Below are 288,358 nucleotides of genomic sequence, written 5' to 3' on the forward strand. Positions count from 1 at the left end.
TGAGGGGATCATCCCTGGTCAGTGCTACAAGCATAGTAAGAACAGAGAACATGAAAATTATTGCATTATCCTCGATAAGTCAGGTAAAAGATCACATCCAAAAAATACCAAAAAGCAACAACAAATAAAAATTTTCCTGGTTCAGGTGGCACTTTTTTTAATTTCACAAGTATAAGAAAGATCCAGAAAAAAATAAAAACAATAATAAAATGCATATATCTTGTGATTATAACTCAATTTTATCAGCTCTGTTCTTGAATTTTGGTATTACATTTTCACTATCTAAAAAAATCCATGAGATTTATGAAAACCATAATATTTTATTGGTTCTTAGAATTTTTAGAATGATAGATATAATTGAGAAGACCATGAGTAAGTAATTGAACTAAGCTATTTTTAGTTGCCTGTTTTCTCACAATATTAAAATAGTCACATATTAACATGTTCATACATTTTAGTAGTCATAGAAAAGTAGGAGAAAGAAAAAAATTCTCTCCCACTATTATACTGGAAAAACTCTGGAATATAGCTTTAATAAAAAAAGATATGCTTGTGTTTTATATATAAGCTTCCATTAGTTATATATAACCTTTCAGAAATACATGAAAGAGCTGGGCGTGGTGGCACACGCTTGTAATCTCTGTGCTTGGGGGGCAGAAACAGTAGGATCACGCAGGTTCAAAGCCAGACATGCTGGCTTAAGAGACCCTGTTTCCAAATAAAAAAGAATAAAAATAGGTCTGGGAGTGTACCCTGGAGGTAAAAGGGTTTCCAGGAACCCTAGTACCACCAAAAAAAAAAAGTACATGAAAGAAATTATTTTTGCCATAATTTAATCCATGTTGTAATTTGACTAATATGAAATGAAGTCAAACTGTAATCAACAAGGGTAAAAAGGGGCAATGAGTGGGTTTGAGCTCTGATTTAATCTCAAGTAACTGAATTAAGACAGGATATCGCTGACTTTGGGTACTGAGAAATTTAGAAGCTCAAAGGCATCTTTATGCCTCCGATATCTTTTAGTCTGTAATTGTTTCACTCAGGAAACCTTTTTCTATATGGGAATAAAGATAATTTGGATTTGATCCTGGTTTTAAGTCTTGCAAGAATATCATAGTCAACCACTAAGCCAAACATGGGAGGGAGGGAGAGAGGGATGGGGATTGAGTGGGGTGGGGACCTGGTGGGGGCTGGCTGAGTGATGTGTGCATTTATGCCTACACAATTTTTTTACCCCATTATGATGTATAAATACAATACACTAATAAAATATTTAAAAAAGAGAGCCAAATCCTAATATAGTCTTATTTTACTTCATACATTCTAAGATTCTAATGTAAATCTTATTTCTTTATGTCAGATCTCTTTGCTTGCCTTCTTTCATAAGCTCTAGGAAAATTGCAGTATATTTTTTTTAAAAAAAGAGTAAGTAAGTTTGAGCTAGATTGTAAATGTCTTAAGTGAAAGAGATAGTTTTTCAAATTGTGTAAGACTTTGCCTATGTGCCTAGAAGATGCAGTTTATTGCTCATAAATGAAAAATGGCAATTCCATTTTTAATGAGTTCTGCAGAAGTATTTTACATATACAATTCTTCCAGCAACATAATCATTCATAATTAACTAAGACCTCATCTTCTTATATATGAAATCATCACATATCACCACACCCCCCCCAAAAAAAAATCAGCGTTTCCTGGAGATCAGCCCTGAGGAGTGATGGATCGCTCAGCCAGAGGCAGGTCATTAGTGAGAAGCACCCAACCACTCTCTCCATGTGAGGATATGTGAAATTGAGAGAAAATCACATTCTATGTTCCCTCTATCTTTCTACCAAACGTGGTTTATAGGACAAATTGATTTAAGTAAATATCAAAGGCAGCATGATGAACAACAGCAAAGAAACGAAATCAGAGAAAGGAAGCAATGAGTATGAAGTTGTGTGGGAAGATACCAGTAAGTCTTGACTTGGGCCACTAAAATAAAGAAGTTGGTGGGATTACTGTATGAATGGAGTCACCTCCTTTCCCAGCATTCCGGTGCCCCAGTGCCACCTGCCACTATTGTGCCCAACTTTTTCCCAAAGAAGAGTAAAGAGGAGAATGAGAACACTGGATTTACCTGTTCATGAAACATATCTTGACTGGGTAATAATTATGTGTTCGCTACAGTGCTATGCAGATGAGATTGGAGCTGTCAAAAGGAACAAAATGTTCCTTGATTTCACAAGATGTGTACTCTATTGGATAGAAAGATGCAGACCCAGGAATGGTGGTATAAGTGCAGTGAAAAGTATTTTAGAGACCCGAGATCATAGACCACATAACCCAGGAAGTGGAGGAACTTGCCTGCAGCATGTAGCATCTTTGCTCGAAATATTCAGGTGAGGAGGGTGAAAGGGGCTGAAGAAAGGCCAGAACAATGGAACTGCCCTCCGAAAGGCCCAGAGACCCGAGCTAGGCCCAGGAAGGCCAGTGAGTCTCCAGTGACCCAGTCTGCTCAGAGCTCAAATGAGATGTGAACAATCCTAACAAATTGGGCTATTGAGGAAAGCCAGAAACAAATATTAAAGGGTCGTGAAAAGTATTGGAAGCCATGCTAATGAGACTGATTTACAGGAAAGATTTATGAAAGGCAGAGACGTAGCCAGTGTGTATTTTAGAATATTTACTTTTATAGTACATTAGAAAAGATGTTGGGATGGGGAAAAGCACTAGGCAGAATATAAAGATTATTTAAGGGATTATAGACCTTTTTTCATGCTAAAATCTAGAGCAGCCTGAACAAGACTTCAGTGGAGATGAAGTACAATGAATACATTTATGTTAAGGACTCTGTACACACCTTTTGTGCCTAAAGAGTGAGCCCTAGAGCAATGAAATTAAAGGTTTCTTTTAGTATCCCTAGCTTGGATCATCTCGATCAGGAAACTATGTCAACAGATTATAGCAAAATCATGCTTTTATCTTTCTTATTAGTTGTCCAGCTGGAACATAGATTTCTGATGGTCAAGCTCCATTATTATTACTTGGTCCTAACTAAAAGACCAGTAATTTTTGTAGAAGCCTTTTGCCCATAAGTTGTTTCTGTTCTTGTACTCGCTACGCCTAGTGAGTGGTAAAGACTATCAGTAAAGCTAAAAAAGTGTAGAAAGAGACAGATATAACTGCCACAGTGTTTGTTTCTTTTTCTCATATCCCTTCTTCTCTCTGTGATGGCAAACGGTTGCCTGAAGGCAGAGCAGCCACCTTATGACCATGGGAACAAATAAACAAAAACACAGATGCTGAGAAGGATGCAAAAAAGAAGAGAGAAGGAATGGCGCCATTGATAACTTGGTGGAACTGTTGACTCGCCCCACCTGCCTTCTGTTAAGGTTCCATTATATGAGAAAAATAAACCTTTGTTTGATTAAGCCCAGCAGTCGGTTTCTTTTACTTCAGCGGAAAGCAGTCATAACTCAACCAGAAGTTTTCTTTGCCCTTTAACAGAGCCTTCGGGTATTCTTTTTATTTTCTGTTTTATATTGAAGTAGTAAAATGAGTATTCTTTAAAGGAGCAAGTAAGTGATCTACTTCAGCCTTCCTAGCTGGCTTTTCTAAGGCAGTTTTGTGAGGTAAACATTCAGGGTTATACCTTCTAGGTCTTCTATGAAAGTGAGATAAGGTATCGCCAAACAAATCTGTAGGAATGTCTCTTTCCTTTCTGGCCATTTATAATTTTAGCAGCATCAAGGAGAGAATCAAAGTAATTTGATTTATTCAGAAAATGGACTGTCTCATTTTCATATAATAATAGTAATAAAATAGGAAGATAAGACTCAACTCATCAATCAAACTTGACACAGCTCAATTGCCTCATCAGGCTGTCTGTATCACAAACCTTATCCTATCCTTGTGGTATTACAAACCTTCCTGAAGCCTGGGCCCCTCACCTACCTTATCCCAGCACAAAATGATAAGCTCTTCACTCACTAAGGTATTTACTCTTTCAGTAAACACTTACTGGGTTCTTGCACTAATTGTTAACATTATACTGGCTCTTAGATATCAAAGACAAAGTTGTATTCCAGATGCAACATGCTAGGAGGAGGGACACTCACAAACAGCAGACACAGTGTTGGTCCTGTGATACAGGCTTCCACAGTGCAGTGGGGAGAGAGGAGAGGCAAAGTTTTAAATAGAGATTAACATGGTGTCCATAAGGGTATAACACTTGAGCAAGTCTTGAATCAATGCGGGTATTTGCCAGGGGAACAAAGGAAGTGTTCATATCAGGCATAAAAATAGTGTCATCAAAGTCACACGTAGAAAATAGAATGCGGTACGAGGTTGGAGCAAACTAAGAAGAATGTCAGAAGCTGAAGCAATTTGGACATGCGTGACAAATCATGCCCATACTGGGAACAGTGGTATAATCAACCCAAAACGGTTTTTGAAAGATTATTCTGGAAGTATTAGCCATGAATAAATCATGGGATATACTCATTGGACTCCAAGAAACAAGTAATTTTCGCCATCTATGTTTATGATAATGAGACTCTTAATTGACTACGGCAGAAGTTATTTGTTTGAGGATGAGAGAACAAATTTTAAAAATATAAATAGTATAAATATAACAAACCTAGTGATTAAAGAAGAAAGATAAGAAGAAGGCTGTTCCAAGAACAATTTCCAAATTCCTTTCTTGGATGACTAGGTGAATTATGAATCCATTCTCAAAAATAGAAAACAGGAAAAAATAAATAGATTCAAGGGAAAAATATTTTTAATCTGGCTTTAGGCTAGGCATTGATATGAATTCAGAATAGAGTTGAATTCAAATTCCAGCTTTGCTGTGCAGTGTATCTGTTGTCTGGGTTCTCTCATTTACATTCTTGAGGAGGGTTCTATTTGTAAACTGAGGATGATAATTTTTTTCTTGTAGTATTGTGCTGCTAACCATATATGCAAGATAATTATCAGTGTTTTATGACATTGTTCCTGTTGTCATTCCTAAATTGATAGCGAAGTTCTATATGAAATGCAGGTGAGGTTTTTTGTTGGTTGTTGGAGAGTTGAGATGCTGGATATTGGTGCCTATCTACATGTTTACAGAGGCGCCACAAAATGTTACATTTAAGTTAATCCAATGATAAAAGGGAGGCAATGAAGGGCCAAAAAAGGACAAATGTTTTCAGTAAGGTTGAGAAGAAAGGAAACATCCACTTATAAATCACTTTGTGCTAGGTCATTTTATACAAATTATCTCATTTCAATCTTATTGTACTCGAGTACAATATTTTATTTTATTGTAAATATAACCACTAAGGAAAAATACATTCAGAAATGTTAAGTGGCTTCCCTTGGCCACACAGCCAGCAAGTCTTTATTAGGAATTGAGCACTGATTACTTACACCAGCCACAATGATGTCACCACATTACTATTTGTGTGTTGTTTCTGCTCCATAGTCTTCCCTTCTCATATTCTACCACACCCTTAGATGGGAAAAGAGACAGTTGCATGAGGTTTGGGGTGTGTACAGTAGCATCACAGTCAGGAATATACGCTGGAGGGTAAATAATAAAAGGCTGCAACAGAGCTCATAGAAGGTTCAAAAACAAGTCCCAGGCACTTTTTACAAGTGTCAACTGGTATTATTAGAAGGCCTGGGAAGACTGAACTATTTTTCCTGAAAAGTAAATAAGATATAAAAAACCCACTGTGTTTCTTTTATAAAATAATAAGTGCTGTGCAGCAAATGTGCATAGCTCTATGGCTTGAGGAACTTAGACCCTGGTTACTTTTATATCCTTGCTTTAGCTGGAACCTCCGGAGGGGGACACGGTGCCCTCTGCTGATCAGTGTGTAGTAGTGCACTGTGCACTAGGCACTTATCAAAGAAGCTAAATTTTTTCTGTGATTTTATTTTATTTTTAATTTCTATTGGTGCATCAGAGAGCCTATCTTTTGCTCTTAAATTATGCATGCATACTCTATTTCCACATTTTCCCTGTGTAATATCATAGATTCGTAAGTGGAAGAAACATTCATGTTACCTTTAAATATACGGGAACCAAGATGTCAGTGCAACATTCAAGGACATACAAATATTCACTCATCAGGGCCAGATGGCCTTACTCATTTACTTTAACATTCTCTATAAAAACGAGCAACTATGATTTTTAGAGTGCATATGAATCACTAAGAAAATTGTAAAAAAAAAAATGGGGCCCTTTCTAGTGACTCTGGCCCTCATTACTTGGGTGAAGCCCATGAATTGCATTTGCAAAAAAATATTCACCTATTCTGAGTCAGGTCTTCCACAAACCATGTTTTAAAGATCAGTGGTCTACAATACTCTCTTTTATACCCCAAAGTTTTTGTTAAAAGCTGATTTGCAGAAAACTCTAATTTTTTTTTTTTTTTTTTTTGGTGGTACTGGGGTTCCTGGAAGCCCTTCTACTTCCGGGCTACACTCCCAGACCTATGTTTTATATTTTTGAAACAGGGTCTCTTAAGCCAGCGCGGCTGGCTTCGAACCTGCGCGATCCTCCTGTCTCTGCCTCCCAAGCGCGGGGATTACAAGCGTGCGCCACCACGCCCAGCCGAAAACTGTAATTTTTAATTTTTCATTCGATCTCTGTAGCCCTGGATGATATCATTTAATATCTTAAGCCTCCACCACTTCATTTGTAAACAAGATTCTTTGCCCACACAAAATCTGAGCCTTTGTTACTTTCTCTGTTTGTGGACAAAAGCATGTAGCACGTGTATTTAATATTTAGCTTATAATGTATTTTTAAATACATTACTATTTCTAATCATAACAAAAAATAAGCAAAGTGTCAGGTCCTATTTTTCACAGGGCACACTAAGGGAATACGGGCAAAACCTCACTTAAATCTGAATCGTCTGAGATCAAATCCAATTTGAATCTTCTGATTTCAAATCCAGTTCTGACTTTGCTACATACGCTGTCACTGGAAGCTTTTCTCAAAATTCTTACCCCATGTGTTGTTTTTTTTACTAAGAAATGAAGGCAAGCTGTGCTCTCTTGGTGCCCCAGGAAGCTTTGGTCAAACTCAAGGGAAAACTCTGGAGTGTTTTTTTCTGTTCTTCACAGTAAGCTACCTGACTTCTTCAGAGTACTCTATAGACAGTGCCAGATTTACTGTTTGGGCATCTTGAGATTTACACTTTGACCAAAGTAAAACTGTTGCCCTAATTGAATCAATCTTTGCTTTGTTCCCTTCCTATTCCTTCCCTCTATAACTTGGCTCCAGTTTTCATTGAACTCTGATAAAACTAATTCTTCATTTCTCTTCTTAGCCTTGGAATCATCAAAGATCCATTGTTTCTTCCTTCAAAGGTAGCCCTTTACAAAATAAGAAAGCAATGTGGAGACTCATCTTGGTGCTAAGTGTTCCAATCTGGTATTCAAAACTTGAGAAAATATCCACCTGCTGTTTCTACAGATTCACATGATATACTGTGAGATGGGTTTGACCTCAAACTTAACCTACACTTGCGTTCCAAAGTCACCAATCCTGCCCGGCGTGGTGGTGCACGCTTGTAATCCCCACGCTTGGGAGGCAGAGACAGGAGGATTGCTCAGGTTCGAAGCCAGCCGTGCTGGCTTAAGAGACCCTGTTTCCAAAAATAAAAAAAAAAGTATAAAATAGGTCTGGTAGTATAGCCTGGAGGTAGAAAGGCTTTCAGGAAACCCAGTACCACCAAAACCAAAACAAAACAAAACAAAAAACACCTCACCAACAGTGAATTATATTGATGTATTGAATCTCAAGAAGTTAGCATAAACCCCAAATTCTAGAAGATCTGGGCAATTGCCATTCCTCCAGTCAGTAATTCTAGTAAATATTTATTTTCCCTCAAATGATATCATAGAAAAAAATTAGAGCATATAGTGAAGGTGTGTTGTAGGATCATTCCTGAAAGGGAAAGTCTCTCCTTTAACCAATGGACTTTATCTGGGTCCATGAACTACCATAGTACTAGGAAATGGGTAAAAGAGTGTGAATTACTACTATGGTGATGCTGGTAGGTTTCTGTCCATCATATTATATTTTGCCCAATTATTTAGAACAAGAAATACCTACTAGGCTACCAAATCATTAAGCTAAATATAAGCATCACCATCCCATTTCAAAAGGGAAATGATATGTATGAGACAGATCCCAAACAGGTTCAAAATATACATGAACACTTCCTGGTAACAATCATTTTAATCATATATCTGGTCATTCATCTTGTTTTGTCAGAAAAATAATTTTAGAAATAGTCCTAAACTAAATAATAAACATTAAGTAATGGTTTGATGAGCTTTTAAAAAAGATAAAGATGGATGAAAATGAAAATAATAAAGTTGTTTTGGGAAGTGATTGGTTGCATCTTTTAAGTCATATAGCTTGTAGATACTTGGGTTAAATGAATGACTTATAGAGGACATTCACTGCAGAGGATGCTCTCAATAATTAGGGCAACAATGGAAACTCATCTTTTAAATATTAAATACCTCTTAATCCATGCTAGTGATGCTTGATGATCATAAAAAGGCTTCACAACATAAAATCTCCCTCTTTGTTCATGATATGAATGGAGGGACTGCTGGCCTATCTGCCAATACCAGGTATCAACATAGAGCATAGCACCATTATTTAGGGTAGTCAGAGACTGGTTACTATACAGCCACCTTGAGGTAAGCTATTATTTTGACTTTCTTCCATTAGGGAATATCAACAATTTGTCCTCCTGAGAAAAAATACAAATCACAGGAACAGATTTGCTTTCCTTACTGTATAGCTTCTGCTAGTATCACAATTCCTTTAAAGATACTTTATTCTTCAGAGTAGTATTGCAAGCAAGACTATTCTGATCCAGAGATTTACAAAATATTTATTTTCTAATCTATAACTTGGACTTTAAGGTTTAGGGGTTCTAGTCCTAAGGGGAAAAACTTTCCACAATGGAATAAAACCAAAGTTCCATTTACATGGAATCGAAGACATCTTTCCGGTTCTTTTCAACTCTCTTGCTACTGAAAAAATGAGCCGAGATTGATCTCTATTAATAAAGAATCTGGTTACCTCTATACAGTGTGGGTAAGGAGTTCTTTATCTGGAATTCAGGATATTCTTTAGCATGCCTTTTAATAGTGCCATGTCCATTCTTAAAAGTAAGTGGAAAGCTCTGACAAACAAAATAGTCTTGTGAGAGAGACTTGTGAGGTTAGAAGAAAAAACTATTTCAAGAAAGAAAGGCTGATTAAAATTTAGCCTTTAGGCATGCATCAAATCAAAGCCTATGCTGTTTATTCCCATTATTAAAACCCTTGAATGGATTAAGGTAGCAAACAGTAAATCCTTTCAATTGAGTAAAAGGGATCAGGGAAAAGGGATTAAAAGTGTGGATCTCTCTCCTCAGCTGATGGGCCCAAGGCCTGTAATTAAGCTGATAGAGAAAAAGCATGATGAAGGAAGAAATAAACCTTGTAAATTTAAGAAATATATCTAGAAAAATTTCTAGATGTGGCTACTCGCACATGTAAATGACTAAGTCAAACATTTTTACAATCTGATATGGTTTTAAGAATGTTTCCTGTTTTAAAAAAATCCTAAGAATGGGCCAACAAAGTAAATACTTGCTCAAGAATTAAAATGACCCTTGGGTCCTAACTTCTGAGAAGCCAAGAATGCGCTAAGGGTGTTCCTTTGCCTCTAATGAGGACATGGCATCTCAGTCTCAATTCTAATTCAGATACAACCTAAGAAGATAATTTTAAAAAAAAGAAAAAGACTAAATAGTTCGGAGTTGTAGAGGGCTACGGAGAAGAACAACAAAGAAGGAACCTTCTAGGAACCATAATTATAACCCAATCAAGAAACATTCTCTATTGCCCCGAGATAATTGTCCCTTATAGTTTTCTAGTATGATTTTAGAATATCTAAATATCAATGACTTCTCAGTGTTTCCCACTTATTTCTTCCTGATGATGTTAGCTGTCCCTGTTCTACCACTGCATATTTGGGCTGGGGCTGGATAATGATTTACCTGGTATGCAACTCTCCAGACCAAAAGGAAACATATCTCAAAGAATAGACCCTTGGCATCACTTGGATAGTATGTCTATTAAAGCAGGTATGAGGTTTTTTGTTTGTTTGTTTGTTTTTTGCTACTAGTGTTCTTATAGAAGGAAAAGAAACACAAACAGTGACCAGAAGGGTAGACTGACTATGTAGTCATTAATGCTGTTCATTAAATATTCAGATTTTTAACCTTTGGGCATGCAGATCAGGTGATAACATAACATATATCATAATATAACCTACACTGTTCCCTGATTTTTTTACTCAAAAGAAATAACTGTTAGACTTCAAAGAATTTGTGTTCTATTCACCCCATAATTTCTCACTGTTCAAATTCTTGCCTTTTTTTTCTTGTATTGAGACTCCTAGACAAATACAGTCTTTCTTCACTTTAAACATCAACCTCTTTAATAATGTTACTTGTGACAGGAGGATCACGGTTCACAGATAGCCTCAGCTACTACTTACTGAGGCCCTTTACAACTCAGTGAGACGCTGTTTCAAAATAAAGAATAAAAATAGGGCTGAGGGTGTAGCTCAGAGGTAGAATGCCCTTGGGTTCCATTCCCAGAACTGCAAAAATAAAAATAAATATAAAAATGAATGTTGTTACTTATTATTCTCAGTCTAAAAACTCCTACTTCACCTTTTCACCCTGGTCACATTGACATCACTCATTTAGTATGTTTCTAAATAAGTCTTTAAGATAATAAAACTCAAATCTTTGAAGGAAGGTATGAATAAAATCTAGATTGAGTAATTCTGTAAGGGAATGCACGCAGTGAAGTGTTGCATGCATGTTTCTTAGGTCAGCTATTTAAGAGTTATCAACAATAAGACAACTTGAAAAGTGAATGTCTTGCACATGAACTTTTCCAGTTACACTTAAAACACACAGAAAAGAAAGGCCACCATTATTGTATCATATTTTATTACTAAGAACTAAGAGTTCTAGGCTCTTATTTTACTCATAATCATTCTACTCTGACTAAACCCTGGAGCATCTTTGAAAATAAGTCTTTTCCTTTCCTTTTGTTCTTTCTTATTTATAACCAGTTAATATTACACAACTATAAATAAGAACAGAGAGCCTTCAACTATGTGAACAAACTTCAAAAAGCAAGTAACCATAAACTTGATTTTCCTACTACTCTTCCCCTGCACTTCAATACACAGTTTTAAAGGATGACAAGAATTGCTGCCAAACTGGGCAAAGTAGCCAAAGAATGACAGAGACCCAATTGCTCCTAAAGTTGACATTGACCAGTCTTTCCAGAAATGGCTGGTTTAGTAGTCCCAAGTCCTGTATATATCAAAATCTCTGTGGAACAGATTACTAGATTCTTCTTTTGATCTTCAAAATAAGCATGTTTCATGAATAGGCTCTCCAACTGATTGTTGGTAAGTAGGTAGGATTATCTTACTATGTGGGAACCAGGGATTTAGTAGACTTGAGTTCAGTAGTTTCTAATTTAGATGTGGATTTGACTCGATGGCATTCCCCATGTTACCTCATCCTCCTTCTTTCTCAGTACATCTTTGAGATATAAGGAATGCATATTTTCAATGTGTCACTGTATATATGAACATGACAGATGCTTGTCAACTTAGTTGACTATATAGATGTTCTGAGATGACCTTGATGCCAACAGAAGACACAGTTGTATAATGGAAATTGTGTCTTAACTGAGTTTTAACTGTGGCACTTGTCTCTGCTTTCAAGAACAGAAAACATATGTCCTAGGCCTAGGGAAACCTGTTCAGTCTCAGTCCATAGTCCAGACAACTTCTCCAGTATCAGTTCCTCTCTTCTGTCATGAGTCAGCACTGTTCTACCATCACTACATTGTGTCCCCTAAGCTGGAATTGTGTTTCCAGTTTTTAGGTGTTATGCTTCTGTAATATTAATACTCACAACTTTTATACACTGATAATCAACCTTTAATGTTAGTTTGCCCTTATCAGATAGAGGGATACTTCCTTATTTTCATCTTAAAATGTTTCTCACTGTTCTAGAGACAGTTCTGTAAAAGGCAGATGTTTATTATCAAATGGTTAGGATTTACTCTAAATACTTGTGCAGGAGAGAATTCTAGTCAAATTTAGTTTTGATAATATATAAACAGCTCTACAGAAGCACGTACTAGTGATTCTATATTTTTCAGAGATTCAATATAAATTTAAAATTAATCACAGTCCTGAAAATATCATATTGCAGTGTTGACATTATTTTTAAGCAATTTAAAAAGTGTTCTGGGGCCAGGAGAGAAGGCCAAACGGTCATCATCTATTAACTGAAATGTTTCCTTTTCTTTTATCTAACAATTTAATTTCCTTCCAAACTACTCCTACATGCCTTTCTCTCCTCTCTTCTTATAGGAAGGCCTTGCTGTGGTTCATGACTCCCTGTGAGCCTAAGGTATGTTTTCATTCATATATGCTTGCAATGCAAGCCTGATCAGGCTAAAGATCATGTGATTATAAGTTCATCAACTGCCCAATGTAATTACATGATGATATATGTCAGAATAAAATATAGTTAAGGGACATTTATGTCCCCTTTAAATATATTGGGCTATTAAAGCATATAAAAATAATCCTTCAACTAATATTGCTTTACAATGTCAAGATACAGATATATAGAGATTCATGGTTCATAAGTTTATACCTAATTAATGTGCAGTAAAGAGGTTAGTTTCTCCATAATTGAATAACAGTCTTTGCTGAGAACTGAGTTTTCTGGCATGCTTGGGTCATAAGTTTGAATGGCCTTGCTCTGGTTGGTTTAAAACATACCTGTCAATGGCCTTTTGTTTCATTTCATTTTTTGGCACAGATAGGAGGGCTTATCAGAGTATATAAATGTCAGGGAAGTCCTTTGGTTATGAACAATGAGTCACAAAATGGTTATGGACATCATGGTTATTTATTTGAGTCCAGAGCATTTTGAAACTATGATCATTAACATAATACAGTTGTGAATCTTTTTTGGTTTTCTGCATCTAAGAAATTAAATAGGAGGAGGCCATCAAAGTACTTTTTACTTTCATGCTTGACTACATAAAAGAGTCCCACATAAAATAAATCCAAATTTTATGGCTTAAGTTTTGGGGACAGTTAATATTTTATGAAGATGCTTAGCCTTCAAGATTACAAAGACAGGGGAAGACAGTCAAAAATCAAGCTCTGTGTTATCTTGAGTGATCCACATTAGAAATAATAATATTCATTACTAATTTCAAACACATTTGGTATGCTAAGCACTGTTTATACATTATCTTATTTAATCTACTTTTTAAAAAGTCATGAAGAAAACACTCAAATACCCATTTTATAGTTAAAAACATGGAAGTTGATGGTGGTGCAAACCTGTAATCCCAGTACATAAGAGGCTAAGGAAGATCACATATTTGAGGTCAGCCTCAGCAATTTATCAAGATCATCAGAAACTAAATAAGACTGTTTCAAACTAAAAGTTAAAATGGAGTTGGAGGTGTCACTCAGAGGTAGAATGTTCCTGGGGTCAATCCCCAGTACCACAAAAAATAAACAAATAAACAAAAAGAGCACACACACACACGCACAGACTGAGGCTGAAAATGGCTAACTTGCCTACTTTCAATCTAAATTTTTCTAAATCCAAAGCAAAGCCCATGCATTTTCCTCAATGACACATTGTTACTTTAATTATGGAAGCAGTGTGGAAGGGATAATATGATTAATCGGACTCATTTACAGTTAGTTACCTGTTCTTTACCGTGTACTTGATTAAATAGGCCAAACTTAGCTTAAAATAATGTTTCTCAAACAATTTGTATCTATTACTCATGTATTCAAGGAATACTGATCTTTGCCAACGTATTTTTTCTTGTAACCATAAAAGAAATAAACAAGCCTTCTAGTAAAACCTAATAGGAAGCAATACGTTGTTATTATAACAATTGCTAGCAACACATACACGAGGAGGTATTGATTAGTGCTTTGAAAGCTGAGTTTTTTTCATAGATAAATATGCAAACAAAAGTCCATGGAGATCACAAATCTCCTGTGAGGCTACCACATATTTTAAACCAAGGGATTAATGGATGAATAAGAAACTCTCCACAGCATTAACACAGATGTTGACACAGTTTATAAACTGGTTTGGTAACTTCCTGAGTATATGTGCAGGTTAAATGCATCTTATTTTCTTTGGGAGACATTAAAGAACTACTCTTCTTGATCTTATTCTGGATGGTGATGATGATGATGACGACGACGACGATGATGATGATGATGATGATGATGATGATGATGATGATGATGGTTTGAGCTCTTGGCAGTAGAAAACTTAACAGGTCCAGTTAAATTTTAAGCTAAAAATCTTAAATATCAAATATCTTAATAATTTGCTTATTTTCATATAAAATTGTTTTATGAGATTTTTGTTTGTTTGTTTGTTTGTTTGTTTGTGGTACTGGGGTTCCTGGAAGCCCTTCTACCTCTGGGCTACACTCCCAGACCTACTTTATATATTTTTTAAATTTGGAAACAGGGTCTCTTAAGCCAGCGAGGCTGGCTCCGAACCAGTACAATCCTCGGGTCTCCGCCTCCCAAGTGCAGGGATTACAAGCGTGCGCCACCACGCCTGGCATCTTATGAGATTTTTAAGTACATTTGAGATATACTTTTTTGAGAAAACCAAGATATAAAGTGATAATAGATAAATAAGTTCACAAAAACTGAACTTTAGTCATAAAAATTTAACTGCACAAAAGGTACAATTTATTTTGCTTACAGCCTCTTAAGCTGGCTTAATGTGTATTGAACATTAATGCAAGGCTATTTGAGCATTTAAATATATGGCCCAATAGAAGAGTGTTAGATCCTTAATGTCAGATTATGCTTCATATTTTTAAAAAGCACTTTCATCGATTTGTGTTTTCAGAAGTTAACTCAGAATAAGAGGACATCGTGCATCCCTACATTCTATAATTAGGCTAAACTATAAAGAGTGACATTTAACATCAAGATTTATTGCCTGAAAGAACCACTGGCATTGCTCTTGATAAGAGTCAATTGTTCTAACTTTTATATTCTTGGGAAAAAAAGTTTTCATGTTGATTTATATATCAGTTGTTTATACAGCTTCTCATTTTACATTCCAAATAAACAATGTACCTCTCCCCTTGATCTTACTTCTTATTTTCACATTTTCAATCTCCAACACTTGTCGCCTGTGTAACATTAATATGATCAATCATTAGCCCTCTTCAGATGGGCTTTGTAATGATCTCACATGCCCAATGTGACCCCTTCTTGCAAAATAATCTTTTTCTCTTTATAAGTTACTATCCAATGAATTTATGGCCTGGAAATATGGCCATACTCAAATTTGGTCTGGTGAATGTTAAATGACACTAACTTCTGATTTATCAAATGTACAGAAAATACTTTATAAACATTTTAAGTTTGAAGGGATAGGAATTATAAAGTGAAAAAATATTGCTTTAAAAGTTTTTTATTTGGCTGGGCATGGTGCCAGGCATGGTGATGCACATCTGTAATCCCCGTATTTGGGAGGCTGAGATAGAAGGATCATAGGTTCGAGGCCAGCCTCAAGCAATGTAGCAAGACTCTCAGAAATCTAGTGTGACCCTGCTTCAAAACAGAAAAAGTGTGCCAAGGGGGTAGCTCAGAGGTAGAACACCCATAGGTTCTATCAATAATATCATACACACACACACACACACACACACACACACACACTCACACATAAACACACTCATTTTTACTTTGAATGCTAAACTAAAATAATTTAAATCATTGGGTCTCTGAAAATAGTAAATGATCATATGTTAAATTTTGTACACTTTGCTTAGAGTTGTATTATGCTTTTAATAATGTGTTATTGTTCTAGTATGTAAAAATATTTACATCTAGGTTCTCTAATACTAACTTTCAAAAATATGGAAATCTATATAATGTAGTAACTATAGATTTATGTTTTATCATGTGGTACAAAATATTTGATGTGAGAGTTTATGACAAATTATGAACAATCAATGAAATTCCTTAAGTAAATTAGATCTTATAAGTCAAAGTACTCTTATACCCTCCGCAATAATCCTCTCATCAGATTCTGTGATTTCAAACATAACCCAGTATTATTCTCATCTTCACATTTTCAATCTCCAACACTTGTCACCTATCAATATAATCTATGCTTAACCCTCTCCAGATGGGCTTTATAGTAACCTCACATGCCCAACGTGAGTCTTTCTTGCAAAATATTTTTGCAAGAAGAATTCTCAATATTATCCCTCTTCAGTATATTTAATGGCATTTGGTGTGTGTTAATATGCTCAGAGAACTAGAATATATCTTCAATTATTTCAGACATTAATATTGGTGGAAACAAAAATCACTGTACTCAAAATTAATTTTTAAGATGGGCTAAATGATGTCTATGAGCAAATGACTGCAAAATTCTCTTAACTGTCTTTACAAAAGGCAAAATAATTTGTATTATGTGGACCAAAGAAATGATACTATCTTATATTTTTTACTTTGATCAATGCTATTCTTATTATAAGTAAAATAAATATAAAAATGCCAAATCTTAATATTTACTGTAAAATTGAGTGTCTAACATGTCTTAAATCATATCATAAAGCAGAAATCTCAGGGATTTTAAACAATCTTTAGCTTTGGTACTATATAGTTATGGACTGCTTTAAAGCAAGCCATTAGTTGCATTAAGCTAGATATTTTTTCTGTTTTTCAGAAAAAATCACTTCCAACTGGAAGAAAGACTTCTGTGAGAATTCTCAAGTTAAAGATTAAAGCAGTAAACATTTTGCATAGCAAAATCAAAAAACCATTTACATTAAAGTGATATTTATTTGTGTGTTGTTTTTCGTGGTATTGGAGATTGAACCCAGGGCCTCCTGTTTGCTAGGCAAATGTTCTACTACTGAGTTTCACTTCCAGTATCCAATGAAAAAAATACTTCCATTGACATTATGTGAGAACACCAATGCCAGTCTCAGTATCCTGTATGGGGAAGGGGGAAAGTGGGGACGGAACAGGAAAAGCCCACCAAGTGCTATGTACATGTATGTCACTATCACTATAAACCACATTATGACTATAATGCACCAGGACAAGTATAAACATAAAAATGCCCCAAATCAATAAATGTTTCATAATATATTCAAAATGATTTGGACTAATATTTTTCTGTACCTGGTGTGGCAAAAGCTAAGTAATTCTTTTATCCTTATACCAAAGCAAAAATATCAATGTTATGTGGCTGCAGTGTCAAGACCCAGTTCATTACTTCTGAGCTTTGGGTAAGCCACTATGTTTTCTGACCTCAAGCTTCCTTCAAAATGGTAATTTAAATATCAACCTACTTGTTCTGAAATTATTTTGTAAATTATTTAACATGCACCCTTGCCAATAGTTAGTAGTCAAAATGCTATTTTTATTCTTAATATAGTTGTATTATTTCTGAATATAATAACATTTATAGCCCTTGGATATTCTGGGATTTATTAAACTCAGTATATTGGGTAAACAAAAACAGAACTTTAATCACAATTTCTGACAACTAAACTCTAATACTTTGTTCACACTAGAACATTAACTGTCATAAATGCACCCACTTATTAGACACTTATTAATAGCTGATATATTAGGTATTTACTACTTCTTTCTATGATTAAACCCATACATACATACAAACAAACAAATACACAATTGCATATTCTACACAAACTTTCACAAAGCCAAGGTCATTAATACCCTCTTCTTGGGCAAGGTAGGGCAGTAATATAATTTGTTTCATGTTTTCATTCACATGAAAGTCCCTTCTCTCTTGATTTCATTACCGGGTGATGTGCTACAGGAGTTAGAGAGCCCACAGACAGAGAGGAGGAAAGTAATGGAGTGCACCCTGTTGTCATGCTTCATCATGTGTTACCCATCTTTAAACCCAAGTGAGTTCCTCTGGTCTTGAGCTTCCTTTGATTGTTCAGAGTCCTCGGGTGTAAATGATTTCTATAGACCAGCTACTCAGCTACACAGGTTTATGACAAGGATACTGGTGCATTTCTATGTTCTGTGAAGAAATTCGCCTGCTTTGAGTTATATTCCCGTGAGCCCTATTCCCTCTCCTGTCTGAGTATCAAATGAGAATTTGCTAATCAGAAGAGAAGAAAAAAGAACTAGAAGATGTATACTATGGTTTCTCTCAAGAGTTACTAGAAAGTGGTGAAGGATAAAGAGATTATTTTCAAAGGGGCCAAGAATGTGAACCATCCAAATTTCTGGAAGATGAACAGGGATCAGTGATAGAGCAAACTGAAAGTCAAAATTAAGAAAGAAGTAAATAATTAGAGGAACACACTGTAGACATTTCAGACTGGAAGGGAAACTGTAAAAAGATCGTGGACATACAAAGAAAGGCAAATCTAGTGTCATCTGTGGGAAAAAGTAAACTGAAATAATATTATGAAAGATAGGGAAAAAAAGCTTGAAGAGGAAAAATGAGAAATAAAGTAACAAAAAGACAATAAATGAGATATAAAAGAAATTAAAATAGCCAGGTATGGTGGCACGTGCTTGTAATCCCAGCATTTGGGAGGCTGAGACAGGAGGATCGCAGTTCTCAGACAGCCTCAGTTACTCAGTGAAGCCGTCTGCAACTCAGTGAGACCCAGTTTCAAAATAAAGAATAAAAAATATGGCTGGGAGTATAGCTTGGAGACTAAAAAAAAAGACCCTGGGTTCCATCACCTGTCTCACAAAAAATAAGAAATTAAAATCACAAAAATTTCATACTGTTATACTGCATTTTATTTTATTTTATTTGTGCAGGAAGAGAAACTGAAATAAAAATATTCTTTCTTTATGACAACCAAATAAATATCAACATGCAGTGATTTATTTTTGTGATCCTGGCATGCTATGCTGACCCTCTTTCACCTACAGAAAGAATAAAATAAAAAAATAAACCAATAACAGACTTAATATACTATGGCCTTATATATATAACTCCATAAAATTATGACTTTTTTCCCCCTCTGGGTAAGTTTGTGATATAAGAGATTTAAATCTCATGCAGCCATTTGTGGTGTGTCTACAGTAAGGGACCATCGAGAATCCAGGGGGCAGTACTGTCACAGGAAAGGAACTGGAACTTGCTGACTGGGATACTGAATGTCCTAAAATCTGACCAGTAAGTGACCAGGCACTCAGCCAGTCCAACAGATGGGCATTAGTTCTGAAAGCAATGTGACCATGTATGTTCATCAAGGTTGTTTTCTATAGAACAAAATTTCACCCACAATTGTTCCAACAGCTGTTCACACTGAGCTTATACACTTCCAGTTGGGAAGAGATGTCATTGCCCATTCATCTTTGAGTGGGGTAAACTTTCCACGTAAGGAAAGAAATCACCATATAAGGCAGCCATTCAGCAGCAACAATGGCAACTCTGAAGGCAAGCAGAGCCATCCAAACCTCCAGGGGAGAATCTCCACTGGAAGATATTTTCCAAATTTGTGAGAAAAAGCCACCTCATATCTCTGGTATTTGACTCTCCAACCCCCAAAGCACTTTTGCACTTTAAGTCCTTTCTACTAGGTTGTATGTGCATGTGTGTATATGTGACATACCATTTTCAAAGATAAATCAGACATTTACTGACTCATAATAAGGAAATATTTCACACATCACAAGGAAATGCTCAGAGCTAAATATTCAAATCACACAACATATGATCATAGCTTGTGAAAATTGTGATCTTCAGAGCACACATATACACATATTTCTTTTTTTTCTTTCTCTCTTTTTTTTTTTTTGGTGGCACTGGGGTTCCTGGGAACCCTTTACCTCCAGGCTACACTCCCAGACCTATTTTTATATTTTTATTTGGAAACAGGGTCTCTTAAGCCAGCTCAGCTGGCTTCGAACCTGCGCGATCCTCCTGTCTCCGCCTCCCAAGCGTGGGGATTACAAGCATGTGTCACCACGCCCAGCAGAGCATACATATTTCTATAAGTACCTCATATCAAAGATAAAACAGGCATGTGGTTAAAAATCATACATATATATAGTAAGTTCCAAAGCAAAACCCTGCTACACTAAGTTGAAATGATGGAAAAGGAGGGACCGGTGGAGGATATGATTTCAAAAACCTAAACTATTTATTTTATTCTTCTGTTTAATTTTCCTATTTTGAATATTAATTTCCAGTTGTCCATGCTGAGATTCTGACTAAGTCTGGAATGTTCCTCTGCCTTCACATGCAATGAGTCACCAGGTCCACCCTTGACCATATCATAGACCTTTCCCTTCTCCACAGGGGCATTGGCATTATTATGGTGTGAGCTGTCATAATACAGCTTAAATTGTTGCAAAGCCTCCTTGCTATCTGTGTTAGTCAGCTTTTGGCCAATGTGACAAAAATACCTGATGTGGCCGGTCGTGGTGGCACACATTTGTAATTCCAGTACTTGGAAGGCTGAGACAGGAGGATCTGGGTTCACTGTAGGCCTCAGCTACTTAGGCCCTCTGCAACTTAGTGAGACCTAATTTCAAAATAAAGAATAAAATTGTGATGGGGATATAATTCACTGTGTCCCTGGGTTCAATCCATAGTATCACAGACATCATCATCATCATCATCATCATCATCATCATCATCATCATCCCTAATGTAAACAACTTAAAAAAAGAAAGGTTCATTTTGGCTCATGGTTTCAGTCAATGGTCAGCTGCCTCTATTGTTCTGGGACTGAAATGAAGCAGAATATCATTGTGAAAGAGAATGAAAGGAGAAAGCTGTTAAGTTCATAGCAACTGAAAAACAGAGACAGAAACAGGCCCAGGATAAGAAATACTCTTCTAGGGCACACCAACTGTGACCTACTTCCTTTAACCAGGTCCAATCTCCTGCAGATTCCACTGCCCCCCAGTGGTCCATTCAGCTATCAAGAGACTAATCCATCAATGACGCCAAAGCCTTCATGATCCATCACTTCCCCACAATTCCACCTGAGAACATTCCTGCACTGGGGACCAACCTTAAACACATGAGACTTTGGAGGACACTTAACTTTTGAGGGGACAAATGCTAATACTAATCCTCCTGACATCAATCTTGCCTAGTAGATTTTAGACATTCTTTTCTCTGTGCTATTAACTCTTTTCATAAGCATCTACTAAAGCAGGCAGAATGGAAAATATTACTTTCTTCTATGTTTTTTTTGGGGGGTGGTGATACTGGGGTTCCTGGAAACCCTTCTACTTCCGGGCTACACTCCCAGATATCTATTTTTTAATATCTTTTTTATTTGGAAACAGGGTCTCTTACGTCAGCAAGGCTGGCTTCGAACTTGTGCGATCCTCCTATCTCCACCTCCCAAGTGCAGGGATTACAAGTGTACGCCTTACCCACTCAGATTCATAGGGTTTTTTTTATTATTTTTAATAAAGAACTAGACTAGAAACTGCCACACATCAAAACCACAATAGATAATAGATATACACTGAATTAATATAACATGTTATAACCTGTATCACAAATTCTATTATTTCTAAAGTGAAAAGTATACCCTTAATTGTGCATATATTTACATAAAGACTCTATGTGTGGGGATAAATTCTCTTTATCTACTGAAGTACTATTTACATTGTGTTCTAATTTATTTCAATACTTGTGGTTTACGAAGAGGGTCTGACCCTGCTAATTTTGTGAAGCGCATTTGATTATTTCATGGATATTAGTTGAATGAATCTCAGCTTCAGAATAAATTGTAAATCACTTGGAATGTGACTTACTGTATTTCCAGTTTCATTCTCCATTAGTTTTCCCAGAACACACAACTAAACCCACTAATCACATTCAATTCACTGAACATGCTGCAGGCTTTCTTTTCTTTACCTTGGCATATGCCATGTATTCTGGCTTCTTTTCATAACTTAGCTTTCTCAGTTCTCCTTGTGGTTTGAATTTTGATCCACCTGTTGGTTTATGTCTGCAACTGGTTTGTGCATATTCTCACTTCAGGCTGATTGAATTGCCCCTTATCAGTCCATCTTTGAGGTAATTCTCACTATTTAAAAATACAACTATAGTAATTATCATGTATCAAATTCAAGCTTATGACAAATGTGTCATCATTACCTAATTTATTCCAAACAATAGATAATAATGTAATCTATATTTCATTGACAAAGGATATTTCCCCTATAGTCATATAAATAGTAGTTGACAAATCAAAGAGGAATTTGAATGTTGGTATGTCCATATGACCCCAGAGTCCTTTCCTTCACCCATGTTGATACAAACTGTTTTTATAAACTATTGGATATGAGACTCCCCAAACAGTGAATTCCTTTAGGACAAGAATTGCTTTGTTTTTATGTATCATTTGTACTTGGTATATCATCTGTCATTTATTCTACAAGTGATTCTGGGATATCAAGTAAAAAGAAAATCTTGCTAGTTAATAAATTTTAGGCCACATATATAAAAGAGGCAGACTCTTTTTAAAAAATCAGAATTTTGCCGGGCATGGTGGTGAATGCTTGTAATCCCCGCGCTTGGGAGGTGGAGACAGGAGGATCGCTGGTTCAGAGCCAGCCTCGCTAGCTTAAGAAACTTATGTTTCCACATAAAAATGTTTAAAAAATAGGTCTGGCAGTGTAGCCCGTGGGAGTGTAGCCCGGAGGTAGAAGGGCTTTCAGGAACCCCAGTACCACCAAAAAAAAAAAAAAAAAAAAAAGAAAGAAAAAAATCAGAATTTTTGGTATATTTTTGTATTTAAATGGAGCTATATAATTTAACTGCATTTAAAAAGTAAAAGAATGTTTTGTTGTAAATATCAGAGAATGCCTCTAAACTAAAATTTTTAATATTCAGTAATCTAGAGAACAAAGAGTACATAGTTTACATAGTAATTTAAATATTTTATTTATTCATTAAGTAGTCCATTTCTGAAACACAGTTCTAAATTTTAAAATTCATTTGCCAATCTTTTCTAAGACACTAATGGGCTGCTGGAAAATAATCATAAATAAGAGTTTAAAATGTAGATAGAGTTAAATGAGGAAAACTTCATTCTGAGTCAATTCTTTTGGACTTGTTGATTTTATAGATAATTATTGTCACTTCACATTTCAATGCAAATAAATTTTAATAAAATTTTTAATTAAAGAAATTAAAATATTTTATTTGCATTGAAATGTGAAATAATAATAATTATCTACAAAACTAACATGAATATTTACTTTTCAATAATATTGAGTATTATAATGAAAGCATTTATTTTTCAATCAAATTCTTGTTTAAATCTTAAATCATTGAAATATGTGGCATGCAGTTTTCAAGTTAACATAGTACTTTGGTTTTTTGTTTTAAAAATAGAATACATATATAAATTTTTTAACTTTTAAATTTTTTTCCGGTGCATTGTATTTATACATCATAATGGGGTAAAAAACTTGTGTAGACATAAATGCACACATCACCCAGGCAGTCCCCACCTCGACTGCACCTCACTCCCTCCCTGTCCCTCCCTCCCATGCTTGGTTTGGTGGTTGACTTCAATATGAATAAGTACATCATGCAATTTAAAGCGTTTCCCTCTCCCCCCTTCTATCCCCACAGTTAGGTTGCCTTATTTGCTCCTCTATAGGATCTCCTTTTTCACCTGGAGTTCCTCCTATCACCCCATTTACCCTCCTATCACCCCATTTACCCTAGCTTTCACATATTAGGGAAAGCATCTGATTCCTTACTTTTTGTGACTGACTAATCTCACTTAGCATAATGTCCTCAAGATGCATCCATTTGCCTGAAAATACCGCAATTGTATTTTTTTATGGCTGAGTAAAATTCCATTGTGTACATATCCCACAGTTTTGTAATCCATTCATCTGTTGATGGACATCTTGGCTGGTTCCACAGTTTGACTATGGAAATTGTGCAGCTATAAACATAGATACACATGCATTACTTTGGTAGTTTGGTTTCGTTTCTTTGGGGTAGATATGCAGAAGTGGTATTGCTGGATAGAATGGTAGATTTGTTCCCATTCTTCTGAGGATTCTCCATACTGTTTTCCAAAGTGGTTGCACTAATTTGCAATCCCACCAACAATGTTTTAGAGTTCTCACTTCTTCACATCCTCGCCAGCATTTGTTGTTGTTTTTGTTTTGAATGATTGCCATTCTATTTGGAGTTAGGTGAAATCTCAGGGTATTTTTGATTTGCATCTCTCTGATTGCCAATGATGTTGAGCATTTTTTCATGCATTTATTGGCCATTTGAATTTCTTCTTTTGTGAAGTGTCTATTTAGTTTACTCACCCATTTTTTGATTGGATGATTTGTTTTTTAGTGTTGAGTTTCTTGAGTTCTCTAGATATTTTAGATGTTAGTCCTCTAACAGAGGGGTAGGTAGCAAAAATCTTCTCCCATTCTGTTTGTTCTCGATTGAGGTTCTTGACAGTTTCCTCTGCTGAACAGAAGCTCTTCAATTTCATGCAATCTCATGCATTGATTCGCCTTTTGGTATGTTGTGCCTTTGGGGTCTTGTTGAGAAAGTTTTTTGCAGTGTTGGGCCTATGCCCTCTTCGAGGAGCCTTAAGCTCTCTGGTCTAATTTCCAAGTCTTTGATCCATCTGGAATTGACTCTTGTGTAGGGTGAGAAAGTGGGATTAATTTCCAATTTTCTGCATATGGTTAACCAGTTTTGCCAACACCATTTGTTGAAGAGGCTATCTTTTTTTTTCCAGTGTGTGTTTTTGGTCCCTTTGTCAAAAATCAATAATAAATTCAACATCTTAAAATAAAAGATCAGTAAAATAAGAAACATAAATACAATAAAATTTGAAAATGATTAATTCTATAGGATTTTATATTTTATGAGCTTTAATAATAACTTACTAAGGTTTTGCCTTACTTTCTTCATTGTTATTTCTTCCATAATTAACAATGTTACTTCTTAGAAAATATTTACCATCCTGAGCTCTAGAGTCCAATGAGTATAGGCTTGACAGTTTCACCTAGACCTTCAAAAGAATCCATTTTAATTAATCAGTCATAGATGTCAGTTTTATTACATGGCAGGAAGAAAGGGAAGTAATATTATAGTCTAAATAAAAAATATGCATATTAAGTTACTAATTTAGTAGTAAATCATCAGTAACTATTTTAGGCACTTACATATATATCAATATTTGCCTTCTCTCAGTCAATTTAGATTATATTAGAATATTTCTAAAGGATAAGAATCTTTTATCTTCTTTCCTAAAAGTGTTCATATTGTCAATCTAGAATTAATAGGACTTCACAGAGTTTTATGGGTCAGTAGCAACCTCTATATCTTACTGGACTAAAATAGTACAGTTTTATTTTTTATTTTCTATGATATATGTCTAACATGAGTGATTAGAGGAAATTACTGAATCTTTGCAATTTACTGAAAAAAGATGACAGAGGCTCTAGCTTGATATCTATTTCTCTGTTCATGGTGATATGGAAATAGTAAAGTAGGAAGTGATTAGATATTAAATCCTTGACATACTTTTTTTTCAGTAATAGGGATTTAACTCAGGGGCATTCTACTCCTGAGCTACATCTCCAGCCCTATTTTTTAATTTTTTATTTTGAAACAGGGGCTCACTAAATTGTGGAGGACATTACTAAGTAGCTGATACTGGCCACGACCTGCAATCCTCCCATCTCAGCCTCCCAAGGACTGGGATTACAGGCGTGTACCATGTCTGGCTGATACAACACATTTCACTTCAACCCATGAGCCAGTACTCAGAATTAATAATTCTACCCACCTAAAAAATTGACCAAGAAAAGAAATTCTTACATGTATCAGGAAAGAATAGAATAAGAAATAGGTGAACATTAGAAGACTTTAGTATATTTGCAAATGTTAAAGTCATTATGTATTGACTTACATATACAAACTGGATTTTCCAATTTGCAAATTTTGCTTTTATTAGTTTCCTAGTCAGATTTACTCCAAATGTATATTTAAAATTTTTGAGCCAAATATATTTTCTTATTTTAAAAATTAACATTATGTACATTTTATATCCTAAGCTCTACATTGTAATAAAATTTTCTGTTGCTGTACCTCATAAATAAAATGTAAAATGTTCCCATGGTCTTCTCATTCTCATGTTTCTGGCTATACAAAAGGTTTTGCACCCAGAGTTATCAGCCCTTTCTTTTTTCTTTTTTCTTTTTTTTTTTTTTTTGTGGTACTGGGGTTCCTGGAAGCCCTTCTACCTCCGGGCTACACTCCCAGATATATTTTTACATTTTTATTTGGAAACAGGGTCTCTTAAGCCAGTATGCGCAGCTGGCTTTGAACCTGCGTGATCTCTGCCTCCCAAGCTCAGGGATTACAAGCGTGTGCCACCATGCCCGGCATCAGCCCTTTCTAATAATCTAATAAGTCAATCTAATAAGATTGACTGCCATAGAATTTTAAAATACCTGTATTAGAAAAAAAATGAAAACATTTAATTAAGCTTCCTACTTGATGAATATAAACTTATTTACAACCCCAAATATTGTAACATGTAAAGTTACTACAGATTTTTATACTTTTATTGGAGCATTATAATTAACATCATAGTGAAGTTCAAAGTAATAAAAACATACGTGCATACAGCACCAGATTTTTTTGACACAGTATGATTTCCACTTCTCAGCAATTTATGAGGATCAACTTTGGCTCTTGACATGTATCTTCTACATGTTTAGGATTCTAAGTCAACAGGCCAAGGATATTTTGATAATTTTATTTTTATGTGGTTTATGAAGTGTGTGTGTGTGTGTGTGTGTGTTGAATGAAGAAATACATCGATTATCAATTTGAGAGAAAACCCAAAGCTTTATATAGTTAACCTAATTAACTGATTCTTCCAAGCCTAAATTCTCCATTTCCAGTCACATTATCTATTTTCTCTTGAAGTGTCTATTAACAACACATGACAATTTAAAACACTCTAGACTTCCGGGAAAATGGCGACCGAGAAAAGCAGGGCTTAAGAGCCCCGCTAACAACAAATCTCCATTACCACAAAATCAGCGCCTTTCAAAGCCAGAAAACGACATCACCAGAGAAACAAAAAAAATCACCAGGCTCCAGAGAGAAAGTGGACTGAGAACAGAGCTACAGAGGAGATCCTCACGCCCGAGGACGCAGCTTCAGGCCCGAGGACGCGGCAGCAGCGCCATACTGCCGGTGGCACCGGCGAATTCACGGGACGGCCACAGCAAGCCGAGGGGAGCCGCTGCAGAACAGCCAGGCGGGATTTCTCGGCGCAGAGGGCATCTAAAGCTTCCAGTGGCTGAGCTCAGCACACACTGCAGGGATTCAGAGTGGAAATCAAAACCAAGAAAAAAAAACGCCAGCCCCATAGCCGAGGGCGTAGCAGCGGCGCCATATTGCCACCGGCAGCAACAGCACCAAATTCACCAAATTCAGTAGAGCTACATCTGCGCACTCAAGAACAGTGAGTCAAATTGTGGGCCACAGCGGAGAAATCCCAGTACTGTACTCACTGGGACTTGACCCAGTGGGAGAGGGGCGGTGGCAGTGATATCACACCATAGGAGAACGCCCAACCTGGCACCCCCCACAGTCTAAAGCAGCTTCTATCGACTCTCTGGGTCGGAGACTCTGTGATACAACCCAGTAAAGGAGTAGTGGGATCTGAGATACTACTGACTCGAGATCCAGAGCACCTTAAGTGAAGTCATAGTGACCCAAGGGAAGAACCCAGAGAAGGCACAAACTTCCGAAATCATGGGAAAGAGGAATAATACTGGAGCAATTAATGCCCACAACCCCACAACATCAGAACCCGATAAAACAGAAAATCAGAGATTTCTAGAAGATCAAATCAGGAAAATAACTGTAGAAATAATAGAGGTGCTTCGAAAAGAACTCAGAGAGAGCCAAAAAGAAATAAAGGATGCAATTAATGAAGTAAAGGCCTCAATTCAAAGCACAAACAACCGTTTAGAACACATGGAGAACAGAATCTCGCTCTTAGAAGTTGATCATTCCAAAAATGAACGCATAGTTTCTAATCTAGAAAAAAATATCCAACAGCAGGAATCTGATATTGAAGAAATATGGGCCCATTTTAAGAGAGCTAACCTAAGAATAATTGGAATAGAGGTGGGAAAAGAAAGTGAAAGCAAAGGGATCAACAATCTCTTCAAGGAAGTAATAGCAGAAAATTTTCCAAACATAGAGCAAGAGGTCGATACGCAGGTCCAGGAAACGTATAGAACTCCCTTTAGACAGGATCGGAGAAGAGGATCCCTATGCCACATAATTGTCAAAATGACCAATGTGGAAGCCAAGCAGAGAATCTTAAAGGCAACAAAAGCAAAGGGCCAAGTGACATTCAGAGGCAAGCCAATTAGAATCACTCCAGACTTCCCAAACCAAGTCATGAGAGCCAGAAGGGCTTGGAGTAACATATTCCAAACTCTGAAAGAAAACAACTTCCAGCCAAAAATTTCCTACCCAGCAAAACTTTCTATCAAATTAGATGGAGAAATAAGAAGCTTCCCTGACAAACAGAAACTGAAGGAATTTATGTCTTCAAAACCAGCACTAGAGAAAATACTCAAAGAGATTAACTACAAAGAAGAAATAGGTAACACACATCAGAACTAGAGAAATAAGATTTTCCATCCAATCGACAACTAAGATTGGTTATCTGTGGAGATTCATTATTTATGTTAGTCTTTTACCTATCTCTAAAGGGTATTGTTTGCCTTTATTGTTGTTAATTTTTAGGATTTCTAGTTGGAATATTAATATACCTTCAGATATAGCATTTGGAAATATTTTATCCCATTCTATTAGTAACTGTTAACTCTGTTTACATTGTTTTTGGATATACAATATGTTTTTTATTTTTTAGGGAGTTTGTATACTCTTCTGTTGCCTGTGCCATTGAAATCATAACCAAGAAATCACTGCCAATTTCAATGTTATGAGGTTTAATGACCCAGATTTTCTCCTAAAAGTTTATAGTCTTAAGATTTATATTTAGGTCTTTTATCTATTTTGAGTTAATATTTGTATATGGGATTAGGTAAGGGTCCAATTTTATTCTTTTCCATGTAATTATTATTTTTCAACAATATTTAGTTAAAAGATTATTATTCCCACCACCAAATGTTCGTGGAAACCTTGTCAAAAATAACTTGACAATATAGGGAAGAATTTAGCTCTAGGCTTTTATTTAACTCCAATGGTTTATATATCTGCCTTTAGAATAGTACTACACTGTTCCAATTATTGTAGCTTTATATGGTTTGAAATCAGAAAATATACATCTTCTAGCTTTGTTCTTTTTCAAGATCGTTGTGGGTACCTAGAGTCCATATTCCATATTAGGATAGATTTTTTTTCTGAAAAATAAATATATAAATATATGATAGTTTCACCTAAAAAATAGAAAAAATAGATTCTCTGGTAAGAAAGAAAGCAAAAAGAAATATTGAAATGTTATCTTTAAGTCATCAAAAGCTTGGTATCAGACAAATGAAACTGTTATGTGAGATTATCATTTTTAATTTTTGATAAATTGCTATAATACTAGATGTCAATCACTAAGCCAAGCACTGGAGGGAGGGATAGGGAGAGAATGGGGTGGGGATCGGGTGGGGGCTGACTGGGCAATGTGTGCATGTATGTCTACAAAAGTATGTATCCCACTATGATGTATGAATACAGTGCACCAATTAAAAACTAAAAAAAAAATAAAAAAATAAAATAAAATATTGAGGCTGGTCAAAAAAAAAAAATTTAAAAAATTAAGCTGGGCGCAGTGGCACACCCTTGTAATTCCAGCATTCGGGAAGCTGAGATGGGAGAATCGCGGTTCAAGGACAGCCTCAGCTACTTAAAAAAATAAAAAAAAAATAAATAAATAAATAAATAAATAAATAAAAATAAAATAAAACACTCTACATCTACATTGTTTATAATGTAGAGCATTTAAATATCACTATTAATAACAATTCATATAATTAATATCTCACAAAAGTCTTTGAAACACATGAAAGTGTTTACCAAACTATCACATAATACTATTTTCTTACTTTTCCAAAAAATTAATTAGTATAAATAGGTACTAATCTACAGTTAGATAAGAAGTTCTTGTGTGCCATTGTATAATAGGCCCATATATAATAATTATAAAATATATTTTTCAAAACACTAGAATAAAGAACTGAATATTTCTATCACAGAAATGTTAAATGAGAATATACATATGTTTAATGTGGTTTAAACATCATACAATATACATGTATAGAAACATCACAGAGCGCCCCAGTAAATGTACAGTTTTATCATATTTATCAATTTAAATAAATTTTTTTGGTGGTACTGGGGTTTCTGGAAACCCTTCTCCCTCCGTGATACACTCCCAGACACCTATTTTTTTATATATTTTTTAAATTTTTAAACAGGGTCTTTTAAGCCAGTGAAGCTGGCTTCGAACCTGTCCCATCCTCCTGTCTCCACCTCACAAGCTGGGGGATTACAAGCGTGTGCCACCAAGCCCGGCATAAACTTTTAAAAATTTATGTAAATACTTTTTCTAAGAACACACTTCATTTTAATTTCAAGGATATGAGGGTAAGACAGCAAGAAATTATGCATTATAGAAGGTATATAAACAGAACACTAAGATTTACATGAAATAAAACACTTCCCAGTGAAGTTAGCACAAAACATTCTGAATTGACCTTTGAGAATTTTAAAATTTAGTTTTGTCATAATAGTCAGTGTCTAAGTAATGAATTGTATCTAAATTGTTCATTAATACAGCCAAATAGAGAGATTGACCTGCAAATAGCCTTTTAGTCAGCTGTGAAGACAGGCTTTTACATTTAGGCAGTAATTTAGGCTCTGGTTCATTAAATCACTAAAGCAATGATTTTATATATCCTATATAAAAACAGGCCAAGGCTTAGCTAGCCAAAGATAGAATGTCAATTGCCCTAACTTATACCAATCCATCTAGCCAAGGGCCTTATATTATATGATGGACATTCAATGTTTGCTGAAATAATGAATGAATCAAATGAATGAAAAATTCAACTTGTTCCTATCTTAATTGTGAATATTTATTTGTATCTTGTGTTTGACCGCTGTAGCTAAGTATTTAGTTGGTATAATTTCAAGCCCAGTTTGGTAACAACTATCTACTAGGTTACAGGATTGTCACTACTTTAAAATAATTCCTAAAGGAAAAAATTAAAAATAATTCATAATTATAATTTACCAATTATTTTATATCTTTGGTTAAAAACAGAAAACGAGTCAAATCTCTATCTTCAGTAAACACATTATTTGACTATACTCATTTGAAATTCTCTATATGAATTTCACAATAATTACAATGATAGGATTAAAAATATCTATTCTTTGTACTTTCAGTAGATTATGTACTAATCACAATTATTTTAATATAAAATGGGCCAATATATTTTGATTTTTGTGTCATAAATAGCAATCACATCCTCATACAAGAAATAGAATTAAAATAAAATAAAGCAATAATGAACACTTAAATGTTCATTTATTACACAATTTGCTATTTCATATGCTTTTTGCTAAATTAATATTAAAAATCATATTCTTTCTATATAGAAGAGCATAAAATAGAACTATACAAATTATCTAAACCTTCCAAAAGTATTCATGAGCCAACATTGGATAATACACAGGAGTATAGAATTTTGAGTTATTCATTATCTAGAATTATTTAAATTTTGCTTTGGGATGAGGGTAATGGGGTAAAGTAGGAATAAAGGCAAATGTCTATTTTATTACTTGGGTAGTTAAGATCTAAGTTGAATGCTATACATTTAGTCAAATAATACTAGAGGATCAGTACTTCATTTGAGCTAAACTCTCTGGGGCCAACAACTTCAATTACATGTATAGAAATGTGTTTTTCATTTGAAAAATCACAGGAGCTAAAATTTTAAATATTTATTGAGGGCAGTAAGCTGCCTCCAAACCTGCTTCAAACTTTGTAAAAACCTGCCAGTCTTACTCAAGTGCATCTTACTGACCCAACAATTATCTCATCAAATATGCAATGTACACCTAACAAGCAATAACTGTTAGCACTGACAGCAATTAAATTAGATTTTATGCATTTTGATAATGTCTTTTCTTTCTTCTTCTTCTTTTTTGTTTTTTTTTTTTAATTTTTTTTGGCAGTACTGGGGTTGGGACCCAGAGGCATTCTACTTCTGAGCTATGCCCCAGTACTATTTTTTTACTCCTTATTTTGAAACAGGATCTCACTGAGTTGCAAAGGGCCTCCTAAGTAGCTGAGGCTGTCCGCGAACCCAGATCCTCATCTCAGCCTCCCAATTACTGGGATTACAAGCGTGCACCACTACGCCCGGCTCTAAAATTTCTTAATTCTAAGAACTAAGAGAAAATATAAAAACATTTTGTTATAGACTATAATGCATCATATTACATAGTTAATTTTAAAGTTAGAATGTTGATTTTTCACTGAATGGAAACTGAATCTGATTGTTGTATCCCTGACACTGCGCCTGGTATTTGTCAAGTGTGCAATAAATAGCAGGTGAATTGAATTATTTCAGAGAACATTCACAAAGAATCTAAAGGTATTATCACCTAGCCACATATCAATAGTCATGACAAGTCACATTTGTATCCATTCAAATAACTACTGACTGTTTTTTTACTTGTGCATTGTTTGTGACTCAGTTTTCTCTTTTTAATAAGATTTGAAAGTAGAATCAAAATATCCTTATTAAATCTTCTAAAATCATGCCACAAAACTATATTCTTTATGATTCCTATATTTTATGCTGTCATTGATGCATTAAAGTGACAATTTTATCTTGGATTCTTATTTATTGAGTGGAAAATAAATGTATGGCACGTTACCAAATAAATGACATTCCCAAACTTTGGCAGTCTGCCAAATTTGCTTTTAATTTAAATGGCACTCAGAATGTCCAGGGCAGTAGTACTCTATTTATGTGATAGTAAAATGATGTCTCTCCTCATTTTTTCCATGCCCATAAATCTGAGAAAGCCTGAAATATGATTTTCTAATAAAGAGTTTCTTCATAGTAAGTTCCCATAGTTGTGGATGAAATATGTGTATTTGTATGTATGTGTGTGTGCCTGTGTGCATGTGTATAATGCCAATGATGGCCATAATAAGAAAAGAAATTTTGCAAAAAATGGGCGCTAACGTATAGATAATTTGTTGGGGTAGGACTTAAAGATTTGAAATTCATTACAACATTCTTGCGGACAAGTCTTATGAACTTCAAGAAACTGTCATTATTCATATGGATTCTCACACAGATAAGATGAAAATATATTTTGTCCAAGGTTTCAGATTGTATTTTCCAAATATTTTATCAGGTTTTCTCAGAAATTATTATTTTAAGAACTCAAATTACAGGTATAAACTCATTCTAGACTTCCTGATCACTAGTATGACCAGGCAAAACAAATATAAGAAAACAATCAAGAGTGAGGTATGATATGGTATTGTGGTGTGATAAAACATAATGGATTATAATCATTGAATTCCTTGATTCTATTTTCATCTCTAACTTTCCTATTACTTGTTTTATACACGAATTGTGCATACTAGGAGGATTAATATAATTTTGCTTTTTATTGTAGTCAATTAACTAAAGTATTTAATTTAACTGAATAATAGCACTATCCTACACTATACACAACAGAGTTAGTGGACCCAGTTGAGAACATTTGCTTCACTAACACATTGAATATTATTTTCATGAATAACTCAGAAATATTATCAGTATACTACCAGTAAAGATTGGAAGAATTACACTTACGGTCAAATTTGGTATTAATTTGTGGCATGAGTGAAAGCATTAAGCCTATGGGAACACTTGGCAAAACAAAGAAGCAGGTCCTCACTGCAGAGCCAGAGCAGAAGTTGACAACCAAAAACCATGGTGCCGTTGCCATTCAAAGGCTGGAAAAAGAACGCGTTTCATTTCACATTACCATGTATTGTTCATTTACTTCAGTTTTATTATCTGCTACTTCAACATGGGCTGTATCTATCACTTCTATCATGTGATTATAAATGGAAATGCCTCTTGGTGGCTCAGTGATTGACACATGGCAGGGTAAAGATGCCTAAAAGTAAACCTTCCAATTACTGTGTGGGTATTGGGGAATGCACTCATCTCAAATATGTTTCCTTGAAATAAATTTGCAAATAACTCACAGAGATACTTCTAATTTGTAACAAGAAGATAATTGCAGCATCTATGTCATGGGGTTCTTATGAAATATAAATTAATTAATACATATTATATAATACATATATATTAATATATGAACATATAATCACATAGATGAATATATAATTCATAGTACAATGCATTCCAAGGGAAATAAGTAGGAAGGTTAAAAAGAGTAAGCAGACATTTTTTTCTCAAAATGTTTGTATCTGAAGGTGCACAACGAGCTGTTGTAGTGTAAGAGTAGAATATGGGGTATTTTTCTGAAACTGGGCTCTCACAAGGATCTCTTGGCTTTTCACAGTCCTTCCATCTTCATGTATAAAGGAGATAAATCAGGGGAAAACACATTGAACATATCATAGGTGTTCAATAAAGATTAGTTCAGTGATAAGTTTGGTCTGGTAATCTTTGCCTGTTCCTGAGAAATTTTTAGGTGTCTGAAGTGTCAAAAATATAGGTGTCCAAAACTAGATGTCAAAACTATATTCATAACAATGTAGAGACATCATTTGTCTCTTTCGCTTTCATTCTACTTGAGTGGACAGTTGAGTTTCCGCAGACAACTTAAGATATGAAATTGCAAAAAGTTAAATGTGGAAGCAGATAAAGAATCTAGCCCTCTTCTTTTTAGCCTGAGACACTTGCAAATATAAAACTATCTTACTTAGCAAGACATGGTGGCACACTCATGCAATCCCAGTACTTGGAAGGGTCACATTGCAGACCCTGTTCCAGTAAAAAAAATAAAAAATAGGACCGGGGGCATAGGTTGGATGTAAAATACCGCTGGGTATTGTCAATCCCCATTCTCTCTCTCTCTCTCTCTCTCTCTCTCTCTCTCACACACACACACACACACACACACACACACACACACACACAATGCCAATCTTCTCATTAAATATTTTTATTTTGAAGCTGTGTGTGGTGGCGCATGCTTGCAATCCCAGCATTTGGGAAGCTGAAACCGGAGGAGCACGGTTCACGGACAGCCTCAGCTACTGAGTGAGACTCTCTGTAGCTCAGTGAGAACCTGTTTCAAAATAAAGAATAAAAAATTGGGCAGGGGTTGTAACTCGGAGGTCTGGGTTCCATCCCCAGACCCACATAAATAAATAAATAAATAAATAAATAAATAAATAAATAAATAAATAAATAAATATTTTATTATTTTAAATAAAGTTGAGACCAATTTTAATAGTCTCTGTTTTAGTTTCTTAAGTAGTAAGTTATATTTAAAAACTTCATTAGAATTCTCAATAATTATTAAGAATATAAAGAGGTATAAAATCCAAAAGGTTTGAGATCTTTCTAATTAGTTGTAAATTAAAATTATTATTTTCATCGTTAAATGTTTTCCAAAGTTAACAGTTCAAGTTCTTGTTGAGTAATAAGCAAAGAAAATTAGAACATAGTCCTTAATACTGCTCTACTGAACATTCCATTACTTACTTACATTGCATTTCTACCAGATGAAACAGGAAATAAATGATGCTTCTTATAATTTTTGAAGTCTAAAAAGTGATTATAAGACTCTGGTATAGAATTTACTGGTACAGAGTAAAAATAGACTATTAATTTTTTATTCATTGGTTGTAGTCTTGTGAGTAGAATATTGTTGGATAAAAAATGGCACTGGATAAACTATAGCATCAGACTCAAGTTCAGTGATTTCTTGTGATTTATATTTGACATTAGAAGAAAAAGCCCCATTTACATTAAAACACCATAAAATCTAACTTTATAAATTCAACTTGGCAAAGAATGCAACTTTGTGATTAGGGTGAAAATTGTTCATGCTTCTATGTAAATAGGTTTTGAAAAGGTTTTGTTTCCGGGAGGCTTTATTTTTGTCTTTTTGGAACCGAGGATTGAACCCAGAGCGCCGCACCTGCAAAGCAGGCGCTTTGCCACTGAGCTACATTCCGGCCCCCAGAAAGGTTTCATTTCAAACTTGGAAGAGTTTAATTTTTTGTTTCCTATTTAAAAATACATTAGTCCTTGCCGGGCATGGTGGCGCACGCTTGTAATCTCCGTGCTTGGGAGACAGAGACAGGAGGATCGCGCTGGTTCGAAGCCAGCCGTGCTGGCGTAAGAGACCCTGTTTCAAAAATATAAAATAGGTCTGGGAGTGTAGCCCGGAGGTAGAAGGGCTTCCAGGATCCCCAGTAACACCACCCCCACCACAAAAAAAAAAAAAATATATATATATATATATACACACACACACACACACACACACACACACATTAGTCCTTCATTTATAAAGATGGATTAAAATTCCATATAATGGATTTTTGAGAATTATTTTTATAATCAATTTTCCCTGTAGAAATTTTTATGTTTTAGTCAATAAAACAAGAATTCCAAGTTCTCACAGGTACTTTATTGGAAATGTACATTATGAAAGTAATCATAAAATCTGTCCCACAATTGTTACAAATCTCTCTCTTACTATAGATGTTAGTAGAAAACAATTAGAAATACATAAACATTTTGTTTGGTGTATATGTCAATTTTTTATTTAGAAGTTGTTTTCCTAAAAACTATTCTTTCTCAATTTATGCATAAAAATATTTCTAATAAAGCATGCATCTGTTTTCTTTACTTCACATATCTACTTGCAAATCTAATAGAAATTTTATATTTTACATTGCCAAAGAAAAATTCCTTCCCAATTATTCCTATCTACATGGTCACTCAACCCTAAACCTAATTCCTGTCTTTTCTGACTCTCGACACTCAGTTCATCAAAAACTACTCCACTCTACCTGCAAGATTTACTAATGTCTCAGTCTAATACACCATCACCTTTTCTGACTAAAAATATTTTGTGTTTAATTTTTTACCCAACAAATGATAATTGCATACTTTATAAAGTTCAGTGTGATATTTCTGTAAGAAAAAAATATTATATTGAATTCAGAAATTTAAATACAACATTTCATCATTTTTGAAAATTAGAAATTGATTATAATGAGTGAAATAAGCAGCACATTAAGCTAAATGATTAATGTTTTAGCAGTTTGTTTTTGGTTATATTTTTCTCCAAAAATGGCAGTTTTTTTTACTCTCTATGATACTAATGAGACTTATAGAAAAAAATAATGTGATTTTATGATAATATGTTCTGACTAAACATACTTGAAAGATAAACTACATTAAAAGATTATTTTGACATATCTATATAAAATTATGAAAGTAATTGGTACCTAATAATTCATCATAGCTACTAAAATACAAGCTTTATCTTATTCACGATGTGAATTTACAACATCTTCCATTGAATTTTACTAAGATAAAAAAAGAATGATGAAAGTTTATTATCAACTGTTACTACAGAGCGTAAGCTTACAGTATATAAGTCAGTATATGACAAAGATCTATGAAAAATCACAATACTTCTAGTAAAGCAACTTAGGTTCTCAATTCTAGTGTGACTACTGATTAGCTACATGACCTTTTGAAGCAAACTTAGTATTAATGAATAATAAAAGAATATATGGAAAGAAACATACATATAATCTATACAATAGCTTCCCCTGTAGAATAATAAGTGTGTGTTGGGGGGGGGTGAGCCTTACCAATGTGACATAGATTGAAACTAAATATTAATTATAAAGAATATGCCATTTTCATGCATAAAATATTCATGAAATTTTAACAAGTACAAGGTAGATGCTGCAGAAAATATCAATTTTTTCCATAAGTATAAATACAAAGCATATTTTCTTTTTTTTTTTTTTTTTTTTTTTTGGTGGTACTGGGGTTCCTGGAAGCCCTTCTACCTCCGGGCTACACTCCCAGACCTATGTTTTATACTTTTTTTATTTGGAAACAGGGTCTCCTAAGCCAGCGCGCGTGGCTGGCTTCGAACCTGCGCGATCCTCCTGTCTCTGCCTCCCAAGCGCGGGGATTACAAGCGTGCGCCACCACGCCCGGCCTAGGCTCATAGTTTTATTTCATCTTGATAAGAAAATATGCTTTTGTGGCATATTAATGACTGTGTTAATAAAACAGAATCTCTCCTATTGTGATAGAATATAAATTACATGTTATTGTCTATATATTATATTTTTGACAAAAGAATGTTTAATGTGGCTGGGCATGGTGGTGCATGCTTGTAATCCCAGTACTTGGGAGGCTGAGACAGGAGGATCTGGATTCAAAGACAGCCTCAGCTACTTAGTAAGGCTCTTTACCCTTAGAAAGACCTTGTTTCCCTCCCCCTCCCTCCATCCCACGCTTCTTTGGTGATTTACTTTGATACATTCGTTTATGTACCTCCTGTGTTTTAAAGAGGCTCCGTCCTCCAGTATTACATACCCTCTGATTGGTCACATTAGTTGCTTCACTATAGGGCCCTTTTTATAGCTCAACCTCTTCCTGTTGCCCCTTTCCTCCTAGGGGGCTGGAGGAGGGCTAATTGGATGATGTGTGCTTGTATATCTATCCTCTCAAGTCTTGTACTCCAATGTGATTGATATATGACTAAAATGCACCAATTTAAAAAATAAATTAATTAAAAAAAAGACCTTGTTTCAAAATAAAGAATAAAAAATAGGGCTGGGGGTATAGCTCAGAGGTAGAATGCCCCTGATTTCCATCCCCAGTACAGTAAGAAAGAAGAGGAAGAGAAGGAGGAGGAGGAGGAGGAGGAGGAGGAGGAGGAGGAGGAAGAGGAGGAGGAGGAGGAGGAACAGGAAGAGGAGGAGGAGGAAGTGGAAGAGGAGGAGGAGGAAGAGGAAGAGGAGGAGGAGGAAGAGGAAGAGGAGGAGGACTAGGACATTTAATGTAAATAAAAAGACAATCAGAATTTGGAACATTGTATATAAGACGATTGCCATTCACTTTTTAAAAAATCCAATGTCATAGATAAAGAAAATAAGAAATGTGGGAGACAGATAAAGGTTTAAGAGAATAAAAAAGTAATCCAGTACAAGACATGCTTAAGTCCTAGATTAGGGAGAAGAGAGGAAATATGGGATAATAGAAAAAAATTAATGAACTACATATTAAAAGAAAATTCTAAATTAGTGTTAAATAGATGTGATTAAAATAGTATTTATGAGCCGGGCGTGGTGGTGCACGCTTGTAATCCCCGTGCTTGGGAGGCAGAGACAGGAGGATCATGCAGGTTCGAAGCCAGACGCGCGTGCTGGCTTAGGAGACCCTGTTTCTATATAAAAATATAAAATAGGTCTGGGAGTGTAGCCCGGAAGTAGAAGGGCTTCCAGGAACCCCAGTACCACAAAAAAATAGTATTTTTGTTCAAAAAAACTAAAAACAAAATACTTAAAAATTAAATGCCATGAAGTAAAGCATTTGCAATTTTTTTTCAAATGCTTTGAGATGGAAAGGTAAAAAACAATCAGCAAATCTTGAGGATGGAACTGGAGAACATAATGCTAAGTGAGATTAGTCAGTCACAAAAAGTAAGAAATTGAATGCGCTCCGTAATATGTGGAAGCTAGGAAGAAAATGGGTCATAGAAGGAACTCTAGACAAAGAAGGAAAATCTATAAATGAGCAAATAAGGTGACCTAACTGAGGGGGATGGGGAAGAGGTAAATTCCCTAATGTACATGATGTACATTAACAAATATATCAAAGTCAATCACTAAGTCAAACAGGAGAAGGAGGACAGGGGGAGGGAATTGGGTAAGGGCTAAATGAGTAATGTGTGCATTTCTGCCTCTACCATCTTGTACCCCTACAAGTATATCATGTACGACTACAATGCACCAATAAGAAAAAAAATTAAAAATCTTGAGGAAATATGGATTAAGAATATAAAAATTCAATCTTTTATAAAAAGCAATACAAAAGGTTATATCATACAGATTCCAAGTGAATTTGTTTAAATATACAGGCTCTATAATTCTACAAACAGGTAATTTCGTAGTTTATGGATCAGAATCAAAAGGTACTCCATCTAAAACAACTTAGAAAGCCTGCTGTGGTGGCGCACGCTTGTAATCCCAGTGCTTGGGAGGCTGAGACAGTAGGATCTCAAAGGTTTGAAGCCAGCCTCACCTACTTAGTGAGGCTCTCAGCAATTTAGTGAGACCCTGTTTCAAAATAAAATATTAAAAATAGGTCTGAGAGTATAGCTCAAAAGTGGAAATCCCCTGGGTTCTATCCCTAGTACCACAAAAAATAAACATAAAAATAAAACAACTTAGAGGGATATACTGGCTTCTAGAAATTTGCTAAGTAACTCAAAAGGCATACCTAAAAAGTGATAAACAGTATCACTTAACTAAATGTTTTCAGAAAATGTGAGTGATAAAGTAATAAATCCTCTTGAGATATAACTGTGGGTTGAAATATCCTACAATCTACAGTCTGTCTTTCAGAGTACAGTTCAGGTATATATTTTAGATGCAGAGTCTAGCATGATATGTCTTAAATAAATCAATATAAAAAAGCATAAAATGCTAAACTCAAGTGTTTACTGTTCTGCAGACATTATAAATGCCTGCTTGGACCACATCAGCACAATTTGTTATTCTCAGTTTTTAATTTCTCTCCTCCTAACTCCCTCATTCATTTCCACTATTCTCTTGGCTTCACTCATTATCATGAAGCTCCTTTTCTTTCCTAATTTTTCTCCACCTTCCATATATGAAAAAAAGCATAAGACCCTTGACTTTCTGAGGATGACTGATATCATTTAGCATAATGTTCTTTCGTTCCATCTATTTTCTTGCAAATGAGATCATTTTGTTCTTTATGGCTGAGGAAAGGTCCATTGTGTGTGGAAATCAATATGGAAGTTCCTCAAAAGACTAGGAATAGAACCAACATATGACCCAGCTGTACCATTCCTCAGTATTTTCCCAAAAGAATTAAAGACAGAATACTATAGTGATAACACGTGTATACCTCTTTAGAGTAACACAATTCACATTGCCATATTATGGAACCAACTCCCATGTATCCATTAACATACATAAAGAAAATTTATTTTTCTTCTTTGGCTTGTAACATGCAGTATTCAACTAATAGGTACCCTAAAATTCTACTTTTAAGGAATCTTAAGTAAGTTATAGTATATTGTTCTTAATTTCTACTATAATTTTAAAAATTTTCACTGGCAAATTTTGTATACATGTTCATGTTATAATAGTCAGAAGTTTGTTTTTAATGGCCTCTGTTAAATTTTTAATTGGTCTTGCAGTATCTCTGTAAATAAATGAATGAGAATCTCATTCATCTCTAAATTCATATAGTCAGACCTTGCTCCTCACCAATCTATTCAACTACTCCAGTTCAGGTCATTCACAATATTTTAATTACCAAGGAGATCAATTCCATCCCTACTTGAACTTTATGTAGTATACAACATTATTAAAATCTCTTACTCCTTGAACTTGACTTTCTCTAGACTTTCTTTCCTTCTTTGTGATTTCTTGTTTTTTAAATTTATACTATATAGTCTTTTTTTCCCTGCCAAACCCCTAAGAATCAGTTTTCTTCAAGGAATAAATTACCATAACTGATTCTACTTTATCTCCTTGGGCAATATCATCCAGTTCCTATCTTTAACCCTTAGTCATCTTCACATCAATATTGCCCTCAGACAATAGTTTGAGGTTATTCTCACAAAGTAATTGGTAAATATGGAAATTGTGTAGAACTTAATATACAAAATGTAAAAAATAGATACCTTATGGAAGTAATTAATAGAGACTTAAACATAAGTTTACATATATTCTCCAGAAAAATAATTGGCATACTTTCTCTGGAAAAAAAATTTCTAAAGGAAAAATTCCCTTCCATTTTAAAACATATAAAATTTAACACATCTAATCTGTGTTTTGATTCTCTTATCAATCCCCAAAATGGATATGTTGCATTTATAACAATTGGTAGTCAAATTTTCTGTTTTCATTATAGAAGCAATAAACCTCATCAGGACTAAACCCAGTGTTCTTATTATTCATAACATAGGTTATTTCTTTATTTGTAAGAGACAGCAAATGACAAGAAAAATAAGCTGGTATCAAGCCAGCTGGCAGCAAAACCAATAAAAGTACTTGAACAAATTTCATAGTAAATGCCTGTACTATAGAGTAATATTCAAACCATTAAGAATTTGCTTGGTTTGCTAAAAGGACTGTTGGGTAAATTTTAGTTTTGCATCTTTCAAGAAGGAAAGGGCACAAACCTTTCCCCTAGAAAATCCCCCTGAATCTGTGTGATGATCTAGATGACTTCCTGACATAGTGCCTTTGCATACTGATTATTAAGATGGCTAAAAATCAAAATCAGCTTTGCTGCTTTAAGTTAAAAATGATGCTTTTAAATGTAATTTAAGGATTACATCAAGGCTTATGAAGTTAAAGCCACGTATTAAACTTGAAAGAACATTTTATTACTGTATTTATTGGTTTGCAAATTAGGTTTTTAGTATGTTTTAAACTAAAAAAAAGGAGGTCTTCAGCACACAGATTAAAAATATTGCTGGCTTCTTAATTATCTTAAATAGTTTCCTAAAGTGGGTTGTACTGCACCCTAGAAGGTGCTAAAATTAAATAAAGACACATAAAAGAATGCACATAAATTTGTCATTGCATTATATCTTTCTCTTTATTCACTTAACAAAGGTTGGTTTCCAGGGTTTTTTTTTTTTTAATCTGACCTAAATCAACCAGTATTTCTGGGTCAAAGGCTTGATATTGAACTTATTATCTAAGTAGTGTTCATTTCACTAACCATGCCAATTGGAGTTTGTAAAAAAAAAAAAAAAAAAAAAAAAAAAACCTGCTTACACTCTGAATCATCTCTGAGAGCTGTTGTAGCCTTGTATTAAAATTCTTAAGCATGTACTCCAAAAGTCAGACTGTGTTACTAGCCCTTTAAACAAAGTTCATGCCACAAAGCAGAAAGAACTAATGGTTCGCAAATTACACCATGCCATGGGTCTCTGCATATTTGGCTTTGTGTCCTTGGAGTGATTTTCAGCACCATTAAGCAGAAAGTACATCATTTCCCAAGTAATAGAAATGGAGCACAAAGAGATTGACTTGGCATCTGTTACATAAACTTTCTGTTTTAGATTTGTATAATTTACATAACGCTGGAACAAAATAATACCCTGCAAACATATTTGTGGTGTCAGTTCAGTTTCCCAACAGTGCCATTCTACAGTCAGCCTCTCTAAGGCTTGTCTAGGGCTGTTAAATGTTATGATAGGATAGTTTTCATATGAATATATCTTCTATTTAATTTTGAAATTTATTGAAAATTGTTAAAATATTTTTCTTACATACTACATACCTCTTAAAATTTGAAGATTAGAGGTTTTTTGTTTTTGTTTTTGTTTTCGTGTAACTGGGGGTGGAACCCAGGGGCTTTCTACCTCCAGGCTATAATCCCAGACCTATTTTATATTTTATTTGGAAACAAGGTTTCACCGAGTTGCTGAGAGCCTCACTAAGCTCAGGCTGGCTTTGAACCTGTGCGATCCTCCTGTCTCAGTCGGCCAAGCACGGGGATTACAAGTGTGCGTCCCCACGCCCAGCAGAAAATTAGTTTTTAAATTGCTTTTGTAATCAGGAAGGTCTGAAATGAAGCACTCTCCTACTCCCAAATAAAATTCAATGAAAAAAAATACAAAGTTATTAGTATTTATGTGTGTTTGTGTGTGTAAAAGATTTTGTGGCCTATTCTTTGCAAGTCCAAACTCAGAAGCATATTTAAAGATTTGTTATATATTTTGTAAAGATATATCACATGTTATATTTATTTTCTTGTATCATGCTATGGCAAAAGTAGTCATTGCAAGTACTCAAATATATACTCATAATTCTGAAATAAATGTGAGTAAATATATAAAAGTTTAAAGCTATTTAGTAGTAAAATTAGTATAGCTTTCTTAAATTTAATTTGGTCCTCTCTATACTAAAAACAGCCTCCAATAGCATTTAAAAATATTTCTCAATTTTATAAATGTAGACATATTGTACAAACTATGAGTGAATTAATTCTGATAAAAATAAATTGAAACCATTCATTGTTCAAATACATCAAATCTGAAAAAGAGAGATTCATCTACTATAAGAAAATAAAGCTACATCATCTTTTGTACTTAAAGAATTAGGTGAATACCAGGGGTTGGCAAATCACAGAGTGAGCTTATAAATATATTACGGATTACTATTATAATATGGAATAGAATCAAAAGTCAAAATGCACGGTGTATTTTTATAGGAACAGTGATAAACGGTCTTCACAACATCTTTTGAAGTGAGTTTTTTTACAATCTACAAAGAAATCTTCAAAATCTTAATTATCTGACAAAATCAAATCATACTCATGGCTAAGTCATACAAGCCTTATGACTGAGCCTTCACGAATGTTCAGTCCTAGCCAGGCAAAGTGGCCACACTTGTAATCCCGCGCTTGGGAGGCGGAGACAGGAGGATGGCTTAAGAGACCCTGTTTCCAAATAAAAATATAAAAAATGGGTGTCTTGGAATGTAGCCAGGAGGTAGAAGGGTTTCCAGGAACCCCAGTACCCGCCCCCCCCCACAAAAAAAATGAATGTTCAGTCTTAAAAACAGCTGTAACATCACAGCTTAAATGCGGGAGCACCATTGGCCATAACAAACTATAGTCCTGTGGAGAAGGCAGCCCCACACAAAGCTATGGTTTGGGTAGAGAAGCGAGGCTGGTTTGGCTTTGCTGCCCATGTCAGCGCAGTGCTTGTGCAGGGGACAATCTGGACAGTTTTTTACATAAGTTTGGCAGAACTTTCTTCCCACTTAGACATCCTTTCCCTCAATCTACATTCTATTATTTCTAATCTCAGTGTAAAACTGGAATTGAACTAATGAGGTATAGAGCAGTTATTATTTCATGACAGAGTAACAATTTGGGGTGAAACTAAAATGCTAGTAAAGAATTTGACATCACTCACTCTGATATTTTTTAGGATATCTTCTTCACACTTATAGAATTTGGTAATAAAATTGGGCTAGCAGTCCCATACACATGAAATGTTGAAATCTAACAGCATACTAATAGTTTCCTTACCTTTGTTTTCAGATCACTGAGGTGTGTTCAGATCAACCTGTATAAACTCTGTTCTGAGTGTACCTTATGGACTTACTTTACTTTTTGTTTTCAACTTTAGAACAGTATTTTACAGTCAAATGCATCGTGCCAGCTGTGCCTGGACTTCAAGCAACAGTAACTAAAACAATGAAACATCAGAAGGAAAAATTATGTTCTCTACGGGTAGGAAAAGGTTTAATGTTATTTCCTACTTACACAGATCAATTTCTCCCTTGAAAAATTACTATTTTTAAAAATATTTGAAAGAAAACGTGTAAAATTATATGTATCATAAAAAACCTTTTGTGTGCTCTTATATAGACAACTCAACAGATTTCTCTCTACCAACAACCGATTCTCTAGCAGATTAAAAAAAAAAATTCTCAAAATGTACTACTGGGGAGCTTGAGCCTTTCCCCTTCAGAGCTGACAGTCAAAGAAATAAAGATAAAACTCAATCAGCCACAATAACCTCATTGGGGCCAGAAGATGGGCCTCTCACTGTGGACCAAAATCATGTGGGCCATTAATTACTTCCAACTACTCGCCAACTTACCTGGCTGCCAGTGAACACACAGGTGCCCTGATTAACGCTGTCCTTGGCAGGATCAGAGAAATGCAATGCGGCTGCTGGCAACAGGAACTCAGGACCAGTGAGCATTACCTGCTATACTTTGATTTATGGCAAGCAGGGGTGGGGGAAGGGCACCTTCCTAACGGTGCCTGGCTTGTTTTACATCATGTGAATTCTGACTTACACATGTTTTGGATTATTAATACAAATAAAATCAGGACTATCCACACTTTCTTCTCTGAATCATAGCAAAAACTAAAACTGACCCCAACTACCCCAGGAGTTTTCATAGAACTCCAGAACTGAGCCATTTGACTCTTTACACTTGGGAAAGCCAATTTTTACATTTAGTCTTAGAGCATAGAAAAGATACCACCCATTGAGCTGAACACTGTTGGCAGGTCTTGTGAGATAAAAAGACAAAGCCAGAGTACCAGACATGGCCTTTTTTTTTTCTTAGTAAGATATTCTGGGATTATTTTTCCCTTTCCTCCGTTCTGTCTGACTTGTCCTTGTGGGTGGTCTTTCTTTCTGTGGTTGAAAGCTAAGAGATGGTGGGATCCAACTGTGTCACATTTTATTCAAGTTAGTATATGTGGCAGCAAGGACATTCTATGTCCATTCAGCGGCCCACAAGTCATTCTTAGTGACTTTCCAGAGGTTAGTGACTCAAAATAAACAACTCTCCTCCTTTTTTTCTTCTTTAATGCCAGAGAATCTCACATATTATTTTACTTTCGAGTTTTAATCAAAACTATCTGAAGAGTTTTGAAAGCATTTTGTTCTCCATTTCATAAACTACCTTTTCAGGTTGTACCATATTTGTTTGGAAAGTTTGGGAAAAGCTGTTATAACTGGGAATCTGAGATTCAACCATATAGCCCACTGAAGTACATTGCACATGGAGTAAAAATTAGGTGTATATCTAAGTAATGGAATGCATAAGCATTTAAAATAATATTAAAGACAATTTATCTAACTTCAAACACTTGAAAATAAGATAATGAATAATTACACTAAAATTTGAAAGCTAACCTTCATTAGTTCACTATTTTTATTTGACCTTTATAAGCCAATGTAGTTACACAGAGTTTGAGTGATGGTGTAGGGTTTAAATTTATGTAATTTTAGTTAGCATTAGTAAGTCTATTTTGGTTTTATTTTGTTTTCTGACATATAATACAGACTGTTTGGATTTGAGAGAACTTTAAATGCCACCACAAATTGTTTTCAAAGATTTTAATGAAATAAACCCAGTTTAGTATCACTTATTTTAAAACATTAAAATGAATTCATATTAGAAGATGTAGAGAGAGATGAATTTTCATACCCTATTGGAGGGAATATAAATTAACACATCCATTACAGTAAACAGTCTAAAGGTTCTCCAAAATACTAGGCATAGAACTGTCATAAGATCTAGTAATCTCACTAGTATATTCCAAAGAAACGTCTGAACTTGCATCTTTGTTGTTGCAATACCTACAATAATCAAGATAGAAAATCAACTGAGGTGTCCATTGATAGATGAATAAAGAAAATATAATATATATGCACAATAGAATATTATTCAGCTATAAGAATGAAAGTTTGTCATTTGCAACAACATGGATAGAACTACTGAGTATTAGGTTAAGTGAAATAAATTAGGCACAAGAGACAGATATGTCCTGGTGTCACTTATATGCAAAAGCTGATCTCATAAATGTGGAGAATAGTGATTGCCAGAACCTGGACTGTTTTAAAGGGAGAAGAAGAAAGAGGATGGCATGTGGATACAGGAGTGTAGGTGAATAAAAAAGAATAACCTCCAATATTCTCTAGCACAGTAAGATAACTATGATTGACCTCAATTAACTGTATATTGATCAAACTGGTCATGACTTCAGGGATACAACATACTCAAGTCAATAAATGTAATTCATCACATAGAACTAAGGACAAAAATCAGATGCTCATCTCAAAAGATGCAAATAAAGCATTTTAAAAAATCCTAACATTAATTTATGTTAAAAAAAAAACACCAAAGAAGCTGGGCATGGTGGTAGACATCTGTAATTCCAATACTTAGAAGTCTGAGACAGGAGGATCCTCAGTTCGAAGTCAGCCTCAGCAACTTAGTAAGACCCTTTTTTTCAAATAAAAATAAAATAGGTCTGAAGGTATAGCTCAGAAATAGAAAGCCTCTGAGTTCAATCTCCAGTAAAACACACACACACACACACACACACACACACACACACACACACACACAAATGCAGTAATTAGGGATAACAAGAACTTACCTCAACATCATGAGACCAATATGATAAACTCAAAGCTAACAAACATCACACTGTGGGGTGGGGGGACAAAGGACATACTCTAAGATCAGAAACAAGATAAGGATGCCAATTATCATTATTCCTATTCAATTTAGTATTTGAAATCCTAGCCAGAGATATTAGATGAGAAAAGAAAATTAAAGAGATACAAAGAGGAAAAGGAAATATGAAATATCTATTTGCAGATGATGCATTCCCTTACTTAGAAAATCCAAAAATCTCCACAGAAAGCCTTCTACGCAAACATGTTGATTCACAAATTCAGCAAAGTAGCTGGAAACAAAATTAATTTAGAAAACCAATAGCTTTTCTATATGACAATAACAAATCAATTACAAAAGAAATTTGGAAAATAATTTTATAGTAGCCTTAAAACACTTAGGAATAAATCTAATCAGGGAGATAAAAGACCTCTACAATAAATATTATAGAACACTAAAGAAATAAATTGAAGGGTTTAGAAGATGGAAAGATTGACTATGTTTTTGAATAGGCAGAATAAATAATGTCAAAATAGCCATGCTACCAAAAGCAATTTACAAATTCAATGTAATTTTCATCAAAATACCACTGTCATTCTTCACAAATCTAGAAAAGTCTATCTTAAAATACATATGGAAGAATAAAAAGACCCATAATAGTCAAATAAATTCTGACTAATAAGAACTATACAGCAGGCATCACAATACCTGATTTCAAATTATACTACACAAATCTATAGTAACAAGCACATCATGGTACTGGCATAAAAATAGACTAAAAGATCAGTGTAACAATATAGAAGTTACAAAGAAAATTTATGTACTTACAAGCAGCTGATTGTTGATAAAGGTGTCAAAATATACACTGGAGTAAAAGGTAGCATTTCAACAAATGGTTTTGGGAAAACTGAGTATATAATTCTAGAAGAATGAAACTAGACCCTATCTCTTACCCCACACAAAAGTTAATTCAAAATGGATTAAATACATAGAAATTAGATCAGAAAATTTTCAATTACTAGACAAAAATCTAAGACCAGCTCTCCAACATATAGGCACAGGCAAAGATGCTCTCAATAAAGTTCCTAATGCTCATGAAAGAAACAGAAATTTCACAAATGGATGGTTTCAACTTAAAAAGCTTCTGAACCACAAAGGAAACAAGAACCTGATGAGAAAACATACAGAATGGGAGGAAAATTTCACCAGCTACTTCTCAGAAAACTAATATATAGACTATAAGAAGAACATAGAAAACACCAAAATCCAAATCACTGAATCAAAAAATGGATAATTGAAGTGAGTAGAAACTATTCAAAAGAAAAAAATACAAATGGGCAACAAATATTTGTTTAAAATATTTATCATCATTAACAATCAGGAAAATTCAAATCATAACTATTTGATATTTCATCTAACTCCAGTTATTAGAATGGTAACCATTAATACTACAAACAATAATGAATGATGACAAAGAAGCGAGGAAAAAGGAATGCTTATACACTTGTTCTTAAGAGTGTAAATTAGTTACAACCACTATGGACATCAGTATAAAATTTCCCCAAAATAATAGGAATGAAACCACTATGTGAGCTTGCTATACCACTCCTCAGGATCTTTCAAAAAATTTTAAAGTCAGAATACTAGTGATACATTAATACCCATGTTTTTAGCATCACAGTTCCCAACAGTCAAATTATGGGACCAATTTAGCTGTCCATCAACAGGTGAATGAAGAAAATGTGGTATATGCATACAATGGTGTCTCAGCCATAAAGAAGTACACAACTATATCATTTGCAGGAAAATGGATAGAACTAGAAAACATTATGCTAAGTGAAATCAGCCAGTCTCAAAGAGTCAAAGCCATATGTTTTTTCTTAGAAAAGGAGAGGGAATAGGGTAGGAATTGGGTAGGGGTTAAATCGGTGATGTGTACAGGTATGCACACACAAGTTTTTTACCCCAATATGATGAATAAATATAATACACCAATAAAAAATTAAAAAATAATAAAAATAAAATGTGAAAAAAAAGAAAAGAAAAGGAATTTCATGAATATAAAGCACAAGACCAGTAGAATCTAGTGAAAAAGGGTTGAAGAAGGGAAGGGAGAAAAAGAGGCTTAAGGAAGGAAACAGACCAAGTAATGTAATGTCCATGTACTAAGGAATCACTAACAACATTACTAGCATGCAGGAGGAGGAAAGAGGAGGATAGCAGGTTGTGTTTAATAGGAAACCACACCAAGAGATGTGTGCGTGTGTGCATTTATCACTGAATCTCAGTATGATATATAATCATATTGAACCAGTAAAGTTTTTTTTAAAAGTCATGCCATACCCTATAAAAGTGCACAATTACTATACATCAATTAAAAATAAAAATATAGAGGCGGGTGTGGTGGCATACACTTGTATTCCCAGATTTGGGGAGATGGAGACTGGAGGATCATGGTTTCTGAACAGCCTCAGCTACTTAGCAAGGCCCTTCGCAACTCTGTGAGACCCTGTTTCAACTAACAAAATAAGACTAAAAAGTAGAGCTGGAGGTGTATCTTGGAGGTACAATGCCCCTGGATACCATCCTCAATACCACTAAAATAAAATAAAATAAAAATATATTTATAAAAATACATGAGTTTGGAGATACACAAGGAAAAGCTTTTTAGGTATTCATAAGTTAATGAAAAGTTCATACTCTATTTAATGAAAGTTGAAAAGTACCTGAGTGATTTTGGTGGCAGAATTATATGGCTTGATGTAAACTCTGTCTAGTAACTTTGTAACACTTTCCAAACCCTTCTGAATTTTTTTTTAAAGTCTCACATATCACCTATGTAAAAGTATTGGCCCAGTACAGTGGCACATCCCTGTAATCCCTGCAACCTGAAAAGCTGAGGCAGAAGGATTACAAGTTTGGGGTCAACCTGCAATTTAATGAGACCCTGTGTCAAAAATGAAAATAAAGGGATATAGCTCAGTGGTAAAGTATCCCTTGGTTTAATCCTAATACCACAAAAAAGAAAAAGAAAATTAAATAACTAAAAGTCTTAAATGTCTCTTTATAAGCAACAGGATAGAATAAGTTTTCCTACCAATATTCTTAACTTTCCACAATATACTTCTCAAATTTTCCCAAGCATACTCCCTTCCACCTGCTCTCTGCTACATTCAAAAATTGCATTCAGGATCCTCAAAAATCACACTATTTTCTTTCCTGCCTTCATAACTCCATCTCTTACCCCTCCATTAAAGCACTCTATCCCTGAAACTTAGCATTCTATCCCTACTACCTGATAATTTTTATAACTGTCTCAGTATCTTTAAAAGAAATAAAGTCAGAATAATCCCAGCAGAATAATCATAGGTAGTTTCTATATGATTTTTTCCTTTCCCACTAATTTAACAATTTATAAAGTCCTATGTTTTACATTCTGGTGTGTTAAGCCAAATACATGCAGTGTAAGTTTGCTGCAATCAGCCATTGTAATATTAGTGTCATTTTCTCTCATCTCTAGCACGTAATTCTTACTGCACTGAATAGTCTTAATGCTTGACAAAAAAAATACTGCTGTAATTCACCTACATTCAACATGTGCTTATCTAAACTTTTTTTTAATTAGTGCATTATAGTCATACATCTTAATGGAAGTACAAGATGGTGGAGGCATAGATGCACACGTCACTATAGCCCTTACTCAATCCGCCTCATTCCCTTCCCCCCTCATCTTCTCATGTTTGACTTTCTGATTGGCATTGATATGTTTGTAAATGCACATTATGTATATTGGGGAGTTCCCTTCTTCCCCCCACCTATCACCCAAGTCAGGCCTCCTTATTTGCTCATGTATGGATTTCTTCTCCTTGGTCTAGAGTTCCTCCTATGATCTCTTTTCTCCAAAGCTTCTGCATATTAGGGAGAGCATTCAATTTCTTACTTTTTGTGACTGACTAAAGTATAATCACTTAGCATAAAATTATCCAGTTCCATCCATCTCCCCAAAAATGATGTGATTTTGTTCTTCTTTATGGCTGAGTAAAATTCCATTTTGTACATATCTCCTAATTTTGTAATCTGTTCATCTGTTGATGGACACCTTGGCTGGTTCCATAGTTTGGCAATGACAAATTGTACAGCTATGAACATAGATATGCATGCATTAGTTTGGTAGTCTGGTTTCAAATCTTTTGGGTAGATATGAAGAGGTGGTGTTTCTAGATCATACTGTAAGTTCATTCCCATTCTTCTGAGGATCCTTCATAATTTTTTCCTAAATTTCAAAGCAATAAACACCTCTCAGAAATGGCTGGTTTATCTTGGTTATACTCTATGATCATGATATAGAAGAAAATTTTTATATCTGAGACTTAAGCCAGGCAGGGTGGCACACACTTGTAATCCCAGCACTTGGGAGGCTGGGAGGATCACACAGGTTTGAAGCCAGCCTTGGCTACTTAGTGAGGCTCTCACCAACTTAGTGAGACCCTGTTTCCAAATAAAGTATAAAATAGGTCTGGGAGTATAACCTGGATGTATAAAAGCCTCTGGGTTCCACCCCCAGTACCACAAAAAAAAAAAAGTCTGGGACTTAAAAATAGCAGGACTGAGCCAATGGCTGTGCACATATTGGCATCATACTTTGTTTTCTGTAACAATTTGGAATATTCAATGTTTTTCTCTAGGGAAAAACAACATCCATGAAAGGATCTATTAATTTTCTGAGATAATTTCACCTCAGGCCCAAGAATTTTACAAATGAGTGGGATGAGTTCATTTTCCTTCAGGATATCTCTCTGGAACACAAAGTATACCCCTTGCTGGAGTTTAAAAATAATCGACATGGTCAGCCATGGCCTTTTCTAGTACTTTTTATCAAGCTTAACTCAATGAAACATACTGATTTTTTCTGGTTTTGCTTCAAAAACAAACTGCAAAAAAAGTCATCAAAATTGATGGCTCTATTTCCATGGAGTACAAAGAAAAATCAACTTTTTTGAATATATAACAATTAAAATAGATTCAAATACTGGAAAAATATATACTATCTGGCACTTAATGTTGCACTTACAGCAGCTGAATTTTTATTCTCGATTTTTGGAAAACAAAATGCTTATTAGTATGAAGTTAATTGCCCATTATTGGAGCTATGACCTGGAAAAACTAGGGTGATATTTGGACATCAAGTACACACACACACACACACACACACACACACACGTTATTCACTTAAATAAAATTTTGAAATGAACTATGTAAATTATAAATCATTATAGGATGAAATACCTTGGGACTAATTATATGCCCACATAGAAGGTCAATACCATTAGAGCTAGTAGAAATATTTTTATTAATAATTTCCCCAAATCACTTGAAACATAACCAGAAAAGGACTCTGAACCACATGATACACTATAAGCACACATATGAGAAAAGTCTTATCAAATACCCTGCTCTATTCTTATTACTCTTGGCCATTCCTTTATTTATGTATATATGAAATATATATGAAATAAACAGGAAAAATAATAGGTTCATATTTCTGTGATTGAGGCCTGTTTTATATTACAATAAACTGTTTCTACATGTAAGTAAATGAAAGAAGAATCTTTTTTTTAACACCAAATTATTGCTAATATTTTTTCAATAACATAATAAGAACAAAGTGGTAATCCCTCATTTGCAATTTGTATGTGTTTAGAATAAGATAGTTCTTTATAACTTCAATAAGCCTACTTATGACCAAAAATATAAAAATGACATTAAAGAGCTACACGCTGCCTGCACTTCACCTTTACTTTCACACATACGTGGTAAGTTAAAGAGTAGAAAAAAAATTCATAGAAATGGAAATCAAAAGAGATCAAAGGTAACTATAATTATATTAGACAAAGTGGACCTTTTATGGTACTAGGGGCTGAACCCAGGGCCCTTCAATCTCCAGGCTATACCCTGAGCATGATTTGTTTTGTTTTGTTTTGTTTTGGAAATAGAGTCTTGCTTATTGCTGAAAGCCTCGCTAAGTTGCTGAGCCTGACTTAGAACCTGGGATCCTTCTGCCTCAGCCTTTCAAGTACTGGGATTACAGGCAGGTGCCACCATGCCCGGCTTCAAAGTGAATTTTAAGTGGAAAACTCACAAGAGACAGAGAAGGTCATTATATAATGATAAAGGGCTCAATTAATCAAAAGTATATAACAAATTTAAATCAACATGTACTCAACACTGGAAGACCTAAGTATATAAAGCCAATGTTAACATATTTGAAGGCAGAAATGTACAGCCAAACCAAAAAAGTAGATCTTGATACCCCACTTTTAGCAACGGACAGCTACATATACAGAAAATCAACGAGGATACACTAATATATTTTATACTTTCATTTCTTAGACTTTTATTCTTTCCACCTTCCTGTCTTACTCCCATAAGATGATCTTAACCTCCACTTCACACAGAACATTAACTCAAGATTTTCTTGAATCTTTAACTCTCTGTACTTCACTGATTTTCCCCACTACAATTCAAACAAATATTTTAAAAGTGAAATCTATCTGACATTTTTTCTATAAATCAACCGAATCTCCCTGCAATTATAAATTCCTCAAAACATTTCCAACATATCAAAATAAACACACCATCTGAAAAATCTATTTTACTATCAATGCTACTTATGTTAATAAAAGTAAAACAATTCACTGTTGCTCAAGAAAGGAATAGCATTTATTCTTTATACATACCTCTAGCTGATGACCAGATTCATTCTCAAGTCTATCTGCTTCTACATCCAATTTTTCTATGCTGTAACTTCTTTCCCTTTATCATTTTTCTCTTTGATTTCTGCTCCAAGTTGTAAGTTGGTCTCTCTCCCTCTAGTTGTTCAGTCTTCAAAGCCATTCTTGATATCTCAAATTTTTTCATTCCATTGTATAATACTTTAGTACCTACCCATAGTCCATATGTTAAAGTCTCAATCCCCTAAAATGACTTTCAAAATCTTTTTATAGTCTGAAATCTCTATTTCTTCAGTCTTATGTACTATCTTCTTCCCTTTTAATTAAAAAAACTAAAAAGGTTAATTTTAATGTCTTTAATAGGTTTTTTCCTATTCCTTTCACAACTCTCTTTTTAGCATGTGAACTTCTTATGGCTAAAAAATGAGATGGTTTCCAGTGTTATTACCTCCACTTGAAACAAATATTTCTCCCTCTTTTCTTACTTGTATTTCAACTTTACTCGTTTGCCAATTATAATCTAAGTCACATAAAAAGGGCCTTCCTTAAGTCCTAAATCAAATGAGAACCGCCCCATCTGTTCTTAAAGCACCTGTTCCTTTCATATCACATTTACTTATAGTATCTTATTTTCTGGATTTACTCATACCTATCCTCATTGAATAATGAACAATTCTATCATATCAGGGTCTGTAATTGCCATACTTATGATTACATATACATTGTCTAACATAGCACACGTATATAATAGAAAATACCTGTTTTGAAAGAATGGATAATGATAGAACACATGAATAATTTTCTTAGAGCTTAGTAGATTTAACAGTTCCTAATGTTTCCAGTGAATAAAAAATTTAAAATTATATTTTTCTAAAATTTCTCAGGCAATAAATGATACAAATTCTGGAAGATTCACAATCCAAGTAAATTTAAAAACCTTTTTCTATATCCTTAAAGAAAATAAAGGCAATAACTTCTGAAAAATAGTTTTAAAACATGTCTTCCTAGATTATTTCCCTTTATTTATGCATTTAGAAATATTCATTGGCTGAGCCGGGTGTGGTGGCGCACGCTTGTAATCCCCGCGCTTGGGAGGCAGAGACAGGAGGATCGCGCAGGTTCGAAGCCAGCCGCGCGCGCTGGTTTAGGAGACCCTGTTTCCAAGTAAAAATGTAAAAATAGGTATGGGAGTGTAGCCCGGAGGTAGAAGGGCTTCCAGGAACCCCAGTACCACCAAAAAAAGAAAAAGAAATATTTATTGGGTGTCTACTATCAAACTTTATATTTTAATGAATGACACTATTATGAAGTACATGTTGCATCTGATGATTTAGTTTTAAAGTACAAATGCACACCATTACTATGAGAAAATATATACAAGCCCCTACATATGAGAATAACTTAATAGCTAGAAACTACCAACTTATAATATTAAATGGAAAATTACATGGCACAGAGATTCAGAGGAAGAACTACCTTGATTTAACATTGCTGGAACTCTCAGCACTGGACTGATGACCAATGGAGCACACAAGTATTTTAAAGTCAGGCACTGAAAAAGACCCTGAGACTCACTTGCCATTTTCCCCTCATAAACCAGAATCCATATTTTGTAGCTGAATACAGAAATATAATGGAGGTAAAATGATCCCAGAACAATGTGGTCATAATTTTCTTAGCTTCAATTAAGGTTTTAACTAAAGATTGGAAGTTATGAAAAATGTAAGCCTCTATAATCTGAGAAAAATAAAAATGACAAATTTTCTACCTATTTTCATGAATTCATGATATTATATAAAGATTCTAGTAGTGTTATTATCTATCTACAGATAATAGAATCCTATATAGTTTTGAATATAATATATGAAATATAAGAAAAGGATACTTTATATAAATATTCAAAATGTTGAGTTAATAAAAAGCAATAAATTCTCATTTTTATTTAAGGAAAAATAGAACATTTTCATATAACAGTTATTCATTTGGATGAGATATGAAAACCAGTAGTTACTCTTTTTTAAGAAAAGAACATTAAAAGAATATTCTAAATGTGAATTTTTGTTTTCTTCCTGAAATCTATAGAATATTCATAAAAGCCTGAAAATAAAATAAAAATAAAATGCAATTCCCTCTTCAAACCTCTCCTTGGCCACGGCAACACCTACTTATCTGTATGTGCTTTAAATAAGCTAAGTTAATGACTGTCTTTATTTATCAACAACTTCAAATAATTAGGCCATTTATCAGGCATATTTTAAACCGGCACTCTTCATGCTGTTATCAAAAACTGAAAAACAATACTTTGGGTAAAAATTAAGCAAAATGTCGATGAGTGTGATGACAATATTAATGCATCTCTATTTATGGAGACTTTCTGGTAAGATGAGTTATGAAAACTGAAAAATAAGTGTTACAGCTAATTATCAGCTTTCAATGAATATATGTGAAAGGTATGTGTGAATAAATATTTCCAAAGCTACTGTGTTTAAAATGAGTAATTTATTAAACACTTTCACTTTTATTGTGTATTTTATACCTATACATTATTGTATACATATACATGTACATATACATACACACACACACACACACACACACACACACACACACACATATATATCATTGTTTGTGGTACTGGGATTGAACCCAGGAGCATTCTATTTCCAAGCTATACTCATAACATTTGTACTTTTTGTTTTTGAAACAGGGTCTCACTAGTTTTCTTAGAGTCTTGCTAAGTTGCTGAAGCTGGTCTTGAACCTGTGATCCTCCTAACACAGCCTCCCAAGTATTGAGATTACAGTTGTGCACCACGATATTAAGCAAACCATGATTTTTTAAAAATCCATCCACCCCTGGCATTTTGGTAAAATGTCTGATCATACCTATGATCATGAATCACAATTTTTGCATTCATTTTCAATTACTTCTATGAACTATATTAGTTGAATTGTAGAATCAGTCTGGAATAGGTTCCACATTGTGAGTCTTCTCAGGAGTTTTTGTAAGGGTCCTCCCAAATAGCACCACCACATCATCTATGTGTTCTGCTAGGCTCTGAATTAAGGTGGAACAGATATTGTTTACAACCTCTATCTTATTTTGCTCCTTGTAAAAAATTGATTTTAAAGACTTTCCTAATCATCTTTATCTTTTACTAATTGACTCATTCTAACTTCTTCAAAATAGAAGATAACTATCTAAAAATATTTAAAATGTCCAAAGTATTCAATATTTTCTAATTGTTCACAGATGAAAAAAATCCTGACCACAGGAAAACTTTAAGTCCTTTGTCAATTCATTTACATTTTAATAATTTCATATTATTGGTGCAGTAAGTTATTTAGCAATTTGTGTTTTTAGTCACAAAATATACTGATTTATAGTTGAATGATTGAGAGTATTTGAATAGACTGTAGTGTTTCCCTACTTTGAAGTATTCATTTCCATAGATAAACTGAAAAAAAAAAATGAATATAGGATAGTGATTTGGTTTAACAAATCAGTATAAATGGTTTAAACATTTTCTATTTCTTGATAATTAATATATATAGTTGCCTTACTTCTGTCCTGAAAATATGTTAAATTGATGTTATGGTTAGATATAGAATGTCCCCTGAAGAGCTCACATGTTATTAATCTTAAGGGTTGATATAATTAAGTCATGAGGTTTTAGTCCCATCTGTAGATAAATCCATTATAAGAATTTACTAGGTGGAAAGCTAGGCAGGTGGTGTGTGCCTGAAGAAGGGGGTTTCTGGGGTTATAGCCATAGGGACTGTGCTTTTGTCTTGGACTTCCCTTGCTTGCATGGCTTTCTTGCTACCAGCCCCCATGATGTAAGAGCAGAACCCTGCTATCTCCGTCTTTCTGCTGCCCATCATTATGCCCTGAGTTCCACAGATGTAACTTGGCCTAAAACGGACTAAAACTTGAAGGCCTTCAAAGCACTGTGAGCATAATATTATCCAGTTCTATCCATTTCCCTATAAATGTCATAATTGTGTTTTTCTTTATGGCTGAGTAAAATTTCATTGTGTACAGCTGGGAGTGGTGGCACCGGCTTGTAGTTCCAGTATTCGGGAGGCTGAGACCGGAAGATCGCGGTTTGCAGACAGCCTCAGCTACTTAGCGAGACCTCTGCAACTCAGTGAGACCCGGTTTCAAAAATAAAGAACAAAAAATTGGGCAAGGGGTGTAGCTCGGAGGTCAAATGCCTCTGGGTTCCATCTCAAGACCCGCAAAAAAAAAAAAAAATTTCATTGTTTACATATCCCATAGTCTTGTAATCCATTCATCTGTTGGTGGACATCTTGGTTGGTTCCATAGTTTGACAATGGTGAATTGTGCAGCTATGAACATAGATATACATACATTAGTTTGGTAGTTTGGTTTCCATTCTTTTGGGTAGATACCCAAAAGTGATATTGCTGGATCATATGGTAAGTTCATTTCCCATTCTTCTAAGGATCCTCCATCCTGTTTTCTAAAGTGGTTGTACTAATTTGAAATCCCACCAAAAATGTATTAGAGTTCCCACTTCTCCACATCCTTGCCAGCATTTTTTGTTATGTTTTGAATGATTGCCATTCTAGTTGGAGTTAGGAAGAACATTATGCTAAGTGAGATTAGTCAGTCACAAAAAATAAAAATCAGATGTTCTCCCTAATATGCAAAAGATAGGGAGAAAATGGGTCATAGGAGAAACCCTAGAAAAAGAAGGTACTATAGACGAGCAAATAAGGTGACCTAACTTAGGGGATAGGAGGGGGAAGAGGAAAATTCTCTAATGTTCATGATGTACATTGAGAAACATATCAAAATCAATCATTAAGCCAAACATGAGAAGGAGGCAGGGAGAGGGAAAGAGATGGAAGTTGGATAAGGGCTAACTGGATGATGAGTGCATATAAGCCTCCACCACCATTAAAATGCATGACTACAATGCACCAATAAAAATTTAAAAAAAAAACTGAGCAAAAGTAAATCTCCCTTTCTCTAAGTTTTGTGGTCAGCTGTTTTGGATTACAGCAGGGATCATTTTAACTAAGACTGTTTGACCACTAAAAATGTACAGAGGCAAAAAAAAAATCCAACCAATTTAATACAAATGTACACGTTTCCAATTTCATAGAATTTTATAATACCCTAATTTTCAGATTTCTGCAGATATCTTCCATTAATTTGTCTCAGAGTAATGTTACTCATAAGAAAGTAGATTCTAATAAGATATTTCAGATATGAACAAATCAATAGTGATCTGGCAATATAAACTCTTTTATAGGAAGCAGATAGAACATGTACAGCTCATGGCAAGCTGTCATAGTGCAATCATCATTAGTTAACTAGAATAGGATATCAGTGTAAGGAAATATACTGGCTTGTGAAATATTTCTGCACTTAACATATATGAGGTGAGCTGAGGATCCAGCTTAGTAGAGGAGGACTTGCCTACCATGAGTAAGACCCTTGGTTTAGCCCCAGTACCACCAAAAAAAGAAAATATATATATATATAATTATATATATAATTTTATATGTAATATATATAATTTTTATATATAATTTTATATATATGAAAACAGACTTTAAAATATATATATATATATATATATATATATATATATATATATATATGAAAACAGACTTTAAATTGGGTAGCTGTGACTGACTGAGTGCCTTCAAATCAGTAAAGAAAAATAATGACAGGCTCAGGATGATTAATCACCAAATATGGGATAACATCTAAAAACCAAAGGCCTTCTTTGGCAGCAGAGCCCTAATCTGCAAATGGAGACCAGATGGAATGAAGGGCTGGACTAAAACTAAATCATAAGAGTAGAAAAGACTCAGAGAATGCTAAACATTGTAAGTTTTACAACAGTGCCTGATAATTGAAAGGGCTCAGAAGATTACTGGAAGACATTAAATAAAGACAAAATATATTGCTGCACAGTAGAGAAAGACAATATAAAAAAGATCAGAGTCTGAAAATTTTTCATATATAGTTAGTTAAGATCCTTCTTATTCACACAAAGGCATACTTTTTCTCTGGCCTGAATTTCTAAGAATTAAGCAAATAAACTTGGTTTCAGGAAAAATTCTTTAAAGTTTCCAGCAGGGTCCTCTATATTATATTATAGTCTTAGCCAAATAAGACTGCTTAAGTAATTATGCTAGCTATGAGCCATCAATAGACAAATCTCTGGGTCTAACCAACAGAGTTCTAAGTTTCGAACAGCATGTTTTAAGTCATTAATTGACCCAGTACCACCATCTGGCCAAGAGTCAGTACCAAATTTCCAAGTGTCACCAGAGATAAGCATGAAACCATCACAATCTATCTGTGAAATAACTTCATCCTACAAAGAATACTTAACTCTGATGAGTCACCTTTGCCAAAGTCAAATCTCTGAGAGGGAAAGATTGAGACTGTGAGACTTGGGATGTAAATTTGGGGTATATATTGTTGAAATACTTGAAATTCATATGCCCTTAATACTACAGATCTGGCAGAAGGAGTACATGCATCTTGATAAAATAGGAGCCACTTCTTGCTTAAGTGTGTTCAGAGGCCCCAGATGAGATAGATGCTTTGTGAGGTAATTTCTTTCCTTAAAGTCCACTCTTATTTCACTTCATGACCACCAAATCAAATATCATAAGAAAGGCCAAATACCAGAACAACCCAGATGGGAAATAGGATTGGCTACAGTGAGATAGTATACCAAAAAAAAAAGACCCTGAGGATGATGGGTAGAGAAGGAATGATACAGAACATAAAGTTGGGGAATTGAGAGTTTGTCATTATGAGAGCCCTCGCCTATGATATAGTATTTAATTCTCTCACAAAATCTAGGAAATATAGCTAATACACTGCTAGAATGGCTTGTAGAAGCTTGAAAAAAGTCATGGCACACAGTATGTCAAATAAAAAAAGCCAAAACTGACATGGAAGATCGTGTCATAAATTATTAAAAAACCCTAGTGAGTACACTGATATATTACAGGAGGCTGTAAAATTCACCAGCTCTTTAAGTTTTCTGGCAAGATATGAAAGACTCTCAATTTACCAAAGAATCTGAATGGCTTTTGTGGAAAAAAAAAAAAGGCCACCAACATTGTCAGAAGCTCAATGATAGTTTTCTACTATAAACTAAAGCTAAAAATGGAGATGCTATCACAGAATGTAGTTCTAAATGACAGAGTAGATGACAAGATATTAGAATAATAAAGGGTCCACATTTAATCATCATTGGCTAGATGGGTGCAATTATTACAAGAGCAGAAAGACCCAAATAGCAAGCAACCCTCTAATAGAACATAGGGTTCTATTAAACAATATCTTTAATATGTTAACACATTGTTCCTATAGGCAAGACAGATGGAAACCAATAAGTATTTTTAAGTTAAAGAATCAAAAGAAGTAACTAGTAGATGGATAGGAGCATATAGACAATCACCCAAATAAATGTCACATTCCTCCCATTTTCTACTCTAGTTCTGAAATCTGAAGCCCTATAATGGAAGTAACAGATTGATTCCTGTAAGGACCCTGAAATGCACAAACAACAAATGCTGGTGAGGATGTGGAGAAGTGGGAATTCTAATACATTGCTGGTGGGACTGCAAGTTAGTGCAACCACTTTGGAAAACAATATGGAGGATCTTCAGAAGAATGGGCAATGAACTTATCATATGATCCAGCAATATTACTTCTGGGCATCTACCCAATAAAATGTAAGCCAAACTACCAAACTAATGCACATATATCTGTGTTCATAGCTGTACAATTCACCATTGTTAAAATATGGAACCAGCCATTATGTCCATCAGTAGATGAACGGATTATAAAACTATGGGATATGCACACAATGGAATTTTACGCAGCCATAAAGAAAAACACAATTATGTAATTTACAGGGAAATAGATGGAACTGGAGAACATTATGGTAATTGAGATTAGTCAGTCACAAAAAATAAGAAATCACCTGCTCTCCCTAATATGCGAAAGCTAGAGAGAAAATGGGTCATAGGAAGAACTCTATGCAAATAAGGAGATACTATACCTGAGCAAATAAAGTGACCTGAGGGGATGGGAGGGGGGAAAAGAAAAATTCTCTAATATTCATGATGTACATTAACAAATATCTCAAAATCAATCACTAAATCAAACATGAGAAGGAGGGAAGGGGAGGAAATGGGGTGTGAATTGGGTACAGGCCAATTAGGTCATGTGTGTATGTATGCCTCTACTATCTTGTAATCCATTAAGATGTATAATTACAATGCACCAATAAAAATTTTTTTAAATTAATAAATAAAAGAGTAAGAAAAAAGTGGAGTAAGTTTTCTCTTCCTCTCCTCTCAATTCTAGTTTGAACACAATATTCATGTATAAAACTCATTTAGTCAGCTTCAACTGTGACGCCTATGTCAGAAAAGGCAAAATACAAGACAATTTAGATGTCTAATAATCACAGAGCTCTTAACATCGCTGGACCTAACATGGAAAAGATAAACATGCCTATTTATGGTAAATTTGGTTGGTGGTGAGCCCAAATTCTAATTTATAAAAGAAATTAACTTTCAAAAAGTAAAAACATGACTAGAAAAAAATAAAATTAGATCAGAGATAGTATTAAACAAAGTTGAGAAAATTGCTTGTGATGTAAAGCATCAAGAAAGCTAAGCTGTTTTAGAGAAGCAAAATCAGAAAGAATTCTAGGTATGTTAATATTTGCATTCACGGAGAAGAAATTATTTTGAAAAATAAGGAAACCTTATCAGAGCTGAACAAAGGAATTTATAGTGGAAGATACTTTAATTTATAAGCTATATATGAGTAAGAAGATCCAAACCTAGATATACTATCATGAAATTTTAGAATAGGATGAATAAAGATAAGAGACTAACAGCCTATAGATAGAACTACACATCTACAGACTGAAGATGTCAACTGTCATTAAACTTGTCATCAGCAACAGTGGTAAATTGCCTTCAGAATTTCAAGGGAAATTGAATTTTAATGTAGCATCTTATCCCCTGCTAAAATCTCAACCATATATGAAAGCAAAATAAAGGTATTTCCTAACACATATGAATCATCAAATCAAATCCTGTTATAAAGAGTTTAAGATGTACTCCAGAAAAATGAGAAAACCAATGAAAAAGAAATGAAGAGAGGAAAAGTACAGAGATAGAAAGCTCCAGGATGGCATTTTACAGTACAGCAGGAATCTTATCTTCCCAATTTGGAAATATAAATTCCAGAAAGTAAAAAGAATGATAGGGATGTGAAGGGAAATTATAAAGATGATATTTATTATGCTAGGTAATAGTATAATGACAAAATATAATGAAGGTACCATTTGAAACTCCAGAAACCAAAAGCCATATAAGAAAATTATGGTACAAATATAAATCTAATTAAATATAATTTTAACAGTGATAATTTGAATGAATGTAAGAAAAGATCATTGACTTTGGTCTAGATAACCCAGTAGCAATGCCACACTAAGAAACTTTAAGAAACTTGGCACATTATTTATCTTCAAAGAAAGTGGTACTTATATGTCACAGTCATTAAGATGCTATATTATTGGTTTTCTACTTTTAATACCAAAATATAGATAAAGAAAGAAGATAAGATAGCTATGAACAGAATATAAATATAGACTTGGCAATGTAAAAATGAAGGAGTAACTGACAAAATAAAAGACATTTATAAAAAGAAAAGATCAGAAAGGTAGGACTAAGATGAAGAAATAAAGATATATCATTTTATTATTTGGAATAAAATATATATTTACATATATTTTTAAATTATGATATATAATAAAGGTTAAAAAATTATATAACTATCAAATAAATACATTTTGGGGGAGGAGAAGGAAAACAATAGTAGTATGAAATGAGATGCAGCCTTTGTTACTATGGCAAAAATATAGTAGATGTTTTCAAAAGCATATGAGCATTATATGACCCTATAAGTTCTTTCTTAGCAGTTTTTTAAAAAATAATTATATAAAATTCTTGAGGTTACTTGTAACTGCGTTTGAAATATTTTAATGGCATCAACCAATCTGAATAAACATTTAAGTAAAGACAATTACCTGCACTCCAAACATCTGACTGAAACACAGGGCTAAAGTTGCAAAATTTAAAAAGAGAGCAATAAAATGCTGAGTTTTTATACTACTGAAGTCTTTGTTATGCCCATTATGTTAAAATTATGATGATAACTGTGATATTCCTAGTGAAAAGATAAAAGTCCTACAGTTGTTTTCTCATCCATACCTCTTTTTAAAAATTTTTATTGGTGCATTATGTTCATACATCATATTGGGGTAAGAAACTTGTGTGTACGCACAAGTACACATCACTGATTTAACCCCTATCCAATTCCCACCCCATTCCCTCCCCATCCCTCCCTCCCTTGCTTGGCTTAGTGGTTGACTTCGATATGTTTAAGTACATTGTGTGTTTTAGATATTTTCCTTCTTCCCCCCTCCTTTCTCCTCCTTTAGGTTGTCTTGTTTGCTCCTCTATAGGATTTTCTTTTTCATCTAGAGTTCCTCCTATGACCCATTTTTCCCTAGATCTCACATATTAGGGAAAGCATCTGATTTCTTATTTTTTGTAACTGATTAATCTCACTTAGCATAATGTCCTCCGGTTCCATCCATTTCCCTGAAAATGATATAATTGAGTTTTTTTAATTGTTGAGTAAAATTCCATTGTGTACATATCCCACAGTTTTGTAATCCATACCTCTTTTAAAAATCCTAGCTTGCCATCAGAGATATTAAAAGATATACAGATGTATTTATATTCTATATAGGTAGCCTGAAGTCTATACAAAGCAGAATTGAATGGTTCTTTAAAAATATTACATTATGGCTCTGTCCTGTGTAACCTTGGGCAAGTACTTCAACTTTCTTTATCTCTATTTCATCACCTGTAAAACCAGAATAATATCAGTTCTTATCTGAGAACAACAAGACAGTGAAATGAGTTAAATAACATAAAACCATTCAATGATGTCTTGACACATAATAAGCACAGCACTCATTAGATTAACATATCTCTACTTCTTCACTGTTACCATCATCCTAAAGACAGGAGTGAGGCTTCGTAAGTGTGGCCTAGGAACCAAACAAATCTGAGGAGAGCAGTAGTTGTGGGATATAGCTATTAATTCAACCAGCATTAAAAACAGTCCTCTGGATGAATGCAAGTATATCTCTCAGAAGTAAAGAGGCAGAGGTACGAAGAGAAGGAAGGAAAGGGAGAAAAGAAACAGATGGAGGAATACAATTTCAGCTTAAGAGTACTTTTTATAAAATCTGTAAAACACAAGGGATACAAATAATACTGCAGTGTGTCATAGACATGGAGGAAAAGGTACCTCTCCATCCCTACAGAGTCATCTTTGTTTTCCTTTGTGCCATAATAAAGATTGGCAGTGGAAGCCTTTAGGTGGTGACGATGAACAGCTGTGGTCAGTACAGGGGCAAGAAAGACTCTAATGCCTGATGGGGCATTTGAAATGGCAGCGATGCCCAGCAAATAGGACTGCATTGTGGAGCAGAGTGATGGCAGCACTGTAGGTGAGTTGTCCTCTTTCTCTTTCTCAACCTATCTACCACCCCCTGACTATTCTAAAACAAATGTACTCCCCTCCAGTCATACTATCTGAAAATATAAACGCTGCTCCAGAACTTAAATTTTAGAACTTCTCACAAATTGGCCATTTTCCAAGTCCTCAAGTAGTTCCAGAGATTATACAAGGAAAAATGTTTTCTTTTATCTGAGGTCACTAAATTCCCTAAGTTAAATTTAACCTGAGTTAAATTCAAGGTACCCAACATAACCTATGTCATCGTATGTGGGAAGTCTTTTTTAAAAAGCAAGAAAAAGCTGGGCATGGTGGCTCATGCTTGTAATTCCAACATTTGGGAGGCTGAGACAGGAGGATTGTGGTTCACAGACAGCCTCAGCTACTTAGTGAGGCCCTTTGAAACTCAGTGAGACTCTGTTTAAAAAAATAAGGATTAAAAAATAGGTCTGGGGGTATACCCAGATGTACAATGCCCCCTGGGTTCCATCCCTAGTACCACAAAAAATAAAAGCAAGAAAAAAATGAGCTATAGAGAGAAATAATTTGCAATAATACCCCCACATACAATAATCCTGTAGATTTAAATCTAAGTTTCTTTACAGTACTGGGGATGGTGTAACTCAGGGGCATTCTACCTTCAAGCTATACCCCCAGCCCTATTTTTCATTCTTTATTTTGAAACATGGTCCCACCAAGTTGCAAAGGGCCTCACTGAGTAACTGAGGCTGTCCTGGAACTAGTATCCTCCTGTCTCAGCCTCCCTAATGCTGGGATTACAAGTGTGTATCACCATGCCCAGCTAATTCTAAATTTAAATTCTGTTACATTTTATAGATAAAAAGCTCTAAATATTTTGTAACTACTAGAGGCCTCAGCTGCTATGTCAAACTTAATTAAGATGTTTAACTTTCTATCAAGACAGAGCTTCAAATGGAGTATGGGAGTTAAACATAAATTTTTCTTATCAAGAAAAATAACATTATTTGGGTCATTTGTGTAAAATGCCCATATTTAAAAATACTCTTTGCAATTTAGTCACAACTAAAATACAAAACATTTAAACATTGACAACAAAATATCCTTGTCTTATCTGCCTCCAGATATTTAATATGTGTTTGTTGGATTTAAAATTCATGTAGATATTTACTGAATCCTTCAAAATATTTTCCTTATAAAGGAAAAGAAAATAATAGTGTAAAATATTCCAAATAAACAACTCTAGTCCTTTTCTTCCTATTCCAAACATTTTCTGATGACATGTTTATCCAGTTTCCCATTTTATCTCATTTCATACAAACTTAAGCAAGTTTAAAAATAATATATATGCAATAAGTCTTGATTAATGTCTAAGAAAATTTTCAATTATAAATCTAAAAAAAGAGCCAGCTTCCTTGATTATACACAAATCAGCTTGTTTTTGTCTTTGAGAGAACAATTTTAAACTAGGATGAAAATAGCATTTCTTTCCTAAACTTTTTCCTCATTAATTGTGCTATTCATAAATACAATGGTGATATTGTAGGGGGAATTAGATTTAAAAAGAACAGGATTCTCTCCTAATTCGTGTGTAACCTATAGAGAGTTTAAAAAAATTGGTAACATTCTGTTCATACAATCTTTTGGGAAAACTTCCTGTCCTACTTAAGTTTGGACAGATTGTAGTCATACAGAAACAAGCTTTGACTCCCCTGTCTCTGGGCAACCAAAGAACTGACCATCTGGACTTCTAGTTTGATAAAGACTTTTAGGAAGCCAGAAAAATCCTGGCAAACGGAACTCAAAAATTTCTCAAAGACATGTTACATTCAATCAATGTTTTATAAACAATTTAGATTTTACACACACGTACAAAACACTTAAAATTCCAATTGGAAGACGATTTGAATTCAAATGTCAAGTATGATGATTAGGGTGACCATGTAAATTTATTGACTTATCCAGGACATTGTTTAAGTGTGAAAGAAAAACCTACTAATTATTACACAGCATAAACCAAGATGATCTGTGATAAGTCAGATGGTACTGCCACCCTAATGGTATTGAAAGAGAATTGAGAGATAATTTCTTGGCTAAATAAATCCAATAGATGAAAAAAATTACTGGCCAAAAATAATTCAATAATGATTATATTTTTATGTTACACTAAAAATAGCACATTCCAGTGTTCACCCTAGTTATGATCTAATAAATCTATCGAAAATGTTGCCCATTTGTCCAATCCTAAAAAAGGCCTCAGGGGAAAATCACCTGCCAATAGATTATTTGGATCCTTTGTGCTGTAATAGGACCAAATCCTTGACAAATGAGTGGTCACAAGTGTAATTTCCTACAGCATGAACTACATGTTAAAAAGAGAAGTATTACTGCTACAGAATTATTAAAATTCAACATTCCAAGAGAAAAAAAAATGATTCCTGAGTAATGCTCGAAATATACTGATTAATTTGAATTTGATCTCACTACTATATGAGACTTAGATGAATACAAAAGTGATTTTTTTTAGTCTTTCACCAAAAATAGTATACACAAGGAGAAAACTAAACTTGTTTAAGGGGATGAAGATCTGTGTTTGTGAATAAGTAGAAGCAGCTGACCCAGAAAGTGAAGCTTCAGAGACTTAGAGGACAGGTGTCAGAATCCAGGGATGCTTGAATTCAAATTGCCCTCTCTTAGGCTATGATCAGACTATGAAAACTTGAAAGGAGCAATGATAGTTGGGATCTGAGGACTGACAACCTTGGTACAGTCGGCCCTCCATATCTGAAGTTCTGCAACCACAGATTCAGCTGGCCCCAGACTGAAAAAGTAGTTAGACTTACAATGATTGTTTCTGTACTGAACATGTATAGATATTTTTCTTCTCGTAATCTCCTAAATAATACAGTGTACCAACAATGGATATATCATTTAAATTACATTAGATATTTAAAGGAATATAGAGATGATTAAAAGTATACTAGAAGATGTGTGTAGGTTATATACAAACACTATGCCATTTTATATAAGAGGCTTGTAGATCTTTGGAGTTTGGTATCTACAGAGGGGATGAGGTTCTGCAACCAATTCTCCAAGAAAACTGAGAAAGTATTGTATTGAAATTCTTAGAAAAATTCCACATAGCCAAGTTAGCATGAGGAAGTATCTTCCATATCTTTCCTTAAGTAAATAAAGGTCTAAGCTGAGAATGTCTTGTGCTCAGCCACACATTTTCTAAGTCCTAAGTCAATAAATTACTCCAATTATATTTGTAGCAAAAAGCTTCTGGTACTTCAATATGGTCATCTTGATATCTCCCTTGGACATGGAACACATTGGTACTCATGCATCTATAAATCTAAAAGTATGAGACACTTAAGGACTTTTAGGTCAACTCCTGACCAATGGGAGAAGGAAGTCAGTGGATAAAGAATTCATCCCTTACTTCTCCACTTGACATTCTACACAGATCCTCAGAAAGTTAAGACTAAATTGTACTCACCTATAGGGGAAAGAAACTAAATATGTATTCTGGAATTGCCTTTCCTTCCTTCTATATTTTGGTCTTACCAAGTTACAACTATTTTTCTCTGAGATACCTTCTCCTTGATCCTACCTTCCCTCCTAAAAAATCTACATGCAAACAAATGAGGAAAAGTGTTAGAATGATAGTGGCCTTCTCCACAGAACCCAGAGGGACAAAGAGGAAGTGGCATGACATTTTTCAAGAAAAATACTAATGGTTTGGAACCTTATATCCAAAAAAGTCCTTCATAAATGAGGGTGAAATCAAGATATCCTTATATGAAGAAAATGTAACAGTTATTTATTGCCACAAGATTGACCCTAAAAGTATGGCTAAGGAATTTCTTGAGACAAAAGAGTAAATGATAAATGGAATGAGTAATGGGATATCATGAATAGAGAGCAACATAAAAGGTCAGACTATGAGTGAGCACAATAGATTTTCCTTTTTAAAATACTTTATATATTAATTGAGATGTAGTAAAATGACTATGGATACAGAGTAGGATACTATGTGATAGTTCAACGGGATAGATAGAATGTGATCATTCAATACATTACACGATGTATAATGATTAGATCAGGCCAACTGCCATATTCATCACCAGCCGTTTATCATTTTTTAGTGTTGCACAAATTCACAACTCTTTTTTCTAGCTCTTTTAAAATATTCAGTTATTTATTCTTAATGACAGGTTATAGATCTTTTACCCAACTATACTCTGTATCTGTTAACATCCTCTCTACATCCGTACTTCAACTGCACACCTTTCTAGGCTCTAGTAAACATTATTCTATTCTATAATTTACTCTTGAGATTTTTAACTTAGGTATAATGATTGAAAGAAAAACTATAGCTTAAGAGACCCTGTTTCCAAATAAAAATATAAAAAATGGGTGTTTGGGAATGTAGCCTGGAGGTAGAAGGGTTTCCAGGAACCCCAGTACCACCAAAAAAAAGAAAGAAAGAAAGAAAGAAAGAAAGAAAGAAAGAAAGAAAGAAAGAAAGAAAGAAAGAAAGACTATAACACTGGCTGATGTGGGTATCAATGTATAGGAATGTCTAACACCTTCATACTAAAATTATTCTAGAGTAATAAAATTTTATATCTACTTTAAAACCTGCCCACAAAAATTCATAGAAGCTTTATGTGTAATATTAATAAACACTGTCATCCAGGTATGGTGGTGCACACTTGTAATCCCCGCGCTTGGGAGGCTGAGACAGGAGGATCAAAGCTAGCCTCAGCTACTGAGTGAGGCTCTCAGCAATGTAGTGAGACCCTGTTTCCAAATAAAAATATAAAATAGGTCTGGGAGTATAGCCTGGAGGTAGAAAGCCTCTGGGTTCCACCCTCAGTACCACCAAAAATAAATAATAAAATAAAATAAAATAAATGTCCTACAATAGGCGAATGATAACTCACTGTGGTACATGTATACTATGGGATACTATGCATCAATTACAAAGAAAACGAAAGTGCTGACATGTACAACAATTTGGATAGACAGCAAAGGCATAATGTTGACTGGGGAAAAAACTCAAACATCACATATAGTATGATTCAATTTATATAACGTTCTTAAAGACAGAGTTAAAGAGATGGAAAATAAATTAATAGTCAAAGATTAGGAATGATGGTGCAAGATGGAGAGTAGCTAGATGTGACTATGAAAGGGTTTCGGGAGAAATATTTTTATGATTTAATAGTTGCGTTTGTATTTTTGAGGTGGCAGATATACAAATTTACATATGATAAAATGATATTGTACCAACACCAATTTCCTGGGTTTAATGCTGTACTATCATTATTTAAGATATAACCATTCATTAAAGAGTAAATAGGGGTCTCTCTAGACCATCCTGCCAACTTTCTGTGAATCTATATTTCAAAATAATTTAATAAAGAATTCAGGAAGAGGTTATACTGTGTCAACTTCCTATGAAGCTTTATGTCAGAGTAGCACTTGATAAATGTTTGCCTTTTTTGTCAGCTATTGGCTTGTTTCATACTTCAAAATTTTTCACCATGATTCTATTTTCCCATGGAATGTTTCTCCACACAATTTACCTTTCTCTTTGTTGTGTAATAATGACATCTGTAATAAGTCTTTTCTTTAACATTTAAGTTTTTGAGATGAACATTCTGCTCATTTATATTTTCTAGAATATAACATATTTGTCTGTTGGTTGGTTTTAATATGAATGTTAATATAGAATGATTTCTGAAATCAACTTTCCTAATAGTACTAAGCCACTGACTCTTACACAATTGCCTCAATAAAACTACTTAAAATGGACTGTGTCTTCTCAGATATTTGAATAGCATGGCAAAAAGCTTTTAACATTAAATGTTTTCATCATGTATATTTCCTACATACATATAAATTAACCAATAATAGTTTATTTACATATATATGCACATATATATATACATATATATGTACACATACACATTTATACAAATTAGTCATAATTAAACTAGCCTGTAAATAAAATATAATTAATTAACACTGAGGAAATATAAGGCAAAACTGTTACAAACTGTTAAACTTCTACTTTATTTGAAAGGTATACCCAGAAAGCATGTCAGTATCTAATATATAGTAAAGCAAATGGTCCAAGGAAGAAATAAGATATATTAGTTATAATTCTGACTTGCCAAAATTTTATTACAAGAAAACTAACTCCACAATTAGTTTTCTATTTATCTCCTTACCAAAAGCAAAATCAATTCCCTTAAAAGTTGATGATCTAAAGTCCCCCTAACTTTTCTCATATGATATATTTTTTAAACTGTCAGTATTCCACTGAAAGTGTTACTTTTCTTAAGAACAACCCCAGGTGCATCGAACAGGAATCCATGCATTACTCATAATGTCTACAGTTTTAGTTATGAAAGGAAACTCTAATACAGTCATCCCCAAATATTATACATATATATATATATATATATATATGTGTGTGTGTGTGTGTCTGTGTGTGTGTGTGTGTGTTGTGTATGTATGTATATATATATCCTTTTAGTTTTTCCCCTAAACTGTTCTGTCAGTAAAGATAAATGGCATTAATTTTAAATTTTTGGAGTGATATATTGTCTCTAGAGTTGTTTTGGAAATCTCTTTGCCCCTAATATTGATGCACTTGGAGATAATTTGGCTAATCTGAAACATTACATTCAAGAAAGAAAAAAAAAACCTTGAGAAATATTACCTGAATGGGTACAAATCTTTCATCAATAAGAATAAAGTTAATGAAATTATGAAAATGGATACAGTCATAAAGGAAAAATTCAGAAGAATGGGAAACAAAAAACCATCCTAATAAAAATAAATGAAGACATATTGACACAATATTTCATGGAAACGTTTTTACCTAATCATCACTACTAAAATTGATATCCCTCTGTCAAAAGAAGGGGATAAATTAAATACAGAAAAATCATCTGTACAACATATTAAAAATAGTGCTTCGTAGCATGAAAACAAATCAATTCGTCCTATTATAGGCTTTCCATTACAAACCAAATCTAAGTTACACGATATTAACTGAAATTTTAAATTCACATAAATACTATGTGATATCCAAGGTGAATATTTAAAAACACAAAGTAGGAATTTATTACTACATTTAATTTGCCTAATCCCTAGTTACTTGATTAATAAAAAAAAGATTATTAACAGATTACTGAAGAGCTAGTAAAATTTCCCTAACCTTAAAACCACCTATACACACCAAATTAATAGTTTTTTTCCTCTATGTTCAGCTATGTAACCAAATCCCAAGTTCATTTCTTTTCCATGCATCTTCAAATTAAGTGTTAAATTTTATTATTCGTATGTAAAATGATCTAAAGTTCAAAATATATCTACAAGAAATACTATTTTGACTTTCTATGCTAATCTGACCTTGTTACTTCTAAAAATGTGTCTAACTTGGGAATTTTCTGGTTCAAGCTATGCTGTGTTTATTCAGGTTTTATGTTTTGCTCTGGGTATTGTAACTATCCTAGAAACATCTGTATACAAACTTCCTCTGAGCATAGGAGAGATTAGAGAAGAGAGTGATCACTCTGAATCTTCTTCTTCTTCTTCTTCTTCTTCTTCTTCTTCTTCTTCTTCTTCTTCTTCTTCTTCTTCTTCTCCTCCTCCTCCTCCTCCTCCTCCTCCTCCTCCTCCTCCTCCTCCTCCTCCTCCTCCTCCTCCTCTTCTTCTTCTTCTTCTTCTTCTTCTTCTTCTTCTTCTTCTTCTTCTTCTTCTTCTTCTCCTTCTCCTCCTTCTCCTTCTTCTTCTTCTTTCTTTCTCTCTCTCTCTCTCTCTCTCTCTCTCTCTCTCTCTCTCTCTCTCTCCCCCCTCTCTCTCCACTTAGAGATGAAAAGCTAGCTGACAACAGGGCCAGCATAAGAATGGATTTGAACCCAAAGGAGAAATTCTGAGGCGGGCTACTTTAAATTTATAAGCAAGAATAAAAACGTAAAAGTCTCCCAGGTTCACTTTTAAGGACAACTGCACGTTTAGATTCTTATGAAGTCACCGGTAGGAGAGGGTCAGGAGACCAGGTAAATAGCATTCCTGAAGTACAAGCACAGGAGGCCCATCGGTCGAAGTCGAGGTGAGGACAAAAAGACTGCGACCAATTTTCCAGAGCCTCTGATGCCAAGTTCTATTCATTAATGTCAAATAGAAGATTCAAAGACTGCAAACACTAGTCATCTTTCCCATAAAGTAAGTACATCTATCAAAAGAGAAACTGAATAATGCACTAATATATTTATTTGTAATACATGTTGAACATAGGGATGGTTACGTTAAAAATCTTCGATTTTTTTCAAATTATCCTTGTGGCACATAGTTTATTTATCTACTGAGAAAGGCATGAGTTTTCCCCCTCTTCAAACTTTAAAATTCACAAATGTTACTGAATTCCAGCCAATAGGATGTGGAAAAGTTGGGCGTGGTAGTCCACACTTGTAATCCCATTATTTGGGGGGCTAAAACAAGAGGATCACAGACCATGGCCAGCCTCAGCTACTTAGTAAGGCACTTTGCAACTTAGTAAGACCCTGTTTCAAAATTTAAAAAAAGAATAAAAAAGGGCCATGGTGTAGTTCAGAGGTAGAATGCCCCTCGATTCAATCCCCAGTACCACCAAAAAAAAAAAAAAAAAAAATGTGGAGACACTGATGAGCACCACTTCTAGAACAAATTCTTTCAAAACCGTTCACTTAAGATTATCATCTCTCTCTTCCACTGGCATCTGAGATAAGCATTATAATCTACTTTGCCACTTGTTTTATATCATAGTTCCAAAAGATGAAGGAAATATGGATCCTGGAACCACTGCTTGGGGAGAGTAGCCTGCCATTGTGTATACACATTTGAACTTTGCATATATATAAAGTATACTTCTCATTCTATATTACTGAGAATTTGCATTTTCTATATTATGGGACCTGGCATTGCTCCCATAATAAGTAAGATGGGATTCTCAGGCATAGTAGATTCTTGTTATGTTAAATGGAGGGGGAAAAAAATGCCTGATGTGGTGGGGCACACTTGTAATTCCAGCATTTGGGAGGCTGAGACAGAAGGATCACAGTTCACAGCCAGCCTCAGCTACTTAGTGAGGCCCTCTGCAACTCAGTGAGACCCTGTTTCAAAATAAGGAACGAAAAAGAAAGTAGGGCTGGGGGTGTAGCTCGAAGGAAGAATGCCCCTGGGTTCCATCCCCAGTACCAAAAAAATAAAATAAAATAAAAAACTCAGACACTAAAATCTATAAAATCCAGCTTGGTTAAACAACGCAGGCAGGATCCAGAAGGAAGTCTGGAATCCCAGAAGATATAAAAGATACTTTTCCTTGCAATGCAAGATCACATATGGTGCAGTGCTTAGTAAATGTTTCTAATAGACCTCCTTTCCTCTGTAAAACTCAGCTGATAGGGGGGAGAACAGCTGAATTGATGGAAAAACTTGCCTCAGAAAAGATGAGACAGGAAACTATCTGGGAATTGTGAAGGTCTTTGTTTTACTGTCATGGAACCTTAACTCTGAGTGCTTTATAAAATTCCTTCTTAAACCAAATTTGATTTTTTAGCAATTTCTTACTTATACTCAGCCTCTATGATTTAATATTCTAATTATAATATAAATTCACTATAGAAAAAAGCCCTCAGATAGACATGGTGGCACAAGACTGTAATCCCAGTACTTGAGATACTGAGACAGGAGGATCCTGGGTTCACAGCCATCCAAAGCAATTTAGAGAGGCTTTCTACAGATTAGTTTTAAAATAAAAAATAAAATAGGAATGGTGCTATATATCAGAGATAGAATGCTCCCAGGTACAGTCCCCAGTACTACACACACACACACACACACACACACACACACACACACACACACACCATCAATAGTAATTCTTCCTTATTTAAATAAATTTTCACAGGATATATTACTGACAAGTCTTCAATTTTATAAAAGGAGATTTTGGAAATAGTAATCTCCAAGAATAGTTCATGCATAATCTGGTTCATCTGGAGCCTCAGAAGAGTTGTAAACATATGAATGTTCTTCTAAAATTCATAAATTTACATCATAGAATAGAAACATCTGTGAAACACTGAGTTATTTCTCCTCATATTTGCTGGTGGAAAACTAGGAAATGGTCAAGAATTTTAAATTCTTAGCTCTTTGCTAGGATGCTAAAATGATATACTTGATATTTCCACCCAGAGACATTGTGTATTTTTGCCACCTAAAATAACTATGGCCTCTTCAGAATATAAAGAGTATTTTGAATAGTGGCATACAAAATGATAACATTTATCTGTCATTTTTTCACATTATTTATCTCCAAAACAGCTTTATTTTATATCATGTGCAAGGATAATTGGTCCCATAAAGAACTAACAATTTATATCAACAAGAGCAGCAACAGAAGAGAATTGCTAAGAACCTACAGGAACAGATGTTGCCTTTGCATATAATGTTCTTCCTTTTTTCTATTCACTAGCAGAAGCTCAAATATCACCACTTTTGTAATTGCTCTCTTCCCTCTGTGCTTATAATCACTCTTTCTTTTGCACTTTCTGAGATGTTCATTTGTACATTGATTTTAGGATTTCTGTACCAGTATTGGGAACGGCCTAGGAAGATTTGGGAAAGCTCTGATTATTAATATATTTCAAAAGAAAATAATTGGTATATTTCAAAATAGTTGTGTCAAAATGGTGGCAGACAAGGGTAAAGAAAGGACTTGATTTCTGCCTAAAACAGGCAGCTATTCCAATGTAAATTAACCTAGCTCAAAGTAATTAACCAGTCAATAGGAAAGGAGAACTAGGCCTGTCTCTATCTAAAGACAGATCTTAAGAGAGGAGAATTAGGCCTTTCTCTAAAGACAGATCTACATGATTGGATAAGCTAGGTAAGATGGTAGGAGGGGTCATGAAAGGAGACACCTCACCACACCTTGCTAGGGGAGTTACCTTTCAGGGTTAAGGGGAAGTACCTTCAGAGTCAGTCATGCAAACAAGATGAAGGTCATGGGTATAAAAAGTCCGGTCCACGTGTAAGCAACTGTCCAAGCTATGCATATTTATTCTTAGCTTAGGACAAGAATCCACGGTTTTTCTTCTGTTTGGGGTCGTTTTGGATTTTGTTATGGGTTGGGGGAAAGTGTGTCTGGGACCCTCGCAGGGTTTCCCGGGAAACAGTTTTCACAAACCATATTCTCCCAAACCATAACAATTTCCATTAATGCAATATAATTACTTAACATTTCTGACTTGCCTAATTATAAATACACATTTTCTTCTTCCTGTATTTAGTACTTTATTGATTGGTATATGGCAGGGTTTTAATAGATGTTTGTCAATTTGGATCTCCCTTCTTACAAAATCAAAAGTTTATGCAACTGGAAATTTTTAAGTAGAAAAGGGAAATTTCAAAGACAATACTCACCTATATATTTTAAGGTATTTCTGAAACAAATATTTATTCATGAAGGACAGTGTTTGTATAAACTTTAACATCTAATGACTGAGGCCCAATAGGCTGTGAAATAAAAGCAAACTATAAAGTATGAATGAATCAAAGAATTAGTTAAGAGTTGGGCCCAGAACCAATTATATAACCCAAAGAGTAGAGGCCATAAAAATGGGCCTTGAGATTATATAACCAATAGCAAACATCATGAACATTCATAAGGCATGAAATTTCATAGAAACAATGCTCAAGAGAAGAGAAAGGTATTCAGAAGGTGTTCAGGGAAAGTGCAGTGAAAACACTGGGAGAAAATATCGCAGCCATCACAAAATGAGGGCACTAAAGAGCTCTCTGTATGTATGTTTCTTATTTACTTTAATATTGCCTAATTTATTTTTTTTCTGGAAATTCTTCCTCAAAACTTAACTCTCATTTTTCCTACAATCACATCAATCTGAATTTTTAAGCTTTTCATGCCAGTATATTATTAGCAAATGATTAGGAGCTTAAAAAATGTCTTGAATAACTGATATAAAAGAAATAGAAAAGAAACAAGGTAGAGGGCAGTAAGGACGTGAGCTAAACACAAGCAGTGTTAGTATCGGTGAAAATCAGAAAGTGCCTCTAGCTACTGACTCCGGTCATATATGAACATCAAGAGCATTTCCCAGCTGAATGTGGTGGCACAAGCTTGTAATCTCAGTACTTGGGAGGCTGAGACAGGAGGATCGCAGGTTCACGGCCAGCCTCAGCAACTTGTGAGGCCCTCTGCAGCCTAGTGAGACCCTGTTTCAAAATAAAAAATAGAGCTGGGAGTGTAGTTCTGAGGTAGAATGCTCCTGGGTTCCATCTCCAGTACCACACACACAAAAAAAAATAATAGTATTTCTCTAAGTTCTCTAAGCTGTAATGTTTGCTGTCAAATATTGCAATAGTTCTTGTTTTATAGAAAAAATATTTTAACTACCTCTTTAAGGCATTCATTTGTTTTTATTCAAAAGATAAATGGATAACATACTTGGTATCATAGAAATTTCTATCCAGATAAAATATATAAGCATGTGTATCTGCCATCTTAAAAAGAATAAACTCCATATTTTTTTAAAATTTTATTGGTGCATTGTAATTATATATCACATTGGAATACAAGACTTGAGAGGATATACAAGCACACATCATCAAATTAGCCCTCATCCAGTCCCCATCCCATTCTCTCCCCCTCCCACAATCCCATGCTTGTTTGGTGATTAACTCTGATACATTTGTTTATGTACCTCCTGCATTTTAAAGAGGCTCCATCCTCCCCTATTCCATAGCCTCTGATTGGTCACTTTAGTTGCTTCACTATAGGGCCCTTTTTATAACTCGACCTCTTCCTGTTGCACCTTTCTGCCTAGTTTGTGCTGATTAAGGGAAGCATCTGATTTTTATTTTCTGCGATATTTCTCTGTGCATGCCGCATTGCAAGTACCGATCCCACTCTTGATGGCCCCAGTAGTGGCCTGGCTACCCGGTGGACTGATCCAGACCTCGCTGGCTCAAGCAGCGGCCTTACCTCATGGGAGGCCCCAATTCTGGTCTCGCTGGCCCCCACACCAGCCTAACCCCTCAGCTGGCTCTGATCCCGGCCTTGGAGGCCCCTGTAGTGGCCTTGCCTCATGACTGGCTCTGATACCAGCCATTGGCCCCGGCACCGGCCTAACTCCTCGGCAGGCTCCGGTTCCAGCCTCAGAGTCCCCAGTACCGGCCTAGTCTCAGGGCAGGCTCTGATCCCAGCCTCGCTAGCCCCAACACTAGCCTAACCCCTTGGCAGGCTCCGATCCCGGCCTCTGAGGCCCCAGCACCGGCCTTGCCTCACGGCAGGCTCTGATGACGGCCTCGCTGGCCCCAGCACCGGTCTAACCCCTCAGCAGGCTCTGATCCGGCCTCAGAGGCCTCAGTAGCAGCCTTGCCTCATGAAAGGCTCTGAGGCCGGCTGCTGGCCTCTGCACCGGCCTAACACCTTAGCAGGCTCCAATCCCGGCCTCGGAGGCTCCAGCACCAGCCTTGCCTCACAGCAGGCTCCTATGCCACCCATTGGCCCTTTCACTGGCCTAACACTTTGGCAGGCTCTTATCCCGGCCTCGGAGTCCCCAGCACCGACCTTGCCTCACAGAAGGCTCCGATGCCGGCCACTGGCCCCGGCACCAGCCTAATCCCTCGGCAGGCTCCGATTCTAGACTTGAAGGCCCCAGCACCGGACTTGCCGCACGGCAGGCTCCAATCCCAGCCTCACTAGCCCCAGTATCAGCCTAACCCCTTGGCAAGCTCCAATCTCGGCCTTGGAGGCCCTAGTAGTGGTCTTGCCTCACGGCAGGCTCCGATGTCGGCCATTGGCCCCGGCACAGGCCTAACCCCTCGGCAGGCTCCGGTCACTGCCTCAAAGGCCCAACACTGGCCTTGCATCATGGCAGGCTCTGATCCCAGCCTTGCTGGCCCTGGCACCGGCCTAACCCCTTTGCAGGCTTCGATCCTGGCATCGAAGGCCCCAGCACCAGCCTTGCCTCAAGGCAGGCTCCAAACCCAGCTTTGCTGTGTCCGTCGCTGGCCTCACCCCTTGCCAGGCTCCAATCTGAGCACCCTCTTCACCCAACCAATTGTCCCACGTTCTCGAGGGTGGGTGGTGGTAGCATTCTGCCTCTGGGGTTATTATTTCAAAGGTTCCAGGTGTAATGCATCAGATCTCCGCCTCCCCTGAGTACTGGTCACTGCCATTGCCACTGCCTCCACCATTTCAAATCTTTCCCAAGCTCTTTGTCCACTCTGAATGTTGTCCAGTGTTCCTAAGCATGCGTGATGGTAGCATTCGACATTTGGTGTAATTTCTCCAAAAAAAATAAGGTTGGTAGGATCCAATTTCTGCTTCTCTTGAATACAAGTCTCCACCAACATCGCGGAGACCGCTTTCAACACTGCCTTTCTCTTTGGTCTCTGCTAAACTCGCTCCTTACAGGTGATGTCCAAGATTCTTAACAATATAGAGAAACAGCAGTCCTCCTTCACGGGGAATTTTTCCATAAGTTCCAGTGCATTTGGATAAGTTTTGTCTGTATCTCCAGTATCCTGGCATCCGCCACAGCCCCTATCCAATATTTTTCTTTTTTCTTTTTCTTCAGTATGTGTGGTTTGAGGAGGTAGTGGGATCAGGCACTCAGTAGCACTGTGACCCAGCCTGATTTCCCCATGGGTCCAGCGTGCTCCGCACTACTCTGCCTGGGGCCCAGAGTCCCACGACCCGGGCCCCCCGGCTGATCCAGGGTTCTGGCATGCCCTGCGCAACCCTTGCCAGGGACCCAGAGTCTTACTGGGCCCGGTTTCTCCAGGGGTCTCGCGTGCTACGCACAGTCTATCCCGGGGCCCAGGGTCCTGCGACCTGGGCCCCGGCTGTTCCGGGGTTCCAGCGTGCCCCACGCGACCCCTGCTCTGGACCCAGGTTCTCTAGGCATCTGGCGTGCTACTTGAGGTCCGGCCCGGGCCCCTAAACTCCATATTGTTAAAAAGGAAGTAGGTAAATGGGCGTGGTGGCGCATGCTTATATTCCCAGCAGTCAGGAGGCTGAGACAGGAAGGATTGTGGTTCACAGACAGCCTGAGCTACTTAGTGAGGCCCTTTGCAACTCAGTGAGACCCTGTTTCAAAATAAAGAATAAAGCCAGGAGTGGTGGCGCATGCTTGTAATCCCCGCACTTGGGAGGCGGAGACAGGAGGGTCATGCAGGTTCGAAGCCAGCCGCGCTGGCTTTAAGAGACCCTGTTTCCAAATAAAAAGTATAAAATAGGTCTGGGAGTGTAGCCCAGAGGTAGCAGGGCTTCCAGGAACCCCAGTACCACCAAAACAACAACAACAACAAAAAAAAAAAAACCAACAAAACAAACAAACAAAACAAAACAAAAAAACCAAAGTAAAGAATAAAAAATAGGGCTGGGGTGTCTCTCAGAGATAGAATGCTCCTGGGTTCCATCTGTAGTACAGCAAAAAAAAAAAAAAAAAAAAAAAAAAGGAAGTGGTATTCATGGGGATTTAAAGTGGAAAATTGTCCAAAGTCAGATAATTTAGGAGAATGTGAAACCACCTAGTATTTTTATCATCTTAAAGGAAACTAACAATTATATCTCTCAAAATGTAAAACATAATTACCACTTTAAAGGTACTAAGGATTGTTACACTCCTTATTATAAGGGAGTTTATCAAACCAATAAATGTAGGAAAAGTAATGTCAACTTACCCAAAATAATTTTTTTGAGGGTCTGGGGATGGAACCCAGGGGCATTCGACCTCCGAGCTACACCCCCCGCCTTTTTTAAACAGGGTCTCCCTAAGTTGCGGAGGGCCTCAGTAAGTAGCTGAGGGTGTCCGCGAACCACGATCCTCTGGTCTCAGCCTCCCAAATGCAGGGATTACAAGTGTGCACCACCATGCCCGGCTTCAAAAGAAATAAATTTTACTTTAAGAATTGCTTTTGGAGTTCTTTACATATTCTGGACATTAATTCTATAAGAAGAATAGCTGGCAAAGATTTTCTTCCATTCTATAATATCTTTCTCATGCTTGTTTCCCTTGCTGTGGAGAGGCTTTTTAATTTGATTCCATACCATTTGTTAATTCTTTGTATTATTTTTTCTGAGATTTAGGAGTCCCATTGAGGACGTCACTGCCTGTACCTTGTGTTGGAGTGTTTCTCCTATGTTTTGCCAAGTTTCTACTGTGGCAAAGTTTCTGCTCTAATTCCTAGGACTTAGTTTTAATGTACACATTTCTAAAGTGTCTTTGAAAATTTCCCAGCTGTATCTTTACAGTATTATTTGTAAGAACAAATGTTCTAGAAAGACAACATCAATAGTAACTGTTTGTTATGAATCTACTAACCTCAGAAGACCTAAGACAAAAACAAAATCATTTGGAAGACTATGAAAGAAAGCAAGGCTTGGTCAGAAGAAAGAGAATCAAATTCCTCGGCTCCATCATGAATAGAGATTAGTAATAAATGTTAATAGTACACAATATATAATGTGTTGTCAAGTGTTAACGATCCTCTGTGGTCACAGGATCGTTTAATCTTTTGCTAAAGATAAAGAAATAAATTAGATAATTTTTTCTGGTTGATTGCTTTCTAGACTTCTACTTTTTTTTATATTAAAAATGCTTCCTGAAAGCATATTTTTTTGCTAAAAATACTGTTATCTTAAAATATGTTATTTCCTTTTCTAGGTTTCCAATGTAAATGTTATTCTAACCTTTTTTTTTTTTTTTTTTTGGTGGTACTGGGGTTCCTGGAAGCCCTTCTACCTGCAGGCTACACTCCCAGACCTATTTTTACATTTCTATTTGGAAACAGGGTCCCCTTTGCCAGCGCGCAGCTGGCTTTGAACCTGCGCAATCCTCCTGTCTCTGCCTCCCAAGCACGGGGGTTACAAGCGTGCGCCACCATGCCCGGCTTCATTCTAATCTTTAAAATAAAACCAATACATAACAGGAGACATAGAATACACATTCAAATCTTCATAACTTAAAAAAATGCAAACACTTTGTCTTCTACCTTCACTGTTTTAAATGAGGGTAATGTGGAAGAAGGTCTGGCTGGATAATACCTAATGTAATAACTGCCATCAATTTAAAAGACTAAAGATTTGTTTATTCATCTTTTTCATAACAAATGCAGCATTAACTTTCTTATTTTGCACTATGTTAAATTCATTTCAAAAGACAGAAAAAGTAAAGTTGCATTCTAATAAAAAAAATTATTGGTGCAAAAATTATTGGCATGCACTGTTAAATATATCTTAGACCTATGTTATTATTGTCTAGCTAGATTGTCATTAATCATTAAGTTAAATTTATAGAACATATCAACAAATATGAAAAGTACTTTTGTAAATATGTACATATAAATATCTTTAGTGATTTCCCTCTATACTAGTCTCTCCAATTGCTATGCCAAATAAAATGTTATGTCTCATTTTGAGTTTTATGTGTTGCCAAATATCAGAATTTCCAGATTTTCATGTCCAACAAATCTAGACTTCTCTCTTTGTTATTCATACTCTTCATAAAAAAAATTTCTTTATTTTTGCTTGAAGCTGGATTTTGGCTAGATGTTCCTTACGTGAAACCAATTTACTTTCCATCATCTATATAACCCAGAAATCTGGAAAGACACATTTATCACATTGGCATTTGCTTTTCAGGCATCTGGAGTACTTGCTCAATTTGAGAAAATTGAATTGAATTTTGAGAACTAAAAGCGAGAGTGTGGGGAGGGAAAATTTGATCACAAAGTGCATATTGGGGAACATATGCCTAACCCATCAGCCAACCTGTAAAAGCAGAGTTGAGTATGAAAAGAATTCTACAGACTTAGTTTATCATGTGTTCCTTACACTACGAGTGACAAGAGAGCCAGAAAAAAGAAAATCCAACCTCAGAATTTTCAAATAAGTGCATTCAGGAAAAATTAGTAAAACTATTTAGTTGAATTGTCCATAAACATCATGCTTCCTCCTTATTTATAACAAAAGGATAACAGCAAGATTTAGCTAGTGAGTAATTTAAAGAATACTGTATACTGATTTTTTTTTTTTTTTTTTTTGCGGTACTGGGGTTGGAACCCAGAGGGGCATTGTAACTAGGAGGTACACCCCAAGCCCTATTTTTAGTTTCTTTATTTTTTGAAACAAAGTTTCACTGAGTTGTGAAGGGCTTTGCTAAGTGGCTGAAGCTGTCCAAAAAACATGATCCTCCGGTCTCAGCCTCCTGAATGCTGGGAATAAAAGCATGCACCACCATGCCTGGCCTTCTTATATACCTCTACCAATTCATTTTTATTTCAATGTTTAATGAATAATAGAGATATATACAGTATGTTATATAAAAATGTTTTAGACAAAGAGAAAGAAATGATTACTTTATAAAATAGTATGGTGTTAATGGGATATTGGCCTTAATTTAGAATTGACTAGATAATACAGATAAAGCTCAATATTTAGTGGTTTCTTCTTAAGACCATAAAACATATGCTCTTAAAAATAGCAATTACATCCAAATGTAATTCAAATTACAATATATATATATATACAATTTCTGGTTATTAGATAACAGTGCCCATTCACTACAGCCATCCCTTCTGTTGCATACAAGCAAAACTCTACATAAAATACAAAATAAAAGCCAGGCGTGGTGACACAGGCTTGTAATCCCCGCGCTTGGGAGGCGGAGACAGGAGGATCACACAGGTTCGAAGCCAGCCTCGCTGGCTTAAGAGACCCTGTATCCAAATTTTAAAAATATATAAAATAGGTCTGGGAGTGTAGCCCGGAGGTAGAAGGGTTTCCAGGAACCCCAGTACCACCAAAAATAAAAAATAAAAAATAAAAAAATAAATAGATTATAGACACGAGTCATGGTTTGGAGAAATAATGCATGCAGTATGTTTTCTATTTGTCCTCCTCTTTCAATTTTGCCCCAACAGTGGGATGGAAAGTGGGAACAGTCATAGAACAGCAGGACAGTGATGGCTGATATCTAATGCTCCCTCCCCCCTCAAAAAAACCCCACTAGTTTCTCTGTTTTCTGGGAAAGGAACACATGTGAGTAAATAAAAAGTTAAGAATCCTCAAGAAAAGAGGGCCTGAAAAGAGAATTTCATAGTGCTACATATGAACCTCTGAAGTTGTAGGCAAACAGTTGAATTAAGCCTGTCCAATACAAAAAAAGCAAAGCAAAGGCTTTGGAAATGGAACCAGTATCTCAGCAACCATCCACAATTGATGAGATAAAATTCACAGTCAGAAAAAACGGAGGCAAAAATAGTAATAATTGTAAAATATTTTAAAACTATCAACATTCTCCAGGCATATGTTTAACAGAAACCAGAGTCCATTCAATATAGCATTCAAAATGTCCAGTATACAATTTAAAGTTACTTGACAAACAAAATCAGAAAAAATGGTCACTTTTCAAGAGAAAGATAAATAATATCAAAGTCAAGATGACTCAGGAGTATAAATTACCAGTTAAATTGTATAAAGCAGAAGTCATAGATGTGCTCTGTCTGCCTGAGAATAGGTAACTGTGCTCAATAATTTAATGAACACAGAGGGAAAAACTACTAGAAAATAATACAGTTTTAAATATCTTCAAGGCAGCATTACAAAGTTATATTCATGTGTCTTTGGAGTTTCAAAATTTAAGGAGAGGGAGATTTGAGCAGAAATAATATTCAAAGAAATAATAGTTAAAATCTTAAAAAATATGTTTAAAACCCAACAATTTATTATCTAAGATACCCAATGAATACAAAACACTAAGCAAATAAACCTACTTCTGAGTCTACTATATCATCAAAATACTGGATAATAAACATAAAGAAAAACATTTTGAAAACAAAAATAAAAATGACACATTGAATACAGATAATAGATTTTTCATCAATAACCATGAGAGCCAAAAGACAGCAGGATGTTTTTAAACTATGAAGAAAAAGAACTGTTGACTAAGAACTCTACTCCCACTGAAAATATCCTTCAGAAATGAAAGTCAAATAAAGATCTTTTTAGATTAAAGAAAATACCAACAAAAAGTTTGATGCCAAAAGATCTGCTTTAACAGAAATGCTAAAACAAAATTCTTTAGGCAGGAGGGAAATGATACAGAAGGAAACCTGAAACTTTAGGAATAAAACAAGAACAACAAAACTGGAAAATATTGAGATATACATAAAAGACTTCCTCTTAAATTTTTAAAAATAGGTATTACTTTTGAGAATAAAAACAACACTGGCTGTTAAGAGTTTAGTGGCATATTTATATGCTGCATATGCTTACTACTGTATAAAGTTCAATGGTAGTCGGTGCTATAAAATGACTCATTTAAGAGAAAACTTAATGTCCCTTCTCTTTCTGTGCTTGGCTAATCTCACCTAACATAATGTTCTCCAGGTCTTTCCATCTTCTTGTGAATGACAAGATTTTGTTCTTCTTTATTGCTGAGTAGAATTCCGTTGTGTGTATTTCCCATAATTTTGAAATCCATTCATCTGTTGATGGAGACCTAGGTTGGTTCCATATTTTGGCTATTACAAATTGTGCTGCTATGAACATGGGTATGCATATGTTAACGTAGTTCTCTGATTTCAACCCCTTTGCAAAGATACCCAGGAGTGGTATAGCTGGATCATAAGGTAGATCCATTCCCAGTTGGAGCATTAGGGATACCAGAGGGACTCTAGATCATGGAGGGGAAACCTCAGCAAAGCCAGAAAGGAGAGGTAGGGGAGAAAGAAGGCTGAGGTTAATTCATGGAAAAGCTACATTTGAATATATGTATACATGTGAATATAACATAGTTAACATGGACACTCAGTATTGGGACGGAGGGAAAAGAAGAAGGGGAGGAAGGGCACCAAGTACTGTGTGAATATATGCCATTATCAACATGTTCCTCATTATGATGTGAGACTATAGTGCTCCAATAAAAATAAATAAAATGACTCATCTAATTAATTACAAGTTTTTTATATTTTACCTGAAGTGGTAAAATACTGTAATACTGACTCTAAGTTGTGAAAAGATAAGAAAGGATATTGTTTTGAAGAAATCAAGAAAGATGTAGAGATATACCCATAAAGGAGGTAGTTAAAATAAAATACTAAAGCTAAATTTAATGAATAATCAGATAATCAGAAAGGCAGGAAAAGGAAGACATAACAGATATAAAGCAAGAACAAGAGAACAAAGAATTTGATGATGCATCTAAATGCATGTAGGCCAAAAATTACATGAAATATTAATAGTTTAATACTAATTAAAAGGTAGGTATTGACATCTGTGGTTTGAATGTTTTTGTTACATTCAAACTTCACATTGAAATGTAATGCCTGATGCTACACTATAGTATTATAAGGTTGGCGTTTAGAGATGACTGAATCAAACTGGTCTGCTATCATACTTGAGATTAAGTGCCCTTTTAAATGGCCTGACAGATGGGGTTCTCAGTCTTTTTTTCCATTTCCATCCCTTCCACAATGGTAAGACACAGTATTTCTCCTCTCAGGAGATTCAGTAATTCAAAAAATCTAGCCAAAATTCTGGAGCTGAAGACTATGATGACTGACATAATGCAGCATAAAAAAGTAATATATCAAAGACAGAGCTTTTTGAAACAAAGTTAATGAAAAGAAAGAAGAACGAAAAAGAGTGAAGGAAGTAGATGGGATTTATTGAATATCATTAATTGTAAAATACACAAATTATGGGAGACCAAGAAGTAGAACAAGTAGAAAAACAGTCAGAAAGCTTATTTTAAATAAAATGCTGATCCAGGTGTGGTGGCACATGCCTGTAATCTCAGTTCTTAGGAGGCTGAGACAGGAGGATCACAAGTCTGATGCTAGCCTCAGCAACTGAGCAAGGCCCTTAGTAACTTAGTGAGACCCAGTTTCAAAATAAAAATTAAAATATGGCTGTGGATATCTCAGAGGTAGAATGCCTCTGGGTTCAACCTCCAGTGCCAAAAAAAAAAAAAAAATGTTGAGAACTTTCCAAATCTTGGAGAAATATGAATAACCAGATTCATGAAGCTAAAAATCCCCTAAAAATGATGAAAACACATTATAACCTAATATAACCAACTAAGATAATCTAATCTAATATACCAACTAAGAATATTTAGTTCATTATTCAAGAATGAAAAAAACCAAGATTCCTCAAGAGAACAAAAAGAGAGAAAGCTCATCACCATTAGATCTTCTTTGTAAGAGGTACTAAAAGGATTTCTTCAACCACAACATGAAAAAATATAATAAAAAAGACAATTTAAGTGGTACAATTTAAATGGGACATGTAACAATATAAATATGTAAGTATTCAATGTCAAAGCATATGAATATGGAAAACAAATATCAATGAACCTGAAGGTATAAATAGGTAATAATACAATAAAAGAAGGAGAACCCTATACCCTACTCTATGATATGGATGAATTATAAAGAAAATCAATAAGGAATCAGCATACATGAACACTATAGACCAAATGGACCTAACAGACATACATAGAACTTTCAATCCAATAGCAATAGAATGCATGTTCTTAAGTGGACCATGGAACAATTTCTAGGATAGATCTTATGCTACTTCAAAAAAAAGCTTTAACGAGTTGAAGAAAATCAAAATAATTTTGACTATGTTTTTTGATCCCAATTAAAACTAGAAATCATAACAGAAAAAAAGTGGGAAAACTTATAAACAAATACATGAAAACTACACAATAAAACTTGAACAATCACTGGGTCAAAGAGGAATCAAAAGAGAATTTTAAAAATATCTTGATACAGATGAAAAAGAAATGCAATTTTAAAAGCATATAGGTGCATTAATAGTAGTAAAGTAGTACTAACGGGTAAATTTATAGCAATAAATGCATACACCCAAAAAAGATTTTAAAAGAAGGCCTCAAAGCAACACCTAACTTCACAAATAAATAAAAACAAAATAAACCGAAAGGTAAAAAAAAAAGAAGTAAGATTAGAGCAGAAGTAAATGAAGTACAGCCTAGAAAAACACCAAAAATTATCAAAAAAAAACTATGAGTTTTTTGAAAAAAATAAAATCAAGAAACCCTTAGTAAGACTAATAAGGATGAGTATAAGATTCCAACAGAATAGAAATGAAATGAAAAAATTAAAGAGCAAACTAAACTCAATAATATATTAAAAGTATGACAGCACATGACCAAGTAGCATGTATCCCTGTGGTATAAGATGGTTCGATTTATACAAAGCAATCAATGTAGAATATCATATTAAGATAATAAGGCATAAACACTACATACACAAGAAACTTACCTTTATAAGTATTTTTAAATTAAAAATATAAAGAGAATGCTGTGTAGGTTTCCCAGGAAAGACATGTACACTGCTAAGCAGATCTAGTTGCTGCTAGCTATTGAGCAGGTCCTTTGGGGTTTCACTGTACACCTGGATCCTTATCAACTTGACACAATATACCTGAGTGGCACCTTCATAAATGAAAATGGAATTTTTCATTTATGTACTCTGTATTCATGACGCTGTACCAGTCATGGCTGGAGATGAAGAAGTTGTAAGGTTTTTTGACTGTGATTCACTTATGTGCCTCTGTGAATTTAAAGCTCATGAAAAGAGGGTAAAAGACATGTTTGTTTTAAAATTTCACAGCATCATAATCTTGTTACAGCATCAAGTGATGGTTTTGTCAAAATGTGGAAGTGTAAGCAATATAAGAAAATTATTCCATCTTTACTCTGTAAAATAAACACTAATGCCCAGCTGACATGTCTTAGGAGTGTGATTAGACAGAGGGACAGGCACAAGAATCCCTTCCTCCATCAGTGGAGCCTTCTCATGTAAGTAAAGAACAGTCCAAAATCATCAAAAAGGAATCTGTTGACGTGATGCAGGAAGAAAAAACATCAAAACCTAACTCAAAGAAATGTGACTTAACAGTAATAAGCCCCAAAAAGGAAATAACATAGTGTCAGTCAAGATTAAAGAAATGGTAAAAATATGGGGAAAGAGGGGAAAAAAGAAAAAGAAAATATAACTGATGTAGTGAATTCTAGATTTCTCCTTTTCAATAGAACTCCTTTTGGTGGAGTCTTCTTTTTCAAATATTATAACTAAATATTTTTTCTCAGTTAAAAAATAAGTTTCTCCAGAGAAAATGTACAGCTTTGAAAAAAACTTTTAAGTGTTTTTTTTAAACACTGGTAACAATATTTTAACATATGACATTTTATTATATATCATGGTAGTATAAAATAATTTTAGTATGTAAATTGTGTTGTTGTGTAAAGCAAACAAAGACCTTTCTCAAAAATATTATAATTTAAAATAGTACAAGCCAGGCGTGGTAGCGCATGCTTGTAATCCCAGAATTCAGGAGTCTGAAACAGGAAGGATCACAGTTTGAGGGCAGCCTCAGTTACTATTTAGTGAGGCCCTTTGCAACTCAGTAAGACTATGTTTCAAAAATAAAAAAAAGAATAAAAAATAGGGCTGAGAGTGTCGCTCAGAGGTTGAATGTCCCTGGGTTCCATCCCCAGTACCACAAAAATAATAAATAAATAAATAAATAAATAAATAAATAATAAAATAGTACAAAATCTTGGACACACACATACACCAAGAAGCATAAAGAAATATACCTTGGATCACATAAAAAAAACCTCACAATATAAATAAAAAATACTTTGAACTTAATTGTAATGAAATAATACAGTATAAAATAATGTGGGATAAAGCTTAAGCTCTACCTTGAGAACCATGTATAGGCAAATGCTGAAAAAATAGTAAAAGAAAAAATGACATAAGCAAAACAACTGAATAGAAATCCCTAGATCCTCCTTCCCACTCTCTCAGCAATACAGATTTTAACAATACATAGACCAATTGCCTCTGTGGGAAATTAAAAAATCTAGTAAGACATTCTTGCATCGTAAATGAAAGCAAAGCAAAATGCACTAAAATCCACAAGGAAATGTCCTAGTACTCTCACCAGAATCCTTGGAAGGGAAATTTGAACATATATCTAACGTTCTGATTTGGAAGATACAGGAGGGTCTTCTGAGGGACGGTTTACTGTATTGCCTAAATCCAGCTACAGATGCTCTTCAACTTAGGAGAGAAATATGTCCCAATAAACATGTTGTAAGTTGAAAGTAGGATACCTAAATGCATTTGAGGAATCTAACCACAAGCATCATAGCTTAGCAACACATCCACTATAGAATATGGATTGCTTACTTGCATGGTCATGTGTCTGATTTTGAGCTGGGCTTGCTGCTGCTGCCCAGCATCCCCAAAGAATATCTTAACACACATCACTAGGCCCGAAAAAGACAAAAATTCAAAATTGAAGGTATGCTTTCCACTAAAAATATATTGCTTTCATGTCACCATATATTTGGAACATATTAAATCAAACTATTTTCAAGGCAGGGGCCATCTGTACTAACAAGAATGTGTGTGGACAGATTAGGATCATGTTGACAAAGGTGGTCAACCTGCACTGGGGTCTGCAGTACCACATACAGATACTAGGTAGAGTCCCCTTACCAAAGTTTACATGCACCAGAAAGGCTACATGTATCATAAGTAAACATTGGGGGGAATGTATAATTCTCCAAGAACACACCTTGAAGTAGAGGATAGCCTCTTCAATAAATAGTGCTGGAAAAATTGAATAGGCATACACAGAAATATGAAACAGAGCCTTATCTCTCACCATATACAAAAAATCAATTCCAAGCAGACCTATGACTTAAATGTAAAGACCTCAATTTATGAACCTACTGAAGGAGACATAGGAGAAATATTTTATAACAATGGTATTAGCAAAGATTTTTTGAATAAGACCTAAAATATATTAGGAGAAAAAAACAAATATAAACAAATGGAATTATATGAAACTAAAAAGCTTATACAGATCAAAAAAAGAGCAACCAATATGGTGAAAACCAATTAGCACAATGGTAGAAAATATTTGCAAACTATACATCTGACACAAGGTTTATGTCCATAATATATAAGTATTTCCAACAATTCAACTTTTAAAATCTCACTTAAAATTATGCAAAAGTCCTGAATAAACATTTCCCAAAAGAAGACACAGAGACAGTCATGTATAGACCAACAACATTAATCATCAGAGAATGTAAATCAAGCCACAATGAGGTATCACCTCATTTTAGGTAAAATGACTATTATAAAAAAGACAGAAATTTTTTTTTGTTTTTTGTTGGTGATGATATGGAGAAGGAATCTTTATACAATGTTATTGAGAATGTAAAGCAAGACAATCAGTATGGCCAAGAGTATGAGATTTTCTCAAAAAAAAAAAGAAAATATAACTATCATATGACCCAGAAATCCCAATATTGGAAAAAAAATGAGTTCAATACATTGAAGACACCTAAACACTCAAGTTTATTTCAGCACTATCACAATAAACAAGATATGGATCAACGTGGGTGTCCATCAACTGAAAATCAGACAAAGAAAATACAGTGCATATAAACACTCAAAAAAAAAGAAAATACAGTACATAAATATGGAATTTTATTCAATCATAAAGAGTAAAATTATCATTTTAAAAAACACAGGTGAACCTGGAAGATATTAGGTTAAATGAAACAAGTCAGATACATAAAGTCAAATACCACATGATCTCATTTATTTATGAAATCTAAAAAAAAAAACAAAAACTTTATCTCATAGAAGCAGAAAATACAACAGTGGTTACCAGTGGCTGCAGAGGGCAGAGAGGATGAAGAATGGGAAGAGGTGGGTCAATAGGCATATTGGTATAGTTAGAGAGAAAATTTAAGTTCTGGCGTTCTATTCCCCAGGAGGGCAAATATGGTTAATAATAATGTGTTGGACATTTAAAAACAGAAGAGGATTTTGAATGTGAGCATTACAAAGAAATGCTAAATGATTGAGATGGAGATACATATTGCCCTGGTTTCATCATAACATAATGTATACATGTGTTAACCCTTCAAAAATGTATAAAATTATTCTATGTCAATTAAAATAAAACAAAACTTTTTTTAAACTGCCACAAGATACAAAGAATATAATGATAAAGGATCAATTCACCACGAAACTAAAATAATTATAAATATATATGTACCCAAAATTGGGTCTCCTAAATTAGAAACAAATATTTACAAAACTAAAAGGAAAAGTAATCAACAATAGATCCAGATGTGATAGTACAAACTTGTAATCCCAGTACTTGGGAGACAGGGGGATCACAGGTTAGAGGACAACCTCACCTACTTTCAGTGAGGCCCTTTGCAACTTAGTGAGACCTTGTTTCAAAATAAAGAATAAAAAATAGGCTGGGAATGTAGCTCAGAGGTAGAAGACCCTGGGTTCCATCCCCAGTACTGCAAAAATAAACAAACAAAAAACCCAACAATAGTAGAAAATTTAAATATATACTTTTAGTTATTGATAAAACAACTAGTAAGAAGACCAACAGAGAAATACAGTATAAGACATTATATACTAATTGGACCTAACACACATAAACAAAACTCTCTACCCAAAACAACAGAATACACATTCTTCTCAAGTACTCACAGAACATTCTCCAAGATACACCACAGATTAGCCACAAAACAAGTCTTAACAAATTTAAGAAGACTTAAATCACACAAAGTATCTTTTTTTACCACAATGGCATGAAACAAGAAATCAACAGAAAAATCCACAAATATGCAAAACTTAAACAGTGCACTCTTATACAAACAGTGGGCAAGAGAAGAAGTCACAAGAGAATTTAGACATTATCTGGATACAAATGAAAACAAAAACACATACCAAAATTAATGAGATGCAGTGAAAGCAGTATTAAGAGGGACGTTTGTAGCAGAAAACATTTAAAATATTTTAAAATAACAAAAGTCTCATACCAACAACCTAACTTTAAAACTAGAAAAAGTACAAGCTTAACCAAAAACTGTCTGAAGGAAGGGTATAATAAATGTTAGAGAAGATATAATAAAATAGAGAAGAGAAAGAAAATTTTCAGCAAAACCAAGAGGCATTTTAATAGATAAATAAAATTGATCAACTTTTTAGACTAAAAAAAAATAAGTCATAAATTAAAAAGAAATGATGTATCTTACATCATAAAAACATAAAGGATTATTAAAATGCTATGAACAATTATATACCAAGTTGAACAACATAGAAAAAAGTAATAAATTCCTAGAAATGTACAACGTTCACAGATTAAATCATGATGTAATAAATAATCTGGGGAAAAAACTCCAGCAAATAACACCCCAAGATTAGACAGCTTTTTAGAGGATTCTACTAACTATGTATAAAAGAACACTAGGCATGGTGTGGTGGCTCACACTATGGAATCCCACTATTTAGGAGACTGAAACAAGAGGATCATAGGTTTGGGGCCAGACTCAGAACTTAGCGAGCCCTTCCACAACTTAGTGAGATCGTATTTCAAAAATAAAAAATAAAATAGGGATGGGGTGTAGCTCAGCAGTAGAATGCCTCTGGGTTCAATTCCTAGCACACACACACACACACACACACACACACACACACACACACAAACACACAAAATAGCACTAATTCTATTCAAATTTTGCAAGGAATTGAAAAGGACAACTTTGAAATTTATTCTGTGAGGAAAATATAGGAAAAAACTAATAAACATTAATGTAAAAATTGTCAGCAGCCAGGCTTGGTGGCACACGCTTGTAATCCCCATGCTTGGGAGGCAGAGACAGGAGGATCTCGCAGGTTCGAAGCCAGCTGCTCTGACTTAAGAGACCCTGTTTCCAAATAAAAATATAAAAAAATAGGTCTGGGAGTGTAGCCTGGAGGTATAAGGGTTTCCAGGAACCCCAGTACCACCAAAAAAAAAAAAAAAAAAAAAAAAAAAAAAAAAATTCTCAGCAAATTTCTAGCTAAAAGCAAATTTCTAGCTAAACTAAAAGTTGTAGTAGTCCAATCTGCAGGCCAATAAAAGGGTTGCATACTATGATCAAGTAAATTTAAACCTGGAATGCAGATAGTTGAGCATATGAAAATTGATCCGTGTAATGAATATATTATTCAAATAGACAACAAAAACCTCACAATCATTTCAATTGATAAAGAAAAGGCATTTGACAAAACTCAGCCTTTTTAAAATTAAAAAAATATTTTACAATGTTTTATGATTTTCTTTGTAGAGGCCGTTTACCTCCTTGGTTAAGTTTATTACTAAGTATTTTATTCTTTTGTGGGATATCCTGAGTGAAAGTGTTTTATGGATTTCTTTTTCAGCGGATTTATGGTTGGCATACAGGAAAGCTGCTGGATTTTTAAGATCTTGTATCCAGACACTTTGCTGAATTTATTGATCAATTCTAAATCCTTTTGGTTGAGTTTGTTGTGTCCTCTTAGTATCATTATATCTGCAAATAGTGAAAGTTGAGTTCTTCTTTTCCTATTTGGACGTCTTTGATTTCCTTTTCATGCCATATTGCTCTGGCTAGAGTCACAAGTACTATATTGAAAAGAAGTGGTGATAATGGATGTTCTTGTCTTGTTTCTGTTTTTAGGGGGAATTCTCGCAGCTTTTCCCTATTTAATATGATGTTGTCTGTCGACCTATTGTATATTGCCTTTATGATAATGAGGTATGTTCCTTCTATTCCAGTTCTCTGCAGTGCTCAAGTGATATGCACATGAATGCCTCCACCATCTTGTACCCCATTAAGATGCATGACAACATGTACCAATAAAAAAATTAACAAATTTAAAAGAAAACTCTCACAATATAATAAAATCTATGTTTGAGAATCCCATAGCTAACATTGCAAGCAACAGTGAAAAACTGAGTTTTTTCTCTTAGATGAGTAAAAAGGCAAGGGTACCCACCTTCACTACTACTATTCATCACAGTACTGAATGTTCCAGACAGAACATTTAGACAAAAAAATATATATAATTCATCCAAACTAGGAAAAAAAAAGTAATGCTACCTTGATTTGCATTTAGTGGTTTTATTTTTTTATTTTTAGTTTTATGTGGAAGATAGAATAGAAGGATAGGAGAGGAAGAAGGCTCAGGTTGATTAATAAAAGAGTTACATCTGAATTTGTGTAAAAATATAAATATAGCATGGTCAACTTGGTCACAGAAAGCAGTTTTATATGTAGAAAACCTTAAAGATTTCATACACACACAAAAAAGGTGTTGAAACTAATACATAAGTTCTGTACAATTTCTGGTTATCAAGCAAATACTTGGATGAGAGTTGAGTTGTTTCAGAAATGATCAATCTAAAAAAAATTAAGAAAATAGGTAGCACACCAGACCCCTGGAGAAACCGGACCCAGTAAGACGCTGGGTTCCGGGCGGGGGTTGTGCGCGGGGCACGCCAGCCGGGGCCCTGGTCGCGGGACTCTGGGCCTCAGGCCGAACTGCGCGTGGCACACCAGACCCCTGGAGAAACCGGGCTCAGTACCCTGGGTTCCGGGCAGGGGTCACGCAGAGCACGCCAGCCGGGGCCTGGGTCGCGGGACCCTGGGCCCCAGGCGGAGTAGTGCGGATCACTCTGGACCCATGGGGAAACCGACCGGGTTACAGTGCTACTGAGTGATCCCACTACCTCCTCAAACCATATATACTGTCTTCTCTTATTAAAAAAAAAAAAAAAAGGAACAGAAAAAGAAAAAGAAAAATATCAGAGAGGAGGTAAGAAAGCCGTTATGGATACCAGGACACTGGAGATGCAGACAAAACTTATCTAAATGCACTGGAACTTATGGAAAAATTCCCCATGAAGGAGGACTGCTATTTCTCTATATTGTTAAGAATCTCGGACATCACCTGTAAGGAGAGAGTTTAGCGGAGACCAAGGAGAAAGGCAGTGTTGAAAGAGGTCTCCGCGATGGTGGTGGAGACTTGTATTCAGGAGAAGAAACCGGATCCTACCAACCTTATTTTTTTTGGAGAAATTACACCAAATGTCGAATGCTACCAACACGCATGCTTAGGAACACTGGACAACATTCAGAGTGGAAAAAGAGCCTGGGAAGGATTTGAAATGGTGGAGGCACTGGCAGTGGCAGTGGCCAGTACTCAGGGGAGGCAGACATCTGATACATTACACCTGGAACCTTTGAAATAATAACCACAGAGACAGTGATCGGAACCTGCTGAGGGGTTAGGCGGGCACCAGGGCCAGTGGCCGACATGGAGCTTGCTGTGAGGCAAGGCCACTACTGAGACCTTCGTGGCCGGGATTGGAGCCTGTTGAGGGGTTAGACCGATGCTGGGGCCAGCGAGGCCAGCATCGGAGCCTGCCATGAGGCAAGGCCGGTACTGGGGCCTCCGAGGCTGGGATCAGAGCCTGCCGAGGTGTTAGGCCGGTGCTGGGGCCAGCAAGGCTGGCATCAGAGCCTGCCATGAGGCATGGCCAGTGCTGGGGCCTCCAAGGCCGGGATTGGAGCCTGCCAAGGGGTTAGGACGGTGCCGGGGCCAGCGAGGCCATCATCGGAGCCTGCCATGAGGCAAGGCCGGTACTGGGGCCTCCGAGGCCGGGACTGAAGCCAGCTGAGGGGTTAGGCCGGTGTAGGGGCCAGCGAGACCAGAACCGGAGCCTCCTATGAGGCAAGGCCACTGCTTGAGCCAGCGAGGTCTGGATCAGTCCACTGAGTAGCCAGGCCACTACTGGGGCCGTCAAGAGTGGGATCGGTACTTGCAATGCAGCATGCACAGAGAAATATCGGAGAAAATATAAATCAGACGCTTCTCTTAATCAGAAATAACTAGGAGGAAAGGGGCAACAGGAAGAGGTTGAGCTATAGAAAGGGCCCTATAGTGAAGCAACTAATGTGACCAATCAGAGGGTATGTAATACTGGAGGAAGGAGCCTCTTTAAAACGCAGGAGGTACATAAACAAATGTATCAAGGTAAATCACCAAAGAAGTGTGGGATGGAGGGAGGGGGAGGGAATGGGATGGGGGCTGGAGGAGGGCTAATTGGATGATGTGTGCTTGTATATCCTCTCAAGTCTTGTACTCCAATGTGATTGATATATGACTACAATGCACCAATTTTAAAAATAAATTAATTAATTTAAAAAAATGTTAAAAAAATTAGTCAATTTGTGTATTTCATTAAAAAATAATTCCATTTACTGAAGCATCAAGAAGTAGAAAATATTTTGGAATAAACAACCAATGAGATGAAAGACTGGCCATGGAAAACTACAAAAATGTGTGTGTGTGTGTGTGTGTGTGTGTGTGTGTGTTTTACTGGGGGTGGAACCCAGGGGCTTTCTACCTCTGGGCTATACTTCTAGATGTATTTTATATTTTATTTGGAAACAGGGTTTCACTAAGTTGCTTAGAGTCTCACTAAGTAGCTGAGGCTGGCATTGAACCTGTGCAATCCTCCTGTTTCAGCCTCCCAAACACTGGGATTACAAGCATGCACCACCACGCCTGGCTTTGCCAAATGTTTTGTAAGAAAACATTTAGAAAAAAGATACAGATAAAGAAAAATTACATAATGCTTAAAGATTAAAAGATATAATATTGTTTAAATGTCCATTTTATCTAAAGCAATTTATAAAATCTATACAATCTCTGTTAAAATTCCAGTGACATTTTTGTGCAGAAACATTTACTTGTGTGTGTGTGCAGGGGGGGTACTGCGGATGGAACTCAGGGTCTTTCTACCTCCGGACTACACTCCTAGGCCTATTTTATACTTTTTATTTAGAAACAGTGTCTCACTAAGTTGCTGATAGCCTCACTAAGTTGCTAAGACCCTCACTAAGTAGCTGAGGCTGGTTTCAAACCTGCGCAATCCTCCTGTCTCAGCCTCCCAAATACTGAGATTACAAACGTGCACCACCACGTCCAGCGTGGAGAAATATTTTTAAAGTTCTAAAATCTGGTGGAATCTTAAAGGACTTTGAATAGTGAAAACAATCTTGAGAATAAAACCCAAAGTTGGAACCCTTATATTTCCTGTCTTGCAAACATACTTAAAAGCAAAAGCAATACAGTGTAAAATTTACATAAAAACAGATAGACAAATCAACAGAATTTAAAGCATATATAGCCAGATGATTTTTGACAAGGGCATAAGACTACGCAATGGAGAAAGGATAGTTTCTTCAACAAATAGTACCAGGTAAACTGGATATTCACATATAGAAGAGTTCATTTGGATGCTTGCCTTATGCCTTACACAGAAATTAACTCAAAATGGATTAAAGATCTAAAATGTAAGATCTTAGTAACTTAGCAAGACCCTGTTTTAAAATAAAAATAATAAAATAAGACTGGGGGAATAGGTCAGTAGTAAAAGGCCCCTGGGTACAACTGCTAGTACCCCTACACACACACACACACACACACACACACACACACACACACATACATACACACAGTTGCTTATGTTATCACTAATATATGCAGAGGAGGAATTGGGGTAGGATCCAGAGGGAATCACACCAAATGTGTTTACATATATGATTTTATCAATCAAACTTCACTATTATGCATAATTACAATGCAACAATGAAAACGTATTAACAGAATAGATGTTTGATATCACTAATCATAAGAGAAATAAACATCAAAACCTCAATGATAGCCCGGCGTGGAGGCACACACTTGTAACCTCCGTGCTTGGGAGGCAGAGACAGGAGGATCCTGCAGGTTCAAAGCCAGCTGCGCTGACTTAAGAGACTCTGTTTCCAAATTTAAAAAAAAAGTATAAAATAGGTCTGGGAGTGTAGCCTAGAGGTAGAAGGGTTTCCAGGAACCCCAGTACCACCAAAAAAAATTAAAAATAAAAATAAAATAAATTGCTTTAAAAAACCATCTCAATGATATATCACTTCACACTCATTAGAGTGGCCACCATAAAAGAAACAAACATTGTCATTGTTGGCATAGATACAGAGAAATTGGAATCCTTGGACATGTCTGGTAAGAATAAAAACTGGCATAACTATTACTAAAAACAATAGAAGTTCTTCAAATGATTAAGAATAGAATTACCACATGATGAAATGATTCCACTTCTAGGTATATATTCAAAACAATTCAAAGCAGGATCTTGAAGAAATATTTGCACACCTATGTTCATAGCAGCATTATTCACAATAGCCAAGAATTGTAGAAGCACCTCAAATATCCATCAACAGATAAATGAATAAAGAAAATGTGGCCCATTCATACAGTGAGATATCAACAACTTCAAAAAATGAGTAAATCAAATCCTGTCACATGCTATGATAAGTGAAATAAACCAATCAAAAAAACAAATACTGTATGATTTCATTCATACAAAGCCATAGAGAAGTCAAAATCATAATAACAGTTAACATTCAGAAGATTTATATTTTTATTTGTTAGAGGGAAAAGTACTGGCTAGATATCTGTTACACAACAATGTGAGAATATACACGGCTAAAATGTATGCTTAAAATAGTTAAAAAAGTAAATATAGCCGGGCGTGGTGGCGCATGCTTATAATCCCCGCGCTTGGGAGGCAGAGACAGGAGGATCGCACAGGTTCGAAGCCAGACGCTCTGGCTTTAAGAGACCCTGTTTCCACGTAAGAAAGTATAAAAATAGGTCTGGGACTGTAGCCCGTGGGAGTGTAGCCGGAGGTAGAAGGGCTTCCAGGAACCCCAGTACCACCAAAAAATAAAAAATAAAAGTAAATATAACGTCATGTGCCTTTTACCACAATAAATAATAAATCTAAGATTGAAAGTTGGGTTCTTTTTTTAAGGAAGCTAGAAAAAATTGGAAGTCAAGCACAAAGAATATCTAAGAAAGAAAATACTAAAATTATTAAAAGAATTAAGTAGAAAATGATGTACAGTAGAGACAGAGTCAATAGTTGGTCTTTTGAAAAGACTAATAAAATTTGCAAATTCTTAGCAAAAGCATAAAGATAAAAAACAAAAATTATTAATATCATGAATGAAAAAGATATCACTATAGATCTTGAAGATGTTACAAATGCAGTGAGATCCACACACAAACCTGCACACAGATATTTGTACCTGCTTTGTTCATAGTTGCCAAAACTTGTAAGTGCCTCAATAAGTAAATGGATGGATAAACTACAGGCAATGAAAGTACTAAAAAGAAACATGCTATCTAGCCAAGAAAAGATTTGGAGGCTTCTTGGCTGCCTGATAGTAAGTCTCAGAAGCCAAATCTAAATGGCCACATACTATATGATTTAACTGTGTGACATTCTGGAAAGGGCAGAGCTATGAATATAATAAAAAGATCAGTGGTTTCCAGAGACTGGGTATATAAAGGCAGGAATAGGCAGAGCACAAAGGATTTTTAGGACAGTGAATATATTTTGTAGGATAGTCCATGATGGACACAGGGCATTGTGCTTTTGTCAAAACCTATAAAATCTACAGCATCAAGAGTACCTTATGTAAACTTTGAATTTTGGATGACAAAGATGTGTTGATGTACATTCATCAATTGTAATAAATATACCACTAGGTGTAAAACATTAATAATGTGGGACATTGTGTGTTTGTGTGGGAAGAGGATATATAGGAACTCTATACTTTCTTTTCACTTTTATTATGAACTTAAAATTTCTTCAAAAAAAGTGTATTTTTAAAACCCAAGGAAAAATCAGTAAAATTTACATGAAAGCTACATTTTTAAAAAATTTGTACCAAAATTGTCAACACGATTAAGTTTCATTGCTTCTAAATTTATTATAGTAACTAAAATCATAATTAAGAAATATGCCAAGCATAAATAAATAAATAGATTATATATATATATATATATATATATGAATGAGCCGGGCGTGGTGGCGCACGCTTGTAATCCCAGCATTTGGGAAGCTGAGACAAAAGGATAGTGGTATGCAGCCAGCCTCAGCTACTTAGTGAGGCCCTTGCAACTCAGTGAGACCCTGTTTCAAAATAAAGAATAAAAAAATAGGGCTGGGGATGTCACTCAGAGGTAGAATGCCCCTGGGTTCCATCTCCAGTACCACACACACACACACACACAAAGTGTATGTATATATATATATATATATATATATATATATATATCACCCATCTCTACAAAAAGAAAGAACAACCCTGATCAACATGAACAATTCCATAAAACAAAAAAGTGGGCAGGCTCCCCCAATTAATTTTGAGACTAACATTACCTTTATACTAACCTAACAATTACAATTAATAAATGTATAGCCACTCTCTCTTACGATTATAAAGACAAAGGAGCTAAATAGTTTTTGTACCCCTTTAATATATACAAAAAATAACCTATCGTAACATTTCAGTTAATTCAAGGAATGCAGATTTGGTTTCCCATTTAATAGTAAGTCAATATAATTCATTATCTTAAGAGAATAAATAAGAAATAGAGCAGGATTATATCCATTGATGCAGGAAAAGAAATTAATAAATTTTTATACTCATTCATAATAAAATTCATAAGCAACCTAAAGGTAGAGGAACTTTTTCTTTAATCTCATAGTAAAGAATATATATATATACATATATATATATAACTATATATATAACTATATATATGGCATTTGACCTCTGAGCTATACCTCCTGCCCTGTTTTTTTATTCTTTATTTTGAAACAGGGTCTCACGAAGTTGCAGAGGGCCTCACTAAGTAGCTGAGGCTGTCTGCAAACTGCGATCCTCCGGTCTCAGCCTTACGAATGCTGGGATTACAAGTGTCCACCACCACACCTGGCTTAGAGAATATATTTTTAAATTTTTTCTAGTTATTATGACTCCTCATGGGACAAACTTGAAATATTTCTTCCTGAGATCAAAGTTTAAGCTAAGGATGTACACTCTCATTGCTTTTATTTATTTAACATTATGTTGAGGGACCTATTAAATGTAATAAGGCAAAATAAATAATTAAAATGCTCAAAGATTTTAATTGAATTATTAAAGCTTTCATTATTCAGAGATAATATAATTGTTTAAATATAAATATATACTCCAGTCAACTTCCCAAATTAAGTGATTTTGGCAAGTTTTCTCATTACTAGGTACATGTAAATATCAATTATTTCCTTATACTAGCAATATAGTAGAAAAAAGGAAATATTTTTGCTAAGAGTAGTATTCCTAGATTATATTTTTGCTTTTTGAGGATCTTTCATTTTTTTCATGGTTGATCTTTTGAGGAACCTTCCTACTGTTTTTCATTGTGGTTTGATTTCCACCAACAGCATGTAAGAGTTTCTTTTTCTCCACAAACTTGCCAAGAATTTGTTATTTTTGTTGTTGATGATGGTGATTATGATGAAGATGATAATGATAGACATTGTAACTAGTATGAGATAAAATTTCACTGTAACTTTGATTTCTACTTCTTTTTTTTACAGATCTATACAATCACACTCAACTAGAATATATATATATATATATTTTTAATTTTTTATTGGTGCACTATATTCATACATCATAGTGGGATACAAAAAACATTTGTAGACATACATGCCCAGTCAGCCCCCACCTGATCCCCACCCCATTCCCTCCCCATCCCTCCTTCCCATGCTTGGCTTAGTGGTTGACATCTAGTATTATAGCAATTTATCCAAAATTAAAAATGATAATCTCACATAACAGTTTCATTTGTCTGCTACCAAGCTTCTGATAACTTAAAGATAACATTTTAATATTTCTTTTTGCTTTCTTTCTTACCAGAGAATATTGTTCTTTTTTTAAGGTGAAACTATCATATATTTATATATTTATTTTTCAGAAAAAATCTATCCTAATATGGAATATGGACTCTAGATACTCAAAATGATCTTGAAAAAGAACAAAGCTAGAAGATATATATTTTCTAATTTCAAACCATATAAAGCTAAAACAACTGAAACAGTGTAGTACTGTTCTAAAGGCAGATATATAAACCCTTGGAGTTAAATAAAAGCCTAGAGATACATTCTTCCATATATTGGCAAGTTATTTTTGACAAGGTTTCCATGAACATTTGGTGGAGGAAATAATAATCTCTTAACTAAATATTGTTGAAAAATAATAATTACATTAAAAAAATAAAATTGGACCCTTACCTAATCCCGTATACAACTATTAACTCAAAATAAAGGACCTAAATATAAATCTTAATACTATAAACTTTTAGAAAAAAATCTGGGTCATAAAACCTCACAACATTGAAATTGGCAGTGATTTCTTGGATATAATTTCAATGGCACAGGCAACAAAAGGGGTATACAAACTCCCTAAAAAGTAAAATATTGTATATCCAAAGAAAATGTAAACAGAGTTAAAAGTTACTGAAAGAATGAGATAAAATATTTCCAAATGCTAAATCTGAAGGTATATTAATATTCCAACTAGAAATCCTAAAAATTAACAACAATAAAAGCAAACAATACAATTTAGAGATATGTATAAGACTAATATAAATAATGAATCTCCACAGATAACTAATCTTAGTTGTCTGTTGCATGGAAAATCTTGTTTCTCTGGTTCTGGTGTGTGTTACATATTTCTTCTTTGTAGTTAATCTCTGAGTATTTTCTCTAGTGCTGGTTTTGAAGACATAAATTCCTTCAGTTTCTGTTTGTCATGGAAGCTTCTTATTTCTCCACCTAATTTGAGAGAAAGTTTTGCTGGGTAGGAAATTTTTGTCTGGAAGTTGTTTTCTTTCAGAGTTTGAAATATGTTACTCCAAGCCCTTCTGGCTCTCATGACTTGGTTTGGGAAGTCTAGAGTGATTCTAATTGGTTTGCCTCTGAATGTCACTTAGCCCTTTGTTTTTGTTGCCTTTAAGATTCTCTACTTGGCTTCCACATTGGCCATTTTGACAAATATGTGGCATGGGGATCCTCTTCTCCGATCCTGTCTAAAGGGAGTTCTATAAGTTTCCTGGGCCTGTGTATCGACCTCTTGCTCTATGTTTGGAAATTTTTCTGCTATTACTTCCTTGAAGAGATTGTTGATCCCTTTGGTTTCACCTTCTTTTCCCTCCTCTATTCCAATTATTCTTAGGTTAGCTCTCTTAAAATGGGCCCATATTTCTTCAATGTCAGATTCCTGCTGTCGGATATTTTTTTCTAGATTAGAAACTATGCGTTCATTTTTTGATTGCTCATCTTCTAAGAGCGAGATTCTATTCTCCATGTGGTCTAATCGGTTGTTTGTACTTTGAATTGAGGCCTTTACTTCATTAATTGCATCCTTTATCTCTTTTTGGCTCTCTCTGAATTCTTTTTGAAACACCTCTATTATTTCTGCAGTTATTTTCCTGATTTGATCTTCTAGAAATCTCTGAATTTCTGTTTTATTGGGTTCTGATGTTGTGGGATTGTGGGCATTCACTGCTCCATTGTTATTTCTCTTTCCCATGATTTCAGGAGTTTGTGCCTTCTCTGGGTTCTTCCCTTGGGTCACTATGACTTCACTTAAGGTGCTCTGGATCTCAAGTCTGTGGTATCTTAGTCACCACTACTCCTTTACTGGGTTGTATCGCAAAGTCTCAGACCCAGGGAGTAAATAGAGGCTGCTTTAGACTATGGGGGGTGCCAGGTTGCACATTCTCCTATGGTGTGATATCTCTGCCACCGCCACTCCCCCACTGGGTCAAGTCCCTGGGAGTCAGTACTGGGATTTCTCCTCTGGGGCCACAATTTGACTCACTGTTTTTGAATACGCAGATGGAGATGTAGTGGACTCGGTGAATTCGCTGCTGCTGCCGCTGCCGCTGGTGGCAATATGGCGCCACTGAGGCTGGTGTATTTCTTCTCTGTTTTTGAGCTCCACTCTGAGTCCCTGCAGCGTGTGCTGAGCCCAGCCACTGGGAGCTTTAGATGCTCCCTGCGCCGAAAAATCTGCCAAATCCTGCCGGGCTCTTATGCAGCAGCTCACCTCGGCTCGCTGTCCAGGCTCTTCCGAAGCGGCTCACCTCGGCTCGCTGTCCGCCACTCCTCTCTGGAGCCTGGTGGGCTGTTGAGTGCGTTGGTCTGTAGCCATAGCCATTGAGCCCGCCTCTGCCACCGGCAGTAAGGCGATGCTGTCGCGTCCTCGGCCGTGAGGCCAGCGTATCTCCTCTGTGGCTCTGAGCTCTGTTATGAGACCCCCTCCTCTCTGGGGCTGGTGATTTTTTTTTGTTTCTCTGGTGATGGTGTTTTCTGGCTATGAAAGGTGCTGATTTTGTGGTAATAGAGATTGGTTATTAGCGGGGCTCTTAAACCCCGCTTTTCTTGGCCACCATCTTCCCGGAAGTTGATTTGCACTTCTTAAAGAACAAAGTTGGAAATTTTACCTAATTTTACCTAATATTAAGATATAAATCTATAGTAATAAGACAGTATAGTATTGGGCACAGTTTGAGAAAAACATATTACTGGATCAGAATAATATATTCAGAAACAAATCAACACACTTATGTCTACCTAACTTGTAATTTATATTGCACTTCAGGGGGTTTGGGAAAGGATGGCTTTTCCCCAAAATATTCCTGCTAGATAAATTGAAAATTTATGTAGAAAAAAAGTAATAACCTTTACCCTTATTTTTCACCATAAACCTAAAACATAATTCCAGGAAAACTTTATTTTAAATATATATACTAAAACACTAAAGTTTTAGAAGAAAACAAAAATAATATCTTCATGACTTTGGAATGTGTGGACAATATTTACTAACACAAAAAAAGAAAATGACCTATTAGACGTCATTAAAATTACAACCTTCTGCCAGGCATGGTGGCGCAAGCTTGTAATCCCGCGCTTGGGAGGCTGAGACAGGAGGATCGCAGTTCGCAGACAGCCTCAGCTACTTAGTGAGGCTCTCAGCAACTTAGACCCTGTTTCCAAATAAAATATAAAATAGGTCTGAGAGTACAGCCTGTGGGTAGAAAGCCTCTGTGTTCCACCCCCAGTACAACAACAAAAGAAAATTATAACCTTCTAAATTCATTAAAAGAATCCACTAAGAAATTTTAAAAGTATAAAAAATACATATATATGCATTTACAAGTATATATTTAAATATATTAATGCAAATATCTATCCAGCATATATAAAGAACATCTATAAAGGCATTAATAGTCAGTGAATAAAAAACATGATAAAGAGGTATTTTATAAAGGATTATATTCAAATGGGCAAATTTACTCAATATTATTAATCTTTAAGGAAATTAAAATTAAAATCACAATTAAATACTATGACATAGCCAGGCGTGGTGGCGCACACTTGTAATCCCCACACTTGGGAGGCGAGACAGGAGGATCGCACAGGTTCAAAGCCAGCCTTGCTGGCTTAAGAGACCCTGTTTCCAAAAATAAAAAGGTATAAAATAGGTCTGGAAGTGTAGCCCAGAGGTAGAAGGGTTTCCAGGAACCCCAGTACCACCAAAAAATATAATAATACTATGACATACTCATGAGACAATGGTACAAATTAAATACACATATACACATAGGACAATAGCAAGCAAGAGTGAGGATTTCAAGTAATTAAATATCCTGTGCATTGCCACTAAAAATCAAAATTGGTAAAATGTCTTGGCAAGCTGTTTTTAGTTATTAACTAGCCCTAAGGTGAGATATAGCAGTTTTACTCTTAGTAATATACTCAAAATAGGTGTGCAAATGCTCCTAAAAGCTTTATTTATGATATCACTTAAATAAATTTCAAACCTAGCATAAGTATATTAAGGTGAAAGACATCAGAATAGTGATTATTTTAGGAAGGGTGAGTAAAACCAGGAAGAAGAAAGGGAGTTTGTATGTGCTGATCATATTCTAAATCTATCGCTGATGGTTTTACAAATGAAATCACAAAATAACGTCTTTTATATCCCCACCTTCATCCATGCTATATCTGTCACACCAAAACTTTAAAAAGAAATAAACAAAAAGGTTAAAAGCAATGTTCATGATATTATGCTTTTAATAATAAAAGCTTACCTCCAAAAATAAGATAGGCAATTAAAAACTGTCCTTAAGAAATTATAAGCCGGGCATAGTGGTGGACACTTGTAATCCCAGCATTCAAGAGGCTGAGACAGAAGGATTGTTGGTTCACAGCCAGCCTCAGCTACTTAGTGAGGCCCTCCGCAACTTAGTGAGACCCTGTTTCAAAAATAAAGAATAAAAAATAGGGCAGGGGGGTGTAGCTCGGAGGTCAAATGCTCCTGAGTTCCATCCCCAGACCCGCAAAAAAAAAAAAAGAAAAGAAATTATAGTTTTACTTATCATCAATACTTAGTTTGGAATATGGGCTGGTCCTCAACTCCAAACCCTTAGAGCAGTATATAAAAGAGACCTAATTTGAAAATAGTTTATAAATTAGTAAATTACAGAACTTCCAATTAATATTTTCTGGATTCATATATGTATACATTACATTCACACATGTTTATAGGTTAATACCTAATAGAATTCAGAAGATTTTGACATTAAAAAATTTGTATAGTGCAAAAATGTTTTAAAAAATCCATTCTCACCACTACTCAGCTGATTAACTGAGCAAATCCTTAATCTTTTTAGATTTCAGAAATAGTGGTTTGAGCTTGGGCCAGTCATTTAATCTCTCTGCCTCTGTAGGGGAGCTGTCAGGAAACAACAGGCTAAGACATCACTGAGGTTGGTCCTAAATCTAACACACTATTTTAAAATGTAACATTAAAAGGAATCCTTGGAAAAGAAACATCTAAATCAGTCTTTTTTAAAATTATTGCCCGATATAAGAAATGCCTCATTTACTCCATAATTTGCTTGACTGAATAAATTATAAATTAATTGAAGACAGATGACTACTTCCGGCTTGCTCAATATCAAATGTATTGGCTCTTCTTTGCTTGAGTAAGTTTTACTTAGGACCCTCCGAGCCACAATGAATAAACCCTCACTTAAATTTCCTCAGACATATTAATCACATGGCATATGTTTTCTGCCTGAAGAGACACTAATTTATAAAAGATAGCTGTAAATAGAAGAGAGTTAATTAAGCAGAACAATATACTTCTTAGAAGTACATGAATATGTGAACTCAATGCTACAATACAGAATTATTTGTGTCTTAACTGTATTTTATTAGGAAAACTTTTCAAATCTCCATTTGAAAAGACAAATTAGCCTATTTTGTATTTTAAAATATTTTAATTATTACTTTGTATTTTTTAAGAAATCAACTTTTTTCAGTATCAAGTGTAGCATCAATTTAAACACAGGGAATATATAATTATCTTAGTTAGCAAAGGCTGCTACAAGAAAATACCATAGCCTGAATGGCATAAAGAACAGGAAATTATTTCTCACACCATTATGGAGACTGGTAAGTCTAAGATCAAGTGCCAGCCAACTTGTGCCCCAGTGGGAGTGCTCTTCCTGGTATGTAGAGGTTTGCTTTCTTACATGGCAGGAGAAGGATGGAGGGAGACTCATCTCTCTTCCTCTTCTTATAAGGACAACTAATCTCACAATGGGGGCCCTACCCTCACAACCTAATTTAAACCTAATTACCTCCAAAGGCCTTCACCATCATGTTGGGGGTTAGAACCTCAACATACAAATTTTGTGTAGACACCATTCAGTCAACAGTAATTCTATAGAGGACGTAAGAAAATTCTAAGCAAATAGAAAAGTATATAGAAAATCAGAGGGAAATGGGACAGTCATAGATTTCTTCAGAAAAGGCCAAGTGAGTCATGTAATAAGAGACAAATTGAAAAAGACAGAATTTGATCAGATAATGAAGAGATTTTATGATACATGAAGGAGATTTTATCTTTCTAGCAATGAGTAGTCAACGAAGACAGGAGATTGAGTCAAAGATCAAAGCAGAGAATATTATGCTGTGAGATCAGATAGTATCAGAAAGTCAAGGGTCATATGTTTTCTCTCACATGTACAAACTACACAGGAAATAGAAAATAAAAGGAACTTTAGATAAATGGGGAGACCAGTAGGAAAGATTTAAGAGATAGTGGGAGGCAGGTAGGGAGAGGAAAAAAGAAAACTGATGAAGGAAACACTTCAAATAATGCTAAGTCTACATATGAAAGTTTCACTATTAATCTCACTAACGTGTACAGTGAAGCTGAAGGCTGGGCACAGGGTGGGATCAGAGGGAACACACCAAGTGTGGTGTGCATGTATCACTTTGAACCTCATTCTAACGCACAATTACAATGCAACTGTGAAAGCTTAAAATACAAAGATCAACACATGCTTGAGGAAACTAATCTGCTAGAATGCTTGAAATATAGCAACGGAATATTTTTCTGAATTCCATTCAGTTTTCACTGTTACATATACATATTGTGACTATTTCCAAATATTTATTACTAACCCCTTTACTCTCACCAAAGGTACAGAAATGAAAAGAAAAACGGTTGCTCGTTTCTCAAGTCTTTCAAGTTCAACATATACAAAACTTACACATTACACTCAAACTCTTAACAATATATTCTATTTTTCTTAATAACACTACCATGCACATTGCCACATATCTAGGAATCTCAACCCCACACATACGTAGGTTATAATGTCTGCAATTAGTTAAGCACTCTCAGCATCTTAACCGGCAGCCTCACCTTCTGAATGTCCTACTCCGGACATAACAATCAGTGTCCAGACATCCTAACCATGCCCAGGCTTGACCTCATACTAGTGATCCTGAAAGATAACAGCCTGTATTGTAGCCAGCCTTCCTCCTCCTCTAAAAACCAGGGGGACAGAGAAAGGATTAGCTATGTATTCGCCAACCAGATAATCTAAAAATTCAAAATATAAGCTAGCTACAATGAGAATGAGAAGAATTGAAGCAGAAAAATTATTTGGTGATGTCTCAGAAAACATTATTGAAGTGCTCAAAATGCTTTACATCTTGATTAATGTGGTTGTTAGATAGGCATAAAAATGTTATTAAAACTCACTGTTATGAACTAAATATTTGTATTCTACCCAGTTTCATATGTTGAACTTCTAACCCCTGATGTATCAGTATTAGAAGGTGGGGAATTTAGGCAGAAATTAAGTTATATGGGTGAGATTAGCATCTCAGAGGCCTAAAAGCTCTCTTGGTGTTTTTTTTTTGTTGTTGTTGTTGTTACCATGTGAATACACAATGAGAAGTCAGAGGTCCACAACTAAAAGTTATCCTTCACCAGACCATGCTGGCACCCTGATCTTAGCTGTCCAGCCTCAAGATTAATCATCTAGTCTATGGTGTTTTGTTATAGCAGCCTGAGCTAGGACAACAAAAGTTACACTTAAAGTAGGTACCTTTTCTGGTATGTAAATTATATTTCAATAAATTTGATTTAGAAAATAATTTCATGCAGAATAATGCTAGAATTTAACTGATAGAATACTAAGATTTTTTTTGTTTTTGTTTTTGTTTTTTGCGGGTCTGGGGATGAAACCCAGGGGCATTCGACCACCGAGCTACACCCACTGCCCTATTTTTTATTCTTTTTATTCTTTTTTTTTTTTTTTTTTTTTTTTTTGGTGGTGGTACTGGGGTTCCTGGAAGCCCTTCTACCTCTGGGCTACACTCCCGGATCTATTTTTATATTTTTATTTGGAAACAGGGTCTCTTAAACCAGCATGGCTGGCTTCGAATCAGCGCAATCCTCCTGTCTCTGCCTCCCAAGCGCGGGGATTACAAGCGTGCGCCACCATGCCTGGCTTATTCTTTATTTTGAAATCGGGTCTCACCGAGTTGCAGAGGGCCTCACTAAGTAGCTGAGGCTGTCCGTGAACTGTGATCCTCCAGTCTCAGCCTCCCAAATGCTGGGATTACAAGCATGGGCCACCATGCCCAGCTGAATACTAAGATTTTTGAATGAGAATAAGATCTGAAGACTAAGAATGATTAGTAATAAATAAAAATAACTAAAATTTGTTATTTATTTGGCATAAGGCAATCTGCTAACTTGAAAATATTACTTTATGCTTAAATCTTACTTTACAGGTGAAAAGAGTTCACAATCCTAGAAAACAAGTATTTTATTACCCTCAACTAAGTGATAAACCAGGCCCCAATTCCAGCCATATGTCACTTTAAACTACTCTGTTTTATTTTGCTACAATCTTCATTATACTTAAGGAACAAGAATAAAACCACCCAGAAAAAAGTAATCTTAGACGGATTTTATATTTAGAAATAACAGTGCACAGTTGAGAAACTAGATTACATTCCACATACTTTTAGGATTGCTTAAGTATTGCTAAGAGTTTGGAATCCTTGGCTAAACATTTGCTCCATGTCTCAGCTGACACAAACAAACACAAAATACACAATACAAAAAAAATATTGTAGTACAAACTCCAGACCCTAAAGTTCCAAAGGAAAGTGATTTTCCAAGCAGCCATTACTTATGTTGTCCGTAGTGGAGCAGAATGCATGTAACTGAATAGTTTCTAAACTACAGATAATTTCAGGTGTCAACCTGAACTACAAAGAAACTGAAGTGAGAGTTGCACTGTCTCAGTAGCTCAGCTCCAGAGGATCCAGAGAAATTTAGTGGTAGTTCTGTGGATTCATGAACTAAACTAAACCCAAAAGTATGAATTCCCTTGTAAACCCCCAAACCACCTCAACTTCCTTAAATTCCTTCGGAGCAATAATTATCTAGAACAAAACTTGACCTTCAAAGTTATTTGAAACAAGCTTGAATATAAAATTAAGCACAACCTTGTTATTTGTCTAACTTTTAATAGAGGTTGTTACCCATTCAGAATGCTAAGAACTACATAGCTTCTGTTCTGATTCTATTGTTATATTCCAAACACAAAAAAACTAATAATTCTAAGATCAATTATCCACTGAGAAAAAATGTTAGAATCCTTTTTAAAGTCATGTGAAAAAAATGTATCGTCTGTCATAAATTTAAGTATTATTAACTTTTAGAAGAAATAATACAGCCTCCATTGAGAGACAAGTGTTCATTTACATACATAATGAAACATAATGGTTATTCAGACATTTTAGATTTCTATGGAGATTTCTAAGGGGAGTTCTACTGTCCCTTCAGAATAATTCTGGCTATGATTCAAGTGGAAAATACATACACATATACACCTTTTTTTCACTATCCATATGGAATTGCATTTTTATTTATTTTATTTTTTAAAACAAATTTTAATTGAACATAAATGGCATACATTTAAACTATATTTGGTGCCCTCTCCCCCCTGCCCCCGTTTTCCCTTCCCCCCCTCCACATATACACCATTTTTTTAAAATTTATTCCATATATATGAGTCTAGCTTTTTTATTGGGGGGAATATTTTCTGGGTATTTAATCCAGAAGCATTCTACACCCTGTTCTTTTCATTTTTTATTTTGAAACAAGGTCTCACTAAATTGATGAAGCTAGTCTCAAACCTGTAATCCTTCTATTTTAGCCCCTCTCCAAGTAGTTCTAGGACTACAGGCATGTACCACCATGCCCAGTTCCAGCATCATTTTTTAAAAATGTTTAATTGGTGCATTGTAGTTATACATATTAATAGGGAACAAGATGGTAGAGACAGGCATGCGCACATCACTCAATCAGCCCTTCCCCAATTCCTGCCCCATTCTCTTCCCCGCCCTCCATCTCATGTTTGTCTTAGCGATTGACATTGATATGTTTGTTAAAGTACATCATATGCATTAGAGAATTTCCCTCTTCCCCTTCCCATTCTCTCAGTTAGGTCACCTTATTTGCTCATCTATAGAATCTCCTTCTTCATCTAGAGTTCCTCCTATGACCCATTTTCTCCCTAGCTTTTACATATTAGAGAGAGCTTCTGATTTCTAATTCTTGTGACTAATGTCACTTAGCATAATGTCCTCCGGTTCCATCCATTTCCCTGTAAATGATGTAATTGTGGTTTTGTTTATGGCTGAGTAAAATTCCACTGTGTACATATCGCACAGTTTTGTAATCCATTCATCTGTTGATGGACATCTTGGCTGGCTCCAGAGTTTGGCTATGGTGAATTGTGCAGATATGAATATAGATACACATGTATCATTTATGAAGAACACTATTTTCTCAGATCTTTTAACATTAAAATGCCCAGTAGCTTAGACCTCAGTATTTTTCTCTTCTCTGTCTACACTCGGCATCTTATTCTCAAAGCTTTAAGTATGTTCATGGACTGATAATTCTCACAATTGTCATTCTCATTATGAAGACCTCTCAACAGTATCCGATCATTCATTTAACTTCTCTATGAGGATCTCCAACTAAACAGAATCTCATCATTCTGCTCAAACATATTCATTTCTTCTTTATCTATCTTGATTACAACTCTATTCTTCAGTTCACCAGAATCTACCTTAACTCCTCACTTTCTTGCAACCCTATATCCAATACATCAACAAAACCTTTTGGCTGTACATTCATAATAAATCCAGAATCCAAATGTTTTTCACTGCCTTCACTGCTATATTCGGATTCTATCTTCTGTTGTTTGAAAGCTTAACTAGCTTTCTATCTGTTCTTCTGTTTCTACCCTATGTCCTACTACAATAATCTATTCAGATAAGCCATTATAATTCACTTAGAAAAAATATAATCACCTTACTTTTCAACTATTTTACATAAAGCATTCAATGGCTCACTCAGGTAAATCACTGTAAAAGCCAAAGTAAGTAAGTAAGTAACAGCAGTGGTTTATCAAACCTACATCATTTGTCTGTCCTATCTTTTTGACCATATCTTCTATTTTTCTCCTGCCCTGACCACATAGCTTCATCCTCTTGTATATTTCAGGCAATCCAGACAAGTTCCCACTTCCAACTTTTCCTCTAAGCTGTGTCTTTTACCTGGAAAATTCTTCCTCTCAATAAGTAAATGAAGACCACTATTACTGGCTTCAAGTCTCTCCCTAAATTGTACCTATTATTAAGAAAATAATTTATTGCAACAGCCAATCACATTACTCTGGCCGACTATTTCCAATACCCTGCTCCATTTTTTCCTTACCATACATCTCCTTCTAAAACACTATGCAATTTACTATTACATAGGTTGTATATTTTGGTTTCTCTACCCTAGAAGGTAAGTTCCAAAAACAGAGGAATTTTAGTTTCTCTGGGGTATGCAATAAGCTAAGGACAGAGATTCACACAAGACATGCATCCTAAGAAAAAATTGAAAACATAAACTATGAGATATGGAATTTCCACTCATTCATTAAATAAGTATACTGTATGCCTATTAAGTGCCAGTCCCTGTACTAACCATGTGAATACAGAAGAAAACAAAAGATACATATTCTCATGTAGCTCACAGCATATTGGGAACATAGCCATTGAAGAAATATTCACAAAAACACCTAAATGAAAGCGGAGAAAAGTGCTGTGAGAGGAAATTATGATGTATCATAAAATAATATATAGGAGAAAACTACCTTCAGAAGTTCAGAGAAAAACCTCATTAAAGAGAGAATATATCAGATAAAATTCAAAGGTCAAATAGCTATTTTAAATGTCAAAGAATATAAATATATGTGCCATCCTCCTTAACAGAAAGATTCAAAAGTGGTCAGATTTCTTGGAGCATAATTAATGAATATAAGAACAATACTAGAGATGTAGATAAAGAAGCTAGCATGGACTAGATCATACCTGGCTTGTTTGGCTGTGAGAGTCTGAGTGCATCCTGGTAATAACGAGAAGACATTAAAGAGAGTAAAGTACAGTAACAATGTCCTTCTACCTATTGGATGTGAAATTGTTTAGAAGACAAGTAGAGGTAGAAATGCTTATCAGAATCTAATGACATTAGTGCCTGTAAGTGTGGCATACAAATGCAACCTGGTTATTAATTTTTGAGAAGAAAGTATTGAGGTAGATATAAAATATTTTTAATTAGATGGATCAACTTGGTGATAAATTAGATAAAGAAACAGATATGACTTCCTGGTTTCTATCATAAGCAAGTGGATGACACAGATAGATGTAAGTGTTAGGATAAGAAATAGATATTCAACCCCAAGTGTGGTGGCACACAGTTGTAATCCCAGTACTTGGGAGGCTGAGACAGGAGGATCCCCCATTTGCAGCCATCCTCAGCTACTTAGTAAGGCCAGCTGCAACTTAGTCAGACTGTTTCAAAATAAAGAACAACAAAACACAATAGGGCTGGGAGTGTAGCTCAGATGTAGAATGCCCCTGGTTTCAATCCCTAGTACTGTGAAGAAAAAAAAAAAGAAATATTCACATAGTAAACTACTAACTGCCTTTATGAGGATATCTGGATTAGCCAACAAGTGATGAGGTAAAAAATAAATGCATTGCTTAAATTTATTTACATTCAGCTGGGCATGTTAACACATACCTGTAATCTCAGTATTTGGGAGGCTGAGAGAAGAGGGCCACAGGTTCAAAGCCAGCTTCAGGAACTTAGCAAGACCTTGTTTCCAAATAAGAAATGAAATGTGCTTTTGGTGCAGCTAAGAGGTCTAATGACCCTGGATGCAATCCCAAGACTACAAAAAAAATATTTACATTCACTTTTGTGACTATCCTATATTTTATATATATTGTCCCAAATTGACCCAAAAGGCTCTGCAAGAATGTCTCAATCCCACAATTTTGCACATAATGAACAATGGGTGGGACAATTTTAGCACAGAAAATCTATCATATGGCATATAATATGAATAAATGTACATATTATAAATTAAATCTTTAGTCCAGCAAACATGTAGTCAGCCTTCCTCACTTCCCATATTTAGGATCTCCTTTGAAAAATACCCAATCTATTTTTCTCTTATTTCAGTAGCAGATAGTGATTTTCCTTGGGCCTGTAGAAACCATGTAGGACTAGGTAAAGAATCAGGATTTGGATTTCAGCAAAACTTAGGAAAGAGTGTAGAAAGTAAAACCAAGAGAAGAAAGTATATGGTAAGTGAATCATCAATAGGTCAAGTCCAAGTATATGACAGAATTATTTCAGATATCCATCTTTGACAGTGGACACAATCAGAAACACAGTAAATGTATACAGTCATAAAAGGTGCACACAACAGAAAACCTGTGGACAGAAGTGATGTTCATGCATTCAATATATATATATATATATATATATATATATATATATATATTTCTAAGGTTTCTAGTTTAGAGTTTAAGCCAGTTTTGGAAAGACAGATTGAAGAATATACTGTTCAGAAAACTGATATTTCAAAAAGGTCAGTACAACAAAACAGAGAAATGTCATTTGCCCTAATTTACAGTACCTATTCTAGATACCTGACTGAGAAGTGGGAAATGTTGGTCAACTGTAGCCAATTATGACCATGGGGCTTAATTAGCTTCTTGTATAACCAATATGGAGTGTTGGTTATTGCTATAACCTGTAGGGACTGTTGGCTGTAGCAGAGAATGGTTCCTCTAATGAGCCTTCACTTGAATCCTCATCCACCTGAGTGACTTTCTATTGCCTATGTTCCATTTCTAAGCTTGAAAACCCAATGGAGAGATTAAGCAGGCAATTTTTTGACAATCTTTTAGTCTCAAGACTCTAAAAAGAATTGAATAGGTCATATCTTACTTTCTTTTTTTATCTTTAATCTTAAAGTTATCTAAAACAATGGTTACTGTACACTAGGCCTTTAAAGAGCCATCAGTAAGAATCTGATATGAATTTTTAAAATCCTATTGAGAAAGGATAGTAAAACTATAAGTTTCCAATTCAGATTCTAAATATCTGTTTTGTATCAACTTTGCATGTTATCAGAATGCAATATATAAGGCATGACAATACCACTGCAAAAAGTATTATGTCTTATATAAGCCAGAATATATTTAAGACACTGTATTATTGCTGTGCTAAGTAAGATAAGATTTTTTTCCATATCTCAAGTTAAAAGTAGTCAAATTCTTCCATGAATTCCAAAGAACATTGCACAATACCAGATATCATGAGTATGCTCCAAGGCCAAGTGGTAATGATGTCTGGAATTTAGGGTCCTGCCAGTTTTACACATCTTGAAGCAATATGGTTCATAACAACATAGAAATTAGCTGCCACAATCTTCAAGTGACAACTCAGTATGCAGAGGATATTGTTTTCACACATGGCCCCATTCAATCCTTTATTGTCTATCGCTTATATAGGCTGGATATACTGTAAACACATATTTTTATCTTTCAGACATTTCTCCTGAAGTAGCTACCATTTTATTCTATTTTAATATTTTAACATAGTTTTCATGTCTTTATTTACACATTGATTTACACATTTTAATTCTGAGAGTACAGGCAATAGTATGATTAAGCAGAATAATTATGATAAAGGAAAATAAACTAGAAGAATAAAATTAAACTTCAAATGAGGGAGACATAAAACACAATACCCTAGAGCCCAATACTCTAAAAGGTATGAGGAAGCCACAGTCGTGGCCTTAGATTTTCTGGAATCCAATGAGAATGTGAGAGTATAATCAGTTTCATTATTTCTAGTGTTTATAAAATAAAAATAAACAGTAACTTGGGTTAGGCCAACTATTCCTAGTACTTAGTCCAGAGGGACAATTTTCCCTTAAGTCTGCACAGAGTACTGCATAATGTAGTAAACAATTTTCTTAACAATATCCCCAGAGGGATCACATTTGCAAGCCTAAGGACTAGTTTCCCCCTACCTGACCCATTGTAGTCTCTTCTCTATTCTGCAAACAATACCATCTTTCTTAAATTAAAATATGATTATGTTGCTCTCATGCTTAAGTTCCTTAAATGGATTTCTATTGCTTTTGAAATACAGAACAAAATCTTTATGGTTATTAGAAGGTCCTAGATATGTGGGCCCTGAATGCCTCTCCTAACTACATCTGAATTGGCTTCTTAATTAAAGTCACATTTCTTTCTTATGAGCCCTCAGAGAATCGGGTACTTTTGTTCCAAAACAGTTACTTCAGTTAATAACTCTATAGTCATTTGTATGATCACTTGAGGAATGTTTGTCTATATCATGTAGGCTCCATGAGCCTGGATTTCTTGTCTGGTTTTGTTCACGGTTACATTTGCTATTGGCAAGCCATTGCTGGCTTAATAAAAACTTCAATGAATCATTAAATGAATGGATTAATAAAAGTGCAATAAGTGAGATTTCTGTCATTCAAAACCTAAGAATAGTATCAAACTGAAGTATCATTTGAGGTTGGAGGTGTAATTTTAAGCTGTTCAAATACAAGTCTGATTTCCTGATTTAAAGGTAAATTTTCGTAGATGAAATACATTTCTGTCGGGCAATCCTCTGAAACTATTTTTATCTCAATTTAAAGTTTAATAGGTGTTGAGTAACTTGGAGTATATAATATAATTTTTAACATGTTTTAATTATAGAATTGAATTGTGACAATCACCAAAGCTGGGTAATACCCATGACTCTGGATTAACTCATTGAGAAACATCTCTATGTAAAGCCATTTTGACTTAAATGCCCCATTTATAATAGAGACATTGGGTAGATGGGATGAAATGAAAGCTTGCTTAAAATTATATTTGTGAAATTAAGAGTATTAGGAAATAAGTACTAATTAAGAAATCAATATTGTAAAGTACAATATTGAGTAGTAGTTATACAAATGAAAGAAGTCTATTTATAGTTAACATTGGCGCAACTTCTTTTAAAAGAAAAGGCTTAATCCACTGAATAATCTCAACTTGTATCAGCAGTATGTACTACAGTGATCTAGGGACCAATTTGACTTGAATATTTTTCATTAACTGAAAATTTATCAAAAAATTATAGTGTTTAACCTCAAAGTGCCTTTTTCTGGAAAGCTTATCAACTTTCCTCAAGTGTTTACAAATTATTATTATAAGAACAAAATGTTGACATTTGTAACACTTACCAGTCTTGGTGGCTTGTGGAAAGTCCAAAAACATTTGAAGTCATTTCCAGTTAAGAAGTCAAAGCAAAGGTAGGCGTCATGGTGAACACCTATAGTTCCAGTAGTGGGGAGGCTGGGACAGGATTACAAGTTCAAAGCCAGCCTCAAGAAGTAGTGAGATTCCCATCAACATAGCAAAATCCTGGTTCAAAATAAAAATTAAAAATTGGGCTAAGGGTGTATTTTGGGGGAAGAATGTTCCTGAATTCAATTTCAAGTACATAAATAAATAAATAAATAAATCTTAAAGAAAGGTTCAAGAAAGAAAAATAAATTCTTTCATGTGTAGCACACAGTAGGAAATTCTGAGGTTATCTGAGTTAATTGTTGTTTGCACATATTATATCATAGAGAAATTAAAAATGTATTTGAAGCATAATTGGATTAGCAAAATGTTAATACCTCCCAAGACCTACCTTGTTTACTTAGGTAAGACTTGATATATTAATATTTGATAGATGGGTCAGTTCAGTTCCCTGAGAAAGCTTCAACCCAAGGTTGAAAGCAGCCCCACTGAGAGCTCCAGCCCAAGGCCGAGCCTAGCCACCCCATCCCTGCCCACATACTCAGTTTCGGTGTCCTGGATGGGTCTATCCCCGTCCCAGAAACCCCCGCAAAAAGTTTGCGCTCAACCAATAAGTTTAAAGGCCATTCGCCACCTCCAATGAGATGTAACATCCGGTCTCCTCCTTCACCAATGACAAAGCACCAACTCAGCCTAAAACTGTATTTAACCCCAAGCACCTGGCGCCACGTTCTCTCTCCCTCTCCTTCCCTCTCTCCCTCCCTCTCTCCCTCCCTCTCTCCCTCCCTCTCCCTCTCCCTCTCTCCCTCCCTCCCTCCTCCCTCTCTCCCTCTCTCTCTCCTTTCTGTTCTCTCTCTCTGCCTGCCTTTCTTCTGGACTCCTGCTACCTGAATAAATCTCTTGGCTGCATGGTGGTCTCCGGTGTAGATTTTTGCCTTTCAAAATTAAAAAAGAAATTTAGAAAATCTAACTTTATTCTAGATTATTTATTTAGAAAATAGTCTAGCTTACCAAAGTTTCTGCATGTTTCTATAAAACAGAAAAAACTTAGTATTATATTGTAATTAATTTTCTAGTGAAAAGTAAAATACAGATAAAGAATAAAAATAAAATAGGAAGCAATGAGAAAGTTGTCCAGATGGATCTGACTTTTGCCAAAAACTAAGAACAGAGAGACACAGACTTTCCATGATTTTGTTGCCCTTTGTTTACGGACACTAGAGCCACTTTAGAACAGTTTACTTGGATGTGTAGTTCTCTTGTATACCTTACATGCTTTTTGTATCTGTCTCTGCCAACATTCCTGAAAATTGTGATCATGCTCACACCAACTAATAGTCAATAAGGAAGAAGAGCTCAAGGACTTCGTAACCTTCTTGCTTTGCCACTCTATTGTCTCTCTGTTAGAAACTGTGCATGGTCTGGTATTTTAACCTTTCCACTTAACAGGTTAGGCTGTTACTATTTCATAGATTCCAGAAGAAGTCCTAAGATTATCGAGTCTGTGATAAAAGTCTTAATACGCATGATAGAAGCATTAGTAAGATCTGTGTTACTCTTGCCTTTCTACTTTTACAGAGAAAATATAGAGGGTTCATCATGGATATCCGTATTCAGTAAACTTCATTTTTAAGTCCAGAACACAGCTCACAGGATTAAGCTTTTATAGTAAGAATAAGCAAGCCTGCTCCTATGTTGGAGGAAGACATTCTTGTGATGCTTAGAGTTACACACAGTAACTATAATCCCAAGAAATGGTCCAGGTAGAAAGTTTTCTGGGACCTGGCATTTCTTATATGCCCAAGAAGCACATTCAGAGACGTCCAGGGTCAATGGAATTTGCTTCTCCCAACACTGTGATGGAGCTCCAGCCATAAAAATAGCTCAGCTATTCTTGAGGACTACCTCAAGCTCTGAAAACACAGTACCTGGGTGAAAATATCAGTTTCACTGCTTATTAACTGTATAATGTCAAGCAAAGCACTTAATCATTCTGTGCTTCACTTTGTCAATAATTGGAAAAATAATAAAGCTATATTTTAATATTAGTGATATATATGCCTTTATAACAGTATTTGACATATAATGAATAATTTTTTTATTTTATTCTTGTTTTTTATTTTCTTAAGATTTTTTACTGGTGAATTGTAGTCATACATCTTAATGGAGTACAATATGTTAAAGGAATACATGTACACATCACGCAAATAGCCCTTTCCCAATTTCCACCCTATTCCTTCTCCCCTTTGTCCTTCTCACGTTTGGCTTAGTGATTGACTTTGATATGTTTGTTAATGTACATCATGTACATTAGGGAATTTCCCTCTGCTCCCTCTCACCCCAGTTAGGTCGCCTTATTTGCTCATCTGTAGTATCTCCTTCTTCATCTTGAGTTCCTCCTATGACCCATTTTCTCCCCAGCCTCCCCATTAAAGGAGAGGATCCAATTTCTTACTTTTGGTGACTGGCTAATCTCACTTAGCATAATGTTCTTCAGTTCCATCTATTTCCCTGTAAATTTTACATAATTGTGTTTTTATGTCTAGCTGAGTAAAATTCCATTGTGTATATATCTCATAGTTTTGTAATCCATTCATGTATTGATGGACATCTTGGCTGGTTCCACATCTTGGCAATTGTGAGCTGTGCAGCTATGAACATAGATACGCATGCATTAGTTTGACAGTTTGGTTTCCATTCTTTTGGGTAGATACCCAGAAGTGGTATTGCTGGATCATATCATGTCATTCTTCTAAGGTTCCTCCATACTGCTTTGCAAAGTGGTTGCACTACTTTGCAGTCCCACCAACAATGTATTAGCGTTCCCACTTCTCCACATCCTCACCAACATTTGTTGTTTGTGTTTTGAATGATTGCCATTCTAGTAGGAGTTAGGTGAAATCTCAGGGTAGTTTTGATTTGCATCTCTCTGATTACTAATGATGTTGACCGTTTTTTCATGCACTTATTGGCCATTTGAATTTCTTCTTTCATGAGTGTCCATTTAGTTCACTTGCCCATTTTGTAATTGGGTTATTTGTTTTCTTATTACTGAGTTTCTTGAGTTCTCTGTATATTCTAGATATTAGTCCTCTGTTGGAGGAGTAGATGGAAAAATTCTTCTCCCATACTTTTGGCTCTCTGTTGAGGTTCTTGATAGTTTCCTTTGGTGTACAGGAGCTCTTCAGTTTAATGCAATCTCACATATTGATCTGCCTTTTACTTTCTTGTGTTGGACCTATGTCCTCTTCAAGGAGCCTCAAGGTCTTTGGTCTAATTTCCAAGTCTTTGATCTATCTTGAATTGACTCTTGTACAGGGTGAGAAAGTAGGGTTTATTACCATTTTTCTGCATATGGTTAACCAGTTTTACCAACACCATTTGTAGAACTGGCTATTTTTTTTCCAGTGTATGTTTTTGGCCCCTTTGTCAAAAATCAACTGGCTGTAAGTGTGTGGATTTGTTTCTGAGTCTTCTATTCTGCTCCATTGGTCCATGTATCTGTTTTTGTTCCTGGACCATGCTGTTTTTATTACTATGGCTTTATAGTATAAAGTCAGGTATTGTGATTCCTCCTTCATGGTTTTTGTTGCTGAGAACTACTTTGGCTATTCTAGGGTTTTTGTTGTACCAAATAAAGTTAATGACTGATTTTTCTATGTCTGTGAAGAATAACCTTGGTAATTTAATGGGTATTGCATTGAATATTTAGTTCTTATTTTGATGATTATTTTACAGTTACCTTTTGATTAATTTTATATTTTCTCATTCAAATTTCCCAGTTAAGGTTTCATGAGAAAATCAGACCCTAATAGCCAACACTATAAGCAATGACCTAACTTTTCTGCTATGCATCTAAAATGATACTAAGGCCGGGCATGGTGGCGCACGCTTGTAATCCCCGCTCTTGGGAGGCTGAGACAGGAGGATTGCACTGGTTCGAAGCCAGCCTCAGCTACGTAGTGAGGCTTTCAGCAACTTGGTGAGACCGTTTCCAAATAAAATATAGAAAAGGTCTGGGAGTATAGCCTGGAGGTAGAAAGCCTCTGGGTTCCACCCCCAGTACCACCAAAAATAAAAAATAAAATAAAAAAATAAAGGTGAGAGCTTTAAAAAAATAAAAATAAAATAAAATAAAATGATACTAAGTAGTACCATCCTTGGAAAAGCTAAGAAAATGGTGACTTGAGTTACTTTCAATTGTCTATACTTAAAATTAGGAATTCCTGCTGAGAAATGGACAGAACATCTCACTCCAGTTAATAAGTGTGACTGGCCAGCCTGTGAGCCCCATACTTTCCCAGCTCAAGGAACCAGTCTAGTGTTTTTTGCCCCTAAAAAGTGTCTTTTTCACCAATGTGTAGTCAGGGGACCAGATTTGACCCCAGTAGATATAGCAAAATGATTTATTTAGTCAATCAGTAAAGAGTATAACAAAGATCATCATTGGTAGCTTATTCCTAATTTCCAACACTATCTTTTACTAGGGTTCAACTAATTATAACATGAATGATTTTTATTTTATTTATTTTTTTGTGTGGTACTGGGTTTCCTGGAAACCCTTCTACCCCCGGGCTACACTTCAAGACCTGTCTTATATTTTTATTTGGAAACAGGGTATCTTAAGCCAGCGAGGCTGGCATCAAACCTGAGCAATCCTCCTGTTTCCGACTCCCAAGCACGGGGATTACAAGCGTGCGCCACCACACCCGGCTAACATGAATGATAGTAAAGGCCAGCCACTCTTATGCAAAAAGTAAAATACAGGAATAGAAAAACTGTATAAGATAAAATGTTCCCTAAGATTAACATTTTTAATACCCTTAGCTAATTTTTGCAGCATGGTTGATTGAAGATAGTTTTTATACATGTGTAAGATTATAGAAAATGTTCCAGGTGCATTGTTTTGTGATGATAAAGATTAGAAAATCTATTAAAATAGATAGTTGACATTCCTAGATGATTTCCTTCCAATACCATGTGTTTCAAATATTCGAATTCAGGTTTGCATATTCTGACATAAAACCCATATGCTATAAATAGCAAGCTATTAAAAGACAGAATTACATTCATTAAACAGGTTTGACACTTGAAAAATTATTGGTCCCAGAATCCTTTCATATGAAGTTGGCCACAAACTGTCTGAAAGTATTTTAAAACATTTTCTCCAAAAAAAGATTTTTTTAAGATGTTCAAACACTAATAAATACCAGTTAAATAATTAATTTTATCTTGTTTGGGGGATTTTTGTATCAATAATTTCAGATTATATGTCAAATTTCTATGCAAATCAAAATTAAAAATTCTTAGCATTTCTAAGGTAAGGGGATAGGGCTGAGTTAGTAGACATATGGGAAGTTACAATGTTTATGGCCTTCAAGAAACTTAACTCAGAAATATTACTTCCTGTGGCCTCACACACCTTCCCCTTGTAATCACTTAGCCCTGGATTGCATTCCCAGGAACAAAAACATTAAAAAAAAAGAGAGAAAAAGAAACCCTCAAATCTTTATGAACTCTAGAATTGTCTTGGCTATCATTTCATCATTTAAATTATTATATATTGCAAGCTAAAACTAAACCATCATAAGATGGAACTTTACTTTCTCCTACCTGGAAATACCTCCTGACTTAATTATATATAATTTCCCCCAATAACTAGGGCCCATTTAATACAGATGCTTTCTCACATTTTTATGAACCAAACAATGAAATGCTTTCCCCACAAAAGTCATGTGTTTGCATTAAAGAAAAAGAAACTAGACTAACTAAATTTTGTATACACCGTGCTTTAAAAGAGCAACATGAGTTTCTACGTACTACAGGTAGAAGTGCAATTACAGAGCCCTCTAGATACGACAAATAAGATACAGCAAATAGAATTTGTCCATGGCCCAAATGATTTAATTCCTACTGTCACTACCATAGTCAATAGCTGGGGAGGAATCAACAGGAAGATAGTATCCACGATTTGTTGCTATAAGTCCCCAGAAGCTCATTTAAATGCATAGCTCAATGAAACATGAAGACATGAACAATAAAAGCATGGAGAAGGCAATCAGCATTTCATTCCTAAATCCATTCCTCCTTTCCACAGTGCATTAAAAATGTGAGATTACAATTAAGGATTATTTATTCCAAATTAGGAAATGTAGATGAACAAAGGTTGTAATTTACACTAAGATGAAAACCAGAAATGACATCTATGTATTAACATTCACTTGCTAAATTAATAAAAAGGTAAGATGATACATGACTTTCTAAAAATGCATATGTAGCCTCTCTAAAGCTTACCAATTAATTTAAATTGTGTGACATAAATTCTTTCATTTGCCCCTCTTCCTTCCTTCTTGCCCTGTCTTTTCTTTCCTTCTTCTCTTCCCTCCCTTCTTTCCATCCTTTCTTATTTCCATAAATGAGTTGTGAAAATGTTCCAGACACTGAATTAGTCACTCAAAATTAAACCAAAAGAAAAAAATGAAATAAGAAATATTTTGCCCTCAAAAAGAGCAAGCAGATACCCAAAGTGTTAAAGTTTTCTGCCATAAAAGGTAAAGTTGCGATTAATTTCTCTCCCACACAAATTTTATAGGCTCTTTGGTTCAAAAGGAAATTACACATCAAGCTAGGTGCTTTCCTTTTGCTATATATGGCAGTTAGTTTTATTGCAAAAAATTAATGCGAAATAGAAAAGTAATGGAAAATACTTTTTATAGCTGACTTTGCAGAGCATTGCATCACAATTTGATAAATGCACCTCGTTAACATTTAACTATCTTAAGAGAAATATTTTTCTTGTTTACAGCTTACATTTCTTCCTTTCTACAAGCTTAATTTAATGCAAAAACTCCCACCAATATAATTGTTAATGCTTGAGAATTTTTGTTTCTGTTCACAAAGCATGAGATACATTTTTATGTCGTATGTAGTATATGTGTTGAAGCAGCAATAACATTTCTCATAGGCTTGCAAAAATAAAACCTAAACTAGTGTGGTGATTTCAACAACAAAAATCCTAGATTTAATTAGTCGCAAAGAGTTACTCTTCCAAAGATTAAGTGAAAATTTATTTTAAGTCCAACTCAGCAAAGAAAATTGGGTTCTTAATTGTTCTTCAGTAACTGTCTTGTAGATTCCTAATTACTTCATTTTATTATCTGGTAGCAAAATTTTACCAAAAGTGATTTTCTGATTGACTTGCATTCTCTGACATATGAATCACTGAAAAATAAAAGTTAATTAATCAGGCTGTTGTAACCAACACTGCATACTGCAATTTCTCATAGCAACATATATATGAAAAGATGGTTCCTGCAGACTATTGCAAACAGGTTATATGGATTCAACTTGAATTTAAATATGTATGAGAACTACTTAGTAAAAAAAAATGAAGATTTCTGGTTTGGTAATTAAAGTGAAGATTGGGAATGAAAATATTTTCTTGACACACTCAAATTTGCAATTATAATAATTGCTACTTAAGGGCCATTGCTTATGAAAGAACAGAAGACTTTATCTTCCCAAAAAAGAACATTGTCAATGCATTCTATATTTATCTATGTACTTATTAATTAATTTTGTGGTGCTAGAGATTGAATCAAGGGACATCCTACCTCTGGGCTAGACCTCAAGATCTCTTTTATTATTTTTTAAATTTGGAAACAGTGTCTAATTTCCTGAGAGCCTCACTTAAGTTGCTAAGGCTTTCAATCTGTGATCCTCCTGTTTCAGCCACTCAAGTGGGACTACAAGCACTCACCACAGTACTCAGCTGATGCATTTTAAAACTTAACATCTGTGATCAACTGAAATTAACATTTACTAAGCACTTACTCTACATAAGCCTTTTTTCTGTTTTCAGAATATACAACCTTCAGTAAAGCTAATATATGTCCTTTATGATGGTATATAGTTTCTATGTATATGTATTTTATCATCATATGGACAAATAAGTTCATTAATCATTTTATCTTCTTTTCCAGGCTTTTGAAATTTATACTGCATTGTAGTAAAGGTAAAATTGTATTTGAGAATAAATTGACATTATTTATATGGCAATAAAGAAATTTAAAAATATTATATAAAACAATTAAATAAGACATTAATATTTTTATTTAGACTAAGGTAATATTTTAGCCAATTTATGGTACTATAGAACTTTTTGCTCCATATGTACATATTCTATAAGATATATCTACAGATTGAGTTATCACAGTAAATGTAATTCCACTATGGCTCACAGCAAAGTAGACATGTTAACCACTTCTCTATCTAATTTTATTTATAACTTCATTTTTTTTTAATTTTGCACCACAAAAGTCGACAAGCCAAGGCTAGTAACTAATTACTCCAGTATTAAACTAATTCTATTGTTCGCAGAGTAAAATGAGACTCTGAGTAGGAAACATCTATTGATTGTGTGGAAAGAATGAAGAGCAGATACAGGAAAGCATGTGGAGATGAAAATTGTAATCGCTAAATAGGTGAATCCCTAAGAATCAGAAACTCGTGTATCTTGTAAATGGAGAGTTTTTCAAGCTTCTGAGTTCTATAAAGTTATGAAGAGTGCCAGATAACCAAGTAAAGAGAGTGATCCTGGAAAGAAGTATTTCAGAGGGTTGGTGCATATTTGAGGGAATAAAGGAGTTTGCATTTAATTAAAGTTATGTTAGAAGTAATTGTGGAATAAGTTAAAAGCTTGTTTTACTACTAGAGGGTGGACTCTAATGGTAGGCCCTGAGAGATTTTACTACCTGAGTAGTATTCTCTGAAAATGGCCCAGCTGGAAGGGTAATTTCAAACTTGTCCCATTTGTTCACTCCTTCATTAGGAATGAGACTTTCCATCCTTCCACCACCTTACCTGAAGGCTCTTATCTGTCATTAGAAAAGTAGAGATGTCTGGTGTCCTGAATCTTCAAAAGTAGTTTGTTATGGAATATATAAAAGGAACCCTGAAGTAAAGTTTTGCTGGATACAGAAGATCGGTGCTCAATTTGATTTGAAACATTACTGAACTGACTAGTGTCAACAAGTGTTAACAATGAAAAGGACCATACCCTCGTGCTGTCCCAGCCCCCAACACCTCTCTGGTAAAAGTGATAGATAATGATGATGCCAGGAAGGCTCTGGCTCCAAGCTTCACAGCCTCCCACCAACAGGGCCTCAACACTGCCCCCCAACTCTTTCCTTCTGTCCACAATGTAGAAGATTATTTTTCTAGGTTCTGTTTGGGAGAACCTGCTAAAATGCAAAGTTCTCAAGCCTAAAGCAAGATAATTGATTTTTCCGAGATGTGACTTGAAGCACTATATTTTTTCCCCAAATCTCCCTTGTTATTTTATGCACATTTCATTTTGAAAGCCAAGGTAATTTAAAAAAAAAAAAACAAACAGCAATGGGTATCAGTCAAACATTGGAAAGAAAAAAATTATTTTGAGGACTTAATAATTTTTCCCCAAAACTATAGTTATATACATATACAACTCTCCTAGTTATTTACATTAAAAATTCAAAAGTCATTTCTATGGCTTGTGTGTCTTTCAAAATACAACCTTCTAATTATTTGTATCATGCTTACCTGAAATGCAGTGTAACAAAAAAATATCTGCATTTTAACAAGCTTCTCAGTTTACCTTAAATAAGTAACTTGAGAGTTTGCTATTTGCTTGTACACTGTGTTCTACCACAGTGTCACTACTGGTTTGCTGTAAGAACTATTTGACTGAAGTTTCTTCATTTATAAATTAGCATAACAATAACATGTCTGTCAAAGTACTATGAAGATATAAATGAAGATGCTATGGTAAAAGATACTTAGTAGGTGATAAAGAACAAAATAATATTAAGTTGTTACTAGAACAAAGAACTTCAGAAGACACGGATGTATATTAAAAAGTAAAGAGAACTTTCAAATACAATTGGCTCTGTTCTTGTCAAGTTCAGAGACCAATTGAAAAGATTTTATTCTCTTACTCAGTAAAGAGTCAGCTTTCTTGTTTTATTCAGGCCTTCAACTGACTGAATGAGGCCCACCCCTTTAAGGTCAGGCAATCTGCTTTCTTCAGTCTACCAATTCAAATATTAATCTCCTCCAAAAACATCCTTACTAAAGTATCCAGAATAATGCAGGAACAAATGTCTGGGCACACAGTTATCATCTCATTCTCGATAAAGCATAAAATTAACCATCACAGTAGGAGAGAAGGCAATCTTAGCAGACGGATACTCATGAATGTCATTAGAAGGTCAGATACAAATCTTACATGAAAACAGCAACATCTAGGGAAGCGACACGAGAGTGAGCCTTTCATTACCATGATGCTCAGAATGCTGCCAGTGGTTAAGTTACACAAAGCAGTAACAACCAACCAATAAGAAACGTACAGCTTCAGCCAGTTAAGTTGGAAAGCATTCTCTTTCCCTTTTCCACATTCAAAGCCACAGAAGGAGCTAGTATACAGCAAAACTTAAAAACCGAGCAAAATTCATACCATATCTAGTTTTTAGATGGCTATTGTATTGGAATAAACTATAGTATTGGAAAATAGCGTTAGCCAAGCAAACCCCTAACAAACTGTACACAAAACTGTATATGCCACTCTAATGACACACATACCATGAGGGACCTAAGAAGAATCTGGGACTAGTGATTTATCTTTCCCTCACCTCCTTCACCTTCAAAGTCATGAAAGTAGCATACACTTAAAAAGAGTGCAATAAGCACACTGCACAGCACACTTCATTTCACAGATATTTAAATTTCTGATTTTTATGTCACAATTTTAGAAAATTGGCAAGCACCATGATTAAACACCTCTCAACCAAGAGCAGGAAGTTCTGGCTCTGGTTATACAGCCTTGGCAAAAGGTGATTTAACCTTCTTAGCCTCGTAATCTTTATCTGTATAGATTACGATTTGTCTAGATCAGTTATTCTTAAAATTTTCTGAGTCATGAACTATAAAAAAATCATTTGAGCCTTTATCATTATATTATCAGAAAGGTATAGATCTTCACACAGCGTTATACTTACAGCAGTAAAATTTTGCATATTTAAAAAGGTTATTGACTCTGAAAGTGATCCAGTTTAACATCCCCTAAATAATCTGCTAATTTCTTCTCATCTCCAGCTTCTCACAAAATTTATAGCTGAAATCAGTCAAGATCTAGCCTGGAGGAAGAGAGATTTACCATATAGCCTAGAAATTGAATAATAAGGCTTTGGATAAAAGGATATAAAGGATTTGACTGGCCTTGATCTTGAGTTTTGAGATTTTAACGGTTTTAGAACTGTTACAGAATAAAAATTATTTCTAAATATTGTTTAGATCGGAGTCAGTGAGTAAGGTAGAGTGTGGCTTTGCAGGCATATGGTCTCTGCTGCATCTATAACAACTCTGTGTCACCTCTGCCACTGTAACATAAAAATAGTCATAAACAGGGTGTAAACAAATGACCGTGGCTGAGTTCCAAGCAAATTTTATATAGACAAGCAAGCAGTGGATGGGGTTAGGTCCATTAAACTGCTGGTTAGGTCTAAATGACTAAAGTTCTCTTTTTTATGTTCTGAATTTTTTTTTAATTGGTGCACTATAGTCTCACGTCATAATGTGGATCATGTTGACAATGGAATATATTCACATAATACTTGGTGCCCTCCCCCCTTCCCGCTTCCTCTTCTCCCTCCCTCCTAATACTGAGTGCTCGGGTTAACAATGTTATAGTCACATATATACACATACTTGAATGTAGCTCATCCATTAATAAACCTCGGCCTTCTTCCTACACTACCCCTCCTTTCTGGCTCTGCTGAGGTTTCCCCTCCATTGTCTGGAGTCCCTCCAGTATCCCTAATACTCCCTAGCTTGAGCATATTAGAGAAAACATATGTCCCTTCTCTTTCTCTGCTTGGCTAATCTCACGTAACACACTTATTAATATTTCACCCTAAACTCCAAGTATTACAATGCTTATAGACTAATTTACTCTTTGTCTGAATATTAAGTTCTAATAATATCATTACCCAAATTTATTATTTTTACTACATAAGTTTATTGTTAAGAAAACATATCAAAAAGGATATCTTTATTTTAAAACATTGTGCTTTCTAGATATATTAAATATACAGAGCCCAAGAACTTAGTGATCCTATTTAGTCTAATATTGCATCCAAATTTCTTCTAATTTTTTTCTATAGGAAAATACATTAAAATAAAGCTTTACTATCAGACATTACTAATATACCGAAAAGTGACAGTTACAGTTAACATACTGTTGTCAGTTTGGTTTATCTATAACCTATAATTTAAAAAGAAACAGATGTAGTCACTGAAAATTTCATAACCAGACATACTAGTAGCTATGGTATTGCTTCTATCTCCTAGAACTTTAAAAGTATTAAGAAAAACTTTTACTAGCTTAGAAGAGAAAATACTTTATCACTTAAAGTTGTTTTTCCTCTGTTTAATGTACTTTCCATGGATAAAAAAATCCATTCCATTCCATGAATAATAAATAGAATCAACATTTTAAATACACAGTGTCAAAAATCTTACCAAATGTCATTGTACCAGCACTGTAACTAGTAGCATCAATCCTGGAACTTACTACTGTCTTCATGCCTTATTTTAATAAGACTGTATATATATATATATATATATATATATATATATATATATTGTCATTAATCTTTACTTCCAGAAGAATTCTGTTCTTTCAAAACATATTTATGAAAAATTAAGCTTAGAGGTATGTGTATATATATATATATATATATGCATATATATAATACCTATATATAGGTATATAACTATATAAAATATGTATATAATATATATATACCTCTAAGTTTAATTTTTCATAAATCTGTTCTGAAAGAACAGAATTCTTCTGGAAGTAAAGATTAATGACAATATCAATTAAGTTATTTTGGTTTTCAGAGGATTTTATGTATTTAACACTCTAATCTGTTTTATGAGAAACCCAATATTTATTTATTAGAGTTTAAGAGTTGATAACCTTTTTATATAGTACCTTTACAATGCCAATTAATTATTTTCATTTCATACTTATCTTGAGATCACAATATTGAATGCTAATAAAAATTCAGGTCTAGTTACTGCCAGGAAAAGCTCAAATCTTTTTCTTATATATAGTCTTTTGTGATAGAAGTTTAAATAATGTCTTATGTAAGGTGTCTTGGATAAGAAAAAATACTTTCAGCTCACAGAAAAAAAAAATTAATGTAAATGAAGCCAGGCACTGGGGCCAGGGCCTGGAATCCCAGTGCTTGGGAGGCTGAAACAGAAGGATCGCAAGTTCTAGGCCAGTGTGGGTAGCTTGGCAAGACTTCAGCAACTTAGAAAGAATAAAAAAAAAAAAGCCGGGTGTAGTGGCTCACACCTGTAATCCCAGTGCTTGGGAAGCTGCAGCTTGCAGAAATTTTATACTCCAAATATGAATTTCCCAGATCTCACAGATCTGTTAAGAACTTTCCACTAACATTGTTTTTTTCTTTTTCTCCTTCAAAAATTTAAACTATTTCTCTAGCTCTTACCCTAAGAGTCCTACATTTTATGATAAATCATCTCTTTTTTTCTCAAGTTCCTAATTTTCTTTATTTTTGTAACATTTTGCACCTCTATTGCATTTTGCAATATTGATTTGAAATAAGAAGAACAAAAACTAATACAACAACAAGAGAAATTTATTGGTCTGCAGTCTTTTGACTTTCCTGTTTGCTTTATTATCACTTTTGTAAATGATCCTAATATTTCTTTCTCTCTTTTAGGTTTAGCTAAGTCAACATTTTTTATTTACCAATAGGTGAAATCTCATGACTAGATTTATGAGATTAGTATTTTCTATATATTCTACTAAATAGTACTCATTAACCTTTAAGCATTTGATTGACCTGTTTCAAGTACGAACTGCCTCACATTTGTCTTTATCACAATAGAATTATTTGTACTGAGACATCCCAGGTCTCCATCAATGCTTAAATCTTCACATCTTGTGAATCCATTTTTATATTAAAATGATATTTGCTTGCCTACAGTTATCACAGTGATTTGGAAGACCAAAGCTGTCCACAGGCATTGCTAGCACCCTAATTGTTCAAGAGACATGACACAGCAAGTCATAGTGTAATAGATTTTTTCCATCTTCAACTTTTTTCTTTTAGAAGAGCTACTCTTCTAAGACAAGAAAACAATGTTCATTTGTATGTATATAAATATATCAGGTAATTTCATACATAGTCTAATCTTATATTTCCATATTATTTCCCCCATCTTATAGATGATGATGCTGAAGCCAGGTAATTAAGTAGTGTTCCTAAAGTCCTAAAAGCCATAAGTAATGGATTTAAGCCCTTAAAGGCTACCTTTAATATACCACACTATTTCTGGTAAAACTTATCTCTGTCTCTTAAAGGAAAAGTATATTTCCTAGACCCTATTATAATCATCTAGGAAAATGATCTAAATATTAATGTTTTATTATAAAATTTGGAGACTTTAATGGATATTTATATTTTCACAATTTTCCCACATCACTCTCCCCCAAAAACATCTAACAAAAATAAACTTACAGATTTATTTGTTAAGAAGCATTTATTTACTAAAATGGTGAGAAAATATGAAGATAAAATACAGGCTTTAATTTGAACATAAGTTTCCATTTGCTACATCGCCCTTAATAAAAATCTGTTTATCTGTAAAACAAGTAAAAGTATGGTCCCTACCTCATTTAGTTTCTCTGAGGATTAAAGAAAATGACCATTGAAATAGCCCAGCCAGGTGTGGTGGTGCATGCTTGTAATCCCAGCATTTTAGAGGCTGAGATAGAAGGATCAAGGTTCACGAAAAGCCTCAGCTGCTTAGTGAGGCCCTTTGCAACTCAGTGATACCCTATTTCAAAAATAAATAATAAAAAAAGGTTGGAGGTGTAGCTTGGAGGTAGAAAACCTGGGTTCCATTATCAGTACAAAAAAAAAATTTGGTAGTATTAATTGTGTAAAAAATACTAATTGATACTAGTTAGTTTATCATTATTACTAATTTCAGAAAATAGGGAATAAAAGTGAATACCTATTGCATTCCTAATATGTGCTACATAACATGCCAGGCATTTTTCCGTGTGTTATTTATTCTTTATATAACAACTGTTATAACACTGTTATGTTTTCAGAGGACACTCGGTTAAGTACTTTTTAGGACTTGGAAATAAGGAAAATGTTATTGCCCTTGACAGGGAAAGTATGTTAACATATAAAGGCTGAGAGCAGGACTCACGATCATCTGTTCAACCTGTAGGACTACACTGATGAAAGAAAGAACATGTGAATTAGACGGAGTACTGGGCAGACTTGGAAACTACAAGGGCTAATTTGGTGATGTGTGCATGTATGTCTCCACCATCTTGTACCCCCACTAAGATGTATGACTAAAATGCACCAATAAAAAAAAGAATAACTTAAATTTACTGGAATTTGCCCTATGCCAAGCAGTATACTAAGCACTCTTCATTCGTCCTTGACACTATTAGACAGTGTCAGGGCTGGAGCTTGACATTAGGCCTTTCTGATATAGGTGTCTGTACTATTGGAATTCCAGAAGCAAATGTCAGCAGTTCTTGTCCTACCCACTATCTGGGGAATAGGATCCTAATTGTTGTCATAAGAGTTCTAATGAATACTTACTACTCTATATCAAAACTTTATTTCTATTATTGGAGTATCCACATAGTATATATCTTGGTTGAAGGTCCAGCAAATCTGTTGCACTCATAAGGCCTGTAATCCAGAGATAATGACTCCATGAAGCAGAAGCCACAGAGTTGTTATAGCACATTAAGTTTTAAGATATCGCAGTATGTAAGATGTACTAAGGTTCCAGTGACCTGTACCAGCCATAGCTACAGGAAGCAGCATCCTGCTCTCAGGGTTGGCTAGCATGGTTTTGATAGTGCTTTGCTTTATTCTGCTCATTTTGTGGTCTAGCTCTCCAATCTTCCCATAATCTCATAAGTAATCCTATAACCTTCCAATAAAATTTTTTCCTGTTCATATGAGGATATTGGTTGATACAAACATTGCAATCAATATAGCTCAAGGAATCTCTATGGGGATAGTTGTGCTCGCTTAGCCTCATCCATTATAAAGAATTGTCATATAATTTTTTTCTCCTTGTTTTTACTCACCAAGCAAATTTTTTAATCAAAATTTGGTGTCAGTCAGTGGAAAAATTATAGGTCAGCTGATATTAGCATTTCCATTTATCAGAATGACTGTTTCTAAAGTTAATATATTTGCCTCCTCAATACTTAACATGTGTCAAGAATTTGGTGAGCATGGATTTGTCTTTGAAAACTACATTCCTTCCAACATGCTAACAGTTCACATGCCAGAGCCTCAGAATAAAAAAGATTTTGAAAAATTCACCAAATAAACCCACCAACATAAGTGCTTTGGGGAAAACTGCATATCTACTAACAACTATTATTAGTTCATCTTTGTCTTTCTTCAGGCTTTTTAATGGTGTCAGTGAATATAACAGAGTAAGTAAAAGAAAAACATCTGGTAATATAACCATCAAAAATGACAATGGGAAATTTCAGACATTACAATTTTCAAATGACCCAAATGTCAAAAATTTACAAAGTTGTTAATAGTATCAGAAAGTTCTAAGATCTTAATTTAAAACTACAGATGGCGAATAAGATGGTAAAATAAGGTGCAGGGAATGAGAGGGAGAACATAAAATCACCTGTGAGAGAATGTCCATAATGCATCAGTGTCTTGATGCACAGGAGAGGACTAAGAGGACTGCAGGGGAATGAATAGCAAGGTATTGGGCAACAGAGTTCAGCCCATGGTCTTCAAAGAGCCACAAATGAAGAGAGAAAGAAACTCCAGCTTCTGTGGGTAAGGCAGGTAACCAAGGCAAATATCATAGCTTTCATCATTTCCTTGAAGCATGTCATGGAGGTGCACAAAATCCACTTAACAAATCTGAGAGTCAGTGAATGGCAGAAATGTGCATCAGGAAACACTAAAGATGATGGTGCCAAACCTGGAGGATTGAACCAGAAGTATTCAACAATGAAGTTTTAAGAAAAGGGAAAAGAAGGACAGTTTGTAGCTTCTATCTGTCTCATGCTGTGTGAAGTTTGAGAATGTTTCATACTGTGCCTAGTCCCAGTGCTTCTTTCCACTTTTGGAAATGTTTTTAAATTCCCAAAAAATTTACTAAAAATACATCATATTTTGATTAAGCCAGTTTAAAGTCCTGAAATATGGAGTGCAGCAAATAAGTTGCATTTGTTCAATCTCCAAATGCAAACAGTTGCACTCATAGTATAAATCCCTAGATCCTCAAATAGAATTTTGTACATTCAGCTGTCCAATTGTAAATTCCAATTTAAAATCATATTTATATCTCCTCTTTTATTCACATGAATATAATATGAAAAACTACATTTTTTGAGTGAATTTCTGCTAAAGGTAATAGTTGCTTTTTACCTATTTCAGAGTCAGACAAACTCTTAGGCTTAGTGCAAGGCCATTTGCTGTGTTTTGTTATTTAAAACATCCCACCAGGGCAGGGCAATATTTCATATCAGCCACTTTAAAAATGTATGAGGATGTGCTCATACGATATTGTCACACAATTTTAAGACATCATCCATCTTTAAGAATCATTCTAAATCTGCCCCAATACTCTCAAGTCATTGTAAAACATACACTTTCAGATTCACAGCATCTTAAAAGCTGCCAAGAGTTAAAGCTTTGGAAGCTTTTAAAATCGTTTATTGATCTAAAGCTCCTGTTTGGAAGGAAGGTCTACTTTGTGTTTCCCAGTGATGATCACATCATCTACAATAATCTATATCCTTCTGTCTGCAATAATCTATATTCTTTTTAAATTTGACAATTTTATTTTCCAACACACTTAGTATCTTTATTTATGCCATCATTTTGGATGCATTCTATCATAGCTAAAAAATAAAATTAAGTTAAACCAGGAAAGATTCTTTGTCTAAAAATGTATAATGATTTTTTAATTTTTTATTTTAACTAAAGTAGGTGATATAAATTTCCTTTTCAAACATGGCATCTGTAAGAGACTTCATTGACTACAATTAATCACATGTCTAAAGTCTCAATACCAACTGACACTAAGTTAACTGAGTTTGAATAAGTTATTTTATATAAATATAGCATCAAATGAAAACAAATTGCACTCCATTACTCCTAGAAAGTAAATAACTATAAAGGTACAGGATGAACATCCCTAATCTGAAAATTTAAAATCCTTTCTAAATCTAAAACTTTTTGAGCACCAATATGATGCTACCACATAACTTGAAGGTAATTTGATACAGTATTTTCAGTATCCTGTGTTTTGACTATGACTAGTTACCTTCAAGTTATGTGTGTAAGAAGTAAATAAAATAAGCCAACTTTGTGTTCAATTTTTTTATAAGTCTAAAATTATTTTCAAAATAAAAGTGTAAAAAAATAAGAATTCTCATCACTTATTTAGCATTTATAATCAGTCTAGATGAAGAGGATTTACACTGATGAAATCAATTCTATTAAGTACTGTGGAGAGAAGAGATAAATGAAGAATACCTCAGAAATGATTTTGCAATGCAATGAATATTGCAAGTTGTATGTACAGGGTGACAGCTGAAGTGCTTTAAGAATAATTAAAATAGAAAAATAATGTTAACCATTTTGCTATCCATGTGTATACAAAAATAAAATAATTAATAAAGAAAGCCTAAGTTTATTGAATCTCATTTTCCAGGCACATTAAATCTCTCAACAGACCAGACCAACGAACTCAACAGCCCACCAGGCTCCAGAGAGGAGCGGTGGACAGCAAGCCGAGGTGAGCTGCTGCGGAACAGCAGGGTGGGATTCGGCAGATTTTTTGGTGCAGGGAGCATCTAAAGCTCCCAGGGGCTGGGCTCAGCACACCCTGCAGGGACTCAGAGTGGAGCTCAAAACCAGAGAAGAAATACGCCAGCCTCACGGCCGAGGATATGACAGCGGCATCATATTGCCACCAGAGTGGCAGCAGAGAATTCACCAAATCCACTACAGCTCCATTGGCGCACTCAACAACAGTGAGTCAAATTGTGGCCCCTAGAGGAGAAATCCCAGTACTGTCTCCCAGGGACTTGACCCAGTGGGGGAGTGGCGGTGGCAGAGATATCACACTATGGTCACAACTCCATGCAGGAGAACGCCCAGCCTGGCATCCCCCATGGTCTAAAGCAGCCTCGATTGACTCCCTGGGTCTGAGACTTTGCGATACAACCCAGTAAAGGAGTAGTGGTGACTGAGATACCACAGACTCGAGATCCAGAGCACCTTAAGTGAAGTCGTAGTGACCCAAGGGAAGAACCCAGAGAAGGCACAAACTTCCGAAATCATGGGAAAGAGAAATAACAATGGAGCAGTGAATGCCCACAACCCCACAACATCAGAACCTGATAAAACAAAAATTCAGAGATTTCTAGAAGATCAAATCAGGAAAATAACCGCAGAAATAATAGAGGTGTTTCGAAAAGAATTCAGAGAGAGCCAAAAAGAGATAAAGGATGTACTCAATGAAGTAAAGGCCTCAATTCAAAGTATAAACAACCGATTAGACCACATGGAGAATAGAATCTCACTCCTAGAAGATGATCACTCCAAAAATGAAGACATAGTTTCTAATTTAGAAAAAAAAAAATCCGACAGCAGAAATTTGACATTGAAGAAATATGGGCCCATTTTAAGAGAGCTAACCTAAGAATAATCGGAATAGAGGAGGGAAAAGAAGGTGAAACCAAAGGGATCAACAATCTCTTCAAGGAAGTAATAGCAGAAAATTTCCCAAACATAGAGCAAGAGGTCGATACACAGGTCCAGGAAACTGATAGAACTCCCTTTAGGCAGAATCTGAGAAGAGGATCCCCACACCACATAATTGTCAAAATGACCACTGTAGAAGCCAAGCAGAGAATCTTAAAGGCAACAAAAACAAAGGGCCAAATGACATTCAGAGGCAAAGCAATTAGAATCATTCCAGACTTCCCAAACCAAGTCATGAGAGCCAGAAGGGCTTGGAGTAACATATTCCAAACTCTGAAAGAAAACAACTTCCAGCCAAAAATTTCCTACCCAGCAAAACTTTCTATCAAATTAATGGGGAAATAAGAAGCTTCCATGACAAACAGAAACTGAAGGAATTTATGTCTTCAAAACCAGCACTAGAGAAAATACTCAAAGAGATCAACTACAAAGAAGAAATATGTAACACACACCAGAACAAGAGAAACAAGATTTTCCATCCAACAGACAACTAAGATTGGTTATCTTTGGAGATTCAATATTTATGTTAGTTTTACCTATTTCTAAATTGTATTGTTTGCTTTTATTGTTCCTAATTTTTAGTATTTCTAGTTGAAATATTAATATACCTTCAGATATAGAATTTGGAAATATTTTATCCCATTCTATCAGTAACTTTTAACTCTGTCAACATTGTCTTTGGATATACAATATATTTTTTTATTTTCTAGGGAGTTTGTTTACTCTTCTGTTGCCTGTGCCATTGAAATCATATCCAAGAAATCACTGCCAGTTTCAATGTCATGAGGTTTTATGACCCAGATTTTCTTCTAAAAGTTTATAGTCTTAAGATTTATATTTAGGTCTTTTATCTATTTTGAGTTAATATTTGTATATGGCATTAGGTAAGGGTCCAATTTTATTCTTCTTCATGTAATTATTATTTTTCAACAATATTTAGTTAAAAGATTATTATTTCCTCCACCAAATGTCTGTGGAAACCTTGTCAAAAATAACTTGACAATATATATCTCTAGGCTTTTATTTAACTCCAACGGTTTATATATCTGCCTTTATAACAGTACTACACTGTTTCAATTATTGTAGCTTTATAACATTTAAAATCAGAAAATATACATCTTCGGACCGCGGATCGGAACGCTGAGCCGCGGGCTGCTTTAGCAGCTGTCCAAGGAGCTGCCTGCCCGATATTACCACGGCAAGATAATCCGGGACTAAAAACGGACTTAGGACCGCATCTTAAGCAGCGAGCAGCACCCACCAGAATTCTGTGTGCCCTCCAGCGACCGGATCACAACGGCATAGAGACTCACACGGATTCCTGCACCAAGACAGGTACCTGAGGGCGCCCTAGTAAACTGGGGTCCTAGCGTGTGCGCAGCCTCAACCCCCCAGCAAGGGCTCAAGCCTCAGAGCACTCTCCTCGCGCACCCTGCCTGCACCACGGTCCCCTACTAGTAATCAGTGCCTGTACACTGCCCCCCTAAATTGGAGCCTGCTTCTGTGGCTAGCCCCTGCCACCTTGCCAGAGCCTACCCTCCAGGCTGCGAAAGCCCTGGGTGACCCGGAAATCTCCTTGGGGCACCCCCAGCCTCTACGTCCCGCGGGAGGCAGAGACCATTGCTGGACACCGCGCACTGGACCCTTGAGCACCTACCCTGCACCCCTGGCCCACCGCTGGGTATTCCCAACCTCCTGGTAGCCAGATGCTTAGTTCTAAGTGAGAACACAGTTCAATACACCTTGGAAGAGCATACCAGCAGCAATAGACAGCTGCACCCACTCTCACTTGGGTCCAGTATTAACAGTGCATCCAGCCTGCACTCTTGGAATAGGCAGAGCTCTGGCAGTAAGTGTGGGCACCCAGGAACCAGCATTCATTTGCCCAGGGTACATCTTGGGACCACACCGGCTAGCCCAGCTGGAATTTCCAGAGTCACAAGAAAATCCATCGGGCCACAAAATCTGCTCAGGACCTCAGGGGGAGGTTCCAATTACACTTTGGTCACTCTCCACCCCTGCTGTAGGGAAGCAAAGGTTGGAGGCGAGGGTGGTGAGTGCAGAGGTGCTGACCACAGGTTAGAATTTCGCAGAACCTGTGAACTGTACAGAATCAAATAACTGTGAAACCAGACATCCGGACACATAAACCTAAAGCAGTTAAAGGAGAGAAAGGTGTCCAAACACCCAGAGTGACCTAAGAAGATAAAAATAGAGTACAAAGAAAACTAAGAGACATTGGATGGTATTCTGAAAGCTACCAAAGCAATCAGATACGCACATATTATATGGACCTGACCCCATATGCGTAAATAAGGAGGACGGTTTGTTTTACTTTTAATGTGGATGTTATGTTTCATTTTGCTTTTACAGTGCTTTTGTTTTAGTATGGTTATTGCTGTTTTATTTTTTTTGTCTTTTTTTCTTCTTCTTTTAATCCAAATCCAAACTTCTTTTACGTTAACTTGTTGTTATATATATACATATATATATATACACACACATTGGATAGTTTGCCTTATTTTTTTACTTCACACAGCTGCTAGTCCCTTTTATTTTATTCCTGTTCCTATTTCCTCTCTCTTCCTCTTTCCTTCCTTTTCTTTCATTCTCCTCCTTTGATTGGTTTACCTTCCTTTTTCTTGGATTACATAATAGTCTTGGTATCTTGTGGGGATTCTTTTTTTTTTTATGTCTGTCTGCTCCTACCAGCATCCCTATTTACAAACCTTCCCACACTAACCTACATACTTTTCGCCCCCAAAACTTTTTCCCATAATATACCTCACGGTTTAATACTCAAAGTATTTCTTATATCCATAACTACTCTACTAACGACAAGAGTCCTAGTAGTTAACTCTCTCTCATTCCTAGCAAGTTATTACCTTATCATACTTAAAGTCTTTCTCAACCTAACATATCCTCTACCTAATCTGACTCCTTTACCAATCACCCCAGCTCCTTACACATCACCTGCCCCCAACGCTGGAAAGGCTCTGCTGACTTGCCGATACCCCTAAACTCCTAATATTAAGATTTGACTAAACACATTACTCACGAACGATGGGTAGAAATCAGAAAAACAGGACAGAGAACACTATAAATATGAGAACCAGGAGTTATGAAGAGACAGCAGAAATCACGAATACTGACCTACTAGAAATGCAAGAAGGGGAGTTCAGAATCTTGTTGTTCAATATGATGAAAGGTTTTAAAACAAGTATAGAGGAGGTTAAAGGTGAATTAGAAACACTAAAAAAGAATCAGAAAGAGGTCTGGAATGAAATGAAAGAGGCAATAAGTGAAATGAAGACAGCAATAGAAAGAAATTCTGGAAGATTAGATGAAATGGAAAACAGAATATCAATATTAGAAGACAGTACATCCCAAACCGAAAACATAGTCAGTGATATACAGAAATCTTTACAGCAACAAAACCTAAACATCCAGCAATTATGGGATAATATGAAGTGCCCTAATTTACGGATAATAGGCATTGAGGAAGGGATAGAGGTACAGACCAAGGGCATTTGTAATATCTTCAAGGAAATAATCTCAGAGAATTTTCCAAATATGTAAAGAGACTTGAATCTTCAAGTCCAGGAGGCATACAGAACTCCACTGAGACAGGACCAAAGAAAAACCACTCCACGCCACATAATAACCAAATTGACCAGCATAGAGGCCAAGGAAGGAATCTTAAAAGCAGTGAGAACAAAAGGACAGGTGACATATAGAGGCAAAACAATAAGAATCACCCCAGACTATACAACCCAGGTCAGGAATGCTAGGAGAGACTGGTACGACGTGATTCAGATCCTGGAAGAAAATAACTTCCAGCCAAGGCTCATCTATCCAGCAAAACTGCTATTCAAGATCAATGGGGAAGTCAAAGTCTTTCAGGATAAACAGAATCTCAAAAAATTCATGAATTCAAAGCCAACACTAGAGAAAATTCTTAAAGAAATAAATCATAAGGAAGAAAAAAGAAGCAGACTTCAGAATCAGAGAAGAGAGGAAGTTAATAAGTGGGCCATTTAAGTAAAGAAGAAAGATCACACCACCCAAGAGTAGACAGAACACAAAATGGCAGAAAACAAAAAACATATTTCAATAATATCACTTAATGTCAAAGGACTTAACTCACCAATCAAAAGACATAGACTGGCAATGTGGATTAGGAAACATAATCCAAACATATGCTGTCTGCAAGAAACTCACCTCACAGCCAAAGACATTCACAGGCTGAAAGTAAAAGGATGGAAAAAGATATACCATGTCACCAGTGACCGAAAAAGAGCAGGGGTAGCAACCCTGATATCCAACAAAACAGACTTTAAACTAAAACACATCAAAAGAGACAAATCAGGGCACTTCCTTTTATTAAAAGGAACAATACACTAAGAAGATATAATGATAGTAAATATTTATGCCCCAAATGTAGGTGCAACCACATTTGTAAAACAAACCCTTCTGGACATAAGATCCCAAGTAGACCCAAATACAATAATTCTGGGAGACTTTAATACGCCTCTCACACCACTGGATCGATCTTCAAGGCAAAAGATGAGTAAAGATGCTTTAGAACTAAAGGAAACCATAAACCAAATGGACCTAATAGATGTTTTCAGAGTATTTCAACCAGGAACTACAGAATACACTTTCTTCTCAGCAGCCCATGGAACCTTCTCCAAAATTGATCACATCCTGGGACACAAAGAAAATACCAGCAAATTCAAAAAATGTAATATAATCCCATGCATCTTTTCAGACCACAATGGAATAAAAGTAGAAATCAACAACAGGAAACTCGAAAGAAAGTATTCAAATTCATGGAGAATGAATGATACACTACTAAATGACGAATGGGTAAGAACAGAAATTAGGGAAGAAATAAAGAAATTTATGGAAACAAACGAAAACAGAGACACAACCTACCAAAACCTATGGGACACCATGAAGGCAGTACTAAGAGGAAAGTTTATTGCATTGAGTGCCCACATAAAAAGGATGGAGAACCACCAAGTAAAGAGCCTAATGACACAACTCAAGGATCTAGAAATTCTGCAACAATCCATTCCCAAAGCCAGCAGAAGACGAGAAATCATCAAAATTAGAGCAGAAATAAATGAAATAGAGAACAAAAGAACAATTCAAAGAATCAATAAAACAAAAAGTTGGTTCTTTGAAAAGATTAATAGAATTGATAAACCCCTGGCCAACCTAACCAAAAGAAAAAGAGAATCAACTCAAATTATCAAAATTAGAAATGAAAAAGGAGATATCACCACTGATAGTGAAGAAATTCAAAATATTATCAGAAACTACTTTAAAAATGTATACTCCAATAGAGTTGAAAACCTGGATGAAATTGACAGATTTCTAAGCACAGTTAACCTTCCTACACTCAACCAAGAGGACATAGCAAGTCTAAACCAACCAATAACAACCAAAGAAATAGAAATGGCAATAAAAATTCTTCCACCAAAGAAAAGCCCAGACCCAGATGGGTTCCCAGCTGAATTCTACAAAACCTTCAGTGAACAACTAATACCAATACTCCATAACACGTTCCGGGAAATTGAAAGAGATGGAACTCTTCCGAATTCCTTCTATGAGGCCAGTATCACATTAATCCCCAAACCAAATAAAGATACTGCACGAAAGGAAAACTACAGACCAATATCCTTAATGAACATAGATGCAAAAATTCTAAACAAAATACTAGCTATACGCATTCAAAACTATATCAAGAGAATAATTCATCACGACCAAGTTGGTTTCATCCCAGAAAAACAAGGCTGGTTCAACATACGCAAATCAATACATGTTATTCACCACATAAATAGAACCAAGAACAAAAACCACATCATCATAGCAATAGATGCTGAAAAAGCATTCGACAAAATCCAACACCCATTTATGTTAAAAACACTGCAAAAAATTGGGATAGAAGGAAAGTACTTCAACATCATCAAGGCAATATACTGCAAACCCAAAGCCAACATTATATTGAATGGGGAAAAACTGCAAGAATTTCCGCTACAGACAGGAACAAGACAAGGATGCCCACTATCACCACTCCTTTTCAATATAGTCCTTGAGACTCTTGCTGCAGCAATCAGACAAGAGAAGGAAATCAAAGGAATCCACATAGGAAGAGAGGAAGTGAAATTATCCTTATTCGCAGACGACATGATCCTTTATCTGGAAGACCCAAAGAACTCAACCAAAAGACTCCTGGAGCTGATTGACAAATTCGGCAAAGTCGCAGGTTACAAAATCAACCTAAAGAAATCAGTGGCCTTTCTTTATGCCAACAACGAATCCACAATGAAGGAAACAAAAACAACAATTCCATTCACTATAACCTCAAAACCAATAAAATACCTAGGAATAAACCTAACCCAAGATGTAAAAGACCTCTACAACAAAAACTATAAAACATTAAAGAAAGAAATAGAAGAAGACCTTGGAAGATGGAAAGATCTCCTGTGCTCATGGATAGGCAGAATAAATATCATCAAAATGGCCATTCTGCCAAAACTGATCTATAGGTTCAATGCAATTCCCATTAAAATACCAGTGACATTCTTCAGAGACCTAGAAAAATCAATCATGAACTTCATATGGAGAAAGAAAAGACCTAGAATAGCCAAAGCAATTCTCAATAACAAGAAACACGCAGGAGGCATTACAATCCCAGACTTCAAACTATACTATAGAGCAATAGTAGTAAAAACAGCATGGTACTGGCACAAAAACAGATATACTGACCAGTGGATTAGAATAGAAGATACAGAAACAAACCCACACATCTTTAGTCAATTAATCTTTGACAAAGGGGCCAAACACATACGCTGGAGAAAAGACAGCCTTTTCAACAAGTGGTGCTGGGAGAACTGGCTAAACATTTGTAAAAAGATGAATCTAAACCCCAATATCTCACCTAACACAGGAATCAACTCAAGATGGATCAAAGACTTAGAAATTAGACCTGAGACAGTGAAGTTAGTAGAGGAGAACATAGGTTCTACACTACAACATATTGGCACAGGCAATAACTTTCTCAACAAAACCTCCAAAGCTCAGGAAATTAAAGCAAGAATAAACAAGTGGGATAACATCAAACTAAAAAGCTTCTTCTCATCAAAGGAAACTATCAATAACCTAAAGAGGAAGCCTACAGAATGGGAAAGGATCTTTACCAGCCACCATTCTGATAGGGGCCTAATATCCAGAGTATACAAAGAGCTCAAAAGGCTCTACACTAACAAAACAAACAACCCAATCAAGAAATGGGCAAATGAACTAAATAGACACTCCACAAAAGAAGAGATACAAAGGGCTAATAGATACATGAAAAGATGCTCTTCATCACTGGCCATCAGGGAGATGCAAATCAAAACTACACTGAGATTCCATCTAACCCCAGTCAGAGTAGCAAGCATAAAGAAATCAAACAACAACAAATGCTGGCGAGGATGTGGGGAAAGAGGAACTCTTTTACACTGTTGGTGGGAGTGCAAACTAGTTCAGCCACTATGGAGATCTGTGTGGAGATTCCTAAGAAAGGTGGGAATAGATCCACCATATGATCCAGCTATACCACTCCTGGGTATCTTTCCAAAAGGGTTGAATTGAGAGAAATACAGCAACATATGCATACCCATGTTCATAGCAGCACAATTTGTAATAGCCAAAATATGGAACCAACCCAGATCACCATCAACAGATGAATGGATAGCAAAACTGTGGGAAATACACACAATGGAATTCTATTCAGCCATAAAGAAGAACAAAATTATATCATTTGCAAGAAGATGGAAAGCCCTGGAAAGCATCATGTTAAGTGAGATCAGCCAAGCACAGAAGGAGAAGATACACATGTTTCCTCTAATATGCCCAAACTAGAAAACACAAAGGATACCAGTAGGACCCCAGATATTAGAGGGGAAATACTAGCTAAGTTTTAATGGAAAGATAGGAGAGGAGAAAGGCCGATCTTGATTAAGGAGCGTCTACACCTGAACATGTGTAAAATTATGAATAAGACACGGTTAACCTGGACAACCATTGGTGGGGGGGGGAGAGAAAACGGGGGTGGGGGGGAGGGCACCAAATATAGTGTAAATGTATACTATTTATGTTCAATAAAAAAAATTGTTAAAAAATAAAAAATAAAAAAAATAAAAAAAATAAAATATACATCTTCTAGCTTTTTTCTTTTTCGAGATCGTTTTGTGTATCTAGAGTCCATATTCCATATTAGAATAGATTTTCTCTGAAAAATAAATAAATAAATGTGTGATAGTTTCACCTAAAAAGAAAAAGAAAAATATATTCTCTGGTAAGAAAGAAAGCAAAAAGAAATATTGAAATGTTATCTTTAAGTCATCAAAAGCTTGGTATCAGACAAATGAAACTGTTATGTGAGATTATCATTGTTAATTTTCAATAAATTGCTATAATACTAGATGTCAACCACTAAGCCAAGCATGGGAAGGAGGGATGGGGAGGGAACGGGGTGGGGATCGGGCAGGGGCTAACTGGGCGATGTGTGCATGTATGTTTACATAAGTTTTTTATACCATTATGATGTACGAATACAGTGCACCAATAAAAAAATAAAAAATTAAATTAAAAAAAGAGACCCTGTTTACAAATTTAAAAAATATAAAGTAGGTCTGGGAGTGTAGCCCGGAGGTAGAAGGGTTTCCAGGAACCCCAGTACCACCAAAAAAATAAATAAATAAAAAAATTAAAAATTAAAAAAAATAGAGATGGGGCGTAGTTTGGAGGTAGAATATCCCTGGGCTCTATCCCCAGTACTGAAAAAAGAAGTAAAAAAAAAAAAATCTCCCAACAAACTATGTTAACATGCAATAGGATATTTAACAAGCTGATGAGTTAAATATCCTATATGACCTCTTTTCACAGTCAAATAGCTTCCACAAAGTTACATAGATAATAAGAAGCTGAGCCATGATTTTAACTCAGTCTGATAAAGGTCTGAGCCAGTATACTTGACCACTAGGCTCCGTGATACGCTTTTGATCTCTGAGCTGGTTTGTTCTGTCATAGAAATGCTAGGTTTGCATTTTGCTACTTTCCATCAATACTAATAAAGAGCAGCAGGCATCCATGCCTGGACAAAGGACTCCTTCTTGTAATTGTAAAACATTTCTTCTTTTTGAAAAGCAGGAAATCATCATAGCCTTGATTTCATAGTCATTTTACCTTAACCCCATTGTATTAAACAGGTGAGAGGACTCCGAAGTCACAGGTGTGCTCTACCTCTCTCCCCAGAGGCTATTAATTCAATCCAATATTAGAGGGTGCCATGATGAGTAATTAACACAAGCAGAGAAATAATTCCCAGCCTCTTCAGAAGCCATTCAGTTGATTTTTTTAATTTGGAATATATACATATACATATACATATACATATACATATACATATACATATACATGTATGTATATGTGTGTATATTTTTGTATATGTATATATTCCACTAGCTCTGGTTTCTACTCTCTGAAATGTATAGGATAATATGAGGTTTCCATAAATGCAACCTGTAATTGTCATGTTAGTGTTGTGCTCTAACACATGAACACATTATTCATTAATGAGGATTACAAAATCCTCATATGGGATATGTACACAATGGAATTTTACTTAGCCACAAAGAACAAAATTACATCATTTGTGAGGAAATGGATGGAACTGGAGAGCATTATGCTAAGTGAGATTAGTCAGTCACAAAAAGTAAAAAAACGGATGATCTCCTTAATATGAAGAAGCTAGGGAGAAAATCTGTGGTAAGAAGAACTCTATACAAAGAAAGAGAAATCACAGATGAGCAAATAAGGTGACCTAACTGAAGTGGATGGGAGGGGGAAGAGGGAAATTGCCTAATGTACATGATGTACATTCACAAACATGTCAAAGTCAATCACTAAGCCAAACATGAAAAGGAGGGAGGGGGAGGGAATGGGGTGGGAAATGGGTAAGGGCTAATTGAGTGTTATGTACATGTATGCCTCTACCATCTCATACCCCCATTAAGATGTATGATTACAATGCACCAGTAAAAAATTTATGAAAGAAAGAATTATCTGGTTCTTATTTCTATAGAAAACAGCACATAAAAATAGAAAAAAAGGAACAAAATTTAATATGATATATTAAACTATATCTTGTTTTTCTATGCTACTATCAACCTTAGTCTTCTTCATAGGCAAAGTTGAAGAATATCCATTATATGCTGAATTTTAAAAGTGAAAATCTTTAAAACTATAATACTTTTTTCAAACTCATGAAATAAAAAATCAGAGGGGATTTCCAGTCCATAAAATGTGGAGGAAGGAAGAAATGAACATGGGTACGTGGCCAAAAGTTATCTGAACATTCCTAACCCACTAGACTAGAAAGTCTTAAAAGAGTTAACTTCTAATATACACAGTACCTAATGGTGAAGGCCAGCCTGGAGAGCTTATAGGAATCGTAAGCCAAGTGTTAATTCCCTGATATTCCCACTATTTGAAATTTTGTTTGAGGGAGTGGAGAAGGGTCATTTCTGACCATTGAGGGACTTTTTTTCTATTACTTTCTGCCAAAGTGTGAAATAACAATCACATGATTTCTGGTCAGCATAATGAACTTGTGTGAACCTCAAAAAACGCTTGGAAGTTCATTTCAGTTTGGTGACCTAACTAAGAGTAATTTTAAAATAAGACAATATTTAAAAGTCCATGTAAATATATTACATTCTTCACTTTTCATTTATAAAAAGTATGATATATAAAAAATTGAGGTTCTGGATGAATTTCAAAATAATATATTTTCTTTAGCTATTATTTGATCAGTTCTAGAGATCATCACCCCTAGAAATCAGGAAGCTCTGATTATCTCTGATTCAGTGCTAATTAACTGAATGCCTCTGGGTAAGTCATTTAACATCTTTGGCCTCTGGTTTGTTATCTGCAAAATAAGGGTTTATGAATAGATAATCTGTAACACACAATTTAATTACAAAAATATTCTAAAGTTAAATATCCTCTTTACAGAAAGTATGTACTGACATTTTGGGGCCTATGGGAATACATTCTTTTGTAGAATTTTATCAGTTTTTAAGTAAAAGTTTTTTTAAATCTTTATTGGTTAAAAAGGAATTCTACCTATAACATTGAAAATGGTCTTAATCAATCCACTCACATCAATAATTGCTAAAAGAAAAATAAGTGTAAGTATCAAGCTGAAAATTGGCATTTGTAGGTCATACTTTAGTAGACCTACAGTAGGTCTACTCCTTTGAAAAAGGAGTAGACGTCATACTGTGTCCCTTTGTCTTTAGCAGTCTAGCTTTGTTCCATAGTATATGTATAAAAGAAAAAATGTTATTAAAAGTCTCTCTTAGGTACTAACTTGTAATTAATGAAGCTTTGTCATAAACCTCTCAAAAAAAGCAGTTGAGAAGGTATTTTATTTATAAATATATACATCCCTTAGTATGCCTTTCAAAATTTTGTTCAACTCATCAAACCAAAGCACATGTAAAACTCTGACCTTCCTCTCTACCCATCTCCATTTTATTCAATTCCTATCCTAATTGGCTATGAAAATACAAGCATGTGAATAAAGATAAATCTTAAACTAAAAAAAAAGAAAAGTCATTCAAAGGATAATGGAAATTGAAGGAGAGCATATTAAGTTTCTTGTTTTTAAATCTCAGTTTAGTTCTTCTTCCTAATTTTTAGGGCTGAGGCATGAGCCAGGATTTTGAAGTCATTTGGTAAATGTCACTTCCAGAATATTGTAGAAGAGTTTTCGATTTTAAAATTTGGTAAGGCATGCCCATGCTTTGTATGTCTGAAGTTTTCTTTATGGGAGCAAATTTTAGAAGCAGAACTTCCTGAACCCAAGGACCTAATTTTATTTTTACATACAACAAACTCTAATAATGGATTAATTGAAAATTTTTAAATCTAAAAGAAATGAACTTTTATCTATGATTACTTTTTCAAAAAATCATTACTGTATAATAAGCCAGTTACCTTTTTACATCTGCCTTTATCAAGAAGACTTTGATGTTTTCATTGTCTTCAAAAACTCTTCTAGAAAGCAAAATATTCCCAGTAGTGTACTCGAGCAAATGGCTTCTGTTTAGCATAATGATTTCTTAAATATCACTTTTAAATCCTCTGTTAAAGAAAGAAAGTCAACTTCATTCAAACTTTTCCTGAGCTTGTATGAAGCTTTGTGTTTTTGTTTAACCAAACGCAGAAAGCAGTGTAATTAGACTATAGGGACTGTAGGTCATGAAGAGCAATTAGCTTGGCTGGTAAAGTTGATAGGCCAAAAATATTTTTCCTCTCTTTGTACATGAAAAAATTCAATTTAAGAAAAGTTTCATTCACAATTCCCTATCTAGTTAGTATAAACATTTATATATATATTTTTTAGTTTTATTGGTGCACTATAATCTCACATCATAATGTGGATCATGTTGACCATGGCATATATTCATAGAGTATTTGGTACTCTCCCCCACTTCCCCTTTTCTCTCCCTCCCAATACTGTCTAGATTAACAATGTTATATTCACATGTGTACACATATTCGAATATAGTTCATTCATTAATAAATCTCAGCCTTCTTCCTCCTTTCCTCTTCCTTTCTGGCTTTGCTGAGCTTTCCCCTCCATTATCTGGAGTCCTTCTGGTGTTCCTAATACTCCCTAGCTTGAGCATATTAGAGAAAACATATGTCCCTTCTCTTTCTGTGCTTGGCTAATCTCACTTAACATGTTCTCCAGGTCTTTCCATCTTCTTGCGAATGACATGATTTTGTTCTATTTATTGCTAAGTAGAATTCCATTGTGTGTATTTCCCATAATTTTGCAATCCATTCATCTGTTGATGGAAAGCTACACTGAAATTCTATCTAACTCCCATCAGAGTGGCAAGCATAAAGAAGTCAAATAACAACAAATGCTGGAGAGGATATGGGAAAATAGGAACTCTTTTATTCTGTTGATCAGAGTGCAAACTAGTTCAACTGCTATGGAGATTATTGTGGAGATTCCTTAGAAAAATGGGAATGGATCCACCATATGATCCTTCTATACCACTCTTAGGTATCTTTCCAAATGGGTTGAAATCAGAGAACTACAATAAGATATGCATACCCATGTTCATAGCAGCATATTTATATATGTTTAATTCTATGTCCTTCCTGAAGTTCTAAGTTATTCTCTAAGTTAGTCAAATACGGAATTGAAGTCAACAAAGAATGGGAAAGGAACAGTGGTTTAAGCTTTGCAAGTTATAGCAGGGGTAAAACAGAACTAAAATGTGTGTGTGTGTGTGTGTGTGTGTGTGTGTGTGTGTGTGTGTGCGCGCGCGCGCGCGCACATGCGCACACCCACACCCACATGGTGTTTATATGTGTATACACACATGATGTTTGAAGAGAAGAAAGGTTGAAACAAAAACATGAGACACTTCTTTGAAAATTATTTCTTTTTCAATGTATCTTCTGTTTACAGTTCTTTCTTGATGTGGATACTGATAATACCATATGTAACATTACAAAATTAAACATAATTTTTCAAAAACACAGTAAAAATTTGTGACTTTAAAGTCTCTTTGTGACAGATGCATTCAGCAATGATCAGTAAAGGGCTAGCAGCCCCAATGGACTTGAGTTGTATTTCATGGCACTGAGTCTGGGATTTGGAAGTTATTTTGTAATTATTTGTTGATCTCAAGAGTATATGCTTCAGGTACTTCTTCCTTTTTACCCAGAATGTAATTTCTTTTGGGTGGTGACCATGTGAGAATAATCACACTGTGGGAAGAGTTATTGTACAGTTTTCATTGTAATTTGATCAATATCAATAAACAGTTCAAAAGCTACAAAAATAGACAGCTATTTAATAGCTGTTTTTCCAATGTCAGAAAAGTGAACAATTTACACAGGGAAAAATATGTATTGGCTACAAAAAATTCACAGATTAATAAAATATTTTCTCCTAACAAATTGCTTTTTCTATGGTTTCTATTACATGAAAACATCAGAAAAACATACAATGACCCAATTATTACTCATGAGTTAATGAAAATAAAAATGAGTTCATCATGTAAAACCAATCAGGTAAAATTTAAAGTATGATTATACTTGGGTTTAAATTGACAGCAAACCCCAGATTGCAATTTTCAATAAGTAGTTCTGGAAAGCTTGCTTTGTGCTGGCCACCTGAATGTTGTTTGCTCCTAAACTCACATTTACCATTTTTAGTTGTTAATGTTAGAAACTAGAGAGTCATATTTGACTCTGTTTTTTGTTTGTTTGTTTGAGGTTTTGGGGGAATTTTTTGGTTTGTTTTTTTTTTTTTTTTTTGAGGGGTTGGTGGTACTGGGGGTGGAACCCAGAGGCTTTCTACCTCCGGGCTATATTCCCAGACCTTTTTTAAAATATTTTATTTGGAAACAGGGTCTCACTAAATTGCTGAAAGCCTCACTAAGTAGCTGAGGCTGGCTTCGAACCTGTCTGATCCTCCTTTCTCAGCTTCCCAAGAGCAGGGATTACAAGTGTGCGCCATCATACCCGGCTAGACTCTGTTTTTCTTTTATTTTCTCTCTACTTCAACCCAGCATCACTTCCAATTTCACCTTCCAACTTTTTTACATGTGTTTCTCCCTTTCTGTATCTCCTACTTATTACACTTATTGATAGCCCGTCATCTTTTATTTGAAGTTCTTTAAAGGCTTCTTTATTTTTATTTCTATCTAGAAGTCTTTCTGCCTCAGATTCATCTTCCAGACAGCCACTAAATGACAAAAAAGACACAAATGTGACAAAGGCAAAGTATTCTTACTTAAGACACTGTAATGACACATATATCAAGCTTTCATGATATGGTCCTTGTCTTTGTCTCTTGCTACTCTATGTCTCAAACATTAATTCATCATCTTAAAAGTATCTGAGAATCTATATGCCAGGTATTGTGCCATATATTATAGTACCTCTAAAATATAGTGCCTTCAACATAAGAACCTAACAAATATTTTACCTTTAATATTTTGGCAAATAAACTGTCCCCACTCCATGCTTACTGATAATACCCAGCCCAAGTTGGGATTTTATTTGGGTACTGCAACAGCTTCTTAATTCTTCTGTTAACACCCAACTCTACTTTAATGCGTAGGAATATGGCTAGAAATACAACAACAAATTTGATCAAAATGTAGCAAAGTCACCAATGTATCTACAATAAGTGAAGAGTCCTAACCAGTTCATAAGGCCTTGCAAATACCACTAGGCGTGAACCCAGCCTTCCTCCTTTCTCTCCCCTCTCCACATTCCTGTTGGACTGAATACTTCACTGCTCCACTCTTTCCTTCCTCCCTTTCTTCCTTAAATCCTACTTTCCCTCAGGTCTCAGTTTAATCATGAATTGATTAGTGTGGCAGTCCCTGACTCTCTTGACTGGGTTAAATTATGTTTCCCCATATTACCATAGCACCACTCTATAGCACTCATCACACTTGTAATTACTTGTTGGATGTCTGCAACTTCCTGGAAGAAGCTTTCCCTAATCCCCTGACAAGAGAAAGTATAGGCATTAAATGTTCTCATAGGACACTATACTTCTCCTTATCATGCATCAAAGTTCAATCATTGTTTTGTTGAGTTAAATTGAAAATATGTCTCTAGTTCTGATGGAACTTAGAGGTTTGACTCTAGCAGTACATAGGTACTCCTAGCTAATGCTCTTGCTTGTGTTAACTTTCCTGTCAGAATCTCTAGGAGCCTTTGCTAATCAAACTTTGTACCACTCCCAAATCAGATTGGCTTCCTCTCTTTAGTGCTCACATAATTCCTAGTGCACATTTCTTTCGTGGTACCTACTAGACTTTATTGCAGTTATCTATTTGTAAATCTCTTATTAGACAGTTTTCTGCAGATAAGGGATGATGCATTATTTATGTTTCATACTGCTCGCATACTCAATAAGTATTTATAGAATGAATGAATGCATGAGTACATGTAAAATAGGAATTAGGTGTCCTCTTGCTGCCAAGCAATAGGTATTCTCTCATAAGAGAAACATCTGAAGGACATCTCAGTGGCAAAGCTGATGGGTCAGGGTCCCACCATGCCCAGCTAGAGATTTTAAAAACAAAATACTTGGGCTTGATAGAAATGTTCTGGATCTTAGCAATTTAGAATATTTCATTTTCCATTATAAACATCCAACAAATCTCTAAATGTTACCCCTATGTCAGAATAGTATGTTAATAAGTACAATTACTCTCCTTTCCATCTAAGGTCATTTATTTTTATAATATATATATATATATATATATATATATATATATATATATATATATATATATAATTTTTTTTTTGGTGGTACTGGGGTTCCTGGTAACCCTTCTACCTCCGGGTTACACTCCCAGACACCTATTTTTTATATTTTTATTTGAAAACAGGGTCTCTTAAGCCAGCACGGCTGGCTTCGAACCTGTGCAATCCTCCTGTCTCCACCTCCCAAGCGCGGGGATTACAAGCGTGCACCACCACGCCCAGCTCATCAAAATATTTGTGACAATATCCTTTATGAGGTGTAAAACAGACGCCTTTACCTCCTTTGTTGTTTCTTTTTGTTTGTTTGTTTTTGTTTTTGTGGTACTAGGCATTGAACCGAGAGGCATTCTACTTCCCAACTATACCCCTAGACCTTTCTATTTTGTGTTTTAAAACAGAGGATCCCTAGCTAGGTTGCTCAGATCTCACTAAGTTGCTGAAGCTGTCCTCCAAACGTCAATCCTTCTGTGTCAGCCCCCCTAGTACTGGGATGACAGGTATGTACTACACACATGGCTTCCTTTACTTATTTTAAGGAAATATTGAAAATAGTAGCAGTTACACAGTTACATTGGCAAGTACTTCTTTGTCTTATATGAAATATTATTGCTTTGTTGTCAGAAATAAAATGATCCTTTTTTTTTTTTTTTGGTGGTACTGGGGTTTCTGGAAATCCTTCTGTCTCTGGGCTACACTCCCAGACCTATTTTTATACTTCTTTATTTGGAAGCAGGGTCTCTTCAGCCAGCGCGCTGGCTTCGAACCTGCGCCATCCTCCTGCCTCTGCCTCCCAAGCGGGGATATTACAAGTGTGCGCCACCAGCCTGGCTAAAACGATCCTCTTAATGTAGGCACTGCACAGCGTCTCCTTTCATTCACGCTCTTGAATGTTCTTCAATTAAATGTATCTCAGTCTCTACCCACAGAGATCAAGTCAAGAATAAATCTGTCAGCTGGGTGCGGGGATAAACACCTGTAATCTCAGTACTTGGTAAACAGACAGCAGGACTGCAGGTTGTGGCCAACCTCAGCAATTTAGTGAGACCCTCAGCAACTTAGCAAGACTCTATTTTTAAAAACGGGCTGTGGGTAGTATATCTGGGAGATAAAAATGCCCCTGGGTTCAATCTCTGGTACCAAAAAAAAAGGAAAGAAGAAATAAATTTGTCACCCAGTTCATGCCAAGTAAAATTAAATCAAGTATATGATTTTTAGTGATACTTTGGAGAAAAGAGATGTGCTTTCCTTATGCTAGCAGTAGTGTGCCTGGTATTCTCCAGAAACATGATGCTGAGCCTGAGGATGAAGTAAACGTAGGGAAAGCAAGCCGAGAAACAGAAGCAAACATTTTGGCTGACCTTGCCTGGTCTGCATGCGGCCAAGCCTGGAACCTTCTGACATCTGAACTTTTCTTTCATGTGAAATGTTCCCCTTCCATCTTTAATTAAGCAGATTTGGTGAGATTTTTTACTTGTAATTTTAATAGTTCTGATTGATATAGGAACTAAACTGCATTAAGAGTTTTGATAAGCGCCACTTCTCTACATTACCTCTGGCATATTTTAGAACTCTGCAATTTTCTCACAACCTAAACAAAATTATGGCTTCCTTTCAAAGTCACCCCATTACATTACATACCTCCCCATGCACTGTTATTGTTATTCAAGATAGAGGGGCATTTCCACTAGTGCACAATAAACTATTTTTGAGGGCATATGCACAAAAATAAGAGCACAATGAAAAAGAAATGGAGGATAATTACAATCATGACATGAATATATTTTAGAAGGCAGTCGTTGATTTGGCCAATTCAAAGTCAAATTAATACATCTCTATTTACAATTTGAATTGTAAAAATCTTTGAAGGCACCCTCATTCTGCTAACGTAAAATGAGGAATGCTTTTTTAAACTCTGAGCAGGCCGTTGGCACTTTCAGCTAATAAAGAAGGGCATGTTGCAGAAGTGAAGAGCAAATATGTGATGACTACTGCTCAACAAATAATAGTTAAATACAAATAAATTAAATATTAGAACTTACACCTCTAACTTCTAATATTTTCTTAAAGAAAATTAAAGCCATAATTTTGTTTAGGTTGTGAGAAAATTGCAGAGTTCTAAAATATGCCAGAGGTAATGTGGAGAAGTGGCGCTTATCAAAACTCTTAATGCAGTTTAGTTCCTATATCAATCAGAACTATTAAAATTACAAGTAAAAATCTCACCAAATCCGCTTAATTTTAAGAAAATCCGCTTAAAGGGACTCCCACATACTTTTTTTCTTAAAGAAAATATTAGAATTACCAACAACATCCACACACTCTTTGATATTTTCGCTCAGATGCATGTGGAACTCCTAGCCACTCAGCAGTCATCTGGAGCAGCAGAGCTGGTCTTAACATTTACACTTGCTTGATGAGAAGATGTTGAAATACTCACAAGTACACTTATTAAGTAAAAGAAATGACAGTGCATATTGGCCGTCTCCAAATGTTGACAAGGGACACAGAAGTAAAGAAGGAAAATGCTTTCAAAATGCTAAGTGGTCCATGAAAAGGAAATAAAGCCAGGTTTCTAGTGTATCCTTATACATCTTGATCCACATTTGTTTATCTAGCTAAAATTATATTTTATAAATATCTAAGGAAAAATATGCTATCGGAAAGCAGTTGAGGTTAATTTGAATTTTGAGAGTCGTATTATCAAGCCATAAGAAGTCTCGGGGCATAAATTAGTCATTCATTAACATTAGGCTCTGGTATCTACAGGCAGTAAGTCAGTAACTTATGTAATGCATTTATCTGCTAATTTAGTCATTTACATGATGGATGTGAGACAATTTCAAAGGAAGTTTATAAAGGGACTCCCACATACGTTTTCAATGTGCTAGATTTTTCAATAAATGCAACACATGAGACTTTTTAAATATATTTAAAGTATCAGAAGACTAATATATTTGTTACACTATACAAGTGCATCAGGCAGAAGAGAGGAGTCTAATGTTACAGAAGTGCTGTCTTTCGGCGCAAGCAATAGACTTAATGTTATCCAAAGATTAAATTAATTTAGTAAATGGGAGAATGAGTGGGAAGGCATCAGGATGTGCCTACTGGACTTCTTTATTTCCTTCCCTTCACGCAGTTGAGCCCACAGAAGGTGGTGGTCACACAAGAGAAGGGATGCAATGACGTGGAATTCCCTGATGATTTCTTTAGCTTTATTCATATATATATATATGTATATATATATATATAATTATACAAGTCATCTTTTCTTCAAGTAAAAATGTTAACATATGATGCAATATTCAGTAGACATGTTTTTTTTTAAATCCTCTGATTTCACTAACTTTTAAGCCAGAACTCATAATAATATGTAAAGTAAAAATGTGTATGTCATAAAAAGGCTCACTAAGGTGTTCAAAGTATATAGCTGATTTGAAAGAACTGTTTACAGGTTGAAATTGTTCTATGTTACTAAAACATAAGTATAAAAATAAAAGTCACCATTAAAATAGTAACATTGTACTTTCTCAACTGCTCTTAAAAACAATTAAACTTTACATTTTTGTGTGTGTAATACAATATACACAGTCAAGTTTTACATAAGTATTGCTCTTGAATTCGGTGTCAAGCAAGCAATTGTAAATCTGGGATCAGCTCCAGCAGTTTCTGTATTTAAATATAGAATAGTATCACATTGGTTCAAATGAATGGCTTCCACACAGCTTAATTATGTTCAAGCTGCAAATAAATGCATATGCTGTGTCCATGGATTTGCAAATACAAAGCATTGGCTCCCTCTGCATAACCATCTGTGCATTGCTTTTGTTTTCTAAATTTAATAATACAGATAATAAAGCCAAATCTTCTTTAAAATCAGCATTAGATAATTGGAACAAGGGTCTAACTACATGTAACACAATGATATTATTTCTTAACCACTTAAAATTTCTGAAGTAACAGTGGTGATGGCAGAAATAAATATGTTTTTAAGAAAAGGATCCTATTATGCCACAATGAAAAAGGCTATATATAAAAATGTTAAATACTACAATTTCAAATAAAAATATACCAAGGTTATCAAGCAGAAGACACATTGAAAATAGCACTAGCTAAGTAATCCTTGTATGGTATTTTGACCACCAGGAGATAAAACACAAAAGGATTCTAAATGTGTCCTAAGAATGTGGGGGATGTTAGTTCACATACCTAATGTCACCGCCAAATGTGTGACTTCTGGGAATGAAGCAAGTAATAGCCTGGCGGTACGTACGCTCAGCCTGAACTCCAAGTATTTTGTCTTCATTTCTACAACCAGGACTTTGCCTCAGGAATACAGCATCAAATCCTGCCTGAGTTTCTAGCCTAACACCCCACCTTATTAATTTCAAACTAAAGATCATTGTGGCACCAATTTTCTCCTTAGTTTCCTGCCTGCCGGCCTGCCCTACAAATTACAGACTTACAGGACCCCACAATCACGTAGCCAATTTCTTACAAATCTCTCTTCCTCTCTCATGCTGCATGTGTGTATCTTAGTCTTAATGAGCTGCCACCCAAAATACCATGGGCTGAATGGCTTAAAATAAATTTATATTTTCATAATTTTATCAGGGTTCTAGCAGAGCTCAGTTCTTGGTAACAGCCACCTTTCTAGCTTGCAGATGGCACCTCCTTACCTTCTCTCTGGTTTTTAAATGTAGGAGAAAAAGAGTACAACCTCTCTGATTTCTCTTCTTATAAGGTCACTACCCGATGATCATGACCACATCTAAAGCTAATTAAGACTCCATCTACAAATACCATCATCCTGTGGTCAGGCCCTCCACATATAGATTTGGCAGGGAGAGGGAGAGAATTCAGTGGACAGCACAAGTCTTCTCAATAGAGAGATAAATATCCTATTGTTTCTGTTTCTCTAGAGAACTTTGACTCACACACCTCTTTTACTTCATCATCTCTAAAATCTAATCTCCAAAATGGTACTCTCTGACCAAATTGGTAATTTCTTATCATTGGCCTTCCTACAGTTCTCTCAGCTGATCTTCATCTTCAGTGAGATTTCCAAACCTAGGCCACTTTATTTCTTACAAAACTGTTGACTGTCTCACAACTTCAGGGTCTATTCTCAGCTGGATGCTCAAAGCTGCCCTGTCATTTCTTCAAAAGTTATCCAGATTTTCACCTCATTTTTCAAAACACTGAAGTTATAGGCGATTTTAATTGCACCATAACAATCAACACTGTTTCATTTCTACTTTACTCAAGATCTTTGTGCCTTTTGACCCTATTGATTATCCTGAGTCCAACATGCAAACATTATGTTTGTAGAAAATGTTTTAAAGAATATGTAAAGGTTAATTACAAAATGCTTGTTACAAGGATGTCAGTAATTTCCTCATCTTATTTTTCTTGGCACTCAGGTGCCTACCACAGGTTCTGATCAGTATTACTTAATAGAATCCTATTAAATAAATAAGTACTCTCAGGAAGAAAATAGTACATAGGTTGATGATGACAGCCAAATGACAGGGTAAGACAAATGAGTTATTATCATTAAAGTAGAAAATGGGTAAAATGCTGAGGCCAAGTTATTTAATGATAATTCTCTCTCCCTTTATTTTCAATAATTGGTATCAGAGTTCATTCAGCTCATAGAAATGATGAAGTAGAAATATACACTGTATATTGCATTCTACCCTACAAATTAAGCAAAGGGTCTCTGAACTTTCCTGTAGAAGGAACTTTGCAGTAACCTTCCCATACTTTTTAAAACACATTCTCAGCAAACCTAGTGTCATAGCCTGGTTTGCTGGAAAGCATATTTGACAGGGAACAACAGATCTCAGTTGTAGTTCTGTTCCTGGCTAATTCGCTGTGTTTTCTAAAAGCACTTAGTTAACTTTCTTAAAATTCTGCTTCATTACTTGTGAATGGATTGGATTTGATTATTTCTAAGATCTCTTTGAGCTCTAAATTTCTTTTCTAGTCTGATGAGATTTAAATTTTTAAAACCCTTGCTTCTTATTCAGTCTTTAAAAACAAAATTGCCATACAGCACTTTTTATTGCAGAAAAAAGTTTCTTTGTCAGCATTTCAAGATGCTTACAGATAAATTTTTATACATCCTAATGCAAAAGATGCTAATTTTTAGTCATTTTAACCTTTTTTTTAGTCTTCATAAAGATTTTGTTATGTTATTCATTATTTTAGTGGGATTATAAATTAAACCACTCCAATAGAATTGAGAAGAAAACAACAGATCTGTGAATATTTGGAAACTTAATACATGATAAAACAAGAAAAATAAGTAAAGGGTATGTGTTTGCAATAAATCTTACTATAAGAACACGCTTGTAATCCATGCACTTGGGAGGAGGAGACAGGAGGATCGCACAGGTTCGAAGCCAGCTGCGCTGGCTCAAGAGACCCTGTTTCCAAATAAAAAAAGTATACAAATAGGTCTGGGAGTGTAGCCCAGAGGTAGAAGGGTTTCCAGGAACCCCAGTACCACCAATATATATATATATATATATATATATATATATATATATATATATGCCTTATAATCCATTCTAAATGAATTAAAAGCCTAATCTGTAAGCCTTTGAAAAGAAAATATAGAGCCTGACATGGCGGCATATACCTGTAATCCCAATACTTAGGAGGCTGAAACAGGAGGATCACAGGTTTGAAATCTGCCTAGACAATTTATCAAGACCCTGTTTCAACATAAAAAAATAAAAAGGGCAGGCTGTGTCTGGTTCCCGCTCTCACAGCCATTGCAGTACATTGAGCTCCATAGAGACAGCATGGGGCAAGTGAGAGCTGGACCGTCACTGAGCGACTCTGGACCTCACAGAGGAAAAACAACATAGGCAAAGGAGATCCTAAGAAGCTGAGAGGCAAGATGTTCATCATATGCATTCTTTGTGCAAACTTGCTGGGAAGAGCACAAGAAGCAGCACCCAGATGCTTCAGTCAACTTCTCAGAGTTTTCTAAGAAGTGCTCAGAGAGGTGGAAGACCATGTCTGCTAAAGAGAAAGGGAAATTTGAAGACATGACAAAGCCTGTTATGAAAGAGAAATGAAAATCTATATCCCTCCTAAAGGGGAGACAAAAACGTTCAGGGATCCCAATGCACCCAAGAGGCCTCCCTCGGCCTTCTTCTTGTTCTGTTCTAAGTATCGCCTCCAAATTAAAGGAGAACATCCTGGCCTATCCATTGATGTTGCAAAGAAACTTGGCGAGATGTGCAATAACACTGCTGCAGATGACAAGCAACCTTATAAGAAAGCTGCTAAGCTGAAGGAAAAATATGAAAAGGATATTGCTGCCTACTGAGCTAAAAGAAAACCTGGTGCAGCAAAAAAGGGAGTTGTCAAGGCTGAGGAGCAAGAAAAAGAAGGAGGAGGAGAAAGATAAGGAGGTTGAAGAGGATGAAGAAGAGGAGGAAGACGAAGAAGATGAAGATACAGATGATGATGAATTAGTTGGTTCTAGTGCAGTTTTTTTTTCTTGTCTATAAAGCAATTAACCCTTCTGTACACAGATCACTCCTTTTAAAGAAAAAAACTGAAATGTAAGGTTATGTAAGATTTGTTTTTAAACTGAAGTGTCATTTTTTGTATAATTAACACACTACCGAATGTGTCTTTAGATAGCTCTGTCCTGGTGACATTTTCAATAGCCACTAACTTTGCCTGGTACAGTCTGGGGGGTGTAAATTGACATGGAAATTTAAAGCAGGTTCTTGTTGGTGCACAGCATAAATTAGTGACATATGGGGACAGTAGTTTTTGTCATCTTCAGTTTTCTCTGATGTAGCTTTTACAAAATAATTGTTCTGTTAACTGAATTTCACTCTGTAATTGCAAAATAAAAAAGTTGCAGTTGTTTTTTTGTTGACATTCTGAATGCTTCTAAGTAAATAAAATTTTTTTATTAGAAAAAATCAAAAGGGTAAACAATCAATCAATTAAAGGGCTAGGGTGTAGACTGAAAGTAGAGCACTTTAGGTTCAATCTCCAGTACAGAAAAAATTAAAAGAAAATACAGTGAAATATCTTTATGACTGTCCAGGTTGGGAAAGATTTCATAAATATAATTTTTAAGAGCTCAAAACATAAAAGACTAATGAATTTCAACATGTGAAATATTTTAAGTTTTCAATTAGTAACCAAACACAAGTAAAAATACCAATCACCAACTGGAAAAGCTATTTGAAATTCTTGTAATTAACAAAAAATTACAATGTCTAAAAAGCTCCTACTAATTAATAAAGTAGACAAACAATAAAAATGAGAAAAAGATATAAATAAGCAACCCAGTAATGAGACCAAATATTCAATGAATACATAAAAAGATACTTAACTTCAATTCTAAGTAGATAGTGAAAAAGAATACAGTGAAATATCTCACATCCATCAGACTTGAAAAAGTTAAAAATATTTTAAAATACTATCAAGATGGTGGTGGGAAATCATATATATTGCTAAACTGTAAAGTTATATAAATACTCTGATAATGTGGCAGTATTCTGGTAAAACTGGACATGTCCACAACATTTGTACTGTCATATGAATATTCTTCCAGAGAACGCGAGTACATGTGCATAAGCAACCTGTGGTGGGACATGTCATATGAATATTCTTCCAGAGAACGCGAGTACATGTGCATAAGCAACCTGTGGTGGGACAATAATATATGGAGTTTATAAAACTGGACAGTGGTGTAACTGCTCATTTAAAAAATGGTTAATAATGCCAGGCTTGGTGGCGCATGCTTGTAATCCCTGCGCTTGGGAGGTGGAGACAGGAGGAGCACACAGGTTCGAAGCCAGCCTCACTGGCTTAAGAGACCCTGTTTCCAAATAAAAATATAAAATGTAGGTCTGGGAGTGTAGACCAGAGGTAGAAGGGCTTTCAGGAACCCCAGTACCACCAAAAAAAAAAAGGCTAATAAATCAATAAATCAAGGCATACTCCATCAATAGCATAATACACAGGACTTAAAATGAAGAGAGGCTGGAAGTGTAGCTCACTGGTACAGTATGTGCTTAGCACACATGAGGCCATGGATGTGATCTCCAGCAATAAAAAAGAAAAAAGAAAAAAGAACCAGAGATATATGTATTACCACGGTGAAAACTCAAAAACAGAATACTGAACAAATAAATGCAAGTTAAATAATGGCATGCACTTTTCATGTTATTTTCGTAAACAATAAAATATACAAAACATTCCATCACATTTACGGATAAATTATACAGTAATCTATAAATGCCTACATGAAATTAATAAACATCCTAACAGGCAGGGTAGGTAGACAAAGTACTGTAATTTATTTTTAATATTTTTGTTATTCTCATCCTTTATTCAGAACACAGGGCATCCTTTATTCAGATCATTAAAGGAACAAGCAGCAAGCATGACCTCAATTCTGGGAATATAAGTAGCTTTCCAATTCAGGTATTCCCTAAGGAGCGAGAACCATATTACTCAGTGAGCCACCAGAGAGTTTTGGCTTCAACTCACTAAGGGCAGGAAGGAGTGCAGGTCCTGGTGAGCCATCGTGATCTTCATCACAGCAAATCAGAATCCAATTTTTCAAACTAATTGTAGGTAGAAGAAAGAAATAACTCCAGAATGAATTATTGGACAACTACTGAAGTGTCCTCCATCATGAGCTGGGAGAATCCCTAGAGTGACTGTTAGGAGCAAGGATCCTTTCATGTGCTCCCAGTTATTATAGAGTACATCAAGGCTGGCAAGTGTTAGTCCTGCCAGGCCACCTTCTGCCATCCCTCGAAGACCACCTGTACATTTATACAACATGCCTGCCATGGTTCCAGCAGCGACTGTATTAAAGATATCTCCAGCACCTCGTGATAACACCAAATGTGCTATAGAGCAAAGCCAGAGAACCCAATGTTTTAGCCCAAAGTGCCCCTTGCTAGTCACCATATTCAAAATCTATACATTTCTTGGTTTGGACCAGGCCATGGTTCTGAATTTCCTTCAGTCTTGGCCAAAGACCGTTCACTGCCCCAAATGCATCCCCTGATGTGCAGCATCCTCCGATGGTGAAGAAGGCGAGCTCAAATCTGACCTGGCTCTTAATAGCTCCAGTAGATAAAATGAACTCATCTGTCTCCTGCACAAGATATAGTGGATCCACATTTAAATAAGGAGACAGAGGGTTCATACCAGTTAGCGGGACACTGGCCAAATCTGCATGTGAGTAACCCACGCTCCCAAGAAGCCAGCCAAGCTGCCAGTGGTCTTGTTGCCACTTCCTCTGCCTCCCTCCATCTTGTTGCGGGCCAGTGTCATCTGCTTGTGGTTTTGGCCGGGCTCGCAGGCTCAGCCATTGAGCCCCAGGGACTGTGGGGACCCGCACCTCCACGGCCTCTTCACACACTGACCTGGTCTCTGGCCTTCAATATATATATATATATATATATATATATATATATATATATATATATATATATATATATTATTTTTTTTTTTTGGTGGTACTGGGCGTCTGGGTGTGGAACCCAGGGGCTTTCTGCCACCGGGCTATACTCCCAGACCTATTTTATATTTTATTTGGAAACAAGGTCTCACTAAGTTGCTGGGAGCCTCACTTAGTAGCTGAAGCTGGCTTTGAACCTGTCCGATCCTCCTGTCAGCCTCCCAAGCATGGGGATTACAAGAGTGCACCACCACACCCGGCTCTAATATTTTCTTTCAAATGTGACTATATCAAATTTTTAAATATGTGATGACATTGTTTTCTTGTGTGATTATATTGTTTGTATACTTTTCTATATGTCTGAAAATTTTTATCATAGTCACTGAATAAAGAATGGCAGTAAAGTCAGGCGTGGTGGCACATGCTTGTAATCCCAGCATTTCGGAGGCTGAGACAGAAGGATTGCAGTTCACGAACAGCCTCGGCAATTTAGGTCCTTTGCAACTCAGTAAGAACCTGTCTCAAAATAAAGAATAAAAAATAGGGCTTGGGGTTGTAACTCGGAGGTAGAATGCTCCTGGGTTCCATCCCCAGTACCGCAAGAAAGAGTTAAAAAAAGAATAAAATATAGGGCTGGTGGGTGTTGCTCAGAGATAAAATGCTCCTGGGTTCCATTCTATAGTACCACAAAAAAAGAAGAAAGAAAGAAAGAAAGAAAGAAAGAAAGAAAGAAAGAAAGAAAGAAAGAAAGAAGGAAGGAAGGAAGGAAGGAAGGAAGGAAGGAAGGAAGGAAGGAAAGAAAGAAAGAAAGAAAGAAAGAAAGAAAGAAAGAAAAGGAGGGAGGAAGGGAGGGAGGAAGGGAGGGAGAGAGGAAGGAAAAAGAAAAAATATAGGGCTGGGGGGTGTAGCTCGGAGGTAGAATGCTTCTGGGTACTATTCTATAGTACCGAAAAAAAAAAAAAAAAGAACCAACTCATAGGAAACACTAAGGCAAGACAGACAAAACTCTTGAGAGAAAAGAAAGAAGAGTTACAATAAGCAACTGCACAATTTTCCTCCTACATAGCTGTAAAAATGCCACCTTCAGTTACTAAGAAAGTATGCAGAGGAGTGACACACAGCTGCCTTTTGAATCAATCAGCAAATAAAGAGAGAATCATTACCATTGTGCGCTTGCATTTCTTAACAGAAGTAAGACACTCTTCTTCAAAACTATGATAACTTGGTCAACTTGTGGCTAATGGCTTGATAAAACTAATAGCAAAGATTCAAAAAGGATGCCTTTGAAATTTACAAATTGCCCAAATGTATGTATGATACCATAAATTTATATTTAGGTAGAAAATATAGATAGTATTTTTAATAAAAAGTTTAAAATTATCTGGGCAAAGCCTGGGATGTAGCTCAGTGGCAAAGCACCTGGCAAGTGCACAGCCCTGGGTTCGATCCTCAGTTCAAAAAGACACGTACAAAAAATTATCTTAAAAAAATTATCTGGGTGGGAGTTATAACTCAGTGGCAGAGCTTATCATTAAGCATGCATAAGGCCCTGGGTTTGATTGTCCAGAATCAAAATCCAGAAAAAAATATTATTCTATGTAGAACATGTTATTTTAAAAAACAATTCTAGTCACTTAAATATCTGGATTACAATGATTTCAATTTCCCCAAATTATTTATTTTACAAGTAACTACGATGATTTTCCCTAGACTTCCGATTGCACTTTCAGTTCGGATATTAGCTGGTGCCAACATTTTATATTTATAAGATCTCATGTACCCTGTTACCATTTAGCATGGAGAAAACCTATTTGTAAACAAAATGGTGATACATTATGGTAGCCAAAGGGCAAAGCTTTACCTGGACAGAGATTCATCATTTTTTAATGCAGCACAGCTTGATGCTTACAATATCATCAAGCACTCTGAAAGGTTCTTGCCAGAGATTGATGACCTAAACAATTATGGAAGCTTAATAATCGCATCAACAACTGCAGGTTTAATATTGCATTCACAGAAATATTATTTTCATTCTTGCCCATGCTTTATTATTGGCCAAATTATACCAATATTTTGACAAGAGAAAATATTAAAGTTACAATCTTATTATTTCATATTAGTTAATTAAATTAGGCATACAGAGTGCTATATTAGCAAGTATCATGTCAAAAATAATTTACTTTCAAAACCACAATATATTAATATTTCACAATATATTAACTGATTTTTTGAAGATAGCATTTTATCAGCTATAACACATGGAAATTATCAAAGGGAAATCTAGAAAGAAAAAATTAATCTGGTCAGTTTGTTTTAATTGCAAATATATACAAAAAAACTTCATAATATATTTATTTGTGCTACCTGTAATGTATATATAGATAACTGAGTCAAAGAAGATGATTTTCTCATTTTATTCTCTTTTTTTCAGAAAAATTTTTAATTTGTATCATCAACTTGATTATTTATAGAAGTATATTATGCTGGTCAGTACCTCTATTTGGACTAAAAACTTTTCTACATGTATAATTTAACTGATTTTAATTATCTCACTGAAGTAGAAATAATGGTGTTACTACTGTGAACCAAGCATTGAACAGTAAAGGTATTTTTTCGGTAATGTTGTGAAAGTAGCTGAACTGTAAATGTAAAACCAAACCACGTTTGGTTCACACTCATTTCATAACCTACTATTTTTATCCTTTGCGGAGCTATTTACATGTACATACAATTCAAAAATACAATTCAATAAGATCTAAATCAATGCGTGACTTTTTTATTTAAATTTTGTAGTAGGCATTATCAACAAAGGCAGCCTATTAAAAAGGTTATTTCTTTACTCTAAATTAATACTAGAAGGACAAGTAACGTAAACTATTCTGCAGACAAGCCAATAATGAAAACATAGCTGAAGCAGTAAACCTTGCTGATGAGACTCAAGAGAAATTCCTTAACAGATGTTTCCCTAAGCAAATATATGCCTTGCCTACTCTGATTATGACGGCCTTGAGAATTCATGATTTGATTCAACACTCAGCTACTCTTCAGTAGCCTCATAAAAATATGATTCGTACAAAGAGTAAAAGAATACATTCTGCGCTTTCCTTTTCTAAAGACCACTATCTCCCGTATTATTGTTCTTGGCCCCACGTGGTAAGTCTGTGGTCCAACGGCGCTGCTTACAACACTACAATTAAGGTTGTGTCAGCATTTTATTATGAACAAAAGTAGACAAAGCCTTCTTTTTTTCTGATTTTGTAAGCTTTGTTTAGTTGAGTGTCCACTGACTGCAATAGTTTAGTCTTACCTCCTATTTGCCTCCGCTAAGAATTTCTGATATCTCGCTCTTGCCTGAATAAAAGATTTGTGTACAAATGCTTTTAAATGAACTTCTTAAAACAACAACAACCATGAAATTATGCCTGACAGTTTAACCTCTCAGGTTCAAGTCTAATCATAGTAATATTCTGACGACTTCTTTCTGGAGGGAGCATTAGCAGGAAAAAGTTGGGTTATAATAGCAATTTTTTAAAAAAAAGTACACAGAGAGCAGCAAGAGTCACAGTTACTAAGTCCTGTTATAATTGCCTCTCGTGAAAATCTCTGTGATTTTGCTATTTTCTATTTCTGTGTATTAAAGTCCTTATAGTTTTAAATATTTTTAATAAAAATCTTCAATTGTCTAGTATTTTTTACTGAGCAGGATCATCAAAATATATACCTATTAATTGTGTGACTTTGGGTAATTTGTTTGATTGCACCCTAACTTCAAATCTCCTGAGTACTGAATATGAATAATTAGGATTTCTGTTTCAGCAGACTATGTGAAATTAAACTGGATAATTCATGTGTTAATGCACAGTACCTAGAACTTTATAATCACGTGCATCTTCTCTATCTTTACTCATTACAGCCCCATTTTAGTTATTACCATAAGTTCCTCCTTCTGCAGTTACATGTCTTAAAGTGAACAAATCTACTTTCTACCCAAACATTAAGCATCCTAAACCATCTTTCTCTTTACTCTAATACAAGCTACAAATTAAGCAAATCAATGACTTTAGTAATATTAATAAATTATCCTATAGAGTCTAGGAAGGAAAATAACATGGAGATAGTGCCTCGTACCTGGCATCAAGGGATATACTTCATAAAATATGAGTCTTTAGTACTATTAAATAGTTGTAATATCATGTGTGTGTGTGTGTTTCTAGGAATTGAACCCAGGGGTATTCTACCACTCAGCTACAACTCAACACTTTTATATTTTGAAACATGGTCTCATTAAATTATTATACAATTATTATATATTGGCCTGTCTCAGCCTCCCAAATCCTGGGATTCAGAAATTATTTTAATTTCTATGTATGTATGCTGTATGCCATTGTGCACATCTATACAACCATGTAAGTGAAAATAATTTATCTTTAACAATATTTTTTATGTGGTACTAGGGGTGGAACCCAGAGGCTTTCTACTCCGAGCTACACTCCCAGACCTATTTTATACTTTATTTGGAAACAGGGTCTCACTAAGTAGCTGTGGCTGGCTTCGAACCTGTGCGATCCTCCTGTCTCAGCCTCCCAAGTGCGGGGATTACAATCTTTAACAGTATTAAATTAAATTTCTGATATGGCTTTTAAGTTAAAAAGACAAGACCTTTCTGATATTCCTTCTATAGCTTTTACATGAATCGCATTATAACTAATATTAACTCATACTTTCAATAAGCCATGCCCTGCTGCTATCAAGGTGCCCTGATCAAGTGCCCTGGACTTTGTAAATAACAGTAAGCCCCCCCAAAAAAAACAGAGAAATATTGAGCTAAATAAAAATTCAGCATACCTCTTCACATTTCCTTGCCATGACCTGAAAAAATATTACTATACAAGACCTCTTACTCCTAAACCGAAGAAGTTGTCCCTGTCCCCTCCTTGCACCTAGTTTACATTTGCAGAATTTCCAGTACTTAAGTGGCATCCCTTGCACTTTTTCATTTCAAAGAATAACTGGGTGTGTACAACTAAAAAGAAGAGCTATCTGGGTGATAATACTTTCCACTTATATTTTTATCCTATGCATCTTGGATTACCTTAAAATATAGCAAACTGTACAATTTATTAAAAGTTCTGAGACAATCTGACTCTATCCAAAATTTGTAAATGGTAAACTAATCAACAGGACAACCTGTCACCATAATAGAACCACTAACATGTAATCTAGGCTATATTTGTCCATTTCTTTACATTTGCATTCTAAAATTTGACAGGTGGAAGATGCTGTAATATAGCTTACTAAAAACTGGCACTGATAGTATCATCATCATAGAATCTAAATATTTCATTGTGCCCTGCTAGTAAGAACATTCAAATCTTTGAAGGATTTCCCTGCCTGTTATCAACAGATAATTCACATGTGCCACTTTCCCTTACCAATTGCATTGTTCTCACTGCTTGAAAGCTGTTAAAATCATTAAAGGACTCTGCATTATGCCGTCTCTTTTGCTGTCTAGCTTGTCACCCCCATGTGCTCCCTGCCTTTCCTTGCCTTACTGACTCCTTCCCAGAAATGTCTAGCAGGGTAACAGGTTCCTTCCTTCCTTCCTTCTGCTTCCTGACAGCCTGCTATTTTGCCACTGTCCTCCTGGGAGCGCTGCTGGACCGTGAGCCTGCTCTGCATGTTTAGAGCTGAGTTTCTGCCAATCTCCAACAGTCAAAAAAAATTCTTTGTTAGAGCAACAGTGCCTGCTTTTAACCAGTTTTATAGGCCACGGATTTTACTTCTGATTCCAAAAGACAACTTGTTTATATCAATGAGATACAAACATCGAGCACCCTAAAGGTAGCTAGTTCTTTTTCTAGGTGGCAGTTTTGTTTTGCACTATCAGTGCAAATCTGTTGTGCTTCATTATATGGACTATATAAATATTCTTTTTATTGAACTGCACTAAAATGGCTATGTTTTTTGCCTTTTAACTCAAAATATTTAAAGTGTGGGTGAAATAGTAAACCTGAACTAGTTTATTAATCCTATTATAAAATTATGTATTAGTAATTGTGTTTATATCTTGTATTTTGATACATCAATATTCCTTGTAGCAAATATTACTGAAATATTTATATATTAATCTTATTTAACAGTCAAAAATACTGTTAAGTATGTAATAATGTCTGTCACACACCTTTTTGTATGACATTGTATGTAGAGTAAAATGTAGATTACCTAATATTAATTTTATGTGTATTTATTCATAATAAACAATATTTTAATTTATGTGGTTTCTATATTAAATTTTTTCCATGTGGTTTCTGTAATACAAAAGAACTAGCTGAAGTAATAAAAAAATCTGTTAAAAGAAATATTCTATCAGAAATGCGTTATCATCGTAACTACTTATTGTTACAAAAACACACAAAGAAAATTGAGTAATATTTTTGAAAACATAAATAAGAACATATCACATCCCTGCTAACATTAAACAATGACTTCCACTGAAGTAAAAAATGGAATGCAAAAATTTGCACTGTTCACATGGTTGACATGACTTGGCCTCTCTCTTCTCTGCCTCTGTCCTGCATTTTCTTTCCTTGGCCTGCCCTGGCTCCCAAGCTCACATCTTGATACGTGTCCCATGCTCTCTCTTCCTCTGTGCAGTGTGTGGATGCGCCTGTACTGCCCTGCTCTTGGGCATAGCCTCTGTGTCCTAGGATTCCGCTTCCCCTGGCTCATCACCACTCTCCTTCAGGCTCAGCTTAGATGTCCTTGCCTCAGTGGTACCCTGACTCCATCCATTACACTCTCGTAACTCCCTCTGCTGTTCCTTGACAGCACTCATAACACTTGTGATTTTTTGACAGGCATTTGTGTGACTAGGTGTCTTTCATTTCCAGTAAAGTTAGTCTAGGGACCACAGCCTCCTGGTTAAAACTTAGCTTCTAAAGAACAATTATGTTATAATCCCAAATTGGCCAACTGCTAGCTTTGGGACATTTTCTCATACATAAAATGTGGTGAGGGTTCAATGATTATATGCACTTATCATATGTATATCTCCCAAACATACATCTATGTGTGTTGTATAGCTTTGGAAGATACTTTCAGTAACAATTGTCAATCATTCTGTGAAGCACTTCATCGTGTCTCTTTCCCACTTTTTTTTTTTTTTTTTGAGAGTCTAAGGATGGAACCCAGGGGCATTTGACTTCCAAGCTACATCTTCTGCCCTTATTTATTTTGAAACCGGGTCTCACTAAGTTGCAGAGGGCCTCACTAAGTAGCTGAGGCTGTCCGCGAACCGCGATCCTCCGGTCTCAGCCTCCCAAATACTGGGATTACAAGCGTGCGCCACCATGCTCAGCTTGCACATTTTAAAATTATATATATATATATATATATACACACATATATATACATCATTTATAAAAGGCTTAAAGTAATTAGTAAATACATGCTGATAGGATATTTTGTTTATTACAGTCACAGGCTGCATACTGATGTTCCAGCCAGTGATGACTGCATATAGGAAACCTGGTCCCCTAAGGTTATAATGAAGCAAAAACTTCCTATTGCCTAGTGACATTGTAACCATCATAATGTCATAGCACAATGCATTACTCATGTGTTTGTGATGTTGCTGGTGTAAACAATCCTAATAACAGTCTTGCAAATACAATTTTGTATAGTACATAATATTTAAAAATGAAAATAAAGAACTATGCTATTGGCTTATATACTTACTATAGTACATTGTCTCATATCCTAAAATATAAATACCATATACAATATACTCCTACTTATAAAAAACATGTTTACTAGAAAATGGTATGCTGTGCTATGCCAGCAGAAGCCTCATACATGCCATGTTTACCGCATCTCTTTTGTTGTTATTTTGTTTTTTGAGACAGGGTCTTTCTATGTTGCCCAGGCTGGCCAGGCTGGCCTCAAACTCTTGCGTTCTATCGTTCCTCCTGTCTCAGCCTCCCGAGTAGTTGGTACTTCAGGCATATACCACTATGCCCAGCTTACCATGTATCCTGATTACATCCAGAGCCACACTGAGTGACTGACCTATACCATCTAGTTTATGTAAGTATACACTATAACACTTGCAGAACAATAATTTATCTGTTTATTTATCCTAACAATGCATTTATCTGAATGTATATTGTATATCCAGTAAGTAACTACTAGACAACTCTCAAATAGTATTATGTTAATTCACAAACAAAAACTTTTTCCTTCTTTACATAGAAAATTAGATACTAAATGAAAAAACTCTTCCAACCCACTGGAACTTGGATTTTAATTTTCTTCAACATTGCAAAATAAGAGTGAGAAACAACCGAAATAGGGGCATAAATGGCAGACCTTCGAAATCACTTTCCATTCTCTGTTGTCATTATCATTGTCTACCCTGCTATAAGGAGTATTGATGCATCAAAATACAAGATATAAACACAATTACTAGGATATCATTCTACTGTAGAGTTAATAAACTGGGTTAGACTTACTATTTCATCCACATTTTAAGTATTATGAATTAAAAAGCAAAAAAAAAAAATAGCCATCATTTCAGTGCAATTCTGGTATATATCAGGATATGATCCAGGGAAGCTATGTACTTCATTTACGCATAAAATATTTTTTGAGGACCCACTATGTTCCAGCAATGCTCTGTTAGGGACAGAGAAGAAATAAAACAAACCAGATTTCCCAACTGTGTAAAATGTTTCCTCAGTAATAGTGAGATTTAAATGGAACAACTTTGGCTTGTTCTTGATTCTTTGTGGGCATCTAGAGTACATTTGTTGGAATACCTTGCATCCCTCTCTGGAAAATGTCATACCTATTTTATTAAATATTCATAAGAAACCCTGAACCTTCATAGCTGATCTGGGTTCTGGAGGTCCGGTCATAGAGAATCTCACAAGGCCAGTGAAACATTTCACAAAAGTGTATACTACCATAATGGATGTAACTCAAAAATGCACTTTCTCTGAACAACTGTGTATGAAGAATAGTAGTTATAAACGCTGTTTTGTTTATTGTTATTGTGGCTTTTCTTAGTTTGTTTTGCTCCACTTTATGTTAAACCTGGAACCTTCTCACTCATACATCTGCTTAAATACCAGTTCAGCACTAGGTTAATTACTAATCCTTTCTCTGTTTCAGTTGTCACATTTATAAAATAGGTATAATAACAGTATTTGCCTCATAAAATCATTGAGAATTAAATGTGTTAATATTTGTATATTGTTTAGTATAGGACTTAGCATAGGGTGAGTACCTAATATTTTTTTTGTGTGTGTGGTACTGGGGGTGGAACCCAGGGTCTTTTCTACCTTCGGTCTATACTGCCAGACCTATTTTATACTTTATTTGGAAACAAGCTCTTACTAAGTTCTGAGAGCCTCACTAAGTAGCCAAGACTGGCTCTGAACCTGTGCGATCCTCCTGTCTCAGCCTCCTAAGCACTGGGATTACAAGCGTGAGCCACCACGCTCAGCATACCTATTTTATTTTAATTATGTTATCATTTTTGCTATATGTGCCCTGATTAATCCAAGAATGCCTTTATTTCAGAAATTGATTTCTATAGAATATACTTGAGAGAACAGAACACTAAACATGATGAAAAAGCTAAGGAAGTTAATACTGGGAACTTCAAAAATGAAATATTCAGTCAACAGACTCACTCCAAAAAGCTTTTTTAAAGAAAGATAAGTAGGAGACAGTCAACATCCATGCTACCTGGTAGCATCAAGGGCAAGAAAGTGTCAAGAAAATCCTTTTCTAACACACACATAACCTCCATGACATTATCATTAAGTATACTTGCACATTTTCTATGGCAAATGGTAATATAGGTTATCTATATTTAAGGTTACAAGTTATCTTAATACTAATAAGATCTCTTTTATATTTTCTCCAACAGTCGCAAATTACAAAAATGCAAATTGCAGACAGAATCTTCACAGTGAATGTCCCAACCCATAAGCTGTTTTTCATACATAACTGATGAACTTATAATGAATACTGAATGTGTAAATATCATTTAAAGTAATTATTCTCTTGTCTCTTTCCCAAGTAACTCACTTTAAATTCCTGATTCCCAAATTTCCATCCTATTGTAGGAGATGACTCTCTCATCAGTACTTGAGGAATGAGTAGTGTTAGGCATGAACTGAAGAGGTTAATGTTGACATCAGAAAGATATTTTTAAAACAATTTTTTCTCTCATCTTAAGCCATATTTTCTTTATTTGAATTCTTTTCCAAATAATAGGTAAGTCATGTCTAGAAGAGATAGCCAAGCATACATAAAGCAAATGCAATAAATGTTTTTGTAAATGCCCCTCTAAGTCAGATAGCATGGCATTGCAAGCCAACTAAGCTTTTTCCTGTGGCTTCCACAGGGCTCAACGCCTTCCACACTGCCTACATGAAGTTATCATTCAGGTGAATTTACCATAATAAAATGCATCCCTCAAAACTTCAAAACCAGCTAGATTACAGTTAATGTTTTTCATGTTTTCTTATTAATTCCTATGAAAATATGCTTAAATCAGAATTTATATTTTAAAATATATCCAAATAGCCATTCTGTTAGTAGTCAAGGTATGCTATAGGGTCCGCACATGTAGTTTAACCCAGTTACCTCAATGAGAAGACTAAGATTCTTCCTTAGTCCAAGGTGGACTGGATCTTAGTCTAAGATGGTGGATGGTTAGTCTAAGATGGTAGACTAAGGTGGACTTCCTTAGTCTAAGGTGGACTGGATCTGGTAAAAGCTCAGGTCGGTCTCACTGTGCCTGAAATGCAAATATACTAATGAGTTATATGCACATGTTGATTAGTTGATATTAATATAACAGCTTTGTTAGTAAAGAAAAATGTATTATCTTGAAATATAAACTAAATGTTAAAATCACTTCAGTCATGCTAGGCGTGGTGGCACAAGCTTGTAATCCCCGCATTTGGGAGGCAGAGACAGGAGGACAGCGCTGCTTAGAAGCCAGCCTTGCTAGCTTAAGAAACCCCATTTCCAAATAAAAAATATAAAATAGGTCTGGGAGTGTAGCCCGGAGGTAGAAGGGTTTCCAGGAACCCCAGTACCACAAAAAAAAAAAAAAATCACTTCAGTCATGAGCTAGATGCCATTTATTTTCATGATTTAAGAATATTAAATAAGAGGAGAAAATGGGTGCCATAGACCACCGTAGGGGAATTAGAATAATCATTACATGAATTTTGCTTGGTATGTTCTATAATTATGCACCACCAAAATTGTATCAAATATTTATTGCTTAACAATTCTCATTAAAAAACAATGAGTTAGATTGCCTGAGTTTGTGTGCGGTGATTCTCACTGTTGGATCATGTTAAATATTGTCAACTAACATGTTCAACCTTTAGAACAACTCTAATTTATCTCAATTAAGATTTTGCATAATTGTTAAATTTGCCCATTGTAGCTGGAATTCTGGATGCAAATTGTGTTCCTCAGGTTAAATGCATTTGAGTAAGACTTGGAGAGTGGCCATGAGGCCAACACCCTTTTCTTGCCTCTTTTAATGTTTTCCTAACAATATCATGGAATATGAAATTTTGCTTCATTCACCAAGTGTCCTTTTCCCTGCTTCTCCTGTTTTTGGAAGAACTTGTCTGTGAAGCAGTGGTGGCACCTATCTTGCTCTCTTGATACTATATCTCTGATCCAAGTTCAGCAGTTATCTAAGATCCCCTTTGAATTTGTTCTTGATTTCTGATAACTCGGTTAGAATCTGTCCTTCCAATATTCCTTAATGTAAACCTTAATTCTGTGTTTAATCTCTTCTTTTTATAAAACAATTTGTAATGGAGCCTGCTTTTACATTTTGCTTTGACTGGCATAATAGGACTAGAAGTAGTTGCAAGTGAAATTCTTCAAATATGGGAATTTGAGAATGAATGTGAAACCTGTTTTATGAAACAAGGATGGAACCAATGTCATTAAAAAATGGAAACCACGTATCCCACAGCACAGTTACTCATATTATCACCTTCAGTCATTCGAAATAAATTGCCTATTGAGGGGAAGGTTCTGACAGATCAAATGACTACTGTGATGGGCCATTATGTTAGGAATGAAGAATATAGAACTCTGGCTATTTCTCATTATACCTGAGAGTTTAAAGAGAGAAAGAAAATAAAAAAGTACAAGCTTTGAGTTTTAAATTCTTAGTTCAAGACATGGTTAGAAGATTAGGAAACATCTATTATGATCTTTTACTGCCACAAAACTGTCACAGCCAGAAATCAGACAGAGTCATCTCCAAGAATTTTCTAAATCACAACATAAATTGAATGTGAACCTTGCCATGGTCCATATGTCAAAGCTGGAGTATTTACCAAGAGTATGTGGAATCCTGACACAGGGCATTTTGGCGGATTCACATGAACCTCACTAAACTACATCCTCCAGGACCAGTGAAAATAAATCCTGATTTGTTTGAGAATCCTATAATGTTTTCACTTTCCAAAGAAATGACATAATCCCTTTCCCAAATCCACCTCTTTTGCACCCCATGGACACTAGACCTTTCACAATAATTGGAGCCTGTTGGCTCTCTAGGAAAATTAACATAGTGCCTGCCATGAAAAATGTTGTCTTTCATATCATATATGTATACATAAACCAAATATATATAAACATATATAACATATATATATACATATATTTAAACTGAAAGCTAAAATATATATGTAAAAATATATTCTATTAGGTTGAAATCAGGGAAAAATAAATGTAAGTATAAATCAAGCCAGATGTATATTCAATATGCCAACTTAAACTTCTCATTATGGCTTTAAATGTTAGCTTGGTTAATAGACTTAAATCTGGACTCAGAACAACCTTCATTAAATGAAGCTGAAATATCTAATGTTATTTAATATATTATAAAAATTGAAATTTAAAAACTTACAAAGATAAAATGAAATGGGTTTGATGTACCCTTTGTAATCAATTCATAGAATTTTTCCTCAGGATATTCAAAAAAATCCTCCTTTACCTAGGAAACTTAGAAATAAACTGGTAAACAAGATAACTTAAGATATATATCACTGCCCGATGTGGTGGTGCATGCTTGTAATTCTAGCATTTGGGAGGCTGAGACAGGAGGAGGACTGAGGTTCGCGGACAGCCTCAACTACTTAGTGAGGCCCTCTGCAACTTAGACCCTGTTTCAAAACAAAGAATAAAAAATAGGATAGAAGGTATAGCTCAGAGGTTGGATGTCTCCAGTTTCCCAGTTTCCATACCCAGACCTGCAAAAAAAAAAAAAAAAAAAAAAAAAAAAAAAAGGATATACACCACTGAGCAAAAAAAAAAAAAAAACTGTGTATACAAATTTATTTATTTATTTATTTATTTATTTATTTATTTATTTATTTTTGTGGATCTGGGGATGGAATCCAGGGGCATTCGACTGACCTCCAAGCTATACCCCCTACCCTATCTTTTATTCTTTATTTTGAAACAGGGTCTCACTAAGTTGCAGAGGGCCTCACTAAGTAGCTGAGGCTGTCTGCAAATCGCGATCCTCTGGTCACAGCCTCCCGAATGCTGGGATTACAGCATGCGCCACCACACCCAGCTTATATATTTATATACTACACATCTATGTATAACATACACACTTATATATGCAAAATCCATAAAGAAAGAAAGAAAGAAAGAAAGAAAGAAAGAAAGGAAGGAAGGAAGGAAGGAAGGAAGGAAGAAAGAAAGAAAGAAAGAAAGAAAGAAAGAAAGAAAGAAAGAAAGAAAATGGTGTTCTTGCCTTAAAAATTTTCAGGTGTTGACTGGCAAAAGCAGGAGTGCTTGAGTTGGAAAAAAAACATTTTTACAACCATTATAATAAAGATTTGTAAGGGCAGTAATCTTCAACTACTGCTAAAACTAGGGGGACAAATATTTATAAAGATAAAAACATTCGTGTAATACTGAATTGCCCCTCTACAGGCTATTTATTAATTATAAGGTAAACACTTGTACCTATATGGTACAGAAATCAAACATGTTTCTGGGCAAAAATCCAGAAGGATATTATGTCTTTCGACTGGATACCCTGAAAATAATATCAAGTCACAACATTCTTTATATAATATACTTGCAGGTAAGACTTAACCTAAATCTAATCATTAATAAACATGAAACTCAAAGGATATTGTATTTTAAAGTTTGAGAAAATTATAATATGCATAAATGCTAATATAATAAAAATATTCAAAATTAATCTAGGAAGACATGACTAGCTGGGTGTAATGGAACACACCTATAAAACCAATACTTGGGAGACAGAGACAAGAGGATGGCAAGTTTGAAGACCTGCTTTAGCAATTTATCAAAACTCTCAGCAACTTAGTGAGACTCTGTTTAAAAATAAAAAGTAAAAACAAACTCAGTAAAGGGCAATATTGGGAAGAGTGACAAAGAGAAATGGATGATAGACCAAAGTAGTGAATGAGTGTGAAGTTTACTGAAGATGCTAACTGCACAGCTACCACTTAAAGATATATTTATGTCTTATCTTAGGAAATAAGTATTTAGTGGTAAAGGATCATGTTATGCAACTTGTCAAATGTTGAGAAAGAAATAGAATAGAGGAGGGGATCCAGAGAGAGAGAGAGAGAGAAGGGAAAGGGAGAGGTAAAGAGGCTTAAGAAAGTGAATCATGCAAATAATGTTATACCCATGTATGAAGGTATCACTACCAATTTCACTAACACAGAGAAGGAGAAGGGAGGGCAGGGTGGGCTATGGAGGGAAATATTCAAAGTGTTATGTGCATGTACAAATGCATCACTTTGAATTTTACTGTGATGTGTAATTGCAATGCACTGATAAAAGTTTAAAAAATATGTGAGGATGCCAATGATAGAGCATATGAGGCAAAATGTTAAGATGGCCAATAAATATATGAAAAATGTTGACATAATTAGAAATCAGGGAAACAACAGTCAAAACTAAACTGAGTCCATCTAACTCCAGATAGAATGGCAGTTATCAAGAATACAAACAATAATAAATGCTGGTGAAAATGTGGAGAAATAAGAACTCTTAGACACTGTTAATGGGACTGAAAATGAGTTTGACTACTGTGGAAATCAGTATAAAGTTTCCTCAAAAGACTAGGAATAGGACCACCATATGATTCTGCTTATACCATTCCTTAGACTCTTCCAAAAGGATTAGTGAGAATACTATACTGCTACACCCATATTCATGGTCATAGCAGCACAATTCACAACAGTCAAATCATGGAACAAACTTCATTCACTGTTGATGGCCAATGAATAAATAACAAAATTGGAGTATAAAATAGGTCTGGGAGTGTAGCCCGGAGGTAGAAGGGCTTCCAGGAACCCCAGTACCACAAACAAACAAATAACAAAATTGTACCATATGTACACAATGGAATTCTACTCAGCCATAAAAAAAGTATGAAATTTGCAGAAAAATCGATAGAACGAGAGAATATTATGCTAAGTAAGATCAGTCTCAGAAAGTCAAGAGTTGTATATTTTCTCTCATATCTGGAAAATAGAGAGAAAATAGAAAATAGAAGGGACTTTGGATAAATGCGGAGAAAGCAAAGTTGAATAGTGGAAGAGGACTGGGAGGGGGAGGTAGTGAAGAAGAAAAGGAGAACTGAAGGAGGGAATAGTTCAAATAATCCTAGAGCAAGATATAAAAGCATTGCTACCAATCTCTCTAGCATGTATGTGGAGAGAATAGGGAGAGCAGGATAAGGAAGGAAATACACCAAGTGTTGTGGGCCTGTACATCTGTATCACTTAGAATCTCATTAAGACACTAAGACATATGTATAGTTACAGTGCATTAATAAAAGTTAAAAACCATATCTGAGTAAAGGGGCAACAGTGCTATTTTTATATGCCTATGTCATTTACCTTTGCTGTAAGGTTTAAATGATTTTCAAATAAAAAATAAAATAGATGGATTTTATAAGAATATAATGGCTGCTCCTATTAGGCTTTAAGGAAGGTCGAAAATGCTGCCCTTGAAAGAGGCTTATGAATTTCAGTGGGGATGGCTAGATGCCAGAGTGGAAAAGACAAAATGGCAGCAGCTAAACACCAGAAACAAGGTGTTCATCCTTACACAAACAGGCACTAGGGACAGAAAGATCATCAGAATAATTTTCCTCACAAGGACTTTTAGTTGTTGCTAATTAACCATGGTGGCCTTTGGACAAAAATAGGCAGATTACTATGGTCCTCGTTGATTTAAATAAACAAAGATCCTAGTGGAATAAGCAGAAGCCTTATTTGGGCATTTTAAGGATGAAGAAAGCTCCCTCATCTAATTCTCAGACAAAAACCACTTCTTAGGATCCATATGCCCTCAAATAAAGAGGAAAACAGATTCCCATAAGGAAGGACCTTGTAATACTGACAAATCTTTCTAGTCTTCTTCAAAAGGCTACAGAGTCACCTTACCATGGAACTGGAAGAGGAAATTCTTACATCTTTTAGGAATTACTGAGATTTAGACAAATCTTAGATTTAGATTGAAAATATAGTTTACTCCCAATAGATATAATTAGATAATTTTTGTCAGATATGTTCAAGTAGGTTAGGTCATTCCATGACTCTAATAATGGCAGTAGTTGAAACACAACATTATCTCCACTCCAATACATTCATCATCATATTAGAGAGTTTTAATTAACAGCTTTCTTAGAGGCTATGACTCCAGTTGTCTAAAAGTTCAAAACACATTTGAATTGACTATTCTATGACCTTCTTGGCTACTTGACCCTGTATCTATGAGTCAATGAGTGGGTAAATTATCAAGGCATAGCACTTTAGCCATTCGAAGCTTCATTGAATTAAAAAACAAGCTAAAGTATTACTATTAAAGCAACAAATAATCACTGTTTACCTATGGAAGGTTTCAAATTCAATTTCATTTTAAGACCGGGGAATATACAAGAAGCTGTGAATCTTGTCAAACATAAAGGGATTACTGATAATGTAAATTTTTTTCAACCTAACACCTGTGAAGAAAAAAATTCATAATAATGATTGCATTTAATTACATAAAGAGCAGTAAAGTCCCTTTCATTTTATCTCAATAATGAAACCTTGATTCTGAGGCTAATCCTGGGCCTTCTCTGTCAAGGCTAGAATGTGAGTAACAGTGAATTCAATTCCCAATCTTAACCATCCTTAGAGGATAAAACAAGAATAAATTTCACATACATTATGAAGATGAAAAACATTACCTTAGGGCATATTTTCTTTAATGTACTCTAAAAATATATAGCTAGATTAATGAAAGTAAAAAAGAAAAATATTAGCCCCCTCAGTAGTTTTTAGAGTTAACTACAACACCATTCAATAAAAATTAAAGAATTTAAAAATGTCCCTATTTAAAAAATGATAGTTTGTTAAATTTTGTCATACCCATTTATTTGTGTGAGATTTAACCATGGCCTAAATGATCACTAGTTTTATGAAATTAATTAGAGAGCCTAGCTCTGCCTTGTAAACTGGTCTTGGGGTTAATTAAAATAGAATGAATGCCACATGTATGTGGACCACCAATAAAGCCTGACAGGTAAGTGAAATTCTATCATCTGCTGAGAACACAGACAAAGAAAGAGCTCCATCAATTAACCTGGAAACTTCTTTTTTTTTAGTTTTTTATTGGTGCAATGTAGTCATGCAGCTTAATGGGATAATGGTGGAGACATACATGCACACATCACCCAATTAGCCCTTACCCAATTCTCTTCCCATTCCCTCCCTCTCTCTCCTTCCCAGACTTGGCTTAGTGATTGACTTTGATTTCTTTTTTAAGTACATCATGTGCTTTAGAGAGGTTCCCTCTACTCCCTTCCCATATCCTCAGTTAGGTAGCCTTATGCGCTCATCTATAGGAGCTCCTTCATCTAGAGTTCCTCCTGTTACCCATTTCTCCTTAGCTTTTGCATATTAGGGAAAGCATCCAATTTCTTTTTTGTGACTGACTAATCTCATTTAGCATAATGTCCTCCAGTTCCATCCATTTCCCTATAAATGATGTAATTGTGTTTTTCTTTATGACTAAATAAAATTCCATTGTGTACATATCCCACAGTTTTGCAATCTATTTATCTGTTGATGGACATCTTGCCTGGTTTAGGCAATGGTGAATTATGCAGCTATAAACATAGATACACATGCATTAGTTTGGTAATTTGGTGTCCTTTCTTTTGGGTAGATACCCAGAAGTGGTATTGCTGGATCAAATGGTAAGTTCCTTCCCATTCTTCTGAGGATCCTCCATACTGTTTTCCAAAGTGGTTGCACTAATTTGCAAAACCACCAACAATGTTTTAGAGTTCCCACTTCTCCACATCCTCACCAGCATTTGTTGTTGTTTGTGTTTTGAATGATTGCCATTCTAGTTAGTGGAAATTTCTTATATTTAGATTTTTTTGTTAAAATCATCAATTGACATTGGTATTTGATACGTATACCAATAGAAACTGTAGTTGTATGGTACACTGAATTTATTTATTCACAGCATGCAGACATCTTTCAAATGTTTCTACATATTCCTAATATGTGGTGAATATTTTTTCTATACTTAGAATTTGATGCAAACATTTTGAAACAAGTTCACTGATTTCAGTGAAGATACCAGATATCATAGTCTTATTGGTCACATATAACAAAACATATATATATATATATATATATATATATATATATATATATATATAGTCTTGTTTCCAAATGTCTTCTAAAAAGACAATGACAATACAACATAAACATTAACAACAAAATGAGTTTAAATATTCAATGTCTAACTTCTGGGGAGGAATCTGAATCAGGAGGTCTGAGTTTCGAGCCAGAATTTACCTCTTTGATAAAAGAAAGCAACTAGAGCACATTTTTACCTTTTCTTCAGCCCTATTTTTAAAATATAAAATGTATACAAAATTATTTCATATTGACTTAATGAAAATAAAGAATAAAGAATGTCTTATAGCAATAAAATAAAAGCTATAACTATATATTGTGAAGTACCATATATCAGCTAGAATATCTTTATATGAAATATGGTCCTTTATTCCTTTAGATAAAGAAAATTTCTATTAATTTGTTTTATGAAGGCATCCTGGTATGGGGATATGAGTTATTTCTTTAAAATTGAGGAAGTTATAAACTTCTGCCAGGTAATTAAAAGTTTGAAATAATAAATAAAGAGAGATAAAATTCCATACACTAACAAATAACAGAAAGTAATATAAGTCAGAGACTGATGAGTATATAACACTGAAAGAGCTGTTTGTGCTACATAGAGGTAAGTGAGATGTGCACACAAGTGAGAAAAATGTCATCTCAGTGACAAACTGTGAAAGGCTTTAAAATTTTCTATATTAAATGAATAATTAGTTTGTAGCAGAGTCTCAATAGTTAACATAGAACCAACTAGAGTCAATCAAAGTCTAAAGAGTGTTATTCTGCACTTAAGTTTCCTACATGGCAATAAAAATGTAGTTTACTAAACTGTGATGTCAAAATAAGGAAATTAGGTAAAATGATAACACAGTAACATTGCATTTCTATCCATTATGAAATCAGCATCAAGGAAGGAAATTGGAGTCTCTTAATAAAATTTAAGAGCATAAGCTTTAGAGAATGGATTTGACAATAGTATCAAGTCAAAAGCATTATCTTCTTTAATTCCTAGTCTAGTATATGCTGAACAATATCTAGTTTACATGCATATGGAATACACACAAACACATAAACACACACTTCTTAATCAAATAGTAAACTCAAAATAATTTTTAATTGTTGAGTCCTCTCTCTTCTCCAAATTAAAACAGAGATAGCTGTTTCTGAGATTATGTAATACCAGATTGAATTAATATTCATCTGGAAAATACAATAATTTTGCTTGTGACTTCAAGTCATTTGAGAGAGTTCCTTACCCCACCATAAATTTTTGATAATTGAATCGAGTTTATTATTAGATAATTAAAATATGAATCAATCAATTAGGATGTTTTGGGAACAAATATCAGAATATAGAATTAACAATGGCCTAAACTACAAAGACACAATGTCTTATCATGTTACATGAAGGCTGAAGGTAAGCAGTTGTAGGGTCAGTTCAGTAGCACATCAGCCTCATGGTGAAAAAAAAATATATATATATACATATATATATATATATACATATATTCCTTACCTTCATGGTCAAAAGATGATTTTCAAAAAACACATCCTCACAAAACTAAGTCTCAAGTAAAAATAAATGGAGCAGGATTAGGTATTTATTCCTTTTTATACATTCATACTTAAAAGAGAAGATCTTTCTCAAAAATATCTCTAATAATTTGTTTCTCTTTCTGTTTCATCATCCAGGACTAAGTCACATGCCTACTCCAGACAAATCTCCAGGACAGAAAAAGGATTGCCAAAACTGGCTTGCGCCTACCCTGCTTCATCAGTAGAGGTAGTAGTACACTGCAAACCAAACACAATGAGATAACTATTTACTGGAGAGAAGAATGGCTTTGAATAGACAATTAACAGATCTCCCTTCCTGGATAGGCTCTGTCTACAAATGGATCTGAGCTTGGAAGAAAGCATATGTGAAAGACATGTGTATATTCAAGAATAAAGATAAATCCATAAGCATTTTTCTATAAATGGTCATACAGTAAATATTTTATACTTTTCAGGCATGTTTTTACTTACCATTTTACAATTCTTAAAAAGGATTAAGGAAAAGAAGGCCAGGCATGGTGGTACATGTCTGTAACCCCAATACTTGGGAGGCTGAGACAAAAATATCACAGGTTTGAGGCCAGCTTCAGAAAATTAGTGAGACCCTCAGCAATTAAATGAGATGCTGTTTCTAAATTAATTAATTAATTAATTAATTAAAAAGGCTGAGAATGTAACCCAAATGTATAAGCCCTGGGCCAATTAAAAATAAAATTATAAAAAAAATAAATTTACCAAAAGTAAAATTTATAAAACAATCTTGGTAGGCTTTTTTTGTTGTTGTTGTTGTTTATGTTTTTGTTTGAAAAGCATATGAAAAAAAGACATGAGCTTGGCTTAACCCTGTGTGCAAACTCCTGAAAAGACATGTGACTTAATTGTTTTTTCTCCTATTCAGTAAGTACAAACATGAGTAATATATTTTTTTAAAAAACTCATAATTTAGTGGGATCTTCCCCCCCAAAAAACCACTAAAGTTAAAGAAACCCTTCATTTTCCCATAGTAAATATCTTAAAGCTTTTGAAACTTTGGTATATACATTTTGCAGATCTAGAAAAATAATGCAGTTAATTATAAACTTATTTTAAATCTCAGAGAATCACACAGTTTCTAATAAATTATACATATTTGAAGCATCTATGTCCTACTTGAAGGATTTTGAAGAAGCAAAGTAGGCAAAACAGTATACCAGTGTTCCATGACTTACAATGGATTTATGTCCCATAAAGTCATCATAATCTCATAAACATTATGAGTAAAAATTATATTTAATACACCTAACATACTGAACATCTTAGTGTAGAAACACAGCATACTGCAGAATACTTTTACATACATGATTGACAGTGAGCTCGAGTTCCAGCTCTTCATCACTGCCTAGTATCATTATGATACTACAGAGAATCCTACTACCCTTGTTAGTCCAGGAAAAGCTAAAAATTTAGAATACGATTTCTACTGAGTGCTTATTGCTTTCTGCCAACATAAGTAAAAAATCTAAAATAGAATCATTTTAAGTTGGGGACCACTTACATAAATGCTGTAAGATACTGATATAAGTACTGGTCCTGGTGCTAAATTCCTATGAATATTCTTTATTTAAAAACAAAACAAACGGACCCTCCACACACACCCGGAAGGCCCCAGAGTTCCGAGCCCATGGCCCCGACCCTGGGAGGATGGGTGGGCGCAGGCGGGGCTTCCTTAGGTGAGTCCCCCACCTGTAAGGCCCAGGAGGTCCCGGCCAGATGGCCCCAACCCCGGGAGGGTGGGTGAGCGCGGGCGGGTCTCCCTTAGGCGACCCCACACACACACCCGGAAGGCCCTAGAGTTCCCGGCCCCATGGCCCTGACCCCAGGAGGGTGAGAGGGCGCTAGCGGGGCTCCCTTAGGCAACTCCCCCACACCTGGAAGACCCCAAAGGTCCAGGCCACATGGCCCCAACCCAGGGCGGGTGGGCGGGTATGGGTGGGGCACCCTTAGGAGACCCCCCTCCCTCCCGGAAAGAAAAAAAATTTTTTCATCGCTGAGTGCCTGATCCCACATCCTCCCCAAACCACACATACTCTCTTCTCTTATTTAAAAAAGAAAGGGAAACAAAAAAAGAAAAATATTCAAGAGGGGTTAAGATGGCCCTGGTGGCAGCTAGAATATTGGAGATCCACACAAAATATATCTGTCTGAACTGGAACTTTTGGAAAAATTCCCCGCAAAGGAAGACTGCTGCTTCTCTACATCGTTAAGAATCCTGGACATCACCTGTAAGGAGAGAGTCTAGTGGAGACCTAGGAGGAAGGCGATGGTGGCAGCAGTGGCCGAGTTGGTGGTGGAGACTTGGATTTGGGAGAGGCAGACATCTGATCCAACCCACCCTGATCCTCTGAAGAAATTACCCCAAAGGCCAAATGCTTAGGAACACTGGACATTATGTGGTATGGGAAAAGAGCTTGGGAAAGATATGAAATGGTGGAGACAGTCACATTGGCAGCGGCAAGTACTCAGGGGAGGCAGAGATCTGACGTAATACACCTGGAACTTTTGAAGAAATTACCTCAGAGGCAGAATACTACCACCAAGCACCCTTGGGAACGTGGGACAACCTGCTGGGTGAAGAGGGGGCTCGGATCTGAGCCTGCTGAGGGTTGAAGCCGGTGCCGGGGCCAGCGAGGACGGGATCAGAGCCTGCCATGAGGCAAGGCCGGTGCTGGGGCCTCCGAGGGCGGGATCGGAGCCTGCCGAGGGTTTGGGACATTGCCTGGGCCAACAAGACCAGGATTGGAGCCTGCCATGAGGCAAGGCCGGTGTTGATGCCTCTGAGGTCAGGATTGGAGCCAGCTGATGCGTTAGGCCAGTGCTGGGGCCATCGAGGCCGGGATTGGAGCCTGCTGTGAAGCAAGGCTGGTGCTGGGGCCTCTGAGGCCTGGATAGAGCCTGCAGAGGGGTTAGACCGGTGCCAGGGCCAGCGAGGCCGGGGTCGGAGCCTGCTGAGGGGTGAGGTCAGTGCTGGGGCCAACGAGGCCAGGATTGGAGCCTGCCATGAGGCAAGGCCATTACTGAGGCCTCCGAGGCAGGGATCAGCACCAGCCAAGGGATTAGGCTGGTGCCGGGGCCAGCAAGGTCGGGATCAGAGCCTGCTGTGAGGCAAGACCGGTGCTGGGACTTACGAGGCCGGGATCAGACTCTGCCAAGGGGTAAGGCCAGTGCTTGGGCCAGCGAGGCCGGGATCAGAAACTGCTGTGAGGCAAGGATGGAGCTGGGACTTGCAAGACCAGGATAGGAGCCTGCCAAGGGATTAGGCTGGTGCCAGCGTCAGCGAGGCCGGGATAGAAGCCTGTTCTGAGGCTAGGCCGGTGCTGGGGCCTCTGAGGCCGGGAGAAGGAGCCAGCCAAGGGGTTAGTTCGTTGTGGGGGCCAGTGAGGCCAGGATTGGGGCCTCCCATCAGGCAAGGCCAGTGCTGGAGGCAGCAAGGTCGGGACCAGAGTCCTCCGGGTGGCTGGGGCCGTCAAGAATGGAATTGGAACTTGCAATGCGGCATGCACAGAGAAATAGCACAGAAAATAAAATCCAGATGCTTCCCCTAATTAGCAAGAACTAGGAGGAAAGGAGTAACAGGAGGAGGTCAAGTAGTAGAAAGGGCCCTATTGAGAAGCAATTAAGGTGACCAATCAGAGGGGAGGGGATGGGGGAGGATGGAATCTCTTTAAGACTCATGAGGTGTGTAAACAATTATATCAAAGATAATCACCAATTAAGCATGGGATCGAGGGAGGGGGAGGGAATGGGATGGGGATTGGATGAGGGCTTATTGGATGATATGTGCTTGTATATCCTCTCAAGTCTTGTATTCCAACGTGATGTATGATTACAAAAAAATAAATAATTGCCACAAAAAATAAATAAATAAATTACATTTTATTGACTGCAAAAAAACAAACAAAAAACTTAAAAAACAATGCCAGATACTGTGGTGTGACTATGACTGTAGCCCTAGCTACTTCTAGTCTGAGGCAGGAGAATCTCTTGAGCCCTAGAGTGGAAGACCAGCCTGGAGAACAGAGTAAGATACCTCGCAGAACCACATCCTTCATCTCACGCAAAAACAAACAAAACAACAACTCAACAAATCTTTATGTGCATACTGACAATCCAATATCACAAGTTTAGAAGGTATAGTAATTTTAAAAGCAGAGCTGCAATGTCAGAAGAAACTCTAATGGAACAAATGATTATCTATGATAAGTAAATTTAATCTAATTTTAATGTAAGAGATTAACATTCTATTAATGAAGTTTCAGGGCTTTGAAAGAAATTTCTTAAAAATCAGTATGGAAAAATAGATATGCTCTAGGAAGAAAAGAAAACATTTAATCTTAAACAATCTAATTGGGTCAGAGTTTTAAGAGTATTTGAGCCTGGTTTTAAAAGTCTTCAGCAGTATTTCCTAGAGTGCCTTCTTGTATCTAAGAGACAACTTCAACTCACTGCCTTTACACCATCAGATCAGTCAGTTCTTGTTCTTTTTTCTTTCGGACACACTAAGTACTGCTTCTAAACAAAACAAAACAACAAAAAAATGGGCATTTCTGCAAACGAATAAAACTGTCCTTTGGAAAACTGAAATTGCATTTGGGAATTGTGTGTTTCTGTTTTTAAATGTCGTCAACAAAATTGTCCGTCTCTTAGAAATGGTTTGTTTGTGATAAGTGAGCTTTCTTTCTATAGACAAAGCCCCTAGAGAAAGTTTCCATTGTCAACATTTTCTTTCCTTGGACATTAGAAATTAGAGTCTACAGATAACACACTTGCCTAACAGCACAAAATTGTTAACTTTATGCAACTTCTGAACAACTTTAGGAAATTTTTTATTCCACCAAACTCCCAAGGGAGTGCCCTGGACTGTTAACAGGGACTTTAATCCTTTATAGATGCCTATCAAAATGTGTGGCAGGTTTCTCAATCGCCCTTTCTATGGCTTTTGTGCTAAGGAAGTTTAAGGTTGTTTCATGATTCTAAACATTGTAAAAAACAGTGCCAGAGATTAAGTATGAAGTATTCATAGTGAAATCTTCTAAAAATGGTACCTTGATAGGTCAGCTCTAATCATTTGTACTGACTGAATAGAAGCAGCAGCCTGAAGTAATTGAAAAGATAATGGCTTTCAAGTCAGGAGTTCTGGTTTGAATTTTAGTGTTAGTGCTTATCAATTATGTGACTCTGTAAAATATTCCTCAATTAATCTTCTGGACTCTTTCCTTGTCTGTCCAATGGGAATAAAGTTGTCTGTAAGCATCAGAAAAATTCCCTATTGTACATGATGTACATTCACAAACATATCAAAGTCAATCACTAAGCCAAACATTCGAAGGAGGGAGGGGAGAGGGAATGAAGTGGGAATTGGGAAAGGGCTAAATGAGTGCTGTGTGCATGTATGCCTCCACCATCTTGTACCCCATTAAGCTGTATAACTACAATGCACCAATAAAATATATATATGTTAATGCTTGCAATCATTCTTGAATTTAGTTAATATTTTTTAGTCAGGCTCTGAAATAGATAATGAGAACACAATAGGAAGAAGGCACTAGTCTTATGAGAGTAGAAATACTTGGAAAACTATAAAGCCATCTACACATGCTAGATACTATAAGGAGATAACAGATATATGAGGTGCATAGCAATGAACAATTTTATTTCTGATATTAAGTACAAATTATTAATCAATACTGAATTGGTTAAAGAAAAAATGTACATGAACATCAATTTAGAGGTTTTCTTTACATTTGTGGTCCCTCATATAAAGTAAAATTCTAGGAGGTGATAGAGAAATTATCTTGTTTTCTCCTGCCAGACTCCAATCTGTCTTTTTCAATTTTATTGCAAAGCCACAGTTAAGACATTGGTTTTATTGGTAGTGAAATTTGGCTGTGCTTTAAAAAACATGAAACTGCAATTCAATCATGCACCAAATTAGATCACTGATGAGATATATCAAAATACATTCAAGGAAATAACTTGGTAAACGTTAATCATATAACAATTATTTTAAAGTATAAAATAAAGGAGCCTTGTTCATCTACTGAAGACATGTAGAGTTGAGATATTTTAAAGTCCTAATATAAATCAACGATTCCTTTTCAAAAACATAAATAATATAGACTATTGCTCATGCTATATTTACACATTTACATCCAACCTAAGCCCCTTATATTTTGCCTTTATTGACTAAACAGGTTTACTCATCACTATGATTTGAATATACCCTACATAGTCATGCATTGGTAACTTAATCCCCAAATTCATATGTTAATGTTACCTGGAAACTTGGAGGTGATTGAGTTCTGAGACCTCTGTCTTTGTGCATGGATTAATCCTTTCATGGATTCATACATTCATGAATTCATGCTCTACATTATGTGAGTGGTTTTGTTGTGAAGTGAGCTCTCGCCTATGGCCTGCTCTTTCTAGCCATATGATGCCCTCTGCCGTGTTAAGATGAAACCGAGGTCCTCTTCAGACATCAGCATAACGCAAGTGGACTCCCCAGCCTCCAGTACTGTTCTTTCTAAATTACCCAATCTGGCTGGGCGTGGTGGCGCATGCTTGTAATCCCAGAGCTTGGGAGGCTGAGACAAGAGGATCGCACAGATTCGAAGCCAGCCTCAACTACTTAGTGAGGCTCTCAGCAACTTAATGAAACCCTGTTTCCAAATAAACTATAAAATAGGTTTTGGAGTATAGCCTGGAAGTAGAAAGCCCCTGGGTTCCACCCCCAGTACCACCAAAAAAAATAAATTAAATTAAATAAATTACCCAATCTGTGATATCAGTTTTAGCAAAAAATGGACTAAGACGCTCACCTAGGCTGGGCCCAAAGTACTGCCATTTTTTCTGTTGTTTGTTTTTTTCTACAGTACTGGGGGCCTTGTGCATGATAGCAAATTCTCTACCACTGAGCTATATCCCCAGTATTTTTTATCCCCCAAATTTTATTTTGAGATAGTCTCATTAGCATCAAAATAATGATCTTTCTGCTTCAGCCTCCCAAGTAGCTGAAATTACAGTTGTACAACACCATACCACCAAACTGCCTTTTTCTGTGCCAAAAGTAGGTTTGTATGTTCTGAACCTTCTCTTTTCTGTTATTATTGTGTGGGCAAGTTGAAGTATTAGGCTACTTATTTAGTATCTGCTTAGTCCTTTATTCTAATGTCCATTGTTCTCCATTAAATTGTATAAAACTATATCATGATTCTGTGATTTCAAAATATGCAAAGATGGGCTGGGGATTCAACTTAGTGGTAGAATATATCCTTAGCACATTTGAGGCACTGGGCTCAGTCCCTAGCAACACACACATCACACACACACACACACACACACACACACACACACACACACAACTTGATGTTATTTTCCTTGTATTTTATAAATAGCTGATAATATTTTACTATTTCTTTACAGTTAATTCTGTTTTGTTAATCAAGCCCATTTTCCTTCATTTGATCTATTTATTTGAAAAATACTTTTAAATCTTCTCTTCTAGTTTATTTTAGTCTTTATTGCATTATGTTGCATATCTGATAATTTTTTTCAACTAAATACATAATCATAGGAAGGTACATGTACTAAAATATTACTCTATTAAATACTTGTTTTTGCCAAAGTCATGCCTAAATGCCAAACAGTATGAAGCTAATGATAAAAACTTTGAAAAGCTACAAATATGAGGTATAGCTCATGTCACAAGGTAGAAAATGTGCTTTAAAGGCCAAAGAATGTGGGATACAAAGTAGGAAAGATTAATGAAACATATTTGAGCTTTAACTTCCAATATATGTATTTTTCCATTACTTAGAGTAGTTAAAGGAAAGAGCCTCTCTTTATACTATATTCTATAAAGAAAAAGAACATACACAAAAGATATTCTGGATTCCTTTTAAAGGTTATAATAAAGTTTAAAATCATTATAGATGGAATTATTAAGAATAAGAAATGTGCAGTATCTATGAAATAGAAGGCACAATTATATTCAATAGCAATTACAATTTGCAAATTCAAGTTGTTAGTGATTCATTATTTAAGTAAGTGGGAACATCAAGCTTTAACAAGTATAGACTTTGAGAAAATAAGCATGCTACAGAAGAGCCATCTGCAATTGTAAAATACCAAGGGAAGACGGAGGACTCTAAAACATACTCAGGAAATAAATGTGTAGTTAGTAGTACTCAGAAATAATGCAAGAGGAGAATGAAGCTGATGTGAAAAGCTATGAAAATTATGAAAGCTCTTGAAGAAAAGTAAGAAAGCATGTGTCAAATATAGTATCACACTAGAAACTGCCACTAAAACAAAGAAGAGTTAAGAGCAAAGATAAACTATTCGAAAAACTATTATTAAGATGGAGGGCTCACTTATAAGGTAAGTAAGCAGAATAAAGACATAAATATGTTCAGGGGAAATAAACTACATTGAATACGAATATAATGTGATTTTAGTTCCACTATATTAAAAGAACATAGTACATAATATACTTTGAAGAAAATAATAGACCTTATTCCTGAATTATATCCAAGTATTTAAGTACCCTCATTCACCTTGTAAAAGCACCTATTCTTCTTGCAAACAACCACTGCCATCAATAAAAGATGTGAGTCTTTTTAGATACCTTAGGTTTAATTAAGTTCACTAATGAGGGCTGAGTTTTGTGTTCTTATGGTGAAATATTATAACATTTATTAAAGGATAATATACTGTAAGGGGCTTTAACTTGAAAGATAAATTCATGCACAGGTTAAAATTCTGTACTGATATTTTACCAGCTGTGTGACTTTGGTCAATTAATCTATTCTCTTTTAGCATCAGCTACTTTAACTACAGAATGCGTGCATGAATTACTCCTTCAGAGAGATAATGTAAGGATTAAATATAAAGCATCTAGTACTACTCTTTGCACTCATAAATATTAGCTCTCACTTATTTCCTCCTAAACTTGAAAGTTCTGGCAAACCTTGAACTCAGTGGTTTCATCACTGAGCACCATAATGAAGAAAACATACTTAGTAACAGGTTTTGAGTAAATGCACTAATGATGATAAACTTAGATAAAAGTAGTCAGATTCCTTCGAGGAATATCTACAGCATTAAAAAAAAAAAACTTTAATTTTAGTTGACTGACAGCAGTGGGCAGTATTGCTTGCAATCAGAAATAAGCTCAGTGTGAACAAAACATCTAATGATTCGGAAGCAGAAATAGGACAGTAAACATTATGCAGGTTGCAGTGCCATGCCCCCTGTGGGCACTCACAAATATAATCCATGGTGATTATGACAATGATGAGCACGACCAAGCCCCGCGATCAGTGTCTAGAGCCATTAACAAAAAAAAAGTCACGCACTTGGGAAGAGGGATGCCGCTTGCCTTTGTGGCACTGGCTGGGCACATTTCCACACACTGGGTTACAGGGCAGAGATTTGAAAAGTGTAGGGCTTTGAGAAGACAGGAAATAGTCTGATTTTTGACCCAAATAAAATGCTGACAGTCTGTCATGAAGCCATTTTCAATTTCTGCACTGAAATCTTATTTACATTTTTTTTCTTAAAGGTTCTGTCTTATGGATACTAAATTCTAGGAAAAATATTTTCTGCAAGTTATTTGTATCAGAGAGCTTGAATGTAAAAATGTAGCTTGGAAGTTGCTTTACCTATCTGAGGTAGAACCAAGAATGGCTCTATTTTCAAATGATGTATCAACTGGGAGAGGGGGAAAAGGGTAAATAAATAAATGCATAGCACCAAAAGAATTGGAAGATGTGTCTCTACATTTTCTAGTCTTTCTATAGTAAGCATGTGCCAGAAACTGTCATTTGACACTATTCTCCCATTCTTCCTTGCTAAGAGAATTTCAATTTTGTTGAAGTTGACTATCAATGTTCACAGCTTCCTACGTAAATATATCCACTTCCCCAAACTTCTTTGCTACTACAGAAAGTTGTGTCACACAGTTTTAGTCAATAAGATATAAATAAACATGTCTGGGGATAATAGTGCTTTTCAAAACAAGACAAAGTCTTGGGGGAAAGGTTCTGTACCTTTTTCTGTCTTTATAAGTGGAATGGGAAGCCGGGTGTGGTGGCGCTCGCTTGTAATCCCAGCATATGGGAGGCTGAGACCAGAGGATCGCAGTTCGCGGACAGCCTCAGCTATTTAATGAGGCCCTTCACAAGTCCGTGAGACCCTGTTTCAAAATAAAGAATTTAAAAAATGGGCAGGGGGTGTAGCTTGGAGGTCAAATGCCTCTGGGTTATAATCAGACCCGCAAAAAAACCAAAAAATGTGGAATGGGAATGAGCTGCCTAGAGAAGCAGCTGCCATCTTCCAAGCATGGCCATTGTCTTCATCTATTTGGGTGGCTATAATGAAACACATTTATTTATTTATTTATTTATTTATTTATTTATTTATTTATTTATTGTGTTGTGTTGCTGGGAATTGAACGCAGGGGCATTCTACCTTCAAGATATACCTCCAGCCCTACTCTATTTTTTATTTTAATTTGGAAACAGGATCTCACTAAGTTGCTGAGGCTGGCTTTGTACCTGTTATCCTCCTGTTTCAGCCTCCCAAGAACTGGGATTACAAGCCTGTGCCACCATGCCTGGCTACAAAACATTTTATTTTTTTATTTTTAATCTATCTATCTATCTATCTATTTATTTATTTTGCAGTACTGGGGATGGAACCCAGTGGCATTCTACCTCTGAGCTACACCCCAGCTTTATTTTTTATTCTTTATTTGGAAACAGGGTCTCACTGAGTCGCAAAGGGCCTACGTAGTAGCTGAGGCTGTCTGCGAACCGCAATCCTCTGGTCTCAGTCTCCTGAATGCTGGGATTACAAGTGTGCGCCACCACGCCCAGCTTACAGATCGTTTTAGAAAGGGCAATTTCTACACAACAAAAATTCACTGCTCGTGGGTCTGAAGGCCAAGTAGTTTAAGATTAAGGTACCAACAGACTTAGTGTCTGGTGAGGGCCTGCTTCTCATAGATGTTAACTTCTCTGTGTCCTCAAATGGCAGAAGGAAAATGTGAACTCCCTTGAGCTTGCTTGCTTTATTTATTTATTTATTTATTTATTTATTTATTTATTTATTTATTTTGCAGTACTGGGGATAGAACCCAGGAGCATTCTACCTCCAAGCTCATCCTCGGTCCTAATTTTTAGCCTTTATTTTTTGAAAAAGGATCTCACTGAGTTGTGAAGGTCCTTGATGAGTAGCCAAGGCTGTCCACAAACCATGAACCTCCTGTCTCCACCTCCCGAATGCTGGGATTACAAGCATGTGCCACCACACCCGGCTTCTTTGATAGGGGCCCTTACCCCATTAATAAGGGCAGAGCCCTCCTGTACTTTGGAAAGTAACCGCTTTCCAAAGGCTTCACCTATTAATACTACCACATTGGGAATTAAGTATCTACATATAAATTTGAATGTGCCACAAATTTTCACACTCTGACAACCATATAGGCCACATACTGAGATATGGGAGTATATGGAACCCTGGACCATACTGAAGTAGGGAAGTATATTGGAACCCTTGACAATTTTGTAGAGTTTCTGCTAAAGCAGCCCTGGATGACCTATACCCATAGCATTGTGTCCAAGAGAAAAGTAATCACTTTCTATGCTTAAGCCAGGTTTTCAGAATTTCTTTACCTCAAAGCTAAACATGATATGATCTAGACAATGCATTATTAGTGGAGTTGTATTTAAGTTTAAAATGGAAGAGGTTTAAGAACCTAATTGAGATTGGATAAGCCCTTGAAAGAGCCTTTATTTTGTCAAGATTCCTGTAAAAGAATATTATCCAAGAGGAAAAGGACAGAGACATTCAAGGACCCCAGAAATCCTTTATCCCAGAATTGATTCTGAGTCCAAAATCTACCCAAAGGATATAGTGTTGCCCCCTGGTGCATATTGCCTTGAAAACCCTTGTCTGTTCGTGTGTGTGTATGCGCAAGCGTGCGCGTGCACGCACATGTGCATGCGTGTATGGTGGTGGTAATATTGTGAATAATACCCTGGGGACATCCTCTGGCCCTCTTTTATTTACTTATTTTTTATTTACTTATTTTTGTTGTTGTTGTTTTGAAATGGTCTTCCTTAGTTGCTGAGAGTTTTACTAAATTGCTGAAGCTGGCTTTGAACCTGTGATCCTCCTATCTCAGTCTCCCAAATACTGGGATTACAAGTGTGCTCCACCATGCCCAGCACCCTGTCTTTTAAAGTTAAAAAAAGCCGGGTGTGGTGGCGCATGCTTGTAATTCCAGCATTCGGGAAGCTGAGAAAGGAGGATCTTGGTTCGCGCAGACAGCCTCAACTACTTAGTGAGGCCCTCTGCAATTTAGTGAGACCCTGTTTCAAAATAAAGAATAAAACGTAGGGCAGGGGGTGTAGCTTGGAGGTCGAATGCTTATGGGTTCCATCCCCAGGCTTGCAAAAAAAAAAAAAAAAGACTTCAGTTAGAAAATGATGAAGAGCCATTTGCTTCAAATACAAAATGGAGTATTAAGATTCAGATCCTATCTACAGTGGGATGCTGAGACCAAGTTCTCTAAGTGACTACATTGTGGGTGATTTAAGCTCTAATTTGATTAAACGTGAACCCAGTGTCATCTACTCATTTTGCCTTGACTTTTTTCCTGGAAGTCTCCACTGACGGTTGGCAATCTTCACTAGCCTTGATTCTGCCAGTTTCTTGGCCTGCCCACATATCTGCCTACTCAACCACTTAACTACTTAAACCTGGCTGTGTCATTCTGGCTTCAAGCTACAAGTAGGTAGATTCACTGCTGTCTTACCCATAACTTTAATTTCTCTCTATTTTATTTAGCTGAATGAGAAAAGAGTACAGGAGACCCAAGAAAACACAATGTAGTAGTTAAATATGAAAAAGGGGGAAATTAAGAGCTTTTAAAAATTAGGCAGATATTCTGCAAACTTCATAAAATAATCACAAGGCTTAATGCTGATGAACCGAAAATAGCATATCCAAAGTGTTTTTTTAAACAATTTTAGTGATCAAAGAGAATTGGGAAACAGTGTTCCATACTTTCCCTTTGGAGATCTGCAGTGAAAAACACACAAAATAAATCAATTTTATCTTTCTTTAACCAGATGTTTCCTAAAAACTCATTTTTCTTGGAATAATATTTTCAAATAACAGCTGTGGAACACAATTTGAGAAATGTTAGTCTAAGGAATGAGATTGAATTTTTAGAGTCATTGAAGGGTGTGTGTGTGTGTGTGTGTGTGTGTGTGTGTGTGTGACTGGGGGTTGAACCCAGGGGAGAGTTCTACCACTGAGCTATACCTCTATTCCATTTATTTATTTACTTACTTACTTATTTATTTATTTATTATTTTTGAGACAGAGTCTTACTAAGTTAGCAAGTCTGGCCTTAAACTTATGATCCTTCTGTTTTATCCTCCCAAGTACTAGAATTATAGATATTGTACTACCATGCCCTCTGGTAAGGGAGATTAGTTTTTTATTGTAAGTAGGAATGAAGATGATTTAACTCTACAGTGTATTCCAAGCGATGTTTGTATTGGATTCTAAGCTGAAAACTAGTAATATACATCTTCAATTGGACTATATGCATTTGTTTCATTAAACTGTGCTCTAAAACTTAAGGTTTAAAAGCAAAATATATACTTGGTACCATTTAATTCTAGTTAAGTAACTATTACTTTTATTATCAAAATTAAAATAATTCCATGCTTAAAAATCTTGTTTTCAGAAGAAACACACAAAGCCAGGTGTGATGGCACACGCTTATAATCCCAGTACTCGGGAGGCTGAGACAGGAGGATCAAAGGTTCATGGCAGACCTCAGATACTTGGTGAGGCCCTCCGAAACTTAGTGAGATCCTGTTTCAAAATAAAGACTTAAAAAATAGGGCTGGGGGTTTGGCCTGGAGGTAGAAGGCCTATGGGTTCAATCCCCAGTACTACAAAAAGAAGAGAGAGTGAGTGAGTGAGTGAGTGAGAGAGAGAGAGAGAGAGAGAGAGAGAGAGAGAGAGAGAGAGAAAGAAACACACAAGTCAGGCCACGCTTGGGAGGGTGAGAAAAGAGAATCACAGGTTTGAGGCCAGTTTCAGCAGTTTAGTGAGACCCTCAGCAACTTAATAAGACTCTGTTTCAAAATATTAAAAATAAAATTCAAAAATAGGGCGAGGGATATAGCTCAGAGAGAAAATGCTTCTGGGTTCAATCTCCTGTACCACACACAGAAGAATCACAGTGCCAAGTATTATTCATGTATAATAAACCTGAGATCCCAAAATACAGATGAATTTTCCTATGCTGAGATCAATAACTGATTAAAACCAAAAACTATTTTTCCTATATCTCAGCCAGGGCTTTTGGTTACCATATAGACATAAATCGTTATAAACCCACAATTCCTCTCCTACAATCCAGGTACTAGCATCTATCTGCGTCATTTGAGTCACCACTATAGGACTTGAGGACAGAAGAGAAAACACAAACAACCTGATGATCATGTTGCTTGCTGTCAGTAAGTAACAAAGTCCTTTATCTGCAATCCCAGAGTTTCAAGTCTTTTCAGACTTCATGAAACAGTAGCAGCTAGCTTAAATGGGATAAAATTAAATCCTAGGTCTGACATACATGCCTCATAAAAAAGTTGGAAATAGTTATTTCCTCTTCTATTTTCCATGAAAATATTTGTGAGAATTGCACTTGTTTCATTTTTAAATGATTGATAGAATTTACCACTAAAGCCATTTGAGACTCAGTTTTATTTGTGGGATAACTTTTGATGATAAATTCAACTCAATTATTATTAAAATATTATATTTTCTATTTGTCTGTCTGTGTAATTTGTGCTTTTCAAGAAATTGGTCAATTTTTTATCTAGGTTACCACATATATTGCATTAATGGTATTCAAAATACTTTAGTATCCATACTATTTACTAAAAGATCCTCATTTATTCTGAAAAGCAGTAGCTTTTCTTAGCTCTTTTTGTCCTTATAAATCTAGCTATAGTTTTATCAATTTCATTAATCTTTTCATAAACCAAGTTTGTTTTATTAATTTTCTCCACTATTTATTTTAAATTTCTGATTTCTACTCTTAAAAATCTTTAAACTTTCCACATATATATGAATCATATATATATACATATATATATATATATATTAATTTAATGTTTTGTTTTTTCTATCTTCTGAAGGTAGAAATCTAAGAAAATCTTAAATCTTTTCCTAGTTTTAGAATTTTCCCCAAGTACTGCTTTAGCAGTATCCCACAAATTTTCATTGACCATATTTTCATAATTGGGCTCAAATTAAGTCTTTGTCTTATTTTTTGTCTACCACAAAAAAATAAATAAATAAAAGAGAGCTCTTTAATTTTCAAATGTTTTGGGATTTTATAGTCACATTATTAATTTCTAATTTATTTCTGTTATTACAAGTTAACACTTTATAATATGGAACCTTTAAATTTGTTGATTTTTTTTTTTTTTTTTTTTGCTGTACTGGGGATGGAACTCAAAGGCATTTTACCTCCAAGCTACACCCTCAGCCCTATTTTTTATTCTTTATTTTAAAACAGGGTCTCACTGAGTTGCAAAGGGCCTCACTAAATAGCTGAGGCTGTCTGCGAACCACAATCCTCCTATTTCAGCCTCCCAAATACTGGGATTACAAGTGTGTGCCACCACCCCTGACTATTCTTTATATTTTGAGAGAGGGTCTCGCTGAGTTGCAAAGGGTCTCGCTAAGTAGCTGGGACTGTCCGTGAACCATGATCCCCCTGTCTCAGCCTCCCAAATGCTGGGATTACAAGCATGCGCCACCATGCCCGGCTTGTTGACTCTTTTCCAACATATGTATTATCTTACAAGTTGAATCCTATACACTTGATAAAGTGTATTTGTCCATTGGATTTGTCTATTTCTCTCCCACTTCTTCTACCAGTTTTTACTTTGGGTATTATTTGTATCGGCATATTATATCATTTAAGTTTCTTAAGGATGCCATATGATTAATGTCAGACTTATTTTTGTTTCTTCTCTAATATTGCCAATATAATATACCTTCTTAACCTTTCTGCATATATAAATAATAAGTTTTTTGTAATAGCTTTAGAGCACTTTGGAGGGCTAACTCTTCAGCAAACAGCTCTGAGGATGTCATTATTGAGAATTGAGAACACCAACTCTGTGCATTAAAACTATTTTATACAAAATCTACATATAATAAAAAATATAGATAAGAAGGTATTATTTACAAAATAGTTAAAGATCAATGTCACGGATATCTACCAAAATTCAGAATGGACACTTGTACATACCTTGAAGCAATTTATAGTAAAACATGCTGGTTTCCTACTCAATATCCGTTATTATCTTTGTTTTTAGTAAATAATTCCTCATTTTGTTTTTATTGCCAATGAAACCAAAACAAACACAAAACCCAAAACTTACTTAGACTCTATTACAGCAAAGGTTACCTATATACCACTGTTTAGGTAGTGAATATAGCTGAACTTTGCCAAGAATTTCTTAATAATTTTGCTTTTCTGAGATAGGCAACAGCAATTACACTCATTTCTTTCTTATTTTTCTTGCCTAGAACAGAGAAAGGGAGGTTGTGATAGAGAATAGTAGCTTCCAACCATGAAGAAAATATGAGGATAAAGGAGTAAACGTCAAATTAAGTACATGATGTTAATAACCCAGTCTCAACACCAACCTTCCCTACCTATGTCTACCCTTAATATATGAGAAGAAGCTTTGTTTAAGCCACTATCATTGTGTGTCTGATATATTCAGATGAACATAATCTCAAAACAATACCAAAAAAGAGAGTCTTAGAAAATTCAAGAATCTCTCAAAGGCCAAATTCAAACTTCTGCCAGAGAGTTACACTTTTACTCTTCTAAAATAGTTTCCATGAAGAACAAACTTTCAAAGTTTCCATGTTATCATGCAAAGAACTCGGAGCAGACTTTGCCCCATTATGCGTCATTTTAGTAATCAGGAATCGTTCCTAGTAGTGTTTTTCTCGCTTTGAAATATCACTACTTTTTCTAAAATGAAACATTAAGTCCAGGATTTACTAAGGAAGATTGTTGACTGCCCTTCTGTAAAACAATTCAACTTTCTATAGTTTGAAAGGCATTACCAAGGTGAAATTTGTACAAAATTATTTTCATAACTGGAGTCTCTGCAAATGTGTTTCTGTAACTACATTGGCCTTTTTTGAGTCGATGTTATGCTTAACCCTTTTCATAGAGGGAGTTCTGAATTCCCAATGTGCAGTGTTAATCTCTTTCACATTAGCACTCAATCTCAGAGGCAAGTTCTAACATATATGTGCTAAGGAATTAATCAAAACCATTTATAATCAAGCTGTCACATAAATGTCTACTGAAGCAAATTTCCACATCTAAGACAGACACTAATTCTGGTTGGCATTCAGCATATGGTTCTGGATGCCTTGAGAGGTAATGCATGAATAGGATGCGGCATTTCTTAGTTTTGCTAATTATATTAGAATATTTGCAAAGGTAAGTTTATCCCTGAAGAACTCTAAAGCATGTGTTTCAGTATATTCAGACTCAGGCAATGTACACACACACACACACACACACACACACACGCACGCGCGCGCACACGCACACGCGCACACACACACACACTTCTTTAACATTTTCCATTTGCTTCACAAATAAAATTAGTGGAACATAAAAGAAAAAAAAAGATGTTAGTGTTGAGCAAGAAAGCATTAAGTGTAGAATTTTTAAATGCTCAATATATTCGGGTATGATAAACTTTTCAATCCCAGTAGATTAATAATGGAAAATAAAACTTCTTGTGATTTAATCACTAGTTCAAATTAGGTCCAAGCCAATAATAATTAGACCAAAAATGCCAATGAATTCCTGTTGAAGCTTAGCGTATGAACTCTGAACCCTGTTGGCATAAGATGAAAAATTTCAGAATATTGTTTTTATTTTTTGAGGGGTGTCAAGACATCTACAAATTTTGTGTGACTGAATTTTTCTGTTGACTTTGGTAGCTGATTAAAATTAGAGGTTCAAAGTTTGAGCAAGAAGTGACTTTTTTATTTGACTTGTGAAACTGACCTTTTTGTTAGAAATATAATAAAATAAATAAACATTTCATCTTTATATTTATGTACTGTCGTTTTGCTGTATTATAACCATTGTGTTCTTGTGAAGAAATTACATACAATAGAATAGACTGCATTGCACCTTGAGATTTCTACCTGTGCTATTACATAGGTAGAGAAGGATACATACAGAGCGGACAAGTTATCTCCCAGGTGTGTGTGATTGAGAAAGCTAGAGCATGCCAAACTATCTTAAACAAGCTCACTGTATTCATACCTGACCTTTAGTTAATGATACAACCTGTTTCTATATGGTCTGTCAAGCTCAGGATGGAGTATTTCTTGTTTAAACTTTGCACACCTTTGATTGCTTCATGCTAGTAAGGTCCATCTGTTGCTGTCATTTCACAGCTATCAATTTCAGAGTTACCTTGCTTCAAATCATGCCTCAGGACAATCAAGCTGAGCTTGGAATGTCCACAGAGTAGGTGATGAGGCATAATGACATAATTGAAGCTTTCGTGCTTTTAAAACTCCAAGTCCTTTCTTAGTCAGGAGACCTTTGCTGTGCTCTCTCTTTCGTCTCTGAAGCATCCAGGACTTAGCCTAGTGTCTGCCCTTCCTGTCAGAAGTCATCTTTTACTCTGTCCCTTGCTTCCACTTCTCTTAACACCTTGCTGTCCCTGAGAACAAGCACACAGGCTGTTTATGACTTCATAGTTGTCCAATTATTTCGTATAACAAACCAGCAATCATTTAAAATGACAATAAGACTGCATATATTTAAAAAAAACGTTTTAAGCCTCTTTCAGTCTTGGTCCTTGATCTAAAGTGGCTAAGTATCTAACTAAAATGCTACCGGAAAGTGTTCTCCACTTTTATTGATTGATTGATTGATCGATTGATAATTTAAACCAGGGGTATTCTACCACCAAGCTATACTCTTTAGCTCTATTTTGTTTTTTTTAAACAGGGTCTTGCTAAGTTACCACACACTGATCAAGGTTTGCATGTTCTCCTATTGAGCCTACCAAGTATTGGGATTTCAGGAGTGTGCCACTGCTCAGCTTCAGCTTTTATTTCTTAAGAGGAGCTGCTAGCTAAACCCTCCCCCAGACTAAATTAAGGTAGATAACTGTTTTCCCTTTGCCTCAAGTGGGAATTCTGATTTTTAAGGAACAATGACTTTGTGCATCTCCTAACTAAAATGAATACTGTCCCCATTAGCAATCTATTTTGTATAGTAATTGCCTTCTAAGACTTGACCCCTTTTTGTCATTTTTTTTCACAAAAATATAGCTTATATTGATATAGTTGTTTTAATTCTTTCGTTAATAATCTGACAGAAATTGGAGGAAAACTGTTCTCTAAAATGGTTGGCAACCAAAGAGAATGGTCAGAGAAGGCAAAGGTACAAAAGCACTAATGTTCTCAGCCTTTCCAGAATACTATGAGTTTTAAAGTTCTGTTGTAAGCTTTAAAGCTCACTCATCTTATGACATATTACAGAAAATGTTTAACTGACTAAATCCTCTAAAAGATACCATACCACATTTAGTATCCCTCCTTTTTGTCCTTGCTAATTGGATACCTGATACCTAGTTAAAATAGGGTCTTTTAAAAGTTGATAAATGAATCAGCAAAAAGCAGAAATTTTATCATATTAAATCTCTTTACAAAAGGAAAAATACTGCAAAAGTCATTTTGTGAGCTTATTGTATTGATATCAGAATTGAATGAAGACAATATAAAGGAATAAACAATTTTAGTTCACTTTGAGAAAAAACTAAATAAAATATTAGCCAAATAAATTTAAAATGCATCAAGAATAATACAATATGAAAAGGTAGGGATTATCAAAGGAATGCTAGAATGGTTTACTGATCAAAATGCAATATAATTCATTATAAGAGCAGGCCCAAAGAAAAAATATCTCAACAAATGTAGAGAAAGAATTTAATAAAAATGTACACTTATTCAATTACAAAGCAAAAGAAAAACTAGAAAAGCAAGGAGCAAATGTTATATTCTTTCCTTTTGATCTGTTTTTATATGACACCAAATGTGTGGGGTTTTCCCCCATGTATATCAATCTCTGGACGCAACTGAGCGTTCCAAATTCAATCAATTCTGACACTAACCTGGAGTTAAGGCAAACAGCTTTTAAGGGCTCAGTCCCATAAGACTACTCTCAACTCAACTCCAGTCTCAAATCCCAGTCCTCCTATACTTTAGAAAGCTCTAAGTAGGGAGTTCCTACGACCTCTCCTAACATTTGGTATTTGCTAGAAGGGCTTACAGAACTTAACAAGACAATCTACTTATATTTACTGATTTATTACATTTACTGGTTTATTAAAACTAAGGAATAGCTAATGGGCAGCATAAAAGTAGGTATACGGAGAGAAGGCAGACAGAGGAAAACCTTCTCCACCTACCTCTCTGCACCTGGATGTGCTCACAAACCTATGAGATCACTGAGCTTTATGAAGCTCAATCTCCAATCCCCCTTCATTTTCCCAGAAATCCATGGATGAGGCTGGATCTTTTGTTGGTTATCATCATCCTGTTGGCTGTCGAGGGACCCTTCTTATACCATCTCATTAGCATAAACTCACCTGTGATTGAAAGGAGCTATTGTAAATAACAAAAAACATTCTATTGCTCAGGAAATTTCAGGGGTTTTAGAAGAGTTAGAAACTAGGGACCAAAATCAAATACAGTTTGTATTATAGTATATAAAACATATTTACTTAAAAGGCTTAGCTAGATGTTACCTATTGAAGAAAATTTGAATTCAATAGCACAAAAATAACGTTTATCACCATAGTGTTCAGTGTAGTATTGAAACATCCTGACCAACATACTAAGACAAGAAAAATAACTATTGTTGATGGTAACTAGAAAGATAAAGATAAAACTATAATTTATAGATAGAAACCCTCCCCAAATGAGAAAATTAGAGTTTAATAAAAGGGTTAAGCAAAGTTACTACATTTAAGATAAACTTTAAAAGTGAATAGCATTTTCTACAACACTAATCTAAAAGTTGATAAATAAAACTTTAAAAAATATACAGTCCTAACCTTTAAAAAGCAAGCCAGATCATTCTATGAAGCTTTGTAATCCTGAGATTTATTTATAAACTACAATTATTATTAGTTATATAGTTCATAGTATATAGGCTAAGCACAAGACTGCTGCCTAAAGGTTGGTAGTGTCACTTATTCAGTGTGAACTTAGGCAAATTATATAAGTACTCTCTTCCTTGTTTTTCTCACCTGTAGATTGAGAACAATAATAATAAATACTTAACATTTAGGCTGTTTTAAGGATATAAATGAACTCATACTTAAAAAGCACAACGTCGGTGCCTTATAAATATTAGCCATTATTATGTTTTAACATATATGTTCATTACCCTAGAAAAATTCCTGAGATAATCAACTTTCAAAGAGGAAATATTTATTTTGACTCAGTTTTGAAGATTTCAGTCCTTCAGGAGGGGACCTTATAGCAAGACAGAACATTATGATGGGGAGCTACCTACCAAAAACCCCACTTCATGGCAGCTGGTAAGTCATTAGCGAGAAGAGGAGGGGTCAAGGTCTCAGTCTCTCTTTACAGTACATACCCTCAGTAACTGAAAACTTCTCACTCAGATCTGTCTCTTAAAATGTCCACTACCTCCCAGTAGTACCTAACGGGGACCATGCCTTTAATAGATGGGGCTTTGGAGTACATTCCAGATCCTAACTATATATATATATAACTATATATATATATATATAGCATTATATATAGTATAATTAACATAGAAAATGAATTAATATTATCAGAAGCCATTTGTCTAAAAATAAAATATTAAAACAAAATTAAATCCGGGCGTGGTGACACACACTTGTAATCCTAGGATTTGGGAGGCTGAGACAGGAGGATTGTGCAGGTTTGAAGCCAGCTTTAGCTACTTAATGAAGCTCTCAGCAACTTAGTTAGACCCTGTTTCCACTTAAAATATAAGATAGGTCTGGGAGTATAGCCTGGAGGTAGAAGGCTCCTGGGTTCCATCTCCAGTGCCACATACACACACAAAAAAAAATTAAAAATGAGCATACAGAGAAGTGGTAACATCTTATTTTCTTCCTCAATTGGGTATACATATTTCAAGTGGAGTTTAGTGTATTATACTGTAAAAATCAACTAAAATATAATAAAAAATTATATGTCACTCAAAATATAAATCCACACTATAAAATCAGTAGAAAATAAGTCAATAAAGGAAGCACATTATCTTCACTGGGAAACATAAATTTTCTAAAGTTAATCAAAGTGAGGTCTTAGTAAAGGAAATGGTAACATTGTGAAGCTATTAATATTTCCTAAATTTATTATAAATTTAATACACACAAGGAAGCAATAGGTATCTGGGATAATTAAAATCTCAGCAGAATTTCAGAAGGAAATTGAAATATTGATTCTAAATACCACTTTAAAGTTTAAACACTATAAAAATGAATATAATTTTAAGAAGTAACACTAAAAATGGGAAGTTATAAAATATTAAGATATAATACCACCATAATAAAAACAGCACAGAACTGAGGCAGGTACAGAAAGATGGATGAAACAGAAAAAAAAAAACATTTCGACTTACTATATGTTTGAACTTTACATATAATAACAATAATATAGAGTAAAGGCCTAAGTATAGCCTTTTAGAATTTTAGTAAAATAAAACTAGTCTACATTTCATGACAAACCACCACAAACTCTCAGAGGCTTATAACAATAAATATATTATTTCTGACTCACAAATTTATGATCAGATAAAAGAATTTACATTCTTTTGACCAAAAGTAGTCAAATGGCCTATCCCGACAATGGTATGGTAAAATCCATTCCTCTAATAGAAGACATGGCAAAGAGGTCCTCTCAAACCTCTTAGTTTTGTAAATATTTTTTCTACCATCTACCTAGAAAGTTCATTCTATTCTTCATCTGATGAACCCTTACTTCTCTCAATATCTAGCTTAGGTGTCTAGGAATCAAGTTTCCTTCCTATGTGTTCTTAGAGCACGTCGAGAGTTACCTCTAATAGAGAGTGAGTGATTATTTTCTCTTTTACTTGACTTAGTCTGTGAGTTGTTTAGATCTCTAACCACCATCTGCATCTATGAGTAGTCTACTCTTCTTGTTACATATTACTTATCTATACTTGATTTTTGAGTGTCTGAGTAAATGGTGGAATTCATACCTCATCTTGATTATATTCTATAGTGGCTGAGGCTGATGAAAACTGTTGCTTCAAGATACTAACAAACAGAAGAACTTGCTTCCATATTTCAAAATAGAAAAGAAATCAATTTTTCCATACCTCTCCAATGAAGAAAACCCTTCAGAAAGTGATAATATCGACTCTTTTGTTTTTAAGTATTATTTAGTTTTTTCTCCTGAAATTAAGGCTCATGTTCAGAATCTACTTTTATTTTTCAGCATGTTTAAACTTAAATCAGAAGAAAACCCTCTCAGAGAATTTAGCAAAACAGAGCTAGAATTAAAACTAACACCATGATTACAGACTTGACAACACTATGCAAAGTTTAGGTAAGTCAGAGCAGTTTCCTCTATCAGGAGAGCACAGTTGATTTTTCGATTTCAATTTTAACTTTGCAGGTAGAAAACCGGTCACCTGGGAACTCTATGCCTTCATGATGCAACGAAACCAACTGAATTGCAAAGTTCCAACATTTAGTATATGTTTCAAACAATAAAAGTGTTAAAATAGTCTCTGTTGCTGTGCATTTTATTATTCTTCTGGTATTCTAATGTTAAAAGTTGCTCTTAACGTTCTGAAACTGGAGACTCTTTAGTAAATACCAGTGAAAACACCTGCATCTAATGCTCACTGAAGACAGTTTCCGTGATCCCAAGCTCAAATTCAGAGGGCTTTGTGAGAGACTGGGTCTCCGCACTTGTTAATTATATTCAAGTAATTTATATAAAACATGGAAATTAAAGAAATTCCTCTGATACTTTATTTTTAATATAATACTTAAAAATAAGGAGAAAGGATCAACAAAGTTTCATAATCTGAAATATGTCAAAATATAATATGTTGAAGGAAGATTTTTAGATTGTCTTTCTTTCCCATATAAGTCTGACTAGCAGGCTTTTTCCCTCTAAATACTATTTTTAAGTTGTTGCTCAAAATATTTGGTTGAGAGCAGGTGAAACATAAATGATGATGGTTAAAATATTGGGCTAAGACTACAGACAGAAAATTTCCCTCATTGAATCCCAAATCTGTAGACTTGAGCAAGTTACTTACCCTCTCTGTTTTTTAGTTCCTTCATTTGTAAAATGAGGATTATGATAAAGTTCCAACCTCAGAGGACTATTAGGAGGAGGAGAGTATTTGTAAAACACTCTGAAGAGTGTCAGTACATAGAAACACTAAGTATCAGGGATTATTATTATTATTATTATTATTATTATTATTATTGGTACTGGGGTTCCTGGAAGCCCTTCTACCTCTGGGCTACACTCCCAGACCTATTTTTACATTTTTATTTGGAAACAGGGTCTCCTAAGCCAGCGTGCGTGGCTGGCTTCGAACCTGCGTGATCCTCCTGTCTCTGCCTCCCAAGCGCGAGGATTACAAGCATGCGCCACCACGCCCGGCAGGGATTATTACTAAACAGAGACATTTTTTACTAAGGACTCTTTGAATCATTATGAACTCCACCCATCAGCCATCAGCAACTATTCTTAATGAAGAATAAGCAAATCGTTGTGCAAACTATAGCTTTGGTTCCTTTCCATAGCCGGAATAGAGTTTGGGATTACAGGGTGGTAAATTTAGTAAACACTCATTTATTAAATCTGGGCTATGGATTCAGTAAATAAGTTTTGTGAATTCATAATTTTGGGATCCATACACCTACCTGTTCTAAAGCATTACTGGCTGCAGATTTTCCCAAGAAAATGCATTCTACTTTTCTTTATCCTGTATTTTCTAAGTAGTTACTAGGAATCTTTTCAGTGTTATCGACCATTACTTCCCGGCTGGAAACAACTGCATTAATCATTGTGCCCTAAATAAAGAAAACATTTCCTGCAATCATCTTCCAAAGAATTTCCTTAGTGGACCTTTCTGGTTGCTTAGGGCCCCCACTTAAGGCAACCATTCAGTTCCCATCTCTTTTCTAAACATGATCTATACTACTACTTCTTCACTACATCCTTTTTTATATTATATCCTTTTTTATTATATCTTTTTTAACATAGCATAAAGTTTTCTTTTCTTTTTTACATATTATAATGCCAGTATCTCTAACTATACTGTAATTTCTTTGTATGCAAAGACTCCTCTATGTCATTATGTACCTCAGGGCCTGGCCTGATGCTTCACAAAAAACAAAATTTATTTTTTAATTAATGAAAATCATTGAAAGTAAAATTCACGTTTATTTTGAGCTCCCATCATCTCCTGTTGGCCATCTCTTATATCCATCAACACTATTTTTCATTAGTATTCTGTTTCTATATATTGTATATTGGATTCTTGAAGCCCTGAAAAAAACTATGTTTTCAAAGTTTATCTGTGTTGTTAGCAAAAAGAATACTAGTTGAAACTGTGCATAGTGGCCCATGCCCATAATCCCAGTACTTGGGAGGGTGAGGAAGGAGGATCACAGGTTTGAGGACAGCCTCAGCAATGTAGTAAGACTTTCAGCAAAGTAGCAAGACCCTGTTTCAAAACAATAAAATAGAAACAAGGGCTGGGGTGTAAATAGGAGGGAGACTGTTTCTAGGTTTTTTTCTCCAGTTACATACACATACACAGAATACCAGTTGGGAATCAGAAAATTTGGATTCTCTTTCTATATTTCTCTTTCTATATTTGTGTTGGTTCCCTCTGTAATCATATAAAATAACTGAATCAATTTATTCATCTGAAAGAAACTAATGTTAATATTTATGCTAATTCCTATATAAGGTTATTGTAAACAATAATACATATAAAATGATGTACACAAATTACTGCAATACAGTTGGTCCAATTTTTCTAGAAATAAACTGAATTTACCAGTTTTCTGCTTGTAATAAAGTATGCTACAGAAAATTAGTGTATTACCATTTTGATACCATTTATTTTAGAAGAGGCTTCTGAAAGCATTCAATTTTAATTCAAGAGAATGAAACTAAAATATATAATTCTAAAACTTACAGAGAAGGCATTTGTGAACTAAAAGGTCCAATATTTTCAGGTTTAAGTTAATATTTGTTTCTCATATTATTTGTAAAAGAACATCTTGTGGGTTATGAGAGGTATAAAGATGAACAAGATACTCACTCTTCCTGTCATTGAGGAATGAGAGTCTGGACTACCAACAGACTGGTATGAACACAAATAATTCTAATATACGGTTGGTTCCATAATTTCTTTGAAGGACCACCTATATAATATAACAGATTCAATCTGATTGGACCTGCCAGGTTTTTAAGATGCTAGAGATGAAACTGTGCCTTAAAAGTTAGAATTTCAGTAAACTGGGATGAAGAGGAAGTTTCTCAAAAGGTTAGAATAGCAGCATGAAGAAAGGTACAAAAACTAAAGAGTATTTATGTGACTAGCAAGTGAAATTTATCTTGATTCCTTAAAATTTATAGTGTTTTATGGTTTTCAAATTATATATTAGTTAGGGACTATATAAATCATACGAAGTTTATAGGAAAATGTCTTAATCCGTTTTGTGTTGCTATAATAAAGTACCCAAGGCAGGTACTTTATAAGGCAAAGAATTTTATCTTGGTTGATAGTTCTGGATCTAGATCAGATGGCCACTTCTGGTGAGGGCCTCATGCTGTTATAACAAGACAGTGTCATCACATGGCAAAAGCACTTACGAAAGTGGCAGTTGGCCTATGTTAGGAGATGCCAGGCTCACTTACAGTAACCAATTCTCAAAAATCTAGTCCTGTGAAAGCTAGAATTTCTGCAAGACACCATTAATAACTTTTAAAGATCTAATCACCTCTCTTAAAGGCCCCCCTACCCCACTACTTCAATAGGATTACACTGTAGAATTAAGCTGCAAGGTAAGTTTTGATAGAGCAAAACACATTTCAAACTGTAGCAAAACAAAACTCAATAAAACTTTTTGCATGCATATCTATGAAGATAATGAGATTAGAGGAAAATGAATGACATGTACAAAATGGTCAGTTAGCAAATTGTTCTTAAGAAGAAATTGTGAAGATTACTTTGATTGCAGTGTGAAAAAGAAAATTCAGGGAGGAAGGCAGTTATGAGGTTACTGACATAGTATAGATGAAAGAAGACCAAGAGTCTGCGGCACAGTAGATCTGCTTGTGATGATGAAGGGTGTGCTTTGCTCTTGGTTGAATGTAAAAAATGGGAAGAGAGATAAAATACAAGACCCATAATTTAGTCATATACAAATAAAATTTAGCTTGGTTTTGTGGGTCAAACCTACAAAGTCTCTTAATGTCTTCGGTGTCAGCCTCCAACTTTTAGCTCCCCGGAAAACTTAATTATAATTAAAGATCATATTAATCCAAATATATAGCAGTATATAACACCTAGAAACATGAAGAATCCATGATGAATCAGTTACATGAAGATTTTGATGGCTTGAAAATATGTCCACAAATTCTTTGGTATTCCATTCAAGAAATAAACTTAATTATTTTTATGTCTTGTCTATACATAATGACTGGCTTCTAATAAATGGAATACAGAATGAGTATAATATACTAGGTGGCATGGTTTGAATGTTCTTGTCCCCTCCAAAATTCATGTCATAACTTAATTCCCAATGTAATAATTCTGGAAAGCATGGCTTTTGAGAAGTGATTTAGCATGAATGGGATGAGGTATCCTTATAAAAGAGTTTGATAAAGAGAATGTCTTTGTTCCTTTTGCCTTTCCACTTTCTTCCAGTAGAGGACAAGCTTTGTCTCCTCTGGAGGATAGACAATGTTCAGTGCTCCATGTTGGAAGCAAACACTGGACTTTCACTAAACAACAAACCTACTGGCACTGGGATCTTGGACTTCCCAGCCTCCAGAATTGTGGGAAGTAAATTTCTGTTTATTATAAATCTAATCTCAAGTATTTTGTTATAGCAGCACAAAATGGACTAAGACATTTTAGTAATAAAGGCAGTAAGATAACAAAAAGTAATTCAGCTTTCTGCTTGCCATCTCTCTGAGATTACACACTCTGAGGGAAGTCAACTGTCACATTGTGAGAACAGTAATGAGATGTATGGAATGAACTTTATAATGAGAAAGTCAGGCCTTCTGGCATCAGCTATACAAGTGAAGCATTTCAGAAGTAGATGTTCTAGATATAATCAAGCCTTTAGATGACTGCATCCCTGGCCAAGGTCATGACTATATTATTTTCAGAAATGCTGAACCAGAAATACTAAGCTAAACCATTGCCAAATTCCGACAAAAACTTTAGTAAAAAAAATGAGATAATCTTAAGTAGTATTAAATACAATGAGAAAATGAAAAGGCTATTAGGATTTTCCTTCATCAAAGGGCAGAAGTTGAGCCGGGCGTGGTGGCGCACGCTTGTAACCCCAGCATTGGGGAGGCTGAGACCAGAGGATCGAGGTTCGTGGACAGCCTCAGCTACTTAGTGAGGCCCTCTGCAACTCAGTAAGACCCGGTTTCAAAATAAAGAATAAAAAATAGGGCAGGGGTTGTAGCTGGGAGGTCAAATGCCCCTGGGTTCCACCCCCAGACCCCCCAAGACAAAACAACAAACAAACAAACAAAAAACAAAGGGCAGAAGTTATGACTGCATTTGAGTTGGAGGGAACAAAATTCTTTTTTGATTACTTAACAAGTTGACAAAGAAGAACAAATAAAGACTGAACAAAGGAGTAATGTACAAATAATCCTGAACCTGACCTAGTCAACTCTAAACAGTAATCATTCCCCACTAATGTTCTACTCACTAATATACTTAAATTTATGGTATATACATTCTTCTAGTTTACGTGCAGCATAGTGCTATGCTTATAAAATCATTTAAAATTGACATTTATTTTACTGTATTTTAACTCAAAAAGAAATTATGCCTTCATAATTTATAAAACTATTTGGATTCATATATTTAATTGTATGTATGCATTCATCTTTGCTTAGGTTTGTGGGTAAATCTGAAAGGCTATGCATTGTCCCCAAATTTAGAGTCCATCCTTTTGCCAAGAAATCTCAAATAATATTTATCTCAGGGCATGCCATAACAAAATATATGCATAGTATTGTGTAGTGCTTTTTCACTTCGTTATTTAAAAGTGAAGAGATTTTTTTTAACATAAACACATGTATTATGCATAAAAAGTCACTCTACATGTTAATCTCATATAGATAAAAAAACCAAAGCTTTTTGCTCTATAAAATCTCCCTCACATTCAAAAAGGTTATATAAAAAACACAGTTCTGCCAGGCCTGGTGGCGCATGCTTGTAATCCCCGCGCTTGGGAAGTGGAGACAGGAGGATCGCGCTGGTTCTGAGCCAGCCTCACTGGCTCAAGAGACCCTGTTTCCAAAAAAAAAAAAAACATAAAATAAGTCTGGGAGTGTAGTCTGGAGGTAGAAGGGCTTCCAGGAACCCCAGTACCACCACCAAAAACAGAAACAACAACAACAAAAAACCAGTTCTGCCAAACTTTGGATTTTAGGACAGTTTAAGAGGGTCAGGTTTAAAAATGTGCATCAACTGGGTAGCTCAAACACAAGGACAAAACATTAAAGCAAATAAAAAAGCTTTTTGGGGCAGGAGGTCCCTCCTCCTCTGCTCTTACAATCTTCTTTCCTCGGGCTCCACCCTTTTTTTTTTTTTTTTTTTTGTGGTACTGGGGTTTCTGGAAGCCCTTCTACCTCCAGGCTACACTCCCAGACCTATTTTATATTTTTATTTGGAAACAGGGTCTCAGTAGAACCTGATATCCACCTGATCTCCGCCTCTCAAGCGCGGGTATTACAAGTGTGCGCCACCACGCCGGGCGGGCTCCACCCATTTTGCTGAGTATTTCCTCAAAACACCAGAAAACCCAGATACTCTAGCCACAGCGCATGCGCAGCTGGGGCTCGGCAGGCCGACAGCGGCGAGGGCGTGGGCTTTTCAGGGCCTGGGCGGGGCCAGAGGGGGCCTGGGCGGGGCCAGAGGGGGGCCTGGGCGGGGCCAGAGTGAGGCCGGGGCTGTGGCCAGAGCGGGTGGGGGCTGGACGGGGCCAGATCGGGGCATGGGCGGGGCCAAAGCCGGTCTGGGTGGGGCCGGATGCGCGGGAGATTTGAACTTCAGCGGAGTCAGAACCCCGCGCAGAGGTAAAGTTGAGGTTGTTTTCTTTTCAGGCCCTGCAACTTATTAACCGCCTTGCCAGCTAAAGAGATGGTGGAAGGACCAGGTTGTACTCTAAATGGAGAGAAAATTCGGGCTCGAGTGCTCCCGGGCCAGGCGGTGACCACCGTGCGAGGCAGTGCTCTGCAGAGCTTGGAGGGTCCCGTGTGGACACACGTGTCTACCCAGGTGAGCTACTCCTTTAACCACCCGGCCGGCAGGGGGAAGCGGAATTAAATCCTTAACAAGTTTCCAGGATGTCATATCTTTGCTCTGGTCCAGGTTTCCTGGGGCCCCGGGATTCCCAACTTTTATCTTTACGTGGGGATGGGGGAGAGTGGGTCCTGGCCAGAGCTTTGGACTGATACTGCCTTAGCGAAATCCCCAGAATGGAATTCATTAAAGATGTTTTATTCCTAGTCACTTTGTTTAACTTCTTAATAACGCAGAAAAGGATGTTTCCTTATGGCTACAGCTGAATTTTGCAGCTGTTAATATTATCAGACCTCTGCAACTTCTCTTTTTTTTTTCTAAACATTTTTTAAGATAATGGGACTTTAACAAAAAATTCTAGCTTCATGCTTGCAGTTAGTTAAGTATGTGACAAATATATAATTCTAAAATTGCATGTAGAAAACTCAACATTAATTTCTCACTCAATGTTGCAGTCTAATGAAGGGGCAGTGAAACCCAGTTTTGGTTCTCCGAAGTGATTTTTTTTAAAGTAAATTATAGCACAACTTGTTGTCACTCAGGCATTCATTGCAGATGGTGTGTATTCATTTGGTAAGAACTTAGAACTTGTACTAAAAATATACTGATTCAGCCGTCATGCTTTAAAAGCCCTTTAGATGTGAGGATGATTGTGTTTCATGGGTACATGCAGATTTGTGCTGTATATCAGTTTATCCTGCAAAAGCTTCCTCATAGCCTTTGGTCCTGGATAGAAAAAGTTGCCTGCTGTGATATTAGCCTATGCTCCAACCTGAAATAAATGAGATTCTAAATCTGAGGAAATACATTTATTTATTTATTTACTTATTTATTTATGGTACCAGGAATGGAATTTAGGGGCTTTCTGTCTCTGGGCTACACTCTCAGACCTATTTTATATTTTATTTGGAAACGATCTCACTGAGTCGCTGAGAGTCTTACTAAGGAGCTGAGGCTGGCTTCGAACCTGACTGATCCTCCTGTCTCAGCCTCCCACTTGCTGGGATTACTAGTGTGTGGCACCACACCTAGCGGGAAATACATTTTTAAACTTGGAAAAAGAGCAAGGTTTATATCTTCTAATGCTCTTTTATTTATTCTGACTCGATATGCCAGTAAATTCAGTACTCTGAATTTACTTTTGTAAATTATTCTGTTTCTTAGAATTGTTTCTGGCTACTATTGAGATGGTTTCTTAACAGTATTTATGTTTGTGAAAATCATTCATTTAACAAAATTGTGAATATCCTCAAGGTACCTGGGGAACAAAAATAAATACTAATCTTTGTAAAACCTTTATTTTAGTTGAGAAGATACCCAGGTAGTTATTAGATATAAATTGAAAAGTTCTCTGAAGGAGAGGCATATGGTTCTATAGGAACTAGTAGAAAGGACAAAGACGGCTTCCCTGGGGAAGTAACAAAGCTGAGTTATAAGGGTCCAGTTAGGGATTTGCAGCACCTGGGCTGAAGTTTGGCCACAGAACACCAGGAACGGAACAACAGCAAAGAAAGAGAGCTTTAAGCACTGAAGGACTGAAAGGAAACCGGTGTGGATAGAAAATGGAGAATAAAAAGAGGGAAGGTAGTTTGGTATAATATTGGCTGGTGGGCAGGAGACTGACCACAGAGAACTGTAGACTAAATTAGAGACTGTGTATTTATCCTAAGAGTCATGGGGGTCCTTGACATGTGATGAGATGTATTTACACTTTGAAAAGGAATAAGAGACTGGAGGAAAGCAAGAGTAGGCACTGCTCCCTCAGTCAGGAGATTATGGCCGCGAGCAATGGTCCTAGTAGTTTGGACTATGTACTGGGGATGGAGATTAAGAGAGGGAAGAGAATCACTAAGAAGTATAGGCTATGTGGCTTAGCAATGGGTATGATATGCATAGCCTTATGGTATCATAATTTGCATTATTCAACAGTAATGTATTTTATCTTAGGCTCTAGGCTAGCTCCTAGGGATATAAAGATGAATAAGGTTTCTCCTGCAAGAATCCTACCTAATGTTTTATATAATCACCTCACTGGTATTTAGGCAAAAGAATATGAACATTTTCTTCTGAATTTGTTAGGATTATCTCTGGTTCAGGGCATAAGGTGCTTTTACATTTCACTTCGTCATGAAAAAGAATAACTCTGTAATAAAGGATTAAGCTGATTCTACACATAAAGAATGTGAGGATCAGAGTGAGTTTAAACATTTATTGTCCAAAATCATATGAATAGTAAGGGGTTGAGCAGGGCTTGATCTCCCTTCTTTCCAACTCCTATATTTGTAACTCTACTACTGCTGCTCTCAGTAAAGCACCTGTTACAATAATGATCTAGCCAGAAGCTCCTGACAACCTACCATGTTTTAATGAATTTCACCATGGAACTAACATCCCTCTAAATGCAAAAGACTACATATTTAGAAAGGTTCCTATTATCATTGTTGTACTAGCGATTGAAATCAGGGGCACTCTACCACTGAGCTTCATGTATGCCAGGGAGTTAAGGCTATTTCAGTGTTTCTGCTGGTGACTTGAAATACTCAGTTTCCTCAAGGCAGCATTTAAAAATAATTTAGTAACTATATACTGTATCCTTTACAATACAGTAAACAAGAAAAATGACAAAGGAGTGTTAATGGAATACTAAGTGCACACTGAAAATATTTAAACTTCAGGTAATTATTGTTCCAAAACCCAAGCAAAAAGAATTAACTTTTGAGATACTGCCACAAGAAAGCAGTGACTGTTTGTCTTATTAGCATTCCTCTTTGTTCCAGCTTAAAGTTCATAGAAAAATACTTAATGTATCTCTCTCCCTGTGTGACAACTAATCCTCATTTTGAAGAGAAAGGCTAACCATAGAAGATCCCGGCATCTGCCAGTCATGTATGCACAATATTATTTCTTGAGTTTTGATCCACTGTCTTGTCAGCACAAAATTTTGCAACTGTGTAAGCACACTGCATAAAACTCTGCTGGAGCTTGTTGAACCTTCTGGTAAGAAACAATATCGGAATGTAAATGAACATGTCTGGCTAATGAGCTTTGAAGAGCCGATCCTCCGATTTTAATTGTTGGGCGGATACAATATTTTAGTGAAATCAGTGTGTAATCTGCATGTGTTTTTAATTTCCTTTCACAAAACAGGATATGAAACAGTTTATTTACGAGCATTCATTTCACTTGAATCATGATGTCCGGGGCTATTCCCATAACTTCATATGTACACTCAGAGTGTCACGGACAGGTTAGGATTTAACAGAAGTTGAAGGGATGGACAATAGCAAGATTCTGAGTACTGCAAAATTATTAAGGATTTAAGAATCATTTCCATTTGGAATCTTTCTTTAGGAGTATGGTTGGGCATGTTATTGTAAGTGCCGACTACATCAAAATAATGAAGTTTCATAGTAAAAGTTTTCCTCCTGTCTTCTTCAAAGTGAATTAAAACAATCATAGCAAATTTTATTGTCATTACTTGAAGGAATGAGCTAATTCACAGAGATTCATTTTCCAGTTAAAGCTCGTTCCTTTACATTTCTAAAGGACTTTTTAAACAAGTTATAGAACATACATTGTGTGTGTGTGTGTGTGTGTGTGTGTGTGTGTGTGTGTGTGTGTGTTTGTATGTATGTGTGTGGTGCTGGGGACTGAACCTAGGGGTTATACCCTCAGCCCTCTATTTGTTTCTTGGAACAGTATATCCCTAAGTTGCTGAGGCTAGTCTCAAACCTGAAATCCTCATGTCTCAGCCTCCCAAGTACTGAGATTACAGGCATGAGCGACCGCACCCAACTCATTGTATAAATGGATATGGTTGATGATTTCTCCTTAGTGACTCAGAATCATCATTATCAACATCCAGCATTATAAAGGACCATGTTGGAGAGATAACAAAGAGCAGACAGCATCATATTATTCTTACCATTGAGCAGACTAAGGGAGGTGATTGTCCAGGATCTTTTTATACAACATGGTTCAGTGTGTTGTAGAGAAAAGAACCTCAGATCAGCTTGGTTTTGAATTCCTACTCCTATGTACTTTCTCATCTGGAGATGCCTTTCGTCACATCTTGGATTTTTGGTCAGGATTAAACTAGAGGATTTATAAAACTCATAGCTGAGTGCATAGCAAAATAAACATCCTGGTAATTGTTCCTTTTTCTCCTGGGTCAGGGCTTTCTCACCAGTCCCAGGAACACCCTATTCAAAGGTTTGCAATCAGTTGATGTCTTCAAATAAGGCAGAAAGTATTTAGTAACTACTCAAAGGTTCTACTTTAAAAAAAAAAAATAGAATATATGGACCTAAAGACCTTTATTTTGGAACTTAGAAACATTTTAAAATTAGATTTTTTTGGTGGTTTAGATTGGTAGATGAACAACCTCTGATTAAGAAAAATGTTAAATTAGGAAGAAAACAGCATATAAAAAATCTGAAATGAAATATGGTATTTTCTTTTTTGTGGGAACAATATGTAACTGTACTAAAGTTGAAACATTTATCTATGAAAAAGTCTTGCTCTGCTCTGAAAAGTTCATCTTCCTTGTTCACCCATGGATAGGCAGGATAAATGGTAATCAGCACAATAAATCATGTGCTGTCTCTGGAAATATATGTTGTTTTGAAGATTTCATATTATTAAGCCACTTGAAAATGGGAAGGTGAACCCTACTCAATCATACTTAAAATTGTGGCAAAGAAGATTTTCATCTCTATTTCAGAAAAAAAAGCTGAAATGTTCAAATAATACAGTAACAGGATTATAAGGGTCAACATGAAAAAGTCAAGTATATATTGGGCAATTGTGTATAGTTACAGTAAAGATAATAGGCTTGTGGAAATTAATTTTTGAATTTGTCTAGGCAGCAGGAACTTGTAGAAAGAGGTGATAACCCTGTATTCTATAGTAGGGCAAGTGAATATCTTGTAAATCTCAGGTTTATTGCAAAAGCCTTACCCAATTTGTACACAGTAGCTCTCAAAATAAGTGGAACACACCATCACTGGAAACAGAATTTCCTCTTGAAACTGAATTTTTAAAAATCAGTGGAAAGTATATAGTAATAGTCAAAGTTGAAATTTTTATTAGTCCCCAACTATTATGCAGATCTGGTTTTTTTTTTAGAAATGATATTGTCTTGGACATCCTGACTTGTGTGATGTACCTGCATGATGGGCAACTAAATTAAAAAATTATCTTCACATACTGTTTTACTCCAGACAAGAATAAAATGTTACAATAGTATATGTTCTTAAAGCAACCATTAAATGCCAAATAAACCTGTCCAAAAAAAAAAAAAAAGGAAATGAAAGGTGTGATATATTTTTCCATGAAGCTTTTGGTAATCATGAGAATTTTGTCCTCTTATATTAAAATCTTCATTGCTGACAATGGGAAAATAAGAACTAGGATATTAATGTACCTTAAAAGAACATAAAACACATGGTAGAGTAGTTTTGTAGTTTGATCTTCTTTTGTTTGTTTTTTGTTTGTTTGTTTGTTTTTCTTTTTGTCAAGAAATTTTGGGAAAGGTAACGGAAGATGGCATGGCAGGTGGGGAAACAGTGAGCCTGTTCTGTAAAGCCACACAGTTTTCAGAGGGAAGGAGGGATCTGTTTAATTCTGCAGATGCTCACTGAATCCTAGGCATTGTAAAAGCCCTGGGGGACATTAGCTAAACAGGAGTTACTGTCCCCAAGGAGCTTTCACAGATAGGGGAGCAATACAAGTTATACACAAATAATAACTTAGAGTAGTAAGTACCAAGACTTAGTAAACACTCTACTCAGTGGATAAGATAGAAAGCCTCAGGATTATTCAGCTGCTCAGGCAAATTACTCAGAATTATAAACTGTATAGGTAAGCAAGGAAGAGGTTGTGCCCACATTTCATTTTAACTCTTGTGCACCTCATCAAGTATTTTAAAAAAAACAATTCTTAAATGTATTCAAGTTGAGGTCACACGGCATCTGTAGCTAGAAGAGTTTCTGCTGCACTAAAATCATTTGATAGGTCAGGTCAGGTCAGAATAATTCCACAAGTGAATGTTTCTCCACCTACGGTCCTTCCTCTGTTTGCTATTCTACAAATATCTTTGTTATAATACTTATATTCATCAGAACATAAACATTTTTCAACGTTTATAGGACCTTTAATTTCATGGCCATTTTTTCTTTTTTAATGTCATATTGCATATTTATTTATTATTTAATTAATTTTTTGTGGTGCTAGGGATGGAACCCAGGGATAGCTACCTTTGAGCTACACCCCTAGCACTGTTTTATTTTTTTTTTATTTGGAAACAGGATCTCACTAAGTCTGCAATCTACCTGTCTTAGCCTCCCAAGTACTGGCATTACAGGCATGTGCCACCACATATGACTGTATATTTTTGAATTATGGAGAATAGTCATGTGAGACATGTATGACAACTTTAAGGATTGGGTTTGGTTATATGTGCTATTAGCCAGGATGGTATATTTCACTTTTCACTATCAGCTGCATGAAGATATATAATGGTATTGGGCATTTTAAGTGTATTAGTCTTTGTATTTTTTTTTTTTTTTTTGGTGGTACTGGGGTTCCTGGAAGCCACTCTACCTCCGGCCTACACTCCCACAGGCTACACGCCCAGACCTATTTTTTATATATATATTTTTTTATTTGGAAACAGGGTCTCTTAAGCCAGCGGCAGCTGGCTTTGAACCTGGGCAATCCTCCTGTCTCTGCCTCCCAAGCGCGGGGATTACAAGTGTGCGCCACCACGCCTATCTTGTATTTTTGGATTCTCCTCCTAGGCATAACAGAATTCATCAGCTAGGCCAGGCGTGGTGGCGCACTCTTGTAATCCCTGCTCTTGGGAGGCGGAGACAGGAGGAGCGTGCAGGTTGGAAGCCAGCCGCGCTGGCTTAAGAGACCCTGTTTCCAAGTAAAAAAGTATAAAATAGGTCTGGGAGTATAGCCTGGAGGTAGAAGGGCTTTCAGGAACCCCAGTACCACTAAGAAATAATTCATTAGCTAGGGCATGTATTCTCCTTTGTCTTAATAAGTGGATCAATAGTCATAGTCATAAAGTTTTAAAGGACCATCCACTGAGACTTTGTTTTACTAAATGGCCAAATTTTTCCTGTTTAGATCTTTCTATAATTTCTGACAGTTGATAAAGGATTTGTAGATTAAGGTATATGTTTAAGGACACTTTTGATATCTTAAGGAATTAATCCTGGCCAAAAAGAAAACTTTAAAAATAAATCTACCTCTTCCCATTGGCTCTAGGAGATGTATCGGCTATGTTCTTCATTAGTCAAATTTCAGTGTTTAGATATAGGAGGGCATTCCAACCAGGCCTTTGTTCTTTCTGTCACTTCTTCAAAACTCTTGTCACTAGTTCCTACCACATTACTAAATCCAGTGGTCAAGTCTCAGGTTTTTTCTTTTCTTTTTTTTTTCATTTTATTTGATTTTTTAGCAGATATTCCCGCTTCTTTAAAAGATGCTCTTTCTTGATTCTGGGGTACCACATTTGCTTGTTTTTGCTCCTACCTTGCTAGCTGCTTTCTCATTCTCCTTTGCCAGTTCTTCCTCATCTTCTTTCTGACATTATAATGTCTCCATGATGGATCTTCCTCTCTTTCCCAACAGTGTAACATTGGAGTACCTATTTCAATTCTTGAGTTCCTTCTCCTAATCTACACATATTCATTTATCTCATCCAGTGTTGCAGCTTTAGAAACCACTTATTCTCTGATCATTGAACAAATTCATATTTTTAACCCAGACATCTCTCCTAAACTTGAGATTCCTCTATCCATCTGCTTGTTCAACAATTTTCTAATAGACATCTCAACCTTAATGTACTAGTATTGGGAAGAGGTTTCAAAATGTATTAATGTATCAGTATTGGGAAAGATTTCCAATTTTAAAAATATATCTTTTATACTAAGAAAGCCAGGGCTAGCTAGCAGAGACTTGTAATTTACATTTTAAAAGAGAAAGAAGGCTGAAGCCAGAGATGGGAGGAAATCCCAGATCCTGGAGAAACAAGTTCACACATCTGGGGGGATGGAACAAAAGGTGGTCGGAGATGGGGCTGCCCCCCCTTCTGGGGCAGATCCAGAGACAGCAGAACCAGGGCTGGAGATAAGGGGTAGCATATCTCCAGACCAAAGGACCTGCCTTGGACTTGTTCGGGATAAAACACTCAGCAAACTGGAATTCTTTGGCATTTTCATTCGAATTGGCCCCCTGTGCCCCGCTCCGGCACAGGGCTGTAAATATTCCTATATTTCTATCTTTTTAATAAACTTCTTTAAATTTTTAGCAGCTGTCCAAGCGATGAATATTTATTCTTAGCTTAGGACAAGAATCCATGGTTTTTCTGTTTGTCTGTTTGTGTGGTGGTGGTGGTAGGGAATTACTTCTCCCCACACACACACCATGCACATTTCACCCTGCAACACTTAACATATCTAAAACCATGTTTTGCCTGTTCCAATGTGTTTTATCTTCCTTATCTCAGTGGGTGGTTATTTCTTAACTTTATTTCTGTCTTTTCAGTGGTTCAGGCCCCAAAATGATTATCCTGAACCCATCTCTCCACTCCAATATTCAATCCACAAGCAAATACCCTTTGTGTTACCTTCAAAATAGAATTTGACCACTGTTCTGGTCCAAATCTCCTTCATCTCTTGGCTGAGATTTTGCAGTGGCCTTCTGTTATGGTTTGGGAAAACTGTCCCCTGGGACCCCTGTTAGGCTCCCGTACACAATTTCCCTCAAACCACAATAAGATAAAACGATAAAAAGGTGGGTTCTTGTCCTGAGCTAAGGGTAAATACACATTAGCCTGGACTCTTGCTGAAGATTTAAAGAAGTTTATTAAAAGATAGAAATACAGAAGACAGTTAAAGCCCCATGCCATTCAGAAATGACAGGGGTTGGGGGTGGGGTCGGTTCGAAGGAATTCACCAAAGATACAAGATGTGAAGACCATTCTTATAGTCAGCCTGACCAGATCTGGGTAGGTCCTTTGGTATGTAGATGTGCTGTCCTATCTCTAACCCAGGTCTCCTGCTCATCTCCACTCCAGCCAGATCTGCCCCCTCTGAGTCGGGGGGGGGGGGCGCCCTGTCTCAGGCACAGACCCCCCAAACTTTTGTTACACTCCCAAAATGTGTTAAGTTGCTTATCTGGGATCTGGGATTTAGAAAAGTAAAAAGGCCCTTTTCCTGAGGAACTTTGCCTTTCTTTAGAAATGTAAAAAGGCCCTTTTCCCTGGCTTTCTTTACTACCAAAGATATATTTTTTAAAATTGGAAATCTTTCTCCAATACTGGTTCATTAATATATTTTTGAAACCTCTTCCCAATACTGGTACATCCTATATACTTTCCTGGTATTTTTCTTGAAAGCTCCTCAGCCAAAATATTTCTAGCAACCAGAGAATATATATAAAGTAGTAAGATAAATCATATACTTCTTCAATTACTGTCAGAGAAAAGGCTACTCCTTAGATTGGATCTTTTGGGGCCACACAGTCTGATTCTTTTTGTGACAGCTAAGCTAGCCCTCAGTCTTCTGGGATATATATATATATATATATATATATATATATATATATATACCAGAAAATAAAGAGTTAAAAAGTAGACCAGTCTTCAAGGCCATGAAATTAAGATTAAACACCTGGAGGTGGGAGGTTGGGAAGTCAGCTCAGTCTTCAAAGACTATATGATCAGCAGAGATAACAAGAAGCCAAAGCCAAGAAAAACAAGGTCATAAAAGTCAAACCCACTGAGACAGCACAATAGTCTGCCCTACTCTGAAAATAATATTGAGGACTCTCCCAAACAGTAAGAGAGTAAGTGGTAATGTGATTCCAAGTGGTAAGGAACAAATGCATGCATAGAATGGCCATCAAAATAACTTATAGTTACCTTTACTTTTTTTTTTTTTTTTTTTTTTTTTGGTGGTACTGGAGTTCCTGGAAACCCTTCTACCTCCGGGCTACACTCCCAGACCTATTTTATATTTTTTATTTGGAAACAGAGTCTCTTAAGTCAGCAAGGCTGGCTTTGAACCAGCGCAATCCTCCTGTCTCCACCTCCCAAGTGCGGGGATTACAAGTGTGCGCCACCACGCCTGGCTTATCTTTACTTTTTTACTTCATTAGTGTAGTAAAAATTATACCCTGAGGTGGAGCTTAAGACGGTAAGGAGACATGTGTCATGAAGAGCATAAGTGCAACTAGACCTGACCTCTACATGCAGGGACATCAAAAGACTGGGCCTCTGCCTACCAACAGGATACCATGAAAGCTGTGTACCTTTTTCCTTCATTTGAGTTAGGCTGGGATTTTTATTCCCTTATGTTTTCTCCCTGTATAAAAATAGAAAACTTTGTTTCTGTGCCAGTGTTCCTTTATCTGATTCTTCTGATAGCACAAGAACCCACAGAATAGGTAACACATAAATCAAACCTCATTTATCTCTATTATTGTTACAGTTTGTGTGGTGGCCTCACTGGTCCATAGCATCCCAAGGACTTTGTGCTGCTGTTTCTTTTGTCTGAATTATGGCTTCCTCTCTTGGCTCATTTAAAACTTATTCAAAGGCCAGTTTCCCAATTAGGTGATGGCTGAACCTTTAAAACTTCAACCTGTTACAGCCTTCCTAAAAGCTGATCTCTTCTCATCTCCATGTCTTTTCATAATGTTCTAACATACTGAATTCTTAGATTTACTGCCATACTTTTTCACTACTAGAACAAAAACTATAAGGGCAGGATGGTGTTAGTTGTTTTATTTACTGATATATCCCCAGCTTCTAGAACAAAGCCTGACACAGAGTAGAAGATAAACTTTTCTAAAATGAATTACTTTAATTACTCAACCATGAATGATCCATTTTTAATGGAGAGAGTTGTCTTTCTATATGTCAGAGACCACTTTTGTTGTCAGAAAATGTCTGTGTTATAGACAAAGCCAAGTGGATAATGTGAACTTTATTTGGCTTCTAGAGTTTTTAACTCAATGATGTACATTCTTGTCAAAGCTGTTAACTTAGCAATGAGACAGTCGGGACTCATTTAGTCATTTCCTATTTTATTAGGTGTTGTGACAGCACTGTTTATTTCAAGGTTACCTTATCTTTTTGCCAGGAGCCATTATAAAACACGATAAAGTCAGAATTTAATAGAAAATAGGAAAGAAGCTCTGGGTAGCAAGAAGGTAAGTAATGAGAGCATCCTAGTCCTGAAATTTCCCATCTTGAGAAGAATAGAAGTGGGACAATAGGTTTAGGACTATATACTGAGGAATGGTGATACGGCAGTTGATAAGACTTTGTCATTATCCAGATATTGGACAGTTACTCTTACTATTACTATTATTATTGTTTGATATTGGGGATTGAACCCAAGGATGTTCTGCAGGACTCTTAGCTATATCCTCAGCACTATTTTATTTATTTACTTTTTTGAAACAAGGTCTCACTAAGTTGCTGAGGCTGGCTGCAAACCCTTGATACTCCTCCTGTCTCAGCCTCCCCAGTACTGGGATTACAGGTGTGTGTATCATATCTGGCTTTTAATAGATGCTGAGTTTGTGATTTAACATGTAAAACTTAAGAGGCTAAAGGAGAGTAAAGTACAATGATGGAAGAATAACTAATTCACTACTAACCAGGAGCTAAGGAAAGCTATGTATAAGTGAGTGTGTGTGTGTGTGCGTGTGCGTGTGCACATGTGTTTGCATGTGCTCACGCATGCATTTGTGTGTGAGAAATTCATCACCCCAGCCTCTGACAGATGCTGGAAGACTTCAGGGAAGATGGTTAAAGCCAGTTACTGATAAAGAATATGGGGTGAGGGGGATGAGATTGTTGCCATTGAAGTGACAAAGGAACAGGAATCTGAGCCATGCATTTATGAATGAAAGTTTAAGATAATTGTAAGACCTTACATCTGAGATCCTAAAAATATTAAGTGTAATCTATATTGAGGCAAAGCCTACTCACAATAGATCTCTATCTGCTCTGTATATCATCATCTTAAAAGTGTCCTGGCTGGTTTATAAGAACTTTTTACAAACTAATGTGTTGTCATGGAAACCTACCTTGACACCTGCTATTGTAATCTATACTTGGCTTGAAGTGTATATAAGTGGCTTAAAGTCCCTTGTGAGACAGAAAAGCATCAAGACTCTTGTTGCTTCTCAATTCAGAGCTCTAACCAATTCATTTATAAAAGCAAGGCAGATATGGAAGTATGTTTTTCCCTCACCGAGTACTCAAGCCTGCCTTGCCAGTGCTTGATCATCATTGATAGGCCCTTGAGTTCATCCACAAAAAGAGAAGAGGAATCAGAGGCAGAGGTTCCTAGGATATAGTGACATGTCTACCTATAGTTCCTGACACTAGACTCTCCCACAGGTTCTTGTGATTTGTGCAGAACTGGAAGGCTGTCACTTTTAATTACTCCTGTGTATTTATCTAGCCATTGTAAGCCCGTGATTAATTCTCCAGTACTTATTATGCAAAGGAGGGATATAAAGCCCCTTTAAAGTTTTCTGAATTTTATGTACTTGGAAGATCCCAGCATTATAATCTTGAATAGATTTAGTGGAAGAATAATGTCTATTTTCGATATTTTTAAAAAAACTTCTCTATTATCACTCAGAGTTAAACACTATAACAGCGGTTTTTTTTTTTTTGTTTGTTTGTTTTGTTTTGTTTTGTTTTCCGGTGGTACTGGAATGGAACCCAGAGGCTTTCTACCTCCGGGTTATACTCCCAGACCTATTTTATACTTTATTTGGAAACAGGGTCTCACTAAATTGCTGAGAGCCTCACTAAGTAGCTGAGGCTGGCTTCGAACCTGTGTGATCCTCCTGTCTCAGCCTCCAAGCGCTGGGATTACAAGCATGTGCCACCACGCTCGGCTTTATAACATCACTTTTAAAAAATAAGGGCCAATTTATTTTAAAAAGAAAGAAAGAAAGAAAGAAAGAAAGAAAGAAAGGAAGGAAGGAAGAAAGAAAGAAAGAAAGAAAGAAAGAAAGAAAGAAAGAAAGAAAGAATAGGATGGATGTATCATCTCAACCATTTAGAATGATAGGTGTTTGTGAACCAAAAGTTTGAAAATCACTGAATAATATCATTCCACCATTATCATTTCCTCAACTTATGTTGAGGAAAAGTTGTGACTTTCTTCTAGGCTCTATATCTAAGACTGTTTTATAACTACCTCCCTGACATCTCCCCACGCCCACCTACGCACCAAGATTTAACTTAGGATCTTTAGAATCCTTAAGTTCATTGAGAAAAATTACAAAGAACTGAGATGAAGATATTGCCTTGGGTTAAGAGTTAATGTGTGGATATAATTTACATGTACCTATTTTATTTTATATGGTAGTTATGCATGTATAATCTTTAAAGTTTGAGTGAAAATAAAATAGTGTTTTTAAAACATACCTAAACAAAAGAAAGTAATGATACATGGAATACCAGAATATGTAATATTCAATTGAGATAAAGAATATCACCAATATCTAAGCTAAATCACATTTCATTCCTGGTTTTCCCCCATGAAAGAAGCTATGTTTAATGTTTATGCTTTATACTTATTTAAGTTTATAATTTCTTAGACTTTCTTATAGTATTTAGTACATATATACTATGCAGTTTTGTAAGGCTGATGAGGGATAGGGAAAACAAGTTTATTTTTTCTTAATTTTTAACATTGTGGTTAGAATAGGGCAGGTCTTCAGTTAAATTTTCCTGCTCTGGAAACCTTAGGCTTCATCTCCAATAATCTCTACTGTACAAGACAATGGGAATTGAAATTCTCTCATTCTTTGGGTCTAGTAAATGCCTTTATGGTAGACGCTAGCTTCAAGGCTCTGCTTACCTACAGCTCAGGATTCTCTCCTACTTTTACTTGGATTTTGGCTTCTCATTATTCTTTACTTGCTTAAAAGTTCATCAGTACAGTTAAAAATATTTTTTAATACTTAATCCATCAGTTCTAGCAGTTTTTATTTGAATCCTCTTTCAGGGAACTTGGCTTTCCTGGAAATAAAAGACTCTATATTCTGGTTAATTTCACTACGTTCACATTGGGTTTTTTTGGCGCTTCCTTTTCATATATGCCAGAGCTATCTGGTCCTGGAAGAAGCTCATTTTGATTGTCTGCCAGTTACTTTTCTTCACTTAATGTTTTTGGCTGTTCTCTTTTTAAATGACTGCATGGTAATTTGACAAAATGTATGTAAACAACCGATTACATTAATTACATTACTTGACTCATTGGAATGCACCTGGGCATGAGGTAATAGAAATACATTTAAGAATTAAATTATAATTTTGTTTGAGGCTTGTATATGTATGTGTGTGTGTGTGTGTGTGTGTGTTTATGTCTGTATTTTCTACCAGGCTGCTGCAATGAATAATAATATAGATTCCAGCCGGAATTTCCCAAGACTTTTTAATGGATGTGTTTACAGTGGCGTGGAAACTTTGGGGAAGGAACTCTTTATGTACTTTGGCCCAAAAGCTTTACGGTAAGATAAACCTGTACAATACATCTTATCGCTCCATGTTTAAAGATGTGTAGAAGGCTTTCCTCACAGTTTGCCAGGTGTCACATTTAATCATGTAGAAAGTACTCCGTGTTTAAGAGAACTCTAATATAAGAGGTTGAGGTTCTATCTTGGAAAGCAATACGCAGCAGAAGAATAAATTGTGATGTCATTGAAACTCAGAGGCTAGTCGATTTATTTCTTTAGGGGAAAAAAATGGATAGGCCATCAGGGCTTCTCAGGATGCATTACAGCCACATATCTCAGTTTTGCTTTTCTCCAACTCCCTACACTAGCTCATGTCTCCTCTCTTGCTGTCATCAAAGGTTCATTGCATTCAGTGATATCATTTTATATTTGCAACAGGCCCTAGTTTGGTTTAAATGTATCACTAGCGTTTTCTATTTTTCTGTCTCCCTTCTTTCTCTGAAACCTTCAAACAGAATTTGGGAACTGTATTTAGAGAGTTCACTTCCCTCCGAAATAACAGGTTCGCCATTGTTTTAGAGTTCTTAGGAACATTTATGGCTGACATATTGGTAAAGAACGACAAGCAATGTAGTACCTTGAGTAACTTAATGATAAAAAAACTATCAAAATTTATGTAACTGCAATGCATGGTCACCTACTTAACTTTTGCAGAAAAATGAGAAAGGTCTTATGACTTTTTAATCTATTGAATCTCCATCCGCATTTTCTGAGTTCGGCCTAAGCTTTTGCAAACTATTAACATGGGTTGTGCTTCCTTGTATCCTTTTCAGTGTTTCTTTAAGATATTGGACTTTTATCACCTTCTTAAAAAGAAAAGACCTGTTACTGAACCCTGTGCTTCTAACTGAAAGTGAATAATGCTGATGAAGAGATGATGTGATTCTGATCGTTATTTATTGCTTCTCATCTACCGCATATTTGAGTACTTCAGTTTTATGTAATTGCTTTTCCTTTGAGGTGTTCACTCTTCACTGTCAGCAGCTGCTGTCCTTGGACAACTTTGTCACTCCATGGTTTTTCTTAGTCTGGGGTTGATAACGTCAGCATATGCCTACTGGTTCTTGCAGTTAATGATATATTGCACGTTACATGACTGCTGTTGTAGATTGATGCCATCCAAAACCCTGAGCTCTGGACAAAGTAGGACACAATGGAATCCATGCACAACAGTTGAAAACACTGATATGTCATTGATTCTCTGGTGTTTGGTGCAGATTTATTTCTATAAGATGAGAGGGAGGGTTTATCAAGTGTTCTCCACCAGACTGACTAGGAGGGAATCATTTCTCAGTGCAGGGCTGTCAGTAAGTGTTCCATGAAGTTCTAAACAAGGGCAATCACTTCTTCAAACCACATGCACTAGTGCCATCCCCAGGGAGTACCTATCTCAGTGTATGGGTGAGAAAAAATACACAGGCATGCATCCTTTCTATTTTCTGCAGCCTTAACAACTGTTATATGTAACAATTCAAGGTCAGTGACAGATCAGCTGTTGGAATCTAAACTCAACAACCTAAAATCAACTGTATCTTCTTTCACAATGTAATATAAGCTCAAAATAAGCACTGGCAACCTGTGCTGCTTAGGGGAATGGATGACTGTCGAGAAATGTGATCTTGTGTGAGGCTGCAGATCTGTGAGCCTGAGACAGAAATGCAGCCTTCATTATTTCTATTTTCTAATTACAAGACTGGTCTGCATTTTAGATGGCATTTGCAAGAATCATTATTCAAGATTCTTACAGTTTCCCTTACTACCTAGCTACCTACTACTGCCCAGGGGTTTTAGTAACAGTGTCATTGTAGCAATATTACTATCATCGTCATTATTATGCATTTATTTATGAAAGTAGAATGTAGATATGGCCCATTATAAGAGAACCTGCCATGTAAAATTCCATACTTTATTTTTTTTAAGTTTTTTTTAATTTATTTTTTATTGGTGCAATGTATTCATACATCATAGTGGTATAAAGAAAATACTTTTGTAGACATACATGCACATCTCGCCCAGTTAGCCCCTACCACGATCCCCACCCCATTCCCTCCCCATCCCTCCTTCCCACGCTTGGCTTACTGGTTGACATCTAGTATTATAGCAATTTATACAATATTAACATTGATAATCTCACATAACAGTTTCATTTGTCTGGTACCAAACTTTTGATGACTTAAAGATAACATTTCAATATTTCTTTTTGCTTTCTTTCTTACCAGAGAATATTTTTTCTTTTTTTTTTTTTTAGGTGAAACTATCATACATTTATTTATTTATTTTTCAGAAAAAAACTATCCTGATATGGAATATGGACTCTAGATACCCAAAACAGTCTCAAAGAAGAACATAGCTAGAAGATGTATATTTTCTGATTTCAAACCATATAAAGCTACAATAATTGAAACAGTGTAGTACTGTTCTAAAGGCAGATATATAAACCATTGGAGCTAAATAAAAGCCTAGAGATAAATTCTTCCATACATTGTCAAGTTATTTTTGACAAGGTTTCCATGAACTTTTGGTGGAGGAAATACTAGTCTTTTAACTAAATATTGTTGAAAAATAATAATAAATGAAAAAGAATAAAATTGGACCCTTACCTAACACATATACAAATATTAACTCAAAATAGATAAAAGACCTAAATATAAATCTTAATACTATAAGCTTTTAGAAGAAAATCTGGGTCATAAAACCTCACAACATTGGAATTGGAAGTGATTTCTTGGATATGATTTCAATGGCACAGGCAACAAAAGAGTAAATAAACTCCCTAAAAAATAAAAAAAAATATTGTATATCCAAAGACAATGTAAACAGAGTTAAAAGTTACTGATCCTCTTCCAAGAGTTCCTCCTATGACCCATTTCTCCCTAACTCTCACATATTAGGGAAAGCATCTGATTTCTTATTTTTTGTGCCTGACTAATCTCAGCATAATGTCCTCCAGTTCCATCCATTTCCCTGAAAATGATGTAATTGAGGTTTTTTTGATGGCTGAGTAAAATTCCATTGTGTACATATCCCATAGTTTTGTAATCCATTCATCTGTTGATGGACATCTTGGCTGGTTCCATAGTTTGGCTATGGTGAATTGTGTAGCTATGAACATAGATATACATGCATTAGTTTGGTAGTTTGGTTTCTTTTCTTTTGGGTAGATACCCAACAGTGGTATTGCTGGATCAAATGGAAGATTTGTTCCCATTCTTCTGAGGATTCTCCATACTGTTTTCCAAAGTGGTTGCACTAATTTGCAATCCCACCAACAATGTCTTAGAGTTCCCACTTCTCCACATCCTCGCCATCATCTGTTGTTGTTTCCACACTTTAGATATATACAAATTAGAGCATAATTATTTCTGTTAGTACATGATGTATTATCCAAGTATTTATAATAGTGTCACAGAATATGATAAAATTTATTTGATATATGTTTATTAAATGAGCATAGTTGTGCTGTTAGTAGTACCGATATCACTTCTGAACACCTGGTAGTAGTAACTCTTCAACTAAAAGAAGGCAAAAATCAATTTTAGTTTTTTGTTATAGCTGTAACAAATACTTGAGCAAACTGAAAAGTTGTGAAAATAAATGTAAAATAATATATTTGTAATCCTGCTACCATATAAAATCTTTACTAATTTTGGTGCGTATATTGCCAGTATAATGTGAGCATATATCACTATGCCTATTCACCTAGACACACTCGCCCTACAACCTGTGTTTTCAATCAAAATGGACTCAGCTGTGACATTTTAGACTAGTACTTAATGAGCCTCTCTTTCCAAAATGCCTTGGGAATTTCCAATTTGTGATTTATACAATTGATTGTAATTGGCATATATATTCACACCAGAAACTATATTTGAAATATTTTATTGGCCTTGTCATTTCAGAAAAGCTTTATACATAGCCGCTTTGGTAGATTACTAGAGTTTAATTGGTATGAACTTCTAATATAATATGCAAGTGATGTGATATAACAATTCTTAGATTGCTAAGATGTTCTTATGGAATTTATCCTAAGCTACTTATAACAGGGTTTTACAGCTGAGTTATAGCTTTTTACATCCTGTCATGTTGGGAGAAAGTGAAGCGTTTTAAAGATTCTAAAGTAAATTATATACTTTAAGGTAGTAAATACCTTCTGTTTCCCCAACATGCTTACTTGTGTTTTGGAAACAGCATTCTTTTTGGAAACATCATCTGGCCTCAATGACCACATACAAACAAACAATTGTGTGTCCTTTTGTATCGAAAACTTGTACCAGGTATAGTGGGTGCATGCCTATAATCACAGTACTTGGGAAGGTGAGACAAGAGAATCACAGGATCAAGGCTAGCCTTGGCAATTTAGAGAGACTGTCTCAAAGTAATTAAAAAAAGAGGCTGGGATGTACCTCACAGAATGCCCCTGGGCTCAATACCTAGTACAAAAAAAAACAACAAAAAATGTATATTGAATGGGGTGAGGTGTCAATTAGTTTTTTTTCCCTTTTGTCATAATATATATCTTTATATCATTGAGTTGGATGTATTCTTCATATGCATTGAGTGATTCTTCATATATATACATACATATATATATACACACACACAGATATATCAGATGTAAGCTTTTTACCTAATATATATTTTGCAAATATTTGTTCCCAGTCTGTGTTGTCTCTTAATTTTCTTAACAATGTCTTTTGAAGATCAAAAGCTTGTGAGATTGATGAATTATAACTTACCAAATCATTCTTTTATGGTACATACTTTTGTGAAGTTTATTTATGCTTGCCCAATGTAAATTCATTGAGATTATCTTCTTTGTTTTCTTCTGTATATTTCACTGTATTAGCTTTTGGGTTTATGATCATGATCCATTTCAGGTTAACTTTTGCATACAAAGCAAGGCAAGAATTGAGTTCAATACTTTTTTGGGGTGGCTATGTATATTCAGTTGTTTCAGCACCCTTGCTTAAGATTATTCTTTCTCCATTGAATTTCCTTGTAATGTTGAAAATCAGTAGATCATATATATGGGGATGGTTTGAATATGGAATGTCCCCCAGAAATGCTCATGTGTTGGCAATGCAGAAATTTTCATAGAAGAAATAAGGAGGGCTGTAACCTCATTTATGAACTGATCCTTTGATGGATTATTAACTTGAATGTCTTGCTGGATGGTACCTGTAAGGACCTGGATGTTGTAGAGGCAGGTCACTGAGGCTGTGGCCTAGGAGACTATATCTGTTCCTGGTCTCTTCTTTTTCTCCTCTTTCTCTTCCCTTTCTTCTGCCTACCTCTGCTGACAATATATTTCTGCCTTGAGCCAGCTAGCCATGGAATGAACCTCTGAAATCATTAACCAAATAAGCTTTTTCTCCTCTAAGCTGTTCTGGTTAGATATTTTGATCATGTTGAAAAAAAGCTGGAAAACACATATGGGTCTATTTCTGAACTCACCGTGTTCTTTAATGGATCTATGTATGTATCTTTTCAGCAATAATCTACTTTCTTAATTAAAACTACTTTACAGTAAATTGAAACTTAGGTCTTATGAGTCTTCTGACTATTTTTTCTAAAGTTAGTTTTACTCTTTTCATTCTTTTGCCTTTGCAAATTGAGGACTTAGCTTATTGATTTATACATTTTTTTCTGGAAATTTCTAGAAACTTAATTGGCTTCATATGGAATTTGTAGATAAGTTAGCTGATAAGTCACAGGTTGAAATATTGTCTTCCACTTCATTGACATAGTATGTATCTATGTTTATTTAGGTATTTCATTTATTTTATAAGTGTTTTATAGTTTTCAATTTCAGATATACTTTATATTTCTGAGTTGTTTGTTGGTGCTATAGGGTTCTCTTTATTTGATTTTCTGGTTGTTCATTGCTAGTATATGGAAAGCACAGTTTTTATGTATTGAAGTTGTATCCTGCAAACTTGCTAAACCTAGTTATTCTAGTAGGTTTTTTTGGTACATCTTTAATATTTCCTATTTAGACAATCATGTCATCTGTGAATTTAGGCAGTTTTATGTCTTACTTTCACATCTATGTGCCTTTTATTTCTCTTTTTTTTTCTAGATTGCACTTACCAGGAAGCCCAATATGATATTGAGTAGAAATAATAGCATTGCCTATGGTATTAACCTTATTTTAACCATGGGTGTCCTTTGTAAGGTTGACAAAGTTCCCTTTTATTTTTACTTTGTTGAGAGTTCATATTGTAAATGAATATTATATTTTTCCAAGTATTTTTCATGTATCTATCATAATACTTTGTTTACAAAGTGAATTATTCTGATTGAGTTTTGAATTTTACCTAAGCATTTTCGAATATACTCCACTTTTGTTATGACATTTTCATATATTGCATTTCTATATATTCCTTCCTCTATATTGCTAGATTGAGTTTTATGAAATATTTTCTCATTTTTCTTCATGAGTAATACTGGCTTGTAGTTTCACTTTTCTTCTCAGTGTCTTTGTCGCATCTTGATTTGAGGATAATGCTCGCCTTCAGATGAGTTGAGGATTTTTCATTCCTGTCTGATTTTCTCAGAGTGTTTGTAATAGGGTTTATATATTAACTGGTCTAATGTATTTGGAGGTCCCAGAAGAGAGCAGAAGATGTTTTTTAAAGAAGTAATGAGCAAGAATTGAACAGAATTAATGAAGATGTGGAACAAGGTCAAATGGTCTAATATACTTTTCACTAGAATCCCAGAAGAAAGAAATAATAGGGCAGAAGACATTTTTGAAGAGTTAAATAGCCAAGAATTTTCTTTAATAAATCTTAGACCCAAGAAATTGTTAAAAAACTAATTTTATATATATATATATCCCTCACACATACCTAGCCAATGTGCTAAAAAACCAAAGATGAAGAGAAATCCTTGAAGCAACCAGATAAAAAGAGACATTACATACAAAGGAACAAAGGTAGAAAATACATTGGACTTCTCTTCAGAAAATCCACAAGATGGGAAGCAGGGCAATCTCTTTAAACTGCCAAGAGAACAGTACTTCTTAACTGAGAATTCTAAACACATCAAATGTATCCATTAAGAATGTGATACAATAAAGATTTTCCAACAAATAAACCAAAAAAGAAAAAAATACAAAAAAATGCTAAAATAATCCAGTACCAGCAGATCTATAACAGAAAATTAAAGAAAATCTGTCCAGCATAAGAAATAAAAGGTTATAAAGGAAATAGAAAACATAATACTAAATAAACAGAAAAGATATTTTTCTGTTATATTTCATGTCTAAAGCAAATATGTGTTTTTGTTTGGATAATTTCTATTAATCTATATCTAATTTCACAGATGTCTTCCTTTACTGTGTGCGTTCTGCTCACCTGCTCATTGAGGGAGTTTTCTCTTGTTTATCTCAGATATGTTTCTTATTTCTCTGTTGAAATTTCCCATCTGCTCATGTGCTTTTGTACTAGGTTACCTCATATTTAACCAGTAATATATTAATGGCTGATACCTAACATAAAATTGGCTATAATGAATTTTTTTTTTTTTTTTTTTGTGGTACTGGAGGTGGAACCCAGAGGCTTTCTACCTCCGGGCTATACTCCCAGACCTTTTTTATATTTTATTTGGAAACAGGGTCTCGCTAAGTTGCTGAGAGCCTCACTAAGTAGCTGAGGCTGGCTTCGAACCCGTGCGATCCTCCTGTCTCAGCCTCCCAAGTGCGGGGATTACAAGCGTGCACCACCACGCCCGACTCAATATAATGAATATTTCAGTTCTACTTTAAAAATCACTTTTTAATCACCTGTCTCAGACTTAAAACATCTGGGACCTAACTGGATCTGTTTTTTGTTTTGTTTTGTTTTGTTTTTGTGGTACTGGGGACCAACCCAGAGATTTTCTACCTTCAGGCTATCCTCCCAGCCCAATTTTATATTTTATTTGGAAACAGGGCCTCACTAAGTTGCTGAGAGCCTCACTAAGTAGCTGAGGCTGGCTTTGAACCTGTGCGATCCTCCTATGTCAGCCTCCCAAGCGAGGGGATTACAAGCGTGAGCCACCACACCCGACTTGGATCTGTTTTTATACGCTACTTTATCTCTTGATGTTGGGTTTTTTTTTTAAAGTATGTGTGCATGTCATATATACTTTTTGAGTCCCAGACATCATGTACAGGTAGAATATGAGCTAAATCCCAGACATCATTTCCTGAAGAGCCTAAGCTAAATAATATTTAAGCTGAGAAATGGTAATGCCTCTCCTGTCAGGTCATTAGTGTGGGGAACTAAGTGAATGTGGTAAGTAGTTGAGTTCAGTTCTAGTGCAGATGGTTTCTCTGCATTCTTGCTCCACAATCAGCATATTTGTGTCTCCAAGGGAGCGAGTCTCTCCACTCTTGTCACTCCCCTATTGGTAGACCCATGTTGCTTGTTACTCACTCAGTGAGATGCTCATGAGAGGAACAATGGAGGTTCTTATTTATCCTGGACCAGCTATAGTTTGGGGCAGGTCCAGTGCATGTGGGTCTCAGGATTGCAGTTTCCTCAGGGTTCCCTCTTCTCCCTAGGGCCTCCAAACAGGGGCTTGCCTCTGGGTGTTCTTGGGTCCTAGAGTTTCCTGCCTCTTTGCCAGATTTCTTTTCAAATCATTGCATCTTTCTGTGTAAGAACTGACTTCCTGCCTTGTCCCCAAGAACAGAAGACCTTTGCTTCCCCTTCGCCCTTCATAGCGGTGCACCTTTTTCTAGGATTACACAGGGTGACTTTTATTTCTACCTCTCCCTCAGCTACAGCAGCTTGAGACTTTTTAAGATTCCTTATTTATATTAGAGAAGTGTTCAAGAAACACATGGGCCTTCGTAGAGAGGTGTCTTGACACAAAAGGCAACCCTTTCAAGCCCCTTCCTGACTCATCTTTGTCATGCTCAGCTCACCTATGGATACCCATGAGTGTGTACTCTCTTGTGAGTGAAACTGCCGGGATTCTGAACTGTCACACTAGCCTATACTCAGTTTTCACAAGTTTGTTGAAAGTTTCAGCTGTTTTCTTCTGATTTGTTTTTATAGTAGGGCTTCTCTTCTTTCTGCCTGCTGTCATAGATATAACAATTTGTGCTTTATGGCTTTCCTCAGAGGGTCTTGTCTTTCTTTGGAATTTATCTCACCTGATTGCCTTGCAACCGTAGGTCTCTGATGGACTTAAGTCAATGTATAATTGTATAAAAGTAGTGTAATTTTTCCTTCCTTTTTAGGATGGAAACTGTGTTCACTTTTAGCCTTCTATGTCCTAAGTAAAATTCCCTTTATTCTCCTCAGCATGATGAAACTCAGTCTTTTTACAACCTCTTTCTTTGAATCCCAAGCATAGGTTTTACTACTCTACATTTTTTATTATCTTTAGGACACTTCTGACTACTTGACAATTTTCCAAAGTCATGGCCTTATTTATGTGGTTGTCACTGACATGAACCTACAACCGTGCTACTGTCTCTGCTATTTTTACGTGCTTAATAATGTCCAGACTATTCTGATAGTGATAACTCAGAAGAGTGTGATATTTAAGACAGGATCAGGACTTATTAATTTGTTTTAGAAAGCTATTTCTTTTTTGTGCTTTTATTGGTGCATTATAGTCTCACATAATGTAAATCATGTTGTCAATGACATATCTGCATACACTCACTCTTGGAAGCTATTTCTAACTGGAGGAATTTTCTTACCATCATTTTAGCTTTAGTTTGGGCATAATTTTTATATTATAACTGGCTGCAAGTGACAGCAGTAAAACTCAGGCAAATTCAATAATTATTTACTATCTTATAGAATCTAAAGATAGTATAGACAGGTTGAGAGAGAACTAGAAGCAAAGATGGAAAGCCATTAGGAATCAATTTGTGTTTTTCTGGATGCTGCTTCTCACCAAAATCAGCTGTAGTCTTCCTCTCTGCAGGAAGGGCGCTCATCTTAGCTGTTCTTGTACAAAGGAGAAACTGAACTCTGTGACTCCATTCCACAAATTCATAAACAGAATTGATGATTCAGCTTGTATACTGATGACTCTGGCTTAGGACAGGGGCTCATTCTTGTATCAAAGGGAGGCAGAGAAACCAGTCCAAATTTGGCCTAATGCCCATTCTTAAATAAGCTGCGGTTGACATATTATGCAGAATGAATTGTCTCAGGTAACATTTTGGATTGGAAATAGAAGGACCTTGAGGACTATCAAGAGACAAAAATAAAGATCTAGTAAAAATGTCCTCAACTGGTTTAACTAATTATAAGGAATACTGACAAGCAAATAAGACTTTTAAAATCTCTTTCATGAATGTAATATGGGCCTATGTGATGGTCTTTAAAAATACGTCAATAAAACAATAAAGATGCCTTGAAATTTTTCATGATACTGTAAGATAAAAAGTACTCAACACTAAACACACACAATTTGTTGGCTTATTGAGGCTCAATTATCTTACTACTTAGCTGTTTAATAAAATAAGTAAAAATAAATGTAAGATAAAATATTTTATGCATATTTTCTCCTAAATTGAGTAGATTTACAAGACAAAGGCATACTTATTATATTTACAGTTCTTATTGAAGCTGTTTCTGCATTCGAATTGGGTCTTAACCTTTGAGATTTTTGATGTGGATGTGATTTTATTATGGAAAGTGATTTAGAATCCACTTTATGAGCCATGCAGCTGAAAAGATTTTAGCTATGATGGCTTCTGGGCATGACAGTTGTACACCTTTCACTGGGGCTGAACCTCCATAAGCTAAATTATGGAGTACTTACAGGCACACATTTTTTCTGTCAAGAACTATGGGGCATGTAAAATGCATTTATGATTGATAGTAGGGCACACAGAGTTTAAAACCCACATTTTTAAAGTTAGACTGGTTAACCTTGTACAATACTCCAACATGGTGCTTTGGAATTAGAAGCACAAAGCAGTAATATTTGCTGCCAAAAGAACCATATTTATTAACTCGACAAAGCTATAAGAAGACGGATTTGAAAGGCAGAACACTGTATTTCATCTTGAGAATCATTTTTGATCATCATCAGAGGTCTTACAAAATCACTTCATTTTTTTCCTTTTTTTACTGGACATGCTAATCAATCCTATAAAATCTGAAAGGTCATGAATTTTTCATCACTGCATTGTGGCTTTAAAGTTAACCGTAAATATTTATAAATCCCTTCTTCCCAATACATGTAAAGATAAAAGAAAACGAAAAGAATTGAAGACAATAGCTATTGAGTTGTTCTTTCTCTCTCTCTCTCTCTCTCTCTCTCTCTCTCTCTCTCTCTCTCTCTCTCTCTCCCCTACTTTGCTCTTCTTCTTCATCTCTTTATACATAAGATTTTGCATAGAAATTGTGCTATTGCTCAGCCCAAAGTAGAGTGGAAGATAAAAGCCTCTCAAACTGTAGGCTTTATTTTGCAATAGGTAAACATTTCCAATCCACTGTGTCTAGAAATAAGTAATTTGAATGTTAGTGACTTTGTAGAATTTATAAACACAAACTCTAGGCAATTTAACTTTAGCCTTATCTCAAGCCTTTGAATCAGAAAATACCCAGAGATTCTATGAATAAAAGATATTTCATCTGATAAGGAAAAGAACAGGGGTATTTTTGGGGGGCTTATTATTGAGGCCTAATTATTTCTTTAAAAGTTATTTTATTTGTAGGTTGAAAAGCTGATTGCCACATCTTCTAGCTTTATAAGGATACAAAATTATAAGATATATATATATATAGATAGATAGATATATAGATAGATATATAGATATATTATTAGCTACTACTTTTTGCCCATTCAGAATGCCTATCATGATTAACATTTGTTTGCTTGTAGTCAAAATAAAGGAAAAAGAAAAAGTTTGACACAAGCTGTATACTTCTACTCAGAAATAGGTGTGCTGTTGTTTCAGGATTCATTTTGGGATGAATGGCTCCATCAAGATTAATCCACTTGAATCTAAAGGTAAAAACGGAGTTTCTCCTGTGCTTGAAGTGCAGCTCACCAAAGATCTGATTTGTTTCTTTGACTCATCAGTAGAACTCAGGTAAAATAAATAAATTAATTAAGATAACAATACTTCATCTGCAAAACTGAGAAGATTGGATTTTTAGTTTGGCTTGGGACATCACCTATGTTATTGAATAAACAGTTTATAATTCATTAAAATTTCATGGTAAAGAGCCTTCAAATAATATAATTGGTTAGGGTCTTCATTCTTCACCCACATAAAACTCTTAGGCCATGATAAACATAGTGTTTTTATATCAGAGCTCATTTTTAAATGACACTATGAAATTGTAAACTAGACTTATGATTAATGTGATTTATATTTCTTACTGTAGAAACTCAGTGGAAAGCCAACAGAAAATAAGAATGATGGAAGAATTAGATGTATGTTCACCTAAATTTAGTTTCTCAAGAGCAGAAAATGAAGTTAAAAAGCAGAAAAGTCGGATGCTGTGTGATGTGTTATTGGACCAGAAAGTGTTGCCGGGGGTAGGGAATATCATCAAAAATGAAGCTCTTTTTGACAGTGGACTCCATCCAGCTGTTAAAGTAAATTTAAAATATTTTAAAATTATTTCTCTGTTCTTAAATATTATTAGGAGACATAGGAATCACAAATGTGAATTTGCCATACTGCATTCTCCTCAGACTTCAGGTGGCTCTCATGTCTTGACTCCTCTATCAGCTTGTCAGGGCAGCCAGCAGTGACCTCCCTCTTCAAATTATAATGAGTGCATCTCCCGCTGCACACTTCCACTCTTCCTTCACTTGCTCTGATTCTTATTTTCTCCATACCATATATATTATTCTTGTTATATATATTGTTTAAGAAATATGTTAGGATGCTGTCTCTGATTAGAACAGATCAGTATTGTTCAGTGGTGTATCCAAACATCTATAACATACTGTCTGACATATAATAGGCCTTATAGGGATGTTTGTGGGATGTATGAGTGAGTTAAGATCACAAGTTCCTTCTTCTACCTGACATAAATTTACACTCCACACACACTCATGTATTCCTATTTATAGCCGCTGGTGATGGAAGAAAATGCCATTTGGGTAGAAGAACAACAGAATTCAGGTAGCAGGAACTAAGAACAAGTGATCAGGGAGCAAATAAAGCAAAATCGAGAGTCCTAGTTTAGGTAGTTTAGATGGGCATGAAGAAGATAGTATTAAAGTGCTCGAGAGAAATACCAGGACAGGGATATATTTAGCTTTTATTGATCTTCAACTGGAGAGATTTGAAATTAAATATCTAGGGAAGGGGGACTGGTTAGACAACGGGATGTTAAAATTGTAGAAAAGAGATGATTAGTAGAACAATATTTTGAAGAATTCAAAGATTGGAACCCACACCCAGGTAGAACACATACATTTTACTTTTCAAGGAAGAATTCTACATTAGGGCTTTTATCCAAATCTGTTTCTGTTAGCTAAATTTTTAACTCTAATATCTAAGTTATTCCTATTATTAGGTTATTTTTACATAATTAATTATTTTAACTAAATTGTGTTTATATAAATTCAAAGAGACTTTTTAGTTTTGTATAGATACTTTCTAAACGGTTTTGGTAAAATCCAAATCAGTAGGAATTAAATTTTAAAAGAAAATAGTTAATAATTCTAGATTAGGTTCTGCTTTGGATGCTGGAGTGAATTTAGTTCACTGTGGTTACAATGAAATGAAACTTTAACAAGAATGAGTTTTTTTAAAAAAAATCATTTAGACCTTGACCGGGCGCACGCTTGTAATCCCAGCATTTGGGAGGTGGAGACGGGAGGATCACAGTTCACTGACAGCCTCAGCTACTTAGTGAGGCCCTTCGCAACTCAGTGAAACCCTGTTTCAAACATTAAAAAGGACTAAAAATAGGGCTGGGGGTGGAGCTTGGAGGTACAATGCCCCTGGGTTCCATCCCCAGTACTGCAAAAATAAAATAATTTACACCTCTACAGAAAATGCAATTTTTTTTAAAGCCAAAGGTATTGTTATCTGTGATGAACTGAAAGTCTACTTTTTTATCTATATATGCAGCCAACCATTCATCTAGTAGAAGATAATTTACCCATAATGTTTGAGGGATTAAAAATTCCTGACTTTTTTTTTTTTTTTTTTTTTGCGGGTCTGGGGATGGAACCCAGGAGCATTCGACCTCCGAACTACAACCCCTGCCCTATTTTTTATTCTTTATTTTGAAACCAGGTCTCACTGAGTTGCAAAGGGCCTCACTAAGAAGCTGAGGCTGTTCTCAGACCACGATCCTCCGGTCTCAGCCTCCCAAATGCTGGGATTACAAGCGTGCGCCACCACTCCTGGACTGACATTTCTTAAGGTTAGCAATTAGCCTCCTGAAAAAGTATAGGCAGAATTATTTAAAAAACACAGTTTGACATTTCAAGGTATTTCTTAATATGTGTATGTAATATGTGATAAATAAATGTTTTAAAATACATACATTTCAGCTAAACAATGAAAGAATGCTTAACTGTTAGAAAGATCATATCCATTAAGTAACTTTCATTTTTATAGTCACTGACAAATTGTTTTCTATTATATGTGTGTGTGTGTGGTTCATGTGTGTATGTATATTCATATGCATACAAGAATAAGGTATCAGATAATTTCTTTTGAAATTACCATTGAAAGCACAAGTATCAAATGAAAATTCTACAATGGTAGCAAGTGAGATATATGCCATACTTTATCACACACAAAATTCTCTATTCTGAGTTCTTTCATATGTTAACAATAATTTAATATTAATACATGTGTATAAATTTATATCTTAAAGCTTGATAGTGGCCTTGATGATTGTCTACTCCTATATCTATTTTTCCTTCACTTCTGTTTTCTTTTTAATTTTCACTTTTTCAAATATGCAAAGCTTTTCAATTGGCTGATAGACAATACTGAGACTTTGAAGATGTCTGATGCAGAAAAGTCAATAAATACTTGAGTTTAGAATTAAAATTTATGAACAGTAGCGGTGTTTTCATCCATATTACTATGAACTAAAAATAAAAAATAGAGTTCTAGAAGGTATATATGTATTTAAATTTGTTTATAGTTCTTTTTTTTTTAAAAAAAACTGGCAAGTGGTATATCTTACAGTAAAAATAAATTATGATGAAATTATGTTTTATTATTTTCCCACTTTAAGGTTTGCGTGTTAACAGATGATCAGACCCATCACCTTGTGAAGATGATACGTGATTTCAGTATTCTCTTTTACAGGGTAAGAGCCAGACATTTTCAACTATATGAAATGTCAATGGTTTCCCTTTAATTGAACAAAAAATGGTAAAGCTGTATGTAGCCATCTAGTGGTAAGAGTATGGAGTTACAACAAAGGAGAATGACATTTAATGGGCATAATTAACACCTTGGAATTCTAGGTCATAAGTCAATTCAGACTTGTCTAATTGTGATTATATTAATTTATATTTTTTAACCAACTCTTGGAGGAGCTATGTGATCATCTTATTTAGACTCTCCTTATGTTTTTGGCCATGTGAAACAAAGTAGAAAAAGGTAGATTACTTTATGATAATTATTCTTTAAGTTTAGTTTATTCGTCTATCAAATGGGATCATAATATATTTTTCAGCCACAAAGAATGTTCCAGGAATGAAGTAAATGCCTGCCAACATGTAAATTTTTAAAGTCTTATATTTGCATACGTAGAATTCAATTCATCTGACATTTTAAACAAAGTATGATAAATAAATCTGATTTTCTATCATACTCTATTTTCTGTGTTTGGAATTCTTATTTTTACTATGCTCAGAAAGAAAGGTATTGTAACATTCTTCATTAATTGACCTACAGTGTTAATGAGGTTTTTGCTTTTCATAGCTGCCTTGAGTAACTATGGCTATTTTAAAATTATACATGTTCTCTTATTCTTCCAGAAAAGTATGACTATAGAAAGCAGCCCATTTTCTGCCCACATTAAATCGGACAGTTCAATACTTTGCTTAAATTAATATAAATTGCTTAATTTTCAGCTCAAATATGGTGAACCGTATTTCTGGGCTTTTAAATTTTCACATAGCTGATGTAAACCCACAGTATTCTTTTTGTAAGAGTTTTAAATGTATGTGAATATAATAAACCCATGACAGAAAGTATTAAAATATCTTTGAAATAAAATTTATATCAAAATGGAACATATTCTCTGTTATGATGGTATTTGAATTTTCTTTTCTTTTCCAGTGAGTCTCTAAGGTTAAAAAAAAAAAATGCTCTTGTTAAATTTTGTCCCCTAGAAATAAGTTTTTGGCTGTTGTAATTGAGTGAGCAGCTTCAGTGTTCTAAAAATAATCAGATTTAAAGCTAATCTGGTCTTTTCTTTTAACCACATAATTATGTTCAATTAAAAAATACCTTAAAAGCATAAAAGACATTTTAAAATATAAAACTTTTATATCATTTAGATAAGAGGATAAAGCTTTGCAAAGAACACTTTTGAATACTAATAAGTCGAGATGACTTAATTCACGTGAATCTTATTTGACAAACACTACTGAAGCCTGTCAATACCTTTTTCGCAAATGAAAGAAAAGATTATATGGACGTATGTGCAAATATATATAAATTTTAACACTGTTTTCCAAAGTGACTTTGAAGAACATATCCTTGGCTCCTTAGCAGCATCATATTGTGTATAATATTAACTACATATGTTTTGTTTTCATTTTTGTTTAGTGCCGTAAAACAGGATCTGCTATCTCTAAACACTATAAGGTTTACCAACGTCCTATTTGTGGTCAATGCTACTGCAAAATAACTGTGTGTCGCTTAGGGGAAAGTAACAGAATGACATATTTCTGTCCTCAATGTCAAAAAGAAAATCCTCAACATGTTGACATATGGTAAGCTATCTAATTGTTTGCCTCAATTATCCAACAAAAAGGCTAATAATCTGAGAGTATGCCTAAATAATTGCCAAGTTTTTCATAAGAGAACATAATAGAAGAGTATTTCAACCTTTAAAAAGAAACAGTATAAATAACTTCCTCAAAGAACCTGAAGGAGCCACAGCTGACTTATTGATCATGTCTGAATTCAGGTAGAAATCCTCTAACTCAGGTAATAACATCCAACCCCTAGGAATAATCTATTTTTTAATTTTTAAAGTGAGTGCCAGAAGGCTCAATAATTGGGGGAAAAGTACAACTATCTTCAAAAGTTTTTGCTTTTGTTTATAAATACATTCTACCTATTATAATTGATATATGTGAGTTTTGTTTCTTTAGGAGAAATTAAGTCATTCTTTTCCTTTTTAGAATCTTAATAAAAAATATTTTAGGTCTTTTAGAATTTTTTATTTACTTTATCGGGGTTTGCTGTATGCCGGATACTGGGAATACAGACTAAATAGAATATAGCCTCCACAGTGTCCAAGGTCTGCAGTAAGAAATAAATGAGTGCTGTGAATGGGTAGAATAATGACAATGGAAGTATAAAGGAGAAAACACTTAGATCTATCTAGGAAGAGTAAGGAAATCTTTTTGAAAGAGATGACCTTGGGCTTAGAGTGGAAGGAAGTAGGGATTTGCCAAAGATGATATAGGACAAGAATTTCCTGGAAGAGGACAGCACTTGGGCAGAGACGCCTCATGCATATGGAGACCTGCACGGGGGTTGTGTATGTTGGGCATAGGGGGTTGTTCGTTTAAAAAGGCATATTCAGGTCTTAAAAGCCATCTGATTTGGAAATGTGCTGATAGTTGGTTGCCAGTTAATGAGAATTGAGTGCTGTTTGCAAGCAATTCCTAACACTGGCCTGACCTGCAGAGATTTTTGAGGGGACAGAGCCATCAGAGGGCACCTAGGAGACATGAAGAAAACCTGTGATGGTTTAGCCTTGATATGAGAAGCTTGCCTTAGGAAGAAAGTTCAATTTTATAGTTGCTCATGTTTAGAACATAATTTTAAAGGGCCATGCAGTCAAGTGAATATTGGGGTAATTCACAGAATTAATGAGAGAGCTATAGGAAGCGACTGAGAGCTATGAAGGTGACCTTGCCTGGGCGCTCTGCAAATAAAACAGGTAGAAAGAGAAAGTCCTGCTTCCTGCTTAAGCCTTTAACTCCAGCCTCAGGATACTGAATTTTTTTCTGGTTTCAGCAGAAGTACATTCTGGAGGGCTCCCAGGGAGTGTTGGCCCTCCATGAATACTGTTTCAGAGGTGAGGGGATTAAATAGCAAATGATTCAACTGAAAGAGAAATTGAGCAGCAGGTTGGAAGTCCTTTATATACAAACCCTCCTTAAATGCTACTTTATTTTGCATAACTATTTTTCATTTTATTAACATTTAAATTGATGTTTTTAAAAGTCTGTTTCATTTGGAGTAAGAAAAACCAATTACTTACTATGCTGGTGACTTATTTCCCTGGAGAAGTGCAAAGATACCTTAGAGGCACTGCTTCTTCCACTTGTGCTTTATGCCCCTCCCATTCCCCTCTGGGGATAATCTGAGATACTAATTATATCTGATAGTATTTGCGATAGCTGGAGAATGTAGAGAAAAGGGAGAAGGTCCTGTAGAGAGCCTCATGACTTGTAACTTTTTTTGCTGATCAAAAGAAGAAAAGGTGCCCATGAAAGAGGGAGAAGAAAGGAAACTATAGGAACCAGTAGGGGAAATGATTGAACAAGTTAAATTTAGCTGAGTTAGAGGGGGTGAGGCTTGGGGGAGCCATTTTAATTTGATAATGGGAAAATTAAGATGCTCTTGAAGAAAGCACTTTAAATAGATACATGAGACAAGATTTGTTTGTTAAACCATAACTATTAAATATTTATAGATTACTATATCCTAACGAGATTTTTTTTAAGAAAAACCTATTTATACATATATGTATATGGAATCAGGCAATGCCAAGTACTCATCAGTGCTCTCAAAAAACATCAAACATAGTAGGAGAAAAATACTGGCAGAGAAAGTGCATTCTAGACAGGGTGAGAAGATAAAAGTTTTTGAGAGAGAGAGGTTGACTTGTAAAGATCTGGGGATGGGAGAGAAGTTTTCAAAGACAGTATCCCAGAAAGCATGAAGACTCTGACTTAGTCAAGGAAGAGAACGGAGGCAGGGGAAAGTGCAAGTATGTGTGTGTGTTCGTGTACACACACAAATGTATAGTGCTAGGGATTGAACCCAGGCCCTCGCATGCACTAAGCAAGTGCCCTACCACTGAGCTGTACCTCCAGCCCACTCATTTATGTTTTTAAAAAATCACTCTAGCCAGTGTGAGAAGTACTGACTGAGTGGGCTGGCAAGCCTTTGGATGTCTTTGAGCAGATGAATGATATGACCTAACTTGTGTATTATAAGGATTTCCAAGCTGCCATTATGTGAAAGAGTGACTACAGTGTGACCAGGGAGAAGCAGCAGTATCGGGGTTGACAACGGCACAGGTGATGAGTGATGGCGACAGGAAATAGAGTAGGGATGATAAAGTGGTTGAATTTAGGACAATTTTGGAAGTTAAAGTAGGGTTAACGTCTGAAACTTACACAGTTTAGGGGGACTTCTATGAAAAAGGAGAAAATATTATGAATAGAGAGTTAAGTCTTGGACTGGGGACAGAAGTCTCTCGTGGAGCACTTGCCTAGCATGCACACGGTCCCAGGTCCAGTCTCCAGGACTGGAACAAAATACCTCAGTCTTCATGTGACTGTTTAGAGTGAAAAGTCACAAGAAACTACAATTTTTAAATTCCACAAATATCTGAAAAATAAGATATTCATTCACTACCTGACACAGCATGTAATTTTATTCTTCCACATTTTGGCTATATACTCCTTAATTGCTTTGTCCCATGACTACCTACAATATTACTGGGTTTTTTTAAACTGTCCTTGATCCTTGGATTAGAAAGTTGTCTTTTATCCTCACTGTTGGCTATTGCTGATGACATCTCTAACTTTCCCTATAATTTCCTCAAGCACTATTATTTTGTTTGTTTTTCCCGTACTAGGGTTGGAACCTAGGAGCATTGTACCTCTGAGCTACACCCTCAGCCCTATTTTTTAGTGTTTTTATTTTTGAAACGGTCTCACTGAGTTGCAAAGGACCTCGCTAAATAGCTGAGGCTGTCCGTGAACCTAGATCCTCCAGTCTCAGCCTCCCAAATGCTGGGATTACAAGCCTGCGCTACCACGCCCGGCCTTCAAGCACTAGTTTTTGTCTGCAAGAAAGCTTTGGAGGTGTGGTTCCCAAACTTTGCCATGCAACAGAATTTTCTCAAGGGCTTGTTAAAATAGAGACTGCTGGGTCTACCCTCAGAGTTTCTGTATCAGCAGCTCTAGGCAAGGAGCTGAGGATATGCATCTCACTTTTCCAGTGTGCTTAGGGACCTCACTTTGAGAAGCCCAGCTCTTTGATCCTTCTCTACTGCCTCAGATTTTACATCGCTACCAGGCTGTTTCTTGGTTCGTGGTAGGGTACTAGAGTGATACATGGGTCAAGGAGCCCCATAGCCTGGCTGATAACAGCCCACAAGCAAGGATTAGAGCAGCGTCTCTTGTTCAGACCCTGGTGCTCAAGATTAAAGACAGAGTCTTCTTGCTTCTTGAAGTGACCAGGGCATGTCTTCGCTGAGTGAACAGTAGATTCTGCAGGATTTGCTGATGGATCAAATGTAGGATATAAGGGAAAGAAATGTTAAGGATGACTTCTAGGTTTGGGGGTCGATCAGATGAGTGCGGGTTGATGCCATTTACTGAGACAAAGTAGTAGAGTTGCAGAATGGAGAGTTCTGAATTGTATTAGTACTAGTTTCCTGTGCCTGCTGCACCAGATTGCCACACACTTGGTAGCTTAAAGCAGCAGAAATGGATTTGCTCAAGTTGTAGGTGTCAAAAGTTAGGAAATACTGAGTGTATTAAAAGTCAAGGCAAGTAAAGATAAAAGAATCATAATGAGATGTATTTTACTTTTAGATTTTTGTGCTATTATTTTACCAGATGAATTTGAATCTAAAAACTGGTAAAATCATACATACGGAGCAAAATATTACAGAAGTCAAAGCTGACTTTGGAAGTCAAAGAACTCATGTTCTGAAATGTAAGATACGTAGCCATTACATGGAAGAGCTTTTTTTAAAAAAAAATACTAATGTTTGAAATCATGAGAAAAAATACTGACACTGCTGGGTTGCTTAGACAGGTGATGCTCTTCAGGTTTGCACCTGTACAATAGGCAGGGGAAGGACTGCCTCAGAGCTTTAGAAAGGCGTTTGCATATCAACAAATGGCCAAAGAAGAATTCCAGGAGGAGGAGGAGGAGGATTTACAGCTATGGCCAAAAACAGGGTTGATTTTCTTCTCTTTACTCATCTGATAATTAGATATGAGTAGTGATTAGAGAGTAGATCTGAAATATTTTCATATGAAGAGAAATAACAGATGGATGTCCTTTTCATCATTGTAGATCAGCCAATTAATATTTTGTTTAGCAGATATCATAAAGAAAGTCAGAAGTTTCTAGAATTTTCAGGACACATGAAACAATTTCTCACTTTAATAAATGCTCTAATTACTGTTGTAAAGTCTTTATGATTTAGTTGAATACAACATAGTTTTGGGTTGAAAGTACTAAAATATTATTTGTGATATTTCCAACTTTTTTTTTTTTTTTTTTTTTTGGTGCTACTGGGGATGGAACCCAGGGGCTTTCTACCTCCGGACTACACTCCCAGCCCTATTTTATATCTTATTTGGAAACAGGGTTTCACTATGTTGCTGAGAGCTTCCCTCACTAAGTAGCTGAGGCTAGCTAGTTTTGAACCTGTGAGATCCTCCTGTCTTAGCCTCCCAAGTACTGTGATTACAAGCATGTGCCACAACACCTGGCTTCCAACTGGTTTTATGAAGTACTATTAGTTGGTTTAAAATAAAACCAGCTCTAACTGAATAAAAACTTCTATTATTTCTGTAATCAGCAGGGCCCAAGATATAATTATGACTTCTAAGCATATAATAAGTATTAGTGTATTAATAATTTTGTAATGGTTTCCAAAATGTATAAGAATAAGGCACTAATACTATTAATGATTAACTCTTTAAATTGTTTTATAGCAAACTGCCAACTAGAAATACTATGATTAATTGGACGTTTAGCAGAGGGGATCATCTTATGGATTTGGTGGCCCGGAAATCTGAAGAACAGTGGACTTGTATGGTCTGTACACTAATAAATAAACCCTCTGCTAAGACTTGTGATGCTTGCTTGACCACAAGGCCTATTGGTAAGACTGAATTTTGATTCTGAGTTTGTTACATTTCCAAGAGGGTTATTTATACAAAGCCAAGTATATATCTTGTCCATCTTGATATTCCATAACTAAGTAAAATGCTTTCTTGAAGTCTTAAAGGAATTGCCAGCTTTTGCATGTAAACCATGCTGATATTCTGTTGAATATATATATTTTTTAAACAGAGAGGGAAAACATGCTTCTGCTAAAACAGTATGTGTCTTTGTATCTCAAAAAACGGGGATGATCACATCTGTTCTCTACTGTTTCTAATGAATTATTCAATAAAGCTTTGTTTTATGCAGATTTCAGCAACTTTCGGGTTTGTTATTCAGTCCAAGTGTTTCATAAATTGAAAGGAAGGCTTTCTGTAAGAATATCTTTGCAGGTGGAATAGAAAAATGCTGAATTTTTTCTCTTCTTTATCCTTCCTACCCCTTGTTATTAAAATCTTTACCCAGACAATTGTACTGATTTCATTGAAATCCTTCAAAATAACTCTTTATAGCTTACAATTTCATGCGTTCAGAGAATGTAAAACCTCAGAGGAAACCTGTGATTAAGAACCATCTCACTGATGCAGCTTCTATTGTGTTCTCAAAGTGTTATTTCTTTCTTCAATTAGAGATGAGAAAGTTCATTCTTGACTTGGGGACCCTTGCATTGTGTTAGCTGTCACATTGTGTTTTGTTCCCTGGGACTGCAAGGCAGACATCACCCCTTGCCCAGCTTTGCGAATAGGCGAGGGGACTGCACCTCCTACCCATCCTTCTATCTTCAGCATTGTTCAGCAAGCCGCCCTGAGAAAAATGCAGTCTTGGGTTTCCACATTTGTTTCAACATTCTCAAATGCCTTCACACATCTGATTAACTGTTTCCTTCTTCATTTTTTTTTTTTCCTGAGGATGAGAGACAAGTATCTTAATTATAATTTAGAATCAATTATAGTGTAGATCCCAAAATCCTAGGATACTTTGTTGCAACATTTCATTTAATAAATATTAAGTGTTTGTAATTCATCTTTACTTATTTTAAGTGAACCTTTTACTTTGTCTTATTATTCATGGAAACCTTCCTGGTAGTCCATACAGAAGTCTGTAATGGTTGACCTGAAGCTTTGTGGGTTATTATCTCTTAATTACTATTGCTTGAACTCTTTGTCTAATATTAACAAAACTGATAGATGAATAAACTCTTAAATGCTTAAATTTAATACAAAGTAAGTATAAGTCTTTGTTAACCCCATCTCTGGGTCCCAGTAGGTTTTTTTTAAAAAAACATTTTTGCGTTTTTAAATAATACTTTTTCCTAACCTGACAATGATTAATTACGGCCTGCCCAAGATAACTTTGTATTATTAGTTCTACATATGACTTCACTGTTATAAAGTGAACTAATTTTTTTGAGTCCAATAAAACATGTTTCAAGTAGTCACTGCATTCTATTTTCAGGAATATCACAGGGTTACGTATCCTTATCTTCTTCCAGGTTCACTGCCGGAGAATGAAGAAAAGTCTATCACCTTTAACAGCTTAGTGAAGTACCCTTGTAATAGCTTTGGGAACACACACACAGAACTGAAGATCAACAGGAAAACCGCATTTGGAAGGGCAACCCTTGTCTTAACTGACTTTAGCGATAAATCCAGCACTTTGGAGAGGAAAAAAAGCCAAAGCCAGATACTAGACAGAGAATATGAAAACTCTCTTCCTACAAACGTTTGTTTTAGTGATGCACAGCATCCCTCCAAGGAAAGAGCAAACTATATAACTCAACTATCTAACAAAGTAAACATATCACCTATGGTCTGCTCTCAGTCTGAATTATTTAGTCCAGCACATAAAAAATTGAAAGCAACCCACTACTCAGCACCAGATCTCAAAAGTTACAACCTTGGATTTTCTAACAGGTACGATGTTTCTAACCTTAGTCTTTTAGGTATTTGTGTTAAGCTTTTTAAAAGGTACTTTTAGGATCTGTAAAGTATTTGTATTACATTAAGTTTTAAGAAGGCAGAAAAGTCATCCATTGCTAAGGAAGCTAGATTGATTTTGATAGCACAAATCAGACACTGACAAACTATTATTGAAATTTGCCTCCTTTTTCTAGCTTATATTAGAGAAGGGAAGGAAATAAACAGATTTTTCCTACATTTATAAAAAGTTATTTTTTCAACTGTAACCAACATTGTCAATACAGGATATTTAGAAAATATTGGGAACTATCAAGAAAATTATTTAAATTGCCCATAATCATACCAGTTATTAATAACCACTGTCAGATTTTTCTCTCGGGGGGGGGGACTTTGGGAATTCAGTTCAGGGGCATTGTACCTCTGAGCTACACTCTCAGCCCTATTTTTAAAATTTGAAGCAGGTCTTACCAAGTTGCTAAGGCTGGCCTCAAATCTGCAGTCATCCTGTCTCAGGTTCCCAAATACTGGGATTACAGGCATGCACCAACACACCTACCTTCGTGTTTTCTATTTTATTTTCTATTTATTTATTTATTTATTTATCTATCTATTTATTTATTTTTTTGGTGGTACCAGGGTTCCTGGAAACCCTTCTACCTCCGGGCTACACTCCCAGACCTATTTTTATATTTTTTATTTGGAAACAGGGTCTTTTAAGCCAGCGAGGCTGGCTTCAAACCTGTGTGATCCTCCTGTCTCCGCCTCCCAAGCGAGGGGATTACAAGCGTGCGCCACCACGCCCAGTGTCATGTCCTCTATTTTAAAAAGAGAAATGTGAAATATGTTTAGTGACGTTTCTGTTAAAGAATGTGGCTGCATCTAAAAAACACCATGTGGGATAGTGGTCTCTATTTCTCCCAAAAAGCATACATGCTATTTTTATTACTGAAATGTAAAAGATGTCAATCCATTTAATAAATACTATTAGACCAGGTGTGTTTGTGAAAATTCCAGCCATATGTCCAGAAGACCTCTAATTGCTCTTAACCAAAATTCAGAAATCTGAACAAGCATGTCATTCCTTAAATGAATTTGGCAGCTTCAGAAACAATTTTGTGTTGTCTCCTGCCCCCACCTCATTTCCTTTTTATCTGGACTTCCTAACCATCACAACCCGATACAATGCCTTCATCAGAAAGAGGCATTTTCCTACGACTTTGTATTCAGAACTGCTTCCCCCCACCCCCATCAAAAAGCAAGTGCCATATATCTAGCATTTTTTAGAGAAGAGTATATGACATATGAAGGATCCTCTCCCCGTGCATGTCTCTGGTTTTTTCTGCTAATGGGAGACAGAGTTACTTTGAGCGGAATCTAAAATAATCTCAGGTGGGATTCTGGTTGCTAATTTTCCTCTAATTAGCTATGCCTTTGCTACTAGATAACAGGGATGAAGGGCCACCTGGTGTACAGTCCTAGACTGAACTCTAAGAACCCTTAAAAATGCATTTTATAATAATTCTGAGATAGCTCTTGTTCAAGACATGCATTTAGCTCAAGTGTCCTGTCCCAAATCTAAATTTACCACCAGTAAATCCTCATGATTTATCCATGACTGGATTTTCAAAATATTTTGTTCATAATTACTTATGATAATTGGCTTGGGTCCTGTCTATGATACATTTGAACTAAGCTATGGGGGCCAAATGTTTAACTGACCGGATAAATATACCACCTTTTTGTTTTAACCCTAACTAGTGCTTCATGATGAAAATTATTAAGAAGTTAAGAATGACTTAGTTGGGAGACTATCCTGTAGGAAAAATCAATTTTGAACAGCTTTTCTGTGCTGTTGCTTAAGTAGGAAAGAAAAGAAGAAGAAGAAGAAGCCAGTATAGTGACTCATGCTTGTAATGCAGTACTTGGGAGGCTGAGACAGGAGGATTGCAGATTTGTAGCCAGCCTTAGCTACTTAGTAAGGCCCTCCACAACTTAGTGAGACCCTCTTTCCAAATAAAGAATAAAAAAAATATGGCTGGCGGCGTAACTCAAAGGTAGATGCCCTGGGTTCAAGCCACAGTACTGCCAAAAAAAAAAAAAAAAAAAAAAGATAGAAATGATCATTTTAAACTAGTCTGCCATTTGTTGTACCCAGATGAAATATCTTGGCATATTTTTTATTTCCTTGGTGCTTTAAAGAAAAAAAAACTCAGACAATTTAACTAATGAATTAGGGATTTAAAAAAAAACATTAATGTAACCTTAGATTTAAGCAATTCCTTCATAAGCCATTAGTAATAGAATCGTATGATTAATCACAGTGCACAACATTACTTAGCAATGCTGCAGCCATGTATATGTATTGAGTATAAGAACACCAGGACAGAGACTCCACAATCAATCAAGATCAACTAGCAGAATAAATGTCAAGTGATGAAATAAATTCACCCAGCAGCCCTTCTGCACCCAGCTACTTTACAAGGAATAAATTGCAAATTACTGTCATTTATTTCATTTTTCTCCTTGTCTGGCAGCTACAGTGTTCATCTTGTGGACAAGATGCCTAGCAGAAGCTCACAGCATAATACTATTAAAGCAGGTGGTCCACTCAGAATTTATAGCCAGTTTACTTTTTTTCTTTAATAATTACAGGGTAATTAATTTGACTTTTGTTCTCTTAATTACTGATCTCATCATCACACCATACATACTATGTTGATGAGGCATATTTTTGGATCAGTCCTTTAGACCTACTTGAATGTTAATTCAGCTACTGGGTTATAAATTACATAATTGAACCAATTTTTAAGCAGTTAAAAATAGCTACTAGAAACAGTTTTAAATCTTCTATCCAGTTATTATAAACACAGATCCAAACACAGTGATATATTTTCAGAGAAAGCATGTGTCCTAGGTTGATTTTTTTTTTTAAATTAGTGCAAAGGCTCAAAAAGAAGAGTGAGGTGATGCTGTCAGTATCATTAGCATTTCCTCACCACCACAAGTGGTGTGGAAAGTCTGCACTCCTCCCTGGCCAAGCACCAGCTCACTGTATGAGTTTCTGGGTTATCTCTCCCTTTCTTTCTTTCTTTCTTTCTTTCTTTCTTTCTTTCTTTCTTTCTTTCTTTCTTTCTTTCTTTCTCAGTATTGGGGATTGAACCCAGGGGATTCTACCTCTGAGCTACACCCCCTGGCTTATTTTTTATTGTTTATTTTGAAACAGGGTCTCACTAAGTAGCTGAGATTGGCCACAAACTTGCCAGCTTCCTGTCTCAGCCTCCCAAGTACTGGGATTACAAACATGCACCACCATGCCTAGCTTCTGGTCACCTTCTGAAGTGCTCAATCCCTAAAGGTTTCAGACCCACGTGGGACCATCCAGGCCAAGTCATTTAGCTTGTGTTCATTTTAACCCTTGAAATAATCTCTGATGACAAAAGCAACATTCAATTGGGCTGATTTGTTTTAAAAATGTCCTCATTTCTATTACAGTGAATTATCCTGTCTACAAAATAAGTTAAGCCATTGATAAATTTATCACTGGAAATTAACACTCGATTTAAAATTTTAAGCCTATGCTTGGCTCTGTCTTCTTCCTTGATGATAGCTTTTATCTGATCTGTGTTCAATTTTATTTATTAGTATTTATTGAGAACCTTTTGGGTCTCAAGCATTGTTCTTGATTCTAATGCTGGTCAGTTCCTGCAAACTACACCCAGCAGGGCCAAATCCAGCCAACACCTGTTTGTATATAGTTTAATTTCCATTTGTTTAGTTCTTTTCTTGTTTCTTTTCCTTTTTTTTTTTTTTTTTTTTTTTTTTGGTGATACTGGGGTTCCTGGAAGCCCTTCTACCTCCGGGTTACACTCCCAGACTTATTTTTACATTTTTTTATTTGGAAACAAGGGTCTCCTAATCCAGCACGCGCGGCTGGCTTCGAACCTGCGCGATCCTCCTGTCTCTGCCTCCCAAGCACGGGGATTACAAGCGTGCGCCACCACGCCCGGCTGCTTAGTTCTTTTCTATGGCTGCTTTCCACATTATAAGCAACAGAGTTGAGTAGTTGTAGAGATCCACAAGCCTAAAATGTGATATCTGAAAATGTTTGCCAACCAAGGTCTGATATTACTTTGCCAATTGTGAGTCTGTATTCAAAATAATGGCCCTACTCATCAAAAATAAGTTAAACTCTTTTCTACCTACGCTGATTTACCTAAGAACATGTTCTGCTACGTTTTAGAAAGTTTTTAAATAATGATTGAAACAAAGAGGAACCAAGATGTCTTCAATTAAGGAGAACATTTAATTATCCTGGATAATGTTTTCTATCATAAAATTAAGATTAGCCATGCATATTTAGAGTTGATGTGATCACAGGTGGTATTCAGTATCTTGGCTACATTAACTCATGGCTTCACAACTTAACGTGCATGTGTATCACCTGGGAATCTTGTTCACATGCAGGTTCTGAGTCCGTAGACTGGGGCACAGACAGTTCTGTGTATCTGTGGAGCTCAGAGGTGATGCTAATGTTTCTGGTCAGTGGAACACATTCCAGGTACCCAGATAGCGCATGACTTGCTTTTCCTTTCAGTTTACACCAAGGGAGAAACAAAATGGAAGACAAAAGTGAGCCAAAGAGAAGATGCTGAGGCCTTTCCTTTCCTCCTTAATCTTACCTTTCACCTTTGCCCCACTCAGAAAACCATCTATAATAAAGAATTAACCTCTCCCTGGATATGCAGATCCCCGGAGAGCGCCAGGTTGAAGCACATAGGTTAAAAAAATATTGAAACTGTTGTTCCAAAAGTGGCCACCTTTAAAATAATTTGTAAAACTGTTGTTATTTTGTTTTGTTTTTTGTTTTGTTTTATTTTTTTATTTTTATTTTTATTTTTTGCAGTCCTGGGAATGGAATCCGGGGGCATTCTACCTCCGAGCTACACCTTCCCCAGCCCTATTTTTTATTCTTTATTTTGAAACAGGGTCTCACTGAGTTGCAAAGGGCCTCACTAAGTGGTAGTTGAGGCTCTCCTCAAATCACAATCCTCCTGTCTCAGCCTCTCAAATGCTGGGATTACACGTGTGTGCCACCCTGCCTGGCTAAACCTTCAGTTTTTAAATCTCTGGACTTCTCTACAACTATTCACAGGTATTTAGCTTTTCTTGAAATTAAAAGTTTTTTTTTCTTTATTATTATTTTTGTGGTATTTGGGATTAAATTCAGGAACATTCTACCTCTGAACTACACCTCCAGGACCTTTTCTTATTTTTTCCTATTAAAATAAGATCTCACTAAGTTAGCATGCTGGCCTGGAACCTACAATCCTCCTGTCTCAGCTTTCCAAATACTGGGGATACAGGTGCGCACCACCATGTCTGGCTGAAGGCAAAGTTTACACATTACTTCTTTCAGAAGCAGTTAGTGAGATGGAGGGTTGTGGAAAAGAAAAGCTTATTGCCTTTTAGCTTCGCTATTTTTAATTTGATAATGCTCATGATTTTAGCATGTAAGCCACCACCATTCCTTTGAAAAAGGTACAAAATACTTGCATGTTAAATATCTAATTGTAATGATATTCTTAGCAATACCTGCAGTTGCTTTTGTTTTACAAATGGCTACTGTGAGAACAGCTTCAAAAACTGCCCTCAAAATGTTTATGTTCACCCTAACAAACACTATTTAAATCAGTACTTTAAGCATCTCTTCTTAGAGATGAGTTAAAATCAGTTTTATCGCAAATAAAAGAGAGCATTTTCTGAGCATTTTAATTAGATATGATTCGTTGAAGCATCTTTATAGAAACAGGTATGTCAAGATGTAGTTTAGGAAGCAAGGAACAGGGTTTGCTTTTTACCTTTGCTTTTTAAATAATTTTAATTATTTGAGAATAATACTTTGCTCTTGAGAGACTTTACCCAAAAAGAGAAAGGATGAGCTGCTTATCATTAAAAGCTTTTAAAAAGGGATATAAATGAGGACTCCTGGTTTTGTTTAACTGGAATTTTGCTTTTGTTTTGTATTTTATTTTGTTTCAGGTGCAAACTGAGGGCTTTGTACCCACTAAGCACCTCTGGTACCACTGAGTTCTACCCCAAACCCTGGTTTTAATTGTTATAATTTTTTCCCTCTGTAACAGGTATATTAAAAATCTATTATAAAGGCATGATTTTAGATAACTTAAATACAGAAAATTAAAAGTAATGAAGCTGCTTTTCAAAGAGAAAGTTCTGCTTGTACAACTAGAGTTTAAGGTCACCTCGTGGGGTCATTCTTTGCACACAGGAATGACCTCCAAATGCTCTTGATTCTAATTGTGAGGAAGATAAAACTTCCTACTAGCTTCACAAAATACACATCTCTGCTCTTCCAGGCAGCCCATTTCTTGCTAGAGTATGATTGCGACTATTATAGTAGCCTTGATCAAAGAAAAGCATAGAAAATTGTCTTTAAAGTGGACAGTAGAGAGAGTGATCTCTGTGGCCTTGTCAGAGCCGTTGATGGGCATTTCTACCAATGAGAAGATAATTAGGGAAGATTGTGACTCTGGTTCCTTTGTGGGGCAGGGGCCAGCTAGACTTGAGAATATTTTAGAAGAAATAAAAATGACTTGTAATAAAATGCATTGTAATGTTGGATAAGAGAAGAGCTGAATGTCCAAAACAAGAACTTAAGAAAATTTGATGTACTAGTTACACCATTCAGCTGTTTTTATTCTTTAGAAATTTAGGCTGTGAGCTTTAGGTGCATAGGTAGCTTTGCAAGGGATTTGGGGTGACCTAGGAAAACAAAGATTTAAGGCAGTAGTTTGTGGAAAGGCCTGAAGTTGACCTTGACCTACTTTTTCATATAATTTTTTCATAGAAGCAGAATTCTAACAAGTACAGGTGAAGTGGTGTGAATAATCCCTTTGGCGCTATTAGGCTGAAGTGATTTTGTAACTTGTCATTACAGTGAACTCCAGACTCAGGTGACAGATGGTCCTTGTACCTTAAATGCTGGCAGTCCTCGATGCAGTAAACACAACCGCCTGTGTGTTCTCCGAGTGGTGAGGAAGGTTGGCGAAAACAAGGGAAGGCAGTTTTACGCTTGTCCTCTACCTAGAGAAATGCAATGCGGATTTTTTGAAGTAGGTCTAAGATTTATCAAACTTACTATGATGTAACGTAATTTTTTAATAAAAATGTAACAAGTAGCAATGCTTTTTAAATTTTACCTTTGATTATTAACTAATTTATTTATAGTTTGGTGCCAGAGACTGAGCTAGGGAATATTCTACCTCCAGGCTATATTTTTATTATTTTATTATTTTTATTATTTTTATAGCCCTTTATTATTTTTATTATTTCTTAAATAGTTATTGGTGCATTATAGTCATACATCTTAATGGAGTACAAGATGGTGGAGGCATACACGCACACATCACCCAATTAGCCCTTACCCAATTCTTGCCCCATTTCCTCCCTCTCTCTCCTTCTCATGTTTGGCTTAGGGTTGACATTGATATGTTTGTTAATGTACATCATGTGAATTAGAGAATTTTCTTCCCCCCCCCTCCCATCCCTCAGTTAGGTCACCTTATTTGCTCATAGTATTTCCTTCTTTGTCCAGAGTTCCTCCTATGACCCATTTTCTCCCTAGCTTCCACGTACTAAGGAGAGCATCCGATTTCTTTTTTTGTGTGTGTGACTGACTAGTCTCACTTAGCATAATGCCTTCCAGTTACATCCATTTCCTTGTAAATGACATAATTGTGTTTTTCTTTATGGCTGAGTAGAATTCCATTGTGTACATATTCCATAGTTTCATAATCCATTCATCTGTTGATGGACATCTTGGCTGGTTCCATAGTTTGGCAATGGTGAACTGTGGAGCTATGAGCTCAGATATGCATGCATTCGTTTGGTAGTTTGGTTTCCATTCTTTTGGGTAGATACCCAGAAGTGGTATTGCTGGGTCATATGGTAAGTTCATTTCCATTCTTCTGAGGATCTTCTCTACTGTATTCCAAAATGGTTGCACTAATTTGTAATCCTGCCAGCAATGTATTGGACTTTCCACTTTTCCACATCCTTGCCAGCATTTGTTGTTTGTGTTTTGAATGATTGCCATTCTAGTTGGCTTTTTATTATCTTTTTTTTTTTTTTCAGTATTGGGTGGAACCCAGGGGCATTCTACCTCCGAGATACACCCCCAGCCCTATTTTTTATTCTTTTGAAACAGGGTCTCACTGAGTTGGCAAAGAGCCTCATGAAGTAGCTGAGGCTGTCCGCGAACTACAGTCCTCCTCCCAAATGCTAAGATTATAAGCGTGCACCACCATCCTCTGCTCCCTTTTTATTTTCTATTTTTAAATAGAATCTTGGTAAGTTGTTGAGGCTGGCCTCAAATTTAGGATCCTCCTGTCTCAGTTTCCCAAGTACTGAGATTACAATCATGTGTCACTGCGCCCAACTCTACCTTTACACTTTAAACCGCCATATTAGTAAACCTTGGGTGTTGATTAACTTAAAATTTGAAGAGGTTCAGGAGAATAATGATAATAATATAAAATAATAACTTAGGTTAGTAGGCTTTATCATATTTGTAATCACAAGTAAAAATGTTGCCACAGGTTCTCAAAGATTAAAAAAGGCTAAAATGTACTAGTAGTACTCATTTGCTTAATCATCCAAAGTAAGAAATCTGTTTGTTTGTTTGTTTGTTTGTTTGGGGGTTTTTTTTGGTGGTACTGGGGTTCCTGGAAACCCTTTTACTTCCAGGCTACACTCCCAGACCTATTTTATAGTTTTATTTGGTAACAGGGTCTCTTAAGCCAGCAAGGCTGGCTTCGAACCTGTGCGATCCTCCTGTGTCCGCCTCCCAAGTGCGGGGATTACAAGCGTGCACCACCACACTTGGCTAAGAATTCATTTCTTTTAACTTCAGTGCTACATGAAAAATTTTGGCTATGCATCAGATAGAGATACATGAGAAAATCAGTGTACATATCTTGGATTGCAATAACCTTCATGGATCCCAGTACACAAGCTAGAATAAAAAAATAATTTAAGAGATCTCACATGTTTTTCCCATCTATGGGAATGTCTCAAAATAAGTCTGAGATGGGAGACAGTAATCTGGGGTCCTTTCATCAGTTCCTTCCTACCTTCCTCTGAGTGAGCATCTTGCCATGCTGAGTGTTATTCTAATGTCTAAATATGCTCTTTTTTCCAAGTGACACTTCATCTGGTATATAACTGGGGGGAAAATTCTGTTTTAGTGGTGGAGCAAATTTCTTGGTTGAGCTTATCAAGAGTAAAATACCTTTCTTCAATATGGTATCTTCTTGAGGAGTCTCCCAGGGAAATTTTGATAGTGATTTCTGGTCTATCCCTTGGACAAGTTGTGACTCTAGTCTACTGAATTGAAAGGTCTCCTCCTTGAGAAGCTTTTAGAGATACAATAGAAAAAATATACTTAGCATTGTGTACTATATTAGTAGTAATAACAGACTCTTTCATAACTCTCAAGGAGGCCAAAATTGGTAAAAATAAAAAAATACAACGAAATCTGCTTAATTTGATCTGGGTCACTACCTACTGGATCCTTTCTTCTCCCAAGATACTATGCAAGTTTAGTATTAAATTTATGATAAATCTTTGATCTTATAATTTTAAGTAAAATAAAACCTATAGCAGGAGCAGTGGTAATTGCTTTATAGAAAGATTCTGGTAGTTTTCAGTTATACTGAGCAAAGGAAAGAAGCTTCTGTATATATGTCTTCAGATATTTAGAAGCTCGGAATGAAGGCCCTTTTCTGTGTGATTCAAACAAATCTGTAAGAGAGGTGGTTTATATAAGCTTTTTTAAAATCAGTAAGTAATGGCTTATGATAGCAACAGGAGTGAAGACTCTATGACACCAATCAAAGGAGCCCGGCTTATTGTGTACATCATTGTAACTCCCACAGAAACTTTACAGTGCTATCTGTTTTCCCCCTAGTGGGCAGATTTGTCCTTTCCATTCTGCAACCACGGCAGGCGCTCCATCATGAAGACAGTGTTGAAGATTGGACCGAATAATGGAAAGAGTTTTTTTGTGTGTCCTTTTGAGAAGGAAAAACAGTGCAATTTTTTCCAGTGGGCAGAAAATGGACCCGGAATAAGAATTATTCCAGGATGCTAATAACTTTTCTATTTTGTAAAATATCTGGCATTTCATCTCTTCAAACTTTTTTTTTTTTTTTTTTGTACTGGGAATTGAACCCAGGGGCATTCTACTTCCAACCTCCACTCCCAGACCTGTTTTCGTTTTGGTTTTGAAAAAGGGTCTCACTATGTTGCTGGGACCTTGCTAAATTGCTGAGGCTGAGGCTGGCCTCAAAGTAGAAATCCTCCTGTCTCAAGCACTGAGATTATAGGTGTGCTCCATCACACCTGGCTGTCTTCAAACATTTCAGTGTTTATTCCCTTTTATTTAATAGAAAGTTTGTAAAGTATCTATGGCATGTTAAATTACTGCAGTGTTTGAGAAGTTTTTTATTTTCTTAAATATATGTCATTTTTTCATCCTATGGATATTTTCCATCTTAGAGTACACTATATTTTATCAGATGGATACCACATTCTACTTATAATATGTGTTTAATGCATGTACTAATGGCAATAAAGACTATTTACTATGTTGATGGTCTCTTGTAACTTTGAGAAATGATTTATTTACTTTTTAGATAAGGACTGTCCAGCACAATAAAATAGTAAAATACTCTAATGAATACTTTTCTCAGGTTCTACCACTGTTTATAATATATGACTAAAAGTATTTCTTATTCTCTTAAAACTTAAGATATAAGACCTCCTTTATAAAAATATTTTATTCTATTCAATAAATATTAAGTTCCTAGGGATGCAAAGGATAAGCCAAATATTGTATAAGTGCATGTGTGTTTTTGTGGAAAGTTATAGAGACTCAGCTTATAAACATTAAACATTATGTGTGGGGTGCTAGTAATGGAACCCGGGGGCATTCTACCTCTGAGCTACACCCCCAGCCCTATTTTATTTTTTATTTTGAAACAGGACCTTGTTAAGTTGCTGCGGGTGGCTGTTAACCTACGATCCTCTTGTTTCAGCCTCCTAAGTACTGGGATTACAGGTGTGCACCACCCACACCAACCAAGATTAGCCAATAAACATTTATTACACCTGGTGCAATGGTGCATGCCTGTGATCCTAGTACTTGGGAGGCTGAGACAGAAAGATTGCAAGTTTGAGGCCAGCCTTAGCAATTTAGTAAAACCTTGTGTCAAAGTAAAATATGAAAATGGGCTGGGGTATAGCTCAGAAGTATGATTACCCTGGGTTCATTCCCCAGAACTGGAAAAGGAAAAAAAAAAAAAAAAAAGAACAGAAGTCACAAAGTCACATACATATGTTTAAATGGAAGTTTTTTTGGGCGGTGGGGAAGAGTCAATGAAGGAATCACTGATATACACACATATGTGAGAATACCAATGCCATCCTGAATACCCTGTATGGAGAAGGATCAGGGGAGTCAGAGGAAAGCTCACTAAGTGTTATAATGTTTTTTTGATCTTCCTTTTAACATCTATTAACTTAATATGTCAATTTCAAATTCTTAATGTATTAGTGATTGACTGATATGTTTGTGAATGTACTTCATGAACATTAGGAAATATCCCTCTTTCCCCGTCCCATCCCTTTCAGTTAGGTCACTTTATTTGCTCATCTTGTTTTTGTCCTTCTTCTTGAGTTCCTCCTATGACCCTTTTTCTGCCTAGCTTCCACACATTATGGAGAGCATCTGATTTTGTGCTTTTTGTGACTATCTAATCTCACTTAACATAATGTTCTTTAGTTCCATCCATTTCCCTACAAATGATGTAATTTTGTTCTTCTTTAAGGCCGAGTAAAATTCCATTGTGTACCTATCCCACAGTTTTGTAATCCATTCATCTGTTGATGGACATCTTGACTGGTTCCATAGTTTGGCAATTGTGAATTGTGCAGCTATGAACATAGATACACGTGCATTAGTTTGGTAGTTTGGTTTCCATTCTTTTGGGTAGATACCCAACAGTGGTATTGCTGGATTATGAGAAGGAGGGAGAGGGGAGGGAATGGGGAAGGATTTGGGGAGGAGCTAAATGAGTAATGTGTGTATGTATGCTTCTACCATTTTGTACCCCATTAAGATGTATGACTACAATACACCAATAAAATTAAACAAAAACTTCTTAATGTATTGTTATTGTTTACATCTGAAGTGCCCTTCAAGGGCCTCATGTTTTAGCCTAGTCGCCTGTTATGATGCTACTGAGAGGTGGAGGAGCCTATAGGAGGTGGTACTTATAGGAAGGAAGGTAGATCATAAGCACCTTGAGAGGGATATTGGAACCCAGCACCTTCCTTTCTTTCCTCCGCCATGATGTGAACAGCTTTTTTCTGTCACACTCCCAAAAGCAATGGAGCCAACAGACAGAATCCATGAGCTAAAATAAGCCTTCTACCCTTTAATGTTGATTTCCTCAGATATTTTGTCAGCAACAGAAATCTGACGTGTGACATATTTTTATTTCTAGTTTTATGTTGTTCCGCTCCTTTCAAAATTTAAACCAGGTAAGTATATGATTGCTTCCCAAAGGAAAAGAAAAATCATCAGTCTTAATGTACTTCTGCACACTTGTGGAAAATTCCTTTCAGAGCTGGTTCAACGTATTGTTTAAAATGTAGCAGGAAGCCGAGCGTGGTGGCACACGCTTGTAATCCCAGCATTCGGGAGGCTGAGACCTGGAGGATCGCAGTTCGCAGACAGCCTCAGCTACTTAGTGAGGCCCTCTGCAACTCAGTGAGACCCAGTTTCAAAATAAAGAATAAAAATAGGGCAGGGGGTGTAGCTCGGAGGTCAAATGCCCCTGGGTTCCATCCCCAGACCCGCAAAAAACAATAAACAAATAAAATAAAATAAAATGTAGCAGGAAGCCAGGCATAGTAGCACATGCTTGTAATCCCAGCATTCAGGAGGCTGAGACCTGGAGGATTGCGGTTCGCAGGCAACCTCAGCTACTTAGGCCCTCTGCAACTCAGTGAGACCCGGTTTCAAAATGAAGAATAAAAAATATGGCATGGGGTGTAGCTCAGAGGTCAAATGCCCCTGGGTTTCATCCCCAAACCCGCAAAAAAAAAAAAAAAAAAAAAAAAAAAGGAGCAGGAAAGCCAGGTGTGGTGATGCATGCTTGTAATCCTAGTACTTGGGAGACTAAGACAGAAGGATCTGGGTTTGCGGACAGCCTCAGCTACTAAGTGAAGCCCTCCACAACTTGGTGAGACTCTTTCAAAATAAAGAATAAAACATTGGGCTGGGGGTGTAGCTCGAGGTGGAATGCTCCTGGGTTCCATCCCTAGTACAGCAAAAAAAAAAAAAAAAAGCTACAAATTAATAATGGAATGAGGAGAGATAAAGCTCACTGCAAAAAAGACTTCCATCAAGTTCAATCTGCAAAAATAAATGACTTAGTCAACAAATAAATGTATTGAAATATAAATATTAATATGATAAATTTTGATTCTTATCCAATAGATATGTAAGGTCTATATGAAGAGAATTTTACTGAGAAGCACCAAAGAATCAAGTTGATAGCGAAAATGGGCTCTTGTTTGGAAAGTCTGCTTAAAAGATAGCATTATTCCAAAATTAATTTTGAAGCTTCACAAAATATTTCATCAAAATCTCAAGGGAATTTCTCCTTCCATTATGCCCCAATAAACTCTAACTGAATTCAACTCTTTCGCAGATAATTCTAGATTCTGGGTAAAATCAAAGATAGTGCAAAAAAGTGAACTAAAGCAGACCGATGAATAACGGTTATAAAAGTTAGAATAAGGAACCTCTGGAGTTGATTTTCTATTTTTTACAACTTTTACCTGGAGACCAGAACAAAATCCGTATCAACTGGGCTGGCCAAAACTCCAATTGAAACCCCAAAGCATTTCTGGCCTGAAGATCCAACAGTTTTGGCAACCACAGCCACCAGGAACAGACATATTCAGAGAGAGGAAGCTCATAGTTCTAAGTTTAAATTCTCCCCATATCATTGACTGACCCCTAAACCTATGTTTGTTCTATGCAAGGAACAAACCAAGCACAAAGTAACTAAAGGTAAAAACTCAAAGCAAAAATTGGATCTAATAAGCCAAGAAAGAGAGTTTTCAGTTTGGATACAACCAAATCAATTGCCTGCTGAGACAAAAAAAAAAAAAAAAAAAAAACACTCTTTAGGAGAATATATCAAATCTAGAGTCTCCACCCCATAATATTCACAATATTCAGGTTGCAATTACGTAAACATGAATAATCATAGTAATGAGATTCCATTTCAGAGCAAAGACAACTCCAAGATGATAAAGCATTAGGATATTTAGGTAGCTGCCATAACTATACTCATTGATATAAATGCTGAAAAAGAATGATACTGGATAGAATCCAAATTTTAAAAAAGTAATATAGAAAATTTGAAATAGCAAATATTACCAGGGCAGTGCTGTTAAATGTCAGCGCTTATATCTGGTAATCATGTTATACTTAACTTTTAGAATATGCTGTATTGTCCACTGGTATTCATCTCTGTATTTTATGTTTCCTGGTATTTCAAACCAACATCATAAAAATATGAAGTATTTTAGTGATGGGAGAAAAAAATCAGAGATAAGTGAGAGATAAATGGTAATATGAAGAAAATAATGATTGTTAAAACTGAGTCCTCACTAAGCACAGCTTCCTGGTTGAACATTTTCCATAGGTTATTTTATTTAATCTTTTTGTCCACCTTGGGAAATAAATGTTGTGGTGGTGTTATTATTGTTTTTGTTGTCATCTCTGTTTCTAATTTTCCAGTCTAGAAAACCCAGATTTATGTCAGGTAGGAAATACTTTCCCTGGGCCATGGATTGAATAGATGTTTCAAAGTGTTAAAGCCCATACTCTAAATAAGGTATTCTTGTCATGTATTAAACAAAAGTGGCCCTCCCCAGAACTGTATGTCTTTAATATGTGCAAATACCTAGCAATCACAGATGTAAGAAGAATAAAAGAAAAAAATGCACAAATGAAAATAGTTTTGGTAGGGTGAGATTATGGTAATTTTTTCTTCTCTAAAATTTATGATAAAATTATAATGTTAAAGATTTCCATGGATTTATTTGAAATTTCCATTTCTTTATGTATTTAACTTCCATTACATATTTAAACTATTACTTTCATGTAATTTTCTAAAGGTATTTATTATTATATTATAGTAATATTATAGGTGTTAAAAAACTATTCAATGATACTTGTTAAACATGATTAAAGAACATTTATTCAAGACCCTTCTGGTAAGTATAGGGATCCCTGTAATAGGCTCTCACCGTGTGGGAGAAATTGGGCTCAACTCTGATTACAGCATAAACAAGTGGGAATTTATAGCCATAGAGCAGCTTAGAAATCAGTGGATGGGAAATAATACTAAGCAAAATCACAGGTTAGGAGTAGTCTTGCTGAAGACACGGTAACCAAACACCAGCTGGGGGATAGAAGAGGATGGGGAACAGGATCAGATACAGAGAATGAGGAAGATCTGGCTAAACTGACATAGGATTCTTTACTAAGATGGGGTTTTGCAAGAAAATATACAGATGGACCTAGCAAAGGATTCAGAAACCTAACTAAAGGTTGGTCAAGCAAAGAATCTGTCATAAATCACTAGCCTTAGCAAAATGGGCATAGGAAATGAAAGAGGAAATGTTACAGTAAGTTTCTCAAAAGATGAAATCTCTTTGTTAATCACTTCCATAAGGAATTATTTTTCAAATTATTCTTTACAGAATATTGCCATCTGACTTTATGCACAGTAAAAACTTGGTAAATATTTGTTGAATTTAGCAGTAGATGGAGGTTTAATGTCAGTCTATTGAACATTTTTAACTTTGTTACCACTCTTTGGATATAAATCCACTTAAATGTCATTGAAGAGAGTATTGCTAGCTTATTATTGAAGAGGAAAAACTGCTTGTAATTTATGTGAAAGTCTTTTGCATTTTACAGAAAGTTGTATATGAATGGATAGGCCAAAAATAATCAGAGTAAATGGCATGCTTTGATTAGTTTTCCTTTTCCTTAAAAGAAGATATGAAAATAATTCTGCCTTACATCTATACTATATTTAGTAACATACAGAGATGAATAAAGGTGATTGCTCTTACAGTGCCATGAGTTTGAACCTCTTTATTTTGTAGAAAAGCAGGCCAATTGGTTCAAATAACTTAGTTTTTAATGGTCTCTATTGAGCATCTACTATATGAAAAACCCAGTGAAAGAGTAGTTCTGTAAAAAGATCTTGCAAATACATAAATTAAGTTGAATGACAAAGGAAAATAATAGTACTATAAACAAAGTGCCAAAGGATACAAGAGGAAAAGATCACATCTAATTCATAAAGTAGAGGCCCTTCAGGAAGGCTATAGCAGTTGGAATTTCACCCTGGTGAAGATCTGCATATATAGAAGGGCATTTCAGGCAGTAGGCAGAGAGATATGTTAAAACCAGGAGCACAGGCAATGTGTAGGGAATATCAAATAGTCCTGTTTAGCTACATCATAGGGTATGTGAAGGCAAATACAGGGAGATAAATGTGTAAAGAAAGAATCAATTCCCATTTAATGACTATAAATGGAGATTCTAAGATGGACAAGTTCTCTGTTTTGAGGCTGTAAAAATAAATAAATCACTCTGTACCCTTAAGGAGTATATTGGCAGATAAGCAAGCCAATGCATACTGGAACACATGTAAAACTAATGATGCAAACAGAGGGCCTTTGAACAAATGAAAGCGGGGTCTATTCTACTAGTACTGTGGGAGGTGATGTGTAGAGGGATTTAATTACTCATACTCTGAGGTAAGAATGAGTGCTAGAGTCAGACTGCTGTTTCCAAGACCTGCACCACCCATTAACTTGACCTTGGCCATAAGAACTCAATATTTCACTAAGTCTTGGACATTGTGTGCTAAGTCTTAGTTACTTCATCTGTTAGATGATGACAGTAATGGCGCAATTCTCACAAGACTCTGTTCGGATATTAAGAGGTATAATATCCACGTAAAGGACCTAGCACATTCCCTCACAGTTAAAGTACTTGAGTTAATTTTGTCTTTATTATTAGCAGCAGGACTACTATTATCTATCACAACTCTCCTCATAGACTGTTTCAGTGAAGAAATGACTATGGTAAATGCCTTAAAAGAGGACTTGAATTCTACTAGAGAAGGAAAAATTGAGGGGAACAGTGAGAAAGTATGGAAGTCTGAGGGATAGATGTTGGGGGAACTGAGAGTCTGGACCTTTGAAAAAGAAGTCATTAGAAAGAAGAAAAAGGAGTTTATGGTTTAAATAGGACAGCAACAATTTTAAAATTAAAAACTATTAAAACTATTTGATCAATTGAGAGACAAAGCATTAATCTAGGCATATATACATTCTACATAGAAATCACATGTTAGAAAAAATGAGTACAAATCATCAACTTTAATTATTCTAATTCTATTCTCTCCCCATTTCTTTGCATTTTATGGCTTTAAGTGCTTCTAAAAACAGTATACAATATTTCCAGAGAAATAGGTTATAGGATCAGATTGTACAGTATCACCCACAGTGGTAGGCTTAAGCAGATCCACAAGATCCTGTTCATTGAAATTTATCCAAAAGTTGGTGAATCCAATACTAAAAGAGACAGCGCAGAGCCTGCCTGGGGAATGGCAGAGAATGAAGAAGCTTTATTCTTAGAAGTTGCAGAAAGAAAGCCAGAGGGATTTGGGTTGAAATACCTATTTATTATTTGAATCTTACTGGCTTTTCTAATAAATAGTTAGGAAAGACAACATTAAAAAGAGATGAAAGAATGAAAAAGTGATGACAGAATAAAAAGGAATCTTGTGAACAGAAAGGGCAGGATGAAAAGAAATACCTAAAATATCTGTACGGGCATTTTACATTGATTTTTGGTAATCAGAAACACAAATATACACTGTCAACAAAAGAACAGCCTTCTAAAATTTTTAAACTACAAAGGAGCTTTTTGGACTAAATGCTATCATAAATACAAAACTAAAAAACAAATGAATGGTCTCATTACAACAATTCCATATCTACTTTTCATATTAACCTATCTGTGTTACTCTCAATCCCTAGTATGGGCATCTTGGTTTACATATTAATAAATACTTGTCTGCTTTTAATATGCATTTATTTTTATCATTATTGTGTTATTACATTCAGCTTGTTTGGCAGCGTTTAAAAGAATTTATTTTGCTATCAGTGGCAGAAAACAATTTAGGAAATGGAACAGAGCTGGAAAAATGTTAAATCTATGTATCTGAGCAGGTTATTGACTCATTAGTTTAATAACTTGTTTTGTGAAACTTGAATAATTTAAATGCATTAGAAATAATATAGCATTAAAAAAGTGCATTCTTAAAATGGTAAACACTGGATCTAGGATCCGAGTTTGTAGTTATTACTTATTTAAAATAAACAAGGAAATTCCGTTGAGATATGGTCTCATTTTCAGGAATGGTCTATTAGCAGGCAGCACAACAATTAACCATATCAGCACATTAGAGCCTAATGTGTAAACTCCACATAGCAGCAAACACACATCCTACCATGGCCTATTAAGTAATCAGAAATGATTGCAGATAATTAGCTTGTGAACAGCTGCATAAACTCAACTATTCCATTTTTTATCAGACGTGAAGACTTCAAGTGGAAGGGAGGTTTATTAACTATGTCTTGAACTGGGTGGGAGTGTCACCATGAAACAAAATTGGGGAAAGATTCTAATGTTTCAGTGCATATTGCCATTGGAATTTTTCTTCTGATAGTGCTTAGAATTTTCACACAACAATTTATATATTTTTTCCTTACAGAAAAAATATATAAATATTTGCCAGGAAAATATAAAAATAAGGATATTTTCAAAGGACAACAAAGTCTTGTGAAACTGAAAATTGAAATAGCATAAGTAGAAATCAATTAGCAAAGTTCTTTTAATAAGTGTGCATCATTCATACTTGTTTATATTTAGTTCATATTTGTTTTGCTAATTTTCATATACTTTCTAAATGACATTATATATAGTACCAATGGTAAGCATATAGTTACATTTAAATTAATACATGTGCTTAATAGGTATTTTTAATTTTTAATTTATTATGTAGTTTTCTTTTTTTCTTTTTTCCTTTTTGGTACTAGGGATTGAACCCAGAGGCATTCTATATCCGAGCTACATGCCCAGCCCTATTTTATTTTTAAACAGGATCTTGCTAGTTTGATGAGAGTCTTACTACTTGCTGAGGCTGTCCTTCAATCTACAATCCTGTCTCAGCCTCCCAATTATTGAGATTATAGGCATGTGCCACCACTCCCAGCTTTTACCTTCTTTTCATTAAAGAAAGCATGCTAGGCAGAAAAAAATCTTTGATTGGTATAAAAAATATTATGTTTACTCCACATATTTCCAGAAAAAAAACACACAACAGAGCTAAAAGGAGTGGAGTTGATAAAAGAAAAAAGAACGAAGTTCCAAACTTTAGCATTCTTCTTTTTTTTTTTCTTTCAGAACTGCAGATGGAACCCAGAGGCATTCTACCTCTGAGCTACACCCCCAGTCGTTTGTTGTTGTTGTTGTTGTTGTTGTTGTTTGTTTGTTTGTTTTTTGTGTTTTGTTTGTTTGTTTGTTTTGGTGGTGGTACTGGGGTTCCTGGAAACCCTTCTACTTCCGGGATACACTCCCAGACCTATTTTATTCTTTTTATTTGGAAACAGGGTCTCTTAAGCCAAGGAGGCTGGCTTGGAACCTGCGCCATCCTCCTGTATCCGCCTCCCAAGCGTGGGGATTATAAGCATGTGCCACCACGCCTGGGTCCAGTTATATATATACATAATTTTTTTTTTTTTTTTTGCAGGTCTGGGGATGGAACCCAGGGGCATTCGACCTCTGAGCTACACTCCCTGCCCTTTTTTTTTTCTCTTTATTTTGAAACCAGGTCTCACTGAGTTGCAGAGGGCCTCACTAAGTAGCTGAGGCTGTCCGCGAACCAGGATCCTCCCGTCTCAGCATCCCGAATGCTGGGATTACAAGCGTGCGCCACCACACTCGGCTCCAGTCATATTTTTTTGAAGCAAGGTCTCACTAAGTTGCAGAGGGCCTTATTAAGTAGCTGAGGCTGTCCACAAACCCTCTGTACTCCTGCTTCAGCCTCCCAAGTGCAGAGATTAGCAGTGTGGACCTTACCTGCCTCATTAGTATTCTTAAAGCTAGATGAGTCTTCTGTGAAATACTAAGCTCTTGCCAGGAATGTCATCAAACAAAATCAATGACCAACCTCCAACAAAGGCAGATGTGGTTGGAAGAAGTTTAATTTCTATCAAAGTTCCTGCCCATTTGAAGATCCTAGACACTAAAACTCCAAAAGAAATGGCTCAGCAATGAGGAAATGTATTATCCTTGATGGTGGTTTTTGTTGTTGTTGTTGTTATTGTTGTTGTTTTTGTTGTTGTTGTTTTGCAGGTCCAGGGATGGAACCCAAGAGCATTGGACTTCCGAGCTACACACTCTGCCCTATTTTTCATTCTTTATTTTGAAACAGGGTCACACTGAGTTGTGAAGGGCCTCACTAAGTAGCTGAGGCTGTGGAGCCAACCGTGATCCTCGGGTCTCAGCCTCCCCAATGCTGGGATTACAAGCGTGCACCACCACACCCAGCTAGTGCTAAACTTTTGAAGGCTATTTCTGAATACTTGCATGGAAGATTTTGCATCATGAATTTACACTTAGTATGTCTTCTATCTTCTCACATAAAGTTAATTTTCATCCTATTCATAGTTCTAACAAAAATGCAATAAAATTAAATAGGCAGCACTGAACTTTACTCACCAAAAAAATTTAGGCTATTATAGGTACTTTATATTTGTTTTCTCTCCAGTTATCTTCATGTTTATAAACATGTATTCACTAAATAGTTATGTGACTGGTGCTAGGCTCTAGGAAAGCATGAGCAAATAGTTCTGGAGAAGTTTAAAAGTCTTTGGTGAAAATTAAGCATGCAAGCATCCTCTATAGATCAATGCAGCAAGGGCTTCAATGGAGAGGTACGGGATACAAAAAGAAAATAGGAAAAAGAACTCCAGTGGCAACCTAGAGAACACTAGTAAGGCTCCACAGGAGAGGTGACACTGGAGAGATGGATAGTTTGCCAGCTGCAAACAGGTAGGGTTTAGGGAGATCTGTAGGCAGAGAGAAAATTTTGTAAAAGGCTATTTGGCATGGAAAGATAACAGGAGCTAAAATCTACCAACTCTGGTAATGCTAATTTGATTCATGATGTTTGTTCATTTACTGGAAATGAGTAAGTGCTCTCACACATTTTACCAAGAGTGGGATTGCTGTAACTACTGTGACTGGGCAGTGGTTCCTCAATTCTTGTCTTACTGAGAGAAAGATTTCAGTCCAAAGATACAGATAGGATAAGCATAAGGATGTGGTTATCAAAGTGAGGGGCCATCCCAGGAAAGGAGGCCATGTATTTAGAAAGGTGAGAACATGGAGTGGGCCATCCCAAGAGAGAAGTGGCCTGGGCTCTTCCACATAATGGGTTTCTATGTTTGGTCTGAAAAAAACCCTCCTCATATATTGTGTAATTGGGGAAGTTCCTACTATTTTACTCCATAGCTTAATGTATATGCTGATTCCGCTACATTGGAAAATTTCCCATTACTACCTAAGCAAAAGACAGGAGGATCGCGCAGGTTCGAAGCCAGCCGCACTGGCGTAAGAGACCCTGTTTCAAAAATATAAAATAGGTCTGGGAGTGTAGCCCGGAGGCAGAAGGGCTTCCAGGAACCCCAGTACCACCAAAAAAAAAAAAAACAAAACAAAAAAAAAAACTTGTGGGATCACAATACAAAGGATGTTACATTGAACCCAGGGTTACCTAAAGGAAGGTGCCTCAGTATGCTAAAGGTAGAATGTCCCAAAGGCAGGTTACATCTGATTCCTTTTAGATGTAAAAAGGTAGTATCTGACCTTAAAAGAGATGGTTTTTGGGTTTCATTCTCCCCATAGAGTAGAGTGATCTTTTGTCACTTCTGTGGAGTGACCTCCAGTCCCCTCACTTTCCATCCCCTTGTTTATATCTGTCTATTTAGCTAACACTACCGCCAGCTTCTTAGAGTAGCACTAGTCAGTGTTTATAAAAACAAATGTGGTGGCGCATGCATGTAACCTCAGCATTTGGGAGGCTAAGACGGGAGGGTCTCGGTTTGCGGACAGTTTCAGCTACTTAGTGATACCCTTTGCAACTCAGTGAGACTATTATAGAGAATAAAAACATCGGGCTGGAAGTGTAGCTCCGAGGTAGAATGCTTCTAGGTTCTAGCCCCAGTACCGAAAAAAGAAAAGACAAAAAAAAAAAAAAAAAAAAAAAAAAAGAAAAGAAAAGAGTGTGGACCAGTAACATCAGTATTGGAAGGTTGAAAATAGAATTTGGGAGTTTAGGAGGGAGGTAAAAACACCAACCAGGTTATCAGAGACTGCTGCTTTAGTTGGCTTCAACCCCAGTACCCTTCGGGGAGTCAGCCAGCCTGGGGTCAGGACCCATGGGCCACGCTTCTGGAGAGTTGTGCAATGTCCTGATCTGCCAGCTGAGTCACGTGGCGGATCGGAGGCACCGCTGTTTTATAAGCATGCCAATTCTCTCTTGACATTCCGATTCTCTAGCGACATCTGTAGTTTTGCAACCTTTGGAGTCTGTCTCGCGATGTTTGGAAAAGTCTTGAGGCATCTGGAGTCTCCTGATATCTGGCTTCCAGGGTTCCGCCTCCTTTTCCCACTGTGAGATCACGTGGGGGAGGGACCCAACTTAACAAATATCTCCTTGGAGCTTGCTAGACTTTATAGGATTTTCTTTCCCCTCTTTGGTACTGGGGATTTAATCCAGAGGCATTCTACCTTTGAGCTACACCCCAGCCCAATTTTTTAAATTTTGAAACAGGGTTTCACCTCCCATCTCAACCTCCTAAATTCTGAGATTACAGGCCTGTGTCACCATGCCTGGCTCAGACTCTCAGCAATTAAGGCCCAGAGATGTTTCCTCCAACAAGTCCTCCAAGTGACCTTATGCAACTGCATGTTTGAGGACCACTGTTGGAAAGCAGAGTATTTGTCTGTGTTGCAGACATTTTAATCTATTAGAATAGACATGTAACACTTCTTTTTTGAAGTGTGTTATAATAATTAGGCAGATTCATTTAAATGGAATAGGAATGAGCGTGAGGAGGAGTAAAGAACAATGTGTGAGCTGGAAGTCAGGCGACCTGATTTCTAATTCTAAATCCACCACTAAATATTAATAAGATTCGTAATAATGGCTGCTACTAAATAATGGATAACTCTGCCAAGATACTGAACTTCTCTTAGATTGCAGAGTCTTTGGCCGTAAAACAAGGAGGTTGTGTTAGAAGGCCTGTAAAGCCCCTTTCCAAATCCAAAATATTATGATTTTCAATGCGTTTTAATATTAATTATTTGCAAAATTAAATAATACAATCATCCACCATGTCTTTTTGGACCTTTTTCCATTTTCAACTTTCTATTATGTTTAAGCCAGCTTTTCTTTCTGCCTTCCCTCCTTGGAACCAATGGTTGGTTCATTACATAGTTGTTTAAAATGAGATATTCTTTAACACATGTTAACTCCCATGAAGGCTCCTTGATTAAATCTCCCCAACAGACTTTTAGAAGAAAACAGAAAGAATAACACTCATCTCAATGTGTGATGCATCCTGTCTTGAATGTCAATTGCACAATTCACAGGGGCTGGGAAGTTAAAAAGAAAAAAAAGCAGCTGAAGACCCAGGGGGGAAAAAATCGAACCCTTCAGTTTGTACACACATGCTTTCAAATTTTCCTGTCTCCTCTTCCCTTTATTCTTTCCTTTATTTCCCCCACTTGTGCTGGTGTTTCTATCTGTTAAAGTGCTTTCTAACCAAATCTTGCATACGTAACTATAAACTTCCAAAAGGCAGGATTTATAAACCTCCATAACACTTAGCATAATATGCCAAATATAATTTCTCAATAAAAGTGTAAGGAATACATGCTTAAAGAGTAAGCGTATAATGCTTTACAATCCTGGCCACAGTCAATTAATTGCTTCTCTTTACAATCACTGGAAGCTTCTTCCCCAAACATTGTCTATGTTTATTTTGCAAGGCGGTACTCTTGCAGTTTACCTATTTGCTGCTTCATCTGGTCCTGCTCCTTTCCTGTTATGATCTGTGACTGGGGAGCTAACATATGCTGGCACTTTCCTTATATCTTGCACAGTGCAGTGTTTTAGCACTCCATATTTTATGTCCTGGCACGCCAACTCCTAACACATTCCTGGGTAATGCAGCTTCTGCCTGAGTACCCTTGAGATCTACTTAGAGCATGTGCATGGTTGCTCTAAAACTTTTCAATAACCCTTCTCTGCCTCAGATAGAAAATTACAAGGAAGAATGCTCTATTTCAGCATCACTTTACAATCATGCTACCTTTATGCCTTATGATCTCGCATCCTCAAATTGGTCTTACCTGTTGTCGCTGATTGTCCTGCGCTTTGCAGGGGAACTGGAACCATAACACATTTCTAGCACCTTCATTTTGTTTCAGGAGTGAACATAGATAATTTTGATCCATGGTCAAACTTCCAGGGGTGTAAAATCTTCAAAGCTGTTATCTGTTCTAAAAATATCGGAAGTAGTTCATTTCTAAGTAATGCATCATGTTTGGAATGCAGATTACAATGTAGGCCTCTCTTGGTGCCACTCTTAAAGGAACATTAGCAATCATCTTTCTAAATAGTCTCTATGCAAATTGGTTTTGTTATGGAGCATTTTGAGCTACTTATTGTCACCCAATTTATTCCCTGTGTTAACTTGAGTTGTATTTATTTCTGTTGTTCTCTGTTTCTTTAAATAACGTATGCAAAAATCAACAAAAAGTATCCTTAAATTTTTTTAAAGCTTTACCTAAATCTCATATCAGTTTAAGGGAGCTGTAATTTTTTTTTTCAGTTCAGATAAATTCTATATATTTTTTTCCTAGAAATAATCACTACTATAGTGAAACAACTCAATATATAACTAGTTGTTTAATATCTGTCTTCCTTTTCAAAATGAATGCTCAGTAAGGCCACAGATTTTCTCTTATTCAACACTAAGTCTCCAGATCCTAGGCAAGGGGCTTGAGTATTATAGGAGGTTCTCCAAGAATGGCCGTTGAGTGAATATGAATCCTATTTTTTTTATTAATTTTACCAAATGCCCTTTGGCTGTTATTATAATTCTACAAATGCAATCCTTTGGCCTCAAAACTGATAAGGACTGCAGCTTTGCAGATAAGTGCACTCTCTCCAGGTAGGCAAATCTACATGTGAATAAAGCTTTTGAAATCCAAATTACTATGGAAACAGCCCTTGGTTCTACCTGCCTGCTGACTGAATAGCTGTAGCCACACATCTTACACCGGAGGGAGCTGGAGTCACAGGCAAATTCTGGCTTGTGAGGTCCCCACTTCTTTATAGACACCCCCCTTCAGTTAGTATATTCTTTCTTCAGGTGGGTTATAATACAATTGATTGTGATTAGAGTACTTAATCTATTCACTATAACTGATTAAGTTACTGCTTGATTGTGTTACAGCTTCATCCATTTACTGTGATTAGATTGTTGCTGGAGATATATGGGTACCATCTAGCTTCTGCGATTGTCAAATTCCTCAGGGTGTTTCTAAATTTCTCCACATAATCTTTTTGGCTATTCCTTAGGGTATGTCATTTCTACCGATAACTAATCTCATCCATTACGTTTGAGTCTTCCTGATTTTATTCTTGCAGGGTGACTTTTATCTCACACCCTGGGGTGACTTTCCTGTCCTCCCCACTGGTATCCATGCCTGGAAAATAACTCATGGGACTTGTACAGATGACAAACCACATCCCCCTCTTTCTTTCCCCTTCTGACAGTCCACTCCTCCTCTTAGAGGAATAGTGGCAGAGACTTCGTCATATATAACTCCTAACCAAGAATGAGAGAGCTTTCCGTGAATTTTTTTGTCAGAGACTGAAACGTAAGTCTACATCAATGTCTTCAATACATTACAGGAACAGAGTAGGCAGAAGCATAGCTAAAAATAAAGATAAAATGTTTCTGGCTGCTCAATATCACACATTAACACCCCCCCCCACACACACACACACATCTTAGTTTATCACTGACCACTTAGATCCGGCTCACATTTTCTAGGGTGAGCTGAAGTCAGGTGATGGTTATAAACATACCTCCCTGCAGCTTCCTGGTTCTGGTGACAAGAGTCGAGAAAAGCAGAGAGGCAAACTTGAAGCCATTCTTATTACTATATTTTTGCAATCCCAGCACTTAGGAGGCTGAAACAGGAGGATCTCAGGTTTGGGGCCAGCCTCAGCACCCTAGCAAGACCCTTAACAACTGAACAAGGCCCTTTTTAAAAATAAGCATTAAAAAAAAAAGGTCTCCGGGTGTGGTGGCGCACGCTTGTAATCCCTGTGCTTGGGAGGCGGAGACAGGATAATCGCGCAGGTAGGAAGCCAGCCGCGCTGGTTTAAGAGACCGTGTTTCCAAATAAAAAACGTATAAAAAATAGGTCTGGGAGTGTAACCCAGAGGTAGAAGGTTTTCCAGGAACCCCAGTACCACCAAAAAAAAAAAAAAAAAAAAAAAAAAAGTCAACTGAGGAAAAGAATGGGTTGTATCTGTTGTGGACTTTACAAAGTCTTCTGGTTTGGATGACACATGGAAAACTTCCTCTTGGTTCTCACTGAAACCAAATATCAGAGACTCCCCTGTGGCCCCTCCAGAAGTACTACAATCTAGCTACGTATTGTCGACAAAACGCCTCACACGCCAAAGACTTGAGTGTCCAAAAGATCTCATGGTAAATATTAACTAGTGATCGAAAATGCTTTTAGCCTGTGGATAATGATTGTGTCAGCATTACATTCTGTGTATGCTATTAAATTATTTTAAACTTAATTTTACTATTTTAAAGTCCTAGCTTCTCAGGATTTCAGATACCATTTTGTTCATACAAATAGGTTCATGTCTCTGCTCTGTCTCCAAAACTGCGTCCAGTTGCTTTCAAGAGAAATAAAAGAAGTACAAGTTTACACAGTTAAACATATACAAAACACATCTTTTTTTTTTTCTTCACCTACAGGATATTTAATCTCTTGGCCCTTGTATCTATATATGCATAGATACATATATATCAGCAGTTGAATGAAATATGAACACACCTTGAGATAGCTCTCTAACAGATTTAATAGCATCTGTGTTTTGAACCGATGCACCCAACAATCTCCTACAAGTAGAACACTGTGAAGTAAGCAAAAATATGCTTTTGATGAGATAAAATATAGGTCTCCAAGTCCAGACTCTTCATTTCTACAATTTTTTAAGGGTTGAATTCCTTTCACTCTAAATATGAAGACCAGGTTCTAAGCATTTTTGCTTTTTGCTCATTATTTTGATGAAACTGATTGTCTGATATTCCAGCATTCAGGAGGTAAAAGCAGAAGCGAGAGGTATGTTGAGAGACTATTCATTGGTACCCACACTGATAAAAGTAAGAAAACACAGAAATAAGGGAAACTACACAGAGCAGAAATCAGGAATCCAAAATGCATGGTCTGTCCTATCTTATAGAGTTTTAAATTTTTCTTTTTATTATAAGCATAGAATAAAAATTTATGTTTATTTTGATAACAATGGGTGATCAACTCAGTAATCATATAATGATAAATATCCATACTATCTACAGCCTAATATTTTCTATTTAGTCTCCAACACATTTCCTGGTGCATAATCAGGAGTTCAGTTTGTATATACTGAATGACAAGAAAATAAACTTTCTAGAAACACAATGGAAATTAGTAACCTTATATTGTGATTTTTTTGGGAGGAAGACTATTTCAAGAGAAGGGTATGAGAAAGTTGAAGAACTGTACATGTTTAAAAAATGGATGATAACGCCATCAAAAGTTATAGAAAAGGTCAGGAATGTAGAACTTTGAAAAATGGAGAGGTTATATAGTATAGCAGTGGAATCTAGGTCTTCTTAAACTCACAGATTAAAGATTTAAGGAGGCTATAAATGAGGTAGAAGTAGAATTTAATATTGAAAATGATTAAGATATAAATAAAAATCTCACAGTAGGCAAGATTCTGGTAAGGGCATGTACTAGAAGTGTTTAGAAGTAGATGATGGATAAAAAGGCAAAGGAGAAAATGGTAAATTTAAGTCAAGGATAACTTAACTATTTTGGGACTTGAAAGCAATATGAAATGAGAAAATCTCAAAGAAAAACCAGTTTTTTGTCTTGCATAGCTAGAAGATAGACTGCCTTCTCTAATTTTAATAAGTAAATACAATTTTAATTTATTATTTATTTACTTATTTATAATTTGTTTATTTACGTATTTATTGTGGTGCAGGGGATTGAACCCAGAGGAATCCTATCTCCAAGCTGCACCCCAACCCTACCTTATTTTTTTCTTTTGAAACAAGGTCTCACTAATTTCCTGAGTTTCATTATGTTGCTGAGATTATCTTTGAGCCAGAGATCTTCCCATCTCAGCCTCCCAAGTACTGTGATTACAGGCATGCACCACCATGATCAGTTTAGATTACCTTCTTTAAAAATAAACATTAATTGCTATAAAACTTGGGAAGATAACAAATCTAAACTAAAAAATAAAAAGATAATTTAAAATGGTTTGAGACCATTATAATTGTTAAATATTGTTATCTGAATTACATTGGGAAATCCAAAATCAGGCTTAATTGCATTCATGAAAGAAACAATGAGTTAAGATTAGGAAACTATTTTTTTAATATAAAAAAAATCCCCAAATCATGCTTTGAAAAGAAAAGCACACATAATATGTCTCAATGAACATCTTATTATTGGTGGATCACCTCACCATTAAAGTCTGTGGCTCAGCTTATAATAAGTGTACTTCCTTCAATCTTTCTAATTAAAGTGTGTTCACGAAAAAGAGAATGATACTAAGGACCTTAGATAAATTTGTAAGAATACGTGGCAATCACTCTTGCCTTACCAATTAGAATTATTTTTTTCAGATCTTCTCATTAATTATAAAAACGGAAATCATTGCACTCAATGCATTACAATAAATATTCAAGTAACTGAAGCTGTAAAGTATAACCTGGTAATTTAAGTGATTTATTATAGCAGTATAATGTTTGAGACATCCCTATTAGCTGAAAACCTGAAATATTTCAAGAAAAGACAATGTCTTTGAATTAGTAAAATCTGAGCACTTGTAATTAAGAAGGCTAAAATTTCCCCCTCTCTTTCCTGCCAAAAATATTATCAAATAACATTTTGTTATATGTCATCATATAAATAACAATATTGGAGCCGGGCGTCGGTCGTGGCACATGCTTGTAATCCCAGTACTTGGGAGGCTGAGACAGGAAGATGACAGGTTCTTGGCCACCCTCAGCTACTTAGTGAGACACTATTTCAAAATAAAGAATAAAAAATACAGGGAGGGGTATAACTCCAACGTAGAATGCCGCAATAAATAAATAAATAAATAAATAAATAAATAAATAAATATTACATAATTTTGTATGATTTAGACATTTAAAAAAACAGGAAAAACCAGAAGCTGATTATTTTTAGTCATTGGAAGAAATGTCAGTTGAATATATTCTTTCATTATTATTATTATTATTATTATTAATTATTATTATCATATAATGTCTATGTTTGTTACTAAAACATAGCTATGTGCAGAATAATGTTCTAAGAAAAAAATTCAACAAAATAAAATAAACAGGTAAAATGAGTATTTAAAAACGTAACTTTTCTTTTGGTTACAGTGATGCATACCTGTAATTCCAATATTTGCAAAGCTGAGACAAAAATATCTCAAGTTTGAGGCAAGCCTCAACAATTTAGCGAGACTCTGTCTCAACATATATATATATATATATATATATATATATATATATATATATATATATATTTTTTTTTTTTTTTTTTTTTTTAAAGGATAGGGATGTAGCTCAGTGTTGGAGTGCCCATAATGGGTTCAGTTCCCCAGGCCTGCCTGCGAAAATAAAAAAAAATAAGTACTAGGATATAGCTCAGTGGTTAAGCACCCTTAGGTTCAATCACCAATGTTGCAAAAAAAATTACTTGTAACTTTTAATACATTAGTATCTTTTGGGTATTCAATTAACTCCCTTCAGTATCATGCAAAATTACACTATATATATATATATATATATATATATATATTTTTTTTTTTTTTTTTTCATACTGGGGATGGAACCCCAGGGACATTCTATCTCTGAGCAACACCCCTACATAGCCCTAATTTTTATTCTTACTTTGAAACAGGGTCTCACTGAATTTCAAAGGGCCTAAGTAGCTGAGGCTGGTAGTGAACCTGAATTCTCCTATCTCTGCCTCCCAAATGCTGGGGTTACAAGCGTGCACCACCACACCCAGCTACACAATAATTTTTAAAAATTATATTTTGTTCTTTGTGTATGTGTGTGTGGCGGGTACTGGGGGTTGAACCCATGGACATTCTACCTCCAGCCCTTTAATTTTTCTTTGTTTAGAATTCTTCCTATGTCCCATTTTCCTTAGATGAGTAAGGAAGGAGACCTGAGGGAGATGGGAAGAGGGAAACACCCTAATGTGCATGATGTACATTCACAAACATATCAAAGTCAGTAATAAGCAAACATAGGAAGGAGGGAAGGGGAGGGAGTGGATGGGAATTGGGGAAGGGCTAAATGTGTGATGTGAGCGTGTATGCCTCTACCATTCTGTACCTCATAATGATATGTGATGACAATGCACTAATAAATAAAAAAATATGTTGTTGTTGTGGAAACAGGGTCTCATTAGATCTTAAAAAGAGTCTAAGTGGCTGAG

At 35.7% G+C, this 288,358-nt stretch overlaps 1 protein-coding gene and 2 pseudogenes across 3 annotated transcripts; 2 read left to right on the forward strand and 1 right to left on the reverse strand.

Moving 5' to 3' along the window:
• The first annotated feature begins 1,881 nt into the window (after window positions 1–1,881).
• Window positions 1,882–164,494, forward strand: LOC308273115 (high mobility group protein B1-like; annotated as a pseudogene). Its single transcript has 3 exons — window positions 1,882–1,954; window positions 161,112–161,230; window positions 163,771–164,494. The product of its transcript is annotated as a high mobility group protein B1-like (transcript).
• Window positions 164,495–166,574: 2,080 nt separating this feature from the next.
• Window positions 166,575–167,279, reverse strand: LOC308273116 (mitochondrial import inner membrane translocase subunit Tim23-like; annotated as a pseudogene). Its single transcript has one exon. The product of its transcript is annotated as a mitochondrial import inner membrane translocase subunit Tim23-like (transcript).
• Window positions 167,280–218,331: 51,052 nt separating this feature from the next.
• On the forward strand, window positions 218,332–267,500 carry NEIL3 (nei like DNA glycosylase 3; the record flags this gene model as incomplete). Its single annotated transcript, XM_080709758.1, has 10 exons — window positions 218,332–218,469; window positions 232,928–233,055; window positions 244,982–245,116; window positions 245,415–245,628; window positions 248,247–248,321; window positions 249,794–249,960; window positions 255,175–255,344; window positions 256,839–257,259; window positions 264,221–264,395; window positions 267,251–267,500. The coding sequence occupies 10 exons, from the start codon at window positions 218,332–218,334 to the stop codon at window positions 267,431–267,433; spliced, it is 1,806 nt and encodes a 601-aa protein (XP_080565884.1). The 3' UTR covers window positions 267,434–267,500.
• Window positions 267,501–288,358: the final 20,858 nt, after the last annotated feature.

Source organism: Muscardinus avellanarius, assembly GCF_963383645.1.
Source record: "Muscardinus avellanarius genome assembly, chromosome: 14".
In the NCBI taxonomy this organism is placed as follows: domain Eukaryota; kingdom Metazoa; phylum Chordata; class Mammalia; order Rodentia; family Gliridae; genus Muscardinus; species Muscardinus avellanarius.